The sequence below is a fragment of the Barbus barbus genome (assembly GCF_936440315.1).
Source record: "Barbus barbus genome assembly, chromosome: 31".
NCBI lineage: Eukaryota > Metazoa > Chordata > Actinopteri > Cypriniformes > Cyprinidae > Barbus > Barbus barbus.
The window spans coordinates 17104788-17365850 of NC_136759.1; the positions used below are offsets into that span (position 1 = coordinate 17104788).

The following is a 261063-nucleotide window of genomic DNA, read 5'->3' on the forward strand; positions in this document are numbered from 1 at the left end:
CTTATGTATGCAAGGTAAAGTTAACTCTCTCATGTGCCTGCATGCTCACATGGAGCTGTCTTTCCTGTCAGGGAGGGTTCATTCTACTGAGTCAACATCAAGTTTCTCCCTGTCAGCACTTCTGATAGTGTAGGGCCACATTGTGAGAGGAATATTCTATCTCGTTACTCTATCAGAACCAATAGATCATAAATTCTATGCATGTCAGTCGTGGTTAAATTGTCACTGTGGGTGTGTCTCCATATTCCAGGATTCCTTTTGTTTATATACTTCACACTTGAATTATTGATGGCGTAGCGTATAGTTGCTTATACAAGTCTTGTGTAAGTCCTGTATTCATCACGGTCATGCATCACTGAACATGGCACAAACCGTTCTCGTCACTGATTTTCTTTAGGTTCATTTGCATTTCAAGGTCCACAGTCGTCATTTAGCTATGGATTCGAGTGCTTTCTTTATTAGTATGACTGTATAGCTGTATTAATAAACATCCACCATGTGCAAATAGATGTTTTTAAAACGGTTTTACATATTTTATACTGAAACTTCATTTATTCATTCACTGCAATTAAAATAGATTATGGCAATAAAAAAATATTTTTTTACCACCTGCACACATAACAGAAATTATTTGTTTATTTTTAAAATGGATATCTTTGACATTGTTATGGCAATATAAAGTAAACAAATAAGTCCACCATACATAATAATTATTTATTTACATATATTTTTATTCAAATGAATATAGCCTTTGATGCTGTTATAGTAATAAAAATAAGAGATATACCATGCTACATAACCTTTACTTATCTATTTGTTTCTGTGCTTATTTTATTGAAATTAATACAGCGTTTGATGCTGTTATGGCAATGTTTTTTCAGAACAAATTCATCTTGATAATCACAAATGAATTGCAGTCAAACCAAAATTTATTGAGACGCCTTCAACATTTCTCACAGAATTATAATTGATAATTTAATTTAGTACGGCATTAGATGCTATTATGGCAATAAAAAGTAAGGAAATAAATCTACCATGTTCACACACACACTCACTCACTCACTCACTCACTCACACACTCACTCACACACTCATTGATGCTCCAGAAGGAAAAACAATGCATTAAAGGAACACTCCACTTTTTTTGGAAATAGGCTCATTTTCCAACTCCTCAAGAGTTAAACAGTTGAGTTTTACCGTTTTTGAATCCATTCAGCCGATCTCCGGGTCTGGCGGTAGCACTTTTAGCTTAGCTTATGTAGCAAATTAGCTCAAAGTGAGATGAACATAATTAATCATAACGGGTTGTTATCAATTATATATACATCTTCGGGAATTAACTGTAGCATTAATAGTACAATAACATGATTTGTCTCTGGCCACGAAAATTAATTCCCTCACTAATACAGAACCGAAAGTGTTTATATTTCCCCTTTTTTATTTTTTATTAATCTGTATGTTTGTATAATATACTTATTGCTTTGGCAACATTGTGATATGTTACATAGTCATGCTAATAAAGCTCAATTGAATTGAGAGAGAGGGAGAGAGGGAGAGAGCGCTCGCGCACGAGAGTAGAGCGTAATGGCAGGATTTACACATCAGCTAAACACAACCTGTTAGAACCATCAGAGAATCGCATCGCCTTAATTAAAAGGGGTCGAAGCCTAGAAGCGCATCTAAATAGTTAACAAGCGGTTACGTGCATATTGGTTTTGTTGGTGCTGAGTAAAGTGTCCTGGTGCATGTATAATGCATAGATTCTTGGTGAATTCCTTTAGGAGTGAAAGCTTCGTCATTCCAGCCACGGGTTGATTGGTCCGAAGTGAATCGACAAAGTTACTGAACTTAAAACTGCCAGAAGCTCAGACTCCGCAATATCGCAATATTTTCATTGTTTCAATGTCGCAATATTTCTAAGGTGATGTGTGTGTCTCCAGGGCACTGAAGGTAAAGAAAAGACCTCGCCTTTTGGGTGTGGGAGAAGTTTTATCTGGTTTCCCTGTAACACCCATTTTGGTTAGTTTGACCAATAACAAGGCACATAGTTTCAGCGGGAAAGTGTTTCTTTTGTCCCACTTGACACCTCATTTGCATGTTTTATGACTGTTCTGCTCAATCGGTGTAATTTTTCCCAAAGTAGAGTAAAAATAGTATGATGCATTTCACGATCACATAGTGTACATCATTGTTTGAGAAATAAAGAGCAGATCATTTTGATATCAAGAAATAGACATCTAAAAGATATTAATCCAGAGATAAATTCATACACCTGAATATGAGTGTTTAGAGCTTACTAATGCGAATAACGAGTGGTAACTACCCTAATAAGGAAACATACAAACAACACATGCATATACCAGATACCTTTGTAACTGATTAATCATGGTCTAAATAAAGAAAATGTCTCTACGTGTGTGTGTGTGTGTGTGTGTGTGTTGTGTATCTTGTAATCGTGGGGGGGAGTCCACTGGTCAGCTAGGCCTGGTACTGAGGGTCATTTAGTTCTCTTTGGAATGCGTTTGAAGTCCGATAGAAAAGATAGTCAATCTGTTTAGCGTCTTTTTGACAGTGGGGGGACAACCATTGGCAATTTAGCACCCGTATAAAGGTTGAATGTGGGGCCAGGTCTGTGAATTATATGCAAATGTCAAAAGGCTAAAAGGGGTCTCTTAAGACATAAAGTTCCAACGACCATCAAGGATCATAAGCAGATGCTACACTTAGCATAGATCATTGAATCGGATTAGACCATTAGCATTTCACTCAAAAATAACTTTTAAACAGAATGGAGATGTGTGGGTAAACGTACCTATTAAGCTCACAGAAATCTACATTTGAGACATTTTTAGTGCACAAGATATTGATTTTAGTATAAAAAGTTATGTTAAAATAAAATATTAGTCTCTCATACAAAAATATTTAATTTTATTTTAAATGGCAAAAGCATTTCAATTAAGATTTCATTTTTCTTATTTTGCCTAAATATCATATTTTTTCATTTAGTACTGCCCTTCAGAGAATACATAGTTTACATGTTTCCCAGAAGACAAAATAAGTTACATTTACCCCGATCTTCAAATTCAAAAAGTTTTCACCCCCCAGCTCTTAAAGGAACACTCCACTTTTTTGGGGGAAATAGACTCATTTAGACCATTAGCATCTAGCTCAAAAATGACCAAAGAATTTCGATAATTTTCCTATTTACAACTTGACTCTTCTGTAGTTACATCGTGCAGTAAGACCGACGGAAAATGAAAAGTTGCGGTTTTCTAAGCTGATATGGCTAGGAACTATACTCTCATTCCAGCGTAATAATCAAGGAAATTTGCTGCCGTACCATGGGTGCAGCAGCGCAATGATATGACACAACGCCTGAAAGTAGTCCCCAGCTAGGTAACTAGTTATGATATAGCTGGGGACTGCTTTCAGGCGCTGCGTAATATCATTGCGCCTGCTGCACCCTCAGTACGGCAGCAAAATTCCTTGATTATTAATAGAGTTATAAACTATTAACAAATAATGCTTAACAGATCATTATTTAATATATATTCACATAATGTGCTTGTTGATGTTTACTAATATACTTATTAAACATTACCCTATGATTAACAGATAATTAATGTAAATTGAAATGCTTACAAATGCCAACTTTCAATTCTTGTACTTTTTAAAATATCTTCAAAATGATTTTGACAGATGGTTTACAATGAGTAAAAGCTTCATTAACTAACAAATATTACATTATGCTCAATAGATCAGTGGTTAATTCTTACAAATGTCATTAAACTTTCATTTCATTAGTACCTTTATGAGAAGTCATTTCAATTACAAAAGCGGTCCCATTTTTACAAATCATTTATTAATGATTTGTTAATATTGTTGCGGTACCCAATCTAAAGTTGAAACTATTCATGATTTTCAAATGTTTATTAATCATTTAATACCTTTTATGGGCACTGGGGTTTAGCTTGTTGTAACAACGTTTGTGTAAAGGGTGGTTGGTTAAGTTTATCTAAATGCTTACTAAAGACATAACACACATTATTATGGGTGCAAAACATGTTTTTATTGCCTCAACACTTATATTAGTTCTGTATATCATTAAACGGGGTATTCCTTGAATCTTCCATCAACAGGGAAAACAAATGCATTTTCCATGAAAATTCTTATTTATTTTCAAATCATTTAAAGATTTTTCTGCCACAGGCCTTCATTCTTTGCCGAGGTTGTTGGTTTATGTTGAAGTCCGGTCTCCTCCCTCCCCTCACAGACGGCAGCTGTTGCAGTGACTCAGTATCATGGAGGCGTGCAGCGGGACTGCAGCAGCGACACACAGCAGAGCTCCAACACCTCTGAGAGACGCATGCAGTCATGATCCCCGTGAAGGGTGAGTAACAGCCTGCATACTTCACCTCTCAGTGTGCTTTGGCTGCTGCGGTGCTCGATTATAGTTAGATATGCTATATATGTCTGCCTGCGTGTGTTTCTCTTGCAAGGTTAGATGAGGCATTTTCTTTACATTCGGGTGAATCTCTGCATAATCAGGTGCAGTGCATGGTTTTTGCACACACAGGCATTTTGTGCGTCATGTGACCGGTCTCCTTATTCTATTTCTGAGACAGCATATTTCAGCAGCACTGCATGCAGCAGATGTGAATTTGTCCCCCGAGGAGTAAATTATAGTGGAGATTTGTGTGCAACTGGTGCCCTACAGAGATGATAACAAGGACAGTAGACATCAATGATTGTGTTGTACCACCCCAAGGAAGCAGGCATGGTTTAATGTAATAGTCAGTGACATGACACATCTTTTATACTATCTGTTAATTTATTCATTAAACATGTAATTCATACAAAAATAGCAGGGTTGAGAACTGTTCTGATAATAAAGTAAAAGCCTGATTAAAAGAAATTGTCTTGAAAGGAAAACCTTGACATTAAGTACTATATTAAGTACTGTAATTAATGTGTGTTTATTATTGAAAAAAAACAACTACTTTTTAAAATTAGATTTTTTTCCCCTACCAGATTAAAGTCATGTTATGCAACCAATATGCAGAAACATGCTGGGGAAACAAAACAAACAAACAAACAAATAAAAAAAAACTATATAAAGACCATTGCAGACCTTCAAGTCAAAAATATCAATAATGTAAAATAGCAGATAATTAGGCATTTTATGGCAGTGTTAGTGATATTTATAAATTAATAATTTATGATATTTGTAAAACAAAACAAAAACAAACCTTTCTTAAACTGATTAAGATTACATATATTAAAATTGTTAGTTTGTACTTAATGTTTTTACAATATGACATTTTAGAGTCATTAAATTTAATATTTTTTTCAAAACCATATTAAATTATGAATACCAAACAATTAGTTTTCTTTTTTTCTGTTAATTTTCTTGTTAATTTGTTTCTAAGGATGACTTCTTAGATGACATGAGCAGCAGTTTTTGAAATGACAACAGTCATGATAATTGCAATTAGAATTTTGATCAAATGATTATCAGTTTAACCATTATAGTGTGCAGCTTGACTAAATGTGACTAAAACAAATTGACTAAATAATAGAGACCCAAAAACATTGTCTAAATATTGACTAAATATGATAAAAGACTACTTCATTGTGAACACTCTCATTAATCACAATAGTTGAATAGTTACTAACCCATAGTTAGTCATTTAGAACTCACTAATCTGCCATTATGTTGAACCTGTGACTAAACTGGCAGTAAACTTTTGTCTCTTTTTTCCATGAACAGGATCAGGCATTATCATTTAATCTCACGGTGGTCTAATCTGTTGGAGGAAGGGGGAGTGTGGGATGTTCTGGAACAAAATCACTGACTCTCTTTTGTCTACCGAATGAATCGTCTAAACTCTAGCCTTTTATTCCCATTCTAAAGGCTTTCCAATCCTTAAAGCTGTTCCAGCTCAACTTTCCTTACCCCAGGAGCGCATCATATTTCAAGTTACACTTTAGCCCTGCTCTTTGTTATTTAGGGTGGATTAATTTTGACTGACTGAGTGACTGATTGAAGCGATATCCTTGTGCGTCGCAAAACGTGCAATTGGTTGCTTTTTACCGCCTCTGATCTGATCTTCTATAATGTCTCCTTGTTTCGACCCTCATGGCCATGTTCTCAGCTGCAGGGTGAACTGGGTAATGCTCTGGAGAATTTCTGAAATGGACAGATCATTTCATGTTTTCATGAGCTTTTACTTTTGGAGACTAGAAATGAATGAAACGTTTGAGTGTAATTCATTACAAATGGCTTATAAAGTGTTATTTTCACACATAATAAGTTTGTGTAATCTGAAAGTTTAACTACTACACATACTAAACAGCTTTACTAACTGATTAAATATAATAAGACATTATATAAGGTTCAATACCCTCATTAACATATATCCGATTTTGTAATTTTCCTATACAAGATCCTAATGGCACACTGAAAATGCATTAGGACTGGCGTGTGTTTGTTGAGCAGCTTTACTCTTGTGTCATTGACACAGCTCGGCATTGGTGAACTTGTAGCTCATTGTTTGGTTATTTCTTCACCCAGGTCATGAGTTCAGTGTAATGAGTGGTGCCTCTCAAATTTGATTAGTTTATTGTCTGCATGTCCTGCTTGATTAGGCAGCCAAAAGTGAGGAAAAGAAATGGACCAGAAGGAATGTATCAGATGGTGCAGTGGGCTTTGCACATGCCCGGGACATATAAAAGAGCTGTTGGGTTGTGGAGATAGCAAGTTTGGGTTCCCAAAAAGCTTTAAAAAAAAAAGGCATAACGTTTATAATTTATTTATATATATATATATATATATATATAATTATTAATTTAGTGTTATGCTAATTCAGCATGTAATTTTTTTTTTTTTTGTGCCACAACAGTGATCACTTACTGCTTTTTATTAAATGAACACATGTATATGTAACTGAAGTAATGCAAAACAAATACAGAACGTGCATTCTGTCAGCTTTTTTAGTGCAAGCAATTGACAATTTACACTGTGCAATTGGGGGAAATAATTAAACTGGGTTAAGTATTTAAACTGGGTTAAGTTTTTAGCTAAGAACACAAATCTGTCAACTGTCTCTGGTTTAAGGGAAGCTCTGTGGCATGAAACTAAGTTCCCACTGGCACTAAAAACCCTCTCAGATGGAGAGCTAGTTGTTGGAACACATAGTTATTTCTTCTTGCTAATTTTGCAAATTTGGGGAAATGTGGCTTATGGATGATCCACCACCATGAGCACAAATCAATAGAATGTGGACTCATACATGATTTATTTGACCTCATGTGTACTGATTCAGTAGGCTATAGGCTTATATATAAATATATGAGTGACGCTTTCATTTTGATCCCTAAACTCCAGCTTGTTTTTTGATGATTTCAGATCATCGGTGGCGGCGCTTCTGCAATCAGGAACGTGCGAGTGCGCATGGTTGCCAGATTGCTTAAAATAAACAACACTGCTTTATTTATAAACGATTTAGAAGAAAAACTTGGCATCATACACTAAGTGAATGAGGATCACAAGCTAACAGACTTTAAGTTGTTCTGAACACAACAAAGTCACAAGAAAAATGTTTAGTTGTTGAGAGATGCATGACAGATGAAAACGATTCATCAAAATCAGCTCAAAATATGTAGATGTTTGATATCCTCCTTGATATCCTATATTAAGATGTTTGATATCCTCCAACTGGACAGATTCATAGTCTAAAGCTAAAAGATTATTTTCTGATAAATCTGTCAACTCTATATACCCTAAGTTCGCGTTGACTCCTCCAGACTGCAAATCAGGGCAAAAGTCTTGTGGTGTATTCCTGCCTCTTTTTTGGCTTGTTCCTTGTTGTATGGCTTTAGAAGGTATTTTTAAGGAGATTTTTTTTTTTTAAGAAGTTGACAACCCCTGGTCACTAACTGATTTCATTGGTTGGAAAGAGCAGCTTGAACATTCTGCAAAACATCTTATTTTGTGTTCTACAGAAGAGCCAAACCGATTCAAAACATTTTTGGGTGAACTATTCCTTTCAAACAATCCTAGCTCAGGAATTTTATCGGTGTAATTGCTTTGTGCCGAGTGATGCGATGCAGAGGTATGTATGTATGTCATAGCATAAGCTTATTTCAATATACCCCTCTCTGATTCTCTTTTCTTTAAGGCCCCACCCAGAGGAGGATGAGGGGGAGGAAGATAGGAGCTTGCAGCCAGCAGAGACTGCAGGCTGGGAGGACGCCATTGCTGTTATGGTGCGTGTGTGTACTGGCTTTCTGTATGTTACTCTTCATGCATTTAGAGTGCTGCGTAATCGTTTGTTTACATGTGTGTATTCGTATATGCAGGCACGAGGAACACTGATGGTCCCTGAACTGCCTGCCGCATCTTCTCTGCGCTCATGTGCCAGCACGGCCAGCATGAAGGTCAAGAACGTCAAAAAGTAGGTGTTTATACGTTCAAGGGAAGAGTTCTTTCTATGTTTTGTCTCTTTCAGACCCACGGAACAGAATACTGATGAGCTCTTTTTGTTTTGCAGACTGGCCCTCACCAAAGGCCATTTTCCCAGGCTGGCAGAATGTGCCCACTTCCACTATGAGAATGTTGACTTTGGCTCTGTGCAGGTGAGGGTTTTATGGTAAATGCAGTCCTGCTGAAGGCCATGATCAGTCAGGGTTGACGGGAATGTGTTAATTAGGCTCTTGGCTGCGGTCTTGGTTTCAGTGATGGCAGATTATCCATCATGTTGAAATTAGGGCTGTGGTTTAGGTTACAAGCAATACACATTGGTCTCTGTCAGGTTATATGCCATCCTGAAAGATCTTCAGACTGTGGAAAATATTTTGGCTAGCTGTTTGGATTTCAACGTCATTGTTCCTCCCCAAACTATTATATTCATACAAAAGTCTTAACATTAACACTGTCCATTTCTTCAGGTAATGGAAATATTTGTAAACCAGTGACTCCTCTATTACTGTTCAAAAGTTTGGGGTCGGTAAGATTTTTTTGAAGTAATTCTCTTTTGCTCACCCAAACTGAAATTATTTGATCAAAAACACAGTAAAAAACACTTGTAATATGAAATGTGATTACATTTGAAAATAACTCTTTCTGTTTGAATATATTTTAAAATGTCATTTATTACTGTTATGCAAAGCTGAATTTTCAGCATAATTACTCCCGTGTTCAGTGTCACATGATCCTTCAGAAATCATTATAATATTCTGGTTTGCTGCCCAAGCAGTATTTCTTACTATTATTAATGTTAAAAACATTTGTGCCACATATTTTTATGTGGTGATGTAAATAGTAATACATTTTTTAAGGATTTTTTTTCAAGTATTTACTATCACTTTTGATCAATAAAATGTGTTCCTGCTAAATGAAACTATAAATTTATTTAAAAAATAAATTCTAAACCACAAACCTTTGAACAGAAATGCACATATTCTCAAACTATAATTAACCATATTCATTGTTGTCCCATTAAATTATTATTTTTTTTTAATTTCTGTGCGTATAATGCAAGTCAAGGTATCATGCTTCAAAATAGCCCAATTTAATTTGACTTTTTAATCATGTCAGCGATGTTTATTTTTTGCTATTGGACCTTTAAGATTTCTTATGCAAATGATCTCTGTTATGATTGTGCAAACTTGCTAGCTCTTTGCTGTGCCAGAATCCTTTATACTTAACAGACAGTATACTAATGTGATGATATATAAATGTGGGTCGTAACATTTTATGTTCATGGTCATAATAACAATGATGATTAATGCTGAGGTGGATTGGACATGCAGATTTGCATTAGTTCTCTGCTGACAAACTCTAACGTACACACAGTCCCTTTCCAGAAAGTCAGTTTACTCAGCAACCGCCCCTCCCACCAAATTACTCTAAAAATATATTTTTTAGCCTGGTCCAGTGTTTACGCCTGTGCATTCTAGAGTAATTTCTGCCGAGTCTATTGGCACTTCAATTGAAAGATCTGATTTCTATTCCAATATTTGCCACTGTTTTTTTTCTCTCTATAAATGGTCAGTTTCCTCTCTTTCTTATCCTTATACTGTCTCTGATAGAACATCAAACTTGACTTCTCCATTTCCATTTCAACATATCTGTCCCAGCACGTTTTCGTCCAGCCAGATTTTGTTGTTATGCTGATGGGTTCCAGCAGAGAGCAGTAAATACCACTGCGCCCCTCCTCAGTCTTTGCTGTATGTGCAGCATACCGTTCTGAGAACCGAGGGTGTTGGTTTCGATGCATCATGAACAGGGTATCGCGTCATAGCTGAGGAACAGGAATTTTGCCCTCCTGTCCTACAGCTCTGTGCTCTGCGCCACCATCATCCTGTGATTTTCAGCTCTCAAGGTCATGCAGACTCCTATTCTATTAGATCACATTCTGTCTCATGAGCGCATCACACTGACACACTGTGGCCGGGGGCTAAAGGAGTCCAGAGTTATGCATATACCGGAACACAGAAACTCTCCTACTACAAATTTGGCAGTTAAATAAGAAATTTGATGTTTCAGGGGGAATGTCCTTTAGTTCTATTTCTCTTTTGTTGCTTTCAAAGCTCATGTGCACATTTCAGCAGTTGAACGATACTCTATCAGTGAATGCATATCAGATAACGGCAGTTTCATGCCATGGTGCCTTTTGTCTGTCTGGTGTAAATTTGAAGGGAAAAAAAAACCCTGCATATGCAGTATGAACACAAGATAGGAACCTTTTCTGTATTGAGGACAATTGAACAAAATAAACAAACAAACAAAAAATCATAATATATGAGTCCAAGTCCTGATCATAATTATTGACAACCAGATTTAGAATATCTTCAGAAATAAATCCAAATTAACATTATAGCAGTATTTTAATAACGCATAATCTTTTATTTTTTATCTGTATGTTTAATTTGACTATATGAATCCCTTTTTTGTTGTTGTTCAATAACTTTGAACATGTTATTAAAATATTCAGATGAATAAAAATGGGTTTTAAATTTTGCACAGATGCACCACATAGTTTTATAAATATTACATCATAAATGATGTAAATGATTATAGATTATTTTACTGCAAAACAATATAATTTTTTTTTTAATTGTAATGTTTATTTTATGTAAACATGATCGTTTGAATGTTAATACAGTTAACGAAAATTAAAGCTAAAACCATAAACTTGTTACTTAAAATAAAATAAATGTTAACTGAAATAAAACTTAAACTTATTTTATTTCAGAGAGTTTCTAATGCAACATTTTTCATTTAGTTTAACATGATGTAAATAACTAAAACTGAAATCAAATTAATAAAACTACATAGACATTTTAAAAAAGTAATCATTACACAAACGCACAACAAAATTTAACTAAAAACTCAACTATAATTTAAATAAAAGCAGAAATTCTATAAATAAAATGTAATTAAAATAACAAAAACTATAATAGTATGATACTAAAATAATGTGTGCTTTTTTGTTGACGTATAAAATAAATTAAATGTGAGACAGATACTTATTTTCCCCTCTGGTCATTTGCTCAGATATCACACCACACAGAAACTCTTATTTTAGGTTTCAGTATGTATGATAATTTTATTTTATTTGGCGAAACTTAAATAACTGTCCTAAACCAAGTACAGTATTTGTTTGAAGCTGACTCTGGTTTCATATTTTGAATACAATGCCTTTTATAAATTTTGAATTGTAGTTTACGTATCTGAATGAATAACCTTGTCTGTGTTTAGTCCTAGAATAGGGTATTGAGTTAACATCCCTTCTGTGGCGTCTTTATGTAGACCTTTGTTGCATTCCCAGAGGTGGTGTGCATGTTCCACATTCCTCGGCTCAGGTTTACAGAGGAACTTTCAGGATCCCTGCCTCCACCCTACTAGTGCAGAGAGAGATGGAGACAGAGGAAGAACTGGGCCAAATTCAATGATGCTGGAATGAGCTTTCACTGATCTGAAAACCTCCGTCTCTGTGTGAGCAGCTAGTTGGGGCATTGATTAAGTCTATGTGTGTTCCGCTATAAATCGTCTCAGACAGAAGGGAGGGAGCCCTCACTCACCCAAACCGGCCAGTTTTTAGCAAGTTCAACAAACAGTGCTGCTGAAATGTGTGAGAAAGGCTTTTCTATGGGTGGATTGATCTTGAAATATTGATAATTCTGCAATCTGAGCTTAATCCACATCAAGGTTGAGCAACATCATGGTTTTGTAGTGAAACGGCAATGCATCGTCAGTTTTACTGAAAAATCACGATCAAAAAGTCTTGTCGAATATGACATAGATTTTTGACTGAACTGGAGTCTGATTAACTTTTTCTCTCTAAGACTTTGGGCTCATCTCAAAGACATGCAATAAACCCGGTGTGCATCTTTAAGAGAAGATGCATGACGTGGTTGAATTGCTGATAACCCTTGTGTAATTTATGGCACTGTAGATTAGCCGTGGCTCCAGATGGAGAAAGGTCAACTCATGAACACTGGGCTACTCTTTCTAACTTTTATGTAACTTGAGGAATTTTCTTGTGGATTATTGCTACTATAAAAGCTTTTGCTGGAATTATTATACAAGTGGAATTTTAATCCACAGATTGTTTGACACAAAGCTGTGGCCGTTGACCTTTGGTGTCTGCTTTTTACCCATTTTCATCACAGTTGCAAATACCAGACCAGGTGCTATAATCTTAAATGCGCTTATGTCTTTTATTCAGTATTACATGAAGTTTAGAGCTGATCTGGGATTTCATAGATTCAACTAAAGGAAAAAATTTGTCATGCTTTTTCCAGAGGAATTTGTCAAACCAGTGGTTTAGACGGGGCCTGTCATGGTAAGGTCACAAAGTGGCATTTTCACCACAGCACCTCACTGTTTTGAGGTTATCTGTATTGTATATGAGTGTACTTCTTGAAGTTGTCAAAATAGACACATTTACAAATGTCTTTCTCTTCTGGGAATCCATCATTCCATGGGCTCACGCCCATTGGTGTCCAATGCCCGTCTGATGCTCCATATCTGGGAATATGAGCCAAACATTTTGATGACTCATGGGAAGTTCCAAGATACGAAATCATAATTACAGTGTGCGTTTAAGTGGTTTTGGTCAGAAAAAACATGGGCTTATTGGGCAATTTGTATTTCTCATTTTAGGTTGTTTATCACATCCAGACAAAGCTGCAATTTGTAGTCTTTTTTGCACCTTTTTTTAAAGTCCTGGTATTACATGACCTAAAATTATTACACACACACACACACACACACACACACACACACACACACACACACACACACATATATATATATATATATATATAATTTTTTTTTTTACACATACATGCATATACGCTTTGTGTATATACACAGAGTTTCCCTCTGGTAACATGGCATTGTGTAGATGTTCATATATTTTACTAATTTAGTAAATATGATGAAGACACCTTGTGGTCATTAAATTACATTAAAAACAATTTGGGAGCAAAGATCACAGCGTGTCAGGCTTTTAGCATTTCAAACGAGTATTCCGACTTGACTTTTTTTTTTTTTTTTTTTTTAAATAGAGTATGTCTCATCTTAATTTCCTGTTTCAGTAGGAAATATGTCAAAAAAAAAAAAAAAGAAAAAGATGGCAGGTGGTTATCCAATCATTTAATGGGGTCTTTTAATGTCATTGAAATGAAATGTAAATGTGAAATTGAAATTATTATTATTGAGTTATCAAATACATTTTTCCTAAACAACAAATCTTCAGAGAGTGAACCTATACAAAAATCAGTCTATGATATTGGAAATTGTAATAATTTTGTGTATAATTAAGCATAATAATAACCGCAATAATAACTAGATTATGTAAATGTTTTTGAAAAAAAAGTGAGTGGTGCTTAACGTGGTAAAATGCAGCACTGTGCAGACACTAGGGTCTTTTTTTAATCATGTTTTAACAATTAGATTGGAATTTTGGCATATTTTAACACTTAGCTAATCTCTGTTAGCATGTGACTGTTCACTGCTAGCATGTGTAGCATGTTGGAAGTCTCGTTTGCTAGCACAAGCAAAAGAGCCATGTGCCATGTCTATACGATGTTCTGATACAGAGATATAGGTTTTGCTAAATGGTTGCTAGGGTACTCTGTTTGGTTGCAAGGGAGGTGGCTTGGCAGCTGAAAATGATGACATTCTAAAGCCTGCTTGCCGCCAGTATGAATGATATAAAGCAACTCCCATGCCACAAGTCAAAAAAGGCCACCTACTTGTCTTTACGATGTTCTGTTCCACAGATACACCTCTCACCTTTTTAATGGAAGTCTATAGGCTGGTTGCTAAGGTGCTGTAACTAGTTGCTAGGGCATGGCTAGGAAGTTGAAATGTCACCGTTCATTGTCTGCTTGTTTGGCTGAGTGAAATCAGCCCACCCCCAAATCTCTATGACATTCTGATGTCACACATTTCGTCCAATTTTTGGCCCAAATTTTCACCTGCTGTGTGAGCATCGTACACCTGATTGGTTATAAAAGTCATAGCACACCTCTCCTCAAACTGCACAATTCAGTGCTTCACAAATATCACTAATAATAATATTAGTGTCTGATTTGATGGATGATTTTAGTTACTTTTGTAAAATAAGCAATTTTGGTAATAAATTGTTACCATTGAATGCCTGATGTTAAAATCCCACAACCATTTTAAAAAACTGCTGCACTGAACTCCAAACAACATCAGAGATCGATGCACATGTTCTCCTGTTCTGAGGTCGGTATCTGAGAGCGCAGCTCCGTTCTGCATGGATTCAGAGGGAGGACCAACATCTAGAGCAGGGAGGGGCTAAGATGGTGGAGCGAAGGGGGAGCTCCATTTCTATATTTGTCCCCTTCCTCAGTTGTAATTAGACACAGCATCATGCACATCCCTCTACTGCAGGAGATGAAGATTGGAAAAGGTCCGTGTTTCAGACAGGATGTGTTTTGACTGCAGCGTATTGCTGATTTTCATTCTGCTGTGAATCGAGCCATTTGTTTTTGATGAGCTGGGCTGACTGAGCACAGGCTGCTGGTCTGTGGGGGTGTGTGTGACGGGTTACTGCGTCTGCGTGCAGCAGCCGTGCAGAACATCAGCAGAGGCTGAATAGGGAAAAAGGCTCAGGTGCGAGACTATAGGGAACTATCGGGTCAGAATGGGCCTGAGTGTGCTGATAAGACGAGACAGACGCCGTATCAGTGAGTATCCATCCTATTTCATTAGGAGAGGAATAATTATACCCTCTTTGAGGAAATGGAAATCCTTGGCTGCTTTGTCATGGGGTTCTACTGCCATGCAGTGTGTTAAAAACATACAAAATAATATATATATACTACACTACATGTCATATTTTGTGTGAAGTTCTGTAGTTGCAATACTTGTCTTTTTCCCTGCAGTACTATAGAAATTGTGTAAATTTAATTTGTAAGATTATTTATTTATTAGCTGTTTCCACTGGAAAATAAAACAGGAAAAATTTATTTTATATTTTAAAAATATTGTTTTGCCATTTTTGTGTTTTGTAACCAGTTTTGCTGATCCAATTTTTTTTAATTCAAGCAGATGTATTAACATGTAGAAATACATTAATGTTTACATTATTTTAATGGACTTATGTCCAGTATTTTGTGCTTGGGTGAAAGATGTTGACAGATCTACTGTAAGTCAAGTGCTTATCCTGCACTTTATATTACTCTACTGAACTGCAATGCTTAAGTAGGTCATTAAAGCTTGTGTAAGTTTCTGTTAGGAAAAAAAAAAAAGTTTCTGTTAGTTTTATCTGTAAATAATCAATGCTTTCATTTGTTTAATGCACCTTTGAAGTGGCTCAGCATTTTCTATCAATTAAAGGAATGCAGTTCTTGTCTTTGATGTGGAGGCTGGTATATGTGTGTGTTGAATGATGCATGGAGAGTCTGCATTACTGAGATGATGCAGAGAAGTAAATTACAGCAGACACTGCAAAGGAGTTTGCCTTACTGGATTATTAATGTGCATATGGAAACCCCTGAATCACTTCAGTTTTGGGGCTCACGGGTTGGCTTACATTTTCAGAGACAAGTAGATGTTGTGATATTGTGATGTTATAGAGGAGGATCATATAATGTTGGGGGGTTTAGCCAGCAGCTGTGGAAACTTCTGAGCAAAATCCTTTATAAAGATGCTCTGGAACTGCTCTACTAGTGTTTTGGGAATATTCCTTGATGTGTTAGCTTTGTGAATCCAGAAAGAATCAGACACTGTTGAGGGGTGGTGTACCTGCAGCTGTTTCTTCTTTCTGTCGTGTGTAGATGTCTGTTGTCTCTGTGTCAGTTATCAGGGCCTGTTGTTTTTGCAGCCTTTAAAAATCCATTGTCATGTTTGAGCTGTGCTACAACTGCATTTCCAGCTGCAGTGAGGAATGTGTGTCTGTATTTCTCTCATTCTCTCTGGAGCTGATGACTTTTAAGTCAAGATTTTTATGTCATTATTCATTTTAATGCTTTTAGTTGTGCTTTATATCATGATTTCAGCTTTGAAGTAGTTAAAGAAGACAACGTTAAAATTTGTTTGCCAATTTTTTAAATTTTTTTTTACTTTAGCATATTTCTTTCATATTTATCAGATTTTTTAAATTTTCATTTACATTTAAATGCCATTATACAGTTGCCCATTGAATTTTGTATATATAATGTAAATACAGTTTTTCTCTTCTTTTTGCAATGACCAACTAGTCCTGAAGTGATTTTTAATAGATGAATGAAGCCACTGATGCTTGAAATGTCACAATGCTTTTTTAAAACTACATTTTGAGCAATATCTATTATTTGAAATCCAAGCTGCCTTTTAGAAAATATTTAACTGTTTTCATGCTGTTTGATTCTATTGTTTTGCTTAGAATGTTCAGATTTTAAGTCAACAGTAGATCAGCATTAATAAACAAAAGTGAACAGAGAATAAGCCAAAATCATAATTATAATTGTATAATTTTGTAATTTTAAACTTTTGGTGCCACATAGGAGCATTGTGATGTATGGTTATATTGTGGTTTATAGTACAATATGTAACAATATTTATTGCTTTTATTGTCTCCCTTTTACATTTTGTTATTTATTTGTTGTTGAATATATAGTAATAAGAGTATGAAAGGATACTGAAAATTCAGACTTGCTCTCTGTGCATCTCTCCACAGCTGTCTTTATCTGACGATCAGAAGGACCTCACACACAATGGCCTGGACTCAAAGGAGTCGGTGTATCTGGTCCAGATCTGTTGCCAGGTAAGCTTGTTTCACAGAGAAATTTTCACATAGAACCTCTGTAGCAGTTTCTGTGTGACAGAGCAGAAGAAATATCATCCCAGGATCACTGATTTGTTATGGCAACAGAGCAAAAGCTAAGCCTTGGAAAAATGGTGAAGTTATAAAAAGACCTTTAAGAGCTTCAGATCAAACGGGCCGGCCAGCCACATGCAGTTTGCACAGCAATTTATCTGTTTCATGGAATGTGTCTGGGTTTAGGAAAAGACAGGATTTTGAGGCAAAGATGAAGACAAAGCTGAAAATATAAATACACTTGGTCCTGCATTTCTTACCATACTAAAACAATGGGGCTCTGGAATGGATTTATACTCGTTCACAGAACTTCTAAAAATATGAATTCAAAGTCTGTTTTTGTGCTGGTACGTGTAAGAGCTGAAAGGATTTAGAAGAGTCCCGCTCTGCTGTTTCTGAACTATTTGTTCCACCACTGGAACAAATCGCATTGTTTTACAGTTGTATGAAATCTACAAACCACAGACACATAAGCTATGAATTCAGCCTCCTTAACCAAACACTGGGTGTTATGATGCTACCATGCAATAATAGAAACTATCTGAATCAAGAGAGTTTATGATTCCGTTATAGGCTAACACTGAGACTACAGTGGACACATCCAAGTGGATAGAAAATCCATAAAATCTTACAATTATTTCAAATAATAAACCTTTTTTCTAACATAGCGATTCTAATTAAATAATAATTAAAATAAATAATTTATATTTTAATATTTTTTTAAATGCAGTTTATTACAGTGATCATCAATTTTCAGCATCATTAATTCAGTCTTCAGTGCCACATGATCCTTCAGAAATCACTCTAATATGCTGATTTGCTGCTCGTGAAACATTTCTTACTATTATCAATGGTGACAAACAGTTGTACTGCTTAATGTCTTTTTTTATTTTTTGTCGAAATTGTAATACGTATTTTTTCAGGATTCATTTATTTATGAACAGCATTTATTTGAAATATTTTGTAAGAACACAGTGTCTGTAACAATGCCTTTATTGTTGCTTTTGACCAGTTTAAAGGGTAACTCCACCCCAAAATGAAAATTTTGTCATTAATCACTTATCCCCATGTCGTTCAAAACCCTTAAAAGCTTCGTTCAGCTTCAGAACACAATTTAAGATATTTTGGATGAAAACCATTGACTCTTAAATTGTGTTCTGAAGACAAACTAAGCTTTTACGGGTTTGGAACGACATGGGGATAAGTGATTAGTGACAAAATTTTCATTTTGGGGTGGAGTTACCCTTTAACGAGTCCTTGCTGAGTTAGTTTCCGTTTAAAATAAATAAATAAATAAAGCAGACAAATTTGAAAACCATATGGTATATTCCCTAATTATGAATTATTATATTAAAAAAAGATCACTTCAGATTCATTCTTTATTGTCCCTAAGAAAGAGGAAACTTGTTTCCACAGACTGTACCCCAGCTGTAGTACACAATACACGCATAAGTGATACACACATATTTCCACCAAATACAAATGTAAAAAGTCAGTACACATGATGCATGTAAACTGCACCAGATGTGCATCAGCAGTCCTACACATACATTACCCCAAAGGTAGTAGCACCAACAAAACAATTTAACTTTTAAATTACACACTCCCCAGTTTCTGTGAATTTAACATTCTAATAGCAGAGGGTACAAAACTTTTCCCCAAACGTGCTTTTTTGGGGGGTAACTGTTTGTATCTACAACCTGATGGAAGAAGAGCAAAACATGAATTAAGAGGATGACTAGGGTTACTTATTATAGTTTTTGCCCTGCGAATGATGGCAGTATCAATCAGAACTGACAAATTAGGGGTAGAAAGACCAATTATTTTTGAAGAGGTATTAGTGATTCTATAAAGCTTATTTCTGTTTGTACAAGAGAGCATGGTAAAATAGCAAGTGGCACAATACAGGATACTAGATTCAATGATACTGCGATACAAAAGAAGCAAAAAATATAGTTTCACTGAAAAAAAAACTGAGTTTACGTATAACCAGAAGTCTTTGTTGGCAGCATCTAGGAATGTCCGTGACATGATGGTCAAAAACTTAGTTTGTTATCTAAGATAATGCCAAGGTACCTAAAACTGTCAACAATTTCTACTGACTGTCCATTGATGAATATAGGGCAGTGAGCAGTAGAAAATTTGTGCTGTGTATCAAAAATCAATTCCTTTGTTTTAGTAACATTGAGAAGATGGTTGTCTGTACACCATTGAGTGAAATAAGCAACAGATTGATGATATGCTGTAACTGAGTCCTCTTTGTTAAGGAGGGCGAGTATGGCTGTATCAGTATTTGAAATATCTCATAATCAGAGTGATTAAGACAGTCATTGGTGTACAGTGTATAAAGAAAAGGACTGAGGACGCAGCCTTGAGGAGCTCCAGTGTTAACAATGATAGTTGTAGATGTAATGCTATCCATCCTTACTGCCTGTGGCCTGTCACTTAAGAAATTATAAATCCAGCGGATGAAAATAGATGGCACGTGAAGATAGTGAATCTTGGTAATACACGTGAAGATAGTGAATCTGACACTGTTCAACTTTTTCCTTTGTTTCCTGCTTCACTCCGTCTGGTACCTTGAGTTTATCCTGGGTTTTCACTTCGAGCTTGTCTGTGCAGTGTGGGATGTGCAATAGCTCTCTCAGGATCTCAGTGGTCTGATGCCTGAAATCATCCTGGACTTTCACTGGCAGCTTGTCTATGCGGCTTTGGGCACGTGTCAGCTCCTTCTGACGATGGGTGCTGTGTTCGTCGCTTAGTGTCAGCTGGGCTGTGAAGGCGTAGCTTGGGGAACTGATGGACTTGTTTAGCTCCCCGTGGTGGTGATTCTGGCTTGAGTCATGTCAGGAGTCTCTTCCGAATCATGACTATTACTCAGAATATTAAAAGTTCAATGGTCTTGTGGGTGAGACTATATGTAATGCCTCTTAGCCAGGTGTTCACATCTCCTACTTGGGGTTTGCAGTTTGTGACATGCTGGCAGACTGAAAAGTGAGGACTGACACAGATCTGTATGTTATAGGCCTATATTTGGTGAAACAGCTAAGTGTTATTTCAGTGATTGCAAACCCAAAGATTGTGTTGTGGTGGGGCTTTGTGGTTCGGGTTTGCTGCTCGGAATTGACAGCAACCTGACATGCTCTGACATATTCCGCCACATCTTGCCGTATGCCAGCCCCGTATGCCTCTTGTTTTAGTGTCTCTGGTACTGTGGTGTCCAGCACATGGTGCGTTGTTGGCATGCATTAACCTGACCCCCCTTTGTCAATGTGGCACCACAAGCTTTGGCATAGTGTGGTCATCGGGGACATATTATAGAATGCTGCTCAGCACACACAGCATTTTCAACACACAGTTTGAGGGCTGGAGCAGCAGCCAGTTGAGCCAATGCGATAGGGTGGTTGGAGGGGTCAGGGAGGTGGCAAAGAATAAGTGTCATTGATCAGTCAGAGGTTTTTTAGGCAGTGCCATCCATGGATAGTCATTAGGTTAGTGCCAGGGCTGCGAGGTGGGTACCATGGAAGTAAAAGTTGGTCTCCTGTTGGTTACGGCTGCCATGTCATGGGTGGGTGGGTCTTGGTTGAGACCATAGCTCACCATGCAATGCACTTATGATGTTGTTGCGCGCCTGGGACAGGTGTTGGTGCTTGACTGGCTTCTTGTTCATTGTGGCAAACTCATCTTTTTCCTAGCCAAGGAGGTGGCGTGTGAAGCTGAGCTTGGCATAATTTGAGTCTGTGTAACTGAGGAGTTCTCTGAGTTTTGTGAGCCGATGCGATCAGGGTGATCAGGATGGCTGTCACTTGTACTGTGATGACTGGGAGTCCAGCTTGAAGTGTTGCTGTGGGAGAGGTTTGCTGTTAACCCACAAAGCACCCGCTCTGGGCACATCATGCCTCAACATTGCATCCTTAAAAGGCCATTGACCATGTGGCTTTGGGTGCGTTGGTCCCCTGTACGGATGCTTTGGCTGTTGAGGGCCATTACAGGTTGGCTGCATGTCTCTGTGATCACTTTCCATGTTCCATTGTAACTGGAAAATTGCTGGATGGTTTGTGAAGTGCAGAGCAGGGCTTTTTTGTCATCCGAGTAGTTAGTGCTCCTTTGGGAGCAGTGTTCTGCTGAAGTGGGTAACCCCCCTTTAGTTCTGGACATTTGTTGGTGTAGACCAGGACTAATGCAGTAGTTGGTGAATCCAGCTGTCAGATGAAACTCCTTGGGATGAGAGTAAATCAGGCATGGTATAGAGTGCAGATGCCAGTTGAGTTTGATGTAATGTGGTCTTGAGTGAGTGCACATAGTTGACATTAGCTCTGCATCATTGCCTCTTGTGAAGAGCAGCTTTGGCACTAGCAGTTGTCGGCAGGTGCAGGATGTCTCTTAGAAGAAGGGGGTGTGGCTCAGAGTGGGGCCAGGTTCCCTCCCTTCCCTTGAAGGTGTGTGGTTGAGGGTTTGGCCACGCTGTCTGTGTGTCACACTGTCGCTGTCCGTTCCCATTTTGTGTATGCTGGTACTGCAGTCTCATATTTTTACCAGAGTAAACGTCTGGTATGGTCTGGCCGGAAGTTCTTGCACTTTACTGGGCTTCCACAGGGGGTTGCGAGGTCTGCAAGAACCAAGAAGTAACAGGTTGAGCATTGGTTATTTTACTTCAAGTTAAGACGCAGGTGTCCTTGGCAGTCACCATGGTTGACAACAGGACCTCATAGGAAACTTGTGCACTTGCTTGCGAAGGCCGGTCTGATGTGTGCTTTGTGAGTACCTTGAAGCGTGTGAGGCTTCAGGCCATGTCCTCATGGCTGGCTGTGAGATTTTCCCGTGGCCTGACAGTCTGTCTGGGTGACCTGTCTGGCTGGAGTGGAAGGGGTTCTCGCACTTCAGCCCGGGGTTTCGGCTGTCTCAATTTCAGCAAAGGGTCAATGTGACCCAGCAGCTCTTTATCACTGAGAAGGAGGTATGCATGTATGACTGCATGTTCAGAGCACACCTTTGGGCCTTAAGAGTTCAGTTCTGTTTCTGAGCTTCAGCTTGGGTTCTGCCAAAGTGTTGGAAGTGACATACAAGTTGGATTTACTCCAGTGTCACCAGAGCTCCAAGTCTTGCCTTGTTTTCCAACATGCTGTGTCCTTGTTGTTGAGGAACTGTGTTGACTTTCTGATGAAGCATCTATCACAGTGATGTGCCTTTCAAGGCGTAAGGGCAGGAGGAGTCTGGGTCGTGGGCTGGTCTGACCTTGAGACTGAGTTCACGCGACCAGCTGTAATGTCAGGCCTGATCTTTGTGAGCTGGCAGTGTACTTCAGATGAGTTGGCTGGCTGGAAATGTGAACGTTCCCGCACTTGAGGCCAATTCTATGAATGCTTAAAGTCCATTGGGCTCAAAACCCTATGGCAGGTCCATGTTGGTGGAAAGAGAGCCTGTGTCCATTTGGGTTATGTACACGGGGTGTACAGTCTCATGGAGCTGATGGTCAGGTGTGAGTTGGCCGTGTGTGTATTTTGGCCTGTCGGGGGTGGTCAGCCATCTGCTGATGTGCTGTTTGGGTGCCATGACCATCTGGTGTTAGGATGGATGTCTCTGTGGTGAGAGACTGCTTGCCACGATCTGGGCATTTCTCTTAGTAGGAGGGCTTTCTGGTAGGTTGTTGATTTCTCATGCCACTTGTAGTTAAAAGGAGTCTGATATATCCTGTTTGCCCTGCTGGGGAGGCCACTCTCAGGATCAGTTTCTTTTATGTCCTCAGGATCTCTGTTGCTGGTCCGTGTGCTCTCCAGAGTCAGTTCTGGGTACTGCGCAGAGATGGGCAGGATTTTAACAGTCTCTATGGAGGCAGCGCTGTGTTCTCTGTAGGCCATATGGGCTGAGTTCTGCAGATGTCAGGTGGTCATTGTGCAGGGGAAGGCCATGGCGCTTGGGTGGTAACTCACAATGTGATGCGGATTTCGGGAGGAGGGAAGGTTCTGGAGTTGAAGCCTTCCTCCCTTGTGCCCTTTTCTGTCATCTGCCGTAGACTTAGAGCTGGCTGTAGCAGGCTTCTTGTAGTTTTTGTAATCCGCTTTGACAGTTTCAGACTGCTGGTACAGCATGTTGTGTGCCTTAAGGCTGGAGGTGATCCTGACCGGATAGTCTGTTTCATGTGGTCACATTGGGCAGAGTTCAAGCATAACAGTTCATGTTTTGCAGGCAAGCAAGTGTGGTGGCCTCCTGCAGTATTTAGGTTGACAGCCGTATTGTCTCTGGCCAGCTTGTTGGGATCTGTGGGGCCACACGGTGTGTGCGTCTGCAGTGATCCTCTGGAAGGGTCCCTGCCCCTTGTTTCAGTTCGCATGGGCCATTACTTAAGAGAGCTTCAGCCTGTTGCTCCTTGTCCTCTTAATCCGCTGTCACTTGCTGGTCTGGCAGTTCTGCACACGCTCCCGGTCCTCCGGGCCTCCTTATGGTTGAAGCATCTTTCGCTCAGCGTTAACTGGATGATGCGGTTGTAGGCAAGAGCACCGATGATCCTGGTTGGCTCTCTGTGGCTGTAGCCTTGGTTTGATCATGGTCTGTCTGCCAGTTCAGGTTGTCATCCAGCTGTTTCGCTCAGGTACTGTAGATCAGGAGTGGTCCCGGGCTGGAGGGCGTCTGTTGCAGCGCTTAGCCAAGCCTTTGGCTGATCAGGTGGGTGGCAGGGCTGGATGATCTGGACACAGGTGCGAGCCCGGAACGAGCGCTGTATGAACAAAGCCGGATAAATGCTGTAAAGGCTGATGACACGCTTTATCATGCGACTCTTTTACCGGGTGTAACGAAAAATGTGTAAACTGGAATGAAGCAGCGATCGGAGCTCCTCGCTATCCGCGCTGAAATCGTTCGCCAGTTTAGTTTAGTTTTTTTTTTTTTTTTTTGTGAAATGGTGCGCGTATGGAGCTTATAATATGATAAAACTATTTGAATTTGAATTGTGTAAATTTGAATTATTGACAGGTGTCATTTAACAAAACTGAATATAATGTGGCATTTAACATAGTTCTGAATTTGAATTTTTTTAAACTTGAATAATGAACATTTGAAATTAAACAACTGAATTTTTTTATGGCAGTTTTTTTTAATAAACATGTATTTTCAAACAGCAGATTTTTTGTTCTGAATTCTTTGAATGCAAATATCCAGTTTTAAAAAATACAGCTTCAAGTTTTCAAGATGAAGAAGAAATTCGGAACATTAAATTGAATATTTAAAATTCAAAGCTCAGAAATTCAGATCATAAAGAAAGTAGGTCAGAGGTCATCCACAGGGAAGAGTAGATGGTCTCCGAAAAGTCGAACGAAGCATTTACTGCAACCGGGAGGGGATATGTTCGGTTCACTCAGGCTAGTTTTGTCCTGGCCACAACATATTAACTCGTGGGAGTGTGATAATATGTCTGGCCACGAGATTATTTTGTCGATGTAATCCTGGAATCGTCGTGCAGATAGCAAGCACACTCGGGCCGATTCTGGCTGAAATATTGCTAAGAAACCGATGCACAATGTGCGTGAAGCATGTGAGCCGGATGTAAACATGCATGGGAATCTCGCGCTCAGCCAGTCATGACCTGTCGTTCACACTTCATTCGTAACTTACACAGCATGTTCACTTCACAGACAATGGCAAAGCATTACACCATTAAATTGACCATCAGTTGCATCACATCAATGGATTAATATGAATGCAATGATAACGCAACAATAAACAGACGACATACCAAAAACTGTAGTGAGATTTATTTTTATTTTTTTCTTCTCATCACACAGCTAAAACTGGAGCCACTAAAACTGGAGCCGCTGTCCTGAAGATTTTATCTTTTCAGGAGAGACTTACGCGGTTTAAAACAAAAACCCGAAAATGGGGATTTTCTTCACCCAATATTAAATAGATTTAATCTACAACTCTATGCGCTGCCGATCTGAGATGTACTAGTCAGATATGGGTCTTATGCTGTTCAAAACTGAAAGTGGGAATTTTTCGCCCAAGATCAGATAACCTTAATGTAAAACTATTTATACGCACTGCCGATCTGGGGTTTCTTCGCCAGATATATGGGACTTATGCTGTTGTTGCATCAATTACTCGATCAAGATTAAGACTCCCAGTTATCATTAATCCGATACTGTCCTGCAGTATTCTATGATTAATTTTGCTTCGTGATCGGGCAAGGGGTCATGCATTAGTTAGCTACGCTAATGATTAAATCCATGGGAGTAATAGTCTAGTTCTATGGCATTGGAACACCAATGGCATCAATCTAGCTATACATAATATAAGGCCTTAATTTTAAGATAAGCGAGGAACATCGCTCGCTATCTTCTTCGCGCTAAAAGAGGTTTTCTTCGCTCAATTTAGAGCGGCTAAATTAGCATTAAGACCGCTATAAAAGGTTTAGTTGTTTTATAGGGTCAAATTTATAAACTGCATTTAGCTTAAGTCCGTAACAGTGGCTGGTTTCTCAGTGGGGAAACTCGAGAACTGTTAAGGCACGGAAAGTGGGCGTGTAGCTTACACATTCATTCACAAAAAGATGCAGTTGGATAGTTTGAATAAACACGCACAAGAAACACATCATTGTTATTGAGTCTGCTCACAGAACCAGGTTTAAAACGTTCCCCAGCATCTCCACCAAACTGTAGCAAATTAGCTCAAAGTGAAATGAACATAATTAATCATAACGGGTTATCAATTATATTCATCTTCAGGAATTAACTGTAGCATTAATGGTACAATAAAATTATTTGTTCGTCCGCGGTACGGACAGTTTTAATCGTCTATTGACTCTTGAGGAAAATTATTTCTCTGGCCACGAAAAATAATTTCCTCACTAATACATCGCTCATAGAGGCATGTAACAAAACCGAAACGTTAATAGCTGTTAGTAGCAGACATAGACAACCAAGCGTGAATACATATGGATGTTTATTAAACTACACTATAAGGGAACATGTAACATTGAACTAGACACATACACACATTAAACACAGATGCCAACGCAAGGAAGGCATGGAGAGGGAGAGAGAGAGAGAGTGAAGTGAGTGAAGTGACATACTGCCAAGTATGGTGACCCATACTCGGAATTTGTGCTCTGCATTTAACCCATCCAACGTGCACACACACAGCAGTGAACACACACACACCCGGAGCAGTGGGCAGCCATTTATGCTGCGGGCGCCTGGGGAAGAGTTGGGGTTTCGGTGCCTTGCTCAAGGGCACCTCAGTCGTGGTATTGAGGGTGGATTACTTTAACCATTAGGCCACGACTTCCCCAGAGAACAAGAGAGTTCACTCTTGTTCCCCAGAGAACAAGAGAGTAGAGCGTAATGGCAGGATTTACACATCAGCTAAACACAACCTGTTAGAACCATCAGAGAATCGCATCACCTTAATTAAAAGGGGTCGAAGCCTAGAAGCGCATCTAAATAGTTAACAAGCGGTTACGTGCATATTGGTTTTGTTGGTGCTGAGTAAAGTGTCCTGGTGCATGTATAATGCATAGATTCTTGGTGAATTCCTTTAGGAGTGAAAGCTTCGTCATTCCAGCCACGGGTTGATTGGTCCGAAGTGAATCGACAAAGTTACTGAACTTAAAAATGCCAGAAGCTTGGACTCCCCCCGAAAGGGGAGTCACAAGATTTCTAAGGTGATGTGTGTGTCTCCAGGGCACCGAAAGTAAAGAGAAGACCTCGTCTTTTGGGTGTGGGAGATGTTTTATCTGGTTTCCCTGTAACACCCATTTTGGTTAGTTTGACCAAAAACAAGGCACATAGTTTCAGCGGGAAAGTGTTTCTTTGTCCCACTTGACACCTCATTTGCATGTTTTATGAGTGTTCTGGCGAATTGGTGTAAATTTTCCCACAGTAGAGTAAAAATAGTATGATGCATTTCACGATCACATAGTGTACATCATTGTTTGAGAAATAAAGAGCAGATCATTTTGATATCAAGAAAGAGACATCTACAATATATTCAACCAGAGATACGCCTGAATATGTGTTTAGAGCTTACTAATGCGAATAACGAGTGGTAACTAGGCTAATATAATAAGGAAACATACAAACAACACATGCATATACCTGATACCTTTGTAACTGATTAATTATGGTCTAAATAAAGAAAATGTCTCTGTGTGTGTGTTATGTATCTTAACACGGGGGGTAGTCCACTGGTCAGCCAGGTCTGGTACTGAGGGTCTCTTTAGAATGTGTTTGAAGTCCGATGGAGAGGAAAGACAGTCAATATGTTTAGCATCTTTTGACAGTGGGGGAGACAACCATTGGCAATTTAGCACCCGTATAAAGGTCGGATGTGGGGCTAGGTCTGTGAATTATATGCAAATGTCAAAAGGCTAAAAGGGGTCTCTTAAGATATAAAGTCCCAATGACCATCAAGGATCATAAGCAGATGTTACAGAATCAACAAGTATAGTATACTTTTCTCAATCGTTATCTATTTCCTGTTTTCTCAAGGAGATTTCTGTCAGTCTAACTCTCTCTTCTTTATTCAGAATGACTGTTCTTCCTACATTCTCTCTTATTGCTTTTCATGTGTCTTAGGGTCGTAAGTGGACAGTAAGGCGTTCATATGAAGAGTTTCGTGTCCTTGACAAGCATCTCCACCTCTGTATCTATGATAGACGATTCTCTCAGCTTCCTGAGGTGCCCCGATTAGACAGCCTGAAGGACAAACCTGAGGTTGGTTCACCACACTGTCTACTATATATTGACTGTCTACAGGTATCCTTGGTGAAGACAGTCCCAGTGCAGTGAAAATTCAAAATGGTGGCCGAAAATGGAAATGCTTATGCAATTCATTCAATACTGAAAAAATATTGTTAAAAAGTTCAGTCTAATTAAAAATTCACTATTTTCTCAATATAGCACAACAGTGCCCAACCACCATTTGGTTCCCGGAGTATTTTTCTCACAGGAAATTTTAAAGTCTTCATTAAAGAGTTAAAATCTTCAATACAAACTTTGATTTAAAACAAAACATGCATCTATACACAACTATTAACTATTACGTCATTTGCAACACTTCATGGGAGTACATTTGGTGCAATTTGCTTGTTTAGATTCTATGACTGGTGGAGATTTCTTTGCAGAATCATGGGTAATGTAGTTTTTCCACCATGCGTTGTTAAACATGATTGAAACCATGCAGGCTGATTGCTTCAACAAAAACATATATAATCGATTAACAACTTCATAGCTCACAGTAGGCCTGTCTTTAAAAGATTCTTGTCAAAAATCACTTTCCCTATGAAGAAAATAAATGGGATTTTTACTTCTGGAGCCCACCTCCTGCAATATTTGTGTTGAGTGTATATATTGTGGTTATATTGCAGAAGTTTGCCATATTTTTCTATGGCATTGCTGTTGAAGAGTAATTAGCTGGTGAAGCGGATTTACTTATTGTAGAGTTCACAGAAAGTTATCATGAGCATTGTAATGTTTGAAGAAGAAGTCATAACAAATAGCAGTAGAACGGAATTTATTCATAAATTTGTAAAATCTTACTTTCACACTATGGAAATACAAAATGAAAGACAGAAAAGGGGTGGGGCTACATATGGTCTATAGAGTATTGTGTAGTTAGCTTAGCAACATGCTAACCTCAAACTCAAACATGCTTCCTGTACAGAGAACTATTTATGTAGTTGTAGTTATGTAGTACACCATGTTGCTGCACATGTAGATCATATTAAATAAGTATTTTGAGGGTAATTGTTTCAGTTAGGATCCTCCCTTAGAAGGTACAAGTAGATGGCAGACAACAAGGCCACTCACTAGGCTTTGGAACCAAGCTATTATGTTGGATCAAAGGCTTATATCTAAAAAAGAGCACAATGAGAGTGTTGAAAATGGTCTCTTTGTTTATTATCCCCTCTCAGTTTATGTTCTTTCTCCACAGACACTTTCCCGGATGCTTACTGCGTATATTTCCCGTCTCTCAGCCATCGCTGATAACAAGATCAACTGCGGGCCAGCACTCACATGGATGGAGGTATTAATGTCACTCCTGATTTTTAACCTACACTACACCTGAATGCTTCCTGTGGCTGCCTGCCCAAATCCTGCCTCTTAAAGATAGGCGCGATTGGCTGTGAATTGACCGTGGCACAGTGTGTTTAACAAAAGAGGTGTGTTTAACACCTTTGCTTTAACAACAGTAAATTGCTCACAATGTCTCATAAAACACAATCCGATTTTAGGACAGACTTCAGACTTAGTGTATAAAACAACAGTTGACACCTGTTTTTTAAATGCAGTTAGTCATTAACAAGGATAGGAGACACCTGACTTTACTTGTCTCAACGTGCTCAGTCACACGAGCTTGCGCTTTCCCAGCATATTGTGTGTTTCACACTGATGTTGCACCTTTCGAGTCATCGTAAAAGGAAATATGAAATCATTACATAATGTGATGTTTTTTTTGGTTGCTGATTATATGCTTATGTTCATATATTTGATTCGTCTTTCTTCACTCTCCTAGATTGATAACAAAGGCAATCACCTGCTGGTTCATGACGAATCCTCTATTAATGTTCCTGCTGTAGCTGCGGCCCATGTCATAAAGCGCTACATCGCCCAAGCAGCAGATGAACTCTCTTTTGAGGTGTGTGTGTCTATATATATATATATATATATGTGTATATGTATATATGTGTGTGTATATATATATGTGTATATATATGTATATATATGTATGTATATATGTGTGTGTGTGCATGTTTATGTGGTTTATGAGGACACAAATTTGTATAATGACATGGGTATGACAGAGGTATTACAATATGAAGGTGGTTTATGAGGACACTGCCTATGTCCCCGTAATTCAAAAGGCTTAAAAAACATACTAAATGGTGTTTTTTTTGGAAAATCTAAAAATGCACAAAGTCTCCTGTGAGGGCTAAGTTTAGGTGTAAAGTTGGTGTAGGGCAATAGCACACACAGTTTTTTCAGTATAAAAACCATTACGCCTATGGAGAGTCCCCATAAACCACAAAAACCAACGCGTGTGTGTGTGTGTATGTATGTGTATATATACATGCATACATACATGCATACATACATACATACATACATACATACATACATACATACATACATACATACATACATACATACACATACAATTTTTTTTTATTTTGGGATTTGGTATTAATAACTGAAGCATAATTTCTCTTCAAAAGGTTGGAGACATAGTATCAGTGATTGATATGCCTCCTAAAGAAGACACTGGCTGGTGGAGGGGCAAGCATGGATTTCAAGTATGCTGTGTTTTTTATTTTAGTTTAGTTTCATGAAAAAGCCTTTGTGTTGGAAACACTTTGCTTTACATCTGAAACTTGTTTTTGCAGCTTTTATGTCACATCTGATTCAAAACATCGACTCATTACAGTCATCTTTCTCTATTGCTGATAAGGGAGGAATTTTAGTGGTGATAAATGTGTCGTAATGTAATTGCTACTGATATGCAGGACTATAAATAATCTATTCATATTGTGCTGCAGCAGGATTGTAAATGTTATGTACAGACTTATTCACAGCTGTGTCTTTAAGAGATTTTAGACTGTTTAAAGAGTAGGCCTAATTATGGTAATTTTGCCCTTGTTGAAATGAAGTGAGCTATGAAGCATTTAGTTTTATTCAGTGTGTTATTTTTTTCATTCACAGGTGGGATTTTTTCCTTCTGAATGCGTGGAACTCATTAGTGAGAAAATCCCCTCCAATGTAAACTCTTTGGCCAAACCAGGTACACACTTTTTTATTTTAGTGTAAAAATATAGTATAATTATTGCACCCTACATTTAATCAATTAAAGTGATGACATTTATTATTTCATTAGTTCATTAAGGTATATTATTAACTCATCAAGTGATCAGTGTAATTAAATAAAATGTATTTAAACATTACAATTTTTTATTTTTATTGTACTAAGACCGATGTGAAGGCAGAAGGGGAAAAAAAATGTTCCTCTATATCAGTTTTCTGTTATAGGTACTTAATTTATTCAGTTTCAAATGAAATTTTAAATCAGCCTTAGCATATTTAGAGGTACAGTTTGTTACTAGCTGGCAGTATTGATTTAAAAGTTTTGTTATTTTCATTTTTTGTAGTGTCTAAGAAGCATGGCAAGCTGATCACATTTCTGCGCACGTTCATGAAGTCGCGTCCCACCAAGCAGAAGCTGAAACAGCGAGGTATCCTGAAAGAGAGAGTGTTCGGCTGTGACCTTGGAGAGCATTTGCTTAACTCGAGCCATGATGGTGAGAGGAGAGAGAGACATTAGAGGATGTTTATTGCATCTAAATATTTCATTGAATTGTATAATTCATATTTAAAGTGCAGATTTAATGTGTTGCTCCAACAGTTCCACAGGTCATCAGAAGCTGCACTGAGTTCATTGAGAGACATGGAGTCGTGGACGGAATTTACCGCTTATCTGGGATTTCATCTAACATTCAGAAACTGAGGTGAGGTTTATTTATTTTTCATGCCTAGAAAATTCATAGAAATTAAAGGCTGCATTTATTTGAAAATATTTAATATTGCATTTAATTTTTATTTTATATTGCATTTAATATTGAAAATGTTATTGTAATTTAAAATACTAATTTCTGATTTAACATTTTAAAATGTAATTTATTCAGCAGAAATTTCAGCATCATTACTCCAGTCTTCAGTGTCACAAGATCCTTCAGAAATCATTCTAATATGCTGATTTTCTGCTCGAGAAACATTTCTTATTATTATCAATGTTGAAAACAGTTGTGGTTAATATTTTTGTGGAAACCATGATACTTTTTTTCCTTTTACAGGAATACAATTAGATATAAAACGATCAGTCTAAAGAAAATGCATTACCCTCTTGTGTCTATAGGCACGAGTTTGACTCGGAGCATGTTCCAGATCTCACTAAGGACAGCTACGTCCAAGACATTCATTCAGTGGGATCGCTGTGCAAACTCTACTTCCGGGAGCTGCCCAACCCACTGCTGACCTACCAGCTATATGAGAAATTTTCAGTAAGCATTGAACCACTTTTACACGGACACACTAATGTTCTGTAACTGTGTAGTGCTAGTATCGGAGCACAGAGGTGATGCTTTGGCATATTTTCCCAGGATGCTGTATCAGCAGCCACTGATGAGGAGAGGCTGGTCAAAATCCATGATGTCATACAGCAGCTGCCTCCACCACACTACAGGTTAGATGAGCATACAGCATCCTCTACTGATGAAAAACAGAAGTGCAGTTTTCTCTTCATCAGATGATTACATCATTCTTTTGTGCTCTTGGTGTTGGGCTAATAAGTGAAAAATAATGTAAATGTGTTTCTGTTTAGATTTAAAATGATAATTTACCCAAAAATGGAAGTTTTGTCATCATTAACTTAACTTAAAAATGTTCTTCGACAAAAGAAATGCAGTCATAAAGATTTATAACGACATGAGGGAGAGTAAAAGATGACAATTTTTATCTTTGGGTGAAGTGTGCTGTAAATACATAATGAAATCTTTGTTTTTATTCTTTGTTTCCAGGACTCTCGAGTTCCTCATGAGACATTTATCCTGTATGGGAACATACAGTGCCGTCACCAACATGCACTGCAAAAATCTTGCAATTGTCTGGGCTCCAAATCTTCTCAGGTATCTTTTTTTTTTTTTTTTTTTTTTGGTAAATTTGTCTGTAAAGATGCAATTTTTCTCTAAAATGTTGCATTCATTCCTTGTTCCTCAATTGTTGCAGGTCTAAACAGATTGAGTCGGCGTGTTTCAGCGGCACTTCTGCTTTCATGGAAGTGCGTGTTCAGTCAGTTGTTGTTGAGTTCATCCTTAATCACGTCGACGTTCTGTTCAGTCCCAAACTCAGCACTCTGATCCGCCACAGCACAGGTGAGAAATGAGTCTCTGCAATTCTCCTCCCACCAGAATTGATTTTTAGATGAGACTCTACTAATGAGGATCTTAAATGAGCTCATAACTCTAATCTGCATCCACAGGCCACACTACTTTAGCTCGACCCAAGTCTCTACTGGTGAGCTCTCCATCCACCAAGCTGCTTTCTCTAGAGGAAGCCCAGGCCCGGACTCAAGCCCAGCTCAGCTCTCCTGTGTCTCCGGACAGCAAGTATATTGATGTGGGAGAGGGGCCTGCAGTGCTGCAGGGCAAGTTCCACACCGTCATCGACTTCCCTTCTGAGAGGTCTGTCAGTTTGTACTAGTTTTAGCATTGTGCTATTTTCTTCATTTAGAAAAAATGCAGATGTGAAGTAGTAACTGGTTACTGTTGCTGGTAAATGTAGGAAAAAAGGCTCAACCAAGGCGAAGAAATCTCCTGTGGGAAACTTGTTTTCCTTCTTTAATATGGGAAAGTCCTCTGCTGCTGCCAAGCCCAAACTGCACCGTCATCCCAGTGAGCCCAATGAGATGAAAACCGCTCCCCTTCCGGGTACAGCTTCGACTCTCCTTTTAATATCAACCTGTATTTGTTACAAATCCTAGTGAGCTACTAACCTAGAGGGCATTTTAGTCATGATTTTCACACTATACGCAATGCTCAAAAGCAACGATGGAGCTGTTCATTAGAAATAACTATTTTCTAAACTGATTTTTTTATAATTGTACAATAATGTGAAATATAATTTATTCCAGTGATGGAAACGTAGAATTTTCAGCATCATTACTATGGTCTTCAGTGTCACGTGATCCTTCAGAAATCATTCTAATATGCTGATTTGGTCCTCGATTAACATTTCTTATTTTCAATGTTGAAAACAGTTGTTCTGCTTAAAGGGAAAGTTCACCCAAAAATGAAAATTCTGTCTTTAATTATTTACCTTCTTGTCATTCCAAACCCATAAGACCGTTCATCTTTGGAACACAAATTAAAATATTGATGAAATCCGAGAACTTTCTGACCCTCCATAGACAGCAGTGTAACTGAAATGTTCAAGGCCCAGAAACGTACAGTAGTAAGGACGTCAGTAAAATAGTCCATGTGACATCAGTGGTTCAACCTTAATTTTATGAAGCTATGAGAATACTTTTTGTGTGCAAAGAAAACAAAAATAACTACTTTATTCAACAATTATTCTCCTCCAAATCACATCAAAGTATTCTCATAAGTTTGTAAAATTACGGTTGAATCACTGTTGTCACATGGTCTATTTAATGGTCTATGTCCTTACTGCGTTTCTGGGTCTGGGAATTTTTTAGTTGCATTGCTTTCTATGGAGGGTCAGAAAGCTCTCGAATTTCATCAAAATATCTTAATTTGTGTTCCGAAGATGAACGAAGGTCTTATGGGTTTGGAACGACATGAAGGTGAGTAATTACTGACAGAATTTTAATTTTTGGGTGAACTATTCCTAATATTATGAAATATATTTTTTCCTGATTCTTTGATGAATAGAAAATTCAAAAGAACAGCTTAGGAATATAAAAGTTTTTACAGTAACTTTTGATTATCTTAATGCATCCTTGCTTGATAAAAGTATTAATTACCTAAAACAATAGTTAAACTCTGGCTTACTTGATAGGTGGAAGAGGAGACAGTGGAACACTACGATCTGCTAAAAGTGAAGAATCTCTGTCCTCTTCACATAACTTTGAGGGTAAAAATCATGTTTCGCTTTTTTCCATTTCCATACTTGTGTTATAAGCTTTTTTTTAAACCACTCTCTACTGCCACATAACACTGAGATATCACATCTGTTTCTGTGATTCAATGTGTCTCCGGTTTTTGCTAACATGCTATTGTTATGTGTGGTTTAGGAGAAGGGGCAACATCACAGAACCTTTAATACAATTTGAATACAAGCGGTTTTACAGTTGTTACTCATCCATAGGCTGATCTCTAATGTTTTGTCTCAGGTGGATCAAATATATATCGTCCACGTCGACCACTCTCCACCAGTGATGCTTTATCAATCTCCTTCAATGAGGAGCTGCTGGACAGCAGATTGACTGGAGACTCTCGCTCCAGTCTCAAAGACCACAAGAAGGACACTGTTTCCTCTTCCTCTTGTGTGCCAGCTCTTATATCTCCACCTCACCCTGCAGCAGATGCAGAGTTTATAGGCATAGCCTCCTTGGACATTGACCCATTGGCCTTTCAGTCCACACAGCTGGTTGATCCCACTGTACCAGGAAGTAAGAAAAGAGGCAGTCGCAAGAAGGTGGGCAGCAGCCATACAGAGTCAGAGACTTCAGACAAAGTCACAAGTCTCTCCCAGCCACCTGATCTTATCCCACTGCGCTCTGAAGATGCAAATCACAAACCCTCTGAAGTGCCAGTCACCTCAAATAATCTGGAACTGGGCACCTCTAAGACTGGCCATGAGAGCACTGCAAAGAGCTCAGTGGCAAAAAATAGTACTGTGTCCTGCCCTTCTGACATTATGTCTCTCGTGAAAAAGCCCAGTGTGTCCACAAAAGGTGGTGAAGGCCATCAGCGTTCTGCAAGCTTTTGCAAAGCAGAAAGTAGATCCACAGAAGTCAAGGAGCACAGAAGAGCAGACTCAGGTCAGCACCTTTCTTTTATTCATGCATGCAATGAAATTATGAATATATTTATATTAAGGAACATATGTTCTACTACAAGTGTCACCCACAAAAAATTCCAAACTCAACACTTACACTCATTATTTTGTTTACTCTCCTTAAAACATTAACCGAATGTGTTAAGCTGTGAATTACAAAAGATAATATGTTTAAGAGCTTCAAATATATTTACAGCCCTGATATTTTTCACAATGTTTTACTATTTGTTATATTAGTTTAACAAAACAACATCAAAATTTCCCCCCGGAACCAGATTAAGGGTATGAATACCCCTTGTTAGAAATGTTTGCAAGAGAAAACATTCTAACAATAGCCAGGTTTCCATTACAGATTTGTGCAAAACTTTTGTAATATTTTAATATATTACAATATTGTAATTTATTTGCTCTCGCGATAAGTCATGGCAATGGATGTTGGTATTTTACGTATCTTTCAGTCACTGAAACGTGCCATTGCCCAGCTGGTAGAGTGGCTGTGTCGGAGCCGTAATGCACCACAGTCGTGTGCAGTGTAAATAAGGGCTTATCCATTTATGGCAAGGAAAGTCCTTTATACTTAAGAGCAGCCACATATGAGGTCTTTCTTGCAAGTTATTGTACATTAAACAATGATCATGTGACTTTTACGTATGCCAGGTGACCAAATGCGAAATAATCAGTTACCATTGCATTTTCCCTAAAAGAATATGCTGCGATAGAGACAGCTAATAATGCCAATGAATGCCAATGAGATAAAACTAACAATGTTAGCTAAGCTAGTATTTTACCTGAAGGAATATGTTGATATAGGGTATTTAACACAGGATATTCGTAAGAAAAAGCCAGAAAGTTAATCAAGCTAGCATTTAACCACTCTTTTAAGTTGTATTTTAGCTCTGTGTTCCTCTGTTTAAAAGTATTTTGGTTTGTTTTTCTTCATCTAGGTGCGGTGACATTTGAATGCACGCCTGGGTTGGTGAGGTCTGTGTCTCTCATAACTCCCCAGCCTGCAGTAAAGAGTGCTGCTCGTATGCTAGCTCTAGCGCTAGCTGAATCTGCCCAACAGGCCACTCGACTCAGCAAACGTGGGAGCTCTGAACCTCCCACACCTATTTCTCCAGTTCATCATCAGAACCCACTCTTCACACTTCAATTTCCTCCTACTTTACAGACGTCCTCTGATGGAGAGGTACGCTATGTGTCTAGCAGGACCTTCCCAGATCCATCAAGCACCATGTCTACTGAGAGCCACACCGATGCAGGCAGCCTACGCAGCACCTGGGCCTGCCATGGGAGTGAGAGCGGGCTCAGCTTCTCTGATGGCTGTGATGCACCAGCTGGTGGCCAGTGCACCCATGTGCCCTCTCAGGATTTCTCTCCTCGCAGAGATCCAGAGATTCAGCGGGCTTCAGAGAGCCACACAACGATGAGAGATAACATCCGCCATGTTGGAGTTGGTACAGATGGAGGTGGATCAAGCCTTGATGCGGCGATGGAGGTACATGGAAGTTTACAGCCAACTCCTTCAGAGAGATTCTCTTCCTTGGATAGTCATTCAGCCATTGAAGCGCTGCATACCAAGCAGGCTGCTAATGCTGCCAACTTTCGAGCCATATTGGCAGAAACGTCCATGCCTGCCTCGGTGCACGAAGTTCTTCCACAAGCTTCAAGTACTCCAGCAAGTGTGGTGTATCAGTACAAACCCAGAGACCAAAGGTCTGCTTATTCCCAACAGTGGTCAAGTCCAGCTGAGCAAAGCACCCCTTATTATCAGCCTGACGATGGGCGTCCCCATCCCAGAGTTCTCTCAAGGAACTACTGCAATACCCTTGCGCCACGATCCCTGCACCAGTCCATTAAATATAAAGGTAAACGGGAAGACTACTCCTCAGTTGGCCTCTATAAACATGGAGGACCAAGGTATCCGCCATTGGATGGAGCCTCCGTCTACCCCACCATTCGCAGGGTGCGTTCAGTGCATACTCCACCAGAGGACAAGTTTTTCTTCCTCCAACATCAAGGCAGCCAGAGCAAACCTTACCAAAAACCACCGCCAACGGACATCCAGCAAGTGCGACCTTACTTTGAAGATGGGAAGGTTCAGTACAGGTACAGCCCCTATTCAGAGGCTCGATACAATCAATACAGAGAGAACAGTCATGGATACACTCTCTCTTATACGCTCAGCAAACTGCCTTCTCACTCATCAAAAGTGATGCGTAGTACTGAGAACTACCACAAACCTCTACGCAACCTCCCGGTGAACAACGAGTCCGATTTCATGACCAGAGATGCCGGTCTCCAGCCAAGAATGAAGAACCCTTCTCTCTACGAGGATTTTAATTCTGGTTTATCCGATCGACATTTCAGTCAGTCCATTAGGCAGGAAAATGCAGTCAAAGAAAGGCTGTTTGGTCCAGTTGTGTCCCAGCCCCATCTTGTAAGAGGCGACCACCAATGCCAAGAAACGATGCACACTAGGAGCAGGTCAAACTCTGGGAAGGAGATGCTGATTTCAACTGAAGGGGCTGATGGAAAGTACAGGGTGACCATGGTGTCACATTACTCCCCAGAGCACCCACTTTCTGAGCCTGATATGCCTGTGCCCTCAAAGTCAGACAGGCATGGCGGTGGGCAGGGAGCCAAATCGGCTTTTATTATGAAGCAGAGTCGATCCATGCACAACTATCCTCAACATAGGCCCGAGTCTGCAGCACTGCCACGCAACCTGACCCTACATAAGGAATATAGCTGCCCTGACTTCAAACACACCGGGTCCAGCGATAGTTTCAGTCTTGCAAACCGCAACCAAAACAGGCTGATGTATAAGACTCTCAGCAACTCTAAAGAAGACTACCAGTACATTCGTGCAATTAGCAGGGAGCCTCAGAGGTCTAAGAGATCGCAGAGTGTCAAAACACGCCATCCATCTGGTCAAACGAAAATGACTCTGGAGCGGGATCACAGACTGTCACTCTCCTCCCAAAGCAGGACAAGAACTCCTAGTATGTATGTGCCATCTCGGTCAGACTATTCCGAAAGCTATGTATCCATACATCCAAAAGTCCATAAGGCCAGCCGAGCTAGTTCGGGTGTTTTCCCAAACTACGGCTGCATGCCACTTCATAGTAACAGACTGTATTCCACAGCTGTGGGCCACACAGGTTTTCATCAGGCAGAGCTCAGACCTGAGATGCAGATTTATTCCAAGTGACAGATTTTTAATAAATAAATAAAATACCTAAAATAAATTAACCAGAAATATATGACCTCTGCAGGGCAGTGGTTTTCTATTGTTAATCAGATAAAATAATATTTAAAAAGATACTTTAAAAGTTCACTGAAGGGTGTTTTTCACTGTATGCACTGCATACTCTATATATTACAGTTCAAACGACATAAGCAGTCACTGCATAAATTTGGAAATTCACTCAGAATATGGTATATGATTATTATGACTACTCTGATTGATTCGTTAAAGTGTTGAGTTAGTTGTGCCATTTTGTTACTAGAGGTCAGAGGTTGCAAAAATACTCAAAATATGTTGAGGAAAAATTAACAAAGGCTTTTAAAATTTATCATAGGTGCAATATATAGGTGCAAAAACACTGCCTTGTGTTTTTGGGTGAAGAGTATAAGTTTTTTGATGTATTACCATGACTGTGGAATCAAACAGTTATATATGTCAATGACATCAGCGTATTTGGTCTGAATAACTATGAAAGGTCATAATCTTCCCACCGAGAAGTTTTTCCCTCTGCATTTTTAAATCATGCACTTTATAGTTGGTTTCTGTTTTATGTAACAATGGGCACTTTAGACAGGATGATTTCTCATTTTATTTCATCATGTTCATTAAGTCAAAGATGTGGGTGAGCTTTCATCTAACCGTTCGTTTGAGCGGCAGTAATCATTACATGGTTACATATGGAATATATGCTGTTCTGATCAACTGCTGTTTTAGTTTTAACAAGCATACTGTTCTCTATTTTAGTTGGTTTTGTGCATTTTTTTTGTGTGTTTTCTTTGCTTTACTCTCATTAAAGTTATTTATTCAAAATCATGACATGTACCCTTGTTGCACCTAATGCCTAATCAGTGCACAGACCATTATGTTTTGTTTCTTTGACAAAAGCCTGGAAAATAATTGTAGAATCATAAGCATATGAAGACAGATTGCTTTCTTTTACTGTCTAGACTATTGTTTTTCTAAGGTTTATTGGGCAGGCTTGTCGTTATACCAAGCACCTGCCTAAAGCTTTTTAATCTGAATCTTCAAATCAGGAAGTTATATTACCAACATATAGTCCTGTTATTGTTCCATTTTAATGAATTTTTTATTACTCATTAATATTTATAACTCCGACACTGGTTACTATATTTGACAGTCCCCTGCAGGTGTTGCGCAGTGAACAGCAGAGAGCACTGTAGCACTGGAGGACAACTCTAATGATGCTTCTGCATTGAAGTTTCCTCCATACGCGCTAACGTGAGGGCACATCAAAGGTTCAGAGGCACTAGGTTTCTGATGCAATACAATTATTATTTCTGCAAGACGACGATTATTGTATATTATCCCAGGCTTTTTGGTTTTTAAGGTTTTGAACTGTCAGGATGGTGGCATGAATGAAACCAAGGTGTTGACTCGTGGGACACCGATGCGTGGCGGATGCTATATTAGATGCTAATTGTTTTCACTTTGTGTGTCAGTCAGAGGGAAGTGAATTGAACAGGAACCAAGGTGTCTTGCTTTAAAACCCCTTTGCATTTAAACCATGTTTTTCATCTACTTAGCCTCTAGTTTCTAAAATAACAGCTATCTGGTCTACAGTGGAATAAAACATGGAGTCCTAAAAGAATTGGATTCTCTTGCACGAGGAGCACATGATCTGTTCTTTACATTCAACATACACTTCCATCTCGCTATACCAGCTGCATTTTTTGATGCTTCTGAAGGCTGAATCCAAATAATTCATAGGAGTTTGGAATTGAAGAAAGCAGATCACCAGCAGTATGGAGTGGAAAATATAATGGACCATGTTGTGTTACGCAGAAGTTTGGCGAGTGAAATTATATAATTTCATGTTGTTTTCGCTCTGTTTGAAGTAAACCACAAAACACTTACAGTGCCTGTGATTCACCCCATAGACTCTCCTCTGTCATTTTCAGCCTATAAAGTAATTGCGTGGCATGGGATAAAACACCCTCAACACTCTTTAAAATCATGTTACGTTCTTTGTGCGTCAAAGTGGTGATGAAAAAGACACTTTAGCAGCAAGAATGTACCGTATAACACTAAAGTATCACTACATTGTACGAGTGCCACTAACAGCTGCAGAAGTCTGCTATTTGAGGAGATGTAGAACCAACAGCAGATGCCTACACTAGAGAGCCCGCTGACATACTCTCATACTCCGTGTGCAAGAGCTCTGTGTGCAGGTACTAGCCTGGACATACTGGGGCCACAACTAGCAAACACGCATACTGGAAAGAAAATGATGGTAAATCACAGATCAAAGGAAGTTCTTCGGTCAAATAAAGAGCAATGCCCTTGGGTGGTGTGCTTAGGTTAGCTTAACATAAAAAGTAAATCGTATACAGTGGAGTGTGGGTAGTATGAGCCCAGAACCATGAAAGAGTCTCCACAAATAAATGCAGCAGAATTTTCTTCCAATTTCATGCTTTTAGGAGCCTTTCAAAAACAAATTGGGTACTAGTAAAATATCTATCATAATAAATTGTCTTTCATCAGAATACACGGCTACTTTTTTAATGGCTGTCAATGGAGAAAGATGCTTTTTGCCAGCATTGTGATAGTTACTGCATCTACGAGCCAAAGGGATCAAACTGTTGCTCATCAAGCATATTTTGTTGAGCAATATCATGATTGTGCTCGAAAACAATAAATGATTGTTAATGACTTTTATGTGTCATTGTCAAGGACAAGCTTGACAATGATTAGCTTTATTAATCCAGTTGTCAACCTCTGAAGAAAAGTATTGCAAGGTCTACAAAGGTGCTCAATATATCTTACCAGACTGTAATGGTCCTCAATTCAATTTGTTTTGGCTGTGATAAATTGCACATAGTTTTCCAACTCAAACAGCCATAATTTGACAAACATTGTCTTTATATGACAGCTAACTAAACAAGGTAACATTGAGTAACTTACATTTGTCACAACATTGCCAATTACTTTTTTCCACCAGTGAAAATAGTTGAACAAAGCCGCACACACAACTTGCTTTTCTAAATGAACACGTTTATATGAATCAGCTGAGCGAATGATTCAAATGACTAATTTCTAAATGCATTATGTTATCCTGCAGAAAAATCCCTAATGCACAGACTGACAATCTGTTTGGAAATTACAAACACAGACAAGTGAAGTGACAAATAGTGAAAAGTCCATGCTGTGATTATATCAACACACCTGGAACGTCACTCAGCCAATCAAATTGATTGATTCATTAATTTAAAAAGTAGTTTGAAGTAGTTGAAATACACATACAGTATGTGAACAATGAATACAGATAGTGTTTTTTATACAATAGGGTTGAAATAAAAAAAAGGAGTGAGCATGTTGAATGTTAATCAATAATCAGTTTTGGCAAGCATATTATTAACTTTGACAGACATCACATTTTTGAAGATTTTTTTTTATATATGAATATTAGAATGCATAATACACTAAGATACAGATACACGTAGACATTTTAGGTTGCTTTGGTAATTCAATGTGTGGGCAAATTTATTTGATCTCATTACTTGAGAAACCTGCATAAATACCAGAAACTGAATTTTAATTGTGCTAATCTGTGATGAATGTCTTGACTCACCAAATTTACATGCATCTGGCCTAAACCTTGTTTACTTCGTCAACTCTCCCTTCACTTTATATCATAAATTATCTCATTATGTATTCTTAATGATCAAAACATAAGAAAACTTGGTGATTTATAAGTTGTTTTCCCTCCAGCCAGCATCAGTTAGAGTAAACTGAGCACTGGGAAGTTTATACGGGGGAAAAGTGTCATATCAAGGATTAGGGTAAAACGTATGGCCTCGGTTTCTCAGAGTGTTGATGATTTGTAATGCTTTAGGTCATGGTTAGCACAAATATGCTTTACAGAGAGATGAATGTCGGGATGGCAGCAGGACTTGTGTATTCTGCGCTGTTTTCACACTGCTTGCTGAAGTTTACTTGGTAAATCTCCAAAACTTGCATTTTTATTGTCTTATCTGGCTAATTCTGAAGGCAAACAAAGGATCTTGTGTTCGTGCCTTTGTTAAAACCAAAGTCCACAATGATGAATCAACCAAAACTTTGCACATATGAGAGAATCAAAAAATAAGACAAGGAATCTTATGAAACCTGTCATTTTCAGCTTTGCTCCCAAAAAGCTCAAAGGTCAAATGTTTTGAGTAATTACTACTTTTAATGCTTTTGAAAGACATCCTTATGCTCACCAAGGCTGCACTTATTAGATTAAAAACAGCAATACTGTGAAATATTGTCACAATTTAATATATACTTGAAGCAATAAATGTAATTTATTTATGTGATGGCAAGGCTAAATTTTCAGTATTACTTCAAAAAGCATGCTAATATCCTGATTTTCTTCTCAAGAAACATTTCATATTATTATCAGTGTTGAAAACTGCTTAATGTTTTTGTGGAAAAAATATTAAGCGGCTGTTTTCAACATTGATAATAATTGATTTCTAAAGGATCATGTGACACTGAAGGCTGGAGTAATGATGCTGAAAATTCAGCATTAACATCACAGGAATAAATGTATTAATATGGTATTTTAAATTGCAATAATAATTCTCATTATTACTGTTGTGATTTTGGGCTGAAATGTGACCTGAACCTGTTTTTGACAGGTTTTGTGAGATTCATCCAGATATACTCCTTTCAATACAGGTCAAGATTCTTTTTAGGAGAAATCATTTAAATCCAGTCTGTTTTATTCCTCAGCTCAGATAAAAGAGCACTCGTAATGATTATCCATTTACCTGAAATAACAGAGTTATCAAAAGACTAGCACCAATGGCCTCACAGTTCAAATTGTCCTTTTATTAATGTGCCCTCGAGCGCCCAAACCAATGCTGACGGACAGTTAAAGAGACAGAGTCTCACCTTTGGCCTTTGCTGTTCCATCATTAGTGTTAAACGCTGCTATTAGAGCGCGGAATAGAATCCGTCTGAATGGAGCAGGGCCAACGTTTGACCAACATCACTGATGCCCAAGAAGGCATATTACAATAGGATTAAAAGCACGGCATGTAAAAAGCAAGTTCTAGCAGGGAAGTTCAGATATGCCATATCACAGTCTGCAGTGATCAGTTGCTGCTTGAACACACACACACACACACACACACGAACGATTCATCCTGATTATACATTTGAGATTGTACCTCTGGCTTTGGCATCTGCATGCTGATGGCTTGATTATCTATGACGAGCCGAGCTCTGATTCACATTTTTACCCTCAGTGGAATAACTCAGTTGCAAATGCAGGGGTCTGATTTGCCTTGACATCAGGAGTGAAAATCTATCAAGAAAAATGGATTTAAGTTGACAAACCTCTGAAAACTATTCATCTGCATTGTTTATGTAGTTTGTGGTAATACAACAGAGTAGAAAAGAGTAGACCTGAATATTTATAACTCTGCGCTGCTGTCCATTTTAGCCATTTAGCCAGATGTCTGATATCTCTGTATGCCAGGGCTGAGCACTGCCTGCCAAAAGGTTAAGGGATAATGGATAAATTATGACCGTTTCTACCAGAAGTTTAATATATGGCTGGCACTGCATGAATATGATGTACCTATGTGCCCAATTATTATTTTTTTCAAAGTATTAGGAACAAATTTCCATTTTTTTTATTTTGTTGTGAGAACTAATAAATGTAAAAAATGAACTAGATGAACTATTCTAACTAGGTTGTTTAATTGTGATTTTTGCCTTTCTGGAGAATGATCAGTTGTATCTACAGTTAAAAGTCCAATCAGTGCATTTAAAAAGTTTTTCACATTAAATACATTGTGTTTTTGTTAAGAGTCATCTTGTGTAGACTCACATGAGATGTAGACTAGTTTTCTATAAAAGGATTTAATTTCATACGGTGTGCCATTCCGTAGTGCTTGAAATGACGGGATCGCAGTGTTTCGCTAAACGCCAGAATCCTCGCGCTCAAACAACAACAACAATGATAAAAACATTTATTTATGCTACAAAATAAAAAAATAGGTGCTTCTTCTCATTTAAGTTAAAAATAGGTACTCAGTCCTTAAAACGGAAATATGATTTCCTATGATGTCCACTGTTGCTGTTATAATTGGCTCTTGTTCACACAAATGAACACCCTCACCTTCTCAGAGGTCACAGTACAATGAGTGCAGTGATATTCTATGAACACTATAAACCTCATGTGGTAGACGTTTCAATAAACAATCACCATACTGAAGTGGACACTGAATTTATGATTCCCCAATGAGATATAAAAATAACTTGTCTGTTTGTCTAGACCCGCTGTGGCTAACAGATCAAAAAGATGACTCGCACAACTCGGCTGACATCTATCTAAGCAGACCTCTCGGGGCAAAAGCGTTCTATTTTCCTGTCCTGTGATTGTCCGCAGGAAGAGGTGATGTGCAGTGAGAAATGGAGAGAAATAAGATGGCCAAAGCGGTAATCACTGTGCACTCAGCTATAGAGAAGCAATATATGTTGCAGTAACATCTGCTGGAGGAAGTGTTCGCTGTGTGGAGCTCAGTCTTTGGTGTCACATCAAGGACAGTCACGATCTTCTTCGCAGAGAGCTGCTCCGTCAAGATGGGTTGAGATAAACCAAAAGCTCTTGGGGGTAAGACACCAGTGCACTTGCAAATGGGTTACAATGTACAAGACCTAAATCCTGATTCCCTTGTGATCATTGAATATCCTAAAGCACTTATTGTTAATTGGTGGAATGTCAGACCCGTCTATTAAATGTCAATTGCTTTAAGTATTTTTAAATCATTGTTTGACTGGTAACAGATTTTCACGTCACTGTTGTCACTAGAGAGTTCTGGATTTCTTTGTTATGTTTCTTCATAGTTGTTAATGAGACTAGATCAGACAAATGGACTGAAATAGCTCTCAGACAGATTCAGGAAATTAACAGATTTAAATGAAATATGTTATTGAAATAAAAGGCCACTTACTTAAAGAGAGTTCACTTTCATGGCTGTGTTTCTTATAAAAGTGCACTTTGTAATTATGTCAAATTAAATTATTTATTTTCAATTACATTTGAAATCATCTTTTAATAATCATGGTTTTGTCATGATTTAAAGAAGTAAACTTATTATTGATACTAATACTATTAGATACCATACTAAACCACATATTCACTATTAGTTTTAAAGTTAATATGTGACCCTGGACCAGTCATAAGCTGAATAAATAAGCTTTCCATTGATGTATGGTTTGTTATGATAGGACAATATTTGGCCGAGATACAATTATTTGAAAATGTGGAATCTGAGGGTGCAAAAAATCAAGATATTGAGAAAATCGCCTTTAAAGTTGTCAAAATAAAGTTCTTAGCAATGAATATTACTAATCAAAAATGAAGTTTAGATATATTTACAGTAGGAAATGTACAAAATATCTTCATGGAACATCTTTACTTAATATGCTAATGTATTTTTGGCTTTTGCTACAAATATACCCCAGCGACTTAAGACTGGTGTTGTGGTCCAGGGTCACATATATTTAAATATATTAAATTGCTAATTTATCATTACAAATGGGTAATCACAAATATATTTAGACAAATTTCAATAGAAATTACATTAAGGTATATTTTACTGTACCATAAATGGTTATCAGTACATTCGGCAGTACACTTTAACTATATATTTCAAGGATAGTAGATGTAAGTATGAAATTACATATAAAGATGTGCTTAAGTTCGACATAAGCCAGTCAAAAAAGCACTCTAAAGTTCAGTTAGATGTATACATCTATATATGAGAGTATGTCAAGTTTAGCTCATCGTATAGATTTTTATTTATTAAATTTTTATTAAATTTTTTATTTAATTGCAATTAACATGAAGTCAAGTGTCCAAAAACATTACATTCAGTTTGCTCTGAAGTATAATGTATTAAAGTATATTGTTTGATTTGTAATATTGTAATAACATCTCCCCCCACACAGTTTTTCCCTATATAACCACTAAATAAACTCATGATATGTTTTTGTTGGTGCTATATGGACTATGCTGACAAAAGTGGTGAAGAAGTATACACTGTGAAGCTTACACTGGCAACGTTTCTAAGAGAAAACTGATTTCATGTTAAGTGATCTAATTTTCAGTAGTAAGAAAAAAGCGTGTTAAAGCTTGTTGTTTTGCAGAACATTGCAGTTATATATGATATGAGAATAGTAAGACCTGTAGTAAGGGACTACATGCTATTCAAGGAAAATGTAATTATATTTTCAGAATGACATAATTTGTTTCTTTCAAACCTAGTCTGTGGGGTAAACATCGCTTCCCACTATCATAATTACAGTAGTTACCATGTTCTGAATATCACATATTTGTTTTTAATTTACTGTAACTAGGTGGTTGAATAAAAATACTTGGGCTTTATATTTAAAAATTACCTCAAGTTTACTTGGCTAGCCAGTTAGCGTCAGCTAACAATATTTTTCAAATAGGCTGCTTTTTAAGGTTCATTTATAAATATTCATATTTATCTATGGTTATTTTAGCTAGTCATTTTCATTTTAAGCTAAAACTGTGTGCTTGCACTCTGATTTTGGTGTGAATGTATAAAGAAAATTGCTTTGTCAGAGTGGGGGCATTTTACGCCAGCTTAACGCGCTGCAACTTCAGAAAACACAAACAAATAAAGAAAAGCACTGCAAATGCTCACAACAAAACCAAACAATTTTTATTTGCAGTGCTTTTTTCTTTGTTTGGTTGTGTTGTGAGCATTTGCAGCGCGTGTGTTGTCAAATTGACGAAGTTGTTTTCTTTATTTGCAGGTGTTTTATCTATTTGCAGCGCATTGAGCTCTCTCGTACACCGTACAAAACACCCCCTCGGTACAAATTAAATTTTTGTTGAAAATCTAATAACAATGAAAACGTTGGATATTTTTCATCCTTGGTTTATAATTCATGTCATTGTCACTGAAAACTAGGATAACTTTTCTAGATGCATTTAACTTTTGTTTACAAAGGGTCTCTTTAAAATCTGCCATTTGTTATGTTTTGGAGTTTTTCTATATTTAGCTATTAGTATAAATGTAACATTTCAAGTTGACTGTCATCTTAATTGAGACATTGCCTCCTATATATAGCTTCAAAGAAGCTACTTTTGTTATAAGCAAGTGCATCTAACTTCTGTTTTTTGTTTTTTTGAGTAGTAGCTTGACTGCAGTTGAACTACATTAAATCACGAGTAGCTTGTAGCTTGACAAGCTATTTCAAAGTAGCTTCCACAACACTGTTATCAAGTAAAACCCATTAGGTGAAAAACAAGAGAAGAAACTGCACAATGAAAATGCTTGACTACATGCTCCAACAATGCTGTCTTTATAGGTGGTAAACTCCGTCTTTTCCTGTGTAGACACGTATACTTCCTTTAAAACCTTAATTAATTTGAAAACCAATTAGACTTTAACAATACCAAATAAGATGGCTAAAAGATAGGCTGTTAATACAAGCGCTGTGAGATTTGATTCTGCCAGTTAAACTTTCAGACAATAGTGGATGTGTCAATCTCAGATAACAGTGCCAGTGACTCAGCTCTTTTAGTTAGAGCTGTTTGTGTGTAGCGAGACATACTGCTGCTTTCCGCTAAACCGAGTCGCACACAGGGAAAGCTGTAGGTAGAGATCAGTTACGAGCTTTACAATAAAATCAGTTCCACATCCTATCGAAACTAGCGCTCTCTGAATAAACTGCAGTCAAACATGACATTTACAGCTGAGAAATATTGCCTTGTATCTGAAACATAAAACATGCCTGGGGGGACATTGTCCGAGAATGATGTATGATACTAATGCTTGCATTGGTTAATGTCATGTTGGCCATTTATCAAGGATTATTTTCAGTGCTGCCGCAATCTTTTGACATGCCATTTCACATGTAGCCGGTGCAGAGAAGCCCCAGATGTGTTTCTCGTGGTTAATATAAAGGCCGGTGTAGTGTCAGCTCATGAAGCCTCCGGTCCATAACCCCAAGTATCAATTATTGCCATACAGTTTTTTGAGAAGTTTACTTTCTTCTCTCCCAGATATTTTGTGGCTCACCACATACTAAGATGACTCACCGCAAACCTCGTATTCCCACTGAGCCGAGGCAGGCTGCCTCTCCCACTGACAGCAGCCATGGGAAAGATCAAGCTCTCAGACACACAGCCAGTGACAGCGATGAAGATATTTATTTGCTGCCTGCTCCGTCTGAGAATGTGGGTCAGGGGCAAGGCAGTAGCACACCCCCAGCTAAGCTGCCTGCCGCGCTCCTCATGCACCTAAAAGTAACATTAACCCTCTGTTGCCAAACAGGATTATCTGTTTGGGAACAATGGTCTGGTGAGACATTTGTTCTGGATCTGAACACAATCTGAGATGGTTCACGTGTTCTCGGCTGATGAGTCAGTCTTAAAGGGATAGTTCACTCAAAAATGAAAATTCTGTCATTAATTACTCACCCTCATGCCGTTCCAAAACCGTAAGACCTTTGTTCATCTCATATTCTCGTAGCTTCAGGGGCGTAGTTTGTGGGGAGGGGGAAGGTAAATTTTTCTCTAAAGATTTATATTAAAACTGTGGCATGTTGTAGCTATTGTTTCTAATGGCTGTTGTTTCTCATAACAAATGTAATACAGATTAATAAAAAAAGTCATTATTGGCCTGGTAATGATTAATAGGCTAGCCTTATTATAACAAATGCTACAGTTAATAACTATGGTACTTTTTCATAAGAGCAAGTACGAGTCAGAATCGAGAGCCAATGGTTTCTAATGATGAGTGATGGAGAAACCTGGCCTTCAGATATTCCAGTGATGGCACAGATTAAATCATTAACAGTCTGATGAACTGTTAAGGAATAAGAAATAAACAATATCAATAAAAGAAAATGTTAAGTTAGATTGACTTCCCATGGCGTGCTGAATTCGAACATTCTGTCAAACTAAGTGTAATATAAAATACATTATATATCCTATGTAAACAAGTAATTGTTAACTAGCCTTTTACTTTATTGAAGTTATGCAATCAACCAACTTTGCATGTGGAGGATAGCACAAAAGACCATTTTACAAAAATAAACATTTAAGCAAACAAACAAACAACTAAATAAACCTTAACAGGGAGCATGACCCGGGGTCCACTTCAATCCCCCCAATGTTCAAACCAAAACTATGCCCTTGCGTAGCTTTAAAAATTACAGTTGAACCACTGATGCCACATGGACTACTTTAACAATGTTCTTACTACCTTTCTGTGCCTTGAACGGGTCAGTTGCATTGCTGTATATGGAGGGTCAGAAAGCTCTTAGATTTCATCAAAAATATCTTAATTTGCATTCTAAAGCTGAAGAAATGTCAAATGGTTGTGGAATGACATAAGGGTAATTAATGACAGAATTTTCATTTTTGGGTGAACTATCCCTTTAACTTACCATTTTTCAGTTAATTTTTGTAGGCAAAATGCAGTCATTTCAATAGGAATCTACGCGATCTGGAACTTTGCTTGAGGCAGATAGATTTACCCATGCAGATTTTGCGACTGGTCATGTGGATTTGTTGCATCGACGAACAGAAAGATGCTCGGTTTAAAAGTGACTTCTGTGCTACATACATTGATACACTATTGACAAGAGACAGTGGACATTTTTGTCTGCAAAATTTCACTAATATGATCATACCTTTAAGATGCAGCCACATTTACCATTGTTCAGCAAATTTTCATTACAGAAATAACAAAAATTTCATGAGAGGGTGAAAGATCTCGCAACAAGTTCAAGCTGGTCACTTGGACTCTCCGTGTTGACCAACAGAAAGCTGCTTGGTTCGAAAGTGACTTCTGTGAGCTGTGCTTCATACATTGCTACACTATTTGACAAGAGAGAGTGGACCTTTTTTGACTACAAAATTTTATTGTACCTTTAAGATGCAGTCAGATTTACTATTGATTAGCTAATTTTCATGGGCAAAATCCAGTTATTCGAGGGTGATTGATTTCCCCATGCATATTTCGTACCGAGGTCAATTTGGTTGCACAGATTTTCTGCTTTTAATAACGGAAAGCTGCTTGCTTTGAACGTGACTTTTGTGTGAGTTGTATTACATACATAACTGTATATTAAGATAATGGACCTTTTTTTTGCCTGTGAAATTTTGCCAAAATCTGTTTGTACACAAGATTTTGCCAATGATGTGTAAACGACATTATTTTTGCTGAATGCTTTCTGCAAAAGAAGAAATGTTTCTATGTTCATACAGTGAATGTCAATGGGGTCTAATGTTGTTTGGATGTGACAAATTAATCCATATGACTCCACTATGTGTGATGAAGAGATTGAAATATAGACCTTTGTTCACACTCAAATTAAAACACTGAACAAGGCACATATGCTGCATCAAGTATGGCGACACAATGACTTGGCAGATATGCAAAATTTCACAGGCAAAAAGGTCCATTGTCTTTTGATAATAGTGTGATGTACAGTATCAAGCACATCTCACACAGAAGTCGCTTTCAAACAAGTAGGTTTGTGTTTGTCAACAAGACGAATCCGTGTGACCAAATTAAACCCGTTGCAAAATCTGTCGCCCTCGCATGAAATTTGTGGATTCCTTTTGAAATGACTGGATTTCGTCCATGACAATTCTGCAAACACTGGCAAATTTGCACACGGTTTTTGTGTATTTATTTATTTATTTTTAAATCTGAGGGACATTGAAATTATCATCTATAGCTAGTGATAATAATTACTGCAGTGCAAACAGTAGCACATGGTAGGCCAAGGGTTTGATTCCTAGAGAATAGATGAACTGATCAAATGTAAAGCAATTTGGATAAAAGCGTAAAGCAAATACATATATGTAATTGACAGCATGTAACAGATGCTGTTGATACATATAGTTTAACACAAAGGTGAATCAGTGGGATGATTCTGGAAATCACCTCTGTGGCTCTTATAAATAATAAATAAGTGCTAGTACTGTAGCGCAGCTACTAGGAAACTGTGTGGTTCTTCTATTAAGACCACATTTATTTCACCCAGGAGGATATTTACCACAGCACTGAAAGCATTAAAGTTATAACACTTGTATTTTGAGCTGACCTCCCTTTCTAAGAATTTATGACCAATCAATGACCCTCTCGAGAGGAACTTCATGCATGAACTTAAGAACAGCAACTGAGAGACTGTAGTGCTTTTTCTCATGGGTGGTTTTGCCTTTTTCATTAGGCAGAGATGTCCACAGTTATGCTTATGAAATGCACTGAAAATTAATAAAGAGTTCAATGTGAATTAAATGATGCAATCAACACAAATGTGTACTTTCTTCACAGTAAGCAAGAGGAAGGAGTTGATGCAGATGTTATCCACAGCGTATCAGCTGTAACTAGGGCTGGGTATCGTTCAAAAATTTTCGATATCGATACCAATACCGATACCGATACCTTGAGTTCGATACCGGTTCCTGAACGATACTTTTTTTCGATACCAGTTTTATGAAATCAGTTTTAATAAGATTACATTATCTCCAAAAAATATTTTTTTTAGCTTGTTGATATTTATACAGACTCAAAGCCTCATCTCCTGAGCCACTGCACAAAGGAACAAAATATATCCAACACAATAAATAAATAAATAATTTTAATAAAGTTCAAATAGTTTTCAGTTTGCACATCTGTTAGGCTACGTTTACATTAGTGTGTGTTCATTTTAAAACACAAAGCTCAGACAGAATCATCATTTCTAGGTTGTTAAAGACTAAAAGAAATTTTAAATCTTCATCCACTTTCATAAGTGGGTGTTTTATTTTCTTTCACCATATGTTTTATTGTTATTAAATTCTGGTGTAGTACGTCTAATTATTTGAATGCATAAAAACAACTTAGTTTATTTAAATTTATTCTTAAAATAGCCTAATGAAATGTTTTATTTTTCCTCAGAAATTCCGTGTTCTGTATCTGGTTTTCAAATGAAGACGTAAAACATTAATTTAATTTCTCTTTAAATTATTGAAAATCAAAGTTTATTGATTTTGGCAAACAAAGGGGGGTTACTATTAAAATTAAAACATGGAATAAATGTTGTGTGATCATTACTAAAAAAAAAAAAAAAGTTTTAATAATTTTAATAGTAGCCTAGTAGTAGCAGTATGTACTGTCTGCTGAACAATATTAATACCGTTAATATTAAAACCGAACTTTTATTTTGACGGGTTGCCTGGAATACCTTTACAGTTCTGTGTGTATATGAGATGAGTTAGTTTTACTCGAATCAAACGGTAAAATGCTCATGAAGTGACTCTCAGAGCAGGTCTGGAGATGTTGTTCATGTGTTTATGTCCTCATATAGAGAGGCGGCAGACGCTGAAATGACCGCGAGCGTCATGCGCGCTTCAGTCTGTGTGTAATAAACAAACCGCGCGATTTAAAGAGCGGACTGCTCCGTGCGCTTTCGAAACGCTCTCGCGGATGTCAAACACTGATCAATCAGCGCCGCGCCGCTTCTAGTCAAACACACCTGCTGCTGTATGGAATTATTTTTGTGTCTTTATTATTCAAACAAAAATTCTGTATTTGAGAGCAAAACTAATTATTTTGTAATTAAAAAATAAAAGTTTGCAAAAAAAGTCTTCTTAAGGTTCAAAATTAAAGTAATTGAAAACAAAATAATTTGCAGTGCGTGTAAATCTTTAAAAAATATATATTTTTCTTTGTGCACTTCAAAAACTTTTCATCACTAATCCACAAATGGTGCTCTCTTTCCTGCCTTCTTTTTTTGCGGGTCTAAAACTTTTGTTTGCGAGTTGAAAAGTTTTGCTTGCCAGTGAAGCTGTGTGTCAGTGGGCGGTCTCTACGCACCAGGATGAAAGGCCCTTTTCTATTGGCCATCACCAACTACAGACAAGCTTAGCTAACGTTATTTATTTAGGTGGGGGAGCATGAGAAGAGAGAATAATTCAGTTCACTAGTCACTGAATTTAAGATGTTAAATTAGTTGACTTACCCAGTAAAGGAGCGGTTGCTGGCCATTGCTGCTAGACGCTCGCTCTTCTGTCAGACTGGCATCAGTGGCGGAAAGCGTAGTGGGCGTGGTCAACCTGTCACTTCAATCGAGAGTGGCCAATAGAAAAGGGCCTTTCATCCTGGTGCGTAGAGACCGCCCACTGACACACAGCTTCACTCGCTCTGATTGGTTGCTCTGATAGTTAATATACAGGGTTTGCATTTGTTCAAAATCCTTAATGCTAAGAATGAGCAATGTTAATAGTACTGCTATCCTTATCAAACACTACTACTTATAATTGGATGAAACGGATTAATAGTTTCTTATTAGTCAAAGGTTCTTCGGTGGCAAAAGTGAAACAAAAGTGCAAGTCATCTGGCAAGTCTCCTCAATCCAATGCAACACGAGCTCAATTATACACTGACACGCTGCTGTTTCTGCTCAGTTTTTCCTCATGTTTCACTTATTGTAATTAGGTTTGGCACAGAATTTCACAACATATGTTTACAGCATTGCCAAACCACAAATTTTAATGAAACGTGCTATCAGGTAATTCATCCTCAGTATGACAAATGAGACTATTTTAGCAATTAGAAAGAAATCGAATGTTTTATATAAAGTGGTGTAGAGCGCGTCTGTGAACACCGCTAATTGGACAATTCATGAAGGATATCAGTTTCAGTAAACGTATAAGACACAATTAAACTGCTTTTTTAACATTAATATCTCTTTTTATTAAGACAGTACTGCTCCATTTCTGTAAAAATGTATTTTCATGGTCAAATACAAAGTGTAATCGGGAACATGTAAATAACTTTAATTACACAGGAATACAAACTACAGAGATGAGACAAAATATCTGACATAAAACCTATGGAAACGATGAAGAATGGCTCTGGTGGTACAGGTTGTCTAAAAATGGAAAATGCATTGTAAATGTACGCACTAAGATTCACATCTTAGATTTATTTTCTTTAAATAAACCTATCATCTGCTGTGACCTATCTATACAAAGTAATATGAACATTTACACAGTGCACAGCATCTGAAGTACAGATAAAACATGTCAAACATGCTCTATTCTGCACAATTTTTTGATAATAACTTAAAGTATTTTCTTTCAGATATGGGGCATCACTTTTGCATTCTACCTGAGATGCAAAAAATGAATTCATAGACAGACCTGAGACAGGGCAGAATCAAACCTACACTGAAGGTACGTTTGTGTGTGCATGTTTTTTTTTTTTTTTTCTCTCTTCAGGTTTGGGCAGTTTTAGATCACACCATTTCACTTGTAAATATTATAAAAGAAAGGAAAGGAGTGATCTGGCTGTATAGGTTGGTGGATCCGCTGTGGAAACCCTCGCCATGTTATGACCCTTTGTAGCCCTCGCTCAATATTTGACATGTGAAATTTGGAAATAGCTTCATGCCATTACGATCATAGTATGATAATTGAGCAAAATTATATAGTATACATTTATAAATGACTTTTTTTATTCACATGCTTGGAATGTCAATTGGATGCACATATTGATCTTTTTTATGTACAATACAGTTCAAAAGTTTGGGGCTGGTAAGATTTTTTAATGTTTTTGAAATAAGTCTAATAATTAATGTATTCCTGCGATGGAAAAGCTGAATTTTCAGCAGTTTTCAGTGTCACATGATCCTTCAGAAATCATTATGGTGATTTGGTGCTTTAGAAACATTTTGTTATTATTATCAGTGTTGAAAACAGTTGAGATGCTTAACATTTTGTGGAAACTATACATATTTTTTATTTTTAAATAGACTTAAAAACAGCATTTATTTGTAAAATATTTTTTTCTGACAATGTAAAATGTCTTTACTGTCACTGTGATATTTGTGGAATAAAAGTATTAATTTATAAAAAAAAAAAAAAATATTTTTAACCCCCAACTTTTGAATAGTAATGTATGAACTTGGGGCCATCTTTTTTATTTAGGGGGCATAATTTAACTTTCATTTACTTCATTCTCAATCAGTTTAGTGTTATAGGCGTTCAGAACATGATATGTTTAAATAAATCTGCTGCTGTATAAAACCACAAAATTCTGTACAACATACAATGACAATCAAAAGGAAAGTTTCTTTCCATATAACCAAGTATAAAGAGTGGCATTAGCTACAAGAGCCTCGCACGAATATAATATCATTTATTAGCGTTTCAAATCTAAATAATGTTCACCTGTCAGATAATCTCAGGAATAACACTAATAAAAACAAACAAAAAATAACACTTGATAATACACAAATTCATGTAAACGCTATGACCAAACAATTTTGTCACAAGGATTTTACAATGTTAACTGCACTCTCACCATAACTCCAAAATGCCCCCATGTAGTTAATCACAAACAATACACATCCGACCAACTGTCTAGGATGCTGAATGAAGGCCAAAGATATGAAACAATGCCTGATATGAGTGTAATATTTCACCAACTATATACTAACTCTACAATAATGTAATAATTTCACGCTCTATACATTTATAATACATTTACAAGTGAGGAAACATAATATGTGTCCCTGGTAAAATTCTCCCTTGCATACATCACCTGAAAATAAAGCATGTTTGATGAGATAAACAGAACTTTTATAAACTATTGCATTATTGTAGAGTTATTACATTCAGTCTGGCATCTACACATAAGATGGATTGAAGGAATCGAGAATAAGAGCTGCTAACCGAAATGTGTTGGAGGGCACAACTGTGAGTATGGCTTACAACATACAGGTTCCATCTATTTCATTTAGTACGAAAGTTTTTTATGTCACTATGAGAAGCGCACAGAAGCACTAACATCATACTGATGCCTACTGAATGAGAACAAGCTAAAAATGAAAGCTATTTTACACTCTGATAGATATGTTGTTTCGTAGAAGGTGACATCTTTGTGACGGCCTTCCTATACAGCTGAGCCAGGAGCCGATCTGCTCTTCTTTGCTTTGGCATTCAATTTTAATGCTTGGGCGTTAATTACAGTAAATTAGTCTGTGAGTGAAGCTGGTATATGAATAATGCGATATAAGCCGGAATGAATATTAACACAAGCCGATTATAATCACATACAGTATATCTAAGGAACAATTAAGGCTGTCAATCGTTTCTTTAACGTATGCTGATGAATTAATTAGAAGGACAATATACTGTAAACAGTAAAGCATTTCAGTGGTTGTTGTGTCTGTCCAATGCCATGAGCAGCACATTTTAATGCACCATATACTTTGAAAAACAAATCTTGGCAAGAGTAAACTGGGTACATTTAATTATTAACCCATAAATCAATCAACTAATTCATAAATATCATTACATCTTTGGGGAGTTACTTAAACTAATCTATTCTTTGCATGTTCATTGCACTATGAATTATTATTTTTTTCAGATCTTTATAAACAGTGCTGCAGTTTTGATATTTTTTAATAAAAACATAAAAAAAATTATGCCTAATAATAATAAGATTATTTTGAATAAATACATAGATTGGACAAAAATGTGTAATGTCATTGACAAAATATATATGGATCAGGGGCATTATTGACTTTATTTTTATATTTGATGGCATTGAAGTAATGTGTTCAACTGACAGCCCTAATATCAACACAAGCCGATTATAATCACATACAGTATATCTAATAAATAATGCAACAACACAATACTGCTGCTGAATGTTGTTGGTCACAACAAAAGAGGTTTCTATCTTCTCTAAGGGACTAAGGAGAGCAACAGGCAATTTGCCAAATAAATTACTTGGAATCAATCCATGAAAACAACCCAAGCAATCGTTCTGTGACCAAATCTTACATCGAAACTTCGTGTGTGGCTTTCTTTCAGACCTGCAGACAGAACGGCGTGAGAGAGAGCGTGAAGATGTGCTGGCAATTAAAACCGAAATGAAATGAAAACAAAACAATTGTGGGTTCAGACCGTTGGAAAGACAGTAGCTTGTGGGTGTCCTGATGAATGTGGGAACTTCAGTAAGAACAGAACAAGGCACAAAATTCTTAGCAAATGTTTAAACTGAACAAAACCGGCCCCAGCAGGAGGTGTTGGATGGTGAAGCGGTCTAAAATTGAGCTCTCCTAGTGCTCTGCCATCCCACACCCCGTCCGTCTCGATGGCAGCACCTTCTCCTCACCGTCTCTTCAGCTGCACAGGTTTGAATCCAGCCTGATTGAATCCCACAACCCCTACCTCCCAACCCAGCAGTCCACAGTTTGCTGTTCAGCACAGAAAACTAGCAGGTCTAGTCAGAGTTAAATGTAGTACTCCTTCTTATCATCCGAATTGTTGTGTCCCCCCTCTGCGTTGATGATGGCAGTGTCGGCGTCCGCGGCGTCATCTGCTCCTTTGGCTTCGTGGGTAAAGTAGGTACCTTAAAACAAGAATGTTTGTCATTTCCACAGATAAAAAAAAACAACCCAAAATCAAGCCAAAGTCAGAATCGTGCCTTTTGATTTACCTTTGTGTCTTGCAAAATATCGTCCGAGAACAATCAGGAGACAAAGCATGGCGAACACAACCACCGCGACAATGCCACCAATGACGGCGTGATCAATTTTCTGTGGCGCTCCATCTGCTCTTGAATCTGCATCAAAGAGAAACACAAACACAAAGAAATGAAGGCACCTTGTCGGTTGGGAATTGAGTGTGAGATTCCCTCCCAAATTATGTTATTCTGCTTTAAATAAATTAATTAATGCCATCTCCCTGATATATTCACAGTCATCCTAACTCAAATCAACACATGCCTGATAGCACCAAAAATGCAATCTCTAGACTAAAAACACCTCTCGGGGAATCTGGCAGACGATTTTCACATACTCTTGTTTGTGACATTTCCTGTAAATGTGTAAATAGCATGACACAGACTAGCACATACTCAAACACAGTTTGTTTGGTTTGATCCTGAAACATCAGTTGTCTGAGCCAACACTGACACTGGGGAGATAAAGTTGCCAGCCTAAGCTGGTTTGAATTAAATAAATCATAGATAGCATATATCCACATTAAAACGTTTGGAAAAGAGAGAATGCAAATAACAGTTCTACCAATCACTGTGGTAAAACACCCAATATGCATTTATAAAGACTCATTAAGGCTGCATTTTTTAATAGAAAATAAAGTAACAGTAATATTATGAAATATTATTAGAATTAAAAACAAGTTTTCTATTTGAATTTTAATATCTAATTTATTCCTGTGATGGTAAAGCTGAAATTTCAGTTTCATTGTTCCAGTGTCACATGATCCTTCAGTAATCATTTTAATATGCTGATGTGGTGCATGTGGAAACCATGATAACCTGATTTTTCCCCCCCTAGGATTCTTTACTGTCACTTTTGATCAATTTAAGTCTTTCTTGCTGAATAAAAGCTCTAATTTCTTATAATAAAATACATAAATAAGAAAAATAATTTCTTACTGACAAACCTTTGAATGATAGCATATATAGAGATGTATATTATCACCATATTGGTTACTGGCTGACATCAGAGATTTATTTATTTGTTATTTTATGGTACTGGTCTATTTTTTTATTGCATTGGCACATTTAATATTTTCAGTGTTTCTAAATGTAATTTTTAGCAAATCTCAAAACGAATATCTATTTTTGATGCTGGACATTATAATGTTGTTATTCCTAAATTCACTTGAGGTTTTATAGTGAATACCTTCAGCTTTTAGTATTTTATTTTAAAATTTTTGGTAGACGTTTTGCTGGTGCATTTCTCCATTTATGTATGTAGCAAAATACCTTTATTTGATCTTTTGTTGCAGTGGTTCGTATGGTTGAAGGCCTGCTTTGTAAGAGAACAGACAGAAAATAAACCCTGCACACATTCTAATTAAACATTAAGTTTCCTGATGAAGTGCCTAGCAACCAAACCACAAGAAAGAATGTAGACCTGAGAGCAAGGACTGAAAGTGGCTCAATAGAACCCAGACTGTGTATTCCCCTCAATATTACTCATTCAGTTTTGTAATCAATAGCCTTTCATCAGGCATAAGAGTGATAGAAGCGGCCCTTTTCCATTTTCAGAATCAACACAAGCTAAAGCTTCAGTGACCGACCTAACGTTTTTCATCAAACCGCATCTGATCCACAACCAGCGTTTCTTTGGATTTAAAAAGAACATGTAGAGCTCTAACCAATTAGCCTACCTAGCACATTAAATGACTGAATACATGTCAGTGCCGACGATGGCATGAAAACAAGATCTTTTGATAAACCCGTTTCTGCCTGCAGCAAACCAACAGATCCAGCCCAGCAGGATGGCACAGTCTACTAAGATGCCGCTTTGATAAGAGCCACAGAGGTTTCTGCATTGATATAGGACAGGGAAGCCCTGCATTGCATCATGTTGCACCAGAGGCCATGACTCTGGCAGCCTGTTCCCAGTGCTTATTAGCATGAGACTAGGAATGAACACAGTGGAGAGGAGCACTGTCACATTCCATTCTCTCCGCAGTGCCGCCCCCTCCCACTCTCCGCCGGCCCGGTTCCGCCCCTCCTCCCACTCCTGCCTCCTGCTTGACACCAGCAGATAAATTAGCTGTCCAGGGGCACGGATATCTTAGCCTGCTGGAGGAAATTTTGGGGTGAATACAATTTTCGGTGACTATAACGCACATGTGTAATGGAAAGCTCATATATGTTAGCGTTTAAGGCGAGACACTACAGGCAAAAACCTTGTTTTTTCATGCACTGGTCAATTTTGAGATTTGGGGCTATTTGGCTTTTCATAATGTGTTTATTCAGACTAGTGGGAAGAAAACATGCAAAATACACTTTTAAGTGTTTATTGTATTGTGCCATATCCATTTGCATCTGTAGATTTCAGTTACAATACATATCTATAAAGGCTGTTTTCTCAAAATAAGTCAGAAATCTCCACTTCAGTAACACTTACACCAAACGGTTTTGACAGAGGGGGTATGATTATATATAATTTTCCTGATTTTATACAACATTTTATTCCTAAAAACATGGTGAAAATGATTTATTTCACCCCCAAGTCGACAGTATTTTCTGATCTAGGTTGTGAAGAGAGATATCAAAATTCCCTTCTGTAAACACCTTTGACTCTAGTATGTCAACAAAATGAGACAGGTTTTGAACAAATTTTGAATCTGGCTTTAATTGATGTTCAGATTTCTGTTCTGAAAAATTTATTTAAATTAGTACATATTTAATTAGATGTCTCGCTTGCATATTTAAACATAACATTTCAGGGGGGAAAAATTCAAATTTTTGTAATACTTTTTTTTTTTCATGTAATCAATCAGCGTAGGAAGTATGGTGCTATCTATTAGTTTATTTATTTATTAATTTTTTTATTTTATTACCCTATTCATCTGGAGTGTCTTGTCTCAAAGGAATAGATCACTCAAAAATAAAAATTTGCTTAAAATTTACTCCCCCTTCAAGCCAGCCAAGATGTAAATTAGTTTTTTTCTTCATGGGAACAGATTTGGAGAAATTTAGCATTACATCACCAACGGATCCTCTGTAGTGAATGGGTGCCGTCAGAATGAGTCCAAACACTGATAAAAACATCACAATAATCTACAAGTAATCTATTAAGATGTTTTTAACTCCGAAGTGTTGCTTCTAGCAAAAATGCAAGTCCTCTAGCCATAAAGTTGCTTTTTCTAGCAAGAAAGCCATCTTGTCTGAATCAGGGGAGAAATATGCACATATCCAGCACTATTTACAAGCACAAAACGGTCCAAAACAGCTATAAACAAATATGCCAGTGGATTTCGAATGAAATTTTTTCACCTGAGGAAGTGTTATTATAAATTATTATGAACAGCGTTTTCCTTTACAAAACATTAACTGATAGATTGGAATCATGAGGATTCCTTCTGGATTATTGTTTAGGCTCTCACTCTGACGGCACCCATTCACTTCAGAAGATCCATTGGTGAACAAATGATGTAATGCTACATCCCTCCAAATCTGTTCTGATAAACAAACAAACTCATCTACATCTTGGATGGCCTGAGGGTTAGTACATTTTCAGCAAATTTTCAATTTTTGGATGAACTGTTCTTTTAAGATGTGACCTCCCGACCCAAGCTGCCATTTCATAATGTGTATTCTGGACTTGGGAACCACAAGTCCAAACGTGCCAGCGTTAAAAGGCACGTGGTGGGCTTTACAAACTCGTGTTAAGCAGGCGGTGGGATACGAGTGAGATTTATTGGGAAATAAAGAGGACTTTTGCCTGATTTACAGCTGCGTGAGGCGGGGGGAAGACTTATGCACTGCTGCAGGGGCAGAGAGCTCATGTTTTATGAGTCTCATTCTGCATCTGTGCTGAAGTGACTAATTAAACTGCAGGCCACTGTCATTGCAGCAGCTGCGGACCAAAGTGGAACGGCCAAGCGCTTGTGAGCAGAGAAGACATGAGAATGTGAGGCTTACGCGTGACCAGCTGATATAGCGTGGTAGTCTTATAGCCTTCCTGTCTATTTCTGGCATTTCCCGCTAAAAGGCACTTCAAAAAGTAATCAGGGAAATCTTCAGGAACAGAGCTCACAAATCTGTTCGCCAGCCCGCTTTTATTGGATTTTTAAATCTAGATTCGAGTTTCCACACAGGTCATTCCTTGGAGTTTCGTCTCAGGGCTACGAGAGAAAGCCACACTCATGAAATGAAAAGGGAAATTTCTTTTTAAACAAATCACAGCTCACCCATGGACACCAAGACGAAACAATGTGGCAAAGAAACGTAAATCACACGGCAATGCACTGAACGACAGATTTTCTGCCGGCGAGAAGATTTAAAAAGAAAAAACATTAAGGAGAGGTTGAACACGAACTCATTCGGATTCGGGCAAGAAAGACCATGGTCCCAGGGTACAAAGAGAGACCTTTCCAAACAAAGATTGGACCCTGAGCATGTGGAGCCTTTGAAGCATGTTTTCCTGATAGAGTCTCTAAATTGAGCTCACAGGCCACAGGGGTGACAAAGACATTTGCTACTATCTGCGACTCTCTGTGAGTTAAATCACATTCACACAGTGAAGTCAGCGAATGCAAAGCACTGCCAAAATATGCTCTAAAAGCAGCCTGCTACATGCCACAAAGCATATGGCTGGTGACATTTTTCCCCTGAATTGTGTAGATGAAATGATAAATATGCCAAGAGTCCGGAGCAGACGTCTACAGTGTATGTCGGTGAGAGGCCTTTTCATATCGAACTCACAGTCATTCAGCTTTTCTGAGTGAGTTGCTGCATGCAACCGGCTTGGTTTGTAATCACAAGGAAACATTAGTCAACTTCAAATAATAATTCATTTCCTTTGCACCGCAATCAAAGCGGAAAACTCTCGATCGGATAGAAAGCCGCTTCCATGCATTCCCTTCCCTAAACCGTTCAAATGGAGCATGTCCTTTACGTCGGAAAGAAAAACAGCAGCTTTGAACCAGGGAGACTGTAGACGTGTCGTTTACTCCACAATGAAAAGAAGTGGCATCTTTGATGAAATCAGCCAGACTTATTTTGGCACCTTACCGCCTGCTGAGCTATCTTTGGCAATTGGACTAAAGAAGTGTTGAAGTTATGTAGCGTTTTTACAAGCAATGGAGAACTTCGCACTTTCACTGAATGCTTCTATTTCTGACCTTCATTTTGGCTTCTCTTTAGCACTGTTGACATGGGTGATGATGATAACTCTTTGCTACAGTGCATTTGGCTCTTTATAGCTCTATTTACTATACTTTTGAAACTCAATGATATTTTTTATGTTACGTGGCTGTCCATTACATCGTACTAAAAGCCCCATCATAAAAGGCTCAAGTACTCCAACAGCAATGGCAACATCAGAAATGATGTTTTTTATTTATTTATATATTATACTGATATTATTTATCATTATTGTTAATATTACATTATATATTTTTTTATCATTATTATTAATATATACACACAATAAAATATATACAAAAAGGTTATCCACATTAATTGTAGAACAATTACCAACTCTTGCAAATATTTTTTTTTCAAGTAACTGAATGTTAAATAAATAAATGCGTAAAACAAATACACAATTTTTACAAGTTAGCCATCAAGTTATATTACAGTCATTATGAATATATACACATGAACACACAATACACATATTTACACAATAAATATTTATTTATACAAGTCTTACAAGTCATTTATTTTTGACTGGCCATAGCTTATATATTTATATATATATATATATATATATATATATATATATATATATATATATATATACATATACATACATATATATGTACATATATATATATACACACACACACACACACACACACAAACACAATAAAATTTATAACAAGGTGCAGATCCAACAGAAATATGATGTTTTCTTTTTTCTTTAAAAAGTGAATATACTACTGGCCATAACAGCAGATAAAAAAACAATGCAGATTGATCCAATCTGAATCAAACAGGCAAGACATTAGAGTGTGTTTAGAGTCATTTAGAGGCCAATTCATCTTGTATAAATATCGAACTACAAACATAAAAACATCTACTATAATAATTGTTTCAATATATTTTGTCAAAAAATGTATTTTGTCAGAATGCATGGCATTAATTCATTCTAGGTTTTGTTTTTGCGTTTTATTTACATCTTTTGCTACCTGCTCAGTGAAAGCTATGCGGTAAACAGAATCTCTTGTTGCTATGGTAAACAAGTCTCTAGCAAGGAAATGTAAGTGTGAATATCTCCACAAAATACAATGTAGAAACAGTCACACGCAGTTATTTAATTAAACTTGACAAATACATGCACAAATTGTGAAATAAATCCAAAGTAATGAATTCAGTGTTACTGGCATTGCAATATGCGAAAAATAACAGCTTCAAAAAGAAGAGTGGCATGTCTGCCTCTGCTCGTACTCAAAAACAAAAACCTCGCAACTTTTTATACCACGTGTAATATGCATAATTCATGATAAGGCTATTAAGAAGAGCATGTAGGAGGTGTATTCCACATCTGGCTCTGGCCTACATTATGACTAACATGCACACAAGCCCCACAGCATGAGCACAGTTCTAGCCTCAGATTACCCCACCTCAGATGAGTGTGCTATAACCCACATTCACTGCCTGCTGAATGAGGTCAAGATGAGTACGGGAAAGTTCAGAGACTCAATGTAAAATGTCGACACATTTTACTTTTTAAACTCACTGTAATAAGTGCTAGAAATAAGGCTGAAGCCACAGGGATCATCTCAGTGGATGAGAGTCTCTGCACTCAGTGTATAACTGGAGGATCTTCATAGATAATGTAAGAGCCACAGCGCTGTTAGATTGTTGATCAGTGTTGAGGTGTAACTAACAAAAAAAAGTAGTGAGTGAACTTGAAGTGAAGTGAACTTTTCAAAAGCATTACAGGCCTGCTGAAAGAAAAATATCCTACACCAGCCTGGTTTGCTGGCTTAAGCTAGTTTAGGATGAGTATAGCTAATTAACCAGCCTGCATGCATTCAAAGCAACTCAAAAATCTCTTTCTGTAATCTGTAAAATTTGTTTTTAGTGAATCAATTCATCCTATAATGTTCCTTTGGTCCATATGTAATGTAAATCAGAATCATTATAATAAATCAAGCCATTCGATTCATCCTCAACTCTCATATGTAGTGCTAACAAGTCTGATTCAATTTATTGAATTGTTTCATCCTAAATGCTTCCATTTGTAGCACTGAAAAGTCTGATTCATTCTTTGGGCAGTCGTGGCCTAATGGATAGAGAGTTGGACTTGTAACCCGAAGGTCGTGGGTTCGAGTCTCAGGATTGTAGGTGGGGGGAGTGAATAACCAACACTCTCTCCGCCCTCAATACCACGACTGAGGTGAGACCCTTGAGCAAGGCACCGAACCCCCAACTGCTCCCCGGGCAGCCGCAGCATTGGCTGCCCACTGCTCTGGGTGTATGTTCACTACTGTGTGTACACTTGGATGGGTTAAATGCAGAGCACAAATTCCGAGTATGGGTCACCATACTTGGCCACCACTTACCTTTATACCTTTATGTATTAATCCCAACGAATAGGTTCATCCCAAACTTTCTCATATGCTATAAATTCTGGTTGATTCTAATGAATCAATTCATTTTAAACTCTATCAGAGTGCTGAAAAGTCTGATTCATTGTAATCATATAATCATCCTAATAAATTGATTTATTCTAAACTCTCTCGTACTGGAAAGTCTGATTCATTCTAATGAATCAATGAATCCCAATGAATCGGTTCATCCAAAACTCTCTCATTTGATATAAATTGTGGTTGATTCCAATGAATCACTTCATCTTAAACACTCATTCAGAGTGCTGGAAAGTCTAATTCGTTCTAATGAATAAAGTCATCCCAATAAAAATGATTCACCTTAAACTATGTCATACAAAGATCTGAAAATCTGATTAATTCTAATGAACCAATTCATCGTAATGAGTCGATTCATCCCAAACTCTCATATGTGGTGCTATAAATTCTGATTGATTCCAATGAATCAATTCATCCTAAATGCCCTCAAAATAGTGCTAGAAAGTCTGATTCATCCTAGTAAATGAACATTTTGATAGTAAATTAACATTCAAACACACTTTCCAGAGTCAATACAGACTATATATTTTTAAAATAATGTAAAGATTTGTTAAATGCTATAATAAACATTTGTGCCCTATAAATTTGACTGTTTCCTAGTTTTAGTAGTTGGTGTTTAGTAGCTGGTGTTTAGTAGTTAGTAGTTTATATTTTAAATTAAATAGTTATACTAAAATAGTTAATCGAAAAATAGTCATTTTAAATGCAATATTTCCCCCAAAGCTTCAAAATCGTAAGCAACTTTTTGGGCAACTTGTAATTTATTACCGTTTCCAAAGAGTAGCTCGACTTTAGACGAACTACTTGAATTTATGAGTAGTTTGCAGTTTGACAAGCTGTAATTTCAAAGTGGCTTCTCCAACACTGTTGGTAATGCAGGGAAACACAAAACTGATCCACAGTAGTGCTCATGAACACAAGTGTACGTTATTTGCTTGTCATTATGCTGAAAAGATTAGTTTACGGTTTGCAATTGAGCTAAATTAAAAATACAAAACTGAATGGGTGAATATTTTGGAATACAATGCAATTCTAATTATCTAAAACACTGAAGCACATGCAAGACAACAAACACCTGCTCGACTCAATTTGCTTTTGAAATCTCTCTCATGGGTTCATCTCATTAACACACAATTACCTCTCAAACAAAGCAAGACAATGGCACACAGCGAAGAGTTCAGCGCTCCTCTTCTCACATTCACAATGGAGAAAAAAATTGTTCATCTCACATCGGCTAATGCTTGAAACAATTCTGTCAGTTTTGGTTTGATTTCAGATAAGGCTTGATTCATCCCAGCTGCAGACTGCGGTTGGTCTGTGTCGTGAAGTAAAGTGCCCTTTTTCATTGATGTGCCGTGTGAATAGTGTTTTATTATGGCAGAATTCTGACAGTAGAGTGATAGAAAGGGAACTAAACATTGACACTGACATTGTCACAGGAGAGCGATGAGTACATTCATCCTCCATTGATTCTCGGCAGTTGCGTTCCCTCTGGAGGCTATAGACACTTCTGCGGGAACCTCTTCCACAACAACAAAAAACTTCACCAATAACTGATGAAATCCCTCTTTGCTAACTCGCATAGCACGCAGAGTTGTGCCAACTGTAGAGCTAATTTAAACCAAATATTACTGAAAATATTTAAACAATTAAATTGGCATGTGGTCCAGACTGGTTTGGGTTATATATATGTCCCATACATATATATATATATATATATATATATATAATAAAACTTTGCAAAAGCCATTTTCACATAAAGCTGACATTTAAATGGATATATAATAAATATATCATTAAAAACTAAAACTCCTCTGGATTCTTGCATTGACAAATTAATCTTGTGTAAATAGCTAATACATACATTTATTTATTTTGCTTTTTGAAAGTGCATTTTTAAACAGGCATCCTGAACGTCAGGGGTTTCACGTTGACTTTAAGAAGCCTGCCGAGGACACCCAAAACACAACATTTACATGAGTTTATTGTTCTGAGCAGATGCTTTCTCACCAAGGTGACCTACAACAAACAATACGAGACTAACGCAACAATATAATTCACACTGAAATTGGCGAGGTAAACACCAACCAAAATCTCCCTCCTCTTCTTTCTTGACAATTTAGAAGTCATTTCTTTGTAACAGGCGACTCCATCAAACTACGTTCTCCTCCTCCGCTACTGCACTAATGCCTAAAACCGCACCGTATTTCACCAGACGGCAGAATTACTCTTGACAGAGAGCAAAGACCTAAATGAACACATAAACAAATAAGAAGTATACGAGGGGAATGCGAAGAGGGCTCGGTGCGCTCTTGAGTCATGATGACATCTCATGGGAGATGATGGGGGCTGTAAGCTGTGCTGGCACTCAGGTGAACACTGCCAAACGGGACTAAATTACAATCCAGCCGCACTGACTTGACTCCGTGCCATGAATTACTCATCTTCCCTCCATTTGCACCCGGCACTCATTTGCTCTCGTGCAGCATATGTGCTCCATGTCTGAGTGGCTCGCAGACAGTCATGGCCTCAGCCGCTCGGCTTGCTGCTCCCCCTCGGCAGACAGGCGTAATTAAAACCGCATTGCTAAATGGGAGCTCAAATGGTCGCAACCTGTTTGTAACAGCGGAACAAGTTTCACTGAAAATTAATCACCTGAGAGAAAGCCAAACTGTGCTATGATGAAGCTGAAAGCACTTCGGTTAAACCGCACTGGCAGAAGGTACTCGGTCATGTCTAATGTGACTAGTTATGGCATTAACCAACCCTCTTATGCAAATGGATAACTTGCAGATGGTCGCTTTCCTTTATCTTATTTCGCCAGTGTATTTCGGAATGTTGCAGGCTGGATTGAACCTGCATCTTCCACATGAGCACCATGGCTCAATGTCCATGACTCAACTCTTTAAACATAATGTTTACACTATACTATTATTTTCTAAACAAAAGTACATTTTAAGTAATAACAGATGACATGTGATTGAACTGGATTTGGATTGTAATTTTGAAAGTGACTATTTTCATGTGCTTTTTAATTGTAATAATATGTGTATCAGAAGGAATTAATGATATTGAGGATCATACCTGACATGACGCTGCTACTAGGTTGCCCGCTCTGAGCAGTTTTTGTTATTGGACTCGCTTCAGGATTTCATTCTCTTTTGAAATCGGATGGGATGCCAGCAGTGCTTGAACCACCAACTGTTATTTTACCCAGAAAGTTGGCAAGAAGGTATAAATTGATAATGAAGGTGCACTAGGCATCACAGGGAGAAATTTACCTTACAGTATTCAACAAAGGTCAAAATGAATAAGCAAAAACAATGTGAAAAATAATATACCTGTAATCATAGACTTTCCTATCCAGATGGGATTAGATTTCTTACGAGGAGTAAGAACAGCAAGTAATTTCCTCTGTAAGTAATATAACAGTTTGCTCTGTTACTTTTACCATTGTGTGAGAAAAATACTGACATGTTTGATTCTGACGGGTTTAAAATCATGAAGTATGTCTGTGAAACATTAACTAGTGTTGTTATAGTTAGCTAAAACGAATTGAAATAAAGCTGAAATGAAATAAAATAAAATATAAATATTTCATAAAACTTAAAATAAAAAAAAAAATAAGTTTTGCCTTGGCAGCTAATTGAAATGTTAAAGCTGAAGTGCTGAAACTGAAATAAAAATAATAAAAACAATGACAATATTAACATGAAATCACATAACAATCGAAAAATTACTAAAACTTAAACTAAAATTAAAAGTGAAAATATAAAAATAAAAAAAAATTATTATTCATGAAAACTTTAATAGAATATACTGTAAATAATACTAAAATAACAATCCGGTTCGAATAGGGTTAAAGATTAACATCAGCAAATGTTATGTATCACTGTCATGCTTATATAACTTCACTTCTTTTACTAGACTGTATATGAAACACTATGTTTAAGAATAAGCCTTAAATATGTTTTAGCAAATCCCTTTACTAATAGTACATATGGATGATATCTTAATTTCTCCCAAGAGAACTGTACTCACAAATCCCATGACACGTGTTAGCTTTCTGAGCGGAAACGACCCCTGGAGGCTTTTAAAATGCACCGAATACTGTGTAATGCTGTGTAAAGACTGTATATATAATGCACTATCTAGTTATACTTTGGAGATCCAGAACAATCTTCTGCACTTTAATTGCCTGAAATGCTAAATTAAATGCATGACACCCAAACATCTGCTACCAGACACAGCTACCTGCAGGCCAACCTCAACTAAACACCGTCGAAAAAAACTGTGAATAAACTGAATTGGCATAGAAAATGTTGCTAATCAGATCCATGTGTCAGTAGCGACTCACAATCTGGACTGTTATAAAAAGAAAACATAACTAGGAAAGGATCACACAACAACTTCCTGAGGAAAAAGAAGAGAGACTGTTTACCTTAGCCGAGGGTTCACCATTATCCATCATCAGTGTATCTCAAAATCACACCTTTCCTGTCTAGAAATTAGCTTCCGCCTCACCTGAGGGATCTAAATCCCTATCTGCAGGAAATATGCTTGGACTAGAAATAGACAGCTGGAGCAGAAGCTGTGAGGTGAAGTCCCAGAATTGGGTTTTGTAAAAGCACCGGGGATTTGATCTATCTGTCTGGTTGAAGCCGATGTCCTCAGAGCACAGGTGATTGGTCTCTCTGGGGCAAAAAAAAAAAAAAAAGCTCCAACTTTGTGTGAGTATTAAACACAGGACAAAAGCCTGTCTGACTTGTGTGCTCGCTGAACCCTGAGGCTTTCTGGGAAATGAAATAAACAAATTGTAGAGGCAGGTACTGCAAAAGATGTTTGGTTCCTGAGATGTTTAAATTACTAAGTGTACTTCACCATGGCATTTGCTCCTCCTCCATAGAAAACCATATTTAGGCCTTGAACTGTTGCCTGCTGCCTGTTGCTAGGCTACACAGTTAGGGATTGAAAATAAAACACTTATCAAAAAAGAGAAAAGTGCACTCAGGGTGCAAAAGCATAAACTGCGAGAATGAAAGGCTAAATGTCTCACGTAGCAGTGACAAAACCGAAAGGAGGGTGTGCTGTTTGACACCGGTAAAGAAACCTCAATTAAAATGAAGTATGCAGAGGCTTCAATGAATAGAGTGTTACTCACACACAAAACATTACTGTGCTAAAATGACAGTGCAGTGAAACTGAAAAACGCTCATCTGTTTATATATTCATTAAATAGTATATATATATACACGTGTGTGTCTTTGTGTGTGCACACCTTAAATATTTTATATAAATAATTTTTTTGAACAATCATTCTCTAGAGGATATATGATATATTAATATTAATATATGATATTTCTGGAAACTATATTATATGCATGTTAAAGAATAATTCATATTGAACAAAGCAAAACAAATCTGTCTGTATGTCTATCTGGTCACATATTACCACAACATGCAAAATAATGAAATTCCTCTGTTGTGTTGATTTGTGAATTTAAATTAAATTAATCTTCCTGTCATTCCAATTCAACATCCTGTAGCAATTCATTTCAAGTTTACATTTCTGAAACCAAAGGATGTCATTTATTAAATTCAGAATTTTCACTACCACTGATTTCTTATTTTTCACTCATGTATATATTCAGATGATAATAAAAGGCCTAAAACTCACTGAAGCCTGTGATTCGAAATGTGGCCTCCTACAGCTCGCCATTATGCATGAAGGGAAATTACAAGACGGGATAATCGCTTATTTTCCCCGTACACAACAAACTTGAAGAATTTCGAAACACGATCGTGCATGTACACTCGAGGTGGCCTTTTTTTCCCTGTGAACGCACTGCGACACGATCGCGCGTCGCGTTTTCTCATCAGCCCTTGATGGCAGTTCATTTGCCCATTATTTCCCCCACTGAAAAAACAAGTTTTCTGTGCTGAATTGATTCACGGGGCTTTCATCTCAGCATGTTTAAGCAAAGTGACATTCTCGCACATGTATGACTGCGGCATGAGGGTAGACTGTGATATTAATGTGGGCTATGAGAGCAGACATGTAAGAGCAGGAGCAGCAGGAGCTGTAGAGCCAGCTTAGATGTATGCGGGAGGGGTAGCGGCTCTGAGCATGCTGGGCTGTCTGGGCTCATGAGGAGAGCAGAGGAGGGAAGAGGCAGGTAGGAGGAAAGAGCGTGCAAAAAGAGATGAGATGAAAATAAACAGGACAAACAACAAACACAGACTGGTCAAAGCCCACTGATGCACTGAAACAACACTATGCAACTTCACAAACAGCAGTGTATAAAGGTTTAGGGTAGGGGACTGGGGGGTTGGTGAGATGAGCTTGGTGGTCTGCTCTGCTGCATGGACGTCCAGCCCAAAGGAGGCCACTCGATGTCAATATAAACAGAAACACAGGCATGTTTGAAATGGAATTTAGCATACTGCATTGCTGCACTTTATAGAATGTGAAATAATGCACATTATAGAACGAGATATTTCGCCAACTTAAAACACACTTCACAACCTCCTTCCATAATGTGATTGAAAAAGGATATGCAACTAGAAAGAAAAAATGTAGAGGAGAATTATGTGTTTGGATATATTTGTTACATCAGTCAAAAAAACAAATATCACTATTTTGACTAGATGGATAGAACAACAGAATGATAGATACCTACATAGAAAAACAAAATGATACAGTATATCAATAGAATGCAAGATGACAGATAGACAGACAGACAGACAGACAGACAGACAGACAGATAGACAGATAGACAGACAGACAGACAGACAGACAGACAGACAGACAGATAGACAGATAGATAGATAGATAGATAGATAGATAGATAGATAGATAGATAGATAGATAGATAGATAGATAGATAGATAGATAGATAGATAGATAGATAGATAGATGCAGTAAATATAGTAGCATAGATCATCTGGGTATGTTTTTTGAATATGGAAAATGTAGATACTGTGCTGCATCTATTATATTTACACACACACAGTAGAAACAGTATGGATCGGCTTCACAGACAGGGCTTAGAGTAAGCCAGGATTAGATCAATGTTAGGACATTTAAGCTATTTTTATGAACATGCTTAGAAAAAAAAACATTACTGGTATGCATATTGAGACAAAACAAAGGCACTGATATATTTTAAGATAATTCAGTGCAAGTTTCTTTCAGTTGAAACAGCTCAGATTTACATTTTAGTCAAGGACTAGGCTTAAGCACTTAAGCGTATAGTTTGTGAAACCGGGGGTAATAGTAGTATTTTCTATTCTATAGTCTACTTTCTGCAGCACATCTACATGTATCATTTAATGAGAGCATTGGAGAGTAAAATCCAAACGAAGGGTTTTTAACCATCACTCCACATGCAGTAATCACAGTGGATTCAGCTCTGAAAGAGCCCGCACGGTTTGTGGCATTTTTCATGTTTGATGCTATTCTTTGTTCTCCAAAAATCAACAGAGGAAACTTCTCTCAGGAGCTCATATGGGGTGACCAAAGGCAACATCTGGTACAGTGTTTTCACATCTGATTAGTACAACAGCATCTGGAGGGAATTCACAGTTATTTACTCTATGTGGGTACTGTGAAGCTTACTGTGTGACACCATGCTGTTACAATGAATGATGCCTGATAATGAGCCACCGCTGTGCATTTCTTTTTTTTTCTTTTTTTAATCTTTAATAGACTCGGCCTTGTCTAAAGCCAAGTGCACACTGTGTGACTTTTTTTTCTGTCCTTTGCATTTGTTGCTTGTCAGACTGTACGATATGAGCCCGGTGAGATCTTGGGTAAAAGCCAAAGCAGACTGTGCGACATCAGCCCTCTTTTATGTCAGTCTTAGGGCTTTGGCCGAAATTGACAGGGTTGACTGGGCATTTTACATTATCAACTGTGTCACATTCTGACACTTCTCAAGCAAGCCATTGTGCTAATGTCGAAGTCTGTCATAGCTTGATGAAAGAGTGAATTTGTGGGCTGCTTATTCTTCAAAGCAAACTCAAAGTATTTGTAATACTACGATTAAAACGGTAAGGGAATGATATATAAGCAGATAATTACATTGCATATCATACAGACAAGCTAGCATCAATGTTCATTACATGGTCAGAACTTCATTTCGCTGCAAGATTCATTACAGTTAATCACAGTACAATTAGTTCATTAGGGCTTTTCCAGTGTAGTCCAATTAATGAGCAAATGACTCTTTTAAACCAATTCTTTTGAATCAGAACATATGGTGCAAATGTAGTTGAAATAAATGATTTAATGAATCTTTCAAGATGACCCATGAACTCAGTTTGAATTATTCTGAGGGATCCTTTAATGATTGAGCTAGCTGAATCCATATAATGTTTACATGTTATCATTACTCTCAGTGATGGAATATTTTAATAAAATACATTAAACAATTAAAAAGAAATGACAAGAAATGCAATTTAAAAGTTACCTTATTTTACTGAGCAGTTCCTGTTAATACATTTTTTTTAAAGCATATGAAGAGTTCATTTGCAAAAACGATAAACGCCACATTTAAAAAAAATAATGAACTGAGTTCTGTGCATTATTCTCCACTTATACTACGGGCCGTTGAAGGCTTGAATCTGATTGGCTGACGAACGTTCTAAGGTGCGTAATTATTTTCAGGGAAACGCACGGCAAACGTAGTTCCAGGCACCGCATTACACCAAATGATTTCAGTAATTTCAAAAGATCTTACAACAGCAATACAACCAAAACCAACAAGACACTGTCCAAATACATAAATATAGTAAGCAATGGGATAACCATGGGATCTGAACCCTAAACACATTTTATCAAAAAAGCCGGTATTGTCCACTTTGAAGACATCGCGAGTTCACGTTATACAGCAGAAGCTGACAAGTGCCCTTGCTGTTTTTGAACAGAAGCCGTTAAGTCCATTTTAGCGAATCAGCGCGCTGTGTTCAGGTCAGGTGACAAGGTTGTTAGTCACTTTGAAAAGACTAGCTGAGAGGGGTTTCATCAAAACTGACTAAAAGTGATTGAGGATGGATAATTTCGACGAACTTGACGAACCTGTGATATCTTCTTCAGGGCGTAAAGGAAAATAAAAGCTGGAACTTTTTCACGATAACTTGCAAAAGCAGCACATTACAATGGTGAGGGAAAATCTGCTCCGTGCATTGTGTGTAATCACAACCATACGGTCTTAAAACAATCTTGACAATCAGAGTGTTTTTCTTTAACTCTGAAACAAGAAATGTGGAGTTATCTGCTTTTTCCGATAAAAAACAAAAACAACAACAACAAAAAAAAAAACAGTGTTGGGGTTATCTGCTTTTGCTATAAAACTAAATTTCTAATATATATAAAAAAACATTTTCAATGAACTTTAATTTTGTAAATTACCTGTATTTGTTTGAGTTATTATTACTTAATCAAAACAACCCAACTGCAGTTTGATTGATATTACTTGGAATGTGCAATAAAGCAAATTAATTAAAAAAAAAAAAACTAAAAAACATGAAAATAAACAAAAATGGAGTTATCCGTTTTTGCAAATGAACTCTTCATATATTAAGTGTTAGAAGGTTCACCGTATAATTTAAAACATTAGCTGAGATTTGTCAGAGTGAATACTCAGGTGAGGGTTCACTCTGGTGGTGATCGGAGGGAGCCACAGAGGCTGAGTTCGTGACAATTTGGTTCAATGAGCAGTTTCTGGTTTATTCTGTTAAACAGCAATTTAATGCATTGTTTGGGCCCTGTTGTTAATTTTTGTAAACTAGCTAATAAGTTAAATGTAAAGGTTCTTTGAATAATAAAAACAAAAATTGTCTGAGAGAGAATTTTTTTCTCTATGTAAGCAAGATGAACTATAATTAATTCTAACTTATGTATGCACAAAATAATCAGAATCAAATCAAAACGAATCGGAAATAGAGAATAGCCTGTATCACAATTAAAAGCCTTTATTTATTCATCGGTGAGGGTGTCACGATCAAAGACTGCCTATTCTGCCGTCGTTTTATGAATCCCACAGTTTGTCTCCAAAAATGTACAGCGTGCATCGGGCTTAAGTCAGCTAAGGAGCCAAAAGCTTACATTTTATAAATGCAGCTGAAAACAATGCTAGAAAACAAGATATTCTGTGCCTCAAGTCAATAAACAGTAAGAAAGGTCTAAAATTAGCCCTCCCTGGCATTGTGTTGTGAAAGAAGATCGTAAGGTGGGAAGGAACGCAGTACATTCGCGGTGACAAATTAAATCACAGCCGAAGCTGGAGAGCTTGTTTTAAGACTAATGATACACAAAGTCTTCAGTGTGTTGTTTGGCCGGCAGCAACTCCATCATTCCCACGCAGAGCTGCATAAATGACACTCAGCAGACAGATCCATGAGCCCAGCACCCTCCGCTTTACCTGCAGGCACAGTGAGCTCAGCCAGGACATATTGGATAGGCCTTGAAAAATTTCTGAGGAGGAACTCATTATATAGCAAAACATTGCTGATGTCTACATATGGAGCAAGGACACATCATCTTTTGTCTGTTCAAAGGGTTTTAAAGCAAATCTGGTAACCTTTAAATGTCTACGTCGTCCCGCCGCTAAAACAAAGCTTCTGAAAGTGACTGAGTCAACAATCGGATGCGTCCGGCTGCCTGTCTCCACGTTCCGCTCTTAATTGGATTGTTTGGGAGATTCATGGAGGAGATTTCTAGGACATGGAAGTTTGAGGTGGAGATACCGGATAATGAGAGGAGAAAAACATCTACAGATGCTGATGAGTATGTGCATTCACATCTAGCAGCAGTTTTCTGCTCTAACTTGACACCATCTTATAAAATATAGACCCGCCCTGCGGTGCACCTGATCTAGAGCTCAGCTTGTCTTCATTGTTTTATATTTCATCAATACCCAGCAGGGCGTCTATATATCCAGTTGGATCGTACACTTTTTGCCCTTTCACGAAAACCAGCTTGGCACACACTTGCACCTACCAATATTAATCTCTGATCCATGGCAGATTCAATCCCCTCGATATCAAATAATGCTGACCGACCTCTCATACTCGTAGACTAAACTCGCAGGCCTGGTCAGTGGTGTAGCGCAAATCTTGAGAGACCCTTCCACAGGAATGGGATGTCAAGAACAAGTGTGGGTGCAGTAGTACCTCTGATGGAGACAGTTCTGTTATTTTCGGCAGTTTAGTAAAGACAAAAATATAACTGCACTCTCACTGAAGCATTTTATTATTACCAACGTTTCAGCAATTTTGGGCAAAATTCCTATTGATTGCATTATATTTATATGACTAAATATATTTGTAAGGATACATTACCGTTTAAATACATTACAAGCGCAGCATAAAATGATAATAACTGTAATGCATTTTATTTGTGCATTATTATTATTAAGTATTGAAAACTCTACCATTCTATCTACATTTCCTATATTTTTTTTTTTAAAGTATGGTATGAGTGAGGTTATGAAAGTAAAAATATCTTTATAATAGTAAGAAGTACACTACAGTTCAAAAGTTTGGTGTTGGTAAGATTTTTAAATGTTTTGTTAAATGATTTTTTTTAAGTTTGAGGCTGCATTTATTTGATCAAAACAGTAATATTTTTAATTTTTGAATTTTGAATCTACTCCTTCGTTTTGCGCCATTCCTACAACCTCGACCCGTGACAGAATACGAGAGCATAACAGAAGAACGGACCCTTAAATGGATGAACGAGCCCAGTTCATCGTTGTGGCTCAGGCGAGTCACGAGCTGTTCGTCTACGCGGGGGCATTCGTGCCGCTCACCCTCGCCAGCTCTCGTGAGAGAGATGTCCTCAAGACACTGTTCCGGATTGGGATCACTTACCACCAGCCTATGGAGCTCCCAGACACCTCCAACCTCGATTGGAAGGAGGCGGTTGTCCAGTCTCTGGAGATTCTCCGATCCTGATCAGGAAATCCGCTGTCTGTGGCTCCGAAGTCATGCCCTCTGCAGCTCCAAAGTCATGCCCGCCGCCATCTGCGGCTCTGAAGTCATGTGCGCCACCTTTTGTGGCTCACTCAAGCCCGCCGGCCTCTTTGCTATCAAGCCCGCCGGCTCCAGCCCCAGAGCTCATGGATATTGCACTACCCCCGGAGTTCTCGGCTCCTGTCCTCTCCCTAAAATCCGCTCCGGGATGTTCTCCTTCGTCTCCTTCGCCTCCGCTGGTCCCGTCCAGCTTCCCATCGTCTCCTGAGCCTCCTTCTTCCCCTTAGTCTCCTGTGGTGGACAGCTCCACTCCTTGCAAGTGCCCTCCAGAGCCCGCTCCTCGCATCCGCTCCCAGAGTCTCCTGATCCACCATGGCTCCGGGTTTGCCTGATCCGCCCTGGAGGACTCGCCAGTGTCCCCGTCCTGCACCAGCCTCCAGGGCGCTCGCCCACCTACCCTCCCTGGTGGAACTGGTATGGTGCGGGTCGCGCCTTCTGGGAGGGGGGAGTAACTGTTACGTGTTTGTTCCTGTTTGCCCTTATTTGGTAGTTCCTGTTCTCATTAGTTAATCATCGTACATTCATTTCACCTGTCTTGAATCATCCATATCGTTTGCTTATTAGTTTGTCTGTCTTTATAAGCCTTATGTTTTTGTTAAGTCTTTGTCGCATATTAATATTATTATAATGGTCTACGTGTTTTGATGTTTATTAAAAGTATCTCTACGTTTACTCCTTTGCCTTGCGCCATTCCTACAACCACGACCCGTGACACGATCCTTCAGAAATCCTTATAATATGCTGATTTGCTAGTCAAGAAATATTTCTTCTGATTATCAACATTGAACACATTTGTGCTGTGTCATATTTTTGTGGAAACTGTAATTATTTTTGTCCAGATTATTTGGACAAGAAAGTTAAAAAAGAACAACACTTACTTAAAATAAAAATCTCATATGTAACTATTACAGAAGGTTGAAATGCTCACTGGGGATGTAAACTTTTGAGCAAGGTCATTTTTATAAATCCAACTATTATTTTCTTGTGTGATATGTAAACATCTTGTATGTGAAATATCTTATTCGGGTCAGTATTAAAGAAACAATAACATGCATTTTGTATGATCCCTCTTATTTTGGTAAAATAACATTTTGCAGATTCTGCAAGGCGTATGTACACTTCAACTGCATGTATATATATATATATATATATATATATATATACACACACATATAATGTGAACAGGCTGCTTCATTACTTTCCAGCCTCTACTTTCCTAAAAAAAATTATAATAATGTGCTGCTTTTATAATGTAAAATCAGTATACAATTAACCATACCATATGTAATACCATAATCCTGTGAGGCTGACCCATTTTCATTCATACAATATATCCACTTGTATGGCACACTTTTTCTTTTTTTGCCCTGTCACAGAAACCAGCTTGGCACTCATTCACCTATCAATATTAATCGCTGATCCACAGCAGCTCCAATCCCCTTGAGTCGACCCCTCACACCCAAAGACTAAATGCACAGAACCCAGGGTCACATTTCTCCAACCGTAGCCGTCCACAGGACCTAAAGACCAGGCTGCATATCAGATAAAACACTGTGACTGTTTCAGAAGTCTAGCTGGTCCCCTGAGTTCTCCTGTACTCACCGTGAGTGGATTACCCTCCGTGTCTGCTTGAAAGCAAGTTCTGCTCGAACGGTAATCCGAGGTTAAGACGGTTACACCAATAAACTTCTTACATGCTTACTCTGTATGCGTAGAATTTAGGCCCGGGAAGGAACACAAGAGAACGGCTCTTCCGAGCGAAAACCAGACATGACTTAGTTCAGCCTGATGATCACAGAAAAGTCCTGAGCATAGATGATTCCTCTGAAAGGCTGACACTATCATGCTCCTACTCGCTGTGCATGATGATTTTGTGAAAGAGGAGAAAGTGCGGCATCTGTTAAAGGTGCCACTATGGGTGCTTCCATTTAGCCATTTATTTTGTGTTATAAATGGCAATCATCTCTAAATGTCACCCCCTAAAGCTACTGAGCGTTTCGGCAAGACATTATGGCTTAATTGATTTTTTTGATAGTAGAGTGCAACCCTATTCTTTCTCACTCTTTGCTAGCTCATCAAAAATGTATTACATTTCTACATAGTACCAATTACCTGCCATTGATTTATTTGCTGGGAATTCCTAGTCCTGAGCTTTCCTTTGCATGTCAATAAACATGGATTGGTAGAGTATTTTTAAGAGTTCAAGAAAACCTCATTAGGATCAGAATAAAATAGCTATTGAAAAATTGATAGCGACAACTGACAACAGCATTTATCAAAAAACATGATAAATCATGGTTGATATATTGATGAACATTTGGTGTAGAAACATTTTTCACTCAGAAATTGCTTGTAAATTTCATACATAATTACAAAGAAACAAAGTAATGCAAATAATGCAGAATTAAACGAGAAATTTTGAAGTAGAAATAGTATGAAATAGTGAAATTTCTTTATATTTTCTTGTAAAACATACTCCAAAAACCCTGAACATCTGCATAATAAAACAATTATATATATATATATATATATATATATATATATATATATATATATATATATATATATAATATATATTATATACATATAAATCCATATAATATGTCAACTTTAATGCACTGATTAAAATATCAAAATCAGTCAAATGTCAAAAGTTTAATTTATATATTTCAAAATATATAAATTAACTTACACTATTTAAAGGAATGGGGGAAAAAAAGGTTCAAATTTACGGTCAAAGAACTTTACTAAACACAAGCTTTTTCACAAAATCTGTCATTTTCAGTTACTGTTTGTAGGCAGTGAAACATCCACAGATGAAACACATTTTTATTTTGACCTTGAAACCAGGATTAGACATAAAATAACGTCTTCAGAATCATTTATTCTGTACACTTGAAAATCAGCTGAAAATTTAAAAAAAAAAAGAAAAAAAGATAGGAATCATGTGTTTGTGGCAATTGTTCTGGTTATTAAGTGATAATACAAGACTTGTTCAGCTTACAAATGATTGTCGAAAGCAAAACTGCTACAAAATGCATAATACTTTGTGTGAAATTGTGATGTGTTAGAGCAAATGAGACACTATTTTTGGAATCAGTACCCCATAATTAGTATTGGATTTCATTCAGCAATTATGATGCAGGGCACTGTAATCTTTGTTCTTATTTACAACTTATAAAAAATATTTATTTACAGTGTGTTTCATCAGAGCATTTCAAGTAGGTGTCGATGTCATTCTTATGGAAGGCCGAGGATATTTATAATCATAATCTGAGGCATGGACACGCAGAGATCTTGATAATATTTTCGATACCAAAATGAATCTATGGTGAAAGATCAAGCGAGTGACAGAAAAGGATTTGACAAGCACAACCTGACAAGTGACAATGATGGGGAGGTGCCGCAAGGCCATCGAGTCCACTATCTGCGTCGAGATCTTATTAGGACGGCCCGCCTGTCTCCGTGCGAGCCCCTGCACTTTACCCTCGTCCCGCTGTCATTTTTAGCGGATGGACAGTAACATGCATCAGCGGCATACTTACACTCTCTCATACGCACATTCACGTAGATGCACAAGCACAGTAGGACACAGGAAAAATGTAAAAAAGGGTGAGATGGAGTGAGAACCCTGCAGCTCAGATGGGATACTGTACCTTGGAAATCGTTGATGGTGGAAGTGGTGGGTGAGGGGGTTGTGGTGAGAACATCTAGATGGAGAAAATGAAAACACACATAAGAGGTATTAAATGAAGGAGAGAAGTCACAAAAGCCATCATGTTAGTATGATAGAGATATTTGAAAGAAAGAGGAACATCTCTTTACCTAAACCCCCTTTGCACCTGGGGGCATTTTTGTCATCATAACATAAACCTGACTAAATTTCCCGGACACAAATCTTTACTTAAAGTCTTGTTTTCTAAGACTTGCCTGCATAATAACAGATCAACTCTGTAAAAAATGATCGTGATTTTAACGGTAAAAAACTGTGAAAATGCTACGGTAAAAACCTGTTACATGGTTAACGGAAAGTTCCTGTAAAATTTACAGGGAAAAAACGTAAACTGATGTTTTGACGTTTAATGTTGTTAAATTAATGTTTTTAGCATATTTCAGTTTAATGAGTCTCACCATGATGGTGTTTAGTGCTTGTGTGAATAACACTGTGCACCTTCTGAATATTCTATTGTTTAAAAGTTGCTTGTGATGGGCTTTGGCTCATCATGTGACTTTCTCATCATCACCTGCATTTGGTGGTTATCAGTGTATTTCAAAGGAACAAAACAGATTTCAGTACTTTAATAGGTTGGTATATTAAGATTATATACCAGGGGAAGTCGTGGGGGGAAGTCGTGGCCTAATGGTTAGAGAAGGTTGTAATCGAAAAGGTTGTGGGTTCGAGTCCCCGGCCGGCAGGGATTGTAGGTGGGGGGAGTGAATGTCCAGCGCTCTCTCCACCCTCAATACCACGACTGAGGTGCCCTTGAGCAAGGCACCGAACCCCCAACTGCTCCCCGGGCGCTGCAGCATGGCTGCCCACTGCTCCGGGTGTGTGTTCACGGTGTGTGTGTGTGTGTGTGTGTGCATTTGTTCACTACTCACTGCTGTGTGTGTGCACTTGGATGGGTTAAACGCAGAGCACCAATTTCGAGTATGGGTCACCATACTTGACAATACGTCACGACTTTATTATATCAGTTAAAGAAATTACGGTATTTAACTGTAAATTTAAGTTAAAACCGTAAAACCTAAAACGTTGCTACCATATTTTTTACGGTAGAATTCTGGCAACCACAGCTGCCAGTTTTTTACCGTAAATTTTACAGAATTTTTTTTACAGTGAATATCTGTCCTTTTGATGGAATGATTTGTGAACATGCTGTTCTTTTATCAGGTCTTATGATCTGGTCAACCAATTTAATGAACAATACCCCGTTTTCTCTTTCCAGATCCTCGCAGGGGCAATTCAAAACTTTATTGTCTCCCATTTTCTTCACTTCTAAGCCTTATTAGCATCCTTTTACTGTGGGAATGTTTCTAAAGCAGGGAAATGCAATAGAGCGCAACAGTGCCTGTCCACTAGTTAAGCCGTCTTGGTTCCGGAAATATTTTTTTGCAATCATTTTTTTTCCCATAGGGATTTTTTTTTAAATCTTCATCAAAGAGTTAAAAGATGTGAACCCAACCAACCAGTTCTGAGATTAATCAAAACATTACAAAGTCTGATTTGAAACAAAAATGTATTTGAAAACTGGACAAAAGGGAAATGTACAAGAATTGTACAAGAATATGTATTTAATGGAGGGAATAAACTACAATCCCATGAAGCATTGATGAATTAAGTTTTTAAAATCTAAAGCTGCATTTATTTGGTCAAAAATACGATAGATCAGTAATATTGTGAAATTAAATGAATTAAAGTTAAATGTTAAATGCAATTTATTCTTGTGATGGCAAAGCTGAATTTTCAGCATCATTACTCCAGTCTTCAGTGTCACATGATCCTTCAGAAATCATGCTAATATGCTGATTTAGTTATTATTATAAATGTTGAAAATTTAAGTTTTTACTGTCACTTTTAATAAATCTAATGGATCTTTGCTAAATAAAATTATTAATTTCTTTAAATTTTAATGACTCAAAACTTTTGAAAGTAATTACATGTGTAATTCATGTGTAATTAAATGTAATTATGTAATTTTTTGTGTAATTAAAAATAAATTCTCCCAAACGCTCCCTAAAACACAACCATTGAGCTCTATAAAGTGAATGTCCCTATTTTTTAATCAGTTAAAATGACATAAAATGTTTTAAATTATCCGTTAATGTTTGATATTTGGTAAAACATGGAACATGCTCAGTTTGTGCAACCGCTGATGTAATATATAAGTTGCGTTTTCCATTTATGTGGGTAATTGCAGGACGACTTTTATTAAATCACACTTGAGATATACTGTAATACACAATGTGTAAATGCACAAAAAATGTCCAAATGTAAAGGGGACCTAAGACAGACAATAGCTCATAAATATCCTTGATTGAAACGAAAATGGCCTGTCATTTTGCTTTTACATGAAATTGCGTGTCTGCGTGAAGCATTTTCCTGTGAAACAGTGTTATTGAAACAGCTGAAGGCAAATTGGCCAGCTATAGATATTTGATCATATGTAATGTAAGACCCATGTAAAAAAAATGACTTGAATTGAAATGATAGGCTTACTACCTGCAACAATAGAAAATGACAGCATAAGTAATATAGAATTAGATGTCCAAGCAATAGTATAAAGCCTGCATTTCAATGGGCATGACACTGGCCGACACAAGCCGCGTGATTAAACAAAACACACTGTGCCAAAGGCTTTGTTCAGACAGGCAGCAAAAATCCAATGTTTTGGCATATCTGAATCAAATCCGTTTAGTTGTTTTGTTTGTAGACTGAACAGCGAAAAACCCAAATGAAATCCGATGTTTACAAAGTGATCCAAACCCCATCCAATCCGATTAAAATCAGACTTTTTTGGAACGCATCCGATCTGCGTTTGCTGACACAGTGTGTATGTAACATCACACAAAAGTGCGCAATACAGTCTGCAGCTGTGTCCGAATGCACTGTATAATGAATGAGCAAATAAATCAGCAGCATTTGCATGAATGTGCCTTGTGATTTCAGCTCTGTGGTGAGATGCAGTGATGGATGTGAGCAGAAGCAAAATTTCCCAGTTTTCCATCCTCTCTGACAGCTGCACTCAGATGTTGTATGAGAAAGATTCACGGCATCTTGCTGACGCTTACATCATTACTACAGCAACTGATGTAGATGTAGCAGATATTGACTTACAAGGCCAAAACAAACAGATCCGATTTCATTGCTCGGATGGTCAGTCCTAAAGCTTGCATTCGAAAACAAAATGGGATTTACGTGCAGCAGAAAACCAAAAAGGTCCACTTCACTTGATTCAAATCTTTCAGGCGGCATTCCTATCATGCGGCGAGTATGGGAGAAAGAGAAAATTACATTATGAGAATCATTTATTAATAAACACACAGTCATATTGGATACAGCCATCGCACAATCAGTGGAATAATGGGGCGCTGGCAAATGCGGCCGAGCTATTGTACTGTGGCTGTGCGATGTGACTATCATTCCACTTTTTAGCACAGATACTCAGGCGCCTTGCTGGGGAACAGTCGCAGCAGGCAAAATTGGCTGGCTGTCTTCATCACTTTATTGTCTGTGCTCCATCAAAAGATCTCAGTAGGAGCCCAAACACTTCCCAACTAATGATAAAACATCAAGGACAGGATAATGTCTCTGAATGTAGATGCTGGGAGACGCATAGCCTGATGAAAATATTTCAGGGATTTTGTGCACCGTGACCGATTGCAGACAGGTTTTGGAAATGTCATAGTCCCGTGGCTGAAATTGTGCATGCAGGGGATACGGCCAACACAAAGGTCTGAATAGGATGTGGCATGCATAATAGTCAAGCAAACAAGAATTTTCCACGGGCAATTTGCAGGCTGGGTGACTCCTGGCTCGATGTTATGAGCGGCGAGATGCGAATGTGTTTGGACGTGCAATATTTGCATTTGTATGTGAAGGACGGAAATATGAAATTCCAATCACGCGGTGAGAAAATGGACGACACGAGTACTTATCGCAAACGGGATTGTCCTGACAACACTTGCGAGATGTGTCCTCATAAAACCCATTGGCTCTGTTCCACTGTCTCTAAGCAATGCTGAATGTGTTGAATCTCTGGGTAATGGTCCAGATTTGAGCTGAGCCGGCATGAGCCAGGCCGACCTGCCTTTATTTTTTGTTATTTATAGTGAAAAATCACATCAGGAGACCTGTTTGCAGATGAGACCACCTCAACGACTGTGATTCTTATGATGACAGTAACATTTTACTGATTGAATAAACTCTGATTTTAAAACATATGTAAAATTCAGGATGAGAACTGACATATTTGTCCTTTAACCAAGTATTATGAATGAAGGACAATTATTAATTTTGGTTTGGTATGTGTGGAAACGGAAATTTGCTTATAATAAGCACCACCTAGTGGGATTTGAGACAATCTCACTAAGTTTGAATTCTTTATGGTTTTTGACACAAACAGAAAAATAGATAAGACAATCAGTACAAATATATAAAAGATAGTTCTGCCAAAAAATGTATTTCTGTCATCATTTATTCATCCACATGTTGTTCCAAACCTGTATGAACTTCTTTTTTTATATATGGAACACTGAAGAAGATATGCTAACCAGCCACTTTATTAGTATTACCTTGCTAGTACCAGGCTGGACCCACTTTTGCTTTCAGAACTAATTCTTCATGGCATAGATTCAACAAGGTGCTGGAAGCATTCCTCAGAGATTCTGGTTAATATTGACATGATTACATCATACAGTTGCTGCAGATTTGTCAGCTGCACATCCATGATACAAATCTCCCATTCCACCACATCCCTGGGATCTGGTGACTGTGGAAGCCACTTGAGTATAGCCAACTCACTGTCATGGAACCAGTTTGAGATGATCTGAGCTTTGTAACATGGTGTGTTATCCTGCTGGAAGTAGCCATCACAAGACAAAGGGATGGATATACCTGTAGACAGTAACAATACTTAGGTAAGCTGTGGTGTGAACCATTGATACAAGGCAGGATGGATCCATGCTTTTCATGTTGTTTACGCTAAATTCAGACCCTACCATCTGATTGGCACAGCAGCAACCTTTTTTCGATCTTCTATTGTCCAATTTTGGTAAGCCCATGCCAATTGTAGCCTTTTTTGTGCTACACAGAAAAAACTTTGGAATGACACGAGAGCGATAAAAGATACACTGATCACCTGTGTAGGAATAAAGTAAAAATCATGAGGTAGCAAATACTACTATAAAAGAGATGCTCTCCTTGTGGTCTCCGACCCAATAAAATGAAAAACCTTTGAGTGCATGATAAATTATCTGTACTAATGTATGAAAAGCCTTAAACATACGCAGTGGCTCCCTTTATGTGGTGTATCAATCCTATTCTCAATGTCAAATGTATTATGCTGTCACAGCAGAAATTAAAGCGGTTGAAAGGCTGTCTAATGCTGTTAATTATACAGTACACAGCTTTCATACTGTGTACTAGCAGTCTTGACAGAAACTTTGACCTCATATCAAACATTACAGAGTAGCTGTAGTTATTCAGCGTCTGAGGCAGTCAAGAAAAAGCAGATAAGATTGTATGTGGCACGCTATGACACCAAGTCTACATTTGCGTTTTAACAAGAGCGAATGTTACATGGGTTTGGCTGAGAGAACATCTCCCAAAGGAGCCTGAATATGGAGGTTAATGCTGGACATGGTCTGTGTCGATACTTATTTTCTCCCAACAGGCCTTCGCACAGAACATCAAGTAACTGTAATTGAAACACACAATTTCCACTGGGAGAGACGTCGGTTAAAAAGAGCGGTAAATAACAGCACTGCCAACCTAGATGTAGGTGGAAACACATAGGGTGCAGGTTTAGAGGTTTAAACACACACATTAGAGTCTGTCAGTGGTGTATGGGAAATACAAAAATAAAATACCATAGCCTGAACTTCAAAGGAATCATCTGCCACGAACATGAATATAAATGAAATGTAAGTGATAAACAGTCATAAATGAGATAAGACTAATGATACAACAATAATAAAACTAATAATGTTATAATACAAATGCACTGTGATATATTATTACAGTAATAATATGAATATAAAAAATATATATTAAATTATGAAAAATATGAATTATAAAAATGTGACTATATTAAATTAATATTAAATGCATATTAGTAAGATATTATGTTACAATACTATTAAAATAATATTTAAAACGTACATTTATAATTGGACAATGTGATTTACACTAAGGAGGTCTATAATAATAACTTTTTTCTGCAGATTACATTCATATGCCAGTAGATGGTGACAAGTTTATCGATTTATTGAGTCAATGAATCATTCATTCAACCAATTTGTTCAAACAGATTGACTTACTTAGGCACAACAAATTCTATCTGGATGCCAAATAAATGATTTAATAAGTCTTTGATTCATTCACTCAACTGATTTCTTCAAAGTTCTGATCCATTCAGGAATTTCAATACTATATGTTGCTCAGAGACACGCAAGTCAATTTTATCAAAAATGGACAAAGTAACTGGCAATATTATGCTTGAAAATGATACTAATATAATAATTCCCATTAATCAATGGATCAATCATAGCCCTAACTCTTAAATCACAGAGCAATGATTGATTGATATTGATAAGAATGTGTATCTATGAATATATCCTTCTTCTTTGAATCACATAAACCATTTCTAATCATAATCCTGTGACTGGAAATTCAAAACATGTGAACAGAACCATTTAAAACTAGAGACAGACTAAAAAGCAAACATGCAATTAGCTGTACTAGATTGATTAGCTCCACCAACGAATTAAATGCACTGCCTGAACTACACCTGCAAGCAATATTCCACTGTGAATGCTATACTTAAAAAATGCAGAGAGGGTGTTAATAGATACACACTAATTAATCTGGATGCCATGATTAGTGGGGGAAATCAATTCTCCTGTGAGCACCAACGTGTATTTAGCTATTTTTGTTAAATTTTAGAATGCTTTAGGTCAACATAAGAAGCCTCAGATGTAATTAAAAGCTTTTATTAAAACATTCAAATCTCTAAAGCTTTATAAATACTTTCACTTTGTATATTGTTGTCTGTTAATAAAGAGTAATGAGTCACTGAAGGATTTGCAAGATGTAAACTACATTTACATCAAAGATGAAATAAGACTCAGGGGAAAAGTAAGGATAATGAAGGCAAACGTATACAGAATGATACAAAAGAATGGAGCATGAATTCAATATCAAGGCTGCAGACCTTGAGCATTTAAAATGACGTGCCGTTTCCTTCAGTGTCACATATTCCCAACTGCCAAATCTCCAGATAATATAAACAACTTCATTATGATGATAAATGATAAACTCAGATAAACGTACATGAATTGCATTAAAGAAGTACCTGATCAGCAGGTTTTGCTGTCAGTGGAACAATCCTGCGGGCAAAATCACCTACCTGGAAAACCATTACAACTAGCCTGTATTTTTCTGAAGAAAAAGGACCATGAGGTGAACTGAACATTTACTAGAGAAAGTACTTTGCTATAGCTAGACAAAAAAAAACAAAAAACAAATTGTCCTTTTCCAGTTAAATGCTCATCCGAAAAGATATGTGACCTAGTTTAAAGAACTGGGGCAATTGACTTCCAGTAATCTATAGTGTTTTAGGACTGGCAGAAGGTATTGCTAGGTCTCCGTAGAGGAATATTCGGTATGTCCATAAAAGCTTTCAGGTCCATTTAGTTGGGAATGTGCAGGCGAACATTTCTTTAAGTTGTTTTCAACGTTAAAAATGTTTACTGCACCTACTATGCACACTTTCTTACTGTATATTTGTGATCACAAACAGAGATGAAGGGCATTCATAGAGTGCCCTTGCAGTGAAAGGAGGTTAAGTGTCTTGCTCAAGGCCACAATAGCTAACAAAAGTGGCTTTAGAAGGACTTAAGCCTTGGTCTTCCAATTCACGGTGCAGATGTTTCCGAACTGAGCCACCCACAACCACTAGAACTGGGATCAAGTTGGATTTTAACCCTGTATCTCTTCACCCCAAAAATTACTTATAAAGTCATGGCATAGACATCCCCTGCAGCAGAGCAGTTACATCACATTTACCAAAGAGAAGATATTACTTCCGTCCTTTTCTTGAACTGGAGTTGACTTTAGTTGTATATCACAAAGCTTTTAAACTAGATTTGCAGCCCTAGATTTTCCTTTGTCTGAATTGGGACTAGAGAAAGGAATAAAGGGATATAAAATAGAACAGGGGAAAATAGAAACATTTGAGGATAATCATGATGATGCATTAGTACAACAAACAAAATTGGTATCATTACAAATCAAAGCATATACACTGTAAAACTGATCTGTCATGTAACCTAAAAAGTGCTAGATGTGGTAAATTAATTGGTTTTATTCATGTCAAAAATACCTGAATCATCCTGCTGCATTAGGTTACACCCATGAAACTCATTTTTAAAAGGTCAGAGCAGATAGAAATAACTCATTTTCATTTTGTGCAGTTTATATAGCTGACTCTGCAAAAGTTTGTGGTCAATATGATTTTTAAAAAGAAATAATGATTTTAGTTGAGCAAGGGTGCATTAAATTGATCAAAATTGCATCAAAGAAATGAATAATCTTACAAAACATTTCTATTTCAAATACATGCTGTTCCTTTGAACTTTCTTTTCATTAAAAAGTCCTGGAAAAAGGTAATACAGTTTCCAAAAAATATTAAGCAGCACAACTGTTCTCATCATTGATAATAATAAGAAATGTTTCTTGAGCAGCAAAACACACATATATTACAATGATTTCTGAAGGATCATGTGACATAATGATGCTGAAAATTAAGCTTTGCCATCACAGGAATAAATGACATTTTCAAATATTAGTATGTATATATATACATATGTGTGTGTGTGTGTGTGTGTGTGTGTGTGTGTGTGTGTGTGTGTGTGTGTGTGTGTGTGTATTAGAACTGGTGTAACTTTTTAAACAGGTCTTTTTGTAGAGTTGTCTTTTCAGCAAGAAACTTTCATTTCTTATCGGACACAAATAATACCCTGCCTATTTTTTTTCTATATAATTATTGTTTTTGTTGTTATTATTATTGCATATGTTTCCATCCAATTCCAATTCCAAGTTCTAAAACAAATAAAGCCTTTTTTTTCGAGCAAATTAAAGGGCAGAGTACTATCTGTGCCAGAGGCTTCGGTAACACAGGATGGGTTTTCACTCTCAGCATCTCCACTACAAGCTTATCAGGTTGTGACATGGATCTGTCCCATTGCAAATTCACATTAGCCTACAAAAACATTTGATCTGACATCAAAACAGTCCTCTTTGTGAAGGCCATGAATGCAGTAATGGCGTAAATGGAGAAACTGTTACACTGCCTCCATTGTCTGGGCATGCCCAGTATTACACTACACACTTTCTGCAGTTTTAGGAAATTAGTGTCTTCTATGTCCACATCTTCCTGTTCAACACTTCATGAAAAACCAACGAAGTAAAAGACTGAGGAGCTGTAAGCATTTGCTCAACACAAGTCACTGCTTTACTGTGGCAGTAAAAGGAAATGCTCTGTAGCAAAAGCAAAGCTGCCATCCCCCGAGGAGCAGCATTAAAAGTAATTCTGACAGGCTGGAGAAGTATAGTGTGCCCAGGATTATCAAGCTACAAGAGGTCTTTCCACTTGTTTTAGTCCTCTGAGGTATTGCATGCTCGACAATTGCCAGCGTAAATTGATTTAGAAATGCAGAACAAGACAACGATTTTATTTACTGCGAAGCATGAGCGATTTGAGCCATACTAAAGAGAAAAAGCAACTCTCAGGGTAACACTACAAATGCATATAATTTCCATTATAATAAGGCTTTTTATGGCTGAAAATAATTTGCAGAGTCCTCACTCACATATTACACAATGCTTGGGAGATTATAACTAAAAACCACCACTTATACCAAGCCAGACAGCAATAAATGTCCTCTTTTTCTGAGACGCCCACTCGGCGCAAATAGACCCAAACTCCTCGAGCCTGTGAATGAGAGGAAGTGGAGTAATCAGCAGGTGGTGCTCGCTCAGGTAGAGGTGACAGACATCGAACTAAGCTGGAAGTGGAACCGCTTCCAGGCATGTGATGCATACAAACTCTCGCACGTGCAGATGGGACGCTCATGACATCATTCCCAAACACCTGCCTCTGATATCAGCATTATCAGAGGCTAATAACTGCGGCGCCAAATGCCTCAATGACAAGCCACCCTCTTCCATCTCTTCAGGCTAATGTCTTGGGCTCGACAGGACAGCCTGTAATAGCTGCAGCTGGCGGGCCGTTAGCACTCCCAAACACAACCTGCTTTAAACAATAACAACACTTCAATTCTTCTATAGCAAAGCAAAGCTTTGTTAAATCCCAGGCTTCAAGTGTCACTGTCATAGCAATTATTGCTTGGGCTTTGAAAAATCCAGCTGTCAGCCCTGGTTAAGGATTAAACATGCACCAAACACAATGCACTTCCTGTGTTAATAAGACTAGTACTGTTAAAAACTCTCAGGTGAAGCTTATTCAATAAAACAATTAACCCTCTATCGCATGCTTATTGAAAACAATGTTGAAAAAGACATTTCTGATTCACTTGTCTTATGTAGTAAAATCAAACACAAATAAATAAATAAAAAAATTATAATAATTTTGGGATGAGGGCAGTTTCCTTTTAGGTATTCTGTGCAACACTTAAAATAAATTATTTAAAGACAGGTTTTTATTCATTTAAATACTTGTGAATAATTTTCCTTTTTTTAAACAGATGTCACAGTCCTAAAAATATTAGAAATATTAAAGAACAAAGCTATTAAACTATTACATTTAAAATGAAATGCTAAAAAGTCTGCTAAAATAATAACTACATTAAAGTAGATTCATATCCACTACATTCATATACATGCCAGTGTCGCACAGAGTTGCTTCAGGGGCAATAAACATATTTAAGCAATTCCTCAAAACATACAAATAATTTATGTGGCTCTGAATGTTTTAAAAAAAAGCCTACTCACTAAGAAACATGAATCATATTTTTGAAGGATGGAAAAAAAATCAATAAAAATGCTGTAATGAAGGCAACTTTCCAAAGCAAAAATTTGCGTCTTCTAAATGGTGCATTATGCCAGAAAAATATGTTGTGTAACCAAAAATCATGTCTTCATTATTACCCATTTTATTAGCATCAAATGAAGAAAACGCAAAGGCAACATTGTGCAATAGAGAGTTAAAAGCTTCTGTTTTGAACAAAACATCAAACTTCTTTGAAAAGCAAATGCATGTGGAACTTGAAACCCTTAAGTCACAACACAATATTATGCAGCTAATTGCATCAAGGGCTGGTTGTCCAGACACAGATTAAGCCAAGACTGATATTGAAAACTAACCATTAACAGTGTCATTCTGTCCAAGACTATAGATTTAACTGTCTGGGAAACGCTGCTCTTATGGATTGTTGTTTACAGACGCAGATTAAGTTCAAGTGCATACCGTATACATAAAGGATGTAATCATCGTAGGCTTCTCCCACTAAGTTAGATGCCACACAGCGGTACGTTCCATTGTAGGACTTGTTAAGGTTTTCGATGAAGAGATCAGAGCCAGTAATCACGGCGTGGGAGGGGAAATCATCATCCACTTTGAGCCAGTTAATTTGATGAGGCCTGTAAAACATCAGAGTAATCATTTAGTGCTCAGTGTGAAAATGCTCAGACAGAGGCAGAGAAGAGAGAATAATACGCTTTATTCAGGGCAACTTTAGCACTGCTGTAAAATCAACACCTGTGCAAACAAATGAACATGATGCTATCAAAGTTCAGCTGCAAACTCGTGTTTTAGTTATGGGCTGATTTCTATTCTTTTTAATTACAGGATTAAATTTCCAGTATCTAAATCTGCAATCTTAGTATTCTGTCTGTCTGTCTGTTCTGTGCATCTATCTATTGTGTGTGTGTGTGTGTGTGTGTGTCTGTCTATCAAAATAACAAAACAAATACAAAATAAGCAAGAAATATCAACACCAAACCATGTACATATTTGCATACCTGTCTGTCTATCTGAGTTATTCTTGTTATCATCTATTATTATCTGCATGATAAAGCACCCAAACAAATACATATGAAATGAGTAAAGTGGCCTGAGGGCCCAGCGTTGGACTCACTGTGGTTTTCCTTTTGCTTTGCATGTCAGCTCGAGATTTTCCCCTTCTCTGGTCAAACCCTCAGGGAATTCCACCACAATCTGCACTTCTGGTTTATCTGTGCATTGGATACAACAAAGACACAAACACACACTCATTTCCAATTGCACTGCAGTACGTTGATTCAACTCGGTCCCCTTATTGTATCTATCTAATTATCATTCTAAGTCCACATACCTGCCTCTCAGTCTGATTAGAAAACATCCCCGGCAGGTTTGGACATCATTTGTGCATTCACATTTATACGTTCATGTGTATTATGCATTCATGCTTAATACAAAGACCTGTATAATGAAGGCAGCAGATCTTAGCTGCTCTTCTGTGCTTCACTCTTCACGCTACACTATATTAAGTCAACCCAGTGAGCCTAAAAGAGTGCGAACGTGACAGTACGTGATTTTTATAGCCTGGGTAAAGCATGTGAGGAAGGATGACACTGCTATGAATTTAAACAGTCAATTTAACAGTACTGTAAAATGTTTTTTCTTCTTTTCTTCTTCATATTTTATCTATGTTAGTCAAAATGTCAAGCTGTTACAGTTGAGCTGATCCCTCCTGCCTTTTCTTCTCAAAGGTCACCCTGAGCAGTCAGCTATCTGAATAAATTAATATTCTGCCAAGATTACAAAAAGGTAGGTTAACCTTTCCAGGACTTCCCGTGCCACAAAAAAGCATGCGGCAAACGCTCTTAATCAATGCATTATTTGGCGGACAGCATTTCATGCTTACGCATAACAAGAAAGGGTCTGTTTTAATTAAAGCAAATGCCTAGACCTCGTCCGGGTTAAAAGGAATAGTTCACTCCAAAATTGAATTTCCGCCATTATTGACTCACTTGATTTCTTTCATCCAAAACCATGTGACTATTTCCTCTGTAGAGTAACTAAAAATGGATCTTCTCCAATTTATAGTGACCACTGACACAAAAAAAGCACCATTAGAACAATCTATATGATTCATGGACTACATCTGAATCCACGTAATATCTTTGGGAAACATTTAACCTCTTATTCACATAATCATCCCCTCCAGTGAGCTGTGAACACTGACCGGATCACTGAGTCACATTGATTCATGAACAAATCGTTCAGTGTGAAATAAATGGTTCATTGAAAAGAATCGGCTCACTGAAAAATTATTTGTTCTCTGATCTAAACTTATCAAGATATAGCTCACTGGAGGGGAGGAATGTCAATCAAACAAATTTCAATGTTTTCCTCACATAAAGCTATCTCATGACTCAAAATGATATTTTGTATGAGTGTATGAGTTATACAGACCACTTTGCTGCTGTTCATTTTCGGAGCTTAACAGCTGTGTGGTGACTAAGAACTGTCAATTATGAAAAACAGCTGCATGGAGATGCTTAAAAACATGAACTATAGACCTTAGTCAGGCTACATTTGACAGGAATGAAATGAGGCTGTGAGGGACTGAAGTACAGTGCATTCAATGGATCGTACTGTTGTTTAACAACATACGATTGTTCAGCTGACGGAACATCTTTCTGAAAAAATAGTACTTTCAATAGACAAAAAATTCTATAAAGCAATTTTGAAAGTTGTGAGTTGGTGAAAATTACATGATCTAGTACCTCAAAGGGAGAGTTCACCCAAAAATAAAATGTTTGCTATTAATTACTCCCCCATTGTTTATCTTCAGAGCAGAAATGAAGATATTTCTGATTAAATCTGAGAGCTTTCTGACCCTGCATAGACAGTAACACAACTACCACATATAAGGCCCAGAAAGGTAGTAAAGACATCATTAAAATAGTCCATGTGGATTAAAATAGCCCATAGTCACATGTAGTTGACTATTTTAATGATGTCCTCACTACCTTCTGTGCCTTGAATGTTGCAAAGTTGCATTGCTGTCTCTGCAGTGTCAGAAAGCTCTCGGATTTCACCAAAAATATCTTAATTTGTGTTCTGAAGATGAACAAAGGTCTTACAGGTTTGGAACGACATGAGGGTGAGTAATTAATGGCAGAATTTTGAACTATCCCTTTAATATAGTGCGCTATTGTAAAGACTGTAAGTCTATTCCTCGCAGCCTCGTTTTCATCTGTGTTAAATTCAATATAGCATCTAACCTGACTAAAGTCTATACCTATAAGCAAATGTCTAGGCTTCACTCATGTTAATTTCTTTATAAACGGTCTATTTGTGGAACGAAAGGTTCAACGTCAATCAAATTGCTGCTTGAAGATGCTTAAAATGATTCCTTTTGTGTTCCATAAACAAAACAAGTGTGATATTAGGGTGAATAATTTCATTTCTGGGTGAACTGTTCTTGCATAGGCCTCGCTCCTGTTCATTTCCTCATAAACGATCTAATTGTGTAACAAAAGGTTCTTTAGTTCATTACATTGTCAGTCAAATTGACCTCTGCATGCAGGTGGGAAGATTAAACCGAGGCTATTTTACAGCTGAAAGTTTTCTCCTCATCTTGAGATGACTCACACTGCACTTCCAGGTATTTCTGGGCCTGGAAGTCCTTCACGGCTGGGTGGTCAATGATGCAGATGACGGCCACTCCATCGTCCTCCTTAGAGACGGTGAGCCTGAGCCGGCTGGTGACAGTGAACATCCTGTCGTATAACTCCTCAACAGTCGCCTCACCTGGGAACGGCCGAAAGAGTGACATGTCAGCCATAACAAGCAAGCTCTCTCCATCCCGGCCTGCTCATAATAACACAGTGTCACCAAGAGAGGGAGGAGGGTCACGAGGAATGAGACCGTCACCTCCAGACAAATTTCACATTCATTTATTGTGGGAGACAGGTCTTTTGAGTGCACACCGAGCAGTCATGCTTAATACAGCGTGTGTAGGGCACATTCTGAACCACGTGTGTAACATCCAAACATCACAATAGGGCATACAACACAGGGTTGCATGACAGTTTGTTCACCATGTGAAAACTAAATGCTTTTTATTAGGGGTTTGCCACTTTTATTGATTTATCGATGACATGAGCTAGACTACTGTTAGCTTTGCTGGTCCAAGGTGGTTTAAACTGGTCTCAAAGCTTGGCCAACTGGTGTTGTACAGGTTCAAAAGGTATTTGAATGTCAAGATCTCATGGCAATTCATAACTATTCAAGTTTTGGTGAATTGGTGGGCTTTTTTTATGAGCTGAACATACAGCACATTTTTGTACTATTTACATTGTATGACTCAATGTGAAATCACCACCTCACAAAATGAGTGTAATGGGGTGAACAAGACGTGAGACGTGCGGATCCAAGTGCAAGCTTTTATTTACAGGCAGGGTCGAGCAAACAGGTATAGAGAGGGCAAGACAGAAGAGTACTCAAGTAAACAGGCGTGGTCGGTGATCAGCGTACAATATCCAAAGGGCTTGACAGAAGGGATAATCCAGGTACGAGAGCAATAATCCAATCAAGGTGCAAACAGAGTCCGAATGGCAAGGCAAAGGGTAAATCCAGAAAACATGGGCAGGAGTCAAAACACAAGAGAACCCACAAGGTAAAGCAAGGCAAGGCAAGACTATGACTATGACCATGACTATGACCGTGACTATGACCGTGACTAAGACCACGACTAAGACCACGACTAAGACCACGACTAAGACCACGACTTGGGCTCCATAGAGTAGCTATCGCTATGAAAGTGATAAACGCAATACAATACTCGGCATCTAGCAAGCGGAAGTCCATGGTTTATAAAGTCTGAGTGATTAGTGTGATCAGCTGTGCAATCAGTGAAAACAGCTGTGTGTGTCATCAGTGCAATGAATGATGGGGATTGTAGTGAAGTGCAAAAGTCCATGCGGTGAGTGGGTGACCACTGGTGGTGATTAACCAGAAATGCATGGACCACATTCATGACAATGAGTTTGTTCACATTTATTGTTGTTCGGCAATTTATGAATGGCATTTCCATGGCCAAAATACTGTAATTTCAATAGGAATCTATGCAATTGGGAATTTCGCTTGAGGGCGAAAGATTTCCTCATGCAGATTTCACAGTGGGTTCAAGTTTTTCAAGCAAAATCATCATGCCGACTAAGATAGTGTTGGGAAGGTTACTTTGGAAATGTAATAGGTTACAGATTACAAATTACGCTACTTAAAATGTAGTGTAACTCTTTCAATTACTTTATTAAAGTAATGTAATGGATTACATTTGATTACTTTTTGATTACTTTTATAAATTTCTAACGAATGCTTTCAACTGTAAATCACTTTGAAACATTTAAACTAGGCAGGGATAACCTTTCAGTAGTACTCAACACTGATTATCGACAGACTTTCAAAATACTTTAGTACTTGAATTAAGATTATAATAATTTAATTTCAAAGCACAACCACAACAAAATCAGACTTTAGGCCCTCTTTTTTCTTTGCGATCATTCTGTATACGTGTGAAAGGTAACACTTTAGAATAGGGAACACTTATTCACTATTGACTTTTCCCTCAATAAATTTCTAATTTGCTGCTTATAAATAGTTAGTAAGGTAGTTGTTAAGTTTAGATATTGGGTAGGATTAGGGATGTAGAACAAGGTCATGTAGAATAAGGTATCAATATGTCCTTAATTAGTACTAATAAATGGCTAATATTCTAGTAATATGCATGCTAATAAGCAACTAGTTAAGAAACCCTAAAATAAAGTGTTACCGTGTGAAAATATTCAGATGTAGCCCCCTTTATAATCATTAACATTTTCATAAGTAACTGTAATTTAATTACACATTGTAATTAACTGTAACCGATTACAGTTACATTCATTTTGTAATTAAATTACGTAATTCCGTTACATGTAAATGGTTACTCCCCAACACTGCTAAGATAAAGCTGCTTGGGTTAAAAGTGAATTGTGTGAGCTGTTTCATTCAATGTTATGACAATAGATATTTTACATTTTCTTGTCAACAAATTTCTCAGAAATCCGCACCTTTATACAACAAGCTACATGACAAAGCTGTTTCCAGCTTTCCAACAAACAGTATTCAAAATCTAAAATTTCTAAAAATGAATGCTGCAATCTGATATGTTCAAACAACATAAAAACTCAGTTGAGACTTATTTATATGAAATAGAGCTATAAATTTAAATATCTCAAAATGTCCTTTCAAAAATGTCAAGGTAATTTCTAATACTGTTGGTGTTTTTGTGCACCTGTTTCGAATGTCTTTATCTGCACTACTGAGGCAGTCACACGCTGCAGGTGCTGAACTTAATAAAGAGCTTGTTAATCGCTGGCAAACCATAGGATGCATTTGCATGTTTGGCTCCAATTGATTGCAGGTAAATATTCTGCTTCATTCAGTGCTCTTTTTGTCCTCTGTGTTTTAAAATATTCCTTTTACTGTCTTAATAAATGAGAAACTGCTTCAAACGATTCAGTGTCTGAGCAAATTGTCTGAAACATGACTTGATTGTTCAAATATTGATAGGGAAAATGTAACAGCACTACACTGAAAAAAAAAAGAAAAACGCTGAACCAACTTAAAATGAAGGCAACCAGCTTCAGCAGATTTTTGTAGGAGATTCTCAACTTTTTGTTGTATAAACTTAAAAAAACAAGTTGAGAAAACTCAAAAATCTGCTGAAGCTGGTTACCTTAAAATTTCAAGTTAACTTTTTTTTTCCATCTTGATACTAAGAAATGTAGTTCAACTAATTGCTTAACTATTTGTAGAGCCTAACACTGCTGCTAAGCAGTTTAGCTAAAACAATAAAAACATTTTTAAATAAATAAATAAATATGAAATAAAATATAAATATTAGATGAAAAACTGAACAGGTTTAAATAACCTTAAACGTGAAATAAGTTTAAGTACTAAAATAACGATTTAATATAACACAAGATGTCATATCATAATAGTAAACAGTAAAATCCACAAGATTAGCAGTACTTATGATGGATAGCCATGATGAGTTCATATGGAGCAGCTCTGAGGTCAGTGGCTGCCTGTAGGGTTACTGCCCATCATGTTAGCCCTCATCCTAAGACAATTTCTAGACTCAAGGGCATTGAGCTAATTGCAGCACAGAGTATGACGGTTTACTTGGACCTAATGAAGTGGGAAATAATTACAGCTTGGATCTGACCTATAGCTCATCTCCCTTCTCGTCTGTCAGCGCATACTAAGACACTGTTACAAAAAATACATCAGCTACTGTACACCCAAGACAATTTAAATCCTGATATTATGACCGTCTTTAAGTTAATGAGCACAAAAATACCTTTCATCAATGATTGTACACATTTTTAATTGATTAATTGTAAAAAAAAAAAAAAAAAAAGATAAAAAAAGATTAAAAAAACGACCATAGAAACCATAATTTCCCAATTATAGGAAATGATCACATGGTTTGGGACAATGTTGCCTGTTGCAGTTTAATCATCACACTTACACAGACTGGACCAATCAATGATTTATTATCATTCGTAATATGATATTAATATGCATTATATTATTTTATTTATTAAATAGAATTATGATCATTATAATGTTTGATTCAGTGTGTTTATTGCCAACTAAAACTAAAACTAGAGATGTGCCGATGTGTCGGCCAACAATCGGTATCGGCCGATAAAAGCAATTAATTTCACTATCGGCTGATTATTCAAAATCAGCCGATGATCGGGGCCGATTATATCCTGTCAATCAAAAGGCAGCGGAAAAACGTGTCAGACTGCAACTCCTACTGTGAGTGAAGAAAATCTCTGTTGAATTTAGGGCTGTCAAAATGAATGTGACCATAAGGCATTAACAGTTAAAAAAGCCACATTAAAGCAGGCTCTATTTGACCAAATGAATCACCCGTAGTTCAGGCAAGCATTGCCAGATCCGCAGTTTTTCTCTATACACCAAATATTTGTACCACGCCTCGCATCCAATAATCACAAAGAGTTCTGTGCTTTCTTACTTCTGATAAGAAACAAACTCTCAGCTTTCAAATCCTGTACATTCTATCACAAAATACAAACAATGAACGCCGTTTCGATGCTTTTAAATGTGACGTGACAGATCCCTACTGCACCTCAGTTCAAATTCAAGTCTCTTCCAGTTTAATAAGTTATAGCGCAAAATACACATGAATGTACTTCATAAGATGTTGAAAGATACAGTATGGCTTTCCAAAATGTATCATGTCTGTCTAATGTAATCGCTCAATCAGTGTTTCAACCGCAGAAAGATGCCAGTAAAACAGACTGTGAACAGTATGTCACTTAACGTGACATTTTCCTCAGCAAAGTTATTCTGCTGTTCACAGTTCATTAGTTAGCTATAAAACAACACTGAATGAATGTATGTACTAGCTAGGTAACTAGTTATGATATAGCTGGGGACTGCTTTCAGGCGCTGCGTAATATCACTGCGCCTGCTGAACCCATGGTACGGCAGCAAATTTCCCTGATTATTACGCCGGAACGAGAGTATAGTTCCTAGCCATATTCAGCTTAGAAAATTGCAACTTTTAATTTTCCGTCGGTCTTAGTGCATGATGTAACTACAGAAGACTCAAGCTTTAAATAGGAAAATTATCGAAACTCTTTGGTCATTTTTGAGCAAGATGCTAATGGTCTAATCCGATTCAATGATCTATGCTAAGCTAAGCTAAAAGTGCTACCGCCAGACCTGGAGATCGGCTGAATGGATTCAAAAATGGTAAAATTCAACTGTTTAACTCTTGGGGAGTTGTAAAATGAGCCTATTTCCAAAAAAAAGTGGAGTGTTCCTTTAATGGTTTGTTAATAGAGAGAATTAAACCTTAAAATATTTATATATCTTTTAAACAATTAAAACAATTATTTTCCAAGGCAAGTCAAAATATTGCTTTACACTTCATAATAATATCCTCCAAAGCTTTATAATCGATGGTGTTGTAAGCAATATGTAATGACAACGGAGTTCGTGTGGTTCAGAGTAACACTTCTTAATTACAAACCAGTCATTACTATCTTAATGTGCGTTTTCCATGATCCTTACTGCGTACTAGCTAGTATTTGATTCATTTAGCTGACGAAATCTCTCGCCTTAGGCTACTGTCTGACTGCTTTCACTGCAGTTAATGAAGCTGTGATGTTTGTAATCCATAAACAGTTGACACATCAAACTTATATTCTGTTTAAATGCGCCATATCATCTTCCATGTTTGTCTCTGTTTCCCCAGGTAGTCTATCTGAATGTTATTCAACAGTCCCACCCTGCTGTCTAATGGAGAAAAGCTGTTTATAAGCACATTAAGCAGCCTGCACATTCACTCTTTTATGCCAGCCCGCACTGCCTTAACCAGTGAGAACTAATATGTGGGCAGCATTTGCTGAGTGGGAGGTAAACAGTTGGAGTTCATTCAAAGCTACTTATTTAAGCTCGACTGAAAGCACCAAAAATCCTCTTTCAGAGACCGGCGTGTTGTGATCTTCTTGTCAATTCACCGGATACACCTTTTGAAGGCTTAATTAAAAGTCATTACCAAGTCAGAATCTAGACCACGGTGTGTTGTGTGCAGATCAGAGGCATCAGTAATCACATCAGACTTATCTGAACAATCTTCCTTGGATCTGAGTCAGACCTTGCAGTGGTTGGTCTCCTTTCATCCATTTGATGGTGGAAGCAGGTTTGCTGCCCATGGCGATGCAGGTTATCTCGGTCTCATTTCCCTCGCTCACGATTTCCTCGCGGGACTCTAAGATTGGGTTGCCTGGTGGAACTGGCAGAAGATCAACAGCAGGATTAGAGATGGTGTGACAGCTCTTCAGCGTTGGATCAATGGTTTTTTTTATCTGTGTGCTCGCTAAAGGACAAATGTTATTTTACTAAGATCTGTGGATGACTATCGAGAACTTCAATTCAGTAATAAAGCACACTGTGGTGGAAAAAGTGTTGTTTTTGAGACAATCTTTTTTTTTCTCAACATTCTATCTGAAAATACCCTATAGTCTATTTTTTGGTTTGGATGCTGGTCTCCAGCAATGATTGCTGGTGTGCCGGTGTCCCCACCAGGCATTTTAACAAGCTAAACCAGCAAGACTTCATTGGTTCCTCGCGCCACCTAACCACCTAACCATGTTGGGGGGTTGCCACTGTTGCCTGTGGATTCCTCAATATGGTTTTGTAAGGTACTATTTTTGCAGAGCTTCTGCAGAACAATATGTGTTGTAAAAAAAGTGCTACACAAATATATAAACAAAGCTGGGTAGAATACTAACAAATTGTAATCCATTACTGATTATACATTACATAACAAACGTTGTAGTTAGTAATGTAATCTAGGTTACTCATTCTGACTACTTTTTACTTGTTTTAAACTTTATAAAGCACAAACCATAAAACAAGGCATTTATGGGATCAGAAATGCAGTAAAAAAAATAAAATGCAAAGCTAATGCAAAGCTAAATTTTTAGCTTCATTAATCCAGTCTTCTGTGTCACACGATCCTTCATAAATGATTGTAATATGCTGATTAGATGCTTAAAAGCATTTCTTATTATTATCAAGGCTGAAATCATTTTTCTTATTTTGTGAAAACCACCATTCCATTCAAAAATGTTGGGTAAGTAATGTTACAAAAGATTTCTATTTTGAATAAATGCTTTTTTTTTTTTTTTGCATTTTCTATTCAAATAATCTAAAAAAAAAAAAAATCACAGGTTCCACAAAAATATGTTTCAAGCAGCATTACTGTCATTTTCAAATTTAATAATATTTCACAAAATATTTGTTTTTAAACAAATAAATGCATCCTTGTTGGGCATCAGAGACTTCTATCAAAAACATTAATTCTTAAATATTCCAAGCTTTTGGCATTTGTATGGGAGGAAGGGGTGGAGGGTTGATGAAAAATTTTCCAAAAAGCTGAAAACCATCTACAGCTGTCTTAAGCAGGTTTTCTTCAGCAGGATAACAAGCATAGGTCAAGCTGGTCTTTTGGCTGGTTTTTGGGTTTTTGAGCACTCTTTAGCTGGTCAGGATGAAAACAGCCAGCCAGTTGAATAGCATCTTAATCTTGGTCAAGCTGGTCTGCGTTGGTTTTAGAGGGTGTTCTTTGGGTTTTGGACCAGCTTCATCAGCTCAATTATGCTGATGAACAGCAGGGCTAGATTAGCAACAATCCAAATGGTTTAAGAGGCATATACAGAAGAATTTCTATATTTTGATGGTCTCATTGTGTTTTTGGACAGTGCCGGACCCACTCCACCAACTGACAAGCTGTTTTACTCATGTTTCACTTCTTCATAGCACATTAACTCGCATGGTGCTTTTGCTGATGGCACTAAAGTGTCTGTTGCTTACGAGAGCTGCCGTTTGAGGGCTCTTTTTCTAATATCTTGCCTCATGCTTTCATGTCCTGTGGTTAAGAGTCCATGCTGTGACGGAACGCATATCCTCATAAAACTCATGCTACTTTAGAGAGCACTCAATTCCATTCAGCTCTCCAGGATGTCCAAATATGCCGCATAATAAACCTCTAATGTTAGTGTCATTCAACGCAAGAGGCGCACAAAGCTAACTCCCGAACCGCTCGATGTAGCCTTTTCAACATCTAAGAGGAATTCAGTCAATACGCCTGCCAAAAGCGATCTACCAATATCAATAGCGCAACATCTGTTCCTTTTTGTTTGGCTTGTGTTATTGGAAACGGCACGAGAGTAATCGGTTGATATTGTGTCATGGTGAGATTCAATTAGACAAGTTCAATTGAGTGAAGGAATCAATGAGGTCAATCGATAATCAGGATTTTAGCATTCTGAAGGTAGACGTCATACCCAGCACAGTGATGTCTGCGTAGGCTTCTTGTGGGGGATCCGTGTAGAGTTGGCACACGTACCGTCCCTCGTCCGAGAGTGACACGTTGGACAACGACACCAGCAGCTCGTTGTCTGAGAAGTTAACCAGCTGAAACCGACTGTCCTTCAAGGCTGAGAAAACATAAAGAGTGAGGCGTACAGACGTGGATGAGTAGGAAGTAGACAAATCAGTCGTGAGTGTGATACAGTATAACAATAGCTCAATAAACAAGAAGTTCACATTGAGAAATGTGTAAGATGAAATTTGGCCAGTTTGTTTGTCTCCTTTTATACGCCCACTAAAATAGTTCTTAACAGAATCAAAATGTTAAGCTTTTTCACTCTGTACTGCTCACTTTCATTCTGTATATTTCAATGCTTTCATGTTTTGCAAAGGTTTTGCGTTTCCCTTCAGAAACTTTTGTTTAAATGTAATTTTCCTCTCATCTCAATTTTTTTTTCCATCACCATTTCCCTTTAGGGACTTCTTATAAAGCAACAGAGCAAAAAACAGTAATGCTATACAGTTATATAAAATACTTAAAGTGTTCCATTTGATCCATACATACAAAATTATATACAATGACTTTTCACCTTTCAGCATGTTATGTAGTTTTAATTTTTCAATTAAATTGCAAATATTTTCATTTTTTTTAAGCGTCATATTGTTTCAATCTTAAATTAGTTTACTAAAAGCTTAAATTAACAAAAAGTTAATGTCAAGAAATGTTTCAGGTGAAATTTGGCCATTTTGCTTGTTTATTTTTATCCACCCACTAAAATAGTTTCTAACTAAATCAAAATATTAAGCTTTTTCACTCTGTATTGCTCACTTTCACTCTGTAAATTTAAATGCTTTTTTGTTTTGCAAAGGTTTTGCGTTTCCCTTGAGAAACTTTGCATTAAAATGTAATTTACATTCCCCTTAGGGAATTCATTTTAAAGCAAATGTATAGAATAATAAAAAATATGTTTTTTATATATAAATAATAATAATAATAAACTTAAATTGAATAGAAAATATACTTAAAAAGTGTCCTGTTGGATTCTTATTAAGAAAAAAACAATTATGCTTTTCAACTTTCAACATGTTATGTAGATTTATTTTTTTAATCCATGAATCAAATTTTAAATATTTGATATACATGCAGAATATTTGAAAAATACAGTATTTTTTATAATAAAAATATTAGATTTTTTTAAGCATCATATTGTTTCAAATAGTTTACTGACAGCTTCAATAAATGATCAATAAATGTTTTAGTAGAGCTGTTTTGAAAGAAATATGGTTAGTTTGTATGTCTATTTTTATCCGTCCACAAAAAATAAAAATAAATCCTAACAAAATATTTTTTTTTAACTTTGATCACTCACATACTCTGGTTTGGAAAGTTGTAAACACTGTAAAAAATATTTAGATAGGTTGTAAATAAAGATTATTCGAGTATGTTTTACAAGAAAATACTATTTCAGTCTTTCTATGCCATATTTCATGTTTAATCCAATGTATTATTATGAAATGTAATTATTTATGAAATTTACTAGCAATTTCTGAGAGATTTTTTTTTTTTTTTTTTTTTTTAAGTACAGTTCAAGTTTGAATAGAATAACTTTTAGAACTCCACTCAGCCAATCAGATTAGAAGATCAGAACTAAATATATAATACTATATTGTGAAGTTCTGGAGAGTTTCATTTAAATGAGCAAACTCAAAAACCATGCTCAAAGTTCAAGAAGTCAAAGCTCTAATTGAGCAACTCCATCAGAAGTTTAAGACCTTTGATGGTGCATTTTAAGAACCTCCTCTTAATCCCAACCCTGAACCTGGGAAGCATTTGTAAGTCTCCTTCCTAAGAATAATGATGAGGCCAGCTTGTTTTGAGCAGAAAGATGGTGGGTGGAGAATGAAAGGCCTGATTTTCTTAGTGCTCGGACTGAATTGCAATTGATATGGGGAGTTTATGCACTATGCATCAAACAGATCTATTACTTCAGACTTAAGGTAATGCCGGAGGACTGTAATTTCTCTACACCAGTACAGTACGTCTGTAGTAGTGCTGCAGAAGTCTGGGAGAATATGAAGGATATAAATCTCTGCAAAGCAAACCTGCACATGAACGGGGCTCATTAGAGCACATTATAAATTCTAAAGCATCAGAGTCGGTAAGAGGTTGACAGTGAGTGAATCTGATTGTTCTGTGTCCCAGCTGGCTCGAGATGATCTTCAGCTGTCCTAGCCTGCTATCTCAAATTGACACACAGATTGGAGAATGAAAAGAGAAGGGGCACAGGAAATTACATGTAGCATGTTAGATGAAACAGATACAAATTGGATCATCTTGCAAAACAGCATATATCTTCTTATTTTGATGGAAATACAATGGGTAGAACATATTGTCTGTAATGGGTGTATATGGCCACATATGAACAGTTATGTTGTCTTCAAGACTTACCTGTTTTCGGAAAGGAATGCACTAAAAATACCACATTGTTTTTGGACAAGACTTTGTAACATTGTCAAAAATATCTAAATAAGCACAATTAAAGTCGCATAGCCCATAAAGGGACATGGTGACAGGGAAAAAATGAAAGAGAAGGAAAAATTATATTTCAGTGTTTTTGTGTGTGTGTGTGTGTGTTTCACAAAACTTGTGGTTTCCTTGAAAAACACTGCGCTTACATTTAAATGTAATTTTCTTCCCATCTCATATTTTTTCCAATGTCCGTGTCACCATTAAAAACAATTATGCTTTTTCAACTTATTTCATGCAATTTTTTTAATTCATTAATCAAATTTGAAAATATTTGATACATAATATTTTAAATATACATTATTTTTTTAATAATCGGTGTGTGTGAGTGTGTTTTAAGCACCATAATGTTTCAAGCCCTTTAAAATAGTTTCTTAAAGTTGTACATAAATAAAACACCACAGTGCTTTGTAGTACTGCAACAAGCTTGGCATAAGATGTGCAAAGTGGAACCATATTGACTCCAGCAGTCAGAATTGGGTTTATGGTTGTGAAATATTCTTGAACTAGCTGTATTGTATCTGTTAGATAATCCATTTACTAATAGCAAAACAATACAAAAGTGGTTATAAACTATATAAAATATTATAAGGTGCCAAATATGATTGAAATAAATGAGAAATGGGACAAGTTGCATCCCAAGGTTCTTTAATATTTAGGGGGAAAAAATCATAAAAAAAACACATTTTCCTTTAGGTGAGACCTGTTGTACCCTAATAATGAAGTCATGAAATTTTAATGCCTGCAATGTGGGTTACATTTAACCCAAAGATCCCAAGTGAATGAAATTTCCTAGGAGAACAGGAGAATAAGAGTATGCTATACGTACAGTAGACGCTATAACACGACATTGAAACAGTTATCATGCTCTTGGCATTAACAGTATTATAATTTAGTTCACTTGCTTGTATTAAAAAAGAAGTTCACAAAAAAAGTGACAAAAATATCTTTGAGCGGGGAAATGTAATTTGTTGCGAATATCATTAAGTCTTGAGAAAATGAAAATGACAGTTTCTCCGACCGTCACTGTTAAAGTCACTGTTTAATTCTAAGTTGCTCTTAAAAGGCTTATAGAGCAGCTCTAGCGTAAGTGACAGGAAATGAGAATAGCGGTCTGAATGTAATGTGATAAAACCGTAGCCATCGCTCGACGGCGGCAACAATAAACCACCGCCGAATCATAATGCTAATATATAACGAAGCGCACCATGCAATATATCATCGGCCGGCATCCACAGGTGCATGCTATATGCGCTAAGACACATTCACATTCTTGTGTCATTTTGAATGCACAGTGCCAGCCATCTGTGCTGAAGGGATAAAACTATGAATTGTTCAAGTGGCCATACTTTTCACAAACAGAGCTGGCAGCCCAGTAAACATTAGACAGAATAATACATTACAGCATTAAAGAGATTGAAGGCTGAGCATCCCTCCAGTCACATCCATAGAAATAATGTCAGAGCTTGAGGCGAGAACGCTCACTCTCCCTCTCTTTCTGTCTATCTTCCTCCCCTAAACCCCAACCCATATCCTGCCTTTCTCTCTCTCGCAGAACGTGGCGATTGGAAAGCTTACATCGGGTGTAACTGGTGCTAAAATATGCCCAGTGGGAGAATTAGGTGCCACTAGCACATTAATTAAATTAGATATAAAGTCATGACAATGGTTGACAAAATTGCAACCTGACCTTTCATCAATGTGTTCGAACGCTGAGACGAGTGAGCAAGCGGAATTATAACGCAACGTAAATGTGTTTCTAACTCTAACATTCAATCACTGTGTTTCTTTGAAGAAAAGGGGTGTAAAATAACCCAGTTTCCTCCGAAGCTATGAAATCTTGGCCGAAAGGTCGAGTAGAACTGGAAAAAAGCATTACCGACATATGGCTGTGCATAAATAAAGAACAAGCATTAATCCCAATAGCAACCGAGAACATAAAACGTCTGTTTTCACAAAGTACGGCACTGTTATAAGAGTATTACTTCAACATTTACTTGTCAAGAGGAACAAGACGTCTACAAATACTTCAAACGTCCTTGAATATTTACTCAAACTGCAGGATACGGGATCCCGCGGAGAAACAGGCCAGCACGTGTAAATTGCATTTGAAATGTCATGGAATACCTCTGAAAACATCGATCTGCACAGCGATTCGTATGGAGAACGCTTCATAGGAGGGTTTGAGGAGGTTATTCGCACACATTAGCTAAACTAGGTTCAGATCACGGGTCAGACCGTCACTTAGCAGCTCATCAAGGCCCTTATTTAGCAGGGAAGGCAAGATTATATGCTTTGCATGCAGAGCGCTGTTGAGCTTCTAAACAATCTCAAGGCTGGAATCTAAACGGTCTGCTCAGAGGACTCTAATCAGCCTGACACAATTACACTCTGTCACTCAATTATTGAAAAGGACCTTGTCAACAATGCAATGCCTTGCTGCTCCTTTAAACGATAGGAGATGCGCTTGGTTATGCCGAGGTGCCGAATTATGAATTTGCATGGGGTTACAGGGCCGTTTTGGTGCGTAAAATCGGAATGTTCTGCAAAAAACAATGCAGGCTTTGGGCAGATTATGACATTTTCTGCTGTGAACATGAAAGTGAAGTCAGTACTGCTTACGTCTAACGTCTCTGAAGTAGATGGTCTGTCGGTTGGGGTTGAGCAGCTGGATGACAGAGTCGTCGTTGTTTTTCACCCGGCAGCTGATGATGGCCGTCTCGCCCTCGACCACCGAGACATTATTCGTCACCAGGTTCTGACCCTGCGCTGTAAGCCAGAGAAGCACATACAAGACTTACAATACAGAGCAACAGAGGTACAAATCCCATTCATTTTCATCATATGGAATAACATGAAAACCTTTCTAGAAAGATGCTTCGAAATGGTTGAGCGATGAGGAAAGTCAGTGTGATTTAGAATTTTTTGACTTTTTAAAAAACCAACCAGATTCCTAATGAAGAATTACACAATCCATAATCCTGGACAGAAATCCACCAATCAGAAAAGACGCTGTTACTTTAGAAACAATAACAGTGGAAGACATGATCAGCAAAGATTTCTCATTGCAAATGAAATAATTAGTCCCTGTACACACAAAACAATATAAAATTGTATTTGACATTAAATGTGATATTGATATATTGAATGTACATTTTATTATTATATTTTATATATTTTAAAAAATAATTCAATTAAAATACATTTTTGTTTATAAAATACAGTATATTTGATATTTATTGCATATATAAATTGATTGGTTTTAGTGCTGTCCAACGATTAATTGCATAATATAAATATGTGTTCTGTGTATATTTTTATGTATATATAAATACACACACATACAGTATATATTTGAAAATATTTACATGTCTATATTTATATAATTTATATTATATATAAACATATTTAATATATAAACATAACATATTTTTCTTAAATATATACGTGTGTGTATACACTGTAAAAAAACTCCTACAAAATCTCCTACAAAAATCTGCTGAAGCTGGTTGCCTTAAAATTTTAAGTTGGCTCAACTTTTTTTTTTACCGTGTATATAAATGTGTATATATATATGTCTAACAGTCTACCGACAGTGGTTTGCCAACAGTGGTTTCTGGAAGTATTCCTGGGCCCATTTAGTAATGTCAATGACAGAATCATGCTGATGACTGATGCAGTGTCGTCTGAGGGCCCAAAGACCACGGGCATCCAACAAAGGTCTTCGGCCTTGTCCCTTACGCACAGAAATTTCTCCAGTTTCTCTGAATCTTTTGATGATGTTATGCACTATAGATGATGAGATTTGCAAAGCCTTTGCAATTTGACGTTGAGGAACGTTGTTTTTAAAGTATTCCACAATCTTTTTACACACTCTTTCACAGATTGGAGAGCCTCTGCCCATCTTTACTTCTGAGAGACTCTGCCTCTCTAAGACATTCCTTTTATAGCTAATCATGTTACAGACCTGATGTCAATTAACTGAATTAGTTGCTAGATGTTCTTCCAGCTGAATCCTTTCAAAGTTTCTTGCTTTTTCAGCCCTTTGTTGCCTCTGTGCCAACTTTTTTGAGACCTGTAGCAGGCATCAAATTTGAAATGAGCTCATTTAGTGGATAAAAGTGTAAAATTTCTCTGTTTGAACATTTGTTATGTTCTCTATGTTCTATTGTATTCTATTGTAAAATATTTACTCATGTGTGAAAGTCTTTTAGTTTTCATTTTATTCAAATTTAAAAAACGTCCCAACATTTCCAGAATTCGGGTTGTGTATATATAGATATATTAGATTTTTTAAATAGTTATATTCAATAATTTTGAAGTCTACTGTGTATCAATAACTTGATGATAACTAGCACATTTTGTAATTATTTTATTACATAATTTGAAATGGTTTAAAAAAAGTTTAAGTATACACAATTTACATATACTTATTAGCTTAAAATTCACGTTTGCCATTCTGTGATTCATCTCAAAGGCCACTGCTTTGGGTTATTGCTGTTTTATTGCAGAACTTTTGAAATCCTCATGGAGAAAATGAATAAAAAATCCACTTCCGGAGCCAAGGCCGCTAAAAAAGTGAGCATCACTGCCATACCTGAATAAGGTTATTACATTTGGCATGTCTTATCACAATCTGGATTGTAATTACAATGCATCCACTGAACACAATTTTTCTCATTTGGCTGTTGCCTTGCAATTCAGTCAGAGAGGCAATCATGACACTCTTTCTTTAAGCACAAAAACCCCCGAAAATACTATTACAATTCAGATCCTGTTTCATTCTGCTCTGGTATCATGAAATTGTAAAAGTTGAGGCTGAAGCTGAATAGATGACTGCCATGATAATGCGAATCCTCATGAGGAATCCTTTGAATACTGATGTTTTTGCATAACACATGCATACATTTGCAGGGCATGAAAGAAACTAAGAGTGACGTGCAAATAAATGTAACAAGCAACAACGTTTGGAGAAGCATGTAGATGTCGTGCAGGCGCGCAATGTTAAAATGTAGCGGCTGGGTTCTCGGTTTGGACATATTGATTTTACAGCCTTGTGTGTTTGTGGTGTGTGTGGAACACCCCCGCTACAAGAATGCAGCTCTCAGCAACCGAGAGGGGAAGGCTGGTAATTGCTGCTCACGGCAGAACTTTATCAAACCTCTCCATCTAAACACAAGCTGATGGAAGCTGGCAATCAACAGCGGCTCTCAACAGCATAATACCCAGACCTGAAGCTCTTCAAACACATAGGCAAGCACAAAGTATCTGATATACTTGACTGCAAGCCAGTAACAGCTGATAATTAGAGGCTGCATCACTCCCTTATGGTTTTCATTCAAAATGAGTATCCATTATACCTTGCAGGTGAAGACAGCAGAAAAGCAAAAGTCACCTTGCTGTATATTTATATCCACAGAGCTGAGAGGCATAAAAAATGACCAAAGAATGCTTTTAAACACTTTCTCCTCACACACAGAGTACTTTTAACAACGCCGTGAGACAACACCCAATGCAAATTTGTATGGTTGAGCAATCAGATGCCTTCAAGCGCTCATGACATTTACAGAGACCCAAAAAACATCTTAATTTCCCCACTACAACTGTGTCCAGCTCAGCCCTGCGTGTTGCAGTCAAGAACAACAAATCGGCGTGGAGAAACAACACATTTAGCTTGTCCTCCCGAGTTGTGAACGTTAGGGATGATAAAGCATCATCCACTCCATGAAGGACTATTAGCAGACAGGCATGCTGGGAGTGTTTGTGAGACCACAAAGGTACTGTGCCGCCACAATCTTTAGCCATGGCGGACGCTAAACATCCGTGAAGCCAAGTTTCACGCTGCCGCAATCACGCCAAACAAAAGAAAGGAAAAAACACTAGCTGGAAGGCCTGGCCGGAACTGAAAAGGCTCATAAGAAAGAGTCGCAGCGCATGAACGTCGAGGAAATGTAACTTTAAATTCAGCGGTTTTTGAAATGTTATGAAGCTGTGCCACACTAGCATAAGGTCATAAGTGATATTAGACTTTGAAAATGCATAATCTGGAAGGTTTTACAGACTGATGCTGGAATGTTTGTAAGTGAGCCCCCAAAAAAGTATTTGGACAGTTAATGGGACAGTTCATTTAAGAATTAACATTCTGTCATCGTTTACTCACCATCATGTTGCTCTAAACCTGTATGACTTTTGTATCTTTTCTCTTCACAGTTGCTTTCAACCTACTAGTCTCAAGGTGGCTTTTAGTGAATGTATGTTTTTTTTTTTGTTTTTGTTTTTTTTTAAAGGCTTTTATGCTCACCAAGTCATATTGATATACACATACATATTGATTTAATCAAACATATAGTAAAAACAGTAATATTGTGAAATATTATTACAATTTAAATATATAAGGGTTTTCTATATTGATATATTTTAAAATGTAATGCATTCCTTTTAGGGCTGCACGATATTGGAAAAACATTACATTGCAATATTTTTTTCCCAACGATATATATTGCGATATTGAGAGCCATCAATCCAGGCTAAAGTCAATAATTACCATTCCATGATATTAATAATTTCACTAATAAGCAAGCTTCATTACAAGTGACAAAAACGTCACTTAATATTTTATTCCAAAATTAGAACATTTCTGTAAACACAAAAGCAGAACAAATTTTTAAATAAAACAGCAGCTTTACACCAACCCCCTGATTGGTTTACAACAATATAACTTAAAATAAATATATTTTTTATAAAACAACTTCTAAGCATTTTGGTTCACAATCTTTATGTGAAAAATATGTGCGGGATGTTATAACATACCGCCTGTCAAGCGTTCGGATCATTTTCTTAAATCCCTCTTTGGCGACTGTATTTAATGGCAACATATCTTTAGCGATATGAAACGTTATTGTGTCTGTTATTTCTTTCTGTCGTTGAGAGCCTTTCTGGTAAGGTGTCACACTGGCAAAGGCATCACAAATATTTGTTTGTTTTGGTTGACATCCAGATTTGACTTCGTATTCATCGTAAAGAGCTTTGTGGTGCCGTTTTAAGTGATCAGACAAATTGGTGGTGTTTCCTTGTTTTGTGGCCACAACTTTATGACACTCCATGCAAAGTACCTCATTTTGGTCAACATCCTCCTTTTTGTAGCCGAAATAGTCCCAAATAGATGATTTCGACTTTCTTTTTGGTACGAAATCATTTTTTTGCGGCGGATGCTCTTCGTCACGCATTTTTAGCAGTGAATGTTGGCTGTGAGCGTGAGCGGTGAGCAGCGGCACAGCGAACCAATCACTGTGCAGGCACGCGGAACGTGCATGTCACCCCAGCAACAAGCCATACAACAAACTCGTGTTTACTGTGTGCTACCCTGGTGCTACCGTTCTCTTAATACACCATGGGCTTCTACCCTTCACATCGCATGTTCCGGCGATGTGACTATCGCTCACGCGCACATCGCGATGTCGATGTCAAAACAGAATATCGTTCAGCCCTAATTCCTTTAGTGTCACTTATTATCAATGTTAAAAAAGGATGCTTAGCGTTTTTGTGGAAACGGCAATGCTATTTTTTAGAACACTTTAATCAACAGAAAGTTCCAATAAAGAGTATTTATTTGAAATATAAATCTTTTGTAACATTATTAATGTCTTTCACTTTTTTAATAATTTAAATACTTGCTGAATAAAATATTATTTTATTTAATTTTATTTTAAATCTTACCCAAAATTTTGAATAGTAGTGTATCATGGGTTCCAAAAAAAATGTTATGCAGAAAAGACTGTTTAAAATAATACTGAATGTTTCATGAGCAGCAAATTAGAATATTTTCTGAAGGATCATGTGACACTGAAAACTGGAGTAATTACTGCTGAACACAGGAATAAATGACATTTTAAAATAAGTTATTTTAATTTGTAAAAAAAAAATTACGGTAGGCTATTACTGTTTTTACTGTATTTGCATTGCATTGTAATTGTTTCTGTTTGTACTGTATTATTTGATCAAATAAATGCAGCAGTGGTGAGCATAAGAGAATTTACCCCCCCCCCCCCCCCCCCCCCACACACACACACAAGAATATAGCCAACTCACTGTCCGTGTTAAAAAAAAAAACTACGCTTAACTACGCCATTAAAAAGAAGCTCTGAGGAACCTGTAGGTGAACATGACAGATAGACTGCAGTCACACGAATGTGTTTTATCTTTGCAATTACAGTCTACCTCATCTACAATGTCACCTCAAGCAAGCCAAAATGTGATTGGCTAAAAGACTGATTGTGATTTAACTCATTCATTTAGCCTTCAAGGCCGTGACAGTCTGGTTCAGTTCTGCCCCATAACCCCACCAAGGTGTCCATCCCTCACGTTTACAACGAGCTCTATCTCTGAACTCCCCTCAACAGCACTTATTATATGATTATTCTTTAACACTAAGCGTGCTACCTATCTAAACACCATAGGTATGAGGCTCACTAGATTTTGGCACACAGCTGTATACATGAATAGAAAGTAAATGTTCTTTATTACGAATATGCTATATAATAGTTGCTCAGAGGATTGGAGCACTCTACAGGTTGAGTCACATGACTCGGAAATGTAATTAACTCATGTGAAGTTTCATGATAATAGCATATCTTTCATTCTCAAAGCCTTTTTAAGAACAGATCCCATGGGTAATATTCACATTTCCTGAAGCGAGAACTTCTCAAGATTGATACACATGAAAAGGTACTCTGGGAATGTGTTTTATTAATTTTAAAAATTTGTATTATTAATTATTACATATGCATTTTAATGTGAGAGTTGGCTTAATAATTAATTTAAAGAAGCAATTTTTTGAAGGTTATTAATGGCTTCTTCATTTCAAATATTAATTTTCATTTGCACTTCCAAGTCATGGCTGCTCGCCAACAGGTTGGCACGAAACTGTCTAAAAATAGACGATGGAACGCAGTTGTTAGGCAAACATAAACCTATCCAACAGCTGTTTAGACAGCATCCTTTCCTGTCAGCCAAAGAAATTGAGTGCAACTGGGAAAGGAAATAGCTACTTTTCTGTTGAATGCACAACTTTACCGTCTCAGATGTACCTATTCACAAGCATGCGGTAGGTTTGAACTATGCCCCTATTAAAGGAAGTTTTGAACTGGATTTGTGAGAATGGCATAGGCATGAAAGAATTACTGATTCACTGACTGCAGAGTGTGGAGGCGTGCAAGTGCAGTAGTGAATGTCTTTGCATTGTGAAGAAGTCATTTGAAATAGATTACACGTCTGAATTTAAACCCATCTGTATGACTAGAAACATTTCTTTTATGCCTTTTTTTCCTCACAAAATGGTTTCCTCAAAGTCACTGCCTTTACAACTGTTGTGTTTCCAGGTTTTTCTTCACTACGTGAACGTCATGGAAAAAAAAAAAGATTTGAAAAACAAATTATATTTTGCAAAAAGAAAATAAAGCCTACATTTAAAACCATTAAGATTTCTAAAATTGACATTATTTCAAGAACATTTTACCCCAACCCTCATTACCATAATCTGCCCTGATGCTTAACTTTTACTGTTCCTATTATGTTAAGTGATCATTTTCTTTATGCAATACAGTCATTTGAACAGTCAACAGTCAGTTCTAATAGTTAAACAAAACTGTTGTACAATGAAAGCAGTACCAGCAGAATAAATAGGCAGCAGAATAAATTTATTTGCTATTTATCTCTATCTCTATACAATTTCACATTACGCTAAATATGATAACGAGAATCTTTTATCTCATTATGCTAATGATAATTGAAGGAAATGTAATTAAATAATGTCAGTGCAAAAAAAAAAAAACAAACAAAAAAACTTAATGGTCATAGAAGAAGCTTCATTTAAGCAAATTACATTCTTTGGATTGTGGTGATAAATTGACTGTGACATGTTTTGCACTGTGTCCTAACCAGACACGACACGACAAGATTCCAGCGACGAGCAATTTGGCTGCAAATAGCAGAAGCGACACGACGATGCGAAATGACAGAATCAATCAAATATCACAGCCATTCAGAAGCGAGAAGCGTGCTGCACACCCAATGCAATTGACAAATTTATAATCTAATTGAGCAATACTAAACCTTTTTAACATTATTAAAAGTACATACTGAGTGACAAATATCTTTGTCAAGGATAGTGTCGCGTTGAGTTGCTTTAATTTAGCTTATTTTCAAGATCTGAGGTAAACTATATTGTTGCTTTCCATATGGCTGTAAATGTCACGCAATATGAGATTCAAACTCAAATTAGACACTTTTAACATTGAGTAAAGCACATAGTCAGTGCCTGAGATTAGCATTGTAATAGTTTGTATGTTGTACAGAAACAGCTTCTAAAATAGAAACTTTGCATGTCGCTGTCGTAGCTGGTTAGGACGAAAACTCAGATTGACATGGAAAAGATACATTTTATCGTGTGTCGCTGCGTCGCATTGCATCGCGTGTAGCTAGGACAGTGTTTCCCTTCACCTCTCCTGATTGCTTAGAGTAGAAGTGTAAAGTACAGTGAAACTGTACGAAACTTTACATTTGGATACTATAATAATTTAGCCAAGTCAATCAAAGTAAAGGACCATACGTTTATAGGCACCATACCACTTTTGTACTGGACTGTTAAATTGTGGAAGGTCTCTTTTGATAACAGACCTTTATCACATATCTATATGTGAGTGCTATCTAAATTCATTACCTTAAATTATTGAAAATTTACTGTAATTTTAAGATTCATGCAATTAAATCAGGCAGCAATTATTTTGACTAAGTGTACACTAAGTGAAAATAGGCATATTTTCTTAGCGATAGATGCTATTTACACTAAGTAGAAATAGCTATAGATTCTATTTACACTATTTTAAAATAGCAGACTATTTTGCAAATAGTGGCAATTATTTGCACCTCAGTATTGTCGTACATTAAAAAAAACCAATATATAATAATAACACTGAGTGTAATTTAAAATGTTAATTTTAATTATTAAACGGATGCCACCTTATTGGGAGAATATAAGCCCTCCCTACATCTATAGTACCCTAACACTACCCAATATTTTATTTTGAACTTTTCGATTATTTCCTTCATTTTTATTGAAAATAAATGCCTTTCCGATGTGATAAGAGATTTGAAAAAGGAGAAATTTTTTTATGGCAAAAGGCGGATTCGAACTCGATCGCGTCAAAAATAACTAAGGCACGTACTTTCCCATCTATGCCACTGGAGCTGTTATGAAACTATCGTCTTTTGTAGGGTTGACTAGCCCAATCACACATTGGTGGGTGGAGTTACAGTAAATAGCCTCTGCCAACAAAGCGGGCTATTTGGACTTAGTGTAAATAGAAACACAGATTTAAAAAAGCCAATAAAAAACACTTGAAATAGCTGAATGAGAATGACTTCTAAGGGTTATGATAAGGGTTACAAAATTACACAGTTTGTAAAAAGTAGTTATTCAAAAAGCTAAAATATTCCATTTTAAGAGCACTTGAATAAGAAATGTCAGTACTGCATGAATAAAGTACAATTACTCTTTAGAGTAACAGTTCCCAATATCTGTGAAGAACTTGGCCAGGAACTCATGTGGGAAGAGAGTGTAAAGGTTCAGAAAGATGAGTCTTGTGTAAATCAACCACAAGTTTCATCTAGAATTATTCCATGGAAATCTGAAATGCACCTGGGTGTTTTAATATAGCACAAGTGATTTTGATGAAAAACTTCTAAAATGTCTGTAACTTAGAGATAAAAAAGCAGACAAGGTATGGCAGATTCTTAGGATCAGAAAAAAATAAACATTTAAGGTTGAAAAACATGCAGACTGCCTCAACGGCCAGATGTAAAACCATGCAAAGCTGGAAAAAAACGTGCAAAGAAAGAAAAGGTAGGAGTAGGAAGATGCTAAAAGGTGATGAGATCCAGATGGAAGAAGAAGAGGAGTACCTGATATGGTCTGAGCGGCTCCTTAGCAAGCGTAGGGAGAAACGGGACACATACAATAGTGTTAAAGCAGGAAACTTTCAACTTTTCACTTCATCAGATACTTTGCATGCATCAAATTTCATTCAGGCCTGGATTTTAATCTTCCTGTAGCATATGTTAGATGACATGCCACTACTGGGTGAGATCACACACTTCTTTCTTTCCCACATTAGCATTTCCTTCAAGTGCTGTGTTACACTGTCCTCTTTTGATGGCAAACTGCCATCCCTGTCAAAGTCAAGCAGACTGTTGTAGAAGAAAGAGAGCTATAGAGTTTCCACTGCTGGACATCACAGACAGAGCAGAAAGACAAGAGAGATACTGGCTGAAAAGGTGAGGTGATCTCATTTGTATTCGTAGGGATCCGTATGTAAAGTGTGCAGGTACATTTTTTGTACAGCTGAATAGACACAGAAATGTTCAGAATCATTTAGACACTTTCTAAAATGTAAATGTACACCTTTTGAGAACTTTTGTAAAGTTCTGCTGCTGGTTATCAAGTACAAACTTCAACTCAATCCAACAGTGCAGGTGTGTGAAGATTCATTTTACAGCTGGTAGTCTGAAATACAATTAAATAATAATGCTTTTGTAATGTACTGTCAACCCTAACCCAAATATGTGACCCTGGACCACAAAACCAGCCTTAAGTCACACGGTATATTTGTAGCAATAGCCAAAAATACATTGTATGGGTCAAAAATCATTAGGATATTATATATAGTAATAGGCGTATACGGGACGCCTATCTTTACTTCAATATATTACCATTAAATCCTAATCTAATCATGACAAACTATATATTGTTATATTTTACCACTGTTTGTTGTTAAAAATTATGTAGGAGCAGTAATAGATTAATTTATGACAAAAGCGCACCTCAAAACATATACACCATAACAGGAGCTCTGACCTTTAACACAAAAATTCTATTCGTTTCCTTTTTTTCCTATCACGTTTTAGTAATCATCAAATATTATATATCATTTGAAAGCTTAAAATCTCAAAATTCCTCCTGAGAAAACTGTTTTGAAATCGGTTATTGCGTCACCATAGAAATGGTACTTTAAAATCTTTTAGCGGGCTCCTCCCCCTTAGTGGGAGGTGTCATATTCCAAATATATTACGATATTTTGTAAATTTCCTACTTAAATATATCAAAACTGAATTTCTTATTAGTAATATGCATTGCTAAGGACTTCATTTAGACAGCTTTACAGGCAATTTTCTCAATATTTAGATTTTTTTTGCACCTTTTCAAATAGCTCAGCCAAATATTGTCCTATCCTAACAAACCATACATCAATGGAAAGCTTATTTATTCAGCTTTCAGATGATGTATAAATCTCAATTTCAAAAAATTGATGCTTACTGGTTTTGTGGTCCAGGGCCACATATAATAAATTGGTTTGAGTAGGGCAAACATAAATTAAACAAATTAGTTTAAACAAAGTAACTTTTGCCCTTTTGAATTTCTTTTGCTTTTGAGTTCATGAAAATAACACATTTAAATCTGAAATGTTTCATTGTTTTGAGTTTAATTAACTTTTTTTATATGTACAAATATGTGTTGTTGCTTTTTTATATTTTATTTCAAGTTTTCCTATCTTAAGTTTGAAAGTCTGGAACAAGAATAAAATTATAGCATGCATCTATTTGTAATAGCTTTAAAAAGTAGCCAAAATAAATGAATGCATTGTAAAAATTTCAAAACCAGTTTTAATATGACTATCATTTACTAAAAAGTTGCATATAAAAAGTACCTATGAAAAAATAAATACATTGTTTTAATTAAAATCAACTTCTGGGACATCCTATTGTACCTACAGTTGTGTCAGCCACTCCAAAAGTCTTATTTTTTGACATTATAAAGAATTCAGCTTGACTCACTAGAAAACTATAAATCTGCAGGCGTTCTCACATCATTTGCCTTGAGGGAAATTTCCCAAACATTAGTGTTAGGACTAGAATTATTATAATTAAACATCTCAAATACTGAAACAGATGTCCAAGATCTCCATATCCAAATAACAATCAAGTTTGCAGACGTTTCAGGATTGTAAGCAGATCAATTAATATGGAGACAGTGTATGATAAACAGCATGAGGCTAATGAGTCCTGTAAAAAGTCTCCTCGATTCATCCAGCCTCTCACAGCAGACATACAGTGCTATAAATAGAGGATCCTCATGTCAATAAGCTCCTCAGCCTGACGTGTATCAGACGGGAGTTATGGCATGTCAGTAGGGCAGTGATTAGATGTCACCGCTGTCAGTCTTCTTACAAGATATTGATGGTCAGATTTCAGCAGAAGCCCATTTGATGCCATCCGAGTGTAGACAACTATGCTAGCAAGGAATCATTCAAAAATGATGATTTTGAAAGCTGATTCCTCTCAAACAACAGTTGTGCAATATGTTACAACTACAAAACCGATAAATATTAGGATTTGAGGAAAGGACTACAGTAAATTTCACTTTTTTGGGGATCCTCATTTACAGACCTGAAAAGAATGGTCACAAATTCAAAAATTAAACAAAACATGACATTTTGATTAATATGGAGGTGTAACAAATGAACAACATTTTAAAAAACCTATAATCAGGAAGATTGTTTTGTTTTTTTGGAAAAAAAAGAAAAAGCTTTTATTAAAAAAAAGATGCAGTAAAATTTGTTTTAAATCAATGCTTTTCATTGAACTTTCTGTTCATTAAAGAATCCTGGAAAAAACGTATCACAGTTTCCTGTTTTTAACATTGATAATACTAAGGAATGGTTGTTGAACACCAAATCAGCATATGGTTTCTGAAAGATCATGTGACACTGGAGACTGGAGTAATGGTTGTGTATATTAATATATTCAAATACAAATACAGTTATTTTAATATTCACAATATTACTGTTTTTTTTTTTACCTCAAACATTTTCAAACACATTTTTGGGTCTGTCAAGCTCCAAAATGTCAAAAATACATCATGAAAGAATCATAAGGTGGCCTATATTATTTATTTGCTATATTTCAAGTCTTCTGAAGCTATATGACACCTTTGTGTGAGGAACATACAGTTGTTATCCATTGTAAAAAAAGTAATATATTTAAAACACATGTATTTCATACTAAATATATTTCAAATCTATTAACATATTTACTGACATATTGCTCGAGACTTACTGATATAAAAATTATAATTAAACTTAATGGAGCACTACTTGTGCACAATGCACATTACATAATCTTAAGCCTAAAATGTGTTTTAATATCACTATTGATGAGGATTGTATGATCTTTGAATAATAAATGCAAGATATTTAAATTGTACCTGAAGAATACTTGCAATAGTTCCACTTTGGCTCAATCATATATACTTCAGTATACTGTATCTTTAGTATATTCAGCCCTACTGCCGCACAATTAAAGTGCATTAAACACAAAATTAGTCGTTAGCAGACTTTAAGTATACCAGTTAAGTATATTAAAAGCACAATTTATAAAATATTTAACATGAAATAAATGTATTTCAAATACATTTTTAGAATATTTATTTTTAGGTATTCATTGAAAATCTGCCTAATCTTAGTATTAAAAAGTATGGATGTCTGAATACATGAAAGAACCAGACTTTCAGTGAGTTATAACTAACTGTAAGCTATAGACTTGAAATATAGATCACAAGTCATGCAGGCCACTTTCATGATATTTCTAGAAGCTCTAGACCCCATTCATTGTAAATACCTGCAAAACAGAAAGCAGAACTTTCTTCAAAAATTCTCAGAAAGAAAGTCATACATGTTTGAAGCAACATTAGGGTGAGTAAATGAAGACCAGATAAAGAATTTGTCCATTTCACTATTCCATTAAGTGGCTAAGATCAAGCTAGTGTTTTTGACTATTTATTTATAATATGTGCTTTAGTAAATCACATTAGGAGCTAAAGTTGACCTCTGAATTGTGTCCTGCAGATATTCAGCCCCATTTCCCCTTTAATTTCACAGTTTTATTTCTGGTTACCCCGCTGAGCAGCCATATTTGTGTATTCCGACCATGAGCACAATGCTATGTGCTTCTGTCCGCTTCTGTGGTGTGACTTTGAGCTTGTATATGACCCGCTGTGCTTTCATTTAATTAAAAGGGTAGGGGTGGAGATTCAAAGTGTACCTTAACAGGGATCTGATGGAAAAATCTGTGCATGCCATGTGCGCCCAAGGACACATGATTAGGTCCTACGACCACCACAAAGCTCCTGGCTGGAAAACAATGACATTCTTTCTTGGACCATTTGCAAAAGTGATTATGTGCTTTAATAGTGTCTTATAAAACTTTATATGATGCTACAAATAGATTTTTTAACCCAACTCCTTCATTACAAGGTAATAATAAATACTACATCTAAAACATTAAAGAAATAGTCCATCAACATTTATTGACCATTTTAGATCATTAAACCTTGCTGCTACTTTATTACTTTGTTTCTACAACTTAATTTGTAGCCATCCAAGATGTAGATAAGGTTTTGTTTTTTTTCACAGATGTGTAGAAAAAGTTGCATTATGTCACTTGTTCACCAATCCATCCACTGTTTGGACTCTCATTCTGACGGCACCCATTCAGTGCACTGGTGGATCCATTGGTGAGCAAGTAATGTAATGCTAAACAGTGTCTAGGGAGTAAGTTACATGCAACAGAAATAACAGTAGAAAAAAGTAATTAAATGTAATCAGTTACTTTAATAAAGTAACTGAAATAGTTATACTACTTATAACATTTTAAATAGGTTAACTTGTAATCTGCAATCTATTACATTTCCAAAGCTGAAACCTTCCCAACACTGATCCTAAATTTCTCCAAATCTCTTCCGATGAAGAAACAAACTCGTGTACATTTTTGATCCCTGTTGAAAAACCAGCACATGCTGGTTAGGTATGTTTTGAAGCATGGCAACTGGTTTAAGCTGGTTATGAGCTGGTGCTGAGCAGGAACTAGTTGCAGTAGGGCCAGCACATGACCATCTTAAACCAGCTCATAACCATCTTATAACCAGTTCAGGACCAGCTTAAATCAGCTCATAACCAGCTTATAACCAGTTCAGGACCAGCTTAAATCAGCTCATAACCAGTTTATAACCAGTTCAGGACCAGCTTAAACCAGCTCACAACCATCTTATAACCAGTTCAGGACCAGCTTAAATCAGCTCATAACCAGTTTATAACCAGTTCAGGACCAGCTTAAACCAGCTCACAACCATCTTATAACCAGTTCAGGACCATCTTAAATTAGCTCATAACCAGCTTATACCCAGTTCAGGACCAGCTTAAACCAGCTAAAATCAGTGGCCATGCTTCAAAACGTACCTAATCAGCATGCTGTTTTTTTTTTCAACAGGGATGGCCTGAGGGTGAGTACATTTTCAGCAAATTTTCATTTTTGGGTGAACTCTTTGTTTAAGTCAATTAAATTGAGGGAACAATTATTACAATATGGCCATGATTTCCCTAATATAAGGGAAGGAATTAATTTAGTTATTATTATTATTATTATTTTGGTCCTTTGATGCCCCCTGGTCTCTTAAAACCTTTGTTATACGGAAAGACTTTCATAAAAAAAAAAAAAATGTTCACAAAAGTATATATTAAAAATCTAAAAAGGTAAGTAAATGATGATTCAGTAATTTTTGAGTGAACAATTGTTTTAATTATCATGTTGTCATAAAGCACTATGATCTTTCCTGTTTTGTCTCACGTTCTCATTTCACAATCATTTCCTTCACCAGTGCCAAGTGTGTTTTTAATGCCTATTGAGCATAAAATATAATTAAACCAAGAAAAACAAATGAAAGTACTATCGCCTGTAAGTGTCCTGTATGGTCATGCACTCACTACACTAAAGAAACATTTGTATAGACTTTCCATGAGATCAAGCTGAAAGAGCTTCTCTCAAGATGGCATATGTACTGATATCAGCCTCTTAGATATGTGTGAATAGTTATCAGAGAGTGTGAAAAGAATCTATTCTTGCTCTGTTGTTGGTCATTTTCCACTGGATACAAGATAAATGGTAATATTTATTCCAACTTAAGTCTTAAAGCTTAGCCCGCACTGTTGAAATGTTTATTTTGTGGAAGGTCACCTATTAGCTTATATTCTTCCCTTTTCCCCATAATGCACTATTTCTTTATATAATAATCTGTGGTGGATGGCTGTGTGCTCCTGTCCCTGAGTCTGTCATTTGGAGCATGGGGACAGGAGGTGGATAATGAGAACATAAGGGTGAGAGGAGCTGACAGGGACATCATCCTCCCACTACGACCGACAGAACACAGGTCACAGAACAGTCACTAAACCTGCGCTCACCCACCTGGACTTCACATTAAAAATCTTCCTGCCATGGACCAGGTCCACTCTGACTTTCTCCAAATACTGAGAAAATGCAATCGGTGGCACTGACCGGTGCCTCATCTCCAAAATCACAAGATAATTGTGTCGCTTTGCATGTAATGATTCAGAAAGATGATTCTCACTCAAAATCCACATTTTAAAATGCAACTAACCCTATTTTGCATAGCAAAATAAATAGGCCTTTCAGATTTTAAAAAGCAGATCTTTTGTTTTTGAGTTCTTCTTAGTGAATCAAACACATACAGGTGCATCTCATAAAATTAGAATATGGTGAAAAAGTAAAATTTTTCTTGTAACTTATTTCAAAAAGGGAAACTTTCATATATTTTAGATTCATTGCATGTAAAGTAAAATAATTCAAAAGTTTTTTTGTTTTAATTTTGATGATTAGAGCTTACAGCTCATGAAAGTCAAAAATCAGTATCTCAAAATATTAGAATATTTCCTAAGATCAATCAAAAAAAGGATTTGCAAAACAGAAAAGTTCAGGTTCTTTAAAGTATGTTAATTTATGCACTCAGTACTTGGTCGGGGCTACCTTTAGCACAAAAAGGTAGGGGAAGTCGTGGCCTAATGGTTAGAGAGTCGGACTCATAATCCAAAGGTTGCGGCTTCGAGTCTCGGGCTGGCAGGGATTGTAGGTGGGGGGAGTGAATGTCCAGCGCTCTCTCCACCCTCAATACCATGACTGAGGTGCCCTTGAGCAAGGCACCGAACCCCCAAATGCTCCCTGGGCGCCGCAGCATAAATGGCTGCCCACTGCTCCAGGTGTGTGTTCATGGTGTGTGTGTGTGTGTTCACTGCTGTGTGTGTGTGTGCACTTTGGATGGGTTAAATGCAGAGCAAGAATTCCGAGTATGGGTCACCATACTTGGCAGTATGTCACTTCACTTCACTTCAAATTCCAGCATCAGTGAGGTGTGGCATGGAAGCGATCAGCCTGTGGCACTGCTGAGGCCTTCAGCTCGTCTGGATTGTTGGATCGACTGTTCCTCATCTTTCTCTTGAAAATATCCCATAGATTCCAAATGGGGTTCAGGTCAGGCATGTTGGCTGGACAATCAAGCACAGTAATATTGTGGTCAGCAAACCACTTGGAAGTGGTTTTGGCGCTATGGGCAGGTGCTAAAGTCCTGCTGGAAAAGTTAATCAGCATCTCCATAAAGCTTGTCAGCAGATGGAAGCATAAAGTGCTCCAAAATCTCCTGGTAGACGGCTGCATTGACTTTTGACTTGATAAAACACAATGGACCAACACCAGCAGACGTCACGGCACCCCAAATCATCCCTGACTTCAGAAACTTCACACTGGACTTCAAGCAGCTTGGATTCTGTGCCTCTCCAGTTCTCCTCCAGACTCCAGACCTTGATTTCCAAATGAAATGCTAAATTTACTTTTATCTGAGAAGAGGACTTCACTGAGCAACAGTCCAGTTCTTTTTCTCCACAGCCCAGGTAAGATGCTTCTGACAATGTTTCTGGTTCAGAAGTGGCTTGGTAGCCCTTTTTCTGAAGACTTCTGAGCGTGGTGACTCTTGATGCACTGGCTCCAGCTTCAGTTCACTCCTTGTGAAGCTTTCCCAAGTGTTTTAATCAGCTTTGCTTGACAGTATTCTCAAGCTTGCGGTCTTCCCTGTTGCTTGTGCACCTTTTCCTACCCAATTTCTTCCTTCCAGTCAACTTTGCATTTAATATGCTTTGATACAGCACTCCTTGAACAGCCACCCCTTTCAGTAATGACCCTCTGTGACTTACCCTCTTTGTGGAGGGTGTCAATGATCATCTTCTGGACCATTGCCAAGTCAGCATTTATACTTACTTTATACTGTAGGGATGGTCATTTATTGAAACTCAAATGTAAATATTCTAATATTTTGAGATACAGATTTTTGACTTTCATTAGCTGTATCAAAATTAAACCAATTTTTTTTTTAAGTGTTTTACTTTACATGTAATGAATCTAAAATATATGAAAGTTTCACTTTTTTAAATAAGAAAAAAAAATTTTCACCATATTCTAATTTTCTGAGATGCACCTGTATAGTGCAACAGTTGAAGTTCGATTCCTGAACATACTGCGTGACTCAGTTCAAGTGTGATTCCCAAACATGACTCTTTTTAGCTGATTTTTTATTATTGTTTATTTTTAAATCAAATGCATACTGATGAACAAGTGTAGTGTGATTCAGAAAAAAATTACTCTTTCAGTATGAGCTAGTTCTTTTTAGTGACTTAAACCAGCAGCTGGTGCAAAAGAATCGACTTAAAAAGCTTGTGATTTGAAATCAAATTGATTCATGAAATCTGTGTCACTCCATATGGTTCTTTTTAGTGAATCAAACACAACCTGTGTAGTGTGATTCCCAAACAAATTATTCTTATGAGCCAGTTCTTTTTAGTGAATCAAAACATTACAGTGCAACAATTGCAAAAAAAACTTAAGAACATTTATGCTTAATTTTGTCTGATAAACAATTTTGGTACTGTGTTGTGCTCATTTGATGACCAATCTGTGTCCTGAAGTAAAATCAGTTAAGGACTGCTGATTTAGGTTTGTCCAATTTGCGAGGGAGGCTGCATATGCTCCATTCATTATAGATATTATAATTCAATCATAAGTGTCATACTATGGGAAATCATCTATCCATTTAAAAGGTTAAACCAATTACACTGCCATAGTGAACCGCTCTACAGAAACACTTCAGAAGATCACGATTTAAGCAAGAACGTTCAGCGCAATAGATACACAAACTGTTCTCCCCCAAAACACCTGTGCTATTCAGTCACTGCGTCCCGCCAATCAGATCCCTGGGTAATAGCATCCATCAGGCCCAACTCCATTTACCACAAGAGGCACAAAAAATGCATCAATTTGTTTGCTTTTTTAATGTCTTTTGTAGCATGCAATCAGACACCTGTCAAAAACACCTGCTGCCTATTTGTTGGGCTACAAAATAGAAAGGTGGACCCTTTGTCTTGCCTAAGAGTTTATAATCAACGCTATGTTTCCAAACTGCAACCAGCATTTTTCAATTTTCCCTTCTCCTTTTCTTAATAAAATCACAGCAATCAATCAGCTGTGGGTGGGGGGAATGAATGATGAAGCAAACATCTCGGCTAACCAAGCTTTCATTTGTCTAGCATCAGAGGAAATGTGCCCCACGAGGCATGCTAATAATTACTTTTATTCAACTTTTGGCAGGTCAAGGTCCCTTTCTGGCTGACTTTCCATTTGAGACCTAATATTTACAAAGTATCAGATGATTTTTCACCTGGTGGTCATGGTCTCTTGTTAATATTGATCGTATTGCAATTTTGATACATTTTTAAGAAATAGCACATATAAGCAAGTGTATATGGATGCTTATTTTTGGAGTTTATCACAATTCAGAACTTTATTCTTGCAAATTTATCTCACAATTGCAAGTTAGAAACATCTCGCAATTCAGATTTTTTTTCCCCCTAAGAATTCTGAGTTTACTGTACAGTACATCTAGCAATTTAGGCTTTTTTCTGCCACAGAAAGATAATTAAACAAACAAACAAACAAGCAACCAAAAAGGTAATTGCAACTTTTTATTTCACAATAATTTTTTCCTTAGAATTGAGAATGTATATCTCGCAATTCTCCTTTTTGTCCCAGAAATGAGAAAAAAAAGTCAGAAATGTGAGATATAAACTAATAAGCATCTCATCAACGAGAGACCAGGATGCAAAAAATAAAAAATAAAATAGTAATAAATGGGATAAAAATGAAAGCTGAAATGTCAGATACTGTCACAATTGCAGAATGACAGGATTCATCGTGATTATTTTGTTATTTTATTTTGTGGCACAAAAATATTATTTTTATTTTATTTTGTGACACTATTGCTTTTAATTTCAGACAAAATTTGGCCAAATAATTTGTAAATTCTGTTTGTTCATGACACTAAATATCACAGCTAGGAAAGGACTAACTGGTAAATATTCACATTATTCTAGACTATTGTTTTTTTTATCCTAATGTTTGGACTCTATTTGGTTCAAAGGACCAAGCTGTATATTTGTTGCAGGGATTAGGAAACGCTCACAGAACATAAACAAGCAAACTGAATTTTTGCAGGTCACAAACAAAACAAGAGCGGCAGGAAAATAATTTTCCAGTATGCTGGTTTGACAGTGGATAATATCCTTTTACTGGATAATATCCTTCATGTAGGCGGCTGAGCTAAGCATTTCTAACCCTGTACAGTATACAGGGTTGTCATAACCCAATGGAGCTAATATAACATTTATCTTTAGTATCTGTTATACATTACAAAACATGAATCAGAGCATAACTAAATCTTTAGTACCTTTCCACCAACAAAACATTTACAGTATTTGTTTTGACACTTTCTTTCTTTTAATTTCCTTTTCCTTCTACTTCTGAAAATGAATTTTCACCCCTGAGGAGATGCAAAATAAAGTGTTTGATTAGTTGTTGTTATTCACAGGCGACTAGAGATTTCTTCCTGTGTGTCTACCCTGGTTCGGCTCCACGCAATATTACTGACCAGGATAACATATTAAACATTAAAATATCTTTACTTATTAAAAGGAAAGCAAATGTGTTTATTATACCATTATACTATTATACTTAAATATACTGTAATATGGTACTATATAGGCCTAAATATTCTATATATACATACCCAATTACATGTCTTTTGCTGTCATGGTCTTGAAAGAAACTGATAAAATGACAAGAAAATGATGGGGACTAGGACTGTTAATTATCATGTGTTGTGACCGGCGTGTCTCATAAAGAGTCTTTAAAGCATTTCAGATGACCTGAGAAGAATGTGGGCTGTTATGTCTCACATCTGCCATCGCACATGAAACCTCACATTGCTATGTAGTGAGCATACAAAAGGATCCGCGAAGCAATAAACAATTTTAATATTTCCAAAACATGTTTCCTCACTGAAGGCATTCATTGACTGAGTGGCATTCCCCTCCCACAAGCAGACCACAACTGTTATGCTACACCTCAGCCCATGTCTCAAAGGCTTACGGTTTGGATGCATACGAATAATAAACAGCGGCATGCTGCATTGTGTCTGAATTATAATGATTCTGAATTATGACTAAATGATGTGTAGACTGTGCTAGTATTCCAGTGCTCCTCCACTTGTAACGAATGGCTGGAAATGTTATGCTATATTAAAAGAATAAATGACATTCAGTCACTTAACGTTTCCAGAGTGTGAGCGAGCTCCATTCTGCATGCTTCATAGCGGACGTGATGACGCAAACAAGTTGCCTGACAAACTATGTGTCAGCTTAATGATTCACCTTGTGCTGTGGAGACCTCATGCTAAAAAAACCCTCAGGGGAAACATAATTCATATTTCAGGGACTAAAATCAATATCATTACTTCAAAATAGTTATGGCTTTGAAGTTAGTTTTAAATACTAAAAATAATTACATAAATGTCATGATTGATCAATTACTTTAATGTAGTTTCAAACCCATATGATTCATTTTCTTTTGTGTAACATAAATGAAACATTTTGAAAAAAGTGCTCTTGTGCACTGTTTTATTTGCACCTTTGATTGTTATTTTTATTTTACAAATAAGATTATTTGAGTATGCTTTACAAGAAAATACAATTTCAGTTTTTCTATTAAAAAATGTCAGTTTGTTACCATTTTTTGTAATAGTTGATGAAATTTACTAACAATTTCTGAATGAAAATATTTTTTTTTCTGTGTACCATAAAAGTTTCTATATGACGTCCATATTACTTCTGAAAAGGTGTTTTAAAAGATGTATTTGTAACAGTGACTGATTTGTGAAGGAATTGTTCTTTTGATTTGAACTTTTTAAAGAATCAATGAATGATTCGGTCATCAGTTTGAAACTTTGATTGTTTGAAAGAAGTCTCTTTTTTTCTTACAAATGCTGCATATATTTGATCAAAAATACAGTAAAATATTAATATTGTGAAATATTATTACAATTTAAAATGACTTTTAATATTTAAAATGTAATTTATTCCTGTGAAAGTTCAGCTTCATTTTTCAATCCTTCAGAAATCATTCTAATATGCTGATTTGCTGCTTAAGAAACACTTATCAGTGTTGAAAACAGTTTTTGCTGCTTAATATTTTTGTGTAAACTGATTCTTTTTTTTCAATATTCTTTGATGAATAGAAAGTTCAAAACAACATCATTTATTTTTACTTTAATGCATCCTGGATGAAGAAAATGATTCATTTCTTTAGAAAAATCTTAGCAACCCCATACTTTTGAATGGTAGTGTATATAAATAAAATATATCCGAATTTCTCCTTTGGTGTTCTGCAGTACATTTTGAAATGAACTGTTTCTTCAAGTCTGTGTGGCATATGTTGTACGACGTTCAAAAATCAACAATTTTAACAGTAGTTCAAATTGTGCAGATACAACAGTCGTTTGTCCTTATGGAGGAAATTCAAATCAATATTAATTCATTCCAGTTTGCTATTTATGCTGCATTTTACCTGCTGCCAGTGTAAAGTATGTCTTATTGATTGACTGTGTAATTACCCAACTCGCTTGCTTAATTTGTTGTTAATTTGCCACTGATGGCAATCACATTTGACTGGCGAGAAGCCTGGTGCTCAGCAGCTAGTGTTTATCCTCCATCTGGCTTCTGCGTCGCCGTGTGTGTGAGTGTGTGTGACTGAGAAATATGTCTAAGCAAAAGCCATGGCACTAAAATAAGGTTTTAAAGCCTGGTCCATAAAGTCAGTAGTATCTGCCAGAATTCATTGCTTCGGTTGGACGATCACTGAAGTGCTGCAGAATGCTGGGCGACGACGTGGCAAGTGGGGCACGTTTAAGATAAAAAACTGTGTTATCCGTGGTTTGTCAGTTAGGTTCTGACATGCAGGAAGTGTGATATACATCTTTGCTGCTTCAGAGCACATGGCAATTTACACACAAGCACTTTCTTTTATCGGCTTTCAGCATCAGATGTAGCACGGCTCATGCACATATTATGCATACTGATTTAGTCCATATGTATTTTACATGTATTCCATTACTGTTGCATTTCATTCGTTTTGTAAATAACCTGATGTCTGTGCTATAACTATCGGTCATGTTTTTTATCTCTTTTTCCCGCTTGGAGCTTATTTAATCATGTTTTTCACATGCTAATCATAAATATTCTATAAATGAGTCTCATTTAGGTATATAACCACCCCCTGTGAGGCAAGAGCATTTCTAGAAAAATAAAAGAGAGAGAAAATGCTCTGCAGTGAAGAGGCATCAAACATATATTCCTCAGACTAAAGTCCCACTTTAAGAGATGTTCTGGCTATTAAACAAAAATGGTTTCACTTACTGTAATTTATCTTTCTGTTCTTTCTTGAAAATTGTTATGTCATGGTATGTTTGTAGAGATGCAGTAAGAATAAAAAAAAATATGCGGTATTTATAAATATGAAAGGATGGTTCCCTATCAGTCGGTCACTCCGAGTCACGTCGGTGACCGACGAATTGGGATCTCGCTTAGAGAGACCAATCCCCTAGGAGAGTATCTAAACAAGCCAATGGATATTGGCATGCGATTATTGCATCCAGCTGCCGCTAATCACAATGTGAGTATAAGTAGGCAGCGGGTGCAGCGCATATTCAGCTTTTCGCTTCGGAGCCGAGCGTTCTTCGTTCTGCTCCTGACCAACTCTTCAAAGTGTCTGCAAGTCAGTGTGTTGGTGTGACGGCGCGTCAGCGGTGGTGGTCTCCCTTTGTCGAGTGGGTTGCACACATCGGATTGCACTACCCTCTGATCGTGCTGCAAGCGGCCATCTCCCCTGTGCGCTTCAGCACACTAAAAGAGTGCTTTTCTCTAAAAGAGCATTCACAAGAGCATTTTTCAAGATGCCTTTCCACCCGTGCGTTTCTGGATGCGGTCGTTACCTGGCGCCGGGTGATGGTCACGATCGTTGCCTCTCGTGTCTGGGCTTTGATCACGCTGAGGCAGCTTTCGTGGATGAGTCATGCTCTCACTGCGGGAGTATGAACATCGCGGAGTTGCGGACCAGGCTCCGTTTCCTGCAAAGGGGCGGAGTGCCCGTGCCCCTGCCTAGATCTAGGGCTCCCCCTGGCGGCAGCCGAGGGACCACTACCTCTGACAGTGGCCGGACTGGTCTTACGGTGACAGTGAGGAATTCCCCTCAGGGGGGGGTTCTTTTTGCCACCGGCACTTCGCAGCCTGTGGAGCTGCCAAGGGAGCATGCTGGACCCTCTCATGGAGTACCAGCTGTATCCTTTGGTGCTCCCCTCGACGACCAGATGTCAATCGCTGCATCGGAGGGTGAGTCTGACCACTCTGGGGATGATGATTCGGCACCGTTGCCACCCTCTGGGTGGTCAACGGTTCCGGATTCGGATCCAGAGATGGTGGCTATGCTTGCCCGGGCCGCCGAAAGGGTCGGGCTCGAGTGGAATCCTCCACCGCGTCCCGAACCCTCTAGGTTGGACGATTGGTTTCTCGGGGTGGCTCGCGCTGGTTCTCAGGGCCCCACCCCAGTGCCTTTCTTCCCGGAGGTGCATGATGAGCTCACTAGATCATGGAAGGCACCTTTCACTGCCCGAAACCGGTCTGGTGGTTCGTCCTCCCTCACCACCCTTGATGGTGGGGTAGCGCGGGGGTATGCGGGCATCCCGTCAGTGGAGCGGTCAGTTGCGATGCAACTGTGTCCAACTACTGCTACCACTTGGCGTGGGGTTCCGTTGCTCCCCTCCCAGGCCTGTAGGCACTCGTCGGCCCTGACCGGCAGTGCGTATACGGCTTGTGGTGAAGATGCTTCCGCCTTACACGCTATGGCGTTGTTGCAGGTCCATCAGGCTAAGGCACTGAGAGACCTGCACGAGGGTGGTCACGACCCAGAAGTTCTCAGAGAACTTCGTACCGCCACGGACCTCGCGCTACGGGCGACGAAGGTTACGGCGCGGTCTCTGGGCCGTGCGATGTCCACTATGGTGGTCCAGGAGCGCCATCTCTGGCTGTGTCTGGCGGACATGAGGGAGGCAGAAAAGAGACAGTTCTTGAATGCCCCTCTGTCCCAGGCCGGCCTTTTCGGTGACACAGTGGAGAACTTTGCCCAGCAGTTCTCCGCTGCACAGAGACAGACTGAGGCCATCAGGCACATCCTGCCCCGGCGTGCAGCTGCTGCCTCCACCCGGCCGCCGGTGGCAGCGCCTCAGCCTGCTCGTCGCCGAGGGTGGCCGCCTGCCGCCGCCCCCGCTCCCGCGCTGCAAACGCAGCAGCCTCCAGCAAAGCAGCGCCGTGGAGCCGGCCGCAGGGCAGCCGCCCCGCCCGTCCAGGCCCCCGCCAAACCTGGTGGTAAGCGTAAGAGCAAGCGGCCCTGAGACGGGCGACCCGGAGATGGGGGGGGATGCTCTTCGGGAGATGGTGAACGCACCACTCCCTCCCCCGGAGGAGGGCCGGGCGGAAAATCTTTTGTTTCTTTTTTCCCACCCAAAAACTCGACAAAAGAGCAGTTTCCTCTATCTCTGGGTCCCCCGAGGGGACGGGAAGTTGTGGACGAGTCAGTCTTGATCCACACTATCCCGCCTCTCTCGCCAGTGAGCAGCTGTGGGCGGTTCGGGAGTGCGGTCAACCGTACTACCCACGCACCCTCTGCCAAAACGCAGGTTGGTGTTCCACACACGCTGACCCTGCTTCGGACCGGCAAAGAGACGCCCGAGCACGGTCCCTGCGTTTCTCCTCGCTGCCCCGCCGCGGGTACGTCAGTGGTCCCGCTGGTGCCACTTGTACGGTTTCTGGGGGCCTGGTTAGGGCTTCCCAGTCTGTCTCGTTGGCTCCGCCAAACCATCAGACTCGGCTATGCGATTCAGTTCGCCCGGCGTCCTCCCAAGTTCAGGGGCGTCCACTTCACGTCAGTGAAAGCGTTAGATGCTCCTGTCTTGTGCGCGGAGATCGCAGTCCTACTGGCGAAGGATGCGATAGAGCCGGTCCCTCCAGCCGATATGAGGTCGGGGTTTTACAGCCCCTACTTCATTGTACCCAAGAAAGGCGGTGGGTTGAGACCGATCTTGGATCTGCGTCTCTTGAACCGGGCTCTTCACAAGCTTCCGTTCAAGATGCTCACGCAGAAACGCATCTTCGGGTGCGTCCGTCCCCGAGATTGGTTTGCAGCGATCGACCTGAAGGACGCGTACTTCCATGTGTCGATCCTTCCGCGCCACAGGCCATTCCTGCGGTTTGCGTTCGAAGGACGGGCATATCAGTACAAGGTCCTGCCCTTCGGGCTGTCCCTGTCGCCCCGTGTCTTCACGAAAGTTGCGGAGGCAGCCCTAGTTCCCATGAGAGAACAGGGCGTTCGTATTCTCAACTACCTGGACGACTGGCTCATACTGGCTCAGTCTCAGGACCAGTTGTGCGAACACAGGGATTTGGTGCTCTCACACCTCAGCCAGTTGGGCCTTCGGGTCAACTGGGAAAAGAGCAAACTCTCCCCGACGCAGAGGATCTCTTTTCTCGGTATGGAGTTGGATTCGGTCAGTCAGACAGCACGCCTCACGCAGGAACGTGCTCAGTCGGTGTTGAACTGCTTGAATGCGTTCAAGAGCAGGACAGCGGCCCCACTGAAACAATTTCAGAGGCTCCTGGGGCATATGGCAGCTGCAGCGGCAGTCACGCCGCTGGGGCTGCTTCATATGAGGCCGCTTCAACACTGGCTCCATGGCCGAGTCCCGAGGTGGGCGTGGCAACGCGGCACTCACCGGGTCCAAGTCACACCGGCCTGTCGCCGAACCCTCACCCCGTGGTCAGACCTTTCGTTTCTGCGGGCAGGAGTGCCCCTGGAACAGGTCTCCAGGCATGCTGTGGTTTTCACGGATGCCTCCACCACTGGCTGGGGTGCCACGTTCGACGGGCTTGCAGTGTCGGGGGTTTGGACGGGCCCCCAACTGCACTGGCACATCAATTGCCTAGAGTTGCTAGCGGTACGTCTGGCCTTGATCCGTCTCAGAAGGCGCTTACGAGGCAAACACGTACTGGTCCGCACGGACAACACTGCGACCGTTGCGTACATCAACCGACAAGGTGGTCTGCGCTCCCGTCGCATGTCGCAACTCGCCCGCCACCTCCTCCTCTGGAGTCAGAAGCATCTGAGGTCGCTTCGTGCCATTCATATTCCGGGCTTGCTCAACCGGGCAGCCGACGAGCTGTCACGAGCTGCGCTCCCCGGAGAGTGGAGACTCCATCCCCAGACGGTCCAGCTGATTTGGAGACGTTTCGGACCCGCTCAGGTAGAACTGTTTGCTTCTCTAGAAACCTCTCATTGCCAGATGTTTTACTCCCTGACCGAGGGAACACTCGGCACGGATGCACTGGCACACAGCTGGCCGCGGGGCCTTCGCAAGTATGCATTTCCCCCAGTGAGCCTTCTCGCACAAACAATATGCAAGATCAGGGAGGACGAGGAGCAGGTCCTGCTCGTGGCGCCGTACTGGCCCACTCGGACTTGGTTCTCAGAACTAATGCTCCTCGTGACAGCCCCTCCTTGGCAGATTCCTCTGAGGAAGGATCTACTGACTCAGAGACGGGGCACCTTATGGCACCCGCGTCCAGACCTCTGGAAGCTACATGTCTGGTCCCTGGACGGGACGCGGAGGTTCTAGGTGACCTACCCCAAGGGGTAGTTGACACCATCACTTCGGCTAGAGCGCCGTCCACGAGACAGGCCTACGCCTTGAAATGGAACCTGTTCGTCGAGTGGTGTTCTTCTCACCGAGAAGACCCCCGAAACTGCCCGATCAGAGTCGTGCTTTCCTTTTTGCAGCAGGGGTTGGAGCGAAGGCTGTCTCCCTCCACCCTTAAAGTCTATGTGGCTGCGATTGCTGCCAACCATGACCCCGTGGAAGGGAAGTCGGTGGGTAAGCATGACTTGGTCATCAGGTTCCTTAGGGGGGCGAGAAGGTTAAATCCTCCACGGCCCCCCTCTATACCCTCTTGGGACCTGTCTCTGGTGCTCAAAGCACTACAGCAGGCCCCATTTGAGCCTTTGCAGTCAGTTGAGCTGCAGTTTCTTTCAATGAAGACTCTGCTCCTGCTTGCATTGGCCTCCATCAAGAGGGTAGGGGACCTGCACGCATTTTCGGTCGACGATTCGTGCCTAGAGTTTGGGCCGGCTGACTCCCAGGTAATCCTGAGGCCCCGGCCTGGCTACGTGCCCAAGGTTCCCACTACTCCCTTCAGGGACCAGGTGGTGAGCCTGCGAGCGCTGCCCTCGGAGGAGGCAGACCCAGCCCTTGCTTTGCTTTGTCCCATCCGAGCGCTAAGATGCTACGTTGACAGGACACAAAGCTTCAGGACCTCAGACCAGCTCTTTGTCTGTCACGGAGGTCGGCAGAAGGGGAAGGCCGTCTCCAAGCAGAGGATGGCCCACTGGATAGTGAGACGCCATCACCCTGGCTTACCAGGTACAGGGTGTGCCCTGCCCGTTCAGGTTGAGAGCTCACTCTACTAGAGCTGTTGCATCCTCCTGGGCGTTGGCTCGTGGCGCCTCGCTGGCAGATATTTGTAGAGCTGCGGGCTGGGCGACCCCTAACACGTTCGCTAGGTTCTATAGCCTTCGTGTGGAACCGGTTTCCTCCTGTGTTCTCACCTCAAACGGGTAGAAGCACTGAGAGGTTCCGTTTTCGGGTCGGCTTGCTAAAACTGCTCCAGAGAGTCCGTACTGTAGACCCTGTCGAGTTCCTCCGTCCCCTCGGCAGTCAGATGTGGCGGAGCATCTGACGCCAGGCCCTCACTCGCTGAATCCATGAGAACCGGTAGAGGGCTGGGTTCCATATGAAAGGCCTTTTTGGACCCCATATGTGTATAGTCCACGGTATAGCCCGAGAGCCCGTGTTTCCCCGGCAGGTCTTCTGCCAATCTCCATGAGGTACAATTTCCTCTAATTCTCCATATGCGCCTAAGGTTGATCATATGCGTAATTGCTCCGAACCTCCTACGGGAAGGGCGAGCTTCCGTAGCGTCCGGTTCCAACTAGAACGGGTACGTTTTCCCAGTGTTATCCAGTCTTACTGAGTGGGTAGTGCCATGGCAGCAGTAGCTGGTCTTCTGCGGTAGCCCTGACCTGCGCCAAAAAATAGGGGCTCAGGAGGCTTCCACAGGACACTGGAAGGGGCAGTACCCGTGGCCTTTTGGTAGGGATCCCAATTCGTCGGTCACCGACGTGACTCGGAGTGACCGACTGATAGGGAACGTCTCGGTTACGTATGTAACCCTCGTTCCCTGAAGAAGGGAACGGAGACGTCACGTCCCGTCGCCACGGCTGCTGTACCACCGCTGAGCGGCCGGGTCACCGGCTCGGCTCCTCAGCGAAAACCTGAATATGCGCTGCACCCGCTGCCTACTTATACTCACATTGTGATTAGCGGCAGCTGGATGCAATAATCGCATGCCAATATCCATTGGCTTGTTTAGATACTCTCGTAGGGGATTGGTCTCTCTAAGCGAGATCCCAATTCGTCGGTCACCGACGTGACGTCTCCGTTCCCTTCTTCAGGGAACGAGGGTTACATACGTAACCGAGACGTTCTTTTGTAGATGCTGAATATTTACATGTAAATGAAAAAAAAGTAAATTGGAACAAAATAAATGAATGAATGAATGAGTATTTAAAATTGTCCAAATAAATTATAATATAGTTCTATAAATACATTAGAAAATAATGTACATTTGAATTAACAATGTAAAGTATAAAAGACTACCTCGGAACATGTAACACCAAAGCAGCAGAGGGAGCCCTCACCCGAGTACTGACTGCATGCCGCTCCCTCTGCTTCCTCTGCTTTCATTTCCTGTTTGGTGACCTTATAAGCTGGATACTGAGCACATGGCAGACTGCGAAGTATTGCCAGTTTACCTGCCTTACCGAGCGTTACCGATACCTCAGCATCCTCCTTACAGAACAGTAGTTATACAAATTAATTAGGAAATTATGTAAACTTTCTGTATTTCTATGCTTTCAAAAAACTTTACTCTGTATGATTTATAAACTGTTTTCCTCAAGGGGTCTAAAAAAGGACAACATTTTATGGTTTTACTACACTTGTGGGCACATTTGGTCCCCATAACATGGAGAATACCAGGACCACACATACACACATGCACGCACATAAAAAAAAAAATCCTCACACCCTTCTACTTCCCCTTCCTAAATCTACATCTATGCACTAAAGACCTTGGGCAATCAGTGAGAGAAAAGTGTAAGCTGGGATGGAGCTCGTCTCTGTGTTACCGCTATTCAGCGCTTAAACCTGAGAAAAAGGTCTAAAGTGAGGAAGCCATATGAGCTCTCAGTGAAAGGCAGGAAACCAGGCCTTTGATCGTCACCTGGCACATCAGTGCCTCCTCCCCAGGGGGCCGCCCATCGCCCGTATACACACATCTGACAGGTGGGGAGCAGCTCCATACGCTCACTGTGAGGGGCTCCGTTCAGCCAACAACAAACCCGGCAGCACACAGTGCTCTTTTATTAGGGGAGTTCAGCTCTGAGTAATGTATTCCACACTCTGTATGTGGTATGAGGTTACAGGTGAAATATGAAATGAGGCCGCATCTCTGATGCATGTGTGTAACATGGAGCCAACTCATTATCAGTGCATTAGAGCTGCATCTGATGTGACGATTTGCATGGGAACACTTGACACGTCTCTGCTGCGCACGCTGTGCGTCATGCCGTCTGTTCCGCAAAGAAAAGAAAGAATGAAAAACAGAGTCAGTTCTATTACGGCTCTCTCAATATTGACTTATTAATTTTATTATATTCAGTACCGAATGCCATTTCAAATAAGAATAAGTCCCTGTGTTCACGATGGTGCTGATGAAAACAAGGTTGAGGGATTTACTCTGGGGATGTTTGTCTTTCATATCTCTCTCTGCTTTCTGAGTGGATCAGATTGCTAAGCCAAAGACATAAGCACTATTCTGAGGGAAATTGTTTCTCAAGGTGACGTCTGCGAAATAATATTTGCATGGCCAAGGGCTCAACAATGGATTTTTTTTTCCCTGAAGGCCATATTGGGCCATAAGTTCACATCTCTGTTTTGCATATCACTTTACCTGGCCTCACCACAAACAAAAAATATTTTGAGAAGTTTCTGGAAAATATAATATTTTTACTGTTCATATTATAGCATTTTTAACGCAAAAAAATTGCAATAAAAAATATATACAGATTTTTCCATAAATCCCACCAATTTTTAGCAATACTTTCAAGACCAAAACAAAACAATCTCCCGTTGTGTCAAATACCCAAATGTATTCTGAAGCATTCCAGTAGCTCAAACAGTAGAATATGGTGCTAGCAATACTAAAATAATGAGTAAAAATGATAAATGAGTAATATTGTGAATAAATTATAAATAACACATTCTCACTCACAACTTGTCACATATTGAGGCTTGGTCAGGACCCCTTTGGCGTCGCTTTTTGATGCACAGGGTACCCCTTTAGTGTCATTTTTCGACGTGCAGGGTCCTTCATCACTTTAAATAAGGAACTCTTGGTGTCAATATGCCGACGCGAAAGGTACTGGAAATTTTATCATCATGATTAAATTATATATTGGGTAATACTATTGTCATTATTGCATATATGTTGGGGTGTGATTTTTTTCATTTTTCTGTGTGCTGCAGTTTGTGCGCAAATTCAAAAAATGCCGCCAGAAGAAGCCTTACGTCAGCCTTGGTTGTGAAATGCTATTGGCTCTTGGGTGTCATGTGACCAGTTGCGTCATGCTACGGTTGGGAGTATTTTTTTTTAATGAGATGATATTTGTCATTTATAGGCATCATTTACAGTGGGGATTTCGCTTTAAGCCCGATTCAGATGGTAATTATTTCTTATGGTTATGTAAGCTATTTTCAACATTTGCAGTGGTAAGTCTGTGATTTTATTGCCGTTTGAATCCAGAATGTCTGTTTTTCTCCCACCACCTGCATAAAAATACCCGTCTGAAATAACTACTGTTTTTTGACAAACACCACGGTTGTGTGGTAATTTAATTGCCGCCTGAATCTCTGAGTTAAAAAAAAAAAAAACGATTCAAAATTATTTTACCACATTTTTAACCACTGCCGCGCACATTCGGTAACTGTTTCTCTTTGCTGTAATTTGCATATTTATTACTGAAAATGCTGGAAAATGAACAATATTTCATAACTGCTCCACCACAGCTCCACCAAAGAGAAGAAAGAGAATATATAATATATAATATATAATCTTTAATGTATAATATAAATTATATAATATGAATTTATTCTCATTATTCCAAGCATGTGACATTTTATTTACAGCAGACAATCATGTGACTGGCAATGTGAGCATTAACTCCATTCTCCACTGTGAATAAATTGCAATCTGAATCTATGAGTTTTATCACTGAGTTGCCATGTAAATATATTTTTACAGACCTCCACATGAGAAACAATTACTGTCCGAGTAAGGCTTTAGTGTCCTTTTTGATGCTTTAAAGCTAAAACTAAAATAAAACTAAATAAAATATTAAAAACTATAAAATAAAATAACATGCAAAGTTTTCTGAAGCAAGATTCTTTTGTGCCAAATACCCCAATGCCAATTGTGAAGCGTTTCAGTAGCTCAAACTGGTGCTAGCAATGTTAAACTCATAGGCCTATGTAAAAACATCTGCCAAAAGCATAAATATGAATGCATATAAAACCTGCAAAATGTCAAACACCAGCTCAAAAGCATGGTAAAACTAGTGAATTTGTGTCCTTTCTGAAGCTTTAAAGCTCCAGTCCCCAACTGCACGGGCCAGTACTTTCTTCAAAATCATCTCCTTTTCCATGAAAGAAAGTCATATAGGTTTGGAATAACACTAAGGTAAGAAAACGACAGATTTTTCTCTTTTTTTTCTGAGTTATTCATGTAAAACAGAGCAGACACCCGTTGAGAGCGAGCAGAGAAACAGGCATCCGCAGGCTGACTCTGACAGAGAAGCCAGCGCTCAGTTTTGAACATTGATGTTAGTTAAGTGAGGGCAGCCGTGGCGTGACTAACAGCTCAATCTCCCTGACTCAAAGTGCAGAGCATTTCTGTACCGGAGATCTTTCACTCATGTGATGGGAGCGTAGACAGCTCTGAGATATCAAGCCTCCATCATCTGAGGGAGATGAGCTGCTCCAGCAGCCTTTGAAGTGACAAACATGCTGCCGTTCTCCTCAAACACATCATCTAAGCATGTGCTACCTTAGCAAATGTACACCGTTAACAGCTAGCAACATGTTTCCGACATGTTCTCTGCAAGCTGGATAGAGTATCAAGTGGCAGTTTTCTTACCACATCAAGACTAGTGGTCCTCATCGGCAGTCGAAACCCACAGCGTTTCCAACAAAATGACCCGTCTACCGGCTAAAATGGAAATCAAATCATTCTGGCAGCCATTACGGAGCAACCTATGAGGTTCACAGATGCTAATGTGAAGGGAAGTGGAGTTAGTAAGTGGTGTTTATCACTTTAAAATATTGCCCTGTCCTTTCACTGCATGAACGGTGCAATTACCGGCTCAGTGGGGTGTTGTGCGGAAGAAGGAATGCTGGGATCCAATATATGGTGATGGTGACGCAGCCTCTGATTTTTGGCTGAACTGAATAGGATTTCAGTGACAAAATAGCTTCTGTAAATCATAAGAAAAGGCTAAGTAGACCATCAAATAAGAAGAAGATAGATTTAATCCAGGAGAGATTACTGTTGTCTGTGAGCAATGTAGTCAAAGATCTCAATATTTCTTAAAAGGCTATAAACAACCAGTTTGCACTATCAAAAGGTGTTTTGTTTTGGGCATTTAATATGTTAATGCAATGATATTATAAACAGGGGTGCATATCAATTTTTCAGTCTGGTTCTCATGAGAGTTCCTGGAGATTTGGTTTGGTGCTCACACTGAACATAGTGTGAACCATTAAATACAACTATAAATTTTTTTAATTAATAATAGTAATAATATAATGGCACTTTATTTATTTAGTTTTTAATCAAATAAACAAATTAATAAAGTATAGTAATATTATTATTTTAAAATAAAAACCAGCGCACCACTTATGTACACCACTGATTATATAGTATAGGAACACATGACACACACGACAGAGGACTGACCATATCAATACCATATTGCTTGTAGTCCATTATTAGAGATTTTTCATATTTAACTGAGCATGTTCATGAGTCATACACTATATTGCCAAAAAGTATTGGGTCACCCCCTTCTAATGAACATGTTTGACTACTTTAGTAATTTCCATGACATTACAATGTTTAATCATTACAATGTTTAATGTTTAAGCATATAATGATATTCTAGGGAATTGCGTGCTTCTAATTTTATAGCAACAGTTTGGACAGGACCCTTTTCTATTCTAACATGACAATGCCTCTGTGTATAAGGCATGGTTCAAAAAGAAATGAATGATTCAGTCAGTGTGGAAGAACTTGACTGGTCTGCAGAAAGCCAAGTCCTGATCCCAGCTGAACTCCTCTGGTGTGACTTTAAATGCAGATCTTGAGCCAAAAACTCGTTACCAAACACCAATGACTTGTACATACACTATATGGGCAAAAGTATTGTGACACCCCTTTCTTTAGAACGGAAAAAGGCACATCCAAAACTGTGATGAAAACATAGTTCATGTATTTAAAAATTGTATTTCAATCTCTGTTGAAACAGTTTTGAAATTGTCTAAAATAACTGTACCCATATGTACAAGTCATTGGTGTTTGGTGATGAGTTTTTGTCTCAAGGTCTGCATTTAAAGTCACACCAGAGGTGTTCAGCTGGGATCAGGACTTGGCTTTCTGTAGACCAGTCAAGTTCTTCCACACTGACTCAATCAATCATGTCTTTTTGAACCTTGCCTTATACACAGAGGCACTGTCATGTTGGAATAGAAAAGGGTCCTGTCCAAACTGTTGCTATAAAATTAGAAGCACGCAATTCCCTAGAATATCATTATATGCTTAAACATTAAACATTGTACTCATGGAAATTACTAAAGTAGTCAATTCTTTCGGATGAGACGTTAAACCGAGGTCCTGACTCTCTGTGGTCATTAAAAATCCCATGGCACTTCTCGTAAAGAGTAGGGGTGTAACCCCGGTGTCCTGGCCAAATTCCCTCTACTGGCCTTTGTCTATCATGGCCTCCTAATAATCCCCATCCACTTGATTGGCTCTATCTCTCTCTCCTCTCCACCTGTAGCTGGTGTGTGGTGAGCGCACTGGCGCCGTTGTCCTGTGGCTGCCGTCGCATCATCCAAGTGGATGCTGCACACTGGTGGTGGTTGAGGAGAACCCCCCCCCCCCCCCCCCCCCATGATTGTAAAGCGCTTTGGGTGTACAGCAATACACAATAAATGCGCTATATAAATGCATCATTCATTCATTCATTCATTCATTCATTCATTCATTCATTCATTCAAACCTGTTCATTAGAAGGGGGTGACCCAATAATTTTGGCAATATAGTGTATTTTTATATTTAGATTACCTTTGCCATCACCTGTAAAGGCAGGGTAAGTGATTTCTGGAAGCCAATATTGATATTTGAAATCACCAAAACAAACACGCCCCTATACCCCAAAAGGGTCTTGCCCCTATTTTGATAGATTCACCCCACATATACGTAGCCTACGCAACCCAGGCAACGATTAGTTCTGTGAAACATAAGCCGCTTTTCCACAGAAAAAAGTTCCTGGGACATATTGTTCCAGGTAATTTCGATGTTGGTGACCAAACAGGTGACGGTACCCATTGGCTTCCATGTTATGGAATACTAATACTATGGAAGGCAATGGGAACCAAGACTTTTCAGTTGCCAAAATATATTTGGTAACACTTTAGATAAAACCTTTATGTATAATGCATTATAATTATTCATTATGTATGTTGTAATATGTTATATCTTGTCCTAAATAATTATATCCGAATTTAAAATGCATAGTGTAACAATGAATTGATAAGTGTTATAATGTATTAACTGTGGTTACAATTATTCATCAGACTGTACAATGCATTATAAGGTTTATTACAAAGCATAATTCATGTATTATAACTACTTTTATAATGAATTATACATAAGATCTTTAAGTAAAGTGTTACTGCTTCTTCAGGTTTCAGGTTTGGAAAGACATGGGTGAGTAAATGATGACAGAACTGTAATTTTTGAGTGAATTTTCTTTTAAAGTTCATTAAAACCTTTAAAAACCCAAACAATTTCATAGCAGTGTACAATGTAATCTTCAGTAAATCATCTAGTCCATCCCTAGTAGATATCAAAGTACCATCAGATTACCATCCGATACATCCCTGTACTGTGGTAGCACTATGGTATTTTTTTTCAGAGTTTGACTGGTAATGAACAGTAAAAATAAATCACTGTATTATGTTTTATTGATTAAACAAAGCATAGCTGCTCTGATGCAGCAACTATCACATCACTGCTAATTAAAACATATTCCTTTTCTTGGTTGTCATTAGAGAGGCATGCTTAGGTAATGATGGTGCGAAGTTGCCAGCCTATATCTCCAATGTCTGCAGCCAATTAATGAGTAAATAATTATGAACTAAGCTGTGGGAAAGACAGCCATTCTCTGTAGACGCCACACTGAGATCAGCAGAATTAAAGACTCACCGCCCTCAGTTCAACAGGTCCACCTACAGAGCCCATTCCTACTGCTAACCCAACGAGTTGCCTTGGCAACAAAATTCCATTTACTTCAAGTTAATTTGCATTTGTCTTGTTGTGTTAATATTATGGGTTGGGTTACATGTGTTAAAGAAGTGTTAAAGAAGGAAGTCTCTACATTTGAATCTAACACACTTGAACAAAATACAAATTTATATAAATATAAATGCATATATGGTATGTAAATATTTTTATTGTGTTTATAACCAGAGTTCTGTCGTGAGACAACTCTCAGAGAGTTTATAATTGTAGTGTACATGGCAATGTTAATGTGTTTGGTCTTGGCGGAATAGATCTGCTACGCTGCTGCGGCAGAGAAAGTACCGAGACTTGCTACTGCCAATACATCCACAGATAAACTGCTGCTGCACTTATAACATATGAAATAACCCCCATATATAACATACATGAATCACCCCATAGAAGATCTAGACAGGTAGAGCTGGGGAAAGTGGAGGATTTCTGAAGCACACTGCAACTGCTACAGCAAGCCAATAATTTGAATGTTGAAAACTCATTGGCTGCTGATGTCAAAAGAAACCAATCAGCTGCACCCTGTGAATAATGATATAATTACATCAGATTGAGTTCGAACCTACTGGCCTGCACCATCTAGAGTTTCATGATTATACTTAAGTGTTAAAAATGGATTTAAATGTATATACACTAAAATTCAAAAGTTAAGTAGCATAAGAATGTATATTTTAATTTGGCAAGGATGCATTAAATTGTTCAAAAGTGAAAATAAATACTTTCACATTGTTGCAAAACATTGTTTCACATTGATTCATCAAAGAATCAAGAAAAATATTTATGTATCACGATTTCCATAAACATATTAAGCAGTACAACTGCTTTCAATATTGATGATAATAAGAATGTTTATTGAGCAGCAAATCAGCATATCAGAATGATTTCTGAAGGATCATGTTACACTGAAGACTAGAGTAATGATGCTGAAAATTCAGCTTTGCATCACAGGAATAAATTACATTTTAAAATATATGCAAATAGTTATTTTATTCAAACTATTATTTTAAATTGTAATTATATTTCACAATATTACTGCATTTATGGTATTTTGAATCAAATAAATGCAGCATAAAATACTCTCTCTGCATAGGAAAAATCTCTCTTGATAGATAGATAGATAGATAGATAGATAGATAGATAGATAGATAGATAGATAGATAGATAGATAGATAGATAGATAGATAGATAGATAGATAGATAGATAGATAGATAGATAGATAGATAGAAATTCTCATTGCTGAAGCAACTGGCACAATGCCAGCTCTGAATGTAGAACTTGTTGACTTCTGGAGGAAGACGGGGACTCTGGGAACGAATTGTTTCAGGTTCAGCACATCCTGAGGAAGGTACAACAGTGTCCCCATTTCCAGTGCTGCTTCAAAGTGTTTGGTGTAAGCAAGCCAACACATGAAAATTTCCACCCCAACACCAGCAAAAGTGTCCTGGCCCGCGGCATCACTGTCTCATCTCACTGTCTAGCACTCTGAAAGCGCAGGACAAGGAGGTCAGGAAAAACTAAAGAGACGCAGGACACTTTCCATGACCGCCTGTCACTGCTGCCATGGCAAATCCCATGCTTTACTACAAGATCCAAACCACCCAGGTCACAGTCTGTTCACCCCACAGGGTCTGGCAGAAGATCCCACAGTGAAGGACCGCAAGTCACAGTGATGATTTATACATGTCCTGCAGCAAACCCACGACTGAAATAGACAACTGCCTATTTTCTAACGCTCAGATCTGGCAAACCATCCATCACTCCACTACTGTTCAACAGTATCCTACTGTCTATTGTTTACAATGTGCATTTTGTTTTGTATTGTGATATATTGTTTTACAGAACACTTTGCATTTTGTAGTCCTGTGCTATTTTAGTATTATTTATAAACTCATACTATATACTATTCATATACTTATACTATACAATATATTATTTGTATACTAATATTATATAATTAAACTATTATAATATTATACTTTTTAGTTTTATTTCAATTACCAAAAAAGAAAACAAAATGTGCCACTTAAAAATAAAATAAACAATTCAATTGTGAACTTTATGAACATATATATATATATATATATATATATATATATATATATATATATATATATATATATATATATATATATATACATATACATATATACAAATACATATATATATATATAAACAATTACAAATATATAAACAATTAAAAAAAATATTACAATAAATAATAAATTAAGTATTGCAAGTATTAACAAATTGCTTTTTCTTTATTCTTTTGGCAATCTAGGTAAAAATGTGCTTGGATAGTTTGCATATGGGCCAAAAAACGTAGTCCATTTAGAAAAATGGCATGCAAAAATGTAAACAATGTACAAAACATTTTAGTTATCCATTAAATAAACTGTTTTAAATCAGGCTATCCAAATACGTACAGTTTGCAGCATTAAAGAAGGCATTTACCAGTCGTCAGAGAGGGGTTTTACTGCACAAATTGTCTAAGAAAAGCATGCTGTTAGCATGCTAGCAAATGCACTGCTGCTAAAATTACTACACGGTAATCTCTACACATGAGGTCTAACAACTTCTCAGTTGGTTAATTGAAAAGCTGCCTTTATTGAATCTTGAGAATCTTTATTTACAGGCATAAAAAAGAACATCACAAATGAAGTGACAAGGACAGGAAAGTCGTATCTACTCGTGTTTTCCTCAACTATAAAACAAAACAAGAGCCATTAAAACAGCAAGTGCTTTTACAATCACAATCTATTGTGGTGAGTAATAAAAATTCAGACAGGAACCTGATGGTGCTCTGTCAATGTACCACAGCAATAGTAGATGAAAGCTTGATTACTTTGGTTTATTAAGTAAGCAATTCAATTAGGCAGTTTCATCCTAGGCCATCAGATGGTCAGATCCTTTGGATTGCAGTATAGAGAATTTGGGGATGTGGCTTCACAGGAACTATTGTCCACTTAAAAAAAAGAAAGGAAAAAAGGCATTCTCAGTCTCCTTTCAGGACAGCTGTTCTTTCATTTCCAAATTACTAGCAGATTGCACAGACAGATGACACAAGTGCAAATGCAGAGTGGCTAAAGAAGAATGACAAATTAGCTGCAACACTGTTGCCTCTCAGCGCAACTTCTTTTTGAAACTAAAGGCGAAAGGGGAAGAAATTACCCTGCTAATTACTGAAAATTACAGCTGCTCCATTTATGCCTTTTATGAGCTTTCTGGAGCCAAATCGCGTGACTCTTTAAAAACTGAAATTTCACAACGTGCAACAGGCTGCATGTTATTCAGCTCAGAACTGGCAACAGGCTACAGAAATAACATCAGTGATTTATAAATAATTAAATAGTTCAACCATTAACTAGACTGTCTATCAAACCATCACAACGAGCGTTAGATTAATGTGGCAGAGCTCATATATAAGATTAACCAAACAAAAGCTCAGCACCATACGCAGATGTATCAGACCCTTTGTCTTTCGATTCAGCTAGCATCTCTTAAAGCACTTCCACAAGATCAATTATTAAAATCAGCTTTAAATGGCTCCCTTTGTCAACAATTTTCGAAAATCTGATTTATTCTGTGGTTTAACAGTTTTGAGAGGTAATTTTTCATTTAAATGGCCTTTAGCATTTCTTATTAAAATACATTATTGCTCTTGTAGATTTATTTATTCAGTGTGATAGATCATTAGTCAGATTAATGTAATGTGCGTTCTTTCCATTAAAACTGGTGGCTTTGGAGAGCAGCTTCCACAAATTTCCATTGCACTGCTGAATGAGGCAAGAAGGATCCAGCCCAACTGAATTTAAATACATGTGCGACTCTATATTCTATTATACCATTTTCAACACACATTTCCTTAATACTTTACAATAAGGTCCCTTTAGCTAATGTTAGTTAATGTATGAACTAACATAAACAAAGTGCAATACATTTGTTACAGTATTTATTAATCTTTGTTTCTCCCAAGGATTTTTCTCCATTTCTGTCACCTAATGGAGTTCGGGTTCCTAGCCTCTGGACTTCTCAACTGGGGTACAAGAGTTAGTTCACCCAAAAATGAAAGTTGGCCTGTGATTTACTCACCCTCAAAGCATCCTAGGTGTATATAACTTTCTTATTTCAGATGAATCCAATCGGAGTTATATAAAAATTTGTCCTGGCCCTCCAAGCCTTGCAATGGGGTAAGTGGGTGCTTTTTGTCAATAGTCCAGAAGACGTGAAATAAAGTGCGCACATCCGTAATAAAAGGTGTCTCACTCGGCTCCGGGGAGTGAATAAAAGCTTCCTGTAGCGAATCCATGTGTTTTTGTAAGATAAGTATCCGTATTTCAAATGTAATAAAAACTTTTTTCTCACTTCAGCTGACTGTCGTACACGGAAGCTGTTCCGGCATAGGATGTCACGTTGCGTGATTAGTGACGAACACGGAGAGAGAACAAAACAAAATGGCAGTCATGAATTAAAAGCACAAAACAAGGATTTGTAAAGAAAAACGTTGGAGAATTTTTATATAAGCCAAGAGCAGACTGCTAAAGTAAAGAAACTTTGTTTCCTTTGCTCCTGTAAACAAACTCGTGAGAATAGCATATCTCAGAGGCGTATGCACGACACCGATGTCCTATGTCTTCTGTCTGCATGGCTTCCGTGTAAGAGAGTCAGCGGAAGTGAGAAAAAAGTGTTTATTACATTTGAAATACGGATATTTATCTTACAAAAACACATGGATTCGCTACAGGAAGCCTTTATTCACTCCCCGGAGCCGAGTGAGCCACCTTTTATTATGGATGTGCGCACTTTATTTCACATCTTCGGGACTGTTGACAAAAAGCCCCCGTTTACCCCATTGTAAGGCCCAGAGGGGCCAGTACAATTTTTAATGTAACTCCGATTGGATTCGTTCTGAAAGAAGAAAGTCATATATACCTAGGATGCTTTGAGGGTGAGTAAAACACAGGCTAATTTTCATTTTTGGGTGAACTAACCCTTTAAAGATCCCAAAATGAAAATGATGTCATCATTTACTCCAAACCTGTTTAAGTTAAAGATATTTGCAGAATGCTGGTAACCAAAGAGCTGAAACCAATGACTTCCATAACATGAAAAAAAAAAGTCAATTGCTACTGTCAACTGGGTGAACTATCCCTTTAATATTTAGTAATATTATTGATTTGACAGCACTGACACTATTGGATGAGAACAAAACTTGTACTAAATTGAGCTGGATGATAACACTATTCTTCTTTCTTCTGTAGAGCTGCTTTATAGCTGAATCAACTTCGTCTCATAACTGTACAGCTGTTTATACAGTAGCTGAATTGAACTTGTTTAATAATGAATGAACTTTTTAAATACAGTCATTAAACTGAACCGAATCAACACTCAACTAAACTGAGCTGCTTTATGGCAGAAGTTAAATTGGTCACATATTTGAAGAAGTTTGGATCGTTGTTATTTTCCTTCTTATTACTGTGAAGCTGTTTTGAAACTTGTTTTTTAATAATCTATTCTTATATGTTTGAAATTGCCATTAACTAATACTAATAAATGCTTTAGAAGTATTTTCATTAGTTCATGTTAATTCATGTACAAACATTGTTACAATGTTTGTACTAACCCTTTATTTCACCTAATCGTCCAAATAAACAGGCAACCTAAATTGCACAAAAAATGCATTTGAAACTCAGTCTGATAAATACTCCCTTCTGAGACCCTCTCTGACATCGCATATTACCTCGTCCCGCTAACCTAGAGCATTTCCTGCTATCTGCTGAAAGGGTGGGTTTAGTGCCCACTCGCCTTTCTTTCTGCTTCAGTATCTCATGCTCTTCAAACAGCCTGACTGTCAAGGATCCAGCAGCATCCACTAGAGAGAATTAATCACTCTTCATTTCCATTCAATTCAGTGCCCTCCGCGAACACAGGCGGCAGAAAACCTCTGCCGCTGCCTCGAAATGAGCTCCTCAATCCACTGATTATCCAAGCTGAACTTTCAACCTCCAGAGAGCCTCCATCCCTCCACTCCAACTCTGAGACCAGGGCAGGAGGGCATCTCTTTCTTGTTAAAAAAACCCAGTGGTAGTTAACACTCCGACTCGCTGCTGACATTACGCGCGAGCGAGAACGCAGAGTGACAAATGTGTTTCATTTTGTTTGAAGTGCCGCGCGGGCCGCTGATGGCAGGAAATGGCGCTAGAATGCCGCCAAATGACCATCAGCTGGAGGTGTTTCTGTACAACAAACAAGGTGGTTGCAAATGCTTGGGCAGAACATTTTTTTCGTTTAAACAGGCGAGTGAAAGGCAACGGGCCGCCCAACAAGGCTCATTTCTCACCATCTCTTATCCTTACACGCTGTGGCCCCCAGCACACCCTCCTGTCACCTCGGTGTTTGTGTTGTCCAAACTGTCCTCCCGCGTGCTGCTTGCGGCCCATCCATTTTTCCGTCCAATCGATGCTGTGCTCGGCCAGCATGTTCAATCAGAGGCAGAGAGCGGCACTTTTCTGCTAGCTGCAAGAACAGGTGGCCTTTAGGGCCGAGTTTAGAAAATCTTCTCCCTATGATTATGCCCGCAGCACTGACAGCTCCGTTTTTACCCTGGCCCTGATATGCCACCCTCGCAAATTAACACAGGAACGATGGAGCAGGTAGGACCCAGCCAAGGTGGCCCCTCGAGGGCCTTAATCCTTGTACTGACACTTTAAAACTGTTTAATTTAGATTCCGCTCCCTGGAGAGCTGCCATTGAGAGAGCAGGTGTCTCCAGCCACGGCGAGCTAGATTTCCTATCATAACGCCCTTTCTGACAGGAAAATCAATTTCCCCCTCCCCAGGTGTCAGCCCACCCTTTCATGGCGGTTATGAAATGAGCCCTCGGACGACTGAGTTTCAGATGTGAAAGTAATTACGGTCATGGACGTAACAGGACAGGAGCAAGCGAAAGTTCAAACGGATCTGTGCTAATTGCTCATATCCTGGTTAGTGTTGGATGCTGGAAATAAAAAGACAATGACTTTGGTGGAGGAAAGTACTTACAAGGTGAGACAGATTTGTTGCTTTGAGACACACTATATTCAGACATAAAAAAGCTTAATTCATGCACTTTGAATGGGGGAACTTAGAAAATATTTATTTAAAACTAATAAAAGACTTAAAATACTGGTAAGTTTTCAACATTGATAATAATTAGAAATGTTTCTTGATCCTGATCATATGACACTGAAGACTGGAGCAATGTGGAGCTTGTGAAAATTCAGCTTTGCTATAACAGGAATAAATTATATTTTGAAATATAGTAAAAACAAACAAACAAACCCTTCAAATTGTAACAATATTTAACAATATTACTGTTTCCTCTGCATTGCAAAAGATGAATTTTGTCAATACTGACTTAATTTGCTTTGTAACAGCTCAAATGTCTTATTGACTTATTAAATGCAAAAAAATAAAAATAATAATAACAATAACTCAAAAGGCGATGCACACTTTTAGAATTTTTAAAAAAAAAATGCCCATAAAAGTAAAAAATCAATTTAAACTTATTGGAAAAGATCAATCTGCTACACGACAATAGGCTACATCAGCTGGAATACTTCAAACCGGAGCTGTTTTTGTTTTATATGCTGCTAAGAAGACAGCCCAGGAGATGGGTCAAGTATAGCTCCATCATTGTTAAGTATAACAATTAAATTATATAAATAAACAATTAAAATATAACAAGTAAAAACAATTTGTTTTAATAAGTAAAGAATTTGTGACACTGTGACACCACTGTATCGTATCGAACCAGACCGTGAATTTTGTGGACCGTTACACTAATACATGTAAGGGATAATCAACGGCTAGCCGTGCATTAAAGGATTTTAATGCACGACGTGGAGGCAAAGAACCGCCCGATGCGAAGCGGTTCAGTGTCAGTGAAAGTGATTTTGTGCCTCTTTGGGATGGTACAATAATGCGTCGTTCACGTATATATCGGTGTATATATACATATATATTTATACTAATTATAGTATTATACAGTAAAACAGTGTGTATGGTATATTACAATTTACCAATAAACAAGTTACCGTGTTACCATTTTTTTTTTTTTGTCAATCTATCTATTTATCTATCTATAAAATCATGGCAGCTATGAGGCAAGGAATGGAGAGTTAAAAAAGTCTACTCTAGGCCAACTAATTCCCATCCCGACCTCCATCTCTTTAACAGTAAGAGAGTGAAATAAATGAGGACCAGCACACATCGGGGAGCAAAGAGAAGCTCGATATGCAACATTACAAATGCAGCTGCATGCCCCATCCTGTCAGGCAGGGACATCCAGATGGGATTACTCGAGATGTGAAGTACCATATCCAGCCCTCAGACTGGAAGGCACAATTAAGAGGGAACTTCTGAACTGCATGGCAAATTGCAATGAGACTCAAAACATTTTATTTTCTGCATAATATTAGGGATTTCTGATTAATAATTCATTAAGAGCATGCCTTTCTAGATAGAGACTTCGTTTTCACTGGCAGGTTGCAATTGAAGCTATGATAGGAAGTTTGAGATGGGAGAGAATTTGATAAAGATCACATCCAGAGGTTCATGCAATCATCTACGATTTCAACCTGTTAGCAAGATATGATGGCACTTGAGTCTATCAGACATTTTTCCTGTTAATTCAAAGCTGCTCTTTTCTAAGAGAGTTGAGAGGAGAAAATGGTATAAAAGGGCAGATCAATCTGATACTTTTGACAATGATGTTGCATCAAGATTCTCAGTCAATTCTCAGATAAAATGATCAAATCAACAGAATATGAGGCCCTACTATAAAGTCGTGTGGATTACTTGTGGATTATTGTGATGTTTTTGTCAGCTGTTTGAACTGTAGGATCCACTGGTGAGCAATTGATGTAATGCTAAGTTTCATGAAATGTGTATAGATGAAGAAACAAACTCATCTATATCTTGGATGGCCTCAGGGTGAATACGTTTTCAGCAATTTGACATTTTTGGGTGAACTATTTCTTGAAGTTTCCCTGGGCCTGGTAGGACTATTCTACTTCAAACCCAAGTCCGAGGTAATACAAAAATTCAATCACAGATTGGAAAAGTTTGAAGAAGTTTTCTCCGAAATGTTGTGAATCCACAAGAACATGGTTTGATAGATTCACCTACAACATTGCAGATGATAAATGCACTACAAATGGAAAATAAACATGACTAAGATGCATAGACATTTTTTTCAGAGACTGATAACCGAGTGTTTTACGGCACATTTACCAATTTCCTTTTATACATATTTGCATATCAAAAAAGCACAGAGACAGTCCCTCAGGCATGCCACCAGGAAGGCATTTTCATAACTGCATCCACTGCATAAACCTGCATATTCTTCCCTTAAGTAGCAAATGTTCATCCCTGACCTTTGGCCACACAGATTCAAATGTCTTCCGGCAACGATCCAGAGTTACAGCTTTGATAAGTTAAATGACATGCAATGAAAGCTCCCCACAAACAAAGCTCTGTGCCCTGGGCAAGATCTCGGCCTTGGATCACCAACGTGTCCTAATAAATACGGTGCCATTGAGAACAAAAGTTCCAAAGTTCCTCGCCACATTTTTATTTCAAACTAAAATCTAGTTGAAATTCAACCTGCATGATGCATTGTTAAAATCACTCTGGTGCGGTTCTGGTACGGTTGCTGAAAATTCCTGTCAACAGAGTAATCATACTTGAGGCTAATGCTCTTTGTAAAGAATAAAAACACAAGGAGAATATCTTAAAGACTAAGTATCTTAAAGGAATACTCAGCTCAGTACTGAGTTAAACTCAACCGTTTATGCTATAATGCTGATTACCATCAAAAGTAATGTCCACTTGCATATTTTCCTTCCTTTCTTTCAAAAAAATGAAAAGAAATAAACAACAACCTTGTGTTACAATGAGGTACTTACAATGGATGTGAATGGGGAGAATTTGTAAAAAGATACAGACACAAGATATAAACAATATGCATGTTACACAATTGCTTACTAATCTTTTCTGTGCACAGTAATGTCAAATGTTTACATTTTCATTGCCACGATGTTAAAACACTGTAAAATAATGATTTAAACAGCTTTATAGATCAACTAAAATCAAATAATTTTAACAGAACAATTAGCTTCAATTATAAGCTTTACATTTCTGCATTTAAATCTTTCATAAATGGTCTACAATTACTTTGATGGTAAGTGCCTCACCAAGTGTTATTTTAGTATTATTTACACACTTTTGTAGTATTTATTAATATTTTAAATTAGCTTAATTTTTGTATATTTCCAGTTTCCATTAAAATTTTGTTTATATTGTGCTTTTTATTCATTTTTTTTTAGATTTCTATTTATCTTTATTTTTTATTTCATTTCATTTTTTTTTATACATTCTAAAGTAATTATTTAGTAATTATTTTATCTAAGCTGGCTGCTCAGGTAATATATTTTTTTTTTAATTGAACTGATATTTTATTTTATTTCAGGTTCATTTAAATGAATGAAAACAGTTTTAAATTATTTTAGTTAACAATAACACTGATTGTTTCTGCCAAGAAAAGAAAGAAAGAAAGAAAGAAAGAAAGAAAGAAAGAAAGAAAGAAAGAAAGAAAGAAAGAAAGAAAGTGACTGAGCAGTTGATAAAACATTACACCACAAATGCTGTGGATTGAGTTTAACCTGTACTGAACCTTGAATATTCCTTTAATGTGCTCCATATGAGAAATCAACTGCATCAACTTAAATTCTCACCACTTTATCAAACCTGTCACAGGTTTTTGACGATCATGTGCATCTGACCAATGAAGAGCCCCCGAAGTTGAATCAGCAGATCGTGGTGTGAAAGATTCTGATAAGGCAGCCATTCATGTAGAAAACTGAGATTTACCGGCAGAGCTCTGAGAAAATCGTCTACACATCAAGGTCAAATGGCAGCCGGCGCTAGAGGAGCATCTGTGAGTGGCTAGTTGGCATACTGCATCTTGCTAAACAGTGTGTTTTGGACGTTCATTGATGGCTGGGTGAAGATACAGTTTGTGTTTTGATCCATTGTTGGAGTCGACATGCGCCCCCCCCCCCCCCCCCCCCCCCACACCCGACGCCCATAACTCGTTCGTTATCTGCCGAGCTGCCGCCATAAAAAATGTAGAGCGAGCGCTTGTGAACAGACCCTTCCTAGATTGACCTGTCAATCCAGTCGGTTTCCTGACATATCAGCACCCCAGCTAAAAAAGCGCGAAGTTAGCCGCTCGATGAATCCCGTCCCAGCTGAAAGTTAGCAAGCGCACCTTGGAAAATTGGCACTATGTCCTTCAAATGCCAGGCATGATCAATGGGCTCAATGACCTGTGCGGCCAAACATACCGTGTCGTTTCCAATGCGGTAATGTCACGGAAGACCAATAGCTACCCATGGACGCTTTCTCATCTGCCTGAAGAATCACCTGTTCAGCCAAGAGTTTGTGTGAGATGGTTTACACACAATCCCGTCCATCACAGACGTCCACTTTTGACCTGACAAGCCATCAAGAATGCCACACAGACATATTCAACGATATCCCACTGTACATTAGTGTAGTTTAATATGAATACGGGCATAATGTGCATTCATTAATTATTTACCTGCTGCCACCCAAGACTGATGTGGAACATTCTGGAGTCTATCATTACTGCGCCGACATACAGCTGCTGACAGGAAACCAGAGCTTCTGAATCCATCTGTGCCAACAAATCAAGCCTTTCCCAATAATCACAATTGCCTGCAATCCTGCACAAATCTGCTCGCCAACAAAGAGATTTCCCGTTTTGTCAAAAAAATCCTGATGGCAAGCTGTTGAACATCAGTGTGCTGATTATTACCAGAGGTGGATGGAGCTTTTTACTTATCAATGGCAATTTTTTATTTTATTTATTAATATTTTATTTTCATTATTTCGTTGTTCGCAATGTTGCTTCTAAAAAACTTCTCAAAAACTACTCCACAACTAAATTACTTTAAAAAAAAATAAGGTCAGAAATATTTTTGCAATTTTTTACAGTTGCATTGGTATCGAGGACATAACAAACCATTTAACTGCAGGGGGTGATAGAGTTACCCTCAAAAGACCAGCAGTGGAATACACACTGTACTTCAGTTTGAGAATGACTGAGCTAAACACAGAGAGAACAAAACATTTAATGTATGAAAAAATATTTATATACTTTTTCTTTTTTAGAGCAAAATCACAAAGCCTTGCAGATGTGGCATGAGTTCCTATACGAAAATTAACCTTGTTTTTACTACAAATAAAACAAAAAAGGCTGCCCTCTCCCCTTACTACAGGACATTGCAAACACTCAGTATCTATCCAGAGCAAAAAACATTGTTAAGGATTCCTCTCACCCCGGTCATCATCTGTTTTCCCTCCTACATTCGGGAAGGCGATACAGGTCAATTAAAACACGCACGCCAGATTTTCAAATAGTTTTGCTACACTAACCATAGTTTAACCATGGTATTTGTAGTAAAATTGTGGTTATACAAATGGTAATCGATGCACCAGAAAACCATGGTTACTACACTTTTACTACAATAAAACCATGGTTAATTTCCGTAAAGAAAAAGCTTTATTGTTGACAAAAATAGTGGAATTCCACTATTTTTTGTCAACAATAAAGCTTTTTCAAAAATTTGTGCACTTGTTAATGCATTAGTGCATGTGTGCAAACAGTGTTAGTGAAGAGTTTGAGAGGAATTATGAAACGTGATGGATGAACATCACTTTTAAATAGATTATTTTGTGTGAAGTTTCCAGTCAAGCTGTAATTTTACCTAATTACCCAAAAAGTGTGAAAATATTATCTATTAGCAATCATACTTAAAAAATATGAAAATATGATCTAATTGTATGTATTTAGCATGCACACATAAAATTATCCTCAGCAAAACAGACGTTTTCAAATTCCAAAAATGTAAAAAAGCTTCACCACCATAATTGCTACCGCAGAATGCTGTTAAACATTTAGGCTAGAGGAATTGTGGAAATGAAAGAAATTTGATGGGAATAGTGCAAAAATTTAAGATAAAATATCAAGTTCTGACATTGTTGGAAGAAAAAAGAACTTTAATAGCAACAAAAATTCTTAATTGTTAACAGTTGAATTTTGCTACAAATTTAAACATTTATACAAATCATTTTGACACAATAAATGTTTTCTTGTTTATTTCAATTTTTGTTTAGCTCATTCGTTCTCAAACTGAAGTATGCCCATTGATATACACACACTGATGCCTCATTAGTGGTTTTTATGGGTCTCTATATGTAAGCTGTCCACCAAGAAAACGCGAGAGCAAATTGACTGTGCGTCTGCAACAATTATATGCATGTATAAATAACTACATCTGCAATAGATTTCAGCAGATGATTTTGCTAAACACTACGGCAAGATGAAGATGTTAGCTAACATGACAGTTTTAAAAGCCTGTAATATTGAATTACTACATATAAAACACAAACCAACACATTCTGGTTTATCCCAACACAAAGTTTATCACATTTCTTCACAAAATTTAAATCTCGGCAGTTTTTACAACCAGAGGCTGTGTGATATTGTGGCATCTTGTAAAATTCATACATTTTTACCATGAGTGACAACATGTTGACCATTCCAAGATGGCCAACATGATGTTTGGAGCGGTCGAATGTGGGGTCTACAGTATATGTATACCATCAGTGGTCTTTTGAAGGTAACTCTTATCGACCCCTGCAGTGTGGAGGTCTGATACATCCAGACCAATGCAATTGTAAATGAATACAGTTCTCAGCTTAAAGAGTTCATGCAAAAATAAAAATTCTGTCATTAATTACTTAGCTTCGTGTCATTCCAAACCCAAATCTTCAGAACACAAATTAAGATACTTTTGATGAAAGAGCTTTCTGACCCTGTATAGACAACATTCAAGGCCCGGAAAGGACATTGTTAAAATAGTCCATGTGACATCAGTGGTTCAACTGTAATATTATGAATGTGCATCAAAGACTGAGATGGAAGAGAAGAAATTGTTCAATAAAGTCTTTATTTTTGTTTACTTTGGGCACAAAAAGTATTCTCGCAGCTTCATAAAATGAACGACTGATGTCACATGGACTATTTTAACAATGTCTTTACTACGTTTCTGGGCCTTGAATGTGTTAGTTGCGTTGCAGTCTATGCAGGCATCTCAGTATGGCCACTGCCATCTTGAGTAAATGACATCACTTGGAGCCAGAGTCTGCACAGTAGAGATTCGTTTGGAGCCAGAGTCTACGCAGTAGTGTTGTGAGGTGGAGCCGCAGTATCAAACTCCCGCTGACCCAATCAACCATAATGACATGCCCCGTTTTTATAGCATCAAATTACTAGCTAAAATCAAACTTATCACAAAACGAACAATTGAACAGATATCAGCGTGATAACAACTAAATTAAATTACCAAAACCATATTTCGGAAAACTGTATTGGAAGTGTTTAGTTTTTTTTATTTCAACTCAAGCCCCATTCGTTTACATGGAGAGGGCGAGGTTTATGACCTGTACTGCAGCCAGCCACCAGGGGGCGATCAAAGAGCCCGCAGCATCACTTTTCAGGACGTGTGAGGCACACCCGTTGCAGACACCCAAAAAAATAATAAAAATACCACCGATACGTAAAAAGCTCCACCACCACAGGCAGTGAGCAGCACACTGATTATTAAACAAAAGATACAAATGAGTAAAAAAAGAAAGCAGTTCTTCCTGTACAGTCTTCCAGCAATAGCCAGTGCTAAACAACACTGATTCTCATTTCCTTTGCAAAATTAAAATGTTTACTCTGATTACACCTCCTTTGGAGTGGAAAAACAAGACAGCGCCAGTCAAGGAGGAGGGATCCCACTAAGCGCAATGGCATTCTCGCAGGTTTGTGTGACTGATGAAAGCAGCACTGTAGCCGTCACAGCGCACTCGGTGCACCCATGCGGGCCTGCGTGTCTGTCTCCCGGCAGCTCTTCATTAGCCACCTGCCTGTGATCAGACTTCCACTGTACCTGCAGTCTCCTCTACCAGCCTTTCAAATGCCAGCGATACGGTGGCAAGAAAGACCTACTTACCACTCATCATTATGTCTAACTACCTCTGAGATTTCTTTTCTGCCGTTTAAACCGAGGAAGCACGTTATATAATTGGCCAGGCGACTGAGTCTGCGGTCTGTGTTTTCAGATGGCATGGAAGAAGAAAGCATTTTGCATAAAACAAGAAAACATCCCACTTTGCATCTCCAAGAGGTTCCTCCGAGTATTCATAGGTCATTATCCAAACAGATATGTGCATATTTGTGTTGACATGATACACATTTGGCATACAATTATCACATTTAGTCGTGCGTCTTTTCCCTCCGTAAATGTTCCATAAATACATTAGCGCTAATGAGTCTTGATGAAATTTGATTAAATCTTTCTACTCCACTGTGGCAGTCTTATGACTTTTTCACTTTCTGCTATAGAGGGCGGATTTTAATATAAACATAATGCCTCCCACACAATTACTTACACAAGCGTCCCGCACAAGATGAATGACACATCCGTATCTTAAACAAAAAATAAGTGGTATTCTGTGCTGATAATGCTAACTTATATTAATCATGACTTATGTTAGCTCTCAAATGCAGATGGATGGAAATCCCTACTGCAAACAGCGACATCCTGTCTGGGCCTGACAACCCCTGTCAGCCCCTCTGAAAAGGGATGTCAGAACAAATAATGGTGTAGGCTAGAGGAACAAGACTAGACCTTAAAGAGTGTCAAACTGGTTTCACCCATCTGTCATTGGTGGTTCAGTCCCGCCTCACTCTCACACCATTGAGCTGATCGGGATGCTCAAAGGTCAATGACAAAGAGCTACTGGAAGAGTGTTCATAATAAAAAGTTTTTGAATGACTCTAAAATGCTATTGTATAAATAAATAAATATGAATCATACCTTAATCATAAAAATATATATATTATATGATATTTTATTTACCACATGAATTGACTAGATGGACAATAATGTTTTCGAAAATACTATAATGCATAATAGAAAAGTTGTATTCAAATCATTGCATTATGAAGCACATTATACAGTATGTGTATTTGTTTATTATATTTGTTTTGACCCTGCTGACCCAGTGAGCCTTACACTGTCCACTGGTCATTAGTTAATTTAGCAATTTCTGTAATGCATTAGTTTTGAATAGTTCTCATGGACATTTAATAATTTTTGACTTTTCAGTGTGACTTTAATCTTTAAAGATTAAAAGTGTCCCAGCAACGGTAAATGAAACGCACAAAGAAGACAATAAACAATGCAAACAGTCTTTAATAATCCCCATAGGGCAAACACAGGACGGACAGGCAGGATGCACACGTAGGGACTAAGTAGACCGGACGAGGGAATACAGGACTGAACACAACTGGTAGTTGATGTATCAATGTGTCCTATGGTGTGACGAAAAAAATAAATAATAATTCTAACATTGAAGATAAACCTCTCTCATGCTATTTGTAACTCTAAGAATGAAGATATATTTTCTCATTTGTATGTTAAGTTTTTTTTCTACATTTTTGCTATGTGACATCATAGGACACAGTCCAATTTTTATTTGTCAATTACCCATATACTGAAGAAAATGAAGATAATTAACGACACACCTGAACTAAATGACACAATCAAACATGAGGGAAAACTGGGTCACACAGAGCACATGAGGGATGAAAACACAACAAAACAGTTCAAAGGGGTGTGACAAAAAAAAGCCTGCTTAATAATTATGCACACCTGAGTATAAGGCATTTTTCACTTCCAGCCCATGTTAACAATTATATTTTACTTATAAAAGATTAACTCTAAAATGAATAGCAGTTATTAAGATTGATGTGGTGTGGAATTGGTAAATATGACCAGAATATCAACCTGCACAATACCTACGGACATACTGTGCACTTTATATATATGAAGAGTTCATTTGCAAAAACAGATAACTCCGTTTTTAACAATACAAAAAAATAAATAAATAAATATATATATATATATGACATTCACTGCACAGGTGCACTGTAGGGGAAATAGATTATGCTCAGCAAGAACAAAGAGGGACATTGCAGATGAAAAACAGATGAAATTAGCTCAGGAAAAAGGAACATCAGTCTCCAGAGCAAAGTCAGGGAATGAAAAGACAGAGCACATGGCCGTCTATCATTCTGGGCCAGTTTATAGTTGTATAAAGTAAGCAGTGATGCATAATTCATCTCTCATGTTGACCCCTGTCTGCTGACCCGGCAACACACAGAAACCACACCCATGATGGATGCTCTCTTAAGTCATCTATTGGCGCAGTTTTGCCAGAGATAAACTCTGTAATTAATGTCTTAATTTTGTTATCTCTCATTTATTTCCATGGCGTAGAGGTGACTTTTGCTGTGGATGGAGAACAATGGGCATCTGAGGAGACGGGCTTTTGGCAGAAAAGCATGCAGTAGAAATGCTGAATAACAATACCATCATCCATCATAACATGCTGAGAGTTAGCAGACTACAATCAGCCAATGGTGGACCTCCTGGGACGGAAGCAGAGCCTGAAATAAGCAAACTTCTCACAGCCCTGCAAACTTTACTCTCCAAGAGCACAGAGGAACATTCATTGGTGTAAATCATACATGCCTGCTGTTATTATGGGTGGAATATGGCTGATGACCAGTTCATGAGAACAAACAAACAGCTTACAAAACAAGTGCATCAACAAGCAGAGTACTAAACGACTATAACAATACTCAAATACTGCTCGCAAAGATGATGTTTGTGTGAATACAAACCTGCAAAGTGATACAAATAAGCACCTTTTTACTCTAACTTTTAAATTTTACTTCTTATTCTTATTGTTAAATCTTTACAATAATTACAGTACTGTTTATTAATTTGCTTTAAAAAATAAATAGATTTTTAATTATTCTGAAACATTCTAAATAATTAGTATTTACTATTTCTAAAATAAATATTTGCTTTAAAAAATAAATGGATTTTTAATTATTCTGAAACATTCTAAATAATTAGTATTTAGTATTTCTAAAATAAATATTTTTAAGTATTTCTAAAATAGGTATTACCTGTATAAGACATTTATTTTAACTGACTCATTCAAAAAACAAGATTTGAAAAATATACATTAATAATAATAATAATGATAAACTTTGAAGTTACCAGGTTGAAATCAATGTGATGACTCCCTCATTGAATGGAAAAAAAGTCATCTTTATGAAACTAAATAGTTGTTACTGGAACTTAAAAATTTGTTACTGGTGTTTTATTATTCTGAAACGATTAAAAGGGTGATTTAGTAAAGTAAAGTTTGGGAATAAAACAACAGTTTCAATAGTTTGGAGTCTGAATTGAATTTGAAAAGATAAAAAGCGATTAAGAAAAGTTTTTCTTTCCCTTTTCTCCTTTGTTTCTTTCTATTTTTTTGAATGTTGAATTTTAAAATAAAAAGTATAACTAAAGAATTTTACCTAATGAACAAATTACTTTCATGAGCAATACTTTTTAATGAATTAACAAAACAAATGATTCAGCAAAAAAAAAAAAAGACCTGTGTTGTTATTTTATATTAATAGATTATTATTTTAATGAATCATTAAAAAAGACAAACTCAGATCTTTGAATCTGTCTGATGAATCAATCACTGAATGAAAAAACACATTACCATGCCAAATAAATATTACCATGGCAAAACATTAAATATATACTCTATGTATATAACTCATCACTTTGTTGCAAAACAGCATACACCAGTATGGCATCAAACACTAGAACTGCATGTTATACTTGTATCATTTTTAAACCCAATACACTTTTTCCAGTAATGGATTACTTGTTTAGTAAAAGTTAGAGTACACAAGTACAAAAGCCATCCCGAATACCCAGCTCTAATTAATATGCACCTCCTTCGGTTCTCACAGAACAAGGACGTGTTCACAGTGTGTCCTGTGAATTTACTTCTACACTTAATCTTTTTTCAATTTACAGGTAAGTTAACAGAGCCATCAAGCAGAAGCTACGCGGGTTAAGAAAGTGATAGCCATGCTCGGGAACGGCCAAATGCAATCACTGACTGCAGCACAATACAACAATGAATCTGACAGAGGGCAGGAACCTTGACAGCGGATGGAGATGGAGATCAATGAGAATTCTAAATGGGCATTGTGCAACACCGAGCACCAACAACTGAATGCAGCACAACACCCAGAGTTCAGACACAGGCAAAGGGGCCATGGCTGCCAATCCATCTAATCAGAGAGATCAGCGGCTGCGAGATGTTGGGTGCAGTTCAACAGTGTCCATTAACGCTAAACGGTTATACATTCTGACTGAAGCCTTGTAGAGTAAAGCAATCAGATACAAAAGAACGCTTCATGATGACATGGCTGGTATTATACAGAAACATAAAATTGTGTGATGGAGATGATTGTTCATGTCTGGCTTGGTGGATCATGAGAGAGTGCTGAAAATAACTGATAAACCGATAGCAGATTAACTGTCCAATGCATGGTGTTGCACATGCATTTTGATGATTACAAAAGACTTATTTTTTTCAAAATGAAATGACTTTTCTCTCTCAATTTAATTGCAGGAATATAGCACTCATAGTGACTGCTCATTTTTTAACAGCCAATTTATACAGAAAAAAAAATCTTTTTATTTTGTTTTTTTCAAGCGATATACCATGAATAAAACCAACCGGCAAACATAAACTTTAATTCAAAGCTAAATGAATGAATGAAGGGTAATGCACTACTCATATGAATACATTATAAAACTATTTACCTATAGTTACTGATTAAATGCAAATATAAACTACTGATCAAAAGTTTGAGGTTTGTACGATTTTTTTCAATGTTTCTGAAAGAAGTCTTTTAAGGCTTTATTTATTTAGCAAAAAAGGGGAGGAAAGTTAAATAAACAAAATTATTATTGTGAAATATTCACATAAATTAAAAGGACTGTTTTCATTTAAATACATTTTAAAATATAATTTATTCCTGTGATGTTACGCTGCATTTTTAGCATCATTACTCCGGTCTTCAGTGTCACATGATCCTTCAGAAATCATTATAATATGGTGATTTGCTGCTCAATAAAAAAAATTTTTTTTATCAATGTTGAATGGTTAATGGATAGAAAGTTCAAAAGAACATATTTTATTTGAAATATAAATCTTTTGGATTAATATAAATGTCTTTACTGTCACTTTTGATCCATTTAAAGTGAAAGTCAAATCAACTGAAAATCTTACTGACCCTAAAAGTTATGACATATGTATGAAAAGAGGTTGAAATCGCATTGACTTGTGTCTTATACAAAACATTCAATAAGTTCAGGGTTCGTCTCCCTGGAACGGTTTATATGATATAATTTCTCCATGGAGAAAATAAATGAGATTTTTTCTTCTACTAGTGTGACCATTACACCTTATTTTATTAAGTTGTATGATATCATATATGTACTGTATATTGGTATTATGTCAGATATTAGTCACTAGTCATTGACAAAACCCATCTTAGATGAAGACTATTAAAGAAACATTCGCACCTGGTCAAATAAAGTCCAACATTTAGTTGACTGAAGACTTGAATGTCTGCCCAATGAAATGAAATGAGATTCAAGGCATGATTTTAGCAAGGTCACTGATCACACCAATTATTGCGTATTTGAGAGCATGGGAGGAATATCAACTCCTTATATTCTCAAGTTCTAGTCCTATTAACACAGCCCTTGTACTAATAAAGCAAAGCAAATTCATGCTGTATAATGATGCTTGTCCCTAGGCTCTTTTGACTTTTTCCAGCACCTAAGCAAACCTTGGCCCATGTTCAATAAAAGACAGAGAAGTACCACAAAGCCACTGCTACATTTGTGAAGGTTTCATTGTGGCCTTGTCTCCTTCTGTTGATCTAACCTTTATTGAGCCTTTATTAATTCAGAGTCCAATTCAGCTGTATTAGATTGTCATGAGAAGGTGAAATTAACAAGGTGAACATAGCAGAGACTAATGCCTTGAGCCCGGCTCACGCTGGGATCACACCGGCCTGTGAGTAATTACTTCATATTGGATTGCTTTAAAGCAAAGGTTCTGCTCTGGAAATCTCATTTTGACGTCAGCTTCATCAGTCCGTAGTTGATTTGACATCCTGAGGTCTTTATTCTGAATTAAAATGACTGATAACCGACTATAGCAGAGCATGATATTTAAAAGAATATTGAGAGTGAAGTTCAATAGCATTTATGGCTTACATGATGACTACAACAAAATAGAATTTCCACTTTTCTCTTGTTTTCCTTAAAAAAAAGTGAGAGTTAACAGTGAAATACTTACAATAAAAGTAAATGGAGTCAAATGTTTGAGTATGTATTTAAGACTACTACTACTACTAATAATAATAATAATACAGTATCTCCATCCATACATACAGTACTGGAATATCATTTCAGTTAGTTTCACCCTTGATTGTAATATTGTGATTTCAATACAAAAAAGATGCCTAAAAGATGAGATTGTTCTCTAAAGAAAAAACACACTTGGATTATAAAAATACTGAAACAGCTTGAAAATCCCCTTCTGGAAAAGAGGTTAATGGTTAGAAATCCAAAGGATTGATATGTACCGAGTAGAATAGAAAAAAGATGACGGATAGTCACCAGGAAGGAATCAATGGGCAAGTCTGGAAAGCAGAACAGAAGTCTCATTAAATTTCTAAATAACACTATGGAATCTCAGCTCAAACCGACCCACTCAAAACTTCTCTCGCCTCTCAAGCTTTTTTATTACATCCACAAGATGCTGGAGGCTTGATCAAAGCCACGAGCAGACGAGACACGTGCTAGCATGTTGGGTGTGGAGTGTGAATGGAAGATGCTCCCGTGTGCAGGAGGCCAATGTGATGTTCTCAGCTTAATGAAATCTCATTAGTGGATGGAGCAATGTGTGGTTAACTGTTGTCACTGTCTGCATACAGTCACAAACTTGAGTGTTGGACAGAGCTGTCACTTGAATTCACAGGACGTGAGAGAAAAATTATAATGGTGGGCCCTCTGATAATACAGACAACCAAAGACCTAGACATACTGACAGATGAAACATGAAACCAATACATACATGATATTGACTTTGTTCTTCAAGTAATCTAGGTTATATCAACAAAAACAAAGTATTCATGAGAAGAATACTAGAGCAGGTGTAGCCTTTAACAGTGTACATATAGCTTCACATAATATATTTTCTGCCTCGCTGTATGATCAGAATCTATTAGATCAGAAAAAATTGCTTTAAACTGAATGGGGTTTTGATCTGAGTTTTGAGGAAAATAAATTGTTTCATGTCATACATTGTAATATGCACATTAGCTTTCAATGTTAAGCACTGTTAAACGTTGTTAAATGTTAAACATTGGTGGGGAAAAAGTGTAAAAATTGTATTGAAAAGACCAATATTTACTGTCAAAAGCACAATGCAGCAAGGCAATAAATAAATAAATTACAGATAATATTTTAATCATTGCTTTTGGCTATAGGACAGTGGAAACATTTATTTGTTTATTTGTTTATTTATTTTTAATATCACACTATTTTCCCCGTATACAGTATAAATGAGTCTTGCTATAGGAATACTATAGGATGGGGGTCTTTTGCAAAGGAATCATCATATTTGGCATCCAAACGTTTGAAAAACCCTGGTCTAGACCGGGTCTATACAGGGTCCACTAGGGGGCTTCAGGAAACTTCCAATGGGGCCTCAAAATATTAGACAATATAATACAAAAACAAAAAAAGATTTATAATAAGGTAAAACTACTAAAAATCTATATTTTTATCAATATTATTTTATTTTATATTTTACTATTTTATTTATTTATTATCTAAACTAACTAGGGTCTCTTGGTCTTGAAGAACTTGGATATATGAGCCTTATGAGTTTTAAAAGTGGGATTTCTAGACCTAGAAAAAGTCATGGAAATTAATTAAAAAATCAAACAATTGTGAGCTGTTTTATAATGAATTTCATCAACAAGCTCAGTTTTTTTTTACTGGTTAGAAATTATGGGGAAAAAATGTACATTAGCTTCCTATGTCTTGAACACAGATTTTCAAACTTGTGTCTGGTGACAATAAATCAATAATTATTATTGTGAACTAATAATAATAATAAGAAGAATTATCATTTACAGATAATATTTTAATCATTGCTTTTGGCTTTAGGACAAAGGAATACATTATTTATTTAACTATTTACTTGTGTAATTTTTAATATCACAATTTTTCCATTATACAGTATAAATTATTAGAACATTATGAGCTATTTTAAAATGAGTTTCATCTCTTTTTTTTTACTTTTTTACTTTTTTTCTAGTTAGAAGAAGCTCAAAAATATTTTACTGGTTAGAAATTATGTAAAACAACAACAACAATGAGGGGCCTTGGAGTTATATCTTGCAAGTTGACAAAATGTACAGAGTCTGTAACAGTTTTAGCAGCAAGGGCAGCAGGCTGGCCTGGCGATTTCGGGTTTTGACATCTAGGCTGGCACACAAGACAACTGGTCTCCCAAGGGCCTGTCCATCCCGACTACGTGTTGTAGGGCTGTCTTGACTCTTTCAGGAATCAAATGCCAAGCAATATGCATTCACAATAAAGATTCCCTGTGAAGAAATGTCTTCGTGAGCCTGTACAAATCCTCACAGACAGCCAAATCTTAGCGCATTCGGTATGCCAGGATGTCACTAGATGAATCGAAATCCATAAATTTACTGTGTGAAACTGTGTATATGCCAAATGTGTATTTTACGGTGTATTTGCCAACATGAGATGCTCCCTGGTTGTATCAAGAACAAGCAAAGACAGGCGTTCAAGATTCAACCAGATCACAATGTTGTATCTTTTTCCCTTTGTAAAACAGTGCTACTAGTCAATCTCCATCGCTGCCATCTGCTCCAAAAGCAGATGGTGTGTAATGTCAGGTTTACTCACTCATTTCACACCCAGCCTATTACTCCTTCAATTGTTTATCTTACCCCCATCTAAAGGTCACGGTTGCCATTTGGAAATCACCACGGGTCTGGAACATTCATGTGCCCTTTCTCTGACATGATCTAAAAGGGGCACGATCTCTGCTTGCCTTCTCTGACTGGACAGCTAATACGGCGAGTACAGACAGGCTTCTGGAAACACTCTGATGCTTGACTGCCCCACTGAAAAATCCAGTATTGCCGGTCACCAGCATATAGTATGTTTTGCATGCTGGGACCGGCATGGGATGCGGGTTGCTGGTCCCCAGCACGGTAAGCAGGTGTGCTGGTGGACCAGCATAAGGAATATTTTGCATGCTGGGATCAGCTTGGTGTGCTGGTGGACCAGCATTTGTTGTCTTTTGGGTGCTGGCATGATCCCAGCAAGACCATAACAAAACTTGTGTATGTGTTACATATCACATTTCTTTTGAAATTGGTTAAGACCAAGACGATTTTCAAAATGAATTTTAATATATTATTAAAATTCATGTAATTCATGTAACACATGTTGCTGTTTACATGTTTAGACTGTAAAATCCCCCAATGTAAAATCCCCACAAACAGTTTTCATATGGTCCTTATCTATAGAGAATAAAAGTAACACTGAAGCAGTGTTGCAGTTAGTGAAATAAAGTAGATTCACTCTACAAATGATGACTAAGCATTAATGATGACACCTGTAGTTAACAAGCAGAATCACTTAGGATAAGAAGAACAGCAGGAACAGAAAAAAGTGAAGAGGTGAACAGAAACACAATAAATTACCATATTCACTTATTGCAAACCAGTTTGGCTTTATTTCTTTCATATGGTCCATGCACAAGGATTGCAAAAGCCTGTTACCATTGTGGTGATTAGTGTTTCCTTTAGTTGAGCACTTGTCCATCGACTTTGGTTGAATTAACTCTGTTTCAGCAATTGTTAAAAGTGCACGCTATCATTATTTTGAATAACATTTCATTGTCCTGACTGCACTGACATACCTTTTACTATGTGTATTTTTTTAAATCAGTGACTGACTGGCTGGATTTCGACATATGTGACTTCCCAGATAAGTATGAAAGTCTTTAAAAACAACAACTTTCAGTTTTGAGCTTACATTATGAAGTTGTTATTAACTGTCCCATTGAAAGAGCTCTTCTCATAACCTGTTATCCAATGTACACAAGCTCTTTTTAACAAAATATTACTGGCAGCTGGCCTACTGACACTCAACCCTACAAAGTCGATGCTGGTGAACCAGCATCACCAGCTCCATTTTGCTTGAGAATAGGATGCATGGATATGCTTGTCCACCAGCTAGACCAGCACTATACCAACATCAATCAGACTGGACCAGCACTAACCAGCATAAACCAGCACTATACCTGCATAAACCAGTCTAGACCAGCACTATACCAGCACTAACCAGCATAAACCAGCACTATACCTGCATAAACCAGTCTAGACCAGCACTATACCAGCACTAACCAGCATAAACCAGCACTATACCAGAATAAACCAGCCTCGACCAGCACTATACCAGCACTACACCAGCATAAACCAGCCTGGACCAGCACTAACCAGCACTACACCAGCATAAACCAGCCTGGACCAGCACTAACCAGCACGGACCAGCTTGGAATCCATGCTGGTTTATGCTGGATGTTTCAGCAGGGTGTACAGTTTAGCTGTTTCAAATATTCCCTGTCAAGCAAAGAGTTTATCAGTAACATGATTAAACTGCGCCTCCTCTGAAACCTCTTAGGATTTGGCAAATTAGAACAACTGCTGGGTAAAAACATCCTTAGGTCTTCATATTAATAAGTACGGAAAGCACTTTTTATGAAACAGTGCCCTTTTCATCTCCATTCTAAGCCTATTTACTATTTCAAAGAGTTGAGAAAGAAGAGTGTGGAGTTAAGCATACTATCCAGTGGGTCCAGATTGAAAAAGTTCTTACATCACCATACTAAATCCTGCATCTGAATATGCCTACTTCCGACCTACAAGTAGTACATCCAAATATGCAGTATTCAGAAAAAAAGTATTCACGAAAATATGACATGGCTGACAGTTTTCATCAAATGCAGTATGTAATTTGGCATTGCATAATTTCAGATACAGTTAATAAGTTCTTTTTGGGGCCTCCTTATCTCAATATCCTTGGACATTGTACTGCCACCTGCTGGTGTGGATGTATACAGTTTATAAACAGCTGCTTCATAGCAGAATGACTTTTGTTTGTTTGTTTGTTCTATGTCTAAGGTTTCTATAGTAAATTATATAGAAATTGTTAAAAAAAAGAGGGGGAAAGTGCTGCAGACTTACAGTATATTTATTGTGAAAAAAAAACTGCTCAAGTAAACTAATTAGATTAATACAACAATAACATAAATACTGTTTTTAATATTTCCAGATCACACTGTTTTTCCCTATAGAGTGCAGTCTTAGAATATATAGTTGCCTTTTTATTGTAGAAGGGGTTGCTTTGCATCAACACTTTTCATCTATTTTGTACAACATAGTACATGTACATTTTATATTTTATACTGTACAAAGCAGTACAAGAATATACATTTGTTTTTGCTGTGTGCTCACTTCCTGCATGTGTGTGTGTGTGTGTGTGTGTGTGGCTGTGTCTTGTACAGAGGTATTTGATGGTGTGATGACTGTGGGCGTTGTTTGAGCACACTTCCCGCTTGAGGTCCTGCTGTTTGTCCTCGCTCTGTGGATCATTGCAGTTTGTTTCTTTGCTCCAGTGGGCATTACTTATTTGGAAGTGTTATGTTCGCATTCTTGTTCCATTTGGACTGGTGGATCACACACACACACACACACACACACACGTTCACTACAGCATATATGTGCATTATGTTGTTGACTCCAGCTGTTATGTTTTACATTTACAGTACATTCATGCATTTGGCTGACACATTTAGGCCTATATAAAGCTACAAGAACAAGAACTTTTTTGTGTTCTTAGAGTTTTATGTTTATGTTTCATACCAGTGTTTCTATTGCTAACTAAAGTTAAAACTATTATTATTAATATTATTTTTTGTAATTGAAATAAATCTGTAATAAAATAAAATATAAATATTAGATATTCAGGTGTTGCCTTGGCAAATAACTGAAATAAGTTTAAGATGAAGTATACAATTCTAAAACAGCTAAATAGAAATATTAATGGTAGGAAAAAAAGCAAAACAAAAATATATAAAACACAAAAATAAATTAAAAGGTAAATGAAAATGACAAAATTAATAAAACAAAATAAATAAAAAATGAATATATATTTGGAAAATATTAATAAATAGTATAATACTATATATTACTAAAATAAAATAAAATACAACTCTTTTTAAACTGTTTTAAAATATTTTTTAACTTGAGCAATTGAAAAGTGCACCTTAAATGATTATCATTATTGTAATTGTTATTATTACTATAATATTACTATAGTAACTGGGTCGAACTGACATAACTAGTCTTGTGTTTTCAAAATGGCAGCAGCCAAAAAGAGGAACCTAATACTGGTCAATTAAACTGAACTTTCAAATCGGTCTTGCACCAGCCCAAAAAAAAACTGCCCTTGAGGTTAATTAATCTTTTTTTTTCCAAAAGTCAAAAGTTTTTAGTTTTTTTGTTTTTGCTATAAAGAACACTATTAAATTCTGGCACAAATCTTTTTTTAAAGAGGAAAAAAACACCTTTAACTTTCTCTGCTTAAGTAGAAAAGTGAAGTCAATTCTTTCTTTGTCATTCAAAGTAATACAAAATGTCCCAACTGACCCAACTGGCAATAATCAATTATTCAAACTGACCTGACCCATGTTTCAAGTCAATTGGACTATTGAAATAAGTAGGATTATTAAAACAAAATCAGTTATTAAAATGACATATGGTTCATTATTAAAATACTGAACCATAAAATAATTATATATAAAAGACCTTTGAAGGGGCTTTTCATTCAGCTGTCGACGGGCCCGTTTAAGACCTCTAAAGAAAGTCTGTGAAAGTGGCAGTACCACCCTTCATTTTAAACTTTGGAATGTTGAAAGCTTGACATAAACTGTTGTGACAAGTTGCAGATATGGTGAAAACAACTCAAAAATCCTTCAATGATGCCACACTATCTTTTTTATGTGTATTACTTCAAGTGCATGCTTGACCTAGTTCTGTAAACAAAGAGAGCTGAAGGTTTTGCCGCACTGGAGGTTCTGAATGAGAGAAAATTAGTTGCATAACCAATTAGTTGAATAAAAGCTACGCAAAAGAACTATTAAGAGGAAACAAATGAAACCCCTTAGCCGCACAGTTTCATCTATGGCATGCTAGTAATGGCGTGAACATTTCAAGAGGGCACTGGTTAAACACACTGATTCTAAAATGAAATAAAAACATGATTCAGGTATAAACCAAGCAGAATTCATAGACATTGTATCACACTGATAAAGCAGCCTTAGATAGGCTTTTACTGTCTAATATAATTAATGAATCCGTACTCCCCTACCATTATATTCCAATTTATCGTACAGGAAGGCCATAACGGCCCAATAACTTCACGGCAACGAGAATGAAATACACTCAGCGTCCAAATGAATGGATGTCTTGCTCATTTGTTCATCTGTACTGTCAGAGATATAACTGCTATTAAGAGCAGGTGCTTTATAAAACCATTTACATGTTTTACAATTGGTTTTTGATGCTTTCTAATATCAATAAAAGTAGAATTTTGATGTTCTCTCATTGAAATATCATTATCTGTATCACACTGGAAGATTTCATTGCTCCTTATTCCTCAACCAGCGCTAGTGAAAACAAAATCCCAAGCATTTTAGAATGAGAAATTTTTCAACATTTCTCTTGTGAATCAAAAGAACGTTATGGCACAGATTTACTTATGGCACAGATACCTAATTAGTTTCCATAAGTGGGCAATAACAAGAACATGGCATGTGGACAAATTCACCTCCTGCATTCACAGCCATCTGTTTCAGCCCCAACTTTTGGACTAGTTGCAGAATGGATAATGATGTGGATACTATTTGACAGCGTTCGTCAGAGAAAACATCTACTAGATCTTTAAGATTCAGAGACAGATGGAGATGTGCAGTCAGATACATACTGATTCATAGAAATGAAAACAAATGACACACCTGAATTTTTGAATTGTTCAGAAATAACAACAGCAAGCAGCACAATATGTTCGTCACATTAGCTAATTACAATGGCTGATAAAGTTGTAGGACATTGTCACAATACAGTATAAAAATTTAAGATACCAGTGAAAATTTTACCATTCTCAATACAAAAACTACTAAACTATCTATCTATCTATCTATCTATCTATCTATCTATCTATCTATCTATCTATCTATCTATCTATCTATCTATCTATCTATCTATCTATCTATCTATCTATCTATCTATCTATATTTTAAAATACAATTCATTCCTGCGATGCAAAGCTGAAATTCCAGCATCATTACTCCAGTCTTCAGTGTCACATGATCCTTCAGAAATCATTCTCATATGCTGATTTGATGCTAAAGAAACATTTCTCATTCTTATCAATGTTGAAAACAATTTTGAGTGTTTTGATTGAAGCTTGGTTTTTAAATATTTTGTAAACATTATAAACATTGTAAGACATTATAAATGCCCTTACTATCACTTTTGATCAAGTTAATGCATCTTGGCTAAATAAAAGTAATAATTTCTTTAAAAAAAAAAGTCTCATTTGAAACTGAAAGAAATACCTACATTGAGGTCTTATGTGCCTTAATGCTAAAACAAACCCAGCATATTCCCAAAGGAAGCAGTAGCCATTTTCATAATGGAAGACATTCATCTTGAAGCTAAGCAAACACCTTTCAGTTTCATAAGGGCTCTGAATGAGTCAGTGGTCAGCTCTTGATGGGTGGCAATACCTCATACACACTGGGCTGCAGAGTCAGCACTTGCTAGCATGTGTACACATCCATCCAGAGTGCATTAAGTGTTCAGTGCTGCAATATGTTGCCTTAATCAGTCTTGCTTTCTTTCATTGGCACCAATAAACTGTAACCACTGTTAACAAAATGAGAAGTGCTTGCCAAGTGGAAAAGAGAAGGAAAAGATCATTAAATCAGCTCTATAATCTACACGTAGTAGGGATCTGTGGAGTTGAGCTTATGTGTTAACAAAACAACATGTAGACAAATAGAATCATAAACAGTTCTGGTTCTGATTACTCTTAATTCAGGTTCCTTAACAGTACCATTAACAATTGTTGGTCCTTTTGAATGGGTGCCGTCAGAATGAGATTTCAAAAATCTGATAAATATATCAAATCCACAATAATCCACACGACTCCAGTCCATCATTTAACATCTTATGAAGTGAAATGATGCGTGTTTGTAACAAACAAATCTATTATTAAGGGATTTTAACTTTGAACTTTGGCCACTTCTGGATGAAAATAGTCCATAATTCAAAATAACGCATAATAATTAGTTCATCGCCTGTTGTCCTCTCACATCAAAATTCAATGACACATAGAACTGTTTTGGACTGTTTTCACTTGTAAATTGCGCTTGATCTGTACATATTTCTCTCCAGATTCAAGATGACGTTTTCACTGAAGAAAGCAATTTTATTGATAGAGGTCTCATATTTAAAAGAAGTAAAACATTTCTACATTATGGATTTGTTTAGTAAAAACATGTAAATTGTGGATTACTTGCATTACTTGTGGATTATTGTGATGTTTTAATCAGCTGTTTAAAACATCACTCATTCTGGTGGCACCCATTCACTGCAGAGGAGTGAGCAAGTGATGTAATGCTAAATTTCTACAAAATTCATCTTCATTTTGGATGGCTTGAGGATAAGTACATTTTCAGCAAAGTTTAATTTTGAGCTATTCCTTTAAATAAACAAAAGTGTGCCACAGCTTCTCAGCTCAGAGCTGGCTAATATATGCCTGTTTTATAACAGCAACATTTGTCACCCGCTATGAGAGGACAGGGTTCAAATGAAACCTATGCCATCTGTGATTATGCACTGCATTGCTGGCCGAGCACCTCAGGCTCTGCAAGGAAAGGACACTGATGTGTGTTATTTTTCAAGCACTATTCATACCGTAAATGTGTTTCTTAATAGAAACGTTGGGACTCTTCTAGTGAGGCCGTATATACCCTCACAACCCAAAAAGAAAAGAATGGCACAACACATTTTCACATTCCTCTTTCCAAGTGTGGAAAAGTTCAATAAGAACTGCACTTGGAAAAGCCACAAATAAAGAGTTGTAGCTTTCAAAGCAAGTTACAACCTTAGGGTTACCATTAAAGGTTTTAAGTGAGCACCCATTTGCTGTGCCCTGCAATCAAGAGACAGAACAGCGGAATACACAGACTGTGCTCCTCAACATACCTAGATAACAGACTTCACACTGTTTTAGTAGCCAGAAAACACTTGCTCCTTGGAAAAGACACCTCTCATTTGGCTGAGAGATCAAAAAGTCCAGGCAAGTGCTCCATTTGAGCAAAACTAACTGTGAGAGACATTTTGACTAGCTAACAGAGTGTCATGAAAAGAAAATGGTCATTCTAAGAGGCACGGATAAGTTCGCCTGGAGAGGACTTGGCATTTCAACAGCCTAGTTCTAACATCTTTTTGTGCCATTTTATTAGGGAATACTTTGCAAATATAAACTCAAAACCACAAACATGTGAGATAAATGTTTTAATGGATCAATTTGTATGTTTCTTTTTAAGACTGTTCTGTCCAAGAAGACAAGGGAAAATTCCCCAAAATATAAATTAATTAATTAATAAAAGAACTAATGAATGAACAAACAAATGAATGAAAAGTGAGTATAAATAGTGTGTAAATAATTTTACAGTGATACGAATAAAGGTGAACTAAAGTGTGGTTAAAGTGACTAAAACTTGATTACTGATTCATAAAGATTATATGATATATGATCTAAATAATAATATTAACTTTAATAAATAATTTTTACAAAATATAAAATGTACAAAATGTAAAACATACAGTAAACGTCTAAAGTGTGTGATTTTTAACAATCGTGAATTATTTTTATTTATTGATTGGAAACATCAGCTACTAGCTCCAAATAAATAAATAAATAAATAAAGATTGTATCTGATATGATCCACATAATAATAATAATACATATTATATTGTATTACATTATATTATCTGATCATATTTTATACAATCTTTTTGGATTCTTTTAAAATTAGTAGCTTGTGTGCAATAAATAAATAAATAAAGATTATTCTTTTTTATGATTATTATTACATAAAAGTCTCAAATGACAGTTATCAATTGTGTGGTTTTTAACAGCTGTGTTAATTGATTGATTGATTGATTGACTGATTGATTGATTGATTGATTTCTTTGACTTAATAAAAAAAAAAATGTCAATACTAGCTGTTATTTATTATATATTGTATAAACAATCAAACAAAAAAATATATCATGCACTGAATGATTGACACTTAATTATGTGGCTCACAGTAAGATAATGGTGTTTCAAATGCCTTTAACCCATAAAACATTGCATTAATATATAATAGACAAATATAACCCATATCCAGAGAAGCGATTATCCTTCTCACTTCAGAAGCCCACTACACACAGTAATCACACATGCACCGAATGACTCCAGCACTGGAATAAGACGGTAAATTTCCATTGTTATTCCGCATCCATTATTGGCAAGCCGACCATTTTAAGACAGCTTAATTAAGTGCTCCAACTCCGCATGGACACCAAGTTCATTATGTATATTGATGTATCTATCTTAGCTCTCCGGTGAATATTTCTGAGTAGGCCACAGCTTCCAGCTGCAAAGGACTCTCTCTGGACCCATTCAGAGCACACATGCTCCGTGGATCTGCCTCTCGATGGCCACAGGCAACGGCCAAAACACATCTAAGGCAGCACTTATGTTAATAAAGCCTCATATGAAGGATTTCTATGTGTGGCAACAAAATCAACAGCCCGGTAATGATCCCTGCTTGGCTAGAATGAAAACAACTCAGTCCTGAAGCTGCTATAAAGAAGGTCAGGTAAACCCGCAAGCCGCAAGACATCGAGTGTGGCGACGCCAAAGACGTCTATCAAAAGCAGCTGGGTAAATTAAGGTGAAAGGAAAAATGGAAATAAGACCCTTAAGACTCTGAAAAGAAGTGCTTAGGGGGCAGCATCGGGGGTAAATGAGGAAAGGTCAAGCGAAGGGAAGGGGGCTGGAGAAGTGACGCAGACTCCGCCCGTGTCGCTCGTCGTTCACATTCACACTCAGCCACGACTGCAAGCCATTTAATTAAAAGGAGCTGAGCTGTGACAAGAAAGAGAGGGGACCTCAGTTTCTGCAGCGCCTACAGCCTCAAACACAATCCACTCGGCACAATCAATACGAAGCCTTTCCAAAGCTGCTCCTTAACCACGCGCACACAGTGTGGCTCTGTAGCGTATTCTTAGCATGTTGGCGTAAGTCTGGCTTTTTATGTCAGGGTTTACTTGGTGGAAAAAACCGCAGGGACGGGTTTTGACTGAAACACAGATGGCTTTAAATATGCTTAAAGAGTACCCCCGTTTACGGACTGTTGTATGATGCATGTCTTGTCCACAGCACTAGTGATTACACTCTTAAAAATAAAGTTTCTTGATGCTTGATCGTTCCATAAAGAACCTTTAATTTCCATGGAACCTTTTCAATGCACAAAAAGGTTTTTTATAGTGGAAAAGTTTCTTCAGATTAAGTGTTCTTCACAATAATAATAAAAAAAACGTGTCTTTTAAGAAGTTTTAAGTGAAAGGTTCTTGGGGGAACCCAAACTGGTTTCGTATATGGCATTGCTGAGAAAATTATATTTTGGAAACCTTACCTTAATCGTGTATGCAAACCAGAAGAAAATATTCGATAGCGTTACTCGCTCTAAATTACTTGCAATATGTTTTTCGCAACACTCGCACCAATTAAAAAAAAATGCTTTGTATGTAATCTACGTGTCAATAAGATCTTTGCTGATCGCCCAATTTGCGTCACCCGCAGATAATTTGCATCTAGTCATATTTTTGCATTGACTTTGTAAGGTATGTAATCTACTCACGCAAATAAAATTATTAAGATTACCAGTGGCATGTTTTTCGCATCACTCACACGAATAGAAAACATCATAATTCTCTCCTCCATTTTCTGATAGAAACCGGATGTGTCAAACTGGACGTGTCAGTAAGCTCTTTGCTGATTGGCTCACGCATCAACCCATTTTAAAATGTTCTTCACACTAAGAAAAATGGTTCTCTTTGGGGGAACCAAAAAATGGTTCCCTTTCAATCGATGATTGAGATCCCAATTCATTGTTACATTCCGATGTGACGTCTCATATGTATCTGAGATGTTCTTCTATAGGACTGCTGTGACAACCCTCTTTTACACCTTTATTTTCAAGAGTATTGCTGTAAAAACACCATTTTGGAACCTTTAATTTAAGAGCGTAGAACCTTTCCATTGCACAAAATGTTCTTTAAAGTGTACAAATGACTTGCGCAACAACGCATCATACGAATTTTCAGCTCGAGTTGAAATTTTCACATCTATTCGCATCTTTACATTGACTTAGTATGTAATCAACTCGCACAAATAATACAATTTTCTTTAATTAAACCGAAGCGAATATTCGCATTGTGTACTCACTCTAGATTACTTCCAAGATAGTTTTTTTGCGTCACTGGTATGTATAAAAACGTAATAATGCTCTTCATTTTCTGATACAACTGGACGTGTCAAACCGGACGTGTCAATTTCATAACGACGTATCATGCTAATTTCCTGTTCAAGCTGAAATTTTTCATCTTGAATATCGATTTGCGGCAATTCGCGTCTTCGCATTGACTGTGTATGTAATCTAATCATGCAAATAAAATTAATAAGATTACCCACGGGATGTTTTTTACGTCATTTGCACAAATAAAAACATAATAATTCTCTCCTCCGTTTTCTGATACAACTGGATGTGTTAATAAGCTCTTTGCTGACTGGCTTACGCATCAATGCATTTTAAAATGTTCTTCACACTTAGAAAAAATGGTGTTGTTTTTAAATTCTAAAGCCATGTGAATAAAGATTTTTAATTTTTTCACACAACTCGAGTGCCATGGATTTATGAGTTTTTTTAAAAAATGGTTCTCTTTGGGGGAACCAAAAAATGGTTCTTCTATAGTAGTGCTGTGAAAACCCTCTTTTGCTCTTTTATTTTCAAGAGTGTTGCTGTAAAATCACCATTCTTGAACCTTTAATTTAAAAGTGTAGAACCTTTCTGCACAAAATATTCTTTAAAGTGGAAAAAGCTTCTTCACTGAAAGGTTCTTAGGAAAACCCTAAAAGGTTCTTCGATGGCATCACTGTAAAAAACCCTTTTTGGAACCTTTATTTTTTAGTGTACAAGGAAACAGAAAAGCAGGGAGGGAAAATGCCATTTGCCATCCAGCGACGCAGGCGGTTAAGGCAGGAAGTGATGGCAAGACAACTTGTTTGCACTTTCCTTTTTCCCCCAGCATTATGCAAATAGCTGTCACCCCATTGCCTCTCAATCTTCTGTCTGCGTTGAGCTGAGAGCTCTCTCTCATCAGGGGACGGGCTCACTTGGGCACACTCGGGATACGAGAGACAACAGCGTCACTGAAATATACTAAACAGAGTCTGATCACACAAGATGGTGGATGAGGAATTTGGCACAATTTGCTGGGCTTTATTCGTCCAGTGCTATTCTAAACAACTATCAAGAGTATTCTCTAAAAACAACATTGTTTTGTCAGATTTTATTGCTCACAGCTCAGGAGATTTAAAGGAACAGTTCAGCCAAAAATAACATTTCTGTCATCATTTACCCAAATCTCTGTGAATTTCTTTTCACTCTCATTTGCGTCATGTCTATGACACCAGACGGCATTGCTTCTTGGGTATCTTGTAACCAAAAATTATGCATCAATTTTAAATAGGCAGACTTCAAATAGAGCACACAAGCTTTTTTTTTTTTTGTAACTTGAGAGCCCACAGCCAATATTTTATGGAAAAGAACAGTGTAAACATTTTTCAATAATCTTCAACACACGCAAACACTACTGTTCAAAAGTTAAGATTTATTCATATTTTTGAAAGAAGTCTCTTATGCTCACCAAGGCTGCATTTTTAATAAAACATAATATTACACAAATATTCTGAAATAGTATTAAAATTTAAAAATAACTGTTTTCCATTTGAATATATTTTAAAATGTAATTTATTCCTGTGATGACAAAGCTGAATTTTCAGCATCATTACTCCAGTCTTCAATGTCTCATGATTCCTCAGAAATCATTCTAATATGCTGATTTGTATGGGATGATATTAGACTCAAAATGATTAATAGATGCAAGCACAATTATCCATGTACTGCATACATTTTATGCATGTATCTTACTAACCACAAACAAATGTCTTTCAATTTAATTCAGGATTAAATGATTGTGCAGCGATTTGAAAAAATAAAGACATGTTTACGTATAAAAATGTTCTGATCTCCATTAATATATCATAAATTACTCATGCTAAACGGAATCTGTGCATTTGTGGATCAGGTGACATACGTGCATTTATTGACATCTTGTTCACGTTAATCTTGTTCGGTTCATTTGGATTTTGAGACTTCATTTTCGCAGTTTGCAGCATTTCTCGACGCCCACACACACAACTACCAATGAACAAGTTCATTGTGCAATTCATTAATGTGTACACGATTTGAAAAATGTGCAAATGTGCGTCACTACACTGAAACAAATGCTTTTCAATCAATGTCTGCAGAGTTAAGAATTACATTAATGTGCAGTATTTTCTTCAAATAGAGACTTATTTTTGAATACAAATGTTAGTTTGTATTAAACTATCATAATTTGTGCATGTAGAGATTAAAATGTGCATTTGTGGATCAGGCGACGTACGTGCATTCATTCACATCTCTACAGTTTGATTCATTTGAATTTTGAGACTTTCGTTCCACAAGAAAATCAGCGACCACTTGATGGCACTAGCCCCAGTCACATGTGCGCATTCCATTGTGTTTTCTTTGTTTCTTTGTGGTTTGGTTATTCTACTCTGCCCGTAGAAATATAATAAAAATGTTTCATTGAATTTGTTCTAACTTAACTAGTCTTAGGACACAGAATAGCTTATATTGATTTTGCCAAACAAGAACGTTGTGATGGTACCTTGGTGGGGTTTTTTTTTCTGTAATTCAACGGCACGTTGTCAGTTATTCCTTCCTTGTATCATTATTATTATTATTATTATCATTAAAGGGCTATTTTAGTCACTCATTTAAGCCAGAGGTCTTCAAACCTGCTCCTGGGGACCCACTGTCCTGGAAAGTTTATTTCCAACCAGCTTCAGCACACCTGCCTGCAATTTTCAAGCAGTCTTGAGGAGCCTGATTGGCCGCTTCAGGTGTGTTTGATTAGGGTTCTAGCTAAACTCTTCAGGATAGTGGGTCCCCAGGAACAGGGTTGAAGACCTCTGATTTAAGCCATTAGTAATTCCACGTTTATATTCAATTAATTAAACTATTACATTAACTTAAACTACTATATTAAAACAATAAGCCTTGTATATGCTATAGCATAAATCCTGCTGGTTAAAGGAATGACAATGAATGTTTAGGGAAAAATAGCTAGAACATATTTTATTTAGCCCTACTTATTATTAAAGAGTTTTCTGAGTCAGTGTTGGCTGCAAAGATGAAGCTGACAATGCTGATTCGCCATCTGTTTATAAGTAGCCTATAAATAGCGTCTAATTACACTTATTGCAAAGATCTGCTACTTTTACAGCATGTATAGAATGGTTATTTTCACTAAGTATAAACAACAAATCTCTAAAAATGCTGCTTTTGTTACTTAGTGTAAATAGAATATATAGCATTTCTAAGAACTTAATTTGGACAACTTTAAAGGCGATTTTCTCAATATTTAGATTTTTTTGCACCCTCAGATTGCAGATTTTCAAATAGCTAGTTCTATCTTGGCCAAATATTGTCCTATCCTAACAAACATCAATGGAAAGCTTATTTATTCAGTTTTCAGATGATGTATTATTCTCAATTTCGGAAAATTGACCCTTATGACTGGTTTTGTGATCCAGGGTCACTATATTGCCAAAAGTATACACTATATTGCCAAAAGTATTGGGTCACCCCCTTCTAATGAACATGTTTAGTAATTTCTATGAGTACAAATCTTAATGTTTAAGCATATAATGATATTCTAGGGAATTGTGTGCTTTAATTTTATAGCAACAGTTTGGACAGGACCCTTTTCTATTCTAACATGACAATGCCTCTGTGTATAAGACACGGTTCAAAAAGACATGATTGATTCAGTCAGTGAATTAAACTATTGATTCACTGACTGAATCAATCATGTCTTTTTGAACCGTGCCTTGTACACATTTAAATAATTAATTAAACTATTAAATTAACAGTTTAATTAATTATATAAATGTGCAATTACTAATGGCTTAAATGAGTGACTATAATAGCCCTTTAATGATGATGATGATGATGATGATAATAATAATAATAATAATACTACATGGAAGGAATAACTGACAACGTGTCGTTGAATTACAGAAGAAAAAAAACGTTCTGTGTCTTAAGACAAGTTAAGTTAGAACAAGTTCAATAAAAGCATTTTTATTATATTCAAGATGTCAATAAATGCACGTGTGTCACCTGATCCACAAATGCACAGATTCCTTTTTGCATGAGCAATTTATGATATATTAATGCAGATCAGAACATTTTTATACGCAAATCTGTCTGTTTGTTCAAATCGCAGCACAATCATTTAATCCTGAATTCCACAGACTCAAACTGAAAGACATTTGTTTGTGGTTAGTAAGATACATACATAAAATGTATGCTGTACATGGATAATTGTGCTTGCATCTATTAATCACTTTGAGTCTAATATCATCCCATAGATTTGCTGCTCAAGAAACATTTAATTCTTATCAATGTTGAAAACACTTTTGCCTTTTAAAATTTTTGTGGAACCTATGATAATTATTTTCAGGATTCTTTGATGAACAAAGTTCAAAAGAACATCATTTATTTAAAAAGAAACATTATAAATGTATTTACCGTCACTTTTGATAAATTTTATGCAACCTTGCTGAAGAAAAGTATTAATTTATTTAAAAAGCTGATAATCAGAAGACTTCAACAAGTCTGCTTGCTCTCCATTTAATCGCATTGCTGTCTAAAAGAAACAATTAAAAACAGAGATTAGAGAATTAATGATATTAAAGCCAAGATACATGTCATAAAAAGCCATGCTTCAATATCATGCTTTGCACGATTATTATTCAGAGCCTAACTTGCTCAGATTTTAGCACATTTATTTATTTGTTCAGTATGTGTGTGTTTAGCTAGCTAATACCCAAAGCGGGTGATGTTTTATTAGTTTCAGTATGTCTGTCAGCCAAGAGGCCTGGGCATGGCTCTTTCTGGAATCTCTCCCTCTAATCAGGAAAAATGTACACAATTGTTGCATAATGATGATGGGCATATTTAAAGGGACAGGTCACTCAAAATGAACCTGCAAACCTGCATGTCTTTCAGTAAAAGGAGAGCTTTAGCAGAATGTTCTAGCAGCACTTTTTTATACACAAACACACAAAAGATAATGGTTTACAACATCAAGCTTTAAAAATTAAAAGCAACAAAAAAGTAAACTTTTTTTTAAATGAGTGAATTTAATGAATTAATCCTTATAAGAAGTCATGACTTGAATTCTCACTTTTCAAACAACAATGGAGAATCCAACTGATCATCTTTAGCAGCTAAAGACAGAATAGGTGTTTGAAACTAAAAAGATAAGAAGTCTTTCTACAGCATATTTCCAACAGGGCACTTGAGTACAGTATCTTATCAATTCATCATGAGCATAAAGCTAATAGAGCTTCAGAACTCCATTAATGATCACCGACAGGCTCTGTAGAGTAGATGAAAGGTGTAACATAACAGGCCGGGCTCATAAAGGAGGACGCCATGCAGCTAATGAGGATTTAGACTGTCTTATAGAAGGGCAGGCAGAGAGCCAGAAGGCCATGGCTTGCAAGGGTTTCAATACAGGCTCGCCACTAATTACACATGTACTAATGGCATAGATTTTCATTAGAGATAATTTAAGTCTGCTCATCCGAAATATTGTCTGGACAAGGCTGTGCTGCATGTACAGTGCCAAATGCTTGGCATGCTGTTACAAATTCCCACAAACTCGTCCTAAAGCTTTGCTGGCTGGTAATGATCCTCATCAAGCTGACAGGATATATTATTGATCAGACAGGATTGTTAATCCAATTATCATATATTATTGATCAAAAGTGTAGCTGGTACTTTTATAATTGCTAGATTATCTGCCCAAATCTAAAAAAACAATATCAGTAATTGTTTCTTGTGTCTATTGACCGAATTTTGTGATTATGTTAAGCATTAATTGAATGAGTTTTCATAATGTTGATGTGTCACTATATTGTAACATGTCTGTTTTCCCTTGTGACCTAGTTTTCCCCGTGTTATGTAATTAGTCATTGTGTTCACCTGTCGGTCCTCGTTATCCGTCCCTTTATAAGTTCCTGCGTTGGTATGTTAGTTTGTCGGTTATTAGTTCATGTATTGGTGTGTGTCCTGTTCCCTCTGTGTACCTGGTCCTGGATTGTATATTAAAAGACTGTTTAATTGTCTCTGCTCGTCGTGCGCAATAAATAAATATACTCAAAAATAAATGAATTATTAATATTCATTCTTTTTTCTGCAGAAGACAAAAAAAATTAAAATAAACAAAATAAAAATAACTGAATATTTTTCCATGATATTTAATTTCTGATATATTTTTTCCTAATATTCTAAAGAAATATATTTTGTAGAGTGTTGGGATCCAAACAACACTGAAGCCAATTGACTTCCATTACACTGACTAAAAATTTGGATTTATTAAAACATCATCTTTTATGTTCCACACACACACACACACACATTTCTTTGAATTGTAGGGACTTTCCATAGACTTCTATTACTTCTGTACTGACCAAACAATATTTTCTATCCCCTAAACCTACTCCTTACAGAAAACCTGCATTGTTACATTTTTAGATAAACATAATTTACTATTATTAAAATTTAGTTTTTCCTCGTGGGGACCGCAGTGACCCACACTGTTAAAAATTTCAGGTTTTACTATCCTTGTGGGGACATTTGATCCCCACAATGTAGCAATAAACAAGTACACACACACACACACACACACACACACACACACAATAGGGAAAAGATGATTTCATGGTGACAGAATTTTAATTTTGGGCTGAACTGTCCCTTTAAGTCCATGAATAACATTGCAGACCAAGACATAAAACACACCGGCTACCACTGATCTATACCAATCGACAATTACTTTAGCAAGTTTGACTATTAGGAAGTTATGTACAGACCATATCTAACATTCGGCACAGCCAGACGAGCACCTTCTGCGCTAAGCGTACAGCTTAGTAATTAGCTTTTGTTCATATTGATTTCAGTGGCAAAGGAAATGTATGCTAATGCAAGGTGGACTTAGTTTAGCTTAGGAGTGCTGCCAGCTGCCAGACTGGATTACAGATATCTCAGAAACATGTCAAAAACTGAGCTGTCTCCCCAAGGGCTCTGTACGCTCTGTGCCATCTCTGTTAGTGCATTTTGTTTCATTGTCATGGCAGAAGAATAGTGAAGCCTTGAAGGATTATCCAGGAATACACGATTGGAAAGACTTACTTCCATGAGACTCTCGCAATTTCATCGAAGGTGGATATAGACCTGTCAGGCACAGACAAGAACAGGACATACTCCTGTTCAGTGCAAAAGCAAAGATATGTTTTCTGGTTACAAGCTTGAAGCCAGCTAACAGAAGCTGTGTTTCTATAATACTGCTTATGAACTGTCAAAACCAATAAGCCATGTCAACTAATGAATCTGAGAAAGCTCAATGGTGAAACAAATGTGTTATCACTTTAAGAGATACACTTAGTGTAACCTAGTGACGGTTCACCTAAAATTAAAACTCTGTCATCGTTTATTCATCACCTTGTGGAAGAAAAGTACACTTTTTAGCATACTTTTATAAAGAGTACTTATTATGGAAATAATTTACTTTTATTAAACATAAGTGTGACCTGAATGTGATGTCTTCCGACACTTAATTGCATATCAATTCCAATTAAATTAAAATGTTTTATAATGCACATTTATATTAAAGAGCACATATTTTAAGAAGTACTTCAACACATAATTTCATAATTCTAAAGTCTTTAAAATATGATTAAAGTGCTTAATTTACTGACAATGCTATTATGGTAAGCTAAAATAAACTTTAATATAATTTCTATTAAACTTTTTATGTCATGTTTTTAAAATATATTTGTATTTACACATTTGCAATGATTAAGTTGTAATTTAGTACATTTAAAATATATAGTGTGTAAATATCAGTTAAAATCAAGGACATTACATGTGCTTTAATAAGTTAGTCAACACTTGAAAATAATTGTACTTTAAATCATAGCAAAAGATTGAAAATGTACTTTAAGGTAAAACTTTTAATTTGACATTCATAAAGAAAACTCTCTTTAAAGTGTGTATACACATGCATCGCATAATTATAAAAATCCACCCAGTGTTTTTTTTTTCAATCCCTGTTTTAAAATCCCCTTTCTCAAATCAAGCTGTTCTGAGATTCCTGTCAGAATGATGTAGTTCTGTACAGGCCGCTCCCACAATATTTGATTGACAAGGCCGTCTTACCTAATGCTGGGTACACACTAAAAGTTTTTTTAAATCTTATAAAATCTTCAAAATGTGAGAGACCACAAACATGATGGGAAAAAAATCCTAGATTTTACCGGTTTGCTCCTCTAGTGTGTGGTGTCATTGGGCCATCAGGATTTCTGATCGTAAATATTCAACATGTTGAACATTTACGATTCGTGATCGGGGCGCCTCCGTATGTTCTTCCGAGCAGATTCAGTCACTCTTAACACACCTCACACCAATCTTTAGAACCACCAAGATAATCGGGACATTACCTAGGATTGTTAGAAGGGGAGAAATCAGCCCGATTATATTGTGGTGTGTACCCAGCATTAGACCCGCCCTGAGTGAGCTGTCATTAGCTCGGCACCATTGTGTCGACTCCGGTGCAGGGGAAGACAAGAATGTCTCAGATTAAGCGATTGAGGTGTTTGGTTGTTGGATGTAATAATGAACATAGCAGTCATCATTTACTCCTGACATCTGAGCCGCTGAAGACGCAGAGGATTAACGTTTCTTTCGTTTTGAAGTGAATGCGCCGATCCCCAATCTACATAAATGCATCTATGTTCGCGCAAATCATTCGTGATCCAGCCTCACCTACAGAAGAAGTGAGTATAAGGGTTTTTATGAATCTTTGCAAATCGCCTTTCCTAAAAATGTGCTAGTTAGCCAGTTTCATGGCTAAAGTAAACAGTACTGCTTGTCACCCCACAGAAGAGAGGGGCGGGGTCAGCAGAGTCATTAGCATTTAAAGCAACATGGACTAAAAACAGCTCGCTGAAAACAGAGCTGATTTTGACAGGGGGGAAATGTGTTTTTTATACTACCATTGAGTAGTAATTTTAACCAAAGTATGTTATAGACTTTTCATTAAGACCCTAAAGAATCATATTCATAATCAACTTGTGGAAAATGGCCATCCGATGACCCCCTTTAAGAACACTTAACTGGCCTTTTATTGTATTAACATCATATTATCTACAAGTACAATTTATATAAAAATGTATGTAAAATGTATTTACTATTATGATTTGTAGACTGTTACAATTACTTTGTGTTTAAAAAAATTATAAGCAATTATGATTTAAAATGCACTTTAAAGTAAAACCTTTAATTTGACATTAATAAAAACTCTCTTTAAGAACACTTAAGTGGCATTTTATTTTATTAACATCATATAATCTGCAAGTACAATTTATATTAAATGTATATACTATTATTAGTTTAAATAAGTTTTGTTTCCCCTGCTGAAAACACACACACACAAAAAATGATTTGTAGACTGTTACAGTTTAAAATATCTTTGTGTTTAAAATAATTGTACTTTAGGTCATGACAAACAATTATGATTTCAAATGTACTTTAAAGTGAAATGTTTAATTTGACATTATTAACACTGTATTTTATTCAAAAGTGTACTCTCTTTAAGTACTTACATAGCCTTTTTCATTAAAGGAGTCATATGATGCGATCTTTGGAGTGTTGCAAGCTTCCTGAAATTGCAAAGACTAAAGTCTCAAAACAGAAGATATAACACGCCCCCACATCTTGACATCAAGATGTGAAAATATTTGCATAATGCAGCCCAAATGTTCACGCAAAGAAAGAAGGCGTGGTTTCAGTAACCGCAGTGGTGTTGATAAAGCCGTGACAGGGAGATGCTGTGTGTTTCTAGGTGAAAGCAAAAACACTTTATTTGGCCTTCCGAAAGTAGATGCATTTAGGAATCATTAAGATTACTTACAACAGAACAGCAACGCATTTTATGGACGACCGTTTCGTGAACCTAGGAGAGGAGGTAATTCTGACTTTGCTATGACAATCTGGCGCTTCTGAATCAGCGACTGTACGTTTTGTTATTCGTTTAAGTAGTTGCTATTGACTGTTTAAATGTGGAATTTTGCACGTTGTGTGTGCGTGAGAGAGAGAGAGTCACAGCACAGCGTCGTTTGTTTGTGTGTGTGTGTGTGAGAGAGGGAGAAACGGTCACACAATCGCGGCTTGTGTGCAAACACATATGAGCTTCATCACTGTGTCGGTCACGCGACTCTGTTCCCCTCTCGGGCTTTAACTGATGGTAATACTAAGGACATTATTTACTGTCTTTCTTTACTATAATTTTGAAAGCTGAAGCTGGTGATTATGGTAAGGGGCTTTACATTTCCGACGCAGCTTGTGGTGTTCGGCCAATCACAATGCACTGTGCCAGTTGGCCAATCAGAGCAGACTGCACTTGTCGGAAGGAAGAACTTTGTAGAAAACGAAACGTTTGAGAGAGGCGGGGCATAGAGGACTAACAATAATGTACAATATTTGAAAAATAATGTGTTTTTTGAACAATAAAACGTCAACATATTCTGTCACACCAAATAGACAAAATAATGATCTTTAAAAAAGCATCATATGACCCCTTTAATATTATATTATCTGCAAGTAGGTTTTATATACAAATTATACAATAATATAATTTTAAGATATGTAGTACACAACACATGCTCATTCCATTCAGTTAAGTGCACTTCTTTTTCACCAGGACCCTCATACAGTTATACACTTGTATGACTTGTTTACGAGAAACACAAAAGGAGCACAATGTTCACACTGCTCTTTTGCACAAAAGGACAGTGAATAGAGAGAGTTTTAACTTCACAAAACCACAGCACATTTAATTTGAATGGACTGTAATTAAACATGAGAGAGTGACTGATTGTCCTGCGTGAAACAATGTTAGCAGAAGCAAAAATGACAGTGGCGCACAACAGGGTCAATTATCTCTGAAATTGTGTAATGAAAATTAGGTTCGCTAAAGGGAAAATCATTAGAATTGTTAAAAATGACCTCCTGAACAAAGTGTTTTATGAGCAACCTTTATGCCAAACATACATGCAAAGCCGCCCCAGTTTCCCCATCACATATCAATTGAGTTAATACAAGCTAATGGTAATAATTTGTCAAGCTTACAATCTTGTCTGTGCAGTTCTAATAATGAGTGAAGCCGGTCTGGTTTGGCTCTACTGCAGTTATTACTGGTGTAATTTGGGCCACCCTAGAGAATTTTTAGATTTAATTTAAGCATTTGGGGATGATGCTTAGCTGTGACAATAGCAATCCATCTTTTTTAACACTCCTAATCTTCACGGAGGATCCGAACCTTAGTTGGAGCCTTTGATGGATAACCCCTCCTCCTTTTCATATCTCCCTGTCTCTCTATCTATCTATCTCTCCTCCTGCGCTTCCAGCAGAAATACTATTATCAAGGAGAGGGAAGCGAGACTGGAGTGGGGCCACGTTGTCCGATGCAGTTTGTGGGTGGACGCCATACTGTATCTGCAGCCAGCGTTAAGAGTTTCTGAACAAAAGTCTGCTCTTGTTAACAATTCTAACACCATACAATTCATCTAATAGTTCAAATCCCCACTTAGAGCTCAAAGATACAGAGTTTGAGCCAGGATGAGAGCTCACTCACACGTAGAGCAGGATACCAGTTGATTCATCCATACTGTTATGAAAAAGATAAAAATGGGAAATTTTTTATCAAAAATTCTAAATTCACCCTATTTACCATATTAAGCTCTAAACGACTTTCCTTTTTGAATGACATCAACAAGGCCTCTTGAGTTTCGACCAATGAGCCTCTTTTCATAATCCGATTGATTTCTGATGGCTACTATTGAGTATATAAAATATAAAGAGTCTGGTGCCAACTTGTACAATCCCAAGTATTTCCTAGGTGCGTAGATTCAATTCACATAGTAGAAAACAACATGCTATCCACACATCGATCAAGTTGAAAGTCGAAGATCCACTGAGAATTTTTTTTTTCTGAATATTTTCATATACAGTGACAATGAGGTCCAAAGTGCTCAAAATAAATACATAAATAAATTAATAAAATAAAATAAGTGACTGTGCAGAAAAAAGGAAAACTATAAAAAATAAAATGAAATAAAATAAAATAAGTGACTGCAGAAAAAATGGAAAAAAATAAAATAAAAATAAAATCTAAAATAAAATAAGTGACTGCAGAAAAAAAGGAAAAAAGGAAAATTTAAAAACTATTTTCAGTTTTCAAGCAATGCTTGTCACTTTATAAAAAGTTAAGTAAAAAAATTTAATCTTTTTGAAAATTTATGAAAAAATCAGCAATGGATCTTGGATTTTGAACTTGATTGGCGTGTGGGTTTTCTCATTTAATATCCAGTTTGACACAAAATACATCCCAACACAGAATAAAATGTTGCTTATTTAATTCAAGTTTCATCACCAGCGACATCAATAAATAACCTCTATTTTCCACTTTTTTCTTCATAAAGTAACACGTCATACTACAAAATAAAATAGATTTTGAACAGCTTATTGTATTGTAAGTTTCATCATCAGCAACGTCAATTCGATTGAAGTCTATTTTCCACTTTTCATCATAGAGCCGCATGTCAATATTAAGCCAGCTGAATGCTATTGTTTACTAGCAGCAAAAAGGAGGCCATGGCATGTAGAGGCCAAATATATTGTGTTACGCTGTAAATTGAGTGGCCTGTCTGTTTTATCTTTTTAAAAGTAATTACTATAAGATTACCATCTTATATGCCTGACTCACTAGAAAATGACTGGATCCAGTATTCATTAGAGATCATTGTAAAAAACATAATTAAACATTTTGGGGCTTTTAATTATGAGTTGCTTGCAAATGTAAGGTGTGTATCACTATTATTCCTCATATTAGTATTAACCTTCAGTGTGCGACATAAAACGACGAAATTTGAATATGCTAAAACAATTTCAACAGTAAAACTGTCAAAAGAAAAAAATCTAGTTATCATTATTATTTTGGAGACTATAATAGGATACAGAAACCATCCAATCAACTTGATCATTCTTACCAATGGCTGATTGACAGATATATCGAAATTAGTGACTGGTTTGCATATACAAATATATTTGACGTTATATGAAAACATAAAAGTATCTTGCGTAATGAAAGGTGAATATAACAAAATATACAATTGAAAATGTATGAAATTCACCAAAACGACATGATTGTAAACTGCTTAAATATACCTATAAAGCGATGTCGCTATTTAATATGCGTGTTAATATAACGTTTTATTCAATATCAACAAAAAGAGTCCCCGGGATAGATAACATATTCTGTAAATTAGCACTTATCATTCACGCTTCTTACCAATTAAGGAATTACAGCGAGCTTCTGATGGAATAAATAAATAAATGGCGGAGTGCAGTTATCCATCACAAATCATCTTAGACCTCCTGTCATCTCACCCAGCATGTTCCCTTTCCTCAGCTTTAATTAACTTATTTTGGAAGTGCTGACAAAAAAATAAATATATAAGAGTTTAAAGGGAGAGGAGCAGTGTGGGGAGTTGTCATGGAGACCTGAAGCATCTGGCAGAGTCCCAAGAGTTTAGCAGCCACTTCTCTCTCTCTCTCTCTCTCTCACTTTCATTCTCATTGGAGCATGAACATCTGTCATGGCCAACACAACATTACCTATAACTGCACACCACAATCAATCTACTCAGCGCACAGACCCCTGCAATAACACTAGCAAAATAATATATTAAAAAATCATATTTAATTCAATTTACTTCTGTTTTGACTCAATAATATTACAATAACAATCAAGTTTATTTATACTACGAAAATAAAAACAATATTCACTATGAATATAATATGTATAGACAATTTTTGGTACTTTTACATGCTAGATAACCGATATGCAAAACCTTATTTTTTTTCAAATCAATTTACTTCTGCTTAGATATAATAATATTACAATAACAATCATGGCAAGTATATTTACACTACAAAAATAAAAGCATAATATTCACTATGAATATAATATATATTTATTATCACCATATTTCCTGGAATATAAATTGTGTTTGTTGTGGAGTGAATACACTGCCCTCCAAAAGTTTGGAAACGCCCTAGAAAATTGGCATGAATCCTTTTTAATTTGTGATAATTTTGCACTGATAAAGGACAACACAAACTACGAAAACATTTTATTACATAAACAGTTTATACATAGAAAAAACTAAAATTTTCGATTAATCAGAATATCCACCATTAGCAGCTATTACAGCTCTGCATAATCTGGGCATTCGAGCTGTCAGTTTATTCAAACATTGACTTTGAATTGGCAATCAATTGTTGAAGCTACAGTATTAAGGTGTGCTGACCCAAAAATCTTTTAAAAACCTGGGCCAAGTTTAAACCAGTAACCAGGCATCACAGCTGCAAAGGGGCATGTCTGACTTTGACATGTATATATTGCCATTATTATGTTTTATTGCTGGTCTTCAATGATCATGTCAAGTTACTTTTATGTATTTGCACCAAAAAATTATAAGGATTTATGCTTAAAACCAAAACCACAGTTTTCCAGGGGTGTTTCCAAACTTTTGGAGGGCAGTGTACATATTTATAGTGTTTTTAATTTGTGTAAAGGTTTTATTTACCAGCATTTTTAATCATTTCTGAAAAAAAAATTAAAATAATAAATAATAATAATAATAATATGACTAATACATCAAGGTGATTTATCTGTGTTTTCTTTTTTTCTCTCAGCAATGCTATTTTGACCTGGTGTAACTTACGGTAAGGTGCAACTTCTTTTCTGGAAAATACAGCATTATTATTATTATTATTATTCAATGCATTAGTTAATTTACCTGCACGTGAATACTAGTTTTGGATGTTATTATATAGAGACCAATTTAAATATGCCAATATGTGCCAAAAATACTAATCTCTACATTGTACAACAGATTGTTGTACAAACTAAAATGGGTTTGCAAACAACATTTCACATTTTCCATTAACATTTACTAACAAAGCAGACTTCATGAAGGTGAAAAAAAGCTACAAAAGAGTACATATGATCAATTTAAGAGTGTTTGAATGTTTTAATTCTCCGTGTCTTATATCAGGGCTGTAATTACTTCAGATCTTAGTATATTGTATGTAAAACACATAAAGTCATAAATATATATCAGTGAAACAATCTCCAGGATATGGGAACCATCATTGCATATTGTTTCCATAAAGTGTGTTTCTGTGAAAAATGCACAATTTATCCATTTAGCTACAGCTGTCAATGTAGGGACATATGTTGAGCTCTCCCTAGATACCAATTAGCCGGCTCTTGCCCATTACGAGAGCTAAAGAACACGTTCACATTAGCTCTGTTCTACACAATAGCGTGATTTGCTAAAGAGATGATAGCGAGGCACTCTGTCTGTGGTAAATACATTAATGAAGACAGCAATTAACGCAAGAGCTATAAGAAATATAAACGAGCGCTCGCATGAATGAGAGTCAGATAAAGAACCACACAGACCGGTTCTGCCAGGCGGGAATGAAACCGGCTAAGAGCAGCATCTCTTTATCTGAGCGTTTAAGCAGAAAGAAAACCTTTAGATGCCAGATTGTCATTGTCGGGAGCCGTCTCGTTCCCATTTTTTATTATTATTTTTTTTCATGAGGGAAGAGAAAACAATGTTGAGCTTCCATTATAGTGGCATCATTTTCAGGAGGATGTGTTATTACGGCCCTTATTCACACAATGCCGCCATTCATTTCACATTCAAGCTTCTACTTGAGACGCGAGGCAGATGTTGCAACAAACCGCAAGCTGGACGATGAAATGCATGAAAGGAGAAGTCGGATGCGAATCACAGACACCTTTTATCATCAGCACTCTCTTTTAAGAAATTAACAAGGGACTGTGAGCGAGGTGGACAATATAAAGACTAAAGAGCCTGGTTGGGGCAGCAATTTGGTTTTCTCGCTGACTTTGAGAAAGCAGCAGAAAATGGACCATCTGTTTGAATTAACTAAGGTAACTCTACAAGGAAGTGGTGAGGGAGAATTCAGATTTTCAACTGCCGAAAATTCAGGGTGCTGCACAACAGGAGCGATTCTAGGATTTCAGGTCCCTTATCTAAGCACGAGCTGATTTGACTCGGAAGAATATGTCTTGCCTTAAAGGGGTAGTGCACACAAAAATGAATTATCATTTACTCAAACTCACGTCGCTCCAATCCTGTATAACTTTCTTCCGTGGGACACAAAACGAGAAATTCTCAATAATGTTCTGGTTCACGATAAACAAAAATAATGCTAAATAGCAAAAAAGAGGTTAATTGGCTTTTAATCATAGGAGAACCACTTTCAGTGCTATATAGCACTTATCCTTATCATAAGAGCAGGGATGGGCAACTTTGGTCCTGAAGGGCCACTGTCCTGCAAAGTTTAGCTCCAACCCTAACCACACACACTTGTCTGAAGCTTTCTATTTACTGGCTTGTTCAGATGTGTTTGATTAGTGTTGGAGCTAAACTCTGCGGGACAATGGCCCTCCAGCAATGAAGTTGTCGAGACGGTCCTCACTGCAGAACACAAGATCCAGGGGCGAGGTTGGATCCAACTACAACTCCTCCCATCTTACATATACCTAAACCTACCCGTCTCCACCCCCTCATCCCTAAACCCACCCATCTCCACCCCTAAACCTAGCATCTCCACCCCTAGATGTGGATCCAACCCCGTCCCCTGGATCTTTGTTCTGCAGTGAGGGGCTACTGAAGTTGCCCAGCCCTGCATAAGAGGAACCCCAGTCTCCTCTTTTGATTTTCAGATATGTCACCTAACTGCTATGAATGGGAATCTACTACAACGGCAAAAGCCGTTTTGATTCACTTTTCAGATTTTCTGAGGTCAAAAGTTCTTGTGTGGGGGCCTTGGAATATTTCCCTATAGGGGGCCTTGGGGGCAAAAATGTTGAGAACCATGTTATCTTTAGGAAATACTCTGTATTTTAATGTCATTTTTTTAATGTCATTGTATTTTAATGTCATTAATGTTATCCTTTCCCCAACTAAACTAAAATATTAAAATAGAGTTAGAGAACACTTAAAGAACTATAGAGGGCCTTAATGGGTTCTTTTGATAGGCCTAGTACCTCAACCACCCCAAAGAACCGCTGAAGAACCAATTATTTTGTGTGTGTTGCTCTTTTCTGACTTGTGCACCATAATTGAAGTCCTTCATATGTCAGATAATTTAATATTTTATGAAAAGTCAAGCGTAGTTCTGCACATAAATCCAACATGAATACATAGATTTACGAAGGACCTGGCACACATTTAAAACTTTTTAAACATTTTCACTTTTCACTGATAGGTTTATGAAACACATTTTTGGTGACTTGCAAACGGAAGAATGAGAATTAAACAACCTTTGTATAACTCATGCACAATTCACTGTAAATCATTCAATGTAAATAATTTGTCAAGTCATTAATCAAGTGAGCTTAAAATGAAAACAAGAAAAAAGCTGCCAAAGTAGTAAAAAAAAAATCTAAGAAAAAAACGAAGTAATTCCCCTGGGATACATTCTCTCAAAACAAGTCTATGCTAGTTTTGCTTCTCAAAGTAACTGTGTCTCTCTTTAATGATATTTAGATATTTTACAGGAAAACAAGATAGAGATTAAGAAAATGCTTTTTGCACTGTATGCTACACCGAGCCAAGTCTGCTTCAAGCATAGCCGGAGCGTACAATATGTGGGATTGGTTTTAAATGGAAAGTACCCATATCCATTTTATCATATGTGGCTAGTCCGACATTCTATTAGAGTCGATGGATAGGATTGTATAGGTGACAGAGCCATAATGTATGTGGGAGAGACATTGTGCTGTGCTGATAGCATCCTGTTCCTAAGCAGTTAGAGTGGGCAGTGAGCGCTAATGTGGTACATTTTTCAGGCAATGTTCTGATGAATCTGATTTTAATGGTAGACATCACACTGTTTTTGAAGAAAAACACATTCGGTCTCCCAACAGCTCTCCTGTAGAACATGACAGTCACACTGAATATATTACGAGCCATTAGACAGTCGCACTGACATCAACAACATGGCTTCAAGACGTGCTGATTCAGTCTCATACCTGACAAATCGTGTCTGCATGTTATAAGCTGTAATGCTGATACCACATAAAATGCAGTCAAAGCTCACATTATGTCTATGGACGCCCTTGCTCTCATGTTATTAATGAGAAGTGGGCAAATTAGTCACCCGTGCAAACATCAAAACAAACCTCTCTACTCTATTAGATATTAAATTCACACTAACAAGCTCGGCTGATTTTGGTAAAAGAGTGTGAAAAAACAAAAACAAGACCTTGCAACTAAAACATGTTTAGTGCCTGGTTGCATCTGAAATATCTAGCAGGATTAATAAAACTTCTATAAATTAATGAATCTGACTTATGAAAGCATTTTATGCATCCATATCAGCTGATATGTAGGGTATCAGCAAGTTTGTTTCCTTGGAATTAAACCCATGACTTTGATGTTGTTAGAAGCACTCTTCATTGAACAGTGAACAGTGAATATGTGAGTTTTGCAGAATTAATTTCCTCTTGCACAAGCTCATTTGATTCAACATGTCCAGTTACTTAGCAAATATAGATGTTTATGCTGAATTATAATTATAATGAACCGGCTATAATCTTATTAGTTAAGCTGCTAAAAGTAGATAATTATTGATAAAATAAAAGCCTTTTTCCTATTGTGATCAATCAATCAATCAGTCAATCCCATGGAAAACTACCAGTAAAGTAAGAACTACTGTTATCTCAAACAAAAATTAACACTCAAATAAAAAAAATAAAAAGAAAAGGAAAAAAAAAGTGAAATAAAAATGAACAAGAACTATATAGACATATTAAACTGAAAAAACACTGCATAACCAATAATGACAAAAACACACAACAAAATTACTAAAACATTAACTAAAATTTGAATATAAAAATTATTTAAAATTATTAAAAAAGTAGTATATCAGTGATACTAAAATATCCTGTATTAAGTATAACAGGCTTTATTTATTTATTTGTTTGTTTGTTTGTTTATTGCATAAAAATAAGTTAAGTTTGCACTTTAAAAAGCAAAAATTGAAAATATTTATTGCAAACATGCACTGTAGGTAGAAAAAATACCTTAATTCTAGATATAGTCATTTTCTGGGCCTTTAAAAAAATTAATAAAAATATTTATTTATTTATTTTATTCTACACAGCTTTGCTTCTCAAATGCAAATTGTTTTCAGAGTATAGCTATTCCTAGAATATATATATGTTTTATTTTTCTTAGCAACAATTTTGTGAGGTTAAAAATTTAAATTAAATGACAATGAAATTGCATGTGAAAACAACGTTATGAAAATATTAGATAGATAGATAGATAGATAGATAGATAGATAGATAGATAGATAGATAGATAGATAGATAGATAGATAGATAGATAGATAGATAGATAGATAGATAGATAGATAGATAGATAGATAGATAGATAGATAGATAGATAGATAGATAGATAGATAGATGCTGTGCACATGATGTCCGTGAGACTAAAAAGCTCCCTCACTCACTCACACACACACACACACACACACACACTCAAATCCCATGTACAGTACAGACGGAGCAAACAACGAAGGCTCTTTCTATTCCCTCGAATGAGAGCAATCACACTTCAGAGGAGACAGCTGCTGTATCTCCTTTTGTGTGGGCATTTTACACAGCTCTTCAGCGGGCCACAACACAAAAGGAGTCAAATGTATTTTCTGACCACAGAGGTGAGACAGGCCCACCATCAGCGGCCATCTTCCTCACAATGTCTACAAGAGCGGCAATCATCCAGCGCGAAGCTCACTGATGGATGAACTGAGAGCCCCAACCTCCCTCCAGCCCTCATTCACCGCACGCTGCTACGAGACAAAATAGAGCACAGCTCAATTATAAACAGATTGACAGTCACATTATGGCATAACAACAACCCAGTCACTCAGGGCAGGGATGAAGCGAAGAACAGCTCAACCCCACATTACTGCGATGTCGATGACGGATTGATGCTCGCTAGATCGGCGAGAGTGTACAGACAAGGCCGACTGAAAGGGGCGAGATGTGCTATCAGCTGAGAGGAAATGGGAGCCTGACGGGATCTGACCTTTACCGACCCCAGTCGGTCTTCCAAACGCTGTGTTAGGGTGCCAAGCTCATGCAAATGTTGACAAATTACGCTGCTCACGTCTCTCCTGGTCAAATCATGAAAAGAGTCAGATTCTGTTTGAAGACAGTCAAAACATCAAGGGTCAACCACTGTCTTGCATTAAAAGTTTAAATTAATTTTAAATTCGACATGAAATGACATTCACTGGCCATTTTACTTCTATAATATGATGTATTTCTACAATTTGATTAATAAAAAAAAAATGTAGGGCGGGATTTTTATTTGTAGGGAGGAATTTTAATTAATTCTTAAATTAGCAATTCATATATTGGGATTTCGTATTTTGATTTATAGGGGAGACTTTTATTTGTTTCATTTTAATTAAATAGGCTAATACACTTAAATTAACAATTCATATGCTAGGATTTTGATGAGTGGGTGTTACACAACAGAATAATTATAATAACATATATATATAATAATTATAAATAACATATATAATTAACAATGATTTTGTTGATAATGTCAAATCAATGTTAACTAAAATTAGCTAACATTGGCTAACATTTTTCAATAAGTGACAATAGAAGAAAAGTCAGATTTTGATTAAATGATACAAAGACATTTTTCCCCTTGGAACAGTATGCACTGATGAATGAATGTACAAAAACGTGCAATAAAAAGTATTAAAATACATACATAAATGTATGAAAAATATTTTTTTACCTCGTTAGCAGGTTTTTTTTTCTTGTATTAAGCATAACTAATTTCATTTAGATTCCTTATGCAAAGAAAATTACTTACCATCTTATGCCATTTTGCTTCTAATTTGCTTCAAGTAAATGTATTTTGATTTAGGTTTATTTGTATCAGAAAACAAAAAGGGAACAAATTTCTGAATGATCATGTGACACTCAAAACTGGAGTTATGGATGCTGAATATTCAGTTTTGTCATCACAGGAATCAATTATATTTGAAAATATATTTAAATGAAAAACAATACTACTGTTCTTACTGTATTTTTCATCAAACAAATGCAGCCTTGGTGAGACACTTCTTTCAAAAAAATTAAAATAATGTAATTATTCCAAACTTTTGACCAGTAGTGCATAAATCTTAATAATTATTTGGAAAAAGAAATGGTGAAATGAGATCGGGGCATGATATAGGCAAGATTCGAACCTGCATTTCCCATACGAGCACCATATGGCTCAAGAATATGCCACGGTTTGAAGGCCGGTTCGTTCTGATGGCCTTTCCCCAGTCGTTTCTATGAGAGCAGCAGAGGACGGCTCACTATGGATGAGGAGGCTTACTTGTGTGCCAAAGACTAACATTGAGGAATTAACTGTGTGTCTCTATTTCCCCTGGCCTTCTGCTAAAAGCCCATTAATAAAGAACATGACAGAGTAAGGAGGCTGATGCCTCCAGCCACCAGCAGGACCTAGTTTGACCTAATACACTATCCAAGAGATGCTGCCACACTACAACTCAACTGTATCCTACAAGAAAAACAAAAGAGGAAATCAAGACAATAAGGCAACCAGAACTGCCATTTTTTACAGCTTCTGTCATTGCTAGAGTTGTTATGCAAACCACACAGTATATTTTCCAGATGATATACTTCCATTTTCAGTGGGAAGTGAGGTAGAAATTTCATTGTGAAAAAGAGGCAATCATTTTATTTATAACCCAGCATGAGAGACCCAACGCAGTACAAATTAGGTGATTAATTTGCTGTCATATTGAGGGAAACTTGTGAAAAGTGAAAAGCTGGGGGCATTGTCATTGTGTTATATCATGTTTTGTAAAGCATTACATGGTTCAGATCAATATTTTCTTGTCTCTCGTATTGCACCACATACTTTATTTCCTGCAGGAGTTTCTCATTGAAGTAAATGTGGCCTATTAATACCCATCCCCGAAACATCCTCATTATACAGCGGTACCAATGTTGTATGTACAGTTATTGGTCATCAACACAAAGTGCCACAAGATGTTATGTGTCTACATTAGAGTTTGGTTTGTGAACCGCAGACACATAGCAGATAAAACTGTGCTCTGGGCTCCTTTGATCAATATCCTGCATCTCTGGCAGTGATGAAACAGGGAAGGGAGTGAAATTACTCTGACATATGAAAGGCCACTACATCTTGTTCATTTCCTGTCCTTTGGCAATGAAGTGGCCATAAAGGTAGTGTAAATACACAGCCTCATTACACAAAAAGTCTCACATTTTCTGAAATTATCATCCATCTCTTTTTTTCACTTTCAGTGTGAAAAGTAGTTTTCAGAGAGGTGTCTTGGTTGTTTATTTCACTCGGTGTGTTTCTACTCGCCGACAATATTTTCCCATAAATGAAACTTCTGTCATTATTTACTCACCATCATATTGTTCCAAATCATATGTCGGTTTTTCCTCCAAGGAATAAAAAAGTAGACATTTTTGAAGAATATATAGATAGATAGATAGATAGATAGATAGATAGATAGATAGATAGATAGATAGATAGATAGATAGATAGATAGATAGATAGATAGATAGATAGATAAAATAAATAGAATTATCTAACACTATAAAATTCTTGTTTTACATTAATACATATGCTTTTTAACAAAGGTTTTTACAAAGAGGGTCCCTGATAAGCTGATCACCAAATAGGCCTAGTCCTTGATATCAAACCGAGCTAATATAATGCATGTTCATACCGAGCCTTAATACTCCATGATGCCAAGAGTGTGTGTCCTAGATCATACGCGTGTCCTTTGAGTGTTCTGAGGATGCTGGAAAACTCTGGGAAAATACATTGAGGACACTGCTTTATGACCCATTTTAGCACAGATATATTTGGGAGCAACAGGAGTTGAACAATGAACAGAGTACAACTGTGTATCTGTGTTGAAGAGACCCAGTTTGATTTCCTAACTGGATTCTACTACACTGTACGGAGCACGGCAAAGAGTTAGACACAGCGGTCGGCAAAGCTCGCTATTAAAAGCAATAAAAGAGAGGTGAAGAGGGGTGAATACAATCTAAAAATTCAGCTTTTGGTTAATATGTCATTTTTTGGGCTTCTAAACGTCCATCAGCATTTTTGAACGCAACTAAAAAGCATCATGCTGCTGTATACGAGCAAAGGTTATCCCAGAAATGGATGCGCTAGGGCTGCGATAATGTGCTATATATGACACAAATTTGGCAAACTTGAACCTATTTGAGTGACTGACATGTCATTTAACACATGCAATAGGGGAACACAGGTAGAAAGTATTCTATTCTATAAAAGTGCCACTCTGAATAATTTACATCTAACATTTTCATTCGACCCACTTAAGTTACAGAACTGCACTGAGCTGGAGAAGCAATGAGATGAGAGTTACTGGCTGTAAAAACTCCCTCCAGAGATGGAAAATATCACAGGTGGCGGAGACGGTAGGGGACGTCCAAATCTCCACTTCCAAAGTGAAGCCCGTCGGCAGTAAAGGGGGATGAACGCAATATGGTGTGTTTTTCCCTTGGCCTAACAGTTTGACCTCCTTGTATGAGTCAAGTACCAGGAGATCTTGAAAATAATTAAGGATCAAAAGTAACTTACAAATCCCTAAGCCTCCACATCGGTCTTAAGCAGACTTATCAGACTGCTTCACATCACATTATATATCATATCCAGGCACAAAAAATAAAGGAAAAACAAATAATCAAGAACTTCAAATTATGGTCATTTGTTTGGACGGTTTTGTGAAAATGTTGATCAAAATCATCCATTTTCACAATTTCATCAATATTTTGTGATCATCAACATGGCTATAAATTATTATAAATGATATGAATTATTATGGCTATAAATTATTATTATTATTATTATTATTATTATTATTATTACAAAATAATTGCAAATACTACTAATTAAGTAATACAAATAATACCACTATTAAATTACTATTAAATATATATTATAAAAATAATAATAGTAATAATATGAATAAATATTAAAATATTAAAACATAAAAATACAAATATTTAAAAATAATGATTATTATAATAAAAATAATTACTCATTTATTATTAATTACAACTATTATGATTATTAATCATTTACAGAATAATTTTATATTTATATGAAATGGCATATAATTATATAAAAATATTATATTAGTATATTAGTAGTAGTAGTAGTAGTAGTATAAGTAGTAGTAGTAATATTACTAAATATAAATATAAAATAAAATCCACCAAATCCAAAATATTATAATCATCCACTGTAAAAAAAATATATATAAATGTATATTTTAATTTAAAATATCATATACTTTTACTATTGTTATTATTATTATTGTTGTTGTTGTTGTTGTTGTTAGAAAATAATAGCAATTACTAATTAATTTATAAAATAATATCACTATTATATCTCTAGAATTATAATGATAATAATAACTTGTATATGATCATTATTAATATTTTTATTGTTAGCAATATTATTATTATTATTATTATTAAAACAACTTTAATTAAAAAAATATTATAATGAAATATTTCACTGTAAAACAAAACATTAAGAAAATAATATTTTAACATGTACACACACATATACAGTATATGGTGGCCAAAACTGTTAGAACACCTGACAGATCTGAACATATTCACCTTTTTTTGCCTCCAAAACATGATTTCCTTTCATAATGTTCATGAAACATGCAGATGGTTGCTCTGAGCATAGTGTAACGTAGCCAGACCTTCAGACTGACGGCTGAAGGTCTGGAATCCATGGCAGCCTTCATTGGCCAAGGCCCGCCCATGAGGCCGTTTGACCGACATGTCAAACAACCAATCACAGTTCATTTTGTTCAGCGTCACGTTTCAGGGCGTGGAAATGTCGCCACAATAACAAACCGGTATTTAAAAAACTCTCTGAAGTATTTTAAAGATTTTATGCTGCAAACGTTAAATATTTCTACTTTTGGAATTTCTTATTTTTGAAAATCCAGCATTTAGTTAATCCTGATAAGCGCTCGTCCTCACAGTTGTAAAGACAACAGCTTTCTTCTTTCGTGAGGTGGTTTGGCGTCACAGCATCTTTGTTTCCAGGCGGAACGTTAAAGATCGAGACACACACACACCTCCTGGAAATCCTGTATAATCTAACCAATCCAACGACGACTTCGAAACTCCTGAAGTGTTTCCACTTTTGTGTGCCATATGCATCAGACGTTTAGCCAACGGTCCGTGGCTGAGAATACTCTGAGCACAACAAATATCAGATGAAGTGAGTCATACTGTTTTTGTCCACTTTTAACTTTAATATTTGGTATGTCCACCTTTTGCAGCAATTACAGCAGCATATCTCTCTGGCATAGTGTCAGTATATTTCCTGAGAACTTCAACACTCAGGGCCGGCGCTCCGCACACGCACATCACGCACTGCGCGTAGGGCACCAAGTGCTTGGGGGGGGCACCAAAAAATCTGGGTCGTGAAAATATCATCACAATATAGGCTACTAGTATAAATAACAAATAAAATATTTCTAGCATGTTAATATACAAAAGCAATACAAAAGTAATATAGGCCTAGACCAAATTAGTCGAGAAAAAGGTGAATCTCTGTGCCAGTCTCCCTCTGGTGCCCCCCCTTCCCCACCTCCCAGTGGTCTGTTCAATTATGCTTCAATCAATTTCAAATTTGGCCGACACCGACCTCAGATATGGCCTCGAAAAGGCACCAAGAGTCGGGGGCGGAAAAAAGAAAAAAGAAGAGACAGCGGGATGATGCTCGCGCGTCGCTTGCAGGTAAGACAATGTTTTAAATAAAAATGTTAGTTTTGTGCGTGTAGTATGCATGTCCAGGGGCGTCGGCGCGTCCGCGTCGCTAGTAGTGCAAAAGATCCGGGGCTTTAGCCCTGCATGTTGAGTCTTTTATTTTAACGGGGTCCGGGGGTTTCTCCCCCGGGAAATTTTGAAACTTGGGCTGTTAAAGATGCAGTTTGTTTGAGAAGGAAAGGAAGGCCAATCGTTGGGGTCCTCATCGTCATATTTGAATGACAAATAAAGCTAATTTTCCCCCTAGGTAGGCTATACGTTACAGATGTGTGTGCATATAGCTATTAGTGCAGAACGTTCCCTATTGTAATTTCTTCGCTTCAATATAATGCCTATCTGCCTCTTGGTAAGGTGAACTTTAGAAAAACCCTGCAACTGAACGTGATGTGATTTTGCCAAATTAGACCGCTTAGATAAAGTTTTTTCGTTGTTGTTCTATGCGGTCATTTTCAAGAGGTTCGGCCAAGGGCGACATCTGTTGGTGAAACTGAAATTAGAAAAAAAAAAACCCACAATCCCACAAAAGTGTTTGTATATTTTCATATTCACAGAGTTGTCAAAATTATTAGGGCTGGGAAAAGATTAATCTCGATTAATCGCATCCAAAATAAAAGTTTGTGTCTACATGATATATGTGCGTGTACTGTGTATAATTATTTTGTATATAGAAATTATATATACAAAATAATTATACAAAATTATATATACAAAATAATTATACAAATTTTTTTTTTCAAAGCTCAAACTCATCAAAACGTACCTGCGTTCATCAATGGGGCAGGAACGTTTAAGTGGTCTGGCTGTCATCAGCATCAATGGGGACGTGGCTCAGAAACTGTCATATGATGACCTGATAGCTGATTTTGCAGCTAGGAAATGTAGGCGTGTGCCTCTGTAGGGCCTCTGACAACTGATGGTAGTGAAAATGTTTAATATAGTTCTATAGAATAGCAGAATGGTCTCTTTATAGAGATGTAGTCCCTCTGTTGAGTAAATTCTACTGTGCAGTTATGTATGGTTATTTGCAGTTTAAAATGTGCACTTTAAAATTCATACTTCATAAAATTCATACACTTATACTGTTATTTGCACTTTAAACTTTTTTTGCACTTTTAACTTTCTGTGTTTACATTGTTCTGTTCCAATTATTTATTTGCAGCAGTTATTTTGGAAGTAAAGAGAACCTAACTAAGAAATTCTGAATGGTAGTTATTTCTTTGGTGGTGGTGGGGGGGGGGGGGGGGGGGGGGGCACCGCCAAGCGTTTGTGCTTAGGGCACCCAAATGGCTAGCGCCGGCCCTGTCAACACTAATGTTATCCCATGCCTTCTGCAACTCAAGCTAAAGGCTTTGTTTTGAATGTACAATAGATCTGTCCAGTTTATTTCCCCAAATTTGCTCGATGAGGTTGAGGTCTGGACTTTGAGAAGCCAGTCCATCATTTTCAATGTTCCAGTAGATTCCTTCCGTCGCAGGTAGTTCCGGCAATGGTTTGTTTTATGGGTATTTTAATGGCCAATTCAACAAAAACAACTGAAACCTCTTGAATATGCCAAGTGTTCTAACAATTTTGGCCACCACTGTAGATATATATATTAGTATTTTTTTTACTTTGCAACTGTAAAATTATAATACTAATATGTATAGCAGTCTTAATTTCTTCATTTTGAAACATTAAACCATCAAACTTTTATTTGAGAAAAAATCCCATGGAGCCCTTAAAGCCGCGCTTTTGTTGATAAGCGCTTCTCATTACAAATATAGGAAGATGGTTGGCGCATGTTGCGCTCCCAAATGCACCCAAATTCGGAGATGCAGAGATGAGTTTGTGTGGCACAGCACTTACTTCAAAATGATCAAACATTGCGTAATAACATAATGGTGTACTTTACTCTGAAACACGCAGTGCATATATTTTTTTAATTAAATTGCAGCCTTTGCAATATGAACATCGCCTTTCGGTTTTAATTTCGATTAAGCATGCAGGTCTACTACGAGCGTCTGTTTGTGTTAGTGCGGCAAAGAGAAGGAGTTTGTATCGGAGGTTGTCGGTTTGGTGCTGCTGAACCATGACTAATGTTGCAGCCCATGCGGGCCGGCTCTCCGGCACCTCCTGCCTCATAGATCTCAGGCTCAGGGGCCTGGAATCTGTGTCGCCGCTCCATCTGCTGACCCTCCTCCTCCAAGAATGAATCCCACCCCCCCATACGGTCAGCGAGTGGGACTCTCCTCCAGCTGGAGGTGAACTCAGAGGTCTCTCTTAATAAGTCCAGTGCCAACGTGAGGCCCAACCCACACCTCTACGGCGCTGACGCAAAACCAACGGAGACTCCATTTATCCATCTGCCTGCCTGGCTGACAAGACCAGCATGAATTTACAAGCTGGTTTATGCTGTTTATTGGGAGAAAATGCTAGGCAACTAGCACAGTGTTTCTGCTGAAGCTGGCTGAGCTTGCTAAAGAAGACAGCAGCATCCCAAACACAACATACGCTGACTTTCAACAGGGTGATGAGCAGCAGTCAGATCTGACAGCGTCTTACTGAAGCTGCACTGACAAACACTAAAAATTAGGGCTGTCAATTTAACATTATTATTTATATGGATTAATTATCAAGAAAATAATGCAGAAACATAACACAATTAATCATCACACTGGGTGGTATGAAAAATCCATATTAGTGTTTCTGTGGATTGCTGTTGAAAACTTCAGAGGAAAAAAAGGGCTAAAAATATTCCTGTTTTTGAAAGAAGTACTTGGTGAAAAACACAATATTGTTTAATATTATTACAATGAAAAATAACTGTTTCCTATTTTAACATTTTTAAACATTTCACCAGCCAATATCGCATGATAATTAGAAATTATTCTAATATACTGATTCGGTGCTAAAATAACATTTCTTAGTATTATTAATGTTGAAAGCATTTTTGCTGGAAATTGACACATATTTAAAGGATTCGTAGATAAATAGAAAGTTCAAAAGAACAGCATTTCTCTGAAACATTTTTTTTTTAGTAACATTATAAATTACTTTAACTTTTAATCAGTTTAATCTGTGTTTGTATAAAGTATACATGTATTAATGAAATTAATATACAATAAACGTATACATATTACTATAGTATATATGTGTAATTTTCAAAAGAACTGCATGTATTTGAAATAGAAAATTTTAATAATTATTATTAAATATATTCTGAAATATATATATAAATATATATAAAAATATATTCTGAAATATATCCACAATATTTGAATTATATATATACGATTAATTGCATCAAAAACAAAAAAAATTCTGAACATAAAATATGTGTGTGTGTGTGTGTATATATATATATATATATATAAAATAAATATAAATGTTTTACATTTTTAATAATAATAGTTTGCACACTTGACAAATTCAAAACCAAATAAATTAAGATTAAACATTTTAATAGGTTGAAAGCTCTACTAAAAATATAACCGATAACCAGAGCTTCTGTCTTGCAGCATTCTATGACCTTGTTTTTCATATTCACTAACTGACAAAAAATGATATTATAAAACAATGAAAATGGGTTGTTTGGCTGACTGACATGAAAGACAAAGTTCAAAGGGATGGAATATTACAATGAATTGCATCATATGAGACACTAGAGATTCAGTTCCTGAGGAATATGACGCTCAGATATGAATAGAGGACCATGAAAACCTCAGAAGCTGTCTTGATCACGGTTTGTTTAATCCAGTCTGACATGAGTTAGATGACAAACAAAACAAGAGAAAGGGAGAAGGAGAGAGACTAAAGAATATTTATGCACAAACAAACACTCTTCTCATTGCGACACAAACACAAACAAATGTTATTGTTCAAATGATAACAACAAACCAAAAACATTCTGCTCAGATTCCAGGACGATTGTTTACTGAGGAGTCGTTATAGCAAAAGTTTGAATAGATTTTCATGGCCTGACCATGACAGTCTAATTTGAGCTTTATTTCAAAAGAACCACAAGAACGCACCCTCTGATCACCACAGAGCTGCAACACCAGGCTAAACACAGGGCGTTTCCCTCTGGCAGGGACATAATAATACCCTTCTATTTTGGTACCAGCAGATGGGAGGTTATTATAAGTTACGCTCCAATTTTCCGCCCTTAATTTACAAACTGACTGTAGAATTGAATTTGGTAGGGACGCTACATTTATTCGAGCTCAGGTGTCATTACAAGGTCTCTTAACTTTCAAAATGAGCCCAGTATTGAGCCAATCGCATGCTGCGCCTCAAGCATTACAGTAGAGCTGCCGCATAATACCAAATATGTACAATTACTCTGTATATTAGTTATCTGGCTAAAATACGTTTCAAATATATATATAGCCGATATATATATAGCCTCTAAGTACATCTGATGTTTTTCTTTACGATCACCATTTCTTTCTTGGTTTGGGTTGAGGCTGGGATTTAGCGCATTTGAAGTGAAAGTATTTGATGAACATATACTATGTGTGGAGAGCATTTACTCAGTATCGTTATCTCATTTTTGACCAAGATGGCTTTTAGAGGCTTTTGCATTGGAACTCTTCATACATACATACAAACCCGATTCCAAAAAAGTTGGGACACTGTACAAATTGTGAATAAAAACAGAATGCAATGATGTGGAAGTTTCAAATTTCAATATTTTATTCAGAATACAACATAGATGACATATCAAATATTTAAACTGAGAAAATGTATAATTTTAAGGGAAAAATAAGTTTATTTTAAATTTCATGGCATCAACACATCTCAAAAAAGTTGGGACAAGGCCATGTTTACCACTGTGTGGAATCCCCTCTTCTTTTTATAACAGTCTGCAAACGTCTGGGGACTGAGGAGACAAGTTGCTCAAGTTTAGGAATAGGAATGTTGTCCCATTCTTGTCTAATACATGCTTCTAGTTGCTCAACTGTCTTAGGTCTTCTTTGCCGCATCTTCCTCTTTATGATGCGTCAAATGTTTTCTATGGGTGAAAGATCTGGACTGCAGGCTGGCCATTTCAGTACCCGGATCGTCCTTCTACGCAGCCATGATGTTGTAATTGATGCAGTATGTGGTCTGGCATTGTCATGTTGGAAAATGCAAGGTCTTCCCTGAAAGAGACAACGTCTGGATGGGAGCATATGTTGTTCTAGAACTTGGATATACCTTTCAGCATTGATGGTGCCTTTCCAGATGTGTAAGCTGCCCATGCCACACGCACTCATGCAACCCCATACCATCAGAGATGCAGGCTTCTGAACTGAGCGCTGATAACAACTTGGGTTGTCCTTGTCCTCTTTAGTCCGGATGACATGGCGTCCCAATTTTCCAAAAAGAACTTCAAATTTTGATTTGTCTGACCACAGAACAGTTTTCCACTTTGCCACAGTCCATTTTAAATAAGCCTTGGCCCAGAGAAAACGCCTGCGCTTCTGGATCATGTTTAGATATGGCTTCTTTTTTGACCTATAGAGTTGTAGCCGGCAACGGCGAATTACACGGTGGATTGTGTTCACCGACAATGTTTTCTGGAAGTATTCCTGAGCCCATGTTGTGATTTCCATTACAGTAGCATTCCTGTATGTGATGCAGTGCCGTCTAAGGCCCCCGAAGATCACGGGCATCCAGTATGGTTTTCCGGCCTTGACCCTTACGCACAGAGATTGTTCCAGATTCTCTGAATCTTTGGATGATATTATGCACTGTAGATGATGATAAGTTCAAACTCTTTGCAATTTTTCTCTGAGAAACTCCTTTCTGATATTGCTCCACTATTTTTCACCGCAGCATTGGGGGAATTGGTGATCCTCTTGCCATCTTGACTTCTCAGAGACACTGCCACTCTGAGAGGCTCTTTTTATACACAATCATGTTGCCAATTGACCTAATAAGTTGCAAATTGGTCCTCCAGCTGTTCCTTATATGTACATTTAACTTTTCTGGCCTCTTATTGCTACCTGTCCCAACTTTTTTGGAATGTGTAGCTCTCATGAAATCCAAAATGAGCCCATATTTGGCATGACATTTCAAAATGTCCCACTTTCAACATTTGATATGTTATCTATATTCTATTGTGAATAAAATATAAGTTTATGAGATTTGTAAATTATTGCATTCCTTTTTTATTCGTAATTTGTACAGTGTCCCAACTTTTTTGGAATCGGGTTTGTATATACATATATGGGTCAGTTTTTTTTTGTTGTTGTTTTTTTTTTAAAGAAATTATTAAGCAATAGTGGATTAAATGAATCAAAATTGAGTAAATAAATTTATAATGTTACAAAATATTGATATTTCAAATAAAACCTGTTGCTGTTGAACTTTCTATTCATCAAAAGTCCTGAAAAAAAAGTATCACAGTTTCCACAAATAAATAAATACAAATACAAATAAATATTTATTCTTTACTTTGATGAATAAAAAAGTTGAAAAGCAACAGGTATTATTTTAAATATCAATATTTTGTAACATTATACATTTATTTATTGTCATTTTTGATTAATTTAATCCACCATTGCTTAATAAAAGAATTCATTTCTTTCAAAAAAAAAAAAAGATCGCAAACTTTTGAATGGTAGTATATATTAAAGTTGTTTTTATCGATAAAGGTTATTTCAATTATTGCTGACTAAAATTAGCAATATCAGAAAGATTAAAATGCCACTTAATTAAAAGTCTAATCAGACTATGACGAAAACAAAAACATAATTTAGTTTAGTGGAAAAAATGTGTAAACAAATAAACCTGAAAGCCATGGATGAAAGCCACTGGTTCCTGTGGTGTTCAGTGCTGCGATTTTAATTAAGAAGTGTCGAGTCACATTAGATATGATGATCTCCAAAAGATACATACAGTTTTGTATTTGATAAATCTGCCATTCCTCTGCATGTGCACCTAACGTAAAGTTTCTGTGCACAGCATCCTTCTTTTAAAGCTGATGCTGAAAATATTTCGCCCTTAGAAACAGGAACAACAACTCCAAAAATACTTCCAAATGGGTGGTTTTCTCGCTGAGTTCCCTTGCTACTACAAAGGCTGCCAGTGAAAAGGTTGAGGAGCCATCTGTCAGCATTTGTGGTCTGCTGTAGCAATCTGTTTTGGTCTTGCAGAGACTGCCTCCTATCCGGTTACAGAGCGGGTCGCCACCGCGAGCGCAGACCACCAATACTTACACCTCTGCTACTGGGAGGACTAATAACAGGCTGGATCACATCTGTTTACCAGTGCTGAACTCCAGGGGGGCTTTTCTAGTTTTAGGCTGTTTAGCTAAGACGGCAGCATCGCTTAATTAGTTTATTCATGTTAGACGGAAAGAGAAGAGAAGAGGTAATTAGGAAAATGAAACAGTGGCCAGTGAGGCTCACACGTTCGCGGATTTATTTTCTTTTTTTGAACTTCACATGGATTGACAGCTGTTTGATGTGCACGGAAATGACCATCATGCATCCCTCAATCAAGCAAATATGTTTTTTTTTTTTTTTTTTAAGTGCTCCTGCAGTGTATTGATCTGGTAGAGTGAGGGCTTGATGCTTGTATTCTTTCTTGTTTGATTATCTGTGGAATACACCAATATTTCTTTAAATCTGAAGATACATCAAGCTTTTTCAAATCTCACAAAAGTAGTCTAAAATATCTGACAATAAAGAGCAAATTTTGAAATGTACATTTCAATACAGAACTTATATGTTCAGATATTTTTCAAAGATTTTTTTTTTTAAATGGACAGATGTTGATAATATACTATATTTACATAAATATATATATATTTGACAAGTTTTAGTTACATAAAAAGCCAAAATATGAGAAAATGTATTTTAAATGTACATACAATATACTATATTTACAATTCATTTTTATTGTCCGGTTGTGTCCATTATACAGATGTGATCAAAATTATACATACATTTTGCTTTATTTACAAAATGTTAACTATTTTACCAAAATAAGAGGGATCATACAACATGCATGTTATTGTTTATTTAGCACTGACCTTAATAAGATATTTCACATGAAAGAAATATAGTCCACAAGAGAAAATAATAGTTGCATTTATACAAATGACTGGTCAAAAATTAGCTTGATTCTTAATACAGTTTTGTTACCTGTTTTTTTGTTTTGTTTTGTTTTGTGATAGTTGTTCATGAGTCCCTGCTTTGTCCTGAACGGTTAAACTGCATGCTGTTCTTCAGAAAAACCCTTCAGGTGCAACTAGTTCTTTCCAGCATGTTTTGCAGCATCTTTTGAGTATGATTTTGAAATCCATCTTTTCACACTGAGGACAACTGAGGGACTTAGCGGCAACTAAAAGTTCTAATGCTCACTGATGCTCCAGAAGGAAAAAAACATGCATTAAGAGCCAGGGGTGTAAACTTTTGAACAAAATTAAGATGTGTACATTTATCTTATTGCCTAAATATCTTATTTCTTTTCTTTTAGTACTTCCCTTCAGAAGCGACAGAAGACACATGTTTCTTCAAATTCAAAACATTTTCACCTCCAGGTTCTTAATGCTTTGTGTTTACTTCTGGAGCATCAGTGAGCTCTTGAACTTTTTGTAACATATAAATCCATCAGTTGTCCTCAGTGTAAAAAGAGGGATTTCAAAATCATACAGTTATTGTTGGAAAAGGGTATGTATGGGCATATATGTGCATATAATCTCACCTATTGTGTTGCAAAAGAAAATCTAGCCTAAACTTTGACTTCTTTCAGTGGTTCCTGCAGCATTTCTCCTCCACCCCATATTTTCCTTTTCTTTCCATACTAAGATCCTGAGGGGACAATTTGTTCAGAGTTTCAAGCTCAGGCACTGCCTATTGTGGACAGAAAGCCAAATATGTGGGAGTTTCTTCAACTTCAGGCACTTTTATGTCCCAGGGGTGGCTTTTTATTAAGCTACCAGATTTCAGAAACTTTGATTTTGTTATGTCTTGGAAACATTTTACCATGTCTACATCAAGATTTTCAATTTTAAAATATATGAAAATTGGAAACAAATCGAATCTAAAGTGAAATAAACATTGCACGCATTTTTTACGCACCAAAGCAAAAAGTAATGCCAGTCAAGAGTTCCATTTTATGGTGTTTTACCTTTTGACGCTGCCAAACATTTGCAATTTTGTGAGGGACAAGAAATCGATTCATTGTGATTATTCAGAATAGATAAATGAACATCTGACCACAGGAAGACCATTAGGAGCCTGAGGTCTTTATGAGGGCTGGCCTGTGCTGTGTAGACATTTCCCTCAACCCACAGTTTTAACAGGCAGCCAATGTTAGTAAAATGAAATACTCAAGGAAGACATAAGTCTCATTAAGGCTCATAAAGGACATCCCTAATAAGATCCTTGGCCTGACATTAAGGAGCTCTCTAGTGATAGCTGATTAATTGCAGGTGCAAATGAAAGCTTTGGAGAGAGCTTAGGTTCTGTGGATGTAATTTATCCTTCTATGTCCTTGCAGATAGGAAAATATCTGGCAGAGCTACGGTGGGTTCACCTGGGGAGATGCGCTCCCAACTTAAAGGACAGCTCCATCGTTTTAGCTCATAATGGGCTCTTTCCACAAAAGCAAGTCAGGCCGGGGCATGGGCTTTATTTGAGAATCCATAAAGCCAAGAGTCAAACGATCTTTAAGCGGCAGAGGGATGCTTGAACAACAAAGCCCTGTAAAATAAGACGTTTGTGAAATATATGTACATCCCTCTAGTGAATATTTCACACAGCCCTCCAAGAATTCAGAGAAGAGCTTAACGCAGCTTCATGAATGATTCTGTTTCTTTGAAACACAAGCAAACATGGCAAAAGTAAAGTAAAGAAAGCAAAAACACTGTAGGAAAAAAAAAAAGTTTAAACATTCATTATGAGCCACCCAGGATTTTGAATGTGATTTTAGCTGTTTTTATCTGTCTTTCTGTGCCCACGAGCTGTCGGAGAAACAACACAGCTAAAGACACAGGGGTCACAAAGAAAGGTTGGCGTGGAATAATTTGCGAGGGACCCATAAGAGTTGTCCAGAAAAGGTCGACCTGAAAATACAAAGCACGCATGAAAGGAGAGATCAGCCGGTTGAGCATCATTATGCAGTTCCATGAACCTACTGTGCCGTCCCTTCAAACGAACACAGAACATTACAACAATAAGCATCTCATTTGTTTCGTTAAGAAATATAGGGGAGAGTGGGGTAAGATGTGTCACCCCTTGATGTAGCAAAATTGTAAGCAGATTTTACACTAAAAATACTAAAAACACAGCATGTAAAAGCTAAATAATAAAAAATAAATAAATAATAATTTTGTTTAGACAAATATATTTATGTACAGTATATACAGTATACACACACACACACATAAAGTGCCTATAGAAAGTCTTCATACCCCTTAATTTTTTTCACATTTTGTTATGTCGCGTTCTTATGTTAAACTGCTTTAAATTACTTTTTTCCCACATGAATCTACACTCCACTCACCATAATGACAAAGCAAAAACCGGATTTATCATAACTTTGCAAATCTATTAAAAAGGAAACGCTGAAAAAATGACATTGCACAAGTCTTCATACCCTTTGCTTTGACACTTGAAATTTAGATCAGGAGCATTCCAGTTTCACTGGTTTCACATCTTTGAGATGTTTCTATAGTCCGATTGGATTTAACCTGTGGCAAATTCAGTTGATTGGACATGATTTAGAAAGGCACACACACCTGTCTATACAAAGTTTAACAGCTGAAATGGATGTCAGAGCAAAAACTAAGCTCTTAGGTCAAAGGAATGGCCTGCAGAGCTAAGAGACAGGATAGTGAAGAGACAGATCTGGGGAAGACTACAAAAAAAAAAAAATTATGTTGTGTTGAAGGTGCATTTGGCCTCCATAATCCTTAATGGATAAAGTTTGAAACAATCAGGACTCTTCTTAGATCTAGCCTCCTGGCCAAACTGAGCAATTGAAGGAGAAGGGTCTTGGTTACAGAGGTGATCAAGACACTCATGGTCACTCTGGTTGAGCTCCATGATCTTATATGGAGATGGGAGAAACTTATAGAAGAACAAACATCACTGCGACACTCCACCAATCTGGGCTTGATGGCAAAGTGACCAAACTCAAGCTTCTCCTACATGAAACTCTGATTGGAATAAAAATACACCCACATAACTCTCAGACTATGAAAAAAAAAAGATTCTCTGGTCTGATGAACCTCAATTCCTTATTCATGTCTGAGGAAAACCAAGCACCGCTTGGGGATGTTTTTCAGCAGAAGGACTGGGGAAGTGATCAGAGAACACAGAAAATACAGATAAACACAGATATATCCATAATGAAAACCTGGTTCAGAGCACACAGAACATCAGACAGGGCTGAAAGTTCACTTTTCAACATGACAATCACCCTACGCACACGGCCATGACAATGCAGGAGTGACTTAGGGACGACTCTATGAACGTCCTCGAGTGGCCCAGCCAGAGCTGGGACTTGGAGGCAATCAGACATCTTTGGAGAAACCTATAAATGGCTCTCCCCCGATGGTCCCCAGCCAACCTGAGCCAACAGAGCTTGAGATTATCTAAAGAGAAGAAAGGCAAAAAAAAAACAAATGCAGATGTGCAAAGCTTGTTGCATCATACCCAAAAAGACCTGAGGCTGTAATTGTTGCCAAAGTTTTGAGTTAATGGTATGAAGACTTATGCAATGTCATTTTTTCCTTTTTAATAAATTTACAAAGTTGTGATAAATCCGGTTTTTGCTTTGTCATTATGGTGAGTGGGTTGTAGATTTATGTGGGAAAAAAATAATAATTGAAAGCAGTTTAACATAATAATACAACATAACAAAATGTGAAAAAAATGAAAGGGTATGAAGACTTTCTACAGGTACTGTACATATGTCAGTCTGACATAATTACATCATTATTCACATGGCACAGCAGCCAATGAGCTTGCTGCTCAACATACAAATACTCGTCCTCAGCTAGTGCTTGCTTTAGCAGTTGCATCACACTTAAGAAGCCCTCCACCTTCCCTAGCTCCACCTGTATAGTTCTTCTACAGGGTGACTACTTTCTATATTATATATTCTAAAATGTAATTTTTTCCTGTAATGGTAAAGTTGTGCTGCTTAATATTTTTGTGGTACATTTATTAAGGATTCATTGATGAATAGACAGTTCAAAATAACTAATAATAAGTTTGTTTGTGCTTTAATGTATCATTGCTTAAAAATATATATTTTCTCAAAAATGTTCTCAATTTTGAAAGATCGTGTATGTCATGAATAAAAATTCAGACATTTAGAATAAGCTATGAATGAATACAGGAAATACTACTAGTAATATTATTATAAATACCACTAAAGATTTTGAAAAACGTTGTTCTGAAAATTTAACCACTTCCTGCTGGCTTATGGAAATGTGTGTTATATGAGCAAAATCATTTTGGCACAGCACACTAATAAACATATTTATTCCTCATTTATATTTGTATTCATATTCGAAAACATGACACCACTTTAACCTATCAAATTTCTATGGCCCCAATTTCTATGGTTGTTTGTGTAACCACTAGTTTCTCTGTGCCTGGAAGACAAGTTAAGCAAAAAGTGGCACAGCTTACCCAACCTGCCATCACTTGGCAGACTCAAAGTCACTCTGAGGGGCCTAGGTGTGATGTATACATTATACGTCATGTGAACCAACCAGCGGGACTGATAATGATTTAAAAGGCTCAGGGTGCCAAGCCCCTCTAAAAGGGTTGTGACAGCCCACCGGCAAGCGGCTCGCTTCTGACAGGATGTTTACATCATAGAGCAATACATCCTGATGTCACCTTCAAATAGGCCGTGCTTGACTGAAAGCCTGATTGGTCCCATAAATTCTGGCTCTAATTACATCTGCGAAAAACACGAGCCCTCTCACAAGCCTCTTCGGACAACTATTAAAAGAAACAATGAACGGTACCGTCACACCATTTTGCATACAGTGACAAGCTGATATGTCACTGTGATGGCTTAATGCACCATAATTAGACCACTGTAAAACTCTGATAGCACCCGAACGGCAACGCACGAAGCGATCAAAAGGACAGAGATGTTTCGCTGGGAGAGATTGAATTGATGTCAGTTAAGAGAGATAATGAATAATGGAAGGTGACTGACTCGCACAAGACAAATAGCTGGAGACAAAAACAAACATACATTTTGTCTGCAGCTGATGTCCCCCTGTGTCTCTGGAACCATCATGCATAATTATACATAATCACTGAACAAGGAATACCTTGCACCACAGAAATCCCACGCCACCTAAAACATGTCATTCATCATAATAATAGCTATACTAACTAACCAATTTAGGTCAATAAAGAACGAGCCAAAGGTCCAGCGTGTGCATTAAACTTTAAGTGGGAGATTTTGTGCAAGCCAATGTAGAGATCCCTGATAATGAATAAATATCACACTGATGACAATTGCAGTAACCTTTTTTTATATATTAAACTGAATGGTGCTTATTACTTTGGTGTCACTGTAAAAAAAAAAAAAAAAAACCTGACTGATATAAGACATCGGCTTTATAGTAAATAAAATAAAATAGTTATATTCAAGGACCCTCAAAAAGATTTATCTAAAATGAATAAACCCCTGATAATGATTTGTGTGTGTGTGTGTGTGTGTGACAATTTCATTAACCTTTTTATACCAAACTATATATACCTTTAGTAAAACAAAATTCCATGCCGATTGATAAAATAAAATAAAATGATAATAAATAAAATTATTTTATATATGATTTCAAAATTAAATCTGTGCAGATAACTGTTTTATTCAGGCTCTTAAAATGATTCATTCTAACAGCCATTTACTCCCACCTGAACTAGGTTTATGATGTTAATACCAGACTAAATCTAAAATTCACCCAGTTAATTATCTCTGTCAAATAACTTGTTCGACCATCAATAAACAAATATGCTGAAGCTGTGACAGCCGGCAAATCTCATCAAATGATTTAATTACAAGTTATTGGATGACCATGTGCGTTGAACTTTAATTATCTAACTGTTCATGGTCAGACAGTTGCAATTTTTGGTTTGCAGAAAAGATAAATGTGCTTCTGCCGAGATGTGACGAGCAATCAGAGATGAAGAGCTGTACACATTTAAACTAACTTAACACCCCAATGACACTGGAAATAAGAGGATTTACTTACTATCAAGCTATCAAGCGATGATAAAAAGATACATAACAAAATTTCACTAACCAATTCACAAAATTAATCAAATAAAAACATTCAGTTTGTAAAACCTTCTATGCAGAGTTCCAGTACGTCTTATATAACCTTCCCTTTTTTTCCGACAACAGTTTTTCTGTCTGTGCCACATGACTGATAAAATGTGAGGGGCTGAATGAGGTTTTACAAATAATCCAACTTTCATGGCAGCAAACCAATTACTGAGGCTAAGATAACCTCTTCCCTGTCAGGAGAAATTAACCATTGTTTCACAAAGGCCAGTCAGAGCACTTGAGCATCTGCGTCACACTTGTTGCCTATAATGTAACGTTAATGTGGCATGAATCATTAGCAGTTCTCAATGCAACACACTTAATTATTACTTATTTTGAATTAAATGCCAAATGGATAAATGTTGTCCCTCGCACCCAGATAATACTTCATGATGCTTTCACTTTAATGTAGTTTTACTGCTTTATTCTCCTCAAGCATCGTCTCCAGGGTGTTTCTATCTCAACACAGACCTTTATGCCTTCAGCAAATATTTATGTATCATTAGCAACATCAACAATTTATAACGTAGCACTCTTTGCTTAATTAAAATTTCAAAACTTCTACAAGCTTCTGTGTTTCATTTGTTACAAATAATTGATGACAGACTTATTGAAATTATTGAACAAATTATGAATTATTGAAAATTTGCTTCTCACTCAAAATGGTAATGCATAACAGTCCAGAGACAATTATTCCACTTGCAACACAGTTACCATAAATACATATTTATATATAAGGACTTTCAGGTTTGTAGAAGTACTTCCATATTCCACAAATTAAGTATCTTGCTCAGAAACAGCCTCAGATAATATTACTTCTGCCCAACAGCTGAAATATCCATGCTTTATTAAAAACATTTTTAAATTAAATAATTTTATGTATTGGAGAAATTTTAACCAATTCATGGTAGTTTTTCTAAATAAATTTATTATAATAATTGATTATATTATATTATTATATTATTCTCAGATAATTCACACACACACACACACACACACATATATATATATATATATATATTATATTATTATTATATTATTATATATATATATATATATATATATATATACACTACCATTTAAAAAAGGCTTCATTTCTTTGATAAAAAATACAGTAAAAGCAGCAATATGGGGAAGTCGTGGCCTCTTAATTAATTTGGGGAAGTCGTGGCCTAATGGTTAGAGAGTCGGACTCGTAATCCAAAGGTTGCGGGTTCGAGTCTCGGGCCGGCAGGGATTGTAGGTGGGGGGAGTGAATGTCCAGCGCTCTCTCCACCCTCAATACCACGACTGAGGTGCCCTTGAGCAAGGCACCGAACCCCCAACTGCTCCCCGGGCGCTGCAGCATAAATGGCTGCCCACTGCTCCGGGTGTGTGCTCACGGTGTGTGTGTGTTCACTGCTGTGTGTGTGCACGTTGGATGGGTTAAATGCAGAGCACGAATTCCGAGTATGGGTCACCATACTTGGCAGTATGTCACTTCACTTCAATATTGTGAAATATTATTAAAATTCAAAATAACAGTTTCTACTTTAACATACTTCAAAATATAATTTATTCCTGTGGTGGCAAAGCTGAATTTTCATCAGCCATTACTCCAGTCTTCAGTGTCACATGACCTTTTAGAAATCAGTCTAATATACTGATTTATTAAACAGAAGCTGTTGTGCTGCTTAATAAATATTTTTTTTAAAACTTGTGATACATTTGCCAGGATTCTTTGATGAATAAAAAGTTAAACAGAAATCTTTTGTAACAATATGAGTCTTTACTATCACTTTTTGCATATCCTTGCTGAATAAAAGAAAGAAAAAAGCAGCGTATGTTGTTACAAAAGATTTCTATTTTGAGTGAATGCTGCACTATAAATGCACTGTAAATTGTCCTGCTCTTTGGCACAGCCATGCATTTACAGAAAATTACTAACGTGCTAAAATTACTAACATGCTATCAAATCACAATCAGGAATTCAGGAGCATCTCTATATAATTATATAAAGATGTATGATACAAAAAATACACAATCCAGAAAACCTCCTTTCACCAGCCTTTTTCCCTCAATCCTACTAAGTGGATTCTGTATCTGAGATGTTCTTAGGATTGCACTCTCCTGGATTGAGATATTGAGTTTTTCCTGGTTTCTGTTAAAACCATTTTCCAGCACAGCGCCAAGAGCCCATATCAGCAGTGGATCTACTTGGGCTCTGGCTTGTCACTTTCTTTCTAGCTTCTCCTTTAGTTCCTGATATTTCTCAAGCTTGTCATCCAGTTACATATCTATCACTGCAGCTCCACGTTTATGACACCAATATGTAAACAGCAGATGGGAAAGCTACTCTGAAATGGACGCTTCTCATTCGAATCATAATTCAAGGCATTTCAACCACAGTCAAGCTAAGCTACAAGCCACTAAGAAAATGTTGCACAAAGATGACTACATTTGAAAGCCAAACTACAAATTAAATCAAATTGTGCTGTTGCTGAAAACCTACATTACTGTATAACATCCCTGTCCTTGTATTACACAAATGTATGACACAAATCAATGGCCTTCTTACGCTAAAATCAAATGGTGCTATTGTGTGAAGTGGTCACAGCTCCAGATGAGAAAATAACTTGTCAGCTGATGTGTAGAGTAGATGGATCACATTCCTATTGTACAGATGTAAACTACTACAAATACAAAAAAGAAAAAGAGATTTTGAGCCAAAGCCAACACATGATGGCTCAGATCCTGATGTTTATCTTCTTAATCCTGTCTGAGTCGCTGAAACCATCACAGACTTTCATCAGAAGGGAAAAATATGAACGTAAACTTGATTTATTTAAGTGACGGCGTCATATTTTTCATTATTTGTTATTATCATCATCATTAAAATGAAACGCTTTACTGCTGTGATCAACAACAACGGTTTTAAACTAATGAGGTGTATTCTGAGGGTCATGTACACCAGGGAAAAACAATAATAATAATAATAAATAAATGAAAAATAAAGATGAGAAAAATCTTGTGTTCACAACAAAGCAATACTTTATATAAAAATTAAGAAATAGAAATAAAAAGGTAAATTCTCAAGTTCACATCAGTGTTATTTTAGCATCACTGAGATTTTATTAATAAAATCTTAAGCATCTTTTATTAATATTTTATTAATAAAATAAGAAGCATCACTACTGATTTTATTAATATTTTAATATTTTGAATGTTTTTATTTTTATATTTTAGTTTTAATTAAAGTTTTAATATTTAGTATTTAGTTCATGTATTTAGCATTTTTGTCACTTTTAGAATACAAACATATATATATATATATATATATTTATGTTTTTTATTATGTGCAGAATGTGTATATATATTAGGAGTCGACCGGTTATCCACCTGGCTAAATATCAGTGCTGATATTAAGCATTTTTATGGTTATCAGTATTGGTCATTTTAAAATGATTTAAAAAATAAAATAATGTAAAAGCACTTTAAGAAAGCTCTTAACAGAGCCTTTGTTATTCTTAATTCTGACATTAATTTTAATTTTTACACCAGACATATATATATATATATATATATATATATATATATATATATATATATATAAGTTTAAAATATCGGTTACCTGTAATAATCGATATTGGCCCTGAAAAACAGTTATCTGCCAACCCCTAATATATATATATACATACATACATACATACATACATACATTATTGTATTTCAATTAATGTTTTATATAATATTTTATTGTTGTTTTAGTTTTAGTTAACTATAATGATTCAGATTCAGATTCAGACCATGTCTTAGTAATAATTTTGCATATTATTATGCCTATAAAGGTAAGGCTAATTAATTAATTTGAATTAATTTCATTTAGTTTAAGGGCATTTATGTATGATAAACAATTTGCTACTGTACTGAATCATTTATATAATGTAAAAATCTGGTTCATGAAGTGAAACCATCTGAGAACCATTGATCTACAACACCTTCCAGGGCTTATTATCTGAATGGTTCTCTTGCATTAACCCGTCCCTGTGAAAATAGCTAGAATATTGTTCAGAGACCTTCACAGAGACATGCTACATCATGTTAACATCTGTTTAAATGGATGAAACAGGCTCTCACCTCATATATGAGCTTTAATAGCTACCGCAAGGTTTCAGCTTTGCTCTTAATGCTTTGAGGTGACATTAATAGCACGTCGTTCCTAACAAACGCCTGTGCATCAGGCAAAGCTATTTTAAGGGCCGATATGGAGATTCAATCTGACATATTTGATACTGTGCCTTTCCTCAATCAACCACAAAGGGGGCTTCATTACATGGACACCTTTCTCCCACTGGACCGGCGATCAATAGATGGCTGATTCGGCTGAATTAATATGATTGCTCGGGGTGCATTGTCCTGATTCAACAGTGACAAATGATAAATTAAAGTCCTATTGTACAACAGTAATTAAGATAGCGTGTCTCAATAGGATAAAGAAAGCACAGAGCTTTTCAGCAAAGTTAAACCTTTTAAAACCTTTGTTTTTATGCACATTGAGGCTTCTTGGGAAAAAAAGAGCAATTTAAGGAGCTAAGATTTTCAAAACAAAGACTTAAGTGTTGATATGTATCTATCAATATGTAAAAAGTTTTTTTTTTTTTTAAATTACAATAAAAAAAGAAAAATATGAAACTAAAACTAAAAAAAAAAAAAAACTGTAAAAATAAACAATGCTCTAGCGACCAGGGTTATTATTGTTAACCAAAACTAAAACTATTACAAACATTTTTGTTAATCCAAATAAAGCTGAAATAAAAATATAAATATTAGATGAAAAACTGATTTCAAACTCCCTGAAATAAAGTTAAATCAATTCAACTCAATTTCAAAACATTTCAAAGCAGCTTTAACATTAAAATTAAAGTTGATCTGTTATCAGAGACCGCTGTGTCAAAGTATTTTAAGTTTAAATAAAAGCACTAAAATTATAAAATGGTAATAAATAAAAACTACAACTGAAATAGTGCATGAAACCTAACAGTAATATAATTTAAATTAATAAATAAATAAAATGCTCATAACAAAATTACTACTAAATTAAATAAAATATAATAAATCAATAAAATATAACTCAAAATATTAATAAACATGTTAATATAAAAATAATATTGTGAATTTCTTTTATTTTCATTAAATAATTTTAGTGATTTTGTTATGAGCTTCTGTTATTATCATAATAGTAGGTACATAAATAACACTAAAATAACACTGCTAGCAACACCAAACAGAATTGCAAAAAATAATTCCTGAACACACTCCAGTCTGCCATTGGTCACCAAACAGATAGCCCCGCCCTCAAACTCACACCATTGGTTGAGCCACTGTTGCCGTGCCAGGACACATAAACAAACAAAGCCATGTTTAGAAAGCATCACAAAGCCACAATGCTGGAATTTATCAGTGGGGCTCAACAATTGGCTCACTTTTAGTTGTCTCTGTGTATTAAAAAGGCATATTTCGATTTTACCACCCAAAAAAATGACACGCACCACCATTAACAGCCCAAATCAATGGCGCTCATTTTCCAGCAATGATCCCAATTTAGCACAAGCGGATGCGAGCATGACTGTGCAGACAGATGTTGCTGTCCCAGAACCTCGTTTTGCTCGAGGTGATGAGATCAACCACTGCGAGTATCCGGCGTCCTGACATTCTTAAGTATTTAGCAGCTCAATTGAATAGCACCTCCCCTCTGAGCCACCATCTGTACGTTCTATTGATTGGTCACTCTCTCTTACTCCGACAGCTGGAGTCCCACTCTACGTCTCGACTGATCGATGGTGATGGGATCAGCAGTCGAGACTGCATTCACTATGTCACTGTGGTTTCTAACCAGCACGTATCACACCAGTTTAAATATTAAAAACACTGAGACTGCGATCAATTTTTGCTTAAAGGGAAATGGAGGAAGAGAAGCCGCATTCTATAGCATCCATTAGAACGAAACAAAAACACAGAGAGAGTAAACGCAGGGGTCTCTGGAGATGATGCGGAGACCTTATAGGTTCCATCAGGTGCTCTGTTTGTAAGTGGGTCACATCTCGTTGAGCTTTGGGGGCATGTCACCATTCATATGTTTCTGAACATTTTTCACGACAACTCTCAAAGCATGGTGAGCTGAAGTAGGTCATCACGACACACGTACTGTGTAAAAATATGTTTCAAGAGTCATCGCAAACACAAGCTGTAAACAGACTCTAAACATACCTATCGGCGCATTATAGGAAGAAATTGGAATCTGGTTTTATGGTTTTTGGGAACAAGGAGTGCAAGGGTGGAGAGCAAATGATTTGTAGTGTTGTTATTTGAGGTCAGCATGAATCACAACCTTTTTTGCTTCCATAATGTGACCTTTTTTGCAAGTGAAACAGGATATTCATTGAGAAAAATAAAAGAGTGAACTGATGTGATTTTATCCATTATGGATTAGTGATTGAAAAGAAAGGGTTGGACAGTTTCATGTTTGTGATGAAGCTGCTTCAGAGGACAAGAAGTGCTAAAAGAACTAAGGCATATGATAAACAGTTCATAAAAATGCTAAATTTGGTATTACAACGGGGTGAACTTGAATACGTTTGGACTTGGTCCTGGTCCCCAATGCGCAAGGCAAAGGTGCCACCAAAATAGACATTTTCATAATTCTGTTTCACTGAAAATACAAAATGTTAGAGACATATGCTGTTACTGACATTCAAAAGTTTAAAATATTATACATTTTAAAAAGTATTTTCCCTTTTTTTTTTACCTTGTATGCAGAAGTGAATTACATATGTATGCAAAAATAAATCATTATTGTAGGTTATCATGGTAGTCATGGTTTTGAAGATATATTTTTATTGCAAAAAATAATATAAAAAATAATAATAAAAAAAAAAAATGCTGCTGGGGTATAAAGTCCATAAATTGGTGCTCTTTGGATGCAGGATTTCTAAATTCATCAAAAAACAAATCACTCCAAGGCACTCAAAATTACAGTAAAACAATTAAAAAAGATTTTATTCACATGACTCTACATTGAAAGCAACACCTTACATTTTTAATGTAAAGCCATGTGGATAAAGGCTTTTAATTTTTTCACTATAATTTCGAGTGCTTTGGAGTGCTTATATTTTTATTTTTATTTTTTTTTTATTGCATTTTTAATCATCACATATGAAACTACATATGGAGGTAGTCAGAATTATGCCGAATTATGTTTTTCAAAAAGACGCTGCAGAGTATGACATCATATTATGGCTGTTTTAGTGTCCATAGAAATATAATTTATAGTATAATTTAATTTATATATAATTATTTAAATATTTAAATATAATATAATTTAGAATATATATATATATATATATTATTTTTATTTAATATTTTTTGTAAAGTATGATAAAAAATAATAAATATATACATATTATATTATAACAACAATTGCATTATTATATTATAACGACCATTTTAACAAACTACTATATATATATATATATATATATATATATATATAGTTTGTTTCCAATATCTTTATTATACTGTAGTGTGTGTGTGTGTGCGTGTGTGTGTGTGTGTGTGTGTGTGTGTGTGTGTGTGTGTGTGTGTGTGTGTGTGTGTGTGTGTGTGTGTGTCCATGTGCGTGCATATAAAATAGTATATTTAATTTATAAAATATTAAATTCTGACAATAAAGACTTTGGAAACAAAACACTGACATTTGAAAGGTGGCATAATTCAAAATCCCTCCCAATATGACAAGCACAGTTTAAAACTGGTCAATCGTGTCAGCAGCATTGCAATGCTACAAAGGTTTCTGCAGCTCTTCAGAGGCTGGTAAACCAAGCAAGCGGTGCACTTTGCGCCCTGAAAAACAACATAATTAGATTTTTTTTCATGGTCAGTGCCAAAACAATTCTGCCAACTAGGACAGACAATGAGCTCGGTCCATGAAAGACAGGGCAGAATGAGAACAATGACAATATTTATCACAGAAGACAGGAACCCCCTCCCCTCATCATATTCCACTCTCATTACTCCAGCAGTGTCATGAATGAAGCATTCTCTCTCCACTGGGGCTTCCTTCAATCTGTTACCACTAATTGACTGTGTGCTGCTGCATAGCGCTCAACTGGTATCTGTCCTACAGAAGCGATAGTCTATCGGCTTCAAGCATCATTTTCCTCCCAGTCTAGCACTGGCAAGAGGATACTTCAGCTCTGATGTTTAGTAATACGGAGGTATAAACAGAAACCTAAGACAGGAGAGGTCTTCGTAGTGCTTCACATCAGCCCCTGTACTTGTGTGTTGACTCACTAGAGAGGCTTCTGTTGTGAAGTTACATAAGTGGATGAGCAATATGTAATAACCCCAATGGAGTCAACTAACAGATTGCGGACTCGTATTCAAATATGGTTGGTCTATTTGCTGAAATAAACAAACGCAAAATGAAGGAGAATTGTTGAGCTTTCAAAATTATATAACTTTAAAGCCTGCTTTGAACTTCATCTTAAAAAGACTCCTTTGATGTGAGATTTTTATTCTGATTCAAGTTCCTTAATGACATTGCCAAAATAAAAAAAAAGATAAAAAAAATCTCATAATTGTGGTGGGCAACATCATTTTCTCACGGCATATCATCACCGTCTGCACTTATATGCAAAGTTATCTCACATTTCCATCTCGGCAGCTTTAGCATCTGGTAGAGCATAATGTAGTGCTGTGCATTATTTAGCAATCAGCACAAGGTTTATTAAGCAGGGATAATGTAAATCTAATGAGCTATAAATTCTTCGCTTTAAATAGAAAAGAAAATTATTCCAACAAACGATCTTGGAAAGTTAATGCACCAAGGGTAAAATGTTTAATTCGCTGCCAATCAACAGTTTGCTGAAATTCAGGAGAAACAAATATGTGACAATCTCAGCAGAAGAGTGCAGAAATTTCCCAACAAATGACTTTCAATGCAGCTCCTCCGCCATATATGAGCAAGTGTCATATATGAGAGTCTTTTCTCTGCGGGTATGTTTTACAAGGTTTCTCATTTGATTTTAGAGGGGTTTAAATTAGTGCTGATTGTTGTGGGGAGTGTCAGACCATTCATCTTCCATAACATTCATCACGGGGCATCGTGAATTATGCAAAAGCTGCAGTGTGTTTCTAATATTTACAACTCGAGCTCCTCGCGCTGATGGAAACTCTACCTGTGAGTCACGCAGACTGAAAATTACCCTTGACATGAAGCAATTTACATGAATATCCCATCTCATTACAAAAGTATTGTTTGCCAGTGAGAATTGTCCCATATCAGAATTGTTATTATCTCTATTATTTCTTCTAAGAGAATATATATTCCCTCTCAAGCCAATGCAGTTCTCCTTTCAGCTCACGCTGTTAACTGCAGTCTGCATGTTGAACGACGATGACTTGCTGCTTTCTAGCATTTATGTGTTGGGGAGATGATACAGTGCAAGAGCTTTTTTCATCAGGATTAAAACTTAAATATACAGTGCCCTCCATAAGTATTGGAACAGTAAAGACAAAATTGCTCTGTTGGCTGTGGAGTCAAGACATTTGCAAATATGATTAAAAGATGAATATGAAACAAAACTACAGAATGTCACATTTTATTATTAGCCATTTCAACACATACATGTTTTACCAAATAAAAAGAACAGCACTTTTAGACTTCATCCCACTCATTGATGTGAGCATAAGTATTGGGACAGTTGAACATAAGGCAGATATAAAAGATTGAAAGCTATTATTTAGTTGCAGATCCCTTGCGCACAATCACAGCAGTGAGTCTGTGACCCATAGACATCACCAGACTCTTGGTCTCATCCTTTGAAATACTTTCCCCAGCCTTTAATGAAGCCAATTCCAATTGTTGCTTGTTTTGGGGAGTTTCTGCCTTTACTCTCCTCTCCAGCTGGTGAAATTCATGTTCAATCGGATTTATATCTGGAGATTGACTTGGGCAATCTTTCCATTTCTTTGACCTTATAAATTCCTTGACTGAACTGGCAGGATGTTTTGGGTCATTGTCCTGATGCAATATGAAGCACTTCCCAATGAATCTGGTGGCATTTTCTTGAATATTGGTAGGCAAGATGGGTTTGTACCCTTCCAAATTCATTCTGCTACTGTCATCACACATTAAGTCATCAGTAAAGTTGAGATGGTCTGTTCCAGAAGCAGTCATGCATGCCCATGCCATGACACCACCTCCACCATGTTTTACAGATGAGGCTGTATGCTTGGGATCACTTGCAGTTCCCTTTTTTCCTCCACATTTTTGCTTTCCCATCACTTAGATAAAGGTTCATCTTTGTCTCATCGGTCCATAAACACAGTTTCAAAACTCTTCTGGCTCACCTTTGTGCTATTTTGCAAACTCTAATCTTGCCTTTCTATTTTTGGTGCTGGTCAGAGGTTTGCATCTTGCTGTGTAGCATCTGTAATTCTGTGTCAAAGTCTCCTGAGGACAGTAGATTGTCAGAGCATCATTCCACTGATTTTACAGACACGTCTTTTAGGGTTCATTTTCACAGCTTTTATGATTTGTCTGTCATCAACTACTATTGTTTTCTCAGCCGATCAGGTAGTTGTTGGTTGCTGGTGTCGCTGGTGGTTTCCAAACTCTTGATTTCTCCATGCCCTTTGTTTTTGCTATAGTTCTAATTGATTTTTCTTTTAGCATCCAAATTGCTTGCTTTTCTCTCAAAGTCAGCTCCCTCATCTTCATCCTGGTTTGTGTGTGTCATCATCGAATTCAAGATTCAAAATACAGAAGTAATGAATATAACTGATACGACACATTCCCTGCTTTTAATATCTGAAGAATTAATGCAACAGGACACAGCTGATCACTTAGAAAGACCTGTGAGGCAACTGTTCCAATACTTATGCTCACATCAGATAGACGGATGAAACTCTAAAAGTGCTTCTTAGCTGCTAAAACATCTATGTGTTGAACCATCCAATAATAAAATGTGACATTCTGTAGTTTTGTCTCATATTCATCTTTTTTTCATATTTTTAAATGTCTTGACTCCACAGCCAACAGAGCAATTTTGTCTTTACTGTTCCAATACTTTTGGAGGGCACTGTATATGAAAGTAAATATATGCAGTATATATAACATGCTCGAAAGAGCTGCAAATAGTTGCAGAAACATGCTGTTTAGATGGATTTTAACATGCTACAATGCAGGAAAAATCATCTTCCCCAAAGTATTTCATCTTTCAACTATATATAAGCATATATAGAATGGATGGATGGATGAGAAAAATCCAGTCAGAAAATAACATGTCTTGCATTACACAATATTCTAGGTGGTTATATGAGGATTCAAGAGCACTTACAGAAAGACAAGTGGCTTTGAAGTCTCCTAAAGGAAAACCTATATATACCTCTTGCCTCAGACAAAAGCATCATTCACACACAGAAAAGCCTCTGTTGTTAATACAGGCAGCGCCATCCACAAACGTCTATTACAAAGGGGGTTTTACCAGTGAATAAATTGGGTAACACACAAAATAATCACTCAAAAAAATAACAGGACTATAAAAAAATAACTCAATTCTAACAGAATACTGCAATCTCATTCCCAGAACACAGAATAAAAAGCCAATATCTTGCGGAAAACCTGTTGATGGATGGGAGGCTTTATCGTGGATGGGATGGGATGAGTTATCGTGGCAAGCCAATTAAACATTTATTCTGTAAAGCTAACGTATATTTTTGTTACTAGTATAGTATACTAGTGATGAATAGTATTTTCTATTATTACTAGCAAGTAATTCAATAGTGACAGTGTCTTTTTAAGTTTTTGCATTTTTACTTTTTTCTGCTTCCTAATCTATTTAATAAACCTGGCATTGTGTATTATGAATATTATTGGCTCTTCGATGAATTGCTATGTTCCTCCTCCTCTGTATGTCACTGAGGATAAACGCATCTAATAAATGTAATGTACATTTCACTAGTTCTTGTTCCTTTGCCGCAAATCACTTTCCTGATAATGACTACTAGGGACTACCTGTGGTTCAGATAAACTTAATTTTCCTCTACTATTTAGGTTACACTTTCAACCAACTTTACAATTAACTATTCATTAGGCACTAATAATTCTTTATACGTTACTTTTAGCTATTCAAACAATAAGTAAAAAAGGCAATTTTAACTTAAGAAATATTAGTAAAAATTGGGATATATATTATTGTTTTGTGAATAGATATCTAATAAATGCTAGTCAAACTGGAATAGATGATATTAGTTTTTGAATAACTACTACTAGGCCTAACTTTTGGGTAACTACTTTTTGGATATACCAGAACTTTTGGAAATCAGTTATCTAAAAAAGAAATAAGCACTAGTAAAACCCGGAACAAGCACTTGTACCAACTAATCCTACTAGCCAGAAGTAGGCCTACTGTAAAAAGTTGAAATCTGAACCACCCTTATGAAAATTATCCATGGTTTTATTATAGTAAAAGTTTAGTAACTATGTTTTTTTGGCATATTGATTATAATTTGTATAACCACAGTTGTACTACCAATACCGTGGTTAAACTATGTTAGTGTAGCAAAACCATGGTTAATTTGGGGTCACAATGGTATCACTAACACATTAACCATGGTTTTGGTTATTTTTTTGTTTGTTTGTTTGTATTATTTGTAGTAAAACCATTGTTAATTTTTGTAAGGGCACTTATTAGGGACTCAATAATGAAGACAGAACTCAATAATGATGAAATCTATACTTGTCAGAACTGGGATGTCTGGTATCCAATGAATAGTTGTGCCACTAAAAGCTAGCAGTTGCAATTGTATTAGTATTAACTGAAATAAGTACTAATAACATAACAGTAGATTTTATCTTGCAAAAAGCTATAAATGTTAAAACAGCTTGCCATAAGTGATTCGCACAGCATGCTCCATCTAACACAGGAGCGTTTCTCACGTAAGCCAGGAAAACTACCAAATGAAGCTGAAAACTGTCTTTTTAAGAACACCAACACCACATTAAACCACTCGACAAAATGCCAATGCCAGTATAAGATTTCAGAGAGAACTAAAGATGACCGGTATATGTTCAGAGACACAGTGCGCGCAATGTCACTCCATAAAGTCAATGCAATAGTGCTGTTATTCTGCAATGCGTGAGTTCTTTGTTTAATATCTACTTTAAACATGTGCATTATATAGACATAAGGACTACTTTGTATTCATTTAACCGTTTTCAGATCACCAGCATGTAATACTGACTTCTGGTTGTGAGATGCGGACTTGCGTCCCTCTCATCAGCAGCTCTTGGGTACTGTACTTTTCTCCTTGCTAAACAACCAAAAACACCATCCAGAACGTGCTGAAGAACTCCTCACATGACAGTTTTACTATGCAGACAGTTGCAGATAAACTACGAGAGCTTTGAGAGTATACTGGGAGCGCACAGCATCATTGACGTGCGCAAGTGTTACATATGTTGTTTACACACTGCTCTCGCTTCGATACTATACATTTGCTTTCATACATTCTCGGCATGTCTTACCTTTATGCAGAAACGTTGCGAAAATTACGTAGAAAAAGAGTGAAATAGAGTGAGATCCGAGTCCCGAGATCGCCATGTTGAACACCTGCTTCAGACTGGAGGCGCTAAATCACCTAAAGACGCTCGCAGGATCATGAGATGCGGAGAATCGGGAGGGAGTAAACGCGCGCGCACGCATGCACGCAGACACGAACGAGCGCGAGCTCACAAAGTATGCAATTCTACTGCTAACATGTTGCCTGTCAATTACAGAAAGTGTATGTTTCGTTCAAACTGCGGGAAATATTACTTCTATTGAATTCACCCGTTATATTTACGTGAAGGTGTACAGTCCGTCGGTCGGTCACTTAAACAAAAAAAAATCCTGACAGGGTTATCAAAACGCTGACATAAAGTTCTTAATCAGCTTTTAATACATTTTAAATAATCTATCTATCTATCTATCTATCTATCTATCTATCTATCTATCTATCTATCTATCTATCTATCTATCTATCTATCTCATAACGCCAAGGTGAGTAAAGCATTAATAAAAACAAATTTGCTTATAATGGATTTACAATATTTACATTGTGCTTTCATTTTAACAAAATGAATAATTTTGGCCTTGTGTGTGTGTGTGTGTGTGTGTGTGTGTGTGTGTGAATAAAGCCTTTCTCTATCGCATCACAGTGTTTCACACACAAACAGCGCCCCCTATGTTCATGAGTGAGGCAGAGCAGCCTCAACACAACCCGATATCAGAGGTGATATTTCAACTGTTGTTTCATTAGCTCCTCAACATTATGGCACAGTATGACAAAAACGTATTTGAAATATAGATCCAGACGCAATAATCGTAGAAAGCTTTTAAAAGAAGAGTAAAAACAAGCAAGTGACACTGCAAAATACAGCGATGTCATTGCAGTTGTCCAGCTGCCCACCCATAAATCACACCGAATACTCATCCATCTGTGTATTTGTAGTGATTTATGAGTGCAATCATTTTGTAGCATTCCATTGCATTAACCCGTCAGTCATCTTAAGTTAGCAAAATGCAAATGAACTCCTAAGCATTTTCAGTTTCTTTGGTGGAGCTGACCATTAGTCTAAATTTATTTGAAATGTCTTCTCTAAAATTTGGTGACCTTGTACATTATGTTTTGCATAAATATTACTATAGTTAAGTGTAATAGCAATATGAACAGCTATGTACAGGTGATTCCCTAAAATAATTACATATTGAGCACGTTGTTCATTAAAATTATTTAGTAGGGCTAATTATTAATTTATTACACTCCAACATAATAAATTTCACCTTCATCCTATAAGGCTCAAACAAAATTGAAATAATATTAAATGAATAGATCACCCAAAAATTAAAATTTTAAACGGTTTAAATGTAAAATGCCTTAAAGATGGGTTTTGTTTTTGTTGTTTTTTATAAACCTGCACATTTTTATAAGCATACAGATGTTATATTTATGGGCTAGAGTTATGTTGACTATTGTGATGTTTTTATCAGCTGTTTGGACTCCCATTTTGACGGCACCCATTCACTTCCATTGGTGAGCAAGTGATGACCTGGGTGAGTAAATATTCAGCAAATTTTAATTTATGGCTGAACTATTCCTCATAACTTCATCCCTAATATTAAAATAATACTGTAAAAATCTACTTTCAGTATTTAAAATTAGAAGTAAACTGTAACCAAAACCAACCCAGCTTTCTTTGGCCACCAACTTATCTCGACATGGTAGGATGGTAATGCTATGGTATACCTGAAATATACTTTGAAGTAATATGTGAATAGTATTATTATTATAATTATTATAATAATTTAGAACTAGAAAACACTAAGATTTTTCATCTAATATAGTGCGCTAAAGTTTGAAGAGGATGATGAAGAGGAATAAAACATTTTGTTAAGACTTGTTAAAGTTGTTTGAGTGATTTGTAGCTCTATTCCCAGAGGATGTCAAAATGTTTTTGCTCGACACTTCTAAATAAGCACTCATTTAATTAAGTGTATCCCAAGGTTGCAACCAAAACATTCTCTTTTTTGTTCATTTAGTTTTTTTTTTTTTTTTTTACCTAGCAGTTGCTATCAAGAATTATGAATAGGCTGAATCATTAATTACATTGACAAATACTCATTCAACAATACTTCTCTGGACCACCAGATTGAGGCAAACCTATCCATATAAATAGCCTTATTCAGAGCAGACCTGAGAGACCAAAGCCTGTTTTTAAATCTTGAGCGTAATCGAATTCTTAACTAAAGAATTGCAGCATATAGCTGTGTGGTAGTAGCGGCATAAAAAAGGAAACTAGGGAAAAATAAACCGAAAATTACAGCAGAGAAGTGCAGGGATTGGAACAGTGTAGTGTATTATTTGGCCTGTCTGTATTGCCATGGCAGTACCAGTAACCGAGCAGACAGAATGCCATCTAATTGCTCAATCTTTTTGCATCTTTTTTCCAAGTGTTTCATGTCAATCCTCATTCTACGGCAGCCACAGATAGCATTTAGAACCTAATTTTAATCTCCCAGCCAGTTTTCTTTGCAACGATTGAATTCCACGCATCAAATTCACTTTTGATATCATTATCCGTGGCAGGCTGCCAACTCTAACGTAGCAAATGCTACAGCGAGATATTGTATAACAGCATGATAACAAGCTTTGGGTAATACCTGTCCGGGCTGTTGTATGTGACACGGTAGTAGGACTGTTTTTTGCATCCCTGTCTTCATTTTTAATCAATACAATTCAGTTTCCAAACACAGTAAAAGGCTTGCTGAGGATCTGACTGTCTAGTTTATAAAGCAGATAGTTCAGAGTCTGAATTCTGATTCATAGTCTTCATTAATGAACAGAGCTGCGATGCTGTTTGGCAACCGTAAACAGCATACAGTAATACTAATGATATATTTAATACTAATGATCATTTGAATCAGGATAAATTGTTTTTCCCCCAATAACAAATACATTTAGCCTAATGGTTTTTTGAATGTAGGTGTCACTTACTTATCATTACTGCCAATAATTATTCTCATTATGATAACCTCTGATAACATTAAATATGTATCACAGATATCAAAATTAAATTTTGTAAATAAATGTTTAAAAATCTAATTAACCACTTAAGTGCTTAATTGGATTTGAATTTAGGCTTCACACCATTGTATACAGTTTAAAAAATATATTTTAAGATAATTATAATAAATTATTATTTGCTAAAGGTAATCATTATATTTAATAATTCAGTTGTTTGTTTGTTTTTTAACTCAATGTGAGCTTTAGATGATGGCAAAGGTGCATAGTATAAAAAATAAAATTTTCACAGAAAAATACTTTATAGAGTCAAACAGTTATACAGTCCTTTTTACAATCAAAACCTTTTTCAGTGCACCTTTGCCATCATCTAATACCAGAAGCGGACAGTAACTAAGTACATTTACTTGAGTACACTTTTTGAGTATCTGTACTTTACTTGAGTATTATTTGTTCTGGTAATTTATGACTTTAACCTCATATACATTTGAAAGACAAATATTGTACTTTTCACTCCACTAAATTTCTATCAAGGTCTTCGAAGTAGAAAGTCGTTACAATGTAGCAGCTTCAGTGGGTGTCAATGAGTGATTTTTTTTCTTCTCTAAAATGTGACTCTTTTTTTCAGACAGTTTATTAGTAATTACTCTTGTAGGGGTACATGAAGTGATTTCCCTGCATTTTGTTTTTAACACTGACCAGCTGCAAATGTGATATTTATTACAATTTAATAAGAAGTTAATAATGTGGTATATAATATCACCTGATTTTGCTAAATTGTGTTAGTGAAAATATTACCTTCAAGAACTGCCACAGAATTAGCCACAGAAGAACTGTTGTGCATCTCCTAATAAAACACAATAGGTGTTGGACTTGAAGCAGCACCGCACAGATCGTTCTGTCTATGACATCAAAGTACTGCGAGAGCGATTAGACAGCTTTTTTTTTATGTCAAATAAGTCTTGCTGTTTTGCTTTTTTGCTTTTTTGTTAAAGCAGTGTTGCTGTTGTAAAGTTATACAGCTACCATTGTGTTGCTGGGTTTTAAAGCAGGTTTCATTTTTTTCTTCCTTATCACTCTGTATTTACAGCAATTTCACTCTCCACTCTGTTGAAATGTGGATGAATGGCTACACATAGATGTGTGTACACACTGTCAGAGCTGTGTAAGATCACTACCATCCTGCTTTATGGAGAGTGGGTAGGGGTGTTAAATATATATATATATATATATATATATATATATATATATATATATATATATATACTGTATATATATATTCCCCATAGGTTTTTGACGTTCTAAAAGCTCTTTTTCCAAAGATACTACAAGCTGGTAAGTGTATTCAGTAGGCTTAATGTAAGTTGCTTCAGAGGTATTGCAAGTATTACATACAACAATAATAAAACAGTGCATTGACATAAAGGAAATTTACTTTTGGTACTTAAGTACTTTTAAAAGCAAGTACTTCTGGACTTTTTCTTTTTCTACAACTTTCACTTGTAACGGAGTAATATTTGACCAGCAGGATCTGTACTTTCACTCAAGTAATGGAGTTGTGTACTTTGTCCGCCTCTGTCTAATACTCACATCAAGTAAAAAATTTAATTATTAATTACAATTATTTTAATTATCTTTAGCAAATATTAAAAATATTAATGGGTTAACTGTTACTAAACATGGTACCAAATTACCATATATGGTGAAAAACTGTAAATAGTTGGACATGTAATTTTACTGTAAAATACTTTGTTAAGTTATTCATAAAACTAAAAATTATATAATTTATGGTGAAAAACAATGAAAGGGCATTCCCAGAACTCCCTGCATGATTTGTGTTACATTTTCTATAATACACTATCAATAGTCATATATATATCCCTGCTAGCGATATTTTATGAACAGGCCACTTCCTGTTTAGGGCTGGGTATGGAGTTCGATACTTTTTAGGCACCGACCGAATTGCCTTGATACCACAGAGTATCGAAAAACGTATTTTTTGGTACCAAATTTCGATACCTACGGGGTTAATCTCATTAACGTCAGTGAGCCAATAAGCCTGCAGCACTAGGTGTGTCTTAGAGGTCTTCACGGGTCCAAAAATTCATACCCGAACCCGAAGAGACCCGTAAATGTGCTGCACGGAACTGACCCGGAGCCGTATTTTATTTGAAAGTGGGACCCGAACCCGTACCCGAGAAATGCCTTTAATGTACTACCCGGACCCGACCATTATTCGAAGGTTGGATCCGAACCCTGCTGGAAGACACAGACCAGACACCTGATTGCACAGCAAACTGCTATTAAGTCAAACAATTTGCGGGGGGGGAAAAAAATCCCTTAACCATTAGCCTTCTTCCTGACTGCAATGGCTACAATCCTCCTTGCCAATAAATTTCCATCCGTTAGGTTGTTCCTCTCTCTTGTCGACAGAGAAAGCCTTCTTAATCAACTCATTATTCCAGCTTTAAAAGTCTATTTGCTATTTGTCTATTTTGTTATGGTCGGTGAGGATGACTAATGCAACTTCGCAGTTTTTTTTTTGTTTTTTGTTTTTTGTTTTTTTATCTCGAGTCAACTTCGACTGTTGCGTTTAACCCACAATAACTTTTTGTTGGTTGTAATAAAGACTCAATTTATTTTTATTTTTTTTGCAAAAAACAACAACAAAAAAAAACAGAACAAGAAGTGCTTTATACTACTGTGTATGTGTTCGATAACAGGAGCGTCTCTTCAGCTTTTTTTTTTTTTTTCACATCACTCATGAAGGAATCCATGATCACTGTCCGCTTGCAGTACTACATTAACTCCGCCCGCGCTCTGCTTCTGGCGGCTGAGGTAACACCTGTTTGTTTGTTTTTCGCTCACACTTTTCTCATCCTAATTTTACAAACTTTAAGTTACGCATATGCTGACTGACACTGATCACTGGCGGGTGCGGTATTCTCCGATCGACTCGGGTATTACATAGAATGTTAAACAGACCCGGGACCCGAAGTAATAGATTGGGACCCGACCCGGACCCGGACGACCATTTAAAATATAGACCCGAACCCGTACGGATCCTCCGAGAAGACTTCTAGGGTGTCTGACTAGAAGCTACGCGGCGCAGATTGAGCAGTGTTTGACATCCGCGAGAGAAATTCGACAGTGTATGGAGCAGTCTGCTCTCTACATCGCGCGGGTTCGTTTACTACACACAGACTGAAGCGCGCGTGATGCTCGCGGTGATTTCAGAATCTGCGGTCTCACTAAATGAGGACATAAACAACTTCTCCAGAACTGCTGGGAGAGTCACTTCATGAGCATTTTACCGTTTGATTTGAGTAAAACTAGCGTCATATATATATACACATACACAGAACTGTAAAGGTATTCACGGCAACCCGTCAAAATAAAAGTTCGGTTTAACTTGGAAGACATTGAGGCAGAAATATATTAATATTGTTCAGCTAAGTGTACATACTGCTACTACTAGGCTACTATTAAAATTATTAAAACAATTTTAAGTAATGATCACACATTTTTCATGTTTTAATTTTAATAGTAAACTTTTTGTTTGTCAATTATTTAAAAGAGAAATTAAATTGTTTTATGCCTTCATTTGAAAACCAGATACAGAATTTGAGGAAAAATAAAAAACACTTCATAAGGCTATTTTAAGAATACAGTTGAATAAACTAAGTAATTTTTATGCATTCAAATAATTAGACATACAACACAATTTAATAACAATAAAAAATGTTGAGAGAAAATAAACCACCCACTTATGAAAGTGGATAAAGATTTACAATTTATTTAAGTCTTTAACAACCTAGAATAAATGAATAGAAATGATTGAGCTATGCGTTTTAAAACGAACACGCACGTGTAAACTGAAAACTATTTGAGGTTTATTAATTATTTGCACGGATTTATTGTGTTGGATATATTTTGTTCCTTTGTGCAGTGGCTCAGAAGATGAGGCTCTGAGTCTGTATACATGTCAACAAGCTGAAAAAAAAAAAAAAAAGTTTGAGATAATGTAATCTTATTTCATCATCTCAAAACAACAAGATTATTATTTCATAAAATTGGTATCGAAAAAGAAAAAGTATCGTTCAGGAACCGGTATTGAACATTTTTGAATGATACCCAGCCCTACTCCTGTGTTATCATGGTGCTCATCTGTACATTTGAAGGTACAAATATTTGGTATATTAACATTGACACTTTCTTATACTGCAAAACATACAGGCACCCGTGTGCCACAATACAGGAAAAACTGTCAGAGTACTTTTAACGTGAATTTCTAAAGTAATTTTAGAGTGTAATCTGAAATGCATAGATGGCGAAGAGTGCATCAATTAAATATCAATGATACGGATTTAAAAAAAACAAAAAAAAAAAACAATAGTGATTGATAATGGTGCTGTAACACTTACCAAGGGAACACAGAGCAAGGAACGAGGAGACAAGGAGTTTAGCAAAACTAGAGTCTTTAATAGTCCAATGGGAAAACAGAGCACAGGGAGCACGAGCAAGGAAGACACAAGGGGAGCAAAAACAAGTCCATAATCCTGACATATCACCCCCCCCCTCCCGGAAGGTGCATCCTCACACCGTAGAAACAGCCAAAGGGGAGGGGCGGGCGGGAACTACGGAGGTGGTTCAGGAGGAGGACGAACCCCCGAGAGGGGGCCAGCAAACAGAGTCCAAGGGGGTGACAAAGGAGGGAGGATCCAGGGAAGAGATTGGAGGGACCCGGAACAGGAGGCGCACAGCTGGACCCAGGCCACAGCCGTGATGATGGCCCTTGGTGGAGCTGACGGAGGGAGGAGCTATGGAGGAGGGATGGCCGCCGACGCCAGGGGGCTGACCAATGGCAGCAGAGCAGGTGGTGGAGGGGGATGCCGAGGATCTGGGGGGCCAGGGTGGAGCTGAGGACTCTGGCGACCGAGGTGGAGGTGGAAGTCCAGAGATCCACGGCGGAGCCGGAGCAACTGAGGACCCAGGTGGAGCTGAAGGAGCAGCCAGAAGAGAGGAGTCCCGAGGCGATGGCAGGTCGACGCCCGACCAAGGCGTAGCCGGAGGGACGAGGGAGCCGGTGGAGCGATGGATGGGTGACGGTGGAGGCGAGGGAGCTAGGAGCTGAGGTGGAGCCACTGGGTCTAAGGGGCGAGGCGAAGTCCGGGCCTCGGAGGCTGGAGGCGGAGGTGAGGGATACTCCAGCCCCGGCAACGCTGGAGGATGGCAGACCCACGGGGCTCACACCGTACAGATAGGGGCTGAGGGCGAGCAGGGGGGCTGCCAGAAGACAGCGGTGGAGGAGGCAGGAGCGGGTGGGAGGGCGGGCATTTGAGGAGTGGGCACTGGAGGAGGAGGAGGAATTCGGGCCGGAGGAGGGGATCCATCAGGAACACAACAAAGAAAAACACAGGGTAAAACACGGAAACAAAACTGAGGGTAGACGTAGAGGTAACTGTATTAAGTCGGTCCTTCTGTCACACTTACTCAGGGAGCAAGGAGACGAGGAATTTAGCAAATCTAGAGTCTTTACTAGTCCAACAGGAAACCATGGCGCACAGAGAGCATGGGCAAGGAAGACATTCAAGGACCGACAAACACAAACTGAAAGGACTGGGGCTCTTATAGACAGGATACTTGGGGAAGGAACGAGACACACCTGAATCAAATTAACAAGGCAACATGAGGGAGAAACTAGGTCACAGAACACAAGGGGATCAAAAACACAACAAAAACAGGTCCATAATCCTGACAGGTGCCACTGTATCAGGTTAGTTTGGGAATGTAATAGGTTACAGATTACAAGTTACGCTATTTAAAATGTAATAAGTAGTGTAACTATTTCCATTACTTTGTGAATGTAAGTTTTTGATTACTTTTCTAAATCTCTAACAAATATTTGAACTGTTAATCATTTTGAAACATTTAAAGCAGGCAGGGTTAACTTTACATTAGTACTCAACACTGATTTCTGTCACACTTCCAAAATCCTTCATCGCTTGAATTTAGATTATAATCATTTAATTTGAAAGCACAGCCACCACAAAATCAGACTTTAGCACCTCTATTAACTTTTAACTGAGGTTAAATACAGATTTAAAATCATAACATATAGTTTGATGATACTGTTTGAAACAAAATCAAACAGCTACGACAGGAAACATTGGCATCTAACAATGCCTTGGAAAAAAACAATTAATCTAAATAATAAAGCATGTACATAAACCTAAATAGGAAATAAAACAGTTATTGAATAAACGTGTCATATTCTGTGTCCTAAACCCCTGAAACATTGGTGTCTCATGGGAAAATAAATAAATTCAGATGTAACCCCCTTTGTAATCGTTAACATTTTCATAAGTAACTGTAATTTACATATTTTTCTCAGTAAATGTAACAGATTACAGTTACGTTTATTTTATAATTAAATTCTGTAATTACATTACATATAACTATAGTTACTCCCCAACACTGACTATTTGCACATGCCTAACTCTTCAGGCACTCTGACAAGCTCAGAGATCCCTTCAAGAACACAGTCCATTCAAGCAGTTGGTTTTCTACGATTTTTTCCATCTTTCTAGATCCAACATAAATCATACAAAACAAGGAAATGTAGGAGATGGTATATTGGATGATTGAAGCTTCCCTGTAGTGCAGGCTGGTCACAGCTCAGACTGATCCCTGTAGCACATAAGAGCACTGAACCGCAAATCCTATCCACTGGTGAGCCCGTGTATGTGTGTGTTTGTGTGTGCAGGTTGACCGCTGTGTGCCATTGAACTCTCCGGGGAACCACAGGAGGAACAGAGAGCCAAGACAGTTGAATTCCCTTTGTTTTGCCTTGAGGCTACAGCCGTAATGAATGCTGACAAAACTCATAAATTCCTCATACTGGGGTGCCACATTTTTCCTCTAGCCCAATGGTATCAGTGCAATGGCAGTGGCAGATTTAAAAGGCATTAAGCAATTTATCAGGCCTCCACGATAGACTTGGAGGCATGCATAAAAAAAACACAAAGCATTCTGGGCTGTTTCAAATCACTGCTTCAGATTATCCTTGCTTACTGAGTTCTCTATCAAAAATATCGCTATGTAGAAAGAGCAGTTCATCGTGTCTGGGGACCTCTCTGTTGAGATACTCTGTCGAAAAGACTGATTAAATGTGATTCTGCGGTGCATATAAACAGGTTTTTCAGAAAAACTAGGAGTTGCATCACCAAGGTCATGGGTTCGATTCCCAGGGAATATGAAACTGAAAAATGTAAGCTTTGAATACACTTACAAGATCCTTTGGATAAAAGCATCTGCTGAATGCATAACTGCATAAATGTAAAACACAAATAAGATCACTTAATGTCAGGTATGGTCTAATTATGAAAGGGCTCTTTTTCAAAAATGTAAGTAAGTGGCTTACAGTAATTCAATGGTTCCTTTTTGGAAATGAGTTTTGAATATATAGCATGCAAAATAATCATGCAGACTCAACTCAAATACCTCTTGTAGTGTAATATGTAGTGGAAAAATACCAGAACTGAGTAATGTGATCTTCAAGTGGAGATGGAAACATTGTAATTAATATTTGTAATTTCTGAGCACATGAATGACCAAATTAAGTTGTATTTACTTGGGAATCTTAGATGATACATGAGTGATCGAGTATAGGCTATTTATACACTCTAAAAAATGCTGGGTTAAATACAACCCTGTGCTGGGTAAATATTTTACAGAACACATGCTGGGTTATTTTCAACCAATAGTTGGGTTAAATGTTTAACCCAACCTACTGGGCAAGAACCCAACCGCTGGGTCTAAACAACCCAGTCGCTGGGTTATATATATATATATATATATATATATATATATATATATATATATATATATTCAAGTTATTTTGATTTTGCTCTATTTCTATCATTTTAAAAGCTAAAGCTGATTTTTTATTTTTTTTTGCTATATGTAACAAAATTGTGTTTTGATGCAATATAAATAAGTAATAGAAATTAATGTTTCATCATTTTTAATTAAGATGCATGGTAGGGTTTACTGTTCACAATATAATTATTCTGTTTTGTTTAGGCTATAACTTCTGTTTTGTTTTTCCGTCTTGAATGTATGCCGTGTTTTAATAATGATCCGACCTACCAATATGCTCTTGAAAGCAGCATGAGCACCACTAAATTTGTATATGAGTATTTGTATTTGTGCAATATTTGCAACTGCTTTTTATCACTTAGCTAATTAGAGGCACCTGAACTGTGTCATCTGTGATAGGGACTACTAAACAGACATTTAGAAGCTTGTTTTAAAATGCAAAGTATTGAAAATTAAAACAAAACTATGTAAACACAAATTTTACAACATTAAAGGCTGAAATACACTACTTGATCCGACCTACCAATATGCTCTTGAAAGCAGCATAAGCACCACTAAATTTAACTAACTCAAACAAATCTCTTTCAGTACAAGCTCCATATAGCTACATAAGCATGCTAAATGCATCAACATTTACTAATTCCTAGGAACTAGAAATTAGCATTAGCTCATTTTAATCAAGTAAATTGAACAAGCAGGAAAAAACATCATGTCTTGAGTGTAATGTAATTAAGATGTCTTACAATACCTTGTTTTTGTTCAATTTGAAAGCAGCATCACATGCATCATTTGCAGAGAAGCCAATCCCAAAATGCACTGCCACAAGCTCTGTGTGAAAAATCCACCTAAAATGGTGAAATAGAGAAACTGTTAAATGATAAACAAATATTTTATAACAAAAAAGTTAAAATTTTAACTATAAAATAGATTATTGTTTTGGCTTATTGGAAGATCAGGCTGTTAGCTTAGCAAAATGCTAATGACAAACTCTATTGAAATACTACAGTCCAGTCTGCCATGTGGGATGCTTGTGTTAGAGTTGCACTTAAGCTATATTGCATACTGTAAAATTATTACTTCCCAACATATATTCTGTTCTATTTTCTAAAATAATTAATATAAATCACAATGCATGTCATTTCCTGTAAGTCACATTGATGAAAAAGCATCTTCTTTTTTCGTACACAACATGCAGAACATATAAATGTGTGTGTGTGTGTGTGTGTGTGTTCTAAGAAGGCATTTACTTTACTTAGGCATAAACTACACCACATATTCATTGCCCGAGTGAAACGCAACCATTTCACTAGTTTTTTTTCCTCTGCTAACTGCAGTGTTGTATTAAAGTGCAGCACTCTGGCAGATACAGTGAGTCATTCTCTGATGGAATAAAATAAACCACCGTGGCTGATCGTGATGCGTGCACTCGCGTCTTTATGATCCTGTCAGCTTCTCTTTCAAGATTGTCTGAATGTAATGTCTGTTATATATTTTCAGAAATCTGTCAACATCAAAGGCATTGTGGTATTTATTGCCTTTATTTGTGTTTTCCTGCTGTTCAGGGCTGTTATATTTTAGCATAGCCCAGGCAGTTATACTTGTCGAAATATAAATAGGTTGTCCAATGCGTGTGTCACAGAATGGACCGTCTTCCCCGTCACTCATCACTATCACCTGTTTATTTCCAATCATCACCGGCACCTGCACCTCATTATCACCAGCCACATAAAAGCACTTCCCTCAGCTCACTAGATCGTCCTATCTTGAAGTGATGTGACAAGCACTGCAAAGTCCGATATCCGGATTGCTACGTTGACCGTCTCTACGTCCCATAAGCGGAGTATATCTACCTGCAAATAACTTACCTGTCCTTACTTACCTTCTGCCTTGTCCTCTTCCAGTCCTCCTCCTCGTCTGTCCCCGGTGGCTTTGTTGAATCATCGGATGTCTCTGCCTCTCTGACGCTGCCAAACTCCAGGATCTGTCAAGACAGAGAGACTGATTGTGATTGACATTCCTATTACTTTAACCTCACGAATTGACACTCACCAAGTCCGAAGAATCCGCACGATTGCTATTTGCTGTTCACCCTGTAAATAAACACCTTGTGATTTCACTTACCTCTGTGTCCGACCCGTTCCGTTACAGCGTGTAGATATAAAAAAAGCACTGTTTTATAACAAAATACATAATACATTGTATTTACCGCTTTGCTAATTAGTTTTTGTTTAATTTATACGATGCCTCTAAATGGGTTTCGCCTGTAGGGGTATTTTTATGGATGTGCAAAGAATGATCTATTGAATGCTGGTGCAGCAGTCTTCTCTCTGCTGAAGAGGCAAGTGCAAGAAATACGCAAAAGTTCTTGCTGTGAATATTGATTTAACTGCGTTCTTTTAATATTTAAAAATTCTCAAAAGTACACACTAAGGATAACCCTGTCCTGTCAACTGACCAGCTTCAAAAAATGTTTTTAGGTTTTAAGAATATAACCTAGATCACTGCTTAGTTGGGTTCCAGTCTGTTCTGATAGGACTGCAGACGAACAAAACAATTCTAAATGATAAATAGGTTTATCAACTTTTAAAAGATAAAATGCTTCCTATGTCTCTTGTTGTTGACACCAAAGGCTACACGCAAAATCCTCATCCTCAAAAACCATGCACAAAACTATAATGTAAAAGAAAAAATCATCCAGTGACATTGAGATATGAAGTCACATTATGATATATGAAGGGAAAATGCTTCCACTATAGTTTGTTGGTGACATCAAAGGCTGAGCGGCCAATCAAACTCTAAGCAAAATCCCTATCCTCAAAAGCTATGAATGAAACTACAAAAAGTCAAAGGAATAATGAACCAGTGATGTGAAGTCACAATTAATTGCAATTGTGAAAAGGTCAAAATTCTGAGATATACAGTTGTGATTATGACACCAGGTGCCACTTCTGTCAGGGCCTGAAACTGAGGGCCTGTCCAAATACCAAAACTTGCGGTCTTGGTCCCTTGAGAATGTGTACATGCAACAGGAAGTAAGTGGCACAAGACTGTCTCAGGTTTTCAAAATTGTCAAAGTGCAGTACCCTTAATGCATACTAAATCCACAGTGGTATTCAAGACTATGTGTCCCATCATGCATCATTTTCTGGAAATAAATTGACTTTTTGCTGAGATCTTGCAAGAGGTTGAGGAAACCTTTCATGTCGCTTCAAACCCGTAAAACCTCCGTTCACCTTCGGAACACAAATTAAGATATTTTTGATGAAATCTGAGAGCTTTCTGACCCTGCAAGTAACTACCACATTCAAGGCCCAGAAAGGTAGTAAGGATATTGTTAAAATAGTCCATTTAACATCAGTGGTTCAACTGTAATTTTAAGAAGCTGTGCCTTGTTTACAAGCAGAGGAATGCACACACATGCATCGTGGTACTGTCGTGAATGGTGGCAGAGACTGACCTGGAAGAGAAGGTGTTGTGAAATTCTTTATTTTTGTTTTTGTTGCACACAAAACGTATTCTCATAGCTTCATAACAATAAGGTTGAACCACATATCTTACATGGACTATTTTAACTATGTCCTTACTACCTTTCTGGGCCTTGAACATGTCGATTGCCTTGCTGTCTATGCAGGGTCAGAAAGCTCTTGGATTTAATCAAAAATATCTTAATTTGTGTTCCGAAGATTAATGGAATGACATGAGGGTGAGTAATTAATGAGATAATTTTCATTTTTGGGTGAACTATCCCTTTAAATATTAATAATAATAAAATTACATATAATTTTTAAAGTAAAAGGTAAAGTGTTGTAAAGTGTTTATTGGTGCATGAGTATATGAGTATTTGTATTTGTGCAATATTTGCAACTGCTTTTTATCACTTAGCTAATTAGAGGCACCTGAACTGTGTCATCTGTTATAGGGACTACTAAACAGACATTTAGAAGCTTGTTTTAAAATGCAAAGTATTGAAAATTAAAACAAAACTATGTAAACACAAATTTTACAACATTAAAGGCTGAAATACACTACTTGACTTTTAAAATCTGAACAGACTTTAAAGCACTGGGCATCATACAGTTACCGACTTTCACAGAGGAAAACCTGGTCATCATATACTAAATGACTGAGGATCAAACACTACAAATTGTTCACAACAAACTCACACAGAAACCTGCACCTTACAAGGAAATGCTTGACAAATTAAAACAATTTGTGTTCTAAAAATCGCCTCAAAATGTCAAACATTTGATATCCTCCGGCTGGATGGAATCAGTATGAAGCTAAAATAATGGTCTGTGACCATCATACACTATTCTCTGGGAAAAATTTCAACTCAAATCTACAGACTGACTCTGACATTTGGCAACTAGCATCAACTTTTCCAGACTGTAAATCGGGGCAAAAATTTCATAGTGTATTCCAGCCTAAAGTCTTCCAGCCTTCTACACACACCTCTGATCTTCACAACCACTTGAACACTTGGGCCAGAAACAGGAAATACGTCATGTAAATAGACAAGTGATCCATAGCCATAGCCATATCACCCTGCAGCCGAAGACCGGTTGCCCACTGAAGCTAAGCAGGGTTGAGCCTGGTCAGTATCTGGATGGGAGACCTCCGGTGAAAAACTAGGTTGCTGTTGGAAGAGGTGTTAGTGAGGCCAGCAGGGGGTGCTCACCCTGTGGTCTTTGTGGGCCCTAACGCCCCGTTATAGTGACGGGGACACTATACTGTCAAAAACAAGCACCATCTTTCGGATGAGACGTTAAACCGAGGTCCTGACTCTCTGTGGTCATTAAAAATCCCATGGCACTACTCGTAAAGAGTAGGGGTGTAACCGCGGTGTCCTGGCCAAATTCCCTCTACTGGCCCTTGTCTATCATGGCCTCCTAATAATCCCCATACACTTGATTGGCTCAATGACTCTCTTCTCCTCTCCACCTGTAGCTGGTGTGTGGTGAGCGCACTGGCGCCGTTGTAGTGTGGCTGCCGTCGCATCATCCAAGTGGATGCTGCACACTGGTGGTGGTTGAGGAGAGACCCCCCCACATGATTGTAAAGCGCTTTTGGTGTACAGCAATACACAATAAAGCGCTATATAAATGCATCATTCATTCATTCATTCAAGTGATCAAGTGCAAAGCCTACAAGTGTGGGTATTTGGACAGGCCCTGAGGCTACAATTCACACGGGCTCCTCAAAAATTGGACAACTTTGATGAGTCTCAATTTCTGCTGTGACATTCGGATGGTAGGGCCAGAATTTGTTGTAAACAATATGACGCAAGAACCCATCCTGCCTGATATCAACAGTTCAGGCTGGTGGTGCTGGTAAAGTGGTATAAGGGATATTTTCTTGGCACACTTCCGGCCCCTTCGTACCAGCTGAGCATCATTTAAACCCCACAGCCTATGTATTATTGCTGACCATGTCCACCCCTTTATGACCACAGTGTATCCATTTTGAGAAGGCTACATCCATGAGGATAACACACAATGTCACAAAACTCAAATCATCTCAAACTGGTTTCTCAAACATGACAATGAGTTAACTACACTCAAATGGCTTCCACAGTGACCAGATCTTTAAGATGTTGTGGAATGAGAGATTTGCATCATGGGTGTGCAGACTTGATGCTATCATGTCAATATGAACCAGAATCTCTGAGGAATATTTCAAACACCTTGTTGAATCCATGTAGTTCAAAAGGTGCCCCAACATGGTACTAGCAATGTGTACATACTGCAATAAAGTGGCTGGGAAGTGCATATACAGGTACATCAAAAAAAATTAGAATATCATGAAAAAGGTCAATATTTTTTGTCACTCGTTTCAGAAAGTGAAATCCATATATTATATAGATTCATTACACATAGAGTGAAATATTTCAAGCCTTTATTTCTTGAAATGTTGATGATTATGGCTTACAGATAATGAAAACCCAAAATTCAATGTCTCAGAAAATTAGAATATTACATAAGATCAATAAAAAAGGATATTTTAAACAGAAATGTTAGGCTTCTGAAAAATATGTTCATTTCTATGCACTCAATACTTGGTTGGGCCTCCTTTTGCATGAATTAGTCAAGTCTGCTTTATTGTCAATTCTTCCACATGTACGGCACATACATACAGAGAATTGAAATTGCTGCGTTACTCTCAGACCCTTGGTGCATACAGTTAACATTTAAGACACTGACAGACGTTCAAATACAGATAAATACAGTTTAAACATATGTATATACAAATACACAAATGAGGACATTGTAGAAAAATAAAGAAAGAGATAGATAAAGTGGCATAAGGCACATGGCAGATAGAGTGCAAACCAGTTAAATAAAACAAAACTGTACAGATATATGTGCATATGTATAGAGTATATATATATAGTGCAAGAGGAGCTTATCAGTCTGAGGACATTGTAGAAAAATAAAAAAAGAGATCGATAAAGTGGCATAAGGCACATGGCAGATAGAGTGCAAACCAGTTAAATAAAACAAAATTGTGCATCTATATGTGTATATGTATAGAGTATATATATAGTGCAAGAGGAGCTTATCAGTCTGAGGACATTGTAGAAAAATAAAAAAAGAGATAAATAAAGTGGCACAAGGCGCATGGCAGAATAGATAGAGTGCAAACCAGTTAAATAAAACAAAACTGTGCAGATATATGTGTAGTGCAAGAAGAGCTTATCAGTCTGTTAAAGTGTCAAGAGAACAGTCTTTTTATCAGACTATCCGAAGAGGTAGTTTGCAGTCAATGCTGGATGAGGTAGTAGTGATCAGTCCAATGCTGCACAAGTGACAGGTGCTGGTCACAGTTTGTAAGTGGGTGGGTGGGGGGGGGGGGGGTCCTGGGGATGTGGGGAGCTGGGGGGGGGGGGGTCGTAGTACGAAAGTTCAGTGTTGCATGGGGTAAAAGAGGGGAGGGGGGGCAAGGACGGGAGGGAGTTCAGCTTCCTGACAGCCTGATGTATGAAGCTGTCCTTCAGTCTGCTGGTCCTCGCTTGGAGATTCCGCAGTCTCCTCCCTGATGGCAGCAGACTGAAGAAGCTGTGTGTCGGGTGGGTGGGATCACCTGCAATGCGTAGGGCTTTGCGGGTGAGACGGGTGCTGTAAATGTCCTGGAGGGAGGGGAGAGAGACACTAACGATCTTCTCAGCTGCTCTCACTATGCGTTGAAGTGACTTGCGGCAGGATGCGTTGCAAGCGCCATACCACACAGTGATGCAGCTAGTTAGGATGCTCTCGATGGTGCCTCTGTAGAAGGTGCACATGATGGGGGCCGGGGTTCTGGCTCAACTAAGTTTGCGGAGGAAGTAGAGACACTGCTGTGCTTTCTTGGCCAGTGCTACAGTGTTGTTAGTCCAGGAGAGGTCCTCTGTGATGTGCACACCCAGGAACTTGGTGCTGCTCACTCTCTCCACAGTCGCACCGTTGATGGTCAGAGGGGCATGCTGAGTGTGTACTCTCCTGAAGTCAACAACAATCTCCTTCGTCTTCTCCACATTCAGGGAGAGATTGTTGTCACTGCACCACCCGGCCAGGCGGCTCACCTCGCTCCTGTAGTTTGTCTCATCTCTGTTGCTAATGAGACCCACCACAGTCGTGTCATCCGCAAACTTAATGAAAAGGTTGGAGTTGTGTGACGCTGTGCAGTCGTGGGTCAGCAGAGTGAAGAGGAGGGTGCTCAGCACACATCCTTGGGGGGCCCCAGTGTTCAGTGTGATGATGCTGGATGTGTTAATGCCGACCCGTACTGCCTGAGGTCTCCAGGTCAGGAAGTCCAACAGCCAGTTGCACAGAGCCCCAGAGTTGAGCCCCAGCTGGACCAGTTTGTGAGTGAGCTGTTGAGGGATGATTGTGTTGAATGCTGAACTGAAGTCTATGAACAGTATCCTGACATATGTGTATTTTTGGCCAGATGTGTGAGGGCTGGGTGGAGGGCAGTGGCGATGACATCTTCGGTCGAGCGGTTGGACCTATATGCAAACTGGAAGTGGTCCAGGGAGGGGGGGAGGACAGACTTGATGTGGTGCATGACTAGCCGTTCAAAGTACTTCATGAGAATTGGAGTAAGTGCGGCTGGACGGTAGTCATTGAAGTAGGATGGAGATGACTTCTTCGGGACTGGAATGATGGTGGTAGCTTTGAAGCATGTGGGGACAACGGCCTGATTTAGCGAGATGTTGAAAATGTCTGTGAAGACATCAGTGAGTTCCACTGTACAGTCTCTCAGTACAGGCCCAGGAATGTTGTCAGGACCCGGAGCTTTGCGTGCATTGATCCTGCTGTGGGATCTTCTCACACTGTCCGGGGACAGCGTCATAACCTGGTCGCCGGGAGGAGGTGCAGTCTTCTGTGCAGTGGTGCTGTTTTGTGCCTCAAAGCGAGCAAAGAAGGCATTCAGCTCATTCAGCTGGGGGATAGTGCTGTCACAGGTCTGTGGTGGGGGCTTGTAGTCCGTGATGGTCTGTATCCCCTGCCACAGGCTCCGAGTGTCTCTGCTGTCGATGAAACAAATTACTGCATCAATGCATGGAGGCATGGCATGGAGGCAATCAGCCTGTGGCACTGCTCAGGTGTAATGGAAGCCTAGGTTGCTTTGATAGCGGTCTTCAGGTCATCTGCATTGTTGGGTCTGGTGTCTCAAATCTTCCTCTTGACAATACACCATAGATTCTCTATGGGGTTCAGGTCAGGCGAGTTTGCTGGCCAATCAAGCACAGTAACACCATGGTCACTGAACCAGCTTTTGGTACCTCTGGCAGTGTGAGCAGGTGCCAAGTTCTGCTGGAAAATTAAATCAGCATCTCCATAAAGCTTGTCAGCAGAAGGAAGCATGATGTGCTCTAAAATTTCCTGGTAGATGGCTGCGTTGACTGTGGACTTCAGAAAACACAGTGGACCAACACCAGCAGACGACATGGCAGCCCAAATCATCACTGACTGTGGAAACTTCACACTGTACTTCAAGCAACATGGATTATGTGCCTCTCCACTCTTCCTCCAGACTCTGGGACCTCGATTTCCAAATTAAATACAAAATTTACTTTAATCTGAAAAGAGGACTTTGGACCACTGAGCAACAGTCCAGTTCTTTTTCTCTTTAGCCCAGGTAAGATGCTTCTGACATTGTTTCTGTTTCAGAAATGCATTGGTAGCACTTTTCCTGAAGACATATGAGCGTGGTGACTCTTGATGCACTCACTCCAGCTTCAGTCCACTCCTTGTGAAGCTCTCCCAAGTGTCTGAATCAGCTTTGCTTGACCGTATTCTCAAGCTTGCAGTCATCCCTGTTGCTTGTGCACCTTTTCCTATCCAATTTCTTCCTTCCTGTCAACTTTGCATTTAATATGCTTTGATACAGCACTCTGTGAAGAGCCATACCTTTCAGTAATGGCCCTCTGTGACTTACCCTCTTTGTAGAGGGTGTCAATGATTGTCTTCTGGACCACTGCCAAGTCAGCAGTCTTCCCCATTATTGTGGTTTCAAAGAATAAGAGATACCTCGACTTTATACTGTAGGGATGGTCGTTAATTGAAACTCAAATGTAAATATTCTAATATTTTGAGATACTGGATTTTTTACTTTCATGAGCTGTAAGCTTTAATAATCAAAATTAAAACAACAAACTTTTGAAATGTTTTACTTTACATGTAATGAATCTAAAATATATGAAAGTTTCACTTTTTGAAATAAGTTACAAGAAAAAATTAACTTTTTCACAATATTAAATTTTTTTTAGATGTACCTGTATTTTTGTTTACGTTTGTATGATGAACAATTTTGGTTCTGTATTTGGTTGCCACTTGGTGTCCACATGTCTAAAACAAATCCATGACCTTCATGTCAAAATTAGATGACCTGAACAACCTTCTTGATTGAAATCAATGTCCATAAGTGACATTTGCAATCAGTGTAAGGGTCTGTGATTACAAACAAACATTTTTGGTTTGTGGTTTTGGTCCTTCTTTTATGCTGGACTGATAAGTGTATTAATTATTCAGTTGTTATTTTGAACTGTGATATATACTTGGGTAGACCAAAGAATTTTTTTTTATTTGAGATGATTTTTTTAACTGATGACTGAGTAACAATGCACACTGATTGGAGGGCTTTCGAGGTAATCATAAACAGGGCACTTCAGAGTCAGGCGGAGGAAGTAGAGGGTTCACCGAGCACACTTAGTGTGTCCCTTGATGCACATATAACCATAGATGCATTTTCAGTATTGTAAGTTTCATAAAATGACATACACAAGAGAGTGCCATGGCAATATTGCAATAAAATCTTTGAAGCTAATTTTTTTTCCCCAGTGCATTGCCAGTTCCAAACTCTAAGTTTCTGTTTCAGAGTTCATTAACTAATTTTAGGAGTGAAGTATAGAGTATTCAAATTCAAATTTAAGAGTGAGATTGTAAGGAAGGTTAGGTATTTTAATTGGATTAATTTGCATAAGAAAATTAGTTTTATGTATCTTCAAACATCATAATCCATAATTACTTTACCATTCTTTCCTATGCCATATGTACCCTTGTATTTGCATAACATTAATTAGAGAAATGTTCTGTCACAAAGGGTCGGTTTAAATGAAGATTGTTGAGCTTCTTGTCATTTGAATAGTAGGATAATTACCTATTGCTCACTGGTCAATGACTATTTTAAGAAAGAAAAAAAAAATCAATATTAGACCTACAATATGACCTGAAGACTAGACCAGCAGAAAAAGGTTCTGGCATTATGAAGCTCTGCACTGTTTTTCGGCCTGTAGTTAGCAGTGACAGTGATGTGTAAATAAAGTTTAGAGCAACGATACTGCATTCTAGGGCATGGAAGTGAAGGCAGTAAATGTCCTGGCTTGTCAGTAGTGGAGAATGTACCCGAAAGACTTCAAGTATAAACCAGTGATAAAAAAAGCTCTATTTGATTCGAGTGAAGATTCAGCTCCAAAACGAGGCTGCAATAACAAGTGTTTTGTGGGACAGGGAACAATGGTTCTGAGGAATTGAAAGTGCACTTTACAGTCCGCTCAACAGATTTGGTCAAAGGCAGGAGATAACATTCAGAAAGTGAAGCCATCACTCCAATGTCCATCAAAAGGTGTGTCTACCCTCAAAGAGAGCACAACCAGGTTTGAAGAATGCATTCCCTAGACAGCAATACAGCTTGCTATGGCTAGTGGGTTTAAAAAAAAAAAATCTGTACTTTGTCATATTTTCTTGTAGAAAAAATAAACATCCTAAAAGAAGATCAATTTAGTTTTTAACAGTGAGGTTTGTGATGTGCCAATGTGGTAAGAAGAATAAACTTATTTCAAGATACAAATGAAATGCCTTTCCTGAAAAAAAAAAAAACAAGACAAAACACTGATTAATCTATCAAAACAAGTTCAGACTTGCTTTCAGGGAATGTTTCTTGAATTATGTTTCTTTTATCATAATAAAATTAATTTTTAAAAAAAAACAAGCTGCAAGAAAAAATATATAAATATAGTAGGAGTAAACAAACTATTAATGTATTAATATATATATATATATATATATATATATATATATAATGTCTGTAAACAAGCATTTATATAACCTAAGTAAATTTATCTAGATATTTTATTGGATAATTTAAACAAAATTGATTAATCTAACATAAACATTAAGATAAAGACAAAAATCTATGTGCATTTACTTGTTTTCATACTTGTTTACAGAGAATATTTTTTAAGTTTTTTTATATTCCATTGGCAATTTATTTTTCTTGTTCTACGCATACAAAGATTTTGCCAATGTTCCACATAAAAATAAGATATATTCACTAAAGTCTTCATTTCTTAATGTAATTTTCAAGTACATTTGTACTGATTAACAGATGTTTCGATTTTAATTTTTTTTATAAAAATTCTGTTTAAGAAAACTATTTTTTTAATTTGTGTTTTTGTTTTTTAAGGCCACCAATATGGTCAGCACACTGACATATAGCGTTGTTGTGCTTGGGGCATCCTAAGTTTGAGTCACAGGTTGCGTACCTTTCCCAAAACCCTCAACACCTCTCCCACCTTGAATGAGTCTTGACCAATCAAAAACAAATTTAAAATAATCTGTGTATTTAAGTATAAAAGTATAGCTGGCTTATACTAAAAAAACATATCTTTCCATTCAATTAGTAATTCCAAGACATTTTATAAAGCATGCAAAATCCTGAAAAAAATTAAATGCTATTTTTTAACTATCAAATCAGATTACCAAGGTTCACCTCTCTGGGGCATTTCAATGCTGTGTGGCTCATTACACTGTGCTGACTGTGTCTGGCCCAGAGATAAACATTAGCTTCATGGCTCACAAAGCAGAACTGCAGTCCTCTGGCAATTTGGATGTAACAAGTTCCTCTTCATACCCTCGAGACCATTTCAACTGGGTTTTTCTACACCGACCTGCCAATCATATACTGCAGAGGGAACTGTGGATGGGTCTACTATTAATCTATTTGCAGCAGAATCTATCCAATAATCAGGCAGAAATGTGCGAGTCGTTCATGGACTGCACTTTTATAAGAGGTTTGAAAGGAAGATATTAGGCTGGTACTGGGGTGAGAGTATTCAGTCTTCCAAACAGTGTGATTTATAAAAGAAACTGTTTTTCAGTCACACTCGCACACACACACACACACACACACACACATATATATATATATATATATATATATATTCTCCAAAGAAATTTTACAGTGCAGCTGGGTCCTACCCAACAGAGACTCAATGTCAGACCACCAAAAAAACATTCAAACCTTATACGGCATTAACAATTAAAGAGAGTCAAGCCTTATTAAAACCCACACCACCGATACTATTTTCTATTTGGTATTATTCGGCAAGGCCATATGTAGTGCGGTATTAAAAATACATGAGATGTGGCTTTTCACAAAGATTTAAAGAAAATGTTGCTCAGATAAAGATCGCATGGTGTAACAATGCACCGCAAAATCTCAAGCCTGGAGCTCTTCAAACATTAATTGGAAAGGATTATTCGATGTGGCACATTTAAAGGATACACTCCAGTAATCAGTGGGGAGCACTCGACACATCTGCGTGAATGCCTCGTTAGAGGTGAAGATTCCTTTTATTGAAGGTTATTTCATTGTGTTTAGTTGTTTGTTGTATGTTTATGCAGTAGATAATAATTGAAGGAATAGATTTTTATTTTATCATCCTTTAGTCAACCTCAGGTAATTCCAAACCCGTTTGACTTACTTTCTTGCGTGGGACACAAACAGAGATATTTAGCAGAATGTAAATGCTGCTCTTTTGCATACATAAAAAGTTATGTGGGTTTGTAATGACATATCAGTGAATAAATGTTACAAGAATGGGTCTCCACAAAAAGAAAAGGATACATATTTTTTTAAATCTTGTTTAAAACACTGCCATGTGGTATAACCATCAAGTAAAAATTAAAAAAATTTCCTACACCTTGAACACACACAAGTGCATCTCTCTTAATCAATATTTTCCAAAACATTTAAGGTTAAAAAAGTCATTTTTACAAATATTATAAAGTACTACTTCATAAATATCATTAGGGTTTTGAGGAGTCGCACCACATGACATTTTACTAACCTGAAATAACCTTAGTTTGTCATAAAAATTAATAAAATATTTTTCCCTAAGAAATAATATTAAAGCATTGTGCAAACTAATTTTTCGTTTCAATAATTACATTATTTTTTATTCAAATTCTATTATATTCTATTTTAATAAAAATAAAATAAAATTCTATTTTATCATAAAAAAATTCATGTCATTAAAAATTTAGTCACCCTCAGGCTATCCAAGATGTAGATGAGCTCAAAGGAATAGTTCACCAAAAATGAAAATTGGCTGAACATTTACTCACCCTCAGGCCATCCGAGATGTAGATGAGTTTGTTTGTTCATCAGAACAGATTTGGAGCAATTAAGTATTTCATCACTTGCTCACCAATGGATACTCTGCAGTGAATGGGTGCCGTCAGAATGAGAGTGCAAAACCCAGTCCAATTAATTGAAGTCATGTGGATTACTTGTGGATGTGATGTTTTTATCACTGTTTGGACTCTTTGGATTCTGACGGCACCCATTCACTACAGAGGAGCCATTGATGAGCAAATTTGCTCTGATGAATATACAAAATCATAAACCTCTTGGATGGCCTGAAAGTGAGTGCATTTTCAGCAAACTTTCATTTTTGTGGAACTTTCCTTTAACAACATTATAGAAGAGACAAAAATAATGAATATAATGTCTTGACCCAAGTTCTTCTGTCTCTTAAATTAAGTTTAACAAAAATTTTGACATAAAAGAGCAAAGAGTTAGTAATTGAAATGCCATCCTTACCTGTGGTTTAAAATGCCATCGACTGAAAAAAGCCGGGGTGTTATTACTAGGGAAGATGAATGCACAAGTACTGCTAAATATTAAGTCATAATAAAATATTAAGTCACTGTTGGAGCACAGTGTGCTTAATTTAACATAGAGTCTTCCCTGTGGATTATTCATAATGCAGTATTGAACCAGAGGGCTTTGACAACAAAGTGACCTTAATTATTCTAATCCTTTAATAACAATTTGTGCATTTCCCTAATTTGGATCAGGAGGTAAAGCTTCACAAATATTGTCCTTAGCATATTATGTTATATTTTTTGCACTGAAGCAAGGTGGCAAAGATCAAGTAAATCAATTGTAGCCATT

The 261063-nt window shown here is 37.1% G+C and overlaps 2 protein-coding genes across 3 annotated transcripts; one reads left to right on the top strand and one right to left on the bottom strand.

The window, feature by feature from the left end:
* Window positions 1-4301: 4301 nt before the first annotated feature.
* On the top strand, window positions 4302-39119 carry LOC306851725 (rho GTPase-activating protein 32-like; the record flags this gene model as incomplete). Its single annotated transcript, XM_079388164.1, has 21 exons — window positions 4302-4390; window positions 8181-8268; window positions 8362-8456; window positions 8553-8637; window positions 17205-17291; window positions 27914-28051; window positions 29271-29363; window positions 29853-29975; window positions 30553-30630; window positions 31037-31115; window positions 31480-31629; window positions 31734-31836; window positions 32244-32388; window positions 32488-32570; window positions 32905-33012; window positions 33113-33258; window positions 33366-33567; window positions 33668-33813; window positions 34904-34978; window positions 35238-35888; window positions 36850-39119. 21 exons carry the CDS (start codon window positions 4302-4304, stop codon window positions 39117-39119), a joined length of 5034 nt encoding a protein of 1677 aa, XP_079244290.1.
* A 16296-nt stretch (window positions 39120-55415) lies between these two features.
* On the bottom strand, window positions 55416-235559 carry LOC306851486 (cell adhesion molecule 1-like). 2 transcript variants are annotated; one of them, XM_079387763.1, is made up of 10 exons: window positions 235427-235559; window positions 110182-110328; window positions 105008-105160; window positions 102814-102951; window positions 96723-96881; window positions 94219-94315; window positions 93549-93721; window positions 81996-82049; window positions 58655-58780; window positions 55416-58567 (listed from the first exon to the last, which is right to left on the bottom strand). In XM_079387763.1, exons 1-10 carry the CDS (start codon window positions 235500-235502, stop codon window positions 58449-58451), a joined length of 1242 nt encoding a protein of 413 aa, XP_079243889.1. In that variant the 5' UTR covers window positions 235503-235559; the 3' UTR covers window positions 55416-58448. The 2 variants fall into 2 exon arrangements, with proteins under 2 accessions (XP_079243889.1, XP_079243890.1); XM_079387764.1 differs by lacking the exon at window positions 81996-82049 and having other exon boundaries at window positions 56330-58567; window positions 235427-235535.
* Window positions 235560-261063: the final 25504 nt, after the last annotated feature.

Excerpts from the sequence above, each read along its gene's own strand:
- LOC306851486 (XM_079387763.1), bottom strand. The coding sequence starts at position 235,502 with ATGGCGATCTCGGGACTCGGATCTCACTCTATTTCACTCTTTTTCTAC. Across the intron at positions 110,329-235,426 it reads CGCAACGTTTCTGCATAAAG|CGCAGGGTCAGAACCTGGTG; the intron begins GTAAGACATGCC and ends TCTGGCTTACAG. Across the intron at positions 93,722-94,218 it reads AAAGCAAAAGGAAAACCACA|GCCTCATCAAATTAACTGGC; the intron begins GTGAGTCCAACG and ends GATGTTTTACAG.